Source organism: Oncorhynchus clarkii, chromosome 7 (genome assembly GCF_045791955.1).
Source record: "Oncorhynchus clarkii lewisi isolate Uvic-CL-2024 chromosome 7, UVic_Ocla_1.0, whole genome shotgun sequence".
Classification (NCBI taxonomy): domain Eukaryota; kingdom Metazoa; phylum Chordata; class Actinopteri; order Salmoniformes; family Salmonidae; genus Oncorhynchus; species Oncorhynchus clarkii.
Window position 1 is genome coordinate 46,833,431 of NC_092153.1, and position 251,684 is coordinate 47,085,114.

At 42.2% G+C, this 251,684-nt stretch overlaps 7 protein-coding genes and 3 non-coding genes across 16 annotated transcripts; 3 read left to right on the top strand and 7 right to left on the bottom strand.

Moving 5' to 3' along the window:
- Positions 1 to 26,152: 26,152 nt before the first annotated feature.
- Positions 26,153 to 36,617, bottom strand: LOC139413398 (inter-alpha-trypsin inhibitor heavy chain H3-like). Its single transcript, XM_071160729.1, has 22 exons — positions 36,115 to 36,617; positions 33,650 to 33,679; positions 33,005 to 33,028; positions 32,478 to 32,632; positions 32,188 to 32,292; positions 31,652 to 31,814; positions 31,443 to 31,553; positions 31,196 to 31,324; positions 30,980 to 31,096; positions 30,660 to 30,828; positions 30,317 to 30,442; positions 29,992 to 30,173; positions 29,595 to 29,780; positions 29,261 to 29,400; positions 28,820 to 28,980; positions 28,646 to 28,672; positions 28,406 to 28,471; positions 28,056 to 28,169; positions 27,766 to 27,967; positions 27,410 to 27,582; positions 27,129 to 27,240; positions 26,153 to 27,042 (listed from the first exon to the last, which is right to left on the bottom strand). The coding sequence occupies exons 1-22, from the start codon at positions 36,214 to 36,216 to the stop codon at positions 26,904 to 26,906; spliced, it is 2,733 nt and encodes a 910-aa protein (XP_071016830.1). The 5' UTR covers positions 36,217 to 36,617; the 3' UTR covers positions 26,153 to 26,903.
- A 3,448-nt stretch (positions 36,618 to 40,065) lies between these two features.
- Positions 40,066 to 42,359, bottom strand: LOC139413400 (musculoskeletal, embryonic nuclear protein 1b). Its single transcript, XM_071160732.1, has 3 exons — positions 42,148 to 42,359; positions 41,795 to 41,918; positions 40,066 to 41,224 (listed from the first exon to the last, which is right to left on the bottom strand). Exons 1-3 carry the CDS (start codon positions 42,241 to 42,243, stop codon positions 41,118 to 41,120), a joined length of 327 nt encoding a protein of 108 aa, XP_071016833.1. The 5' UTR covers positions 42,244 to 42,359; the 3' UTR covers positions 40,066 to 41,117.
- Positions 42,360 to 43,498: 1,139 nt separating this feature from the next.
- Positions 43,499 to 43,570, top strand: trnae-cuc (transfer RNA glutamic acid (anticodon CUC)). Its single transcript has one exon. It is a non-coding gene; the product is annotated as a tRNA-Glu (tRNA).
- A 4,255-nt stretch (positions 43,571 to 47,825) lies between these two features.
- On the bottom strand, positions 47,826 to 64,018 carry LOC139413399 (STIM activating enhance). Its single transcript, XM_071160730.1, has 8 exons — positions 62,817 to 64,018; positions 59,350 to 59,398; positions 59,039 to 59,134; positions 56,545 to 56,666; positions 55,875 to 55,987; positions 55,586 to 55,663; positions 55,208 to 55,357; positions 47,826 to 49,875 (listed from the first exon to the last, which is right to left on the bottom strand). Exons 1-8 carry the CDS (start codon positions 63,016 to 63,018, stop codon positions 49,762 to 49,764), a joined length of 924 nt encoding a protein of 307 aa, XP_071016831.1. The 5' UTR covers positions 63,019 to 64,018; the 3' UTR covers positions 47,826 to 49,761.
- Positions 50,209 to 50,280, top strand: trnae-cuc (transfer RNA glutamic acid (anticodon CUC)). Its single transcript has one exon. It is a non-coding gene; the product is annotated as a tRNA-Glu (tRNA).
- trnae-cuc (transfer RNA glutamic acid (anticodon CUC)) lies at positions 50,934 to 51,005 on the bottom strand. The gene has a single exon. It is a non-coding gene; the product is annotated as a tRNA-Glu (tRNA).
- A 51-nt stretch (positions 64,019 to 64,069) lies between the features above and the next one.
- On the bottom strand, positions 64,070 to 85,505 carry LOC139414283 (scm-like with four MBT domains protein 1). Of its 2 annotated transcripts, XM_071162191.1 has the most exons (22): positions 85,427 to 85,505; positions 85,020 to 85,084; positions 82,810 to 82,867; positions 82,621 to 82,715; positions 82,276 to 82,519; positions 82,036 to 82,124; positions 81,668 to 81,914; positions 70,693 to 70,790; positions 70,488 to 70,589; positions 69,931 to 70,093; positions 69,709 to 69,791; positions 69,469 to 69,595; positions 69,202 to 69,315; positions 69,000 to 69,042; positions 68,815 to 68,882; positions 68,571 to 68,710; positions 68,253 to 68,362; positions 67,927 to 68,102; positions 67,363 to 67,541; positions 67,069 to 67,290; positions 65,225 to 65,353; positions 64,070 to 65,097 (listed from the first exon to the last, which is right to left on the bottom strand). In XM_071162191.1, the coding sequence occupies exons 3-22, from the start codon at positions 82,832 to 82,834 to the stop codon at positions 64,957 to 64,959; spliced, it is 2,595 nt and encodes an 864-aa protein (XP_071018292.1). In that variant the 5' UTR covers positions 82,835 to 82,867; positions 85,020 to 85,084; positions 85,427 to 85,505; the 3' UTR covers positions 64,070 to 64,956. The 2 variants fall into 2 exon arrangements, with proteins under 2 accessions (XP_071018292.1, XP_071018293.1); XM_071162192.1 differs by lacking the exon at positions 85,020 to 85,084 and having other exon boundaries at positions 85,427 to 85,504.
- A 7,705-nt stretch (positions 85,506 to 93,210) lies between these two features.
- Positions 93,211 to 126,615, bottom strand: LOC139413401 (protein kinase C delta type-like). 2 transcript variants are annotated; one of them, XM_071160734.1, is made up of 17 exons: positions 126,479 to 126,615; positions 107,652 to 107,784; positions 107,203 to 107,472; positions 103,628 to 103,793; positions 102,682 to 102,713; positions 102,409 to 102,494; positions 101,531 to 101,660; positions 101,283 to 101,383; positions 101,071 to 101,164; positions 100,298 to 100,422; positions 99,815 to 99,988; positions 99,602 to 99,693; positions 99,359 to 99,421; positions 99,075 to 99,213; positions 98,718 to 98,906; positions 95,731 to 95,859; positions 93,211 to 95,573 (listed from the first exon to the last, which is right to left on the bottom strand). In XM_071160734.1, the coding sequence occupies exons 2-17, from the start codon at positions 107,758 to 107,760 to the stop codon at positions 95,415 to 95,417; spliced, it is 2,058 nt and encodes a 685-aa protein (XP_071016835.1). In that variant the 5' UTR covers positions 107,761 to 107,784; positions 126,479 to 126,615; the 3' UTR covers positions 93,211 to 95,414. The 2 variants fall into 2 exon arrangements, with proteins under 2 accessions (XP_071016835.1, XP_071016834.1); XM_071160733.1 differs by having other exon boundaries at positions 95,301 to 95,573; positions 103,628 to 103,796; positions 126,479 to 126,547.
- Positions 126,616 to 135,962: 9,347 nt separating this feature from the next.
- Positions 135,963 to 180,935, bottom strand: LOC139413402 (FYVE, RhoGEF and PH domain-containing protein 5-like). Of its 2 annotated transcripts, none has more exons than XM_071160736.1 (20): positions 180,637 to 180,935; positions 175,541 to 178,319; positions 168,967 to 169,084; positions 168,255 to 168,313; positions 167,717 to 167,747; positions 158,149 to 158,300; positions 157,571 to 157,727; positions 147,499 to 147,589; positions 147,278 to 147,328; positions 147,047 to 147,105; positions 145,737 to 145,808; positions 145,452 to 145,520; positions 139,781 to 139,864; positions 139,569 to 139,648; positions 139,308 to 139,404; positions 138,970 to 139,107; positions 138,525 to 138,764; positions 138,303 to 138,404; positions 137,740 to 137,894; positions 135,963 to 137,660 (listed from the first exon to the last, which is right to left on the bottom strand). In XM_071160736.1, exons 1-20 carry the CDS (start codon positions 180,644 to 180,646, stop codon positions 137,624 to 137,626), a joined length of 4,581 nt encoding a protein of 1,526 aa, XP_071016837.1. In that variant the 5' UTR covers positions 180,647 to 180,935; the 3' UTR covers positions 135,963 to 137,623. The 2 variants fall into 2 exon arrangements, with proteins under 2 accessions (XP_071016837.1, XP_071016836.1); XM_071160735.1 differs by having other exon boundaries at positions 135,965 to 137,660; positions 138,276 to 138,404; positions 180,637 to 180,933.
- Positions 180,936 to 218,867: 37,932 nt separating this feature from the next.
- On the top strand, positions 218,868 to 233,920 carry LOC139413403 (NEDD8-activating enzyme E1 catalytic subunit). Of its 4 annotated transcripts, XM_071160738.1 has the most exons (18): positions 219,417 to 219,488; positions 219,619 to 219,657; positions 220,311 to 220,431; positions 220,637 to 220,717; positions 220,998 to 221,080; positions 222,710 to 222,790; positions 223,133 to 223,176; positions 223,296 to 223,360; positions 223,549 to 223,704; positions 223,806 to 223,908; positions 227,363 to 227,476; positions 232,208 to 232,261; positions 232,436 to 232,472; positions 232,574 to 232,655; positions 232,773 to 232,873; positions 232,995 to 233,058; positions 233,182 to 233,236; positions 233,398 to 233,920. In XM_071160738.1, exons 1-18 carry the CDS (start codon positions 219,469 to 219,471, stop codon positions 233,484 to 233,486), a joined length of 1,389 nt encoding a protein of 462 aa, XP_071016839.1. In that variant the 5' UTR covers positions 219,417 to 219,468; the 3' UTR covers positions 233,487 to 233,920. The 4 variants fall into 4 exon arrangements, with proteins under 4 accessions (XP_071016840.1, XP_071016841.1, XP_071016839.1 ...); XM_071160739.1 differs by lacking the exon at positions 219,619 to 219,657 and having other exon boundaries at positions 218,868 to 219,488; XM_071160740.1 differs by lacking the exons at positions 219,417 to 219,488; positions 219,619 to 219,657 and adding an exon at positions 218,888 to 218,990.
- The last annotated feature ends 17,764 nt before the right edge of the window (positions 233,921 to 251,684 follow it).

Here is a 251,684-nt window from a genome sequence, read left to right on the forward strand (position 1 = left end):
TACATATGTGTGCATTTTCCTTTCTCCCCGTTCCTACTCTCAAATGCCAAGTAAAGGTATAATATCGTCAACCATAACGGCTGTCGATTACTCTGGCGCTTTCACCATTTCTCCTCAGTCTCCCTGTCTCTGTGGCTATCCAGTCGGACTCAGGTGCGACAGACTTAGCATGAGAGGCGTGATGGGGTTGAGACCATTGTGAGAATGTGTGTGAGAGAGACAGACAGGGCCAAGAAGCTGGGCCAAAGAGAGGGAGTGTCTCTGTACATATTTAAGGGGCAGCGAGGAAGGAGGTGTCAACATTGGGTGCCATTCTTCATTTGCATAATTTAATTCCCCATGAGCAACAAAGAGAAGTGAGGAAGGGGAGAGATACGCAAACAAAACCACAAGTGACGAGGGAACAATGATGGTCCTGAAGGGTCATTTGGGGAGCTACATTTCCCCGGATCACTGTTTAATATGGGGCAGGCCAAGTTCCAGAAATAATTTGGCACAGCTCTTGAGTGGTAAACCCCTTCGATAACTGCTTTGACAAGCCAACTATACTTTGGTTAGCAGAAGAAAGAAAACCAGGGCCGGCTCTAGCCTTCTGGGGGCCCCCCTCTTGAAGGTGCAGAAAACATACTTTTAAAGTGAATTCCCTGCAATTCTACACATTTTGCCTTGACTTATGCCATGTTAATTATATCTGAGTGACAAACAAAATCAATGGGGTCCCCTGGGAACGTGACCAGTCAGTATTCAGCCATGATTACTACAAGTTTAGATAGCTGGCTAGACTAATTTACCAATCTAAAAATTGTTAGTTGACATGGCTAATTGAGTGACTGTCAGTGACTGACATAAGAGAAAAATTGCTGATGCCAAACCAAATTTCAAACTTACACCTTGTGTATTCTACTATTCTCTCAACAGTAAGTTGAGACCCCGACTGAGTTTTTTTTTGGGGGGGGGGCTCCTTAGCGGCCTGGGGTCCTAAGCGACTGCTTATGTCGCTTATGCCCGGAGCTGGCCCTGAACAATACCTCTCTTTGTTGTGTGTCCAAATGCCAGAGGTAAAGATAAGACAAGGGCACAGAGAATGATTTAACACCACATGGCCAGGCTCATGGGAAGGCAGTTGTGTGGGTGGAGATGGGAAAGGGGGATACCTAGTCAGTTGTACAACGGAATGCCTTCAACTGAAATGTGTCTTGAGCATTTAACCCAACCCTTCTGAATCAGAGAGGTGCGGGGGGCTGCCATAATCAACATCCACGTCTTCGGCACACAGGGAACAGTGGGTTAACTGCCTTGCTCAGGGGCAGAACAGCAGATATATTACCTTGTCAGCTCGGGGATTCAATCTAGCAACCTTTTGGTTACTGGCCCAACGCTCTAACCACTAGGCCACCTGTCACCCCTACATGGGTGTAGGTTTAGGTAGAGAGTACAGTCTGATGGGGCAGTGGGTGTTTAGATGGGCAGGTGTAGGGAGTGGATGAGGAGCCGGAGAGCCGGGGGTGCCTGCATGCAGGCGGAGATGGATGATGGATGGTGTTGATACAGGAGCGGGCGCCCTGCTTTATCTGGGCAGCAGAAGGCAGGCCTGTCTGTGTGATGGGTGAGCTGTCAGCTCTTTGTTTATGGGGCACGGCCCATCTCACTGCCGTATGACTGCTCCTGGATCTCTTAAATATGGCGACATACCACCTCTCTGCCTCTTTTACGGTCATTCATTTAGTATTGTTTTCTCTCTAAACCACGCTTCTAATAAATGATATTTGATATGTGTTCTAACGGTAGTTCTCGAGTCGGTGGGACAGCACAAGCATTAGCACTTAACTCTTCTAATAATATGCAGGTGTGTAGGCCTTTTTTTCTGTATTTAAATGGAATCAGGATCTTAAAGACATTTCAGTCCATAGATGGAAGAAGAGCGAGAGATAGAGAGTGGAAAATGGAAAGGAGAGAGGAAGATGGAAAGGAGGGAGGAAGATGGAAAGGAGAGAGGAAGATGGAAAGGAGGGAGGAAGATGGAAAGGAGAGAGGAATATGGAAAGGAGGGAGGAAGATGGAAAGGAGAGAGGAAGATGGAAAGAAGAGAGGAAGACGGAAAGAAGAGAGGAAGATGGAAAGGAGAGAGGAAGATGGAAAGGAGGGAGGAAGATGGAAAGAAGAGAGGAAGATGGAAAGGAGGGAGGAAGGTGGATAGGAGAGAGGAAGATGGAAAGAAGAGAGGAAGATGGAAAGGAGGGAGGAAGATGGAAAGGAGGGAGGAAGATGGAAAGGAGAGATGAAGATGGAAAGAAGAGAGGAAGATGGAAAGGAGGGAGGAAGATGGAAAGGAGGTAGGAAGATGGAAAGGAGAGAGGAAGATGAAAAGGAGAGAGGAAGATGGAAAGGAGGGAGGAAGATGGAAAGGAGAGAGGAAGATGAAAAGGAGAGAGGAAGATGGAAAGGAGGGAGGAAGATGGAAAGGAGGGAGGAAAATGGAAAGGAGAGGAAGATGGAAAGGAGGGAGGAAGATTGAAAGGAGAGAGGAAGATGGAAAGGAGGGAGGAAGATGGAAAGGAGAGAGGAAGATGAAAAGGAGAGAGGAAGATGGAAAGGAGGGAGGAAGATTGAAAGGAGAGAGGAAGATGAAAAGGAGAGAGGAAGATGGAAAAGAGGGAGAAAGATGGAAAGGAGGGAGGAAAATGGAAAGGAGAGAGGAAGATGGAAATGAGGGAGGAAGATGGAAAGGAGAGAGGAAGATGCAAAGGAGGGAGGAAGATGGAAAGGAGAGAGGAAGATGGAAAGGAGAGAGGAAGATGGAAAGGAGGGAGGAAGATGGAAAGGAGAGAGGAAGATGGAAAGGAGGGAGGAAGATGGAAAGGAGAGAGGAAAATGGAAAGAAGAGAGGAAGACGGAAAGAAGGGAGGAAGACAGAAAGAAGAGAGGAAGATGGAAAGAAGAGAGGGAGACGGAAAGAAGAGAGGAAGATGGAAAGGAGAGCGGAAGATGGAAAGAAGAGAGGAAGATGAAAAGGAGAGAGGAAGATGGAAAGAAGAGAGGAAGATGGAAAGGAGAGAGGAAGATGGAAAGGAGAGAGGAATTTGTGAGCATAACCCAACCGTATCCCAATGTGCTGTACACTTCTAATGAATGAGCCGTTAGTTTATCAGTCTCCAGCTGGTGATGCTTCTTTTGAATAATTTCTCTACTGTTTCCTCTTCTCCTCTATCAGTTCTTCCCGCTCTTATCATCTAACCACCCTCCTCCCATCTCTCACTCTTTCCAACCACTCAGTTTTACATTTGCTTAATTTCATCATGTTCTGGTTGTAGTGTGATGTTCTCAGTCTGTACTGTGATATTGTCTGTACTGTGTGTGTAAAGCCACTAGCATGTCTGATCTTTATCCCTGGCCTGGGTCAGTGCAGTGAGTTTATGTGATCTATGGTCATGAATGCAGTCCTACAACAATACTTATAATATACTTCAAAGATATCTGAACTGTTTACACTGCACGTACAACAACTCTGTGACAATACCAGTAAAGATTTGTTTAAGTAACAGCAATACCTGTTCACGAATGGTTTCGTGAAAAACTATTCCATGGGCCTAAAGGACACTGTAATTGTGATCATTAACTTGGTTGGTTGATCCTTATACACTACATTGTACTATACCACAAATCAAATAAAGTAAGTTCTCTCATTGATGCAGGACAACAGAGGTTGCACACATACAGGCATTTCCTCCTGACTCATCCAAAAACAGATCAAGCACCAGACACCTCTCCCTTTGTTAGCGTGATTGATTTGGACCCCTGAAATGTGCCTGTCACATTGATCGATCTGCCCACCTGATTGGGGGTTTATCCCCGCGCCCGCTGCCACCGTGATGAATGGCGGGTAACGGGCGCTGACAGAGCTGCAGTTATGGCTTCTTTCATTTACCCTGCGCACCGCGCTGACAGAGACTCATAACAAGGTGGCACGTCACTGTAACGGTCACGTTCAGTCACCCCATGTCGGAGGGCTGGGGGGTGAGGCAGGATGGAGAAAGAGGATGTTTCCTCTCCTCCCTATGTTATTGAGAGGCTGGGTGTTATCTCTGTCCTTTTGGGCCTAGTGGGGGAGTGTTAAGGCGTCTCCTAGGTTCGGTTTGCCCCTAGCAGAACTGGGCTAGGCGAAGTGAACGTCTGTGCCTTGCATACTCCCCTAAAATACCTTTGATTGAATAGTACTGTTTGTCCCTCGAGACACCGTAGCCATGTCCTCATGAATCTGTAACAATAATGAATTTTTTTGTACTTTAACTCCTTTTTCTCCTCAATTGGCAGTTACAGTCTTGTCCCATCGCTGCAACTCCCCTACAGCTTCGGGAGAGGTGAAGGTCCTCTGAAACATGACCCTGACAAGCCGCGTCTTGACACACTGCCTGCCCATCGACAAGGAAATCGCAGCCGGCCAAACCCTCCCCTAACGACCAATTGTATGGGTCTCCCGGTCGGTGGTGACACAGCCTGGGATCAAACCCGGATCTATAGCAACGCCTAGAGCACTGCGATGCAGTGCCTTAGACCACTGCGATGCAGTGCCTTAGACCACTGCGCCACTCGGGAGGCCCTACCTGAAACTCATTTTTGACATTTTATTTTCTTCTAGGAGGTCTTAGCAATTTTACATCTAAGATATTTGGTGCAGTATTTCTCAAGCGGAAAAAATGTGTATGAAAACGAGTCGTCTCTCCTGTTCCTCTATTCGCTATGTCTCAGGGAAGACATGTCTTTGTGCCCGGGTGTGTGTGAGTTAGAGCTGAATAAATAGGGGTGTCTGGCATTTCTCTGGGAATGTTTGTGTGTGTTGGTGTATGTGGATTATATGCGAGTAGGAATGAATCCTTATATGTGCTGGTATGTGTAGGGGTGTGTGAGAGTGTATTTACGTGTGTGTGTGTTGTATGCACACTGCAGTATGTGTGACTTTGTGAGAGTCTGCATGTCCATGTATGGAGGTGTCATCTTCTAAGGTGTTATTGTCTAGAGTTTTTTGATCACACGAAGGGCAGCGTTCCAGCTGCAGAGTCTCCATGCCAGCTGCCCCCACCTCTACGCCCCCTCCGCTCAGTCCGCACCCTGTACGCCGCCTCTCTCTGTCATCTCAGCCTGTCAATCCAAAATGTATTAAGTCCAGAGTCGGGGCCGATCAAAGGCAGAATTCCTAGGAGGAGGGCAGATAAGGCCTATCTCATTAATAAGTGCTTTACCATCGGAGAGGCCCGCACAGCTCACCACACCCTGCCCGCCTCCCTTTGATATCTAATTATTGGAGTGTCATACCATACACAAAAACACACATGGACGGCTGCATGTCGTTGGCACGGGGGTACACTAACACATCACTGTGACATGCAGAACATCCAAATGTGCAGAGACTGGCACATACAAAAAAATGAAAATGGAGGTTCTGGTAAAAGGAAGCATTTACACCCCTCCTAAAAACACTGTAGACTGGGGGGAAACGATATTGGAACAGTTTGGATGTTGTGCTGTCAATTGCATGGATTTTGAGTCTGCATACATACAATCTCTCCTACCAAGCTTTAGATTCAAAATGCTTACAGGCTGGACTGCAGAGCAGATGTCACTATTGTAAGGCAACTTGTGTAAAAATACTGTAGATACTACTGGGCATACAGTGTACAAGACATTACAACATTAATGTGAGATATTGAGAGGAGGAACAACAGGAGGAGTTTAACAGTTAAGAGGGTTTAGCGAGTCGCTAGCACACTCTTAGAAAAGGGGTTCCAAAAAAGGGTTCCAAAAGGGTTTCTTCGGCTGTCCCCATAGGAGAACCCTTTTTGGTTCCAGGTAGAACTCTTTTGGGTTCCATGTACAGTAGAACCCTCTGTGGAAAGGGTTCTGTATGGTACCCAAAAGGGTTCTACCTGGAACAAAAAGGGTTCTACCTGGGACGAAAAAGGGTTCTTCAAAGAGTTCTCTTATGGGGACAGCTGAAGAACCCTTATTGGTTCTAGAAAGCACCGTTTTTTTTCTAAGAGTGTAGAAAGTGATGGACAGAAGACAGAGAATAAATTAATTAGGGGGACCGACCTGGAGAGAGGAGAAATTTAAGAAAAGGAGAAATGGGAGGGAGAGAAAGAGTGATGCATTATTTTTCCTTCTCTGCTCGGTTTTCTGTAATAGTATCTCAGCCAGAAAAGGCTGAAAAGGCCATCAACCTTTTTCTCTCTCCCTCTTTCTCTCTCTCCCTCACACTCACTCACTGCGATTTCCATTAATCCCCCCTCCAGAGTCCATCAATTTGACTTTATTGTGAGTGAACCAACATACAGCAATCCCACCGGTACACACTGTAATAACGCATTCATGTAATTGATTGATATTCAGGAGGAACACACTAACCTTCTCCACAGAGCTAAAATAACATATTCACATGATGGTTCAACCTCTATTCCTTAATCGTTAAAAGCAGAGCCTTAAGACAAACACAAGCCAAGCAGGATTTAGAAGAACAAAACAGACTAAACAACACAATCCCACACAAAGACACCAAAGCCTGCTTCCCCAACTCATGTCCTCTTAAAAGAGGCCTTCATCTCTCTGAGCTCCTGTCAGGAAGAGACTTCCTGTAAATGGAGGAAAGGGGGAGCGTCAAAGACTCGGGTCACCATGTTTACAAAGACCACTTTTAATCCAATCTCTGCTTTTAATTCTCTTTTCATGTGCTTAAATGAAACGTAATAAAAACAAATGAATTCATCCTTAAATATTGTTCTACATTTTAAAGCGAAGGGATTGGTTAAAAGAAAGAACACATATACAAATCAATTATTTTAAGTAACTTTAGAACAGAGAATTACTTTCTGTGGACTTTACAAAACATGTATTTTATTTCATTACAGTTATTTATGCAAATCCACCAAACAAAACAAAAACATTATAACAAGCATCCAAGCTCAATATTGCAATGTGGATCCAAAACCAATTACAAACACTCTACCTATCCCAAGAAGACACAGGGGCCCGAAATTATTGACACCCTTGATAAAGATGAGCAATAATATAATTGATTTTGTTTAACAAGTAATACTTTTTTTTCACAAAAAGGTAGGGGTTAAAATGATTGACACCCCTAAAGATTCTTAGAAATGAAGTAGTCAAAGATTTAGTATTTGATCAGAAGGTCAAAGATCATACCCTCAAGACATTCTAACCTACCCTGTTATTGGTAATAGTGAGAGGTTAGCATGTCTTGGGGGTATGACCTTTGGCCCTGTGTAATTTTCTCACTCATCATTATTCACAATTAATTCAGGATTATTGTAGTCATTGCATGCTAGGAATATAATTTTGACCCCTACCTTTTTGAGAAAAATAAACATTACAAAATCTATTTATCGGAGCAACTGTATTTGCATAAAATAATAATTTCCCATTTTTTGGGCGCATACAATATAGCTCAATATTTGAATTATTTATTCTATACAATCATAATTGCTCATCTTTATCAAGGGAGTCAATAATTGTGGACCCCACTGTAGCGTGCTTCTGAACCTGTTAGTGAATTGAGACACTTCAGGCTACTTGTATGATGTACTGTACATCCTGTAATTAAGTGACTGACTTTAACAAATAACAATAGCATCTGCTGACAAATCTCCATGCACTTCAAACTCAGAAAATGGACACAGATACCCTCTACTTCTCTCTCTTTCCTTCTCTCTCTCTCTCTCTCCCCCTTCTCTCTCTCTGACCTGTAGTTTGTTAGGGTGCCTGAGGGTTTGAATAACTGGCTGGTGCCAGGCTGCTCAGCCACAGGGCCTGTGGGAGACGAAGCAGAGGTCAGTGAAGGAGGTGGGGGCAGGGGAAGGAGGGTGATGGAAGGATGGAAGGATGGAGGGATGGCAAGACAGAGGGATAGAAAGCATTGGGCACAGCGGGTCAACCAGACCTCCACCTGACCTTGATCATGCCATCAGCATTTTCTCCACGAAAAAAACAAAGAGCAAAATAATTAAAGAATGACAAAACTAACAGACATAACACCAAAATAAAAGGAATAGGCTAGATAGCATGGATAACAAACTAAACTAAACTAACAAACTAACTATAAATAAAATGAATTGCCTTGATAGCATCAAATACAAAGTTATATTTTTGAGCCTCTGTGATGTAAAACAAAACAAGATATCACTTAGATAAACTGAAATCTCATACAGTGGCTTCAGAAAGTGTTCACACCCATTGACTATTTCCACATTTTGTTGGTGTTACAGCCTGAATTTAAAATGAATTAAATTGAGAGGTGTGTCACTGCCTACACACAATACCCCATAATGTCAAAGTGGAATTATGGTTTTAGACATTTTTACAAATTAATAAAAAATGAATAGCTGAAATGTCTTGAGTCAATAAAGTGTTCAAACTTTTTGTTATGGAAAGCCTAAATAGGAGTAAACATTTACTTAACAAGTCACATAATAAGCTGCATGGATTCTGTGTGCAATAATAGCGTTTAACATTGGCGTACCTCATCTCTGTACCCCACACATACAATTGTCTGTAAGGAGCCTCAATCGAGCAGTGAATTCAAAACACAGACTTGCAAAGAAGGGCACCTAAAAAAATTAAAAGCACACATTGAATATCCCTTTGAGCATGGGGAAGTTAGTAATTACATTTGAATGGTGTATCAATACACTCAGTCACTACAAAGATACAGCCGCCCTTCTTAATTCAGTTGCTGGAGAGGAAGGAAACTGCTCAAGAATTGCACTATGAGGCCAATGGTGAATTTAATTCAAACTGAGTTGAATGGCTGTGAAAGGACAAAACTGAGGATGGATCAACAACATAGTTACTCCACAATACTAACCTAAATGACTGAATGAAAAGAACGAAGCCTGTACAGAATAAAACTATTCCTAAACATGCATCCTCTTTGCAACAAGGCACTAAAGTAAAACTGCAAAAAATACGTGGCAAAGAAATTAACTTTATTTCCTGATTACAAAGCGTTATGTTTTGGACAAATCAAACAAATCACTGAGTACCACTCTTCATATTTTTAACCATAGTAGTGGCTGCATCATGTTATGGGTATGCTTGTCATCGGCAAGGACTATGGAGTTTTTTTTAAATAAAAATAAACAGAATAGAGCTAAGCACAGTCAAACTCCTAAAGGAAAACCTGGTTCAGTTCGCTTTCCAAGATACACTGGGAGACAAATTCACCTTTCAGCAGGACAATAACCTAAAACACATGGCCAAATATACAGAGTATACAAAACATTGACATAGACTAACCAGATAAAATCCAGGTGAAGGCTATGATCCCTTATTGATGTCACTTGTTAAATCCACTTCAATCTGTGTAGATGAAGGGGAGGAGACCGATTAAAGAAGGATTTTTAAGCCTTGAGACAATTGAGACATGGATTGTGTATGTGTGCCATTCAGAGGGTGAATGGGCAACACAAAATATTTAAGTGCCTTCGAATGGGGTACGGTAGTACATGCCAGACGCACCGGTTTGAGTGTCAAGAACTGCAACGCTGCTGGGTTTTTCACACTCAACAGTTTCCTGTGTTAATCAAGAATGGTCCACCACCAAAAAGACATCCAGCCAACTTGACACAACTGTGGGAAGCATTAGAGTCAACATCGGCCAGCATCAGAGGAGGCTGGTGGGAGTAGGTATAGGAGGATGGGCTCATTGGAATGGCTGGAATGGAATAAATGGAATGGTATCAAACACATGGAAACCACACGCATGACTCAATTCCATTCATTCCATTCTAGCCATTACAATGAGCCCGTCCTCCTCTAGCTCCTCCCACCGGCCTCCACCGGCCAGCATCCCTGTGGAACGCTTTTGTCACCTTGAAGAGTCCATGCCCCGACGAATTGAGGCTGTTCAGAGGGCAAAAGGGGTGGGTGCAACTCAACATTAGAGTCAATATTAATGTTTTGAACACTCAGCGTAGATTAGCCATTTCCTCAGATCTTATGGGACAGTGCATCTGTATCACAGACCACAGAAATATGTACAGTTAAAAAAGGCTTCTAAAGTTTGTCATTTCCACTTTAAAATGTTAACCCCTATAAAACAAAATGTCCTCTGGCTGGAGGGGGGCAACTCAATAGTAGGAAGGTGTTCCTAGTGTTTGGTATACTCAGTTGCTCACCAAGACGACGTTGAATGTTCCTGAGTGGCCTAGTTACAGTTTTGACTTAAATCGGCTTGAAAATCTCTGGCAAGACTTGAAAGTGCCTGGGTAGCAACGATCAACAACCAACTTGATAGAGCTTGAAGAATTTTATAAAGATGAATGTGTAAAGATTGTACACTCCAGGTATGCAAAGCTCTTAGAGACTTACCCAGAAAGACTCACAGGTGTGTAAACACTGCCAAAGAAGATTCTAACATGCATTGACTTAGGGGTGTGAAAACATATGTAAATGACATATTTCTGTATTTAATTTTCAATACATTTGCAAAAATGTCTAAAAACAAGTTTTCACTTATGGGGTATTGTGTGTAGATGGGTGAGAGAGAAAAAATATTGAATCCATTTTGAACTCAGGCTGTAACACAAAATGTGAAATAAGTCAAATTGTATGAATACTTTCTGAGCTATGAGCCATGTTCACTGTCTAGTTGTGAGACCTTGCGCTTGTTTAAGCCAGTGTAGCTGTTGAGACCAAGCAGATGAAAGGGAAGTCCCCCCACTGGGATGAGCTCTTTATGGGGCTGAGAGGGCTGGAGGCTGCCTCCCTGGGTGGTTCTTCCTGGACCAAGGGTCTGGTTGTGATTTTATGTTGTCTCCTCTTTTTTTCCCAGGATGCCTTGGGTAATGTGGCCAGGGTGAGGAAGGGGTCATGGGGGCTCCAGTCGGCAGAATGTCCTGAGGGTGAATCCTGCTGCGGGATGGGGGTGGAGGGTGGAGGGGATCCCTCAAGACCTTAACCCCTCCCAAATCAAAACAAACAAACACAGCAGTCCTCTGATGTATTTTAGCCAGGCAAAACTCTATTCACGACACTCATCATCAGGGACACTAAAACATCCCAACCAAAAAGGGTCCAGACCATTTGGTCTTACAGTATTTTATTGTCATATACAGTGGGGCAAAAAAGTATTTAGTCAGCCACCAATTGTGCAAGTTCTCCCACTTAAAAAGATGAGAGAGGCCTGTAATGTTCATCATAGGTACACTTCAACTATGACAGACAAAATGAGAAAAAAAATCCAGAAAATCACATTGTAGGATTTTTAATGAATTTATTTGCAAATGATGGTTGAAAATAAGTATTTGGTCAATAACAAAAGTTTATCTCAATACTTTGTTATATACCCTTTGTTGGCAATGAAAGAGGTCAAATGTTTTCTGTAAGTCTTCACAAGGTTTTCACACACTGTTGCTGGTATTTTGGCCCATTCCTCCATGCAGATCTCCTCTAGAGCAGTGATGTTTTGGGGCTGTTGCTGTGCAACACTGACTTTCAACTCCCTCCAAAGATTTTCTATGTGGTTGAGATCTGGAGACTGACTAGGCCACTCCAGGACCTTGAAATGCTTCTTACGAAGCCACACATTCGTTGCCCGGGCAGTGTGTTTGGGATCATTGTCATGCTGAAAGACCCAGCCACGTTTCATCTTCAATGCCCTTGCTGATGGAAGGAGGTTTTCACTGAAAATCTCACGATACATGGCCCCATTCATTCTTTCCTTTACACGAATCAGTCGTCCTGGTCCCTTTGCAGAAAAACAGCCCCAAAGCATGATGTTTCCACCCCCATGCTTCACAGTAGGTATGGTGTTCCTTGGATGCAACTCAGCATTCTTTGTCCTCCAAACATGACGAGTTGAGTTTTTACCAAAAAGTTATATTTTGGTTTCATCTGACCATATGACATTCTCCCAATCTTCTTCTGGATCATCCAAATGCTCTCTGGCAAACTTCAGACGGGCCTGGACATGTACTGGCTTAAGCAGGGGGACACGTCTGGCACTGCAGGATTTGAGTCCCTGGTGGCGTAGTGTGTTACTGATGGTAGGCTTTGTTACTTTGGTCCCAGCTCTCTGCAGGTCATTCACTAGGTCCCCCCGTGTGGTTCTGGGATTTTTGCTCACCGTTCTTGTGATCATTTTGACCCCACGGGGTGAGATCTTGCATAGAGCCCCAGATCGAGGGAGATTATCAGTGGTCTTGTATGTCTTCCATTTCCTAATAATTGCTCCCACAGTTGATTTCTTCAAACCAAGCTGCTTACCTATTGCAGATTCAGTCTTCCCAGCCTGGTGCAGGTCTACAATTTTGTTTCTGGTGTCCTTTGACAGCTCTTTGGTCTTGGCCATAGTGGAGTTTGGAGTGTGACTGTTTGAGGTTGTGGACAGGTGTCTTTTATACTGATAACAAGTTCAAACAAGTGCCATTAATACAGGTAACGAGTGGAGGACAGAGGAGCCTCTTAAAGAAGAAGTTACAGGTCTGTGAGAGCCAGAAATCTTGCTTGTTTGTAGGTGACCAAATACTTATTTTCCACCATAATTTGCAAATAAATTCATTAAAAAATCCTACAATGTGATTTTCTGGATTTTTTTTTCTCATTTTGTCTGTCATAGTTCAAGTGTACCTATGATGAAAATTCCAGGCCTCTCTCATCTTTTGAAGTGGGAGAACTTGCATAATTGGTGGCTGACTAAATACCTTTTTGCCCCACTGTAAGCCCTTGGGTTAATTTAGAAAAATATCAAAAAAGTTGAATAACTATACACCTTTATAGGGTTAACGTTACCACACAGCAATATTTCTAAGTTACAGCTCTTGTTTACGGAAGGCAGAGATCACCACCTGTTGATGTTGCTGTCGGTCACTTGAACTCTGTGAAGTATTTATTTGGGCTGCAATCTGAGGTGCAGTTAACTCTAATGAACTTATCCTCTGCAGCAGAGGTAACTCTGCGTCTTCCTTTCCTGTGGCGGTTCTAATGAGAGGCAGTTTCATCATAGCGCTTGATGGTTTTTGCGACTGAACTTTAAAAGTTGAGATTTTCTGAACTGACTGACCTTCATGTCTTAAAGTAATGATGAATTGTCGTTTCTCTTTGCTTATTTGAGCTGTTCTTGCCATAATACGGACTTAGAATAGGGCTATCTTCTGTATACCACCCCTACCTTGTCACTGCACAATAGATTGGCTCAAACGCATTAAGAAGGGAAGAAATTCCACAAATTAACTTTTAACAAGGCACACCTGTTAATTGAAATGTATTCCAGGTGACTACCTCATGAAGCTGGTTGAGAGAATACCAAGAGTGTGCAAAGCTGTCATCAAAGGAATGTGTGGCTGCTTTTAAGAATCTCAAATATAAAATACATTTTGAATTGTTTAAAATTGTTTGGTTACTACATGATTCCACATGTGTTATTTCATAGTTTGGATGTCTTCACTATTATTCTACAACGTAGAAAATAGAAAAAACAAAGAAAAATTAGTGGGTGTGTCCAAACTTTTGACTGGTGTATATATATATATATATATATATATATATATATATATATATATATATATGTATATATCTTTCATCACATTCCCAGTGGGTCAGAAGTTTACATACACTCAATTAATATTTGGTAGCATTGCCTTTAATTTGTTTAACTTGGCTCAAACGTAATAAGTTGGGTGTCCAAACTTTTGACTGGTGTATATATATCTTTCATCACATTCCCAGTGGGTCAGAAGTTTACATACACTCAATTAATATTTGGTAGCATTGCCTTTAATTTGTTTAACTTGGCTCAAACGTAATAAGTTGGGTGAATTTTGGCCCAGTTCCTCCAGTTATACCAGAGCTGGTATAACTAAGTCAGGTTTGTAGGCCTCCTTGCTCACACACACTTTTTCAGTTCTGCCCACAAATGTTCTATAGGATTGAGGTTAAAGCTTTGTGATGGCAACTCCAATATCTTGACTTTGTTGTCCTTAAGCCGTTTTGCCTCAACTTTGGAAGTATGCTTGGAGTCATTGTCCATTTGGAAGACCCATTTGCGACCAAGCTTTAACTTCAGGAAGTCATGATGACTGATGTCTTGAGATGTTGCTTCAATATATCCACATCATTTTACTGCCTCATGATGCCATCTATTTTATGAAGTGCACCAGTCCCTCCTGCAGCAAAACACCCCCACAACATGATGCTGCCACCCCTGTGCTTCATCGTTGGGATAGTGTTCTTCGGCTTGCAAGCCTCCCCCTTTTTCCTCCAAACATAATGATGGACATTATGGCCAAACAGTTCTATTTTTGTTTCATCAGACCAGAGGACATTTCTCCAAAAAGTACGATCTATGTCCCCATGTGCAGTTGCAAACCATAGTCTGGCTTTTTTATGGCGGTTTTGGAGCAGTGGATTCTTCCTTGCTGAGCGGCCTTTCAGGTTATGTTGATATAGGACTCGTTTTTACTGTGGATATAAATACTTTTGTACCCGTTTCCTCCAGCATCTTCACAAGATTGATTTGCACTTTTCGCACCAAAGTACGTTCATCTCTAGGAGACAGAACGCGTCTCCTTCCTGAGTGGTATGACAGCTGCGTGGTCCCATGTTGTTTATACTTGCATATTATTGTTTGTACAGATGAACGTGGTACCTTCAGGCATTTGGAAATTGCTCCCAAGGATGAACCAGAATTTTGGGGGTTTACAATTTTTTTTTCTGAGGTCTTGGCTGATTTCTTTTGATTTTCCCATGATGTCAAGCAAAGAGGCACTGAGTTTGAAGGTGGGCCTTGAAATACATCCACAGGTACACCTCCAATTGACTAAAATGATGTCAATTACCCTATCAGAAGCTTCTAAAGCCATGACATCATTTTCTGGAATTTACCAAGCTGTTTAAAGGCACAGTCAACTTAGTGTATGTCAACTTCTGACCCACTGGAATTGTGATACAGTGAATTCTAAGTGAAATGATCTGTCTGTAAACAATTGTTGGAAAAATTACTTGTGTCATGCACAAAGTAGATGCCCTATCCGACTTCCCAAAACTATAGTTAGTTAACAAGAAATTTGTGGAGTGGTTGAAAAACGAGTTTTAATGACTCCAACCTAAGTGTATGTAAACTTCCGACTTCAACTGTATATATGACTGAGATAAACAAATAAATAAACAATGTGGCATGAACAGATGAACAGACAAACCTTCATAAGTCAGAAGAAGTGACCTGTTCTCTGCTGATAGCTCCAGTGGGTACATAGAAGCAGCTTACTGATTCTCTAGCCCCTAACACCACACACTCAAGTCGTCCGTCTGTCTGCCTACCCCGAACATCATGTATTTACCCATGTTGTCCGTCAACCTGCACTATCTTTTACATTCAATCTATTTTTTCATTTTGTTTGCTTGTTTTCTGCCTTATCACTCCATCTGGAATTCAACTCCCTGATTCTGATAAACATGAGGCCCCACTCTGTCTCTCTCTCTCTTTCTCTGTCTGTTTGTCTCTCTCTCTCTGTGTCTGTTTGTCTCTCTCTCTCTCTGTCTATTTCTCTCTCTATCCTTCTCTCTCTTGGTCTGTCTGTCTCTGTCTATTTGTCTCTCTTTCTTTGTCTGTTTGTCTCTCTCTCTCTGTCTCTCTCTGTCTATTTGTCTCTCTCTCTCTCATTCTCTCGCTCTCTCTCTCTGTCTGTCTCTCTCTCTCTCTCTGTCCGTCTGTCTCTCTCTCTCTCTCTGTCTATTTGTCTCTCTCTCTGTCTGTTTGTCTCTCTCTCTCTGTCTATTTGTCTCTCTCTCTTTCTCTGTCTATTTGTATCTCTCTCTCAGTCTCTCTCTCTCTCTGTCTATTTGTCTCTCTCTCGCTCTCTCTCTGGCTCTCTCTCTCTCTGTCTCTCTCTCTCTGTCTGTTTGTCTCTCTCTCTCTGTCAATTCAATTCAATTCAAGGGCTTTATTGGCATGGGAAACATGTGTTAACATTGCCAAAGCAAGTGAGGTAGATAATATATAAAGTGAATATATAAAGTGAAATAAACAATAAAAATGAACAGTAAACATTACACATACAGAAGTTTCAAAACAATAAAGACATTACAAATGTCATATATATATATAGTGTTTTAACAATGTACAAATGGTTAAAGGACACAAGATAAAATAAATAAGCATAAATATGGGTCTGTCTCTCTCTCTGTCTATTTGTCTCTCTTTCTGTCTCTCTGTCTGTTTGTCTCTCTCTCTCGGTCTATTTGTCTCTCTCTGTCTGTTTCTCTCTCTCCATCTCTGTCTCTCTCTCTCTCTGTCTATTTGTCTCTCTCTCTGTCTGTTTGTCTCTCTTTCTCTCTGTCTATTTGTCTCTCTCTCTGTCTGTTTCTCTCTCTCCATCTCTGTCTGTCTCTCTGTCTGTCTGTCTCTCTCTCTGTCTATTTGTCTGTCTGTCTGTCTGTCTGTCTGTCTGTCTCTCTCTCTCTCTCTCTCTCTCTCTCTCTTTCTGTCTATTTGTCTCTCTCTCTCTCTGTCTCTCTCTCTCTTTGTCTATTTGTCTCCCTCTTGCTCTGTCTCTCTCTCTCCATCTCTGTCTGTCTCTCTGTCTGTCTCTCTCTCTCTGTCTATTTGTCTGTATCTCTCTCTCTCTCTCTCTCTCTCTCTCTGTCTCTCTCTCTCTTTGTCTCCCTCTTGCTCTGGTCTCTCTCTCTCTGTCTGTCTGTCTGTTTGTCTCTCTCGCTCTGTCTCTCTCTCTATTTGTCTCTCTCTCTCTCTCTCTCTCTGTCTATTTGTCTCTCTGTTTGTCTCTCTCTCTCTCCACCCAACTGGGCACAGATGTCATTTCATGTCATCTAGTTTTGATTTACTTTTGGTTGCGCTGTCAACTAACGTGAATTCAATGTGAAATCAACAAAACATTTTACCATGTCATTGGATTTATGTTAAAAGTTGAGTAAAAAAAATACAGAATTCCCTGACATCGATTACTTTTTGTAAATCCAATCAGTTTTCCACATTGATTCAAAGTCATTACATTGCACATATATTGTTTTTAAATGACGTGGAAACAACGTTGATTCAACCAGTTTCTTCCCCAATCGGTTGTCATTACCTTCCCTTTTTTATTTTGATTTATTTCACCTTTATTTAAGCAGGTAGGCCAGTCGAGAACAAGTTCTCATTTACAACTGTGACCTGGCCAAGATAAAGCAAAGCAGTGCGACACAAACAACAACACAGAGTTACACATGGAATAAACATACAGTCAATAACACAATAGAAAAAAATAAAGTCTATATACAGTATGTGCAAATGGCGTGAGGAGGTAGGCAATAAATAGGCCATAGTAGGGAAGTAATTTAAATTTAGCAGATTAACACTAAATGGGGATGAGGTCGATTGGGAGGGCAATATACAGATGGACTATGTACAGCTGCAGTGATCGGTTAGCTGCTCAGATAGCTTATGGTTAAATGTAGTGAGGGAAATGTAGCCAGATGAGATGGAATTGTGATTTAACACAGGCGTGATAGTGAGGACACAAGACTTTCGTCATGAGGGGAAAAAAAGAACAAATAAGATAACAGAGAGGTGGAAATATGTACAGCATGTTATCAGAGATGCTAATTGTTTCCACATGAGGATAAGTTAGACTTGAGAATATCCTCCCTGATCCCTTGGCTTGTTCCCTGGCCTGTTCATGACTCCAGAGTTAAGCCTCTCTCTGAGGTCAAAAGCAGGTTCAACTTTTCACCTCCTCAGCCTGAACGGAGACAATAAATACCCAGCCATCTCCAACACATAACATACAGTACATTACAATACCACAATAGTCTCCACCACATAACATACAGTAGATTACAATACCACACTAGTCTACACAGCACCACATACAGTACATTACAATACCACACTAGTCTACACATCACCACATACAGTACATTACAATACCACACTAGTCTACACATCACCACATACAGTACATTACAATACCACAATAGTCTCCACCACATAACATACAGTACATTACAATACCACACTAGTCTACACAACATCACATACAGTACATTACAATACCACTACCACAATAGTCTCCACCACATAACATACAGTACATTACAATACCACACAACATCACATACAGTACATTACAATACCACACTAGTCTCCACCACATAACATACAGTACATTACAATACCACACTAGTCTACACAGCATCACATACAGTACATTACAATACCACACTAGTCTACACAGCATCACATACAGTACATTACAATACCACACTAGTCTACACAAAATCACATACAGTACATTACAATACCACACTAGTCTACACAGCATCACATACAGTACATTACAATACCACACTAGTCTACACAGCATCACATACAGTACATTACAATACCACACTAGTCTACACAACATCACATACAGTACAATACCACACTAGTCTACACAGAATCGCATACAGTACATTACAATACCACAATAGTCTCCACCACATAACATACAGTACATTACAATACCACACTAGGCTACACAGCATCACATACAGTACAATACCACACTAGTCTACACAGCACCACATACAGTACATTACAATACCACACTAGTCTACACAGCATCACATACAGTACATTACAATACCACACTAGTCTACACAGAATCACATACAGTACATTACAATACCACACTAGTCTCCACCACATAACATACAGTACATTACAATACCACACTAGTCTACACAGCATTACATACAGTACATTACAATACCACACTAGTCTACACAGAATCACATACAGTACATTACAATACCACACTAGTCTACACATCATCACATACAGTACATTACAATACCACACAAGGCTACACAGCATCACATACAGTACAATACCACACTCGTCTACACAGCACCACATACAGTACATTACAATACCACACTAGTCTACACAGCATCACATACAGTACATTACAATACCACACTAGTCTACACAGCATCACATACAGTACATTACAATACCACCGTAGTCTACACAGCATCACATACAGTACAATACCACACTAGTCTACACAGCATCACATACAGTACATTACAATACCACACTAGGCTACACAGCATCACATACAGTACATTACAATACCACCGTAGTCTACACAGCACCACATACAGTACATTACAATACCACACTAGTCTACACAGCATCACATACAGTACAATACCACACTAGTCTACACAGCACCACATACAGTACATTACAATACCACACTAGTCTACACAGCATCACATACAGTACATTACAATACCACACTAGTCTACACAGCATCACATACAGTACATTACAATACCACCGTAGTCTACACAGCATCACATACAGTACAATACCACACTAGTCTACACAGCATCACATACAGTACATTACAATACCACACTAGGCTACACAGCATCACATACAGTACATTACAATACCACACTAGTCTACACAGCACCACATACAGTACATTACAATACCACACTAGTCTACACAGCACCACATACAGTACATTACAATACCACACTAGTCTACACAGCATCACATACAGTACATTACAATACCACACTAGTCTACACAGCATCACATACAGTACAATACCACACTAGTCTACACAGCATCACATACAGTACATTACAATACCACACTAGTCTACACAGCACCACATACAGTACATTACAATACCACACTAGTCTACACAGCATCACATACAGTACATTACAATACCACACTAGTCTACACAGCATCACATACAGTACATTACAATACCACACTAGTCTACACAGCACCACATACAGTACATTACAATACCACAATAGTCTCCACCACATGACATACAGTACAATACCACACTAGTCTACACAGCACCACATACAGTACATTACAATACCACAATAGTCTCCACCACATGACATACAGTACAATACCACACTAGTCTACACAGCACCACATACAGTACATTACAATACCACAATAGTCTCCACCACATGACATACAGTACATTACAATACCACACTAGTCTACACAAAATCACATACAGTACATTACAATACCACACTAGTCTACACAGCATCACATACAGTACATTACAATACCACACTAGTCTACACAGCATCACATACAGTACATTACAATACCACACTAGTCTACACAACATCACATACAGTACAATACCACACTAGTCTACACAGAATCACATACAGTACATTACAATACCACAATAGTCTCCACCACATAACATACAGTACATTACAATACCACACTAGTCTACACAGCATTACATACAGTACATTACAATACCACACTAGTCTACACAGAATCACATACAGTACATTACAATACCACACTAGTCTACACATCATCACATACAGTACATTACAATACCACACTAGGCTACACAGCATCACATACAGTACAATACCACACTAGTCTACACAGCACCACATACAGTACATTACAATACCACACTAGTCTACACAGCATCACATACAGTACATTACAATACCACACTAGTCTACACAGAATCACATACAGTACATTACAATACCACACTAGTCTCCACCACATAACATACAGTACATTACAATACCATACTAGTCTACACAGCATTACATACAGTACATTACAATACCACACTAGTCTACACAGAATCACATACAGTACATTACAATACCACACTAGTCTACACATCATCACATACAGTACATTACAATACCACACTAGGCTACACAGCATCACATACAGTACAATACCACACTAGTCTACACAGCACCACATACAGTACATTACAATACCACACTAGTCTACACAGCATCACATACAGTACATTACAATACCACACTAGTCTACACAGCATCACATACAGTACATTACAATACCACCGTAGTCTACACAGCATCACATACAGTACAATACCACACTAGTCTACACAGCATCACATACAGTACATTACAATACCACACTAGGCTACACAGCATCACATACAGTACATTACAATACCACCGTAGTCTACACAGCACCACATACAGTACATTACAATACCACACTAGTCTACACAGCATCACATACAGTACAATACCACACTAGTCTACACAGCACCACATACAGTACATTACAATACCACACTAGTCTACACAGCATCACATACAGTACATTACAATACCACACTAGTCTACACAGCATCACATACAGTACATTACAATACCACCGTAGTCTACACAGCATCACATACAGTACAATACCACACTAGTCTACACAGCATCACATACAGTACATTACAATACCACACTAGGCTACACAGCATCACATACAGTACATTACAATACCACACTAGTCTACACAGCACCACATACAGTACATTACAATACCACACTAGTCTACACAGCACCACATACAGTACATTACAATACCACACTAGTCTACACAGCATCACATACAGTACATTACAATACCACACTAGTCTACACAGCATCACATACAGTACAATACCACACTAGTCTACACAGCATCACATACAGTACATTACAATACCACACTAGTCTACACAGCACCACATACAGTACATTACAATACCACACTAGTCTACACAGCATCACATACAGTACATTACAATACCACACTAGTCTACACAGCATCACATACAGTACATTACAATACCACACTAGTCTACACAGCACCACATACAGTACATTACAATACCACAATAGTCTCCACCACATGACATACAGTACAATACCACACTAGTCTACACAGCACCACATACAGTACATTACAATACCACAATAGTCTCCACCACATGACATACAGTACATTACAATACCACACTAGTCTACACAGCACCACATACAGTACATTACAATACCACACTAGGCTACACAGCATCACATACAGTACAATACCACACTAGTCTACACAGCATCACATACAGTACATTACAATACCACAATAGTCTCCACCACATGACATACAGTACATTACAATACCACACTAGTCTACACAGCATCACATACAGTACATTACAATACCACACTAGTCTACACAGCACCACATACAGTACAATACCACACTAGTCTACACAGCACCACATACAGTACATTACAATACAACACTAGTCTACACAGCACCACATACAGTACATTACAATACCACACTAGTCTACACAGCTAAACATACAGTACATTACCACACTAGTCTAAACAGCACCACATACATTACAATACAACACTAGTCTACACAGCATCAAATATAGTACATTACAATACCACACTAGTCTACACAGCACCACATACAGTACATTACAATACCACACTAGTCTACACAGCATCACATACAGTACAATACCACACTAGTCTACACAGCACCACATACAGTACATTACAATACAACACTAGTCTACACAGCATCACATACAGTACATTACAATACCACACTAGTCTACACAGCATCACATACAGTACATTACAATACCACACTAGTCTACACAGCACCACATACAGTACATTACAATACCACACTAGTCTACACAGCACCACATACAGTACAATACCACACTAGTCTACACAGCATCACATACAGTACATTACAATACCACACTAGTCTACACAGCATCACATACAGTACATTACAATACCACACTAGTCTACACAGCATTACATACAGTACATTACAATACCACACTAGTCTACACAGCATCACATACAGTACATTACAATACCACACTAGGCTACACAGCATCACATACAGTACAATACCACACTAGTCTACACAGCACCACATACAGTACATTACAATACCACACTAGTCTACACAACATCACATACAGTACATTACAATACCACACTAGTCTACACAGCATCACATACAGTACATTACAATACCACACTAGTCTACACAGCACCACATACAGTACATTACAATACCACACTAGTCTCCACCACATGACATACAGTACAATACCACACTAGTCTACACAGCACCACATACAGTACATTACAATACCACAATAGTCTCCACCACATGACATACAGTACAATACCACACTAGTCTACACAGCACCACATACAGTACATTACAATACCACACTAGTCTACACAGCATCACATACAGTACATTACAATACCACACTAGTCTACACAGCATCACATACAGTACATTACAATACCACAATAGTCTCCACCACATGACATACAGTACATTACAATACCACACTAGTCTACACAGCACCACATACAGTACATTACAATACCACACTAGTCTACACAGCTAAACATACAGTACATTACCACACTAGTCTACACAGCATCACATACAGTACATTACAATACCACACTAGTCTACACAGCATCACATACAGTACATTACAATACCACAATAGTCTCCACCACATGACATACAGTACATTACAATACCACACTAGTCTACACAGCATCACATACAGTACATTACAATACCACACTAGTCTACACAGCATCACATACAGTACAATACCACACTAGTCTACACATCACCACATACAGTACATTACAATACCACGGTAGTCTACACAGCATCACATATAGTACAGTACAATACCACACTAGTCTAAAGAGCACCACAATGCACTGCGCAGCTCTTCGATATGCTTTTCTGGTTAAATCATTACTGTCTCCCCTGACACCAAACAACACTGATCTACTCTGGATCATCTAACACTTGACAACACCAAACTACACTGCAATGTCACAATGCTTCAGCCCCATTGTGCTGGGGTCTGTGTGGAGACCAACTGAGGAGGCTGGAGTATTTGTCTCCTGTAGGGTGATAAGCATTGGGCACCAGGCCCTTGTGGGGGTGTTGTCAGCACCGGTCAGGTGTGTCCAAACACTGCCACCGTCAGACAGACAGGCGGGAAGGCGACAGCAGCCATACGCGTGTCATGGCACACTACAAATCCAGGGCCTGCATACCGCAGTTCCCACATGCGTATGCACAAAGAGTGCTCAGTCCCGGCATCACGCACCAGCGGCAACAGCAATGTGAAAAATTCTAACGAGGACAAAGGTCGCCATGGGGAGGGAGGTGGGAGATGAGTCCTGAGAGGTGAGGAAGGGGGTGAGGCAGAGCCGGGAGGTGGGTGGGAGATGAGTCCTGAGAGGTGAGGAAGGGGGTGAGGCAGAGCCGGGAGGTGGGTGGGAGATGAGTCCTGAGAGGTGAGGAAGGGGGTGAGGCAGACAGTCAGGGCTCTAAGTTAATATTTTCTGTCCCAATCAGACTGCTTGAATGAGACAGCTCTTAAGTTAATATGTTTTGTTGGTAGCACAACATAAAATCTAGGAGCACCGAAATATATATATTTTTATTTGCTTGAGATATAAACCAGTGTTTCCCAACTCCTCTGGTCCAGACAGTAACGCCCTCCAACGTTGATTTGTCATAGAGTCTAATTCAGCACTGATGTTTAAAAATCAAGAGTATTATTTGAAGTCTTGGAAAGTAAAATGTGTTTTTAAAGTGGGTTTGTTGTGTCCAGTGGTTGATTTTAGCAGTCCAAAACCCAAGTTGCCAATCATTGGCAGTGAGAGGCATTACAGTAATGGGATTACAACAAAGAGGTAGATAGTGGACTCTTCTTTGTATCAGCCATTATAGCGTCTGTGACAGCACAGACAGGGCAATTGAGGCTCCATTTTATTCTTCATGATTGGCTGATCTTTGCTGATGACCCGGTTGGACATGACTCCAACTGGGTCACCAGGAGAGATCAGCCAATAAAGTTGGAAGTCCCACCCAGTTGATTACATTAAAATGGTGGAAGCCCTCAATGGCGCCATCCACGCTATAGCCTTTTGGCCACTAGAGGCCTCTATCATTCTCTATGGATAATGACTGATGACCTGACAGCCATTGATTAGAAACTACACTACAGTATTGTCACAGGTCTCTGCTGCTCTCCTGTGGTTAAAAAGGACACCTACACTCTGGCTATGGGCTGAGCTATCATAGCTTCAAGCCTTTAAAATGTATTTCAGGACTTAATTATCAAGACTCAAGAATGGAGTTGCTCCACTGGTCTTTGACAGACAGAAAGCCAGACATCTAGGACAAGGTACAGAGAAAGAGAGAGACATTCAGACAAATCACACCAAGACATGTGTGAAAGTTGAAGTTGCGCACATACACTGAGTATACCAAACATTATGAACACCTTCCTAATATCGAGTTGCAACCCCACCCTTTTGCACTCAGAATAGCCTCAATTCGTCGGGGCATGGACTCTACAAAGTGTCGAAAGCATTCCACAGGGATGCTGGCCCATGTTGACTCCAATGCTTGCAACAGCTGTGTCAAGTTGGTTGGATTTCCTTTTGGTGGTGGACCATTCTTGATACACAGGAAACTGTTGAGCGTGAAAAACCCAGCAGCGTTGCAGTTCTTGACACAAACCGGTGCACCTGGCACCTACTACCATACTCTGTTCAAAGGCATTTCAATCTTTTGTCTTTCCCATTCACCCTCTGAATGGCACGCATACACAATCCATGTCTCAATTGTCTTAAGGCTTAAAATGCAATAAGGGATCATAGCCTTCATCTGGTCAGCCTATGTCATGGAAAGAGCATGTGTTCTTAATGTTTGTACACTCAGTGTATATCAAGTTTGGATTTGGCCCTCGGAGTACAGTGGGATGGAGGCCTTCCAAACAATCCCCAACACCTCCCACATCTGGTGTTAATTAATGTCCCTCCTCCAAGTGCATGCATAGCCCCTAAGACCCCCTTAAGAAAATCCCTCTCAACTCCTGAACTTCCGACATGACTTTGGTCAGCGCTCCTGCCCAGGACCCATTAGGAAACACACCCCAGCCATGTAATCAAAGCCGGGAGACAAAGCACACTGTTACAGTAAAGTTAGTGCACATATGTACTGCACACACACGCACGCGCACACGCGCACACACGCGCACGCACGCACGCACACAAACATTTTACACTCCAAAAAGTGTGTTTCATCATTAAAAATCCTATTTTCCCTAACCCTAAACCTAGCCCTAACTCTTAACCTAACCCTAACCCCAACCCCCAAAACCCTAACCCCAAAACATTAGGCTTAAAATTTCATTTGAACAAATTCAGGACCTGAACAATTTTCTTTCTTTCTGACTTTTCCAAAAAGTTATTGTTTTCCTACCATTTCAAGACATTAGGAAAAGAAAACAAGTGCACACACACACACACACACACACACACACACACACACACACACACACACACACACACACACACACACACCCTTCAAGGGGCCTGTCACTAACCTTGTATCCCACTGAATCAAAGGTGTGGTTTCTAAATGACTGTAGAGGACCTACTGTATTAAAACAGAAACACTCTGTCTGGTTTATTAGCTCAGTCACTCTTCAAGCCTTTTAACAGAGACGCCTTATGTGATGCTGTTGGGAAGTGACCTCATATCCGGATGAAGTAACTGGCATGAGCGCCTATGCCTAGTTAAACTGGGCAGAGCAAGAAACACACACATACCAAGGCTGAGGTCAGGTCTGACCAACGCCCCTACGTCAAGCACACAGGGGCGTTGATTTTTAATCACTCTGTATATCTTTCTCTCTCCGTGGCCATTCAACATTGGTTAAATACACACAGGTTAGGTGGAAGTGGGTCCATTTATTTCAACAGGTTTTGCTCATCACTATCTATATCAATATCTATAAATGTCCCCTTTCTTGCCACTTATCTTTTAATTAAATGTACTCCAGTCAGATGTTATCTAACGTTACCCACAATTATTCTCATGTCATGATGGTATATCTTCAGCACATACAGGGTGTTGAATCCATGTGAAATGTGTGACTAATGTACTGTACAGTTTGAGGAGGTTGACTGCTAGTGTACCAGACTCAGACAGTCTTGAAGAGTCCAGACATGATGTAGTCTGTGTGGTTTCCATCGATGAGGCCGTTGCCGTTGCTATGGATGAACCAGCAGGGGATGTTCTCTCCATTCTTCACATCCCAGCGGAAGTCCCTCTGCCAGCCCCTGTGGAAACACAGCAAGGAGGAGAGACAATGATGAGAAAAGTGTGTGTATGTACTGCATGTGTTTGTGTGTGGGTAGACATCTACCTAGTCACTGTAAGCTCCTGTCCCTTCACTAGCATGGTGGCATCTGGTTTCTCTGGCACCTCTCCTGGACGCATGTCTTTCACCTCAAACTGCACGCCATGGTAAAACTGACCTGCATGGGGACAATACAATACATTTGAATTGATCAACCAAACAGACAATTGTCCAATATAATGCAGAGGCCGTGGACGCTGGGGGAGAGGAGGTGGCGATCCTAAGAGGAGGTGGCTGTCCTACCTAGAAGGCCAGGGACTCTGGGGGAGAAGAGGTGGCTGTCCTACCTAGAAGGCCGTGGACGCTGGGGGATAAGAGGTGGCTGTCCAGGGTATAGAATCCCAGATAGTCCTGGTGGTAGGGGTGCTGCTTCCACACCTTGTGTAGGATGACCACAAACCGGACCGAGTCCCTGAGGGTGACAGTCAAGCTGCGGTCTTTGGTCACCTGCAGGTCCATACTGTAGGAGGGAGAGAGGCAGAGAGAGGTGGTTTAACCACGATCACAGAATAAAACGTTAGATGCCCCTTCAACCTTATGTGGTAGGGGGGTTGCATTACAGATAGAAACTCTGGTCACTAATAACTTATAGGAGTTATATGGAAGCCAGAAAGGCAAAATCAGAATGGGTAAGGGTGCTTACTTGGCTCCCTTGAGAGAGGCGGTGTCTGACCAGAAGAGCTTGGCCTGCTTGCCATCCTGGGACACAGTGATGTCATGAGTGGTCACCTCCAGTCTCACCCCCAGCCCCTGGTGAACGATGCCAAAGCGACCAAAATAGGTGTTCACTTTGCCATCAGGGGCCACTTTCTTATCCCCAATGGTCTGGCCGTTGACCAAAATACCTGCAAGGCAGCATGGGATTGAGGCAAGCTGTTGATATAAATTTGATATGTGTCAATTTCAAATAATGCCTACTTTCTCCATATTCACCTGCCAGTTGGTCTCTCACTAGGTTGAAGATGGTACCAGGCCTGTCGTCTATGTTGAAGCACAGTGCATCCTCCTGCTCTGGCAACTCAATCATGAAATGAGGGTCTCCATCCACTGCAGAGCCATCAACAGATTGATCCAGTTTTTACATTTGATTTGGTTGAGGCTAAGCCCATCCAAACTTTGGATCACTATATTATTGTCTGTGCGTGACAGCATGGTGGGCATTGAAAATACTAAATATAAATATAACATTTCTGTAGTCATTTTTGGGACAGTTTCACTACATAGAAAATCCTGAAGTAACCCATGTCTGACAAGAGTGTCACTCTGAATGAAGGGGGACTCACCAAAGTTTGTAGGTGAGATCCTGCTGTGCGTCCAGGCGTTGCTCATCAGCTGGGGTACAAAATGACCTGAAAATCACGCCAAGATGTCAGATGACAAATAACGTTTTCCACATTCAAAGTGGTAAAATGCATTTGATGGTGTCAGCTTTCCATGTCATAAATCCAGGTGATCCACTATAATGACATAGAAAACCATTTTGTTGAAGGATCCAGTCATGTCCATTCATGTCAGGTGCTTACCAAATCTCTGGGCTTTCTGCCTTTCATCTGTCAAACAGTAGCAGGAGAAAAACAGTCAGACACACACATTTGACAATCGATGCAAGGATTTCCATAACCACGGAGATAAACATGTCAGATAAGACACGCCAGATGTCTCCCGCTGCCCCTCTCCCAACCCACTGGGTCACATACCCTCGGTCAGCTTGTCGGCGATGAGGGGGCCCTCTGGCTCCTCGTCAGTCTCAGGTTTGGTGACCACCATGGAGGTAAGGGGGGTGACGAAGCTGTACTGCAGGGACATCTCCAGAGCCTGGGCAGTAGCATTTCTCTTCTCCTCCGCAGTACCAGTCTCTCTGTCAATAGAAACATAGGACGAATGGTGTTATTGCATTAGGTTAGGATTAGAGGTTAGGTTCGGTTTAACTTGGGTTAGGTTTGGTTTAACTTACACCACAGGGCAGAAAATAATGGAATATTTACGAACTGAGTTCCTTTAATATACCCAGCTCCATTCATTAGATCCCAAAGCTAAGCTCTCATCCACCAGTGAGTTTTAGGCATTTGGATAATGCTAAGACACAATTCAGTTCATTCACCAGACATCAGTGATAGCAGTTAGTCGATCACACAGACCTCTTGCTTAACAGTTCTTGGATGGTGAGGTAAGCCCAAAGACGCTCAGTGTAGTCCCCAAAAATGTACTCCTGCTCAGGGTACAGTATGTCCCACTCCTGGGCACTGGCCTGGCCTTTGACAATAAAGTCCTCCTCAAACTAAAAAGAGAGTGAGGGAGTGAGAGAGAAGAGAAAGAGGTATTAGACACAGAGAAGGAGTGAGAGAGAAGCATTAGTTGGGTTGAGCATTGTCCAATACTTGAGTCGCAATGCCCTTCAGGTGCAAAGAAAATATAATCTTTCTAAGCTTAGTATCCGGGTGGTGTGTTGTGTTGTGCCTGTCTGTTCCTCACCCCATGTGCAAACACCTCCACCAGGAAGTTATCCAGGCTATAGTCAGTGAGCCGGCCAGCTACCACGATCTCTGAGCCGTTGAACAGCTGCTTGTAGTGACTGGTAGTCAGAGAGTTCACCAGGTTGTCAGGGTAACGCAGGTCCACCTCGGAGAGGAGGGGGCTGGCCACTTCCTCATAGAAACCCTGGGACACAAATGCACACATCACCAAGTAATTTGTCTATTGCAATTTTTGACAGTACATTATCAATAATACCAAAACGTAGGATCGATATAAGACCTCGACCTACATAGTTTCGTCTGTCCTGTGACGCTCCCCATAAGTGATATGGTCAAACCAGAAAGACACAGAAAAGTGACTATTGTGAGATTTGGGACAGAGCCCTGGTTCACACCTGAAGCTGGACGGTGGCATCAGAGCCCTCATAGATCCTTCGGGCCAGTCCCTTGTTTTGTCTAGACATCACATCCAGAAAGGAGTAGTCCACATCATCCCCAAAGCCCAGACAGAACAGAGTCATGTTCCCACCCATAGCAAGAAGGACATTCTCCTGAATCTGTGGTACAGAAGACTCTCCTGTACACAAACACACATGGCATGTACCATGACCTTACTGGCTGGATCTAATATAGAGCAATACATCAGATGGCTACTTCAACGTTAAAATGGCAGTCCCAACCAAATAAGTAAGATCAGAAGGGAAGGAAACCTGTACGCACCTGAGTTGGGCATTCCATCTGTCATTAAGATAACCATAGACACACTCCTCTCCGGGACCTTCTTGTCTCGTTTGCCTTTCATTATCATGTCCACAGCTTTCATCACAGCATCATTTATATTAGTGGCTAAAAGGAGAACACCAAAAATCAATCCAGGTGTTATCAAAAATAAATATTTGATAGACATAATTTTGTAACATAAATGCACCTCACTCAGTTTTATCATACTGCTTGCCCAAGTGTTGTACTGCCATAGTTTTACTACTAAAGTCCTACTGACAGAAACATCATTAATGATCTATCTCTGTAAGTCACCCTGTTCCCATTAAACACAATGACTCACTTCCCAAATCAGTTATTCCCTGGATAAATTGTTGGGCTTCAGACACATTTTCCTTGGTGGCCTTGGTAAGAGATTCCTTCCATGTTGAGATGCTAGAGTCAAATAGGACAATGCCGAAGTAGTCGTCCTCAGCCAGGTCATTCAGGATGGCCAGCATAGCTTCCTTTGTCTACGAGGGATCAAAGGCTCTCAGGTCAATCTGAACATGAACTACAATTACAGCACTGCAACCAAGTGATATGTTTCCTGCATCCTTCTCTCTTTCATCTTCTCTGATATTTCTTTCTTTCATTCTCTCAGACACACGGTTTCTCTCTTACCTGCTTCATTTTGATTCCGCTCATTGACCCACTCCTATCGATCACAAACACCACATTTTTTGGAACTCGGGGTAAGTCCGAAGGCGCAAAGAAGTGCACAAAGTACCCATTCACTATCTGAAAAATACATACAATGAATATCATTATGACATGAACACCCTGAATTGATGGAATTGACCCCAATACTGATTCTATATTATATTCAACACAGCTGACTTGGATGTCACCGATGGTCTCAGCTCGGTTCACGTCATATTTGATGAAGAAATCCCCGTCAATCAGGGTGCCTTCACAACCCAGGCACTTCCTCTGCTGGTCCAGTGTTGGGCAGAATGAGATGTGTGCCTGAGTGAGTGAGGGCAATATAGTTAAACACAAAACAACACAGACAAATAGTATTCATCTCTTTCGGAGGATATGTTCCACATGCAGTTGTTTCATAGAACAGAACCGCATCATATACCTTTTTGTCGCTGACTGTTTTCTCCACCAGGGGGAGAAGCTCGTTGGAGATGAAGGTTCCATAGGCCTCCAGGAAGGCAATGCCGTGGGGTTCATAGATATCTGCCACAATCTGTCACAGAGACATGAACAGGACTGATGAGACACAGGACTGAGGAGTCAAGATGATGACAAGATGTTTTGGGGTATAGGGTGTGAACATCTACAGACCTCAAAGTGCTGAACCAGCTGCTTGGGTTTGACCCGGGTCATGATCTCGTATTGGCCCAGTTTACGCTGAAGCAACTCCTCGTGGGTCAAAATGAAGGTGACGTTACTATTGGCCGCGATGTTCACAGACACAGTGAACTTCTCCATCTTCCTCCCTGATGCCCTAGAGTACACAAACACAGGCCCAGTAGGAGGGCAATCACATTTTACACAGACCCAGTAGGAGGGCAATCACATTTTAAACAAAACACACAAACACAGGCCCAGTAGGAGGGCAATCACATTTTACACAGGCCCAGTAGGAGGGCAATCACATTTTAAACAAAACACACAAACACAGGCCCAGTAGGAGGGCAATCACATTTTACACAGGCCCAGTAGGAGGGCAATCACATTTTAAACAAAACACACAAACACAGGCCCAGTAGGAGGGAAATCACATTTGCAACAAAACACAGGCTGTGATGAAAGAGAATAGGAGTGCCTGGTGTAATGGAAACACGTTTGTACACTCCTCATTGCCCTGGTCCACTCACTTGACCAGTCCTGCAGTCTGCCCTGTGGAAACAGCTTTCTGATACTGCTTCTTGGCTTTCTCCTTCTCCTTCACCTCGCCCGTGTACGTCTGACCCTCTATCTCCCTGAGATACACAAACACAGTCATTCAAACAAACAAACAGAAACACATATATCTGCACTCACACGCAGGTATACACACATACAAACACACACATACACACACAGCGCAGAGTAGCAGTCCTATGGATTGGTGTTATCATTTCTAGACATAACGTGGCTTCTACACACGCCATGGGTGCTGACTGACATGCTGAAGTTGGTGATGAAGGCGGTCTTGGGCAGATCCACCTCGAAGAACACTTCCTGAGAGGAGTTGGCCTTGTTCAGAGCACTGGAGGTTATGACCGTGTGAGCAAAACGAGAAGCGACCTTACAGTCCACCTTTACACTGTACACCTCCACCTGAGAGAGTAAGAGAGAAAGTAAGAGAGAGAGAGGATGAGAGACAGGGAGAGAGTGAAAGAAAGGAGAAAGAAACAGAAGGGTTTTGAAATGTTTGCTTGACTGTCTAATGTGCCTATAAAACGTTCACACACTTTCTCAAAATGTATTTTCCTGTTACAGCTGAATAGTGTGAAGTAAGCTGCATTGACTACAAGATTACTGCCAAAACAAATGATTACCGCTGTACTCTTGTGAAAAACATTAACTCAGTGTTTCCAGTAGAAAGATGAGTCAATCTGGGTGAGCGAAGGCACGTATTTCTAGTGTTGAATATAGTGGTGGCAATGCATGATCATCACAAATAGAACGTAAATATTGTGATTTCCTTACCTCCGCATTATCTGTACTTCTTTTCTGTAAAAAAAAAAAAGAATAACATTTAGACACAGTATTATAAAAAATACGTTTCTTACAGAGCAAACTGTACGACTTAGACATGTTTTACTTTTCAAGTGGCTGAAACTTCTAGGTGCCAATGATACTGTTGTGTTTACAGAAATAGAGAGTAGTTTAACCGTGGCAAAGAGCAAAGGATTTCCTCAAATATTTACTCAACCACGTTCTCAAAGATCTGTTTTTGGGAAAATACAAATAACAATATATTCATCAGATTCATCAGGTATCATCAGATTCATCAGGTATCATCAGATTCATCAGGTATCATCAGATTCATCAGGTATCATCAGATTCATCAGGTATCATCAGATGCATCAGGTATCATCAGATGCATCAGGTATCATCAGATTCATCAGGTATCATCAGATTCATCAGGTATCATCAGATTCATCAGGTATCATCAGATTCATCAGGTATCATCAGATTCATCAGGTATCATCAGATTCATCAGGTATCATCAGATTCATCAGGTATCATCAGATTCACCACTGGGTGGTCAAGAGTAGAAGTCTGACAGATTCTGCAACAGATTCCTGTTTTGGATTTGTGTCAGACAGGTTTATGTCGATGCTGAGCTACCTTTAGTAGCCGTGTAGCACCATCAGAGCCCTGGGATACAAAGCACAAGGGAGAAGTTTGAATTTAGGGTCAGAACGTCAAACTAATTTAACACCTCATAGTCTAATTCATTGTAAAGCATAAACATATTGGCATGAATAAAAATGGATTGATGTACACAGGAGCATGCACAGACACCCACACCCACATACACGAAAGCAGACCAGATATGAATCAAAGTAGAGATGTGTTGACAGAAAAGTAGAAACGGTACAGATACACATCAAGTAAATAGAGTAACAGTAGAGTATATCAGGAGGGGTGAGATGTAGTAACAGAACAGTATAGCAGGAGGGGTGAGATGTAGTAAGAGTAGAGTATAGCAGGAGGGGTGAGATGTAGTAACAGAACAGTATAGCAGGAGGGGTGAGATGTAGTAACAGTAGATTATAGCAGGAGGGGTGAGATGTAGTAACAGTAGAGTATAGCAGGAGGGTTGAGATGTAGTAACAGGACAGTATAGCAGGAGGAGTGAGATGTAGTAACAGTAGATTATAGCAGGAGGGGTGAGATGTAGTAACAGTAGATTATAGCAGGAGGGGTGAGATGTAGTAACAGGACAGTATAGCAGGAGGGGAGAGATGTAGTAACAGTAGATTATAGCAGGAGGGGTGAGATGTAGTAACAGTAGAGTATAGCAGGAGGGGAGAGATGTAGTAACAGGGCAGTATAGCAGGAGGGGAGAGATGTAGTAACAGTAGATTATAGCAGGAGGGGTGAGATGTAGTAACAGTAGATTATAGCAGGAGGGGAGAGATGTAGTAACAGTAGAGTATAGCAGGAGGGGTGAGATGTAGTAACAGTAGATTATAACAGGAGGGGAGAGATGTAGTAACAGTAGATTATAGCAGGAGGGGAGAGATGTAGTAACAGGACAGTATAGCAGGAGGGGAGAGATGTAGTAACACTAGATTATAGCAGGAGGGAGTGATGTAGTAACAGGACAGTATAGCAGGAGGGGAGAGATGTAGTAACAGTAGATTATAGCAGGAGGAGAGAGATGTAGTAACAGGACAGTATAGCAGGAGGGGAGAGATGTAGTAACAGTAGATTATAGCAGGAGGGGAGAGATGTAGTAACAGGACAGTATAGCAGGAGGGGAGAGATGTAGTAACAGGACAGTATAGCAGGACGGGTGAGATGTAGTAACAGTAGAGTATAGCAGTTGGGGTGAGATGTAGTAACAGTAGATTATAGCAGGAGGGGAGAGATGTAGTAACAGTAGATTATAGCAGGAGGGGTGAGATGTAGTAACAGGACATTATAGCAGGAGGGGAGAGATGTAGTAACAGTAGATTATAACAGGAGGGGAGAGATGTAGTAACAGTAGAGTATAGCAGGAGGGGAGAGATGTAGTAACAGTAGATTATAGCAGGAGGGGAGAGATGTAGTAACAGTAGTGTATAGCAGGAGGGGTGAGATGTAGTAACAGTAGATTATAACAGGAGGGGTGAGATGTAGTAACAGTAGATTATAGCAGGAGGGGAGAGATGTAGTAACAGTAGATTATAACAGGAGGGGAGAGATGTAGTAACAGTAGATTATAGCAGGAGGGGTGAGATGTAGTAACAGTAGAGTATAGCAGGAGGGGAGAGATGTAGTAACAGTAGATTATAGCAGGAGGGGAGAGATGTAGTAACAGTAGAGTATAGCAGGAGGGGAGAGATGTAGTAACAGTAGATTATAACAGGAGGGGTGAGATGTAGTAACAGTAGATTATAACAGGAGGGGAGAGACGTAGTAACAGTAGATTATAACAGGAGGGGAGAGATGTAGTAACAGTAGATTGTAACAGGAGGGGAGAGATGTAGTAACAGTAGATTATAGCAGGAGGGGAGAGATGAGAGATGTAGTAACAGGACAGTATAGCAGGAGGGGGAGATGGCAGCAGGGGTGAGATGTAGTAACAGTAGAGTATAGCAGGAGGTGAGAGATGTAGTAACAGTAGAGTATAGCAGGAGGGGTGAGATGTAGTAACAGTAGAGTATAGCAGGAGGTGAGAGATGTAGTAACAGTAGAGTATAGCAGGAGGGGTGAGATGTAGTAACAGTAGAGTATAGCAGGTGAGAGATGTAGTAACAGTAGAATATAGCAGGAGGGGAGAGATGTAACAGTAGAGTAAATACAGCAGATGTAGGCTCTTAATTAGAGCCCTATAGCTACACCAGGAAAATAATCCCGCAGGAAATGTGAATTATTATGTGGATTGTAATTCACAGATATTTTTTGTAGGAGTTGATACATTTTTCTTAAGGGAAAATCAAGTCTGACACTTCAAAGTGGAAATTGTAAACTTCCGAAGCCTTTTACAACCTCACAAACAATACAAGTTTAACATGTCCTGAAGTGCAGTAAGTCCTCCTGCAACAGGGGGGGGATCAAATTGAGAACCTGCATCTTTATAGTAACAATGAAGAGTCAGTCACCTGTGGTGTGGAATCATCCTGTGAGATAACCAGAGCTCCATGCGACAGAGCCGGGAGAAAGACACATCCCAATAGCAGCAGCACAGTCCACACTCCAGACATGACCAAACTGCAGCTGAACACCGACTTCACTGCTTAGAAAACTCAACCCTTTCCTACCGCCCAGCTCAAAGCAGAAGTGTCAGAGTGTGTGCGTTTGTCTGCTTTTATACTGGCGCAATGACCAGAAGACCTGACCTCAGCGTGGCAGGAGGCCCGAGGTGTGTGTAGATCTGTGTTCTTGTATGCCTCTAGGGATTTGTGTCAGCGTGTTTACATATATTTGTTTGTCTGTCCACATAGCCTACTCTCTCTACCTACTGTAGTAAAAAAAAAAAGCAACTGAACATTTGAGGTTGCTTTTTATTCTGACTGCGTGGAATCTGGTAAGCACAAAAAGTAAATAAGTTAGTTTTTGTAAGAGCTGTTATTCAACAAGTATGGACTTCATTCTATCGGTCAATACAACACCAGGCCACTACAACCACTCCTTGTCCAATTTTTGTTAGTTCTGTTGCCAAACCAAGTTTCTGAGAAGGCTCTATCCTAACTGGTCAGTGGAGTGGCCTTTGACCAGAGAAGTGTTTGCCTCTCCACTCTGTGCATATTCCTTTGCATGCCAATGGGCTATTCCCAGAATACATTGCAATTCAGCAAAACTAAAATCAATACACACCGAAGTCCTGTATTCACCACACATTGCTCCCACTGGTACAGTATTGTATGTGTATTCCCGTTCTCACTCATTACCAAAGAAGTCTGTACATACATGTAGAGCAGGTATATGTTCCCTCACTGAGGGGTTGATTGCAAAATGCTAAGAAAATGTGTAATTTTGTTGACTCATGGAGGGTAGAGCTGGAGATACATATACTTGGACCACCATATCAAGGAGGGCTCTGTGTGCCCAATACTGAAGCCTCATTCAGACCAGAGGGGTATACCAATAATCTTGCTAATGTACTCAAGCTTTTCGGAATTGAGCTAGTTTCAGTTAGTTACACAATCCAGATCAGGCTTCATCCATGTTACGAAGGTAGATATTGATTGTGCACCCGCCACACTTGTAACTGTGTGTGCATGTCGCACATGGCTAATCGAATGCCAAACTCTTCATTGAGACAATGCTGAAACATAAATTCCTGGCCGAGTCAGTACCCCGTTTTTTATTGATGCTGAAATCAAAATGAAAGAATAACATGCAAATTCATCAGGCTTTGATGTGAAATGGCCTAGTGTTGTCTTTCTTCACAAATTGTTAATTTGGTGTGCTTATCAATGCACAAGTCCCTTTTCTCCCCCCACTACTCAGTGGCGTGTATTCATGGGTGCCAAGAGAAACCAGTGTTCCGCAAAAAAACATAAAATTATGTATCTTTTGTCTCTCAGTGTTTCATCATTTTCCTTCAATTCGAAAGCATCCGAGCGATCTAAACAGCACCCATCTGTCTCTCTACGTGTAGGCCATCTATCTGATGATGTCTGGTCCAAACGAGTGTGACGACCCTCCCACTCTGTCTGCCGAATTCTTTCTCTTTGCTCTTGTTTTCCTTATAAGCATGTCGGTGGGCGGAGCCAGGAGGGTTGTCAGCAAAATGGGACACACCTGGGCCATGTTGTGTCCCGGGATGAATACACCTTTTTCCTATTCATTGAGGAGACTCTCTCCCTGTAGACACAGTTTGATTTTGGTTTGTTTTCTTGGGCATCTATACACGCAACCACTCACTTACACACACCATTGTTAATTGTATATACAGTTGAAGTTGGAAGTTTACATACACTTAGGTTGGAGTCGTTTTTCAACCACTCCACAAATCTCCAAAATCTACTTTGTGCATGACACAAGTAATTTTTTCCAACAATTGTTTCACAAAGATTAATTCACTGTATCACAATTCCAGTGGGTCAGAAGTTTACGTACACTAAATTGACTGTGCCTTTAAACAGCTTGGAAAATCCCAGAAAAGAATATGGCTTTAGAAGCTTCTGATAGGCTAATTGACATAATTTGAGTCAATTGGAGGTGTACCTGTGGATGTATTTCAAGGCCTACCTTCAAACTCAGTGCCTCTTTGCTTGACATCATGGGAAAATCAAAAGAAATCAGCCAAGACCTCAGAAAAAATTTTGTAGACCTCCACAAGTCTGGTTCCTCATTGGGAGCAATTTCCAAATGCCAGAAGGTACCACGTTCATCTGTACAAACAATAGTACGCAGGTATAAACACCATGGGACCACGCAGCTGTCATACCGCTCAGGAAGGAGACGCGTTCTGTCTCCTAGAGATGAATGTACTTTGCTGCGAAAAGTGCAAATCAATCTTGTGAAGATGTTGGAGGAAACAGGTACAAAAGTATATATCGACATAACCTGAAAGGCCGCTCAGCAAGGAAGAAGCCACTGCTCCAAAACCACCATAAAAAAGCCAGACTACGGTTTGCAACTGCACATGGGGACAAAGATTGTACTTTTTGGAGAAATGTCCTCTGGTCTGATGAAACAAAAATATGGCCATAATGACCATCGTTATGTTTGGAGGAAAAAGGGGGAGGCTTGCAAGCCGAACACCATCCCAACCGTGAAGCACGGGGGTGGCAGCATCATGTTATGAGGGTGCTTTGCTGCAGGATGGACTGGTGCACTTCATAAAATAGATGGCATCATGAGGCAGGAAAATTATGTGGATATATGGAAGCAACATCTCAAGACATCAGTCAGGAAGTTAAAGCTTGGTCGCAAATGGGTCTTCCAAATAGACAATGACCCCAAGCATACTTCCAAAGTTGTGGCAAAATGGCTTAAGGACAACAAAGTCAAGGTATATTTCTTTGACTTGCGGCAACTCTTGGTGGTTCTAAATCAATAGTTTAGTGTCAAATAGTTGTTTAAAGGCAAACATTAACTTGCCTGACCACTCTGTAGGTCATGTATGTTACTGTACATGCAATATGCTTTGTGGACTTCACAGGACAGAGGTTGCTATCCGGTTTTGTGATAAAACAAAGGTGTGGTTTTATTTTGCCACCGTTTTCTTGTCTCTGCCTTTAGGCCTATATATCACGGCATACGAATTAACAGGTTATAGAGCAAACAATGCAATTATCACAACACAGTTGTAATATGGCTATCGATACAATTGTATTAAGTCATACAAAAGTTTCAAATGCATCCTGTCATATTGCATTTCAATACTATAATTTTTTAAAACTCACATTTGATTAATAAAATACTTAAAATCAGTCATCTGCCCCAAAATATGTTTCAGGAGAATGAAGGGATGATGGCGCACTCTTTGCGGCAATTGCTGGAGGGAACTAAATTTGATTGGTCCTTAACTTACAGCTCAAACATTTCATGATAAATGAAGTTAGCCCTGAGTTAGACTGCTCTGGGGAAGGTTATCTCTGAAGGATTCGTTCCCATATACATTTAGCAGGTTGGCATGTCATGAAACTTGTGCTGGAGGCAGCTCTACAGAGTCAGTCATAAAACCTGATTGTAAACCTCATACACACATAACCTTAATGCCTAATCATACATTTTTATGATAGCCAATTTTGACTTTGCAGCTGGCCCATCTAGCAGAAATAATTTAGTTCTGCCTCCAGTGTAAGATTCATTACAATAAACGTTAACCTGTAGAAATTTGCCTGGCTAAAAGGTGAGCCACTTTCATGTCACCGGATCGGTTATCCCGAGTTGAGCTCAGAGCTGACCAAAGTTCGCTCACTATCTCCTATGTCTAGATTCAAGCCAGATCTGGCCCGTATGTTTGACACCCCTACTTTTACATGACCTTGTCCACGTGTTTAAGACGCTAATCTTGTAGTAACAACATTGTAGTGTAGTAATGGTGACACTGCAATATTTTTTAACACTCCAAACAATGGGATACAGAATTAATAAGCAGGGAAGTCATTCATTTGTTTATAAAAACATAAGACAAATATTTCAGCATTTACAATTTGAGCAACTTCATAGTAAGGTCAACCCAAACATGAAAAACTAGCTTATTTCCTAATTAAACTTTCATATTTAGAGAAAATATTAACCATATTTTCGCTACACCCCCAATAACATCTGCAAAATATGTGACCAATAAAATTCTATTTGAATGTGTGTATTTTAAAGTAAAGACTACATTTGGCCTTTATATTTGCCAAATTTAATGTTACTACAAAGTAGGCTACAAAGTCTCAAAATAAGTATTTTCAGTCAACCATATTTCATAGCCTTTGGTAATGGCTCACAGAACTTGTTTTGGTACTAACATCTGTCCCTCTGTTTCTGACAAGCCGGAAGGTTAATGAAACACATTTTTGTCCTTTGATTGATAGTATAGAATTCTACAGTCTAGTGAAGATAGAATGCTGATTTGGACAGGCAGTGTCACAACTGTAATGTTTTTGAGGAAAGGTTGTTATTGTGGACATGTTTTGAGTATGATTTTACAAACTTTCTGTGCAAAGCTAACTTCATCAAGGGCTTATGTGATGTATAATTGGTTTCCTTCCTGTAGGTACTCGTTCTAAGCGTAATGAATGTGACCGTTACAGACACGTCATAACATGATCAATGGCATGATCATAACATGATCAGTCAGCATTGCTGCGTAAGGCAATCATGATAGCACTTTCATTTCTACCTGATCAGTCAACTATGTGAGACATTTTGTTTTTCATTGTGTGTGCAAATATCACATCCATGATGCTGGAATTTCCCTTAATTCTCAATCAATCATAAACAGTCATCATACAGTATGAACAAACCCTACTATGAACAACCTGCTCAAAAAGAGATGGGCCTATTTCCGTGCTGAAAATGGAAAAACAGGTATCAAACCATTCAATAACAGCAAGGTTTGGCTTCTTCATTGCCGTTTGTCCATTGATGCGTCTGTCCCGTCTCTCCTCTAGACTCTAGCGCAGTGATGATAGCCAACACTCCACACTGGACGGCTCTACTTGCCAAAGATGCTGGCTCCTGGGGCTTTAGGCTTCTCCAGTACAGTCTCTCCTCCAGACTTCACCCCACTGAACACTGAGGGAGCCACCTTTCCCATACGCTCTGTGGATGGACAGAGACAAGGCTGTGAGCGAAGATAGTGTGGCGTGCCAAGCACTACCACAGAAACATGACGCAACACACACACACACACTGACAAATCTATATACTGAAATGTGTCTATAATCTTTAGAAGAAGTGCTGTAGTTGTTGTATTTTATCCTCCTTTCTAGTTCTTTCCACCAACTATATATACCCTTGGTCTTACAGACTGACTATACAAGATTCAGTCTCTATAGAAGGAGTGGAAACTTTGTCCCTACCTCAATCCGAGCAGGGCTCGGGCCAAATACATGCCAGAGTTCAGAGATAACATTCTAAAAAGTATAACCGAGCTCACGTCTCACTTGACTGTGTAACTTTCCTCCCCCTGATATGTTCCCTACACTAGTGTCTACAACTAGTGAAAGTGATTAATTACTTATATTTGACACACAAATATAAATAAATGTTATGCAAGCGACAGTACTATAGGTACTGAGTCTGTAGAGCCAGAATGGAAACTTCCAATAATGCCAGTGTGTAAAACGCTGTTCCGATGACACACTGTGGAGTGGTAAAGCTCCTACTCACCACACTCTACCATGACCTCATAGGTCTTACTCTTGGGCTCGCCCTTTAGCCCCAGTTTGCTGCGGGCTCCTTTCAAGTCCTCCTCCTTCATCACAGGACGCTTCTTCTTCTTCACCTCAACGGGCTATGGAGGGCAGGAGAGAGAATGGAGGTTAAAGACAGGACAAAATCTCACACCTTTCCCTGATCCTACAACGCTCCCTCTGACTTGTCTCAATCTTTCTATTCTAAAAGTAAAACATTGTGGGATCCTTAACATAGGAAATAATATGGAAATGTGGCTATCATCAAAAACGGTAACAAGTAGTTAATACAGTAGGTCAGTACAGTAGGATACAGGGAAGTTGGCTTACCTGAGACATGGTGTGTGGGTTGTGTCTTAATCCCAGAGTTCTGGTCAGTGGAGCTGTGTGCGGTGTGTCTGGACTGATCCTCTCTGTCCAGTCCATTATATTTATACCCCGAGATCCTCAGGGGGCTCTTCTCTCTTATTGACCCTGGGAGTGAGTCAGTGGACCCCCACCCTCTTTCTATTCCTCTCTCGCTCTATGACCATTATCAGGGTGTATTATTAGGCCTGACGTGAGTGATTGTGCAGCTGGAACGGGTCTTCCTTCGTTTACGATGTGGTTTCAGCGAACAGCTGAGGGAACGAGACAACAAATAGCCCTTTCCCCACAACATTCTGCTGGGAGTGATTCCAAGGAACATAAATAACTATGGGAAGCCACGCTAATCCCTAGTAGTCAGGATTCAGCACTCTCACCACTGTGGCCTGGGTTTGTTTCCAGTCCTTTTGGGCCTCATTGAATGCACTTCAGCTCAACTGGCAGAACACATTAGATAAATTCAACATGACATAAAGTAACAGGCCTACACCCAACTGCACAATAAAAAATAAAATAACGTTTTTGTCGTCACATACACCAGACTGGTGCAGTAAAATGTGTTTTACAGGGTCAGTCATAGTATGGTACCCCTGGAGCAAATTAGGGTTAAGTGCCATGCTCAATGGCACATTGGCATATTTTTCACTCATTGTCAGCTCAACTATTCAAACCAGCGACCTTTCGGTTACTCTCTAAACGCTAGTCTACAGGCAGAGTTCTTCTTCCATCACATTAAACCTGAGGTCAAAAGTACTTTTCTGAATTGATTACCTAAAAGGTGTAGAGATTTTGCAGACAACACTTGGTCATACAATTTCGACTGGACTCCGAGAGGAGGCAAGACCATACATATCACAGGGAGACTAGTGAGTCAACCTTTCTGTTTGGGAGAAAAGCCAACGCTTGCCTGTCAACATACGTCTGTGTGCAGTCAAATGGCAAGCGAGTCAGGACAGAATGCAAAAAGTTTTTGAGAGCCAGGCTTGTGTGTCAATAATAGTTTGAGTCATTTTAAAATGCTAGAAAAGTCTGTGTGTAGTGAGGGGTCTATTTGTGGGTACTGAGACATTACTCTCGGAGTCAGTCTACTCTATGGGAAGAAATAGGTCCTCACTCAGTGGTGTACGTCTCTCTGCACCTGTTACTGTTTACTGAGGGCCCACTGTCACTGTGAAAATGTGTACCCTGTTGGCAGTCTAGAGTTTTATGAAGACCTATGATCTCAGAGACTCCTTCCCCTGTCTTATAACTCTCATTGTCCACCCCCTCCATTCCAAGAGACTTATTACTACAAATCATTCTATGCTCTGGCAGCTCCCTGGTGGTCTAGTGGTTAGGATTCGGCGCTCTCACCGCCGCGGCCCGGGTTCGATTCCCGGTCAGGGAACACATGTTTTTTAAACCCTACAGAAAGCGCTCTTTGTTCAGAGACAAAATCTGTTATTTCAGTGTTTTACAAACTTTATTGTAAAATCATTTTTAATGGTAATGTAAGTCGATCATTTGCCAGTCATTTGAGTTTTTACAATAAAATCCCTCTGTTGAACGGAGGACAACCTGCACCACCGTTTACCAAACCCCACAGTCAGTTATTCCTTTGCCTCAGCCAACATCCTACTCAAACAGTTCATCATCACCACATTTACTGTATCACCACTCCTTAAGACAGACACTCGGTGTTGTGTTCCTGGTCACCTAAAGCGAGACCGATTCAAAACCTAGACCTGAGGAAGGGGGACGACGACGACAAAGTCAAGACCAGAAAAATGCGAGTCCAATTCAAGACCATGAATGTTATTGTCAAATCACCACCATAGGAGTTAAAAATGTCCAGTATTTCTGTGTTCATATTTCAGAATAACATATGAATATTTTAGATATTCATAATAGTGAATAAATGCATGCTGAGGGCAAATAGAGCCACTCTACAAGTTATTACTAACCCAAACACACTGGGGAACAATTGGCTAAGGAAAGGGCTAAGGATTTATAAAATAATTATAAATTATACTATTTTAAAATGATGTTCTGATTTAATCATCAGTTTTTGTTGGATGGAAAGGGTTAACAGTTTACAGGGCTGCAGCAGGTGTTATCAAAGAGGATGTTGTTGCTAATTTGTTAGCTTCTCCCATTTAAAGAATAACTTTCAACAAGAAGTTTCAAATGATCATCATCTGGTGAGTGGAACTTTTCTATTGCAGCGTGCTTGCTGTTAGCCATCAATCAATCAAATGTATTTATAACGCCCTTTTTTTACATCAGCAGATGTCACAAAGTGCTGTACAGAAACTCAGCCTAAAACCCCAAAACGCAAGCAATGCAGATGTAGAAAGAAGCACGGAAATAACTTATTTGTGTGGAACATGAAATCTGTTCATATACACCCCCAGGAAGAATGACACTTTAAAAAATTATTCTGACAAGTGACAAATTAGATATGGTCATTTTCATGGTTTCCTAAATTCTTAGAATGTTTTGGAATTAAGTATTCTAAGGGATTTGTGAAAATAGAGAGTGGGAAAGCGGCCGAGCGTTTGGGCAATTAATAGACACTGTACAAAAAAAACGAATAAAAACATTGGTCTTGTCCAGGACCGGAGACGACACGGAACGGACCGCTATAGCTAATCAGAGCTATAGTAGACCTTCATACAAACAAGTCATTTGAAACACGTGCCTGCAATCATTCACTTTGAACTGGACTGTGTGTTTACAGTCAGTTGCAACAGCGCGACTTTAAATCATTATTACGCATTCGCCAAAAACCACAAAAAAACCCACAAAAAACTGGATTTCGGCAAAAATGTCAACACCAGCCTAATCTCGGGAGTTGATAGGATTGAAGTCATAAACAGCTCAATGCTTGAAGCACAGCGACGAGCTGCTGGCAAAATGCACGAAAGTGCTGTTTGACTGAATGCTTACAAGCCTGCTGGTGCCTACCACCACTCAGTCAGACTGCTCTATCAAATCATAGACTTAATTATAACATAATAACACACAGAAATACGAGTCTTAGGTCATTAATATGGTCGAATCCGGAAACTATCATCTCGAAAACAAGACGTTTATTATTACAGTGAAATACGGAACCGTTCCGTATTTTATCTAACGGGTGGCATCCATCAGTCTAAATATTGCTGTTACATTGCACAACCTTCAATGTTATGTCATAATTACGTAAAATTCTGGCAAAAGGGCGGCCCAAACTGTTGCATATACACTGACTCTACGTGCAATGAACGCAAGAGAAGTGACAATTTCACCTAGTTAATATTGCCTGCTAGCCTGGATTTTTTGTGTGCAAAATATGCAGGTTTAAAAATACACTGCTCAAAAAAATAAAGGGAACACTAAAATAACACATCCTAGATCTGAATGAATGAAATATTCTTATTAAGTACTTTTTTCTTTACATAGTTGAATGTGCTGACAACAAAATCACACAAAAATTATCAACGGAAATCAAATTTATCAACCCATGGAGGTCTGGATTTGGAGTCACACTCCAAATTAAAGTGGAAAACCACACTACAGGCTGATCCAACTTTGATGTAATGTCCTAAAGCAAGTCAAAATGAGGCTCATTAGTGTGTGGGGCCTCCACGTGCCTGTGTGACCTCCCTACAACGCACGGGCATGCTCTTGATGAGGTGGCGGATAGTCTCCTGAGGGATCTCCTCCCAGACCTGGACTAAAGTATCCGCCAACTCCTGGACAGTCTGTGGTGCAACATGGCATTGGTGGATAGAGCGAGACATGATGTCCCAGATGTGCTCAATTGGATTCAGGTCTGGGGAACAGGCGGGCCAGTCCATAGCATCAATGCCTTCATTTTGCAGGGCTCTGGCAGTGCTCCATCTGCTCCTCCTTGCACAAAGGCGGAGGTAGCGGTCCTGCTGCTGGGTTGTTGCCCTCCTACGGCCTCCTCTACGTCTCCTGATGTACTGGCCTGTCTCCTGGTAGCGCCTCCATGCTCTGGACACTACGCTGACAGACACAGCAAACCTTCTTGCCACAGCTCGCATTGATGTGCCATCCTGGATGAGCTGCACTACCTGAGCCACTTGTGTGGGTTGTAGACTCAGTCTCATGCTACCACTAGAGTGAAAGTACCGCCAGCATTCAAAAGTGACCAAAACATCAGCCAGGAAGCATAGGAACTGAGAAGTGGTCTGTGGTCCCCACCTGCAGAACCACTCCTTTATTGGGAGTGTCTTGCTAATTGCCTATAATTTCCACCTGTTGTCTATTCCATTTACACAACATCACGTGAAATGTATTGTCAGTGTTGCTTCCTAAGTGGACAGTTTGATTTCACAGAAGTGTGATTGGCTTGGAGTTACATTGTGTTGTGTTGTTTTAAGTGTTCCCTTTATTTTTTTGAGCAGTGTATTTCACAGGGTTTGCGATTGTGTAGGTGGCTTAGTGCATCATTTCTCTATTGTACTACATCATTGATAAGTCTTATACCTCCACAACACTGATACTCATCAGTAGGGATTAAGTTGTTGAGTATAAGCGGGAAGTGGGATATGGCTTGTACCTGCGTATACCCTCCACTACCGGCCCTTTGTGTTTTACAAATAGTGCACTCTCCTACATGAGTGCGCTGGTATTACGCTTGCTGTCCTTTCAGAATCACAAACATGTTACACACTGAACGAACATAGGTTCGCCACTGCTCAAACGTCTATAATAGATAAAGGCTGTTGAGATAATGTTAAGAAAGTGTATAGAGCGCATTTGGAAAGTATTCAGACCCCTTGACTATTTTCATATTAAGCAAAAACAAATTTAGACATTTTGCAAATTTATTTTAAATAAATAAATATATAATTTACATAAGTATTCAGACCCTTAACTCAGTACTTTGTTGAAGCACCTTTGGCAGCGATTACAGCCTCGAGTCTTCTTGGGTATGGTGCCAGGTTTCCTCCAGATGTGACGCTTGGCATTCAGGCCAAAGAGTTCAATCTTGGTTTCAGATCAGAGAATTTTGTTTCGCGTGTCAGAGTCATTTAGGTGCATTTTAGCAAACATCAAGCAGGCTGTCATGTGCCTTTTACTGAGGAATGGCTTCCTTCTGGCCACTACCAAAAAGGCCTGATTGGTGGAGTGCTGCAGAGATGGTTGTCCTTCTGGAAGGTTCTCCCATCTCCACAGAGGGACTCTGGAGCTCTGTCAGAGTGACCGTCGGGTTCTTGGTCACCTCCCTGACCAAGGCCCTTCTCCCCTGATTGCTGTTTGGCCAGGCAGCCAGCTCTAGGAAGAGTCTTGGTGGTTCCAAACTTCTTCCATTTAAGAATGATGGAGGTCACAGTGTTCTTGGGGACCTTCAATGCGGCAGACATTTTTTTGGTACCCTTCCCCAGATTTGTGCCTCGACACTATCCTGTCTCGGAACTCTACGGACAATTCCTTGAACATCATGGCTTGGTTTTGCTCTCACATGCACTATCAACTGTGGGACCTTATATAGACAGGTGTGTGCCTTTCTAAATCATGTCCAATCAATTTAATTTACCACAGGTGGACTCGAATCAAGTCATAGAAACATCTCAAGGATGATCAATGGAAACAGGATGCACCTGAGCTAAATTTAGAATATCATAGGAAAGGGTCTGAGTACTTACCTCAAAAGTTATTTCAGTTTTTATTCAGTATAAATTTGCAAAAATGTCAAAAAAATATATTTCTGATTTGTCATTATGGGGTAGTGTGTGTAGATTGAGGATTTAAAATAAGGCTGTAGCGTAACAAAATGTGGAAAAAGTCAAGGGGTCTGAATACACTGTATATTTGGCCTGGCGAAGTGGTTTAATGTACTGACTGAATGGAAGTTGATAATTATGTTTTACTTTTACTCTGCTGGTATCGGGAAGAAATTACGAGTCGTCACTGTTCTAGACCGAGTCAAGACAGAGTACAAATGTATCTGACACCAAGACACTCAATATGTGGTCTCGAGACCAGTCTCGAGTACTACAACACTACACACACAAACATACAAACATACCCGCACTGCTCTCCACTGTACTGTAGGTTGTACACCGGCCCAAAAGTCACTCCCAGTCTAGAGGTCTGTGCTTCTGTCAAGTTCTCAACATCTGAGCCAAACCAACTGAATGCTACTGCAAGTCTGAAGATCTGAGGCACAAGATGAACATGCACAAACAGGGTAAATTCACACAGGCACATTGTCGAAAACAAGGAATGAACAAAACAAATACAAAAATACAAAACAAACAAAGAACATCCTTAGACCAGTGATGGGGGCAAGAGCAGAGAGTTTGAACATTGGCTGTGAGGACACACCCTCAGGTCCCATATCTATTCCGTCTCTGAATTAAGAACACATGGTGTAGGTTCAGTCTCGTGGTTTTAGTCCAAAATAACTTACTGTAAAAAAATAAACAGGACACACCAAAGACTAGGAATAAAGAGGTAACAGAAGAGATCCTAGCTAAGTCATATACACACACACACACACACAGGGAGAGAAGGGCCCGATCCAGGCCTGCAGACCTAAAAGCCTGGCTGTACCGTCAGTGGGATAGGGGTCTCAGTCCCTTAGGTTAAGGTTGGGTGGTTCATGGTTGAGACACACACAGCCAAGCTGCACTGTCCTTACCCGTCCTCCCTCTGCAGTCATGATATAGGCTTAGGAGTTAGAAATGTGAGTGTTATTATAAAACACTGCATGTTTACAGAGCAAAGCCTCCATAGGAGCATCATCCTAAACTTCCCGCACATGCATGAATGAGAAGTTCACACAGACAGACGCACACCTCCACCAACTCTTATAACAGGCCATTGCAGTCAGCCTAGCTGAGGAAGAGACATACATTTTATATACGGAAACTAAATGAGGAATACAATCACTTTTAGATTCGGAAGATAAGTATCAAATGTATTAAAATGTTAAAATGACAGAGGTTTGCTTGAAGGCAAGGGAAATACCGAGTGCAATCCCAGGTGCCTGTTCTCTCCCTCTATATCCAACAGGGGTCATCTGTTAAACCACAGAAAAAGTAACAACCATTCACAGCTTAACCTGATGCAGTTAATATTATCCGTGGCCTCTTAAGAGTCCGTGTGGAACCACCGTAAAAGGGGTGCTAGCAATTATACTGCGTCACCCACTCAACCAGTCCCAAACGTTCCTATAATACACCAGTGTTAACAGTTTTCCACAATCATAACAATTCATTTCTTCAATGAGTGTCACCACCATAAGTGATAGATCTATGGTGGAATCTCAGACGTGGTTAGCTGCAGCAAAATACTTTCCAGAGTGTTTCTATTCCCAGTGTAGAGGCTGCAGGAGTCCCATGCAAATGTGTCGTAAAGGCAGTCCAATAGTCCCCATGATCTGCAGTCCTCCATGATCCCACCTCCCTACAGAGGCGCCCTACTCACAAAGAGACCAATGCTAGCCTGCTGTTAGAGGAATCTAGACGATATGTTCCCAGGAGGCTCCAGCGGGGCCTGGAGAGGGAGAGAGTGGGGACGTGAAGTGAGGCGAGTGGACACAGGAGTGGGTTAGACCAAGTCAGCCTGGGTAGGCCCAGGTTAAACAGGGATCCCCATACGGTGCTTCTTTTTCTTGACCGTTTTGAGGCCGGTGAGCCGGCGCACATCCTCCTCCTCCGAGTCGTCCATCTCATCGTCAGCCGAGAACAGGATCTGAGAGAGGTAAAGAGAGAGATTGGAAATGAGACCAAAGGAAGTCACACTGCCTGGATGGCTGATATTCAAAGAACACTGCGATATGGGTCAAGTGAGTTGAATCCCAGAGTTTAAAATGCTCACAGCAGCCAGCAAATCTCCCATGTCAGAAGAAACGCATCATTCTTCATCCATCTGTCTCAGAGGGGTGGAAAGATGGGGGTAGAGGCTGATTGCTTAGGGTAAAAAAGTGCTCACCCTGGTGGCAGTCTGGTAAATTACACCTTTTGGAGAGGCGCCTCCCTTTTGTCACGCATTCCATCTGGCATAAATTCAGGCTCCACACAGAGCTCCCTGGTGGTCTAGTGGTTAGGATTCGGCGCTCTCACCGCCGCGGCCCGGGTTCGATTCCCGGTCAGGGAACACACGTTTTATTCTTTTCAAGAAGGCCCGACAACCGTAGCCCAGTCACCACAATCATTTTTTATTTACACTAGAGTACCTCTCCTTTTACCCGTTCATTCAGATCTTAAAATACACATGCATACAGTGCATTGAGAATGCATTCAGACCTCTTCTTTGTTACATTACAGCCTTAATCTAAAATGTATTAAAATTGGTTTTTGTCCCTCCTCAAACTACAATCAATACCCCAAAATGAAAGTGAAAACAGGTTTAGAAGTTGTTGCAAATGTCTTAAAAATAAAACCCGAAATACCTTATTTAGGTAAGTATCCAGCCCCTTTGCTATGAGACTCGAAATTGAGCTCAGGTGCATCCTGTTTCCATTGATCATCCTTGATGTTTCTACAACTTGATTGGAGTCCACCTGTGGTAAATTCAATAGATCGAACATGATTTGGAAAGGCACACACCTGCCTATATAAGGGCATTGTGTGGATTGATGAGGGAAACATCTATTTAATCCATTGTAGAATAAGGCTGTACACAAAATATGGAAAAAGTCAAGGGGTCTGAATACATTCTGAATGCACAGGTAAAATGAGAAGTACTCAAGAGTGTAAATAAAAAGTTGTGCTGACTTGTGTTGACGGGCATTCTTTCCAAAAAGCTTGTTCCCTGACCGGGAATCGAACCCGGGCCGCGGCGGTGAGAGCGCCGAATCCTAACCACTAGACCACCAGGGAGGTGTGAAAGTGGAAGGAACACATGTCAAAGCATCTGGGTGTAGTATAGAGGGTTGTTTACAGCATAACCAATATGTCAGCATCTGTAACTTCAACAACTAGGTCCAACTCATCACTATAAAACAAGCCTGCTATTTCCCACCACCTATAAAATCACTGCTCTTAATGTCTATGTAGACACTGTTCATTTTTTTTTTTTTTAGCTTGAGGCAGATTACTAAAGCTATATATGCTCTGTGTACAGGAGGTTCATTTAATAGTGGGTTTGGGCCACACTGGTGGATTGCAGATGGTTCTTCTGATTTGAGGAAATGCGCAATGTGGTGGCAGTCTGCTACACTACATCCATATGTCTATGAGAAACTACTCCCCATCACACATGCCACGGCCAGTCGTGTGTAGTGCCACAAAGTCTATGTGACGGTAATTCCATAGGACATGCATTCCTAATATTAGATACAGCTCCCTGGTGGTCTAGAAGTAAGGATTCGATGCCCTCACCGCTATACATACATTCAAGTTATTTAGCAGATGCTATTATCCAGAGCGACTTTAGTCACTCAACAATGTCGAGTGCTATTAGAGCTGGGTGATAGACAAAAAGTAATAATATAAATTGACCCATTTTTCTTGATAACAATAAATACAACTAATATATACATACATACATAGTACCAGTCAAAAGTTTGAAAATACCTACTCAGTCCAGGGGTATTTATTTATTTGTATTATTTTCTACATTGTAGAATAACAACTATGAAATAACACATGGAATTATGTAGTAACCAAGAAGTGTTAAACAAATAAAATATTTAGCCAACCTTTGCATTCTCTTAACCAGCTTCATGAGGTAGTCAACTAGAATACATTTAAAATTAACAGGTGTCCCTTGTTAAAATTTGTGGAATTCCTTTCCTTCTTTTGAGCCAATCAGTTGTATTGTGACAAGGTAGGGTTGGTATACACAAGATAGCCCCATTTGGTAAAAGACCAAGTCCATATTATGTCAAGAACAGTTCAAATAAGCAAAGAGAAACGACAGTCCATCATTATTTTAAGACATGAGTCAGTCAATGCAGATTGCAGCCCAAATAAATGCTTCACAGAGTTTCAGTAACAGACAACTCAACATCAACTGTTCAGAGGAGACTGTGTGAGTCAGGCCTTCATGGTCGAATTGCTGAAAAGAAACCACTACTATAGGACACCAATAAGAGGAGACTTCCTTAGGCCAAGAAACACGAGCAATGGACATTAGACCGGTAGAAATCTGTCCTTTGGTCTGATGAGTCCATATTTGAGATTTTTTGCTTCCAACCGCCATGTCTTTGTGAGACGCAGAGTAAGTGAACGGATGATCTCCACATGTGTGGTTCCCACCATGAAGCATGGAGGAGGAAGTGTGATGGTGGTATGCTGATTACACTGTCTGTGATTTATTTAGAATTCAAGGCACACTTAACCAGCATGGCTACCACAGCATTAAGCAGCGATACGCCATCCCATCTGGTATGCGCTTAGTGGGACTATCATTTTTTTCCCTCCAACAGGACAATGAGGGCTATTTGACCAAGAATTAAAGTGATGGAATGCTGCATCAGATGACCTGTCCTCCACAATCATCCGACCTCAACCCAATTTAGATGGTTAGGGATGAGTTGGACCGCATAGTGAAGGAAAAGCAGCCAACAAGTGCTCAGCATATGTGGGAACTCCTTCAAGACCGTTGGAAAAGCATTCCAGGTGAAGTTGGTTGAGAGAATGCCAAGAGTGTGCAAAGCTGTCATCAAGGCAAAGGGTGACTACTTTGAAGAATCTCAAATATATTTAGATTTCTTTAACACTTTTTTTGGTTACTACATGATTCCATGTGTTATTTCATAGTTCATGTCTGCACTATTAGTCTAATGTAGAAAATAGTCAAAAGAAAGAAAGACCCTTGAATGAGTAGGTGTGTCCAAACTTGACTAGTACCTAAAGGGGTCCTCAAATTTTAAATAGCTAAATGATCCGTGGTATTACTATCTAAAAAAAAATCCATGTTAGCTTAGTAGAACTGAATAGTTAAACACATAGATACCTGGACCAACTTTTTTGGACTGATCACATGCTGCTGCGGTTTACTAATTGGTCACTTTATTCCTAGTTATATGTACATATATCCCTCAATTACCTCGGCAGTGGAACCCCTTGTATAAATTGTTACTAATTGTGTTTATTTATTTAAATAGGCAAGTCAGTTAAGAACAAATTCTTATTTACAATGACGGCCTACCAAAAAGGCAAAAGGCCTCCTGAGGGGGCTGGGATAAAATAATAATAATTAGATAACAATATAGGACAAACACACATCACGACAAGAGACAACACTACATAAAGAGAGACCTAAGACAACATGTATTATTATGTGTTTGACTATTTTATCATTTCTAAATGTTGTTTCTCTCTGTATCGTTGGGAAAGGCCTGTACGTAAGAATTCAATGTTAGTCCACACCTTTTGCAACTTTGAAATTGGCTACTAGTGGGAACTTACACATAACTGTCAATAACATTTGATTGGCTTGGAAGAAGAAAAAAAAACGTATGGATATAACAACCAGATGAATTGGTTATAACAACCAGATGAATTGGATATAACAACCAGATGAATTGGATATAACAACCAGATGAATTGGTTAAAACAACAAAATGAATTGGATATAACAACCAGATGAATTGGTTAAAACAACCAGATGAATTGGATATAACAACCAGATGAATTGGATATAACAACCAGATGAATTGGATATAACAACCAGATGAATTGGATATAACAACCAGATGAATTGGATATAACAACCAGATGAATTGGATATAACAACCAGATGAATTGGATATAACAACCAGATGAATTGGATATAACAACCAGATGAATTGGATATAACAACCAGATGAATTGGATATAACAACCAGATGAATTGGTTAAAACAACCAGATGAATTGGATATAACAACCAGATGAATTGGATATAACAACCAGATGAATTGGATATAACAACCAGATGAATTGGTTAAAACAGCAGAATTTGTTTAAGAAAAATATCTATATCCAAAGATAAGTGGGCTTAATAGGTCCACTAACCCTAACAGTAAGTGTTTAACCCCCCCCCGTAATTACATTTAAAATTGTTTCTCAACAGTCGTATGCTTGTGCTTATCAGGATGCATCTCTCCCTTCAATCTGGGTGGAAAGGGGGAGAGGGAGTGTGCGCTGGAAACCAAAAACAGGGACAGGGTAGATATTTTCATTGCAGGAAGCATGCAAATGCATATTAAATGCTAAACAAATAATTGTTTTGGAACCAAAAAATATGCAGGAAAGTTGTGTAGCCTAATCACCTAATATTACAGACGTAAGCAAATTTGCCTCAATAAGAGGGAATGTTGGTGTCGGTAATCCTTGCCTAGTTAAATAAAGGTTAAATAAAAATTCTCTAAGTGTTATGGCTGAGTCATGAGTTACCCTCTTGTTACTGAAGAAACCAATCGCCTAGGTTTCACAATAAGCTCAACCTTTGATACCAAAGCAACAACTCTGGACTCGAAAAAAACTACTAACGGATGAACAGTTTGTTTTTACAGTTTCTGATTCATAAGAATTCCCCCTGCTCGAGGCAGACTGTTAAATTACTTAATGTATGAATGTTTGTGAGTGTGGTGGTTGTCTCTGGTCTGTGGAGGAGATTACAGGCCTGTAAAGTGACTGACCATGGGCACCAGGTGGAATGATTTACAGCCCAGAGAGAGGCTCCTGCTGGTGCTGGGCAGGGTTTGTCTACACAGCCAGTGGAGTTCAGGGAGGATGTAGCTTAGCACAGTGGCTACATCAGCCTGAGGCAATGGAGGAGACCGAGAGGCCACACAGGGTTTGACAACACAGCTAGTGGAGTTCAGGGAGGATGTAGCTTAGCACAGTGGCTACACCAGCCTGAGGCAATGGAGGAGAGCGAGAGGCCACACAGGGTTTGCAAGGAGAGGGAATTTGGGGTTAAGGAGGAGAGGTGGACGAGGCTCAGAATCAAATCAAGGACTTTAGTCTATATTCCCGAGCTCTTTCCAAAACCAGCTTGTGTGTGTAATGAATGTATGATTGTGTTTTTACCATTTTTTTGTCCATGACTTTATAAATGGCCCTGTGTTAGTGGTGGGGTCCAGGTCTTACCTCAGACTCCGAGTCGTCGTGGGAGAGTGCCCGTCTGTAGCGCACCTTACGGTTGCCCCGCACATCCTCCCCCACCTCCCGCTCCTCCAACTTGGCTTTTGTCCTCCCCTTCTTCATCAGGAAGTTATCTACCACCCAAAACATCAGGGCCTGAGGACAACATATGGTACACAGCCCATTGAGCAAGTACAACACCAGACACACATGACTGAGACAGTTTGATCACACACACCACAAGCCTAACTGGCTAAAATCTGTCAACAAAAATAACATCAAATACACATAGTTGTCGCAAACAACAACCTATGAAGTAATACCATATGATACCATGTTCTTCATAGAGCCCTGCCTCACGGAGGCACTGCACACTTAACTTACATTAACGAAGAATGGGACGATGAGCATGACGATGGCCAGCTCCAACTGAGGATTGTTTATGGGGTTCAGGAGAGCCAGCTGTGATACACAGACACACGAATGAGTACAACAAACAAGACAGGAAATACAAACATTAACACAACTAAGTTAAAACAACAGACAAAGTTTACTTTACTGTTAGAATTCATACACTTCCCACAGGGATAATATAACTGAACTGATACGAAATGGTCTGAACTGAAATGGTCATAGGTCAGGACCCCCTACCCAATATGCCCCCCCTACTCACCTTCTTCCACTGGGGGATGAGTAGGACCAGGATGATGAGGACCTTCTCAAACATCATGATGAGGATGTAGAGAGCACACTGGCCCGCCCACGCAGTGCACTGCACCGGCTCTCCTACACACACACACACACACACACACACACACACACACACACACACACACACACACACACACACACACACACACACACACACACACCTCTTTCTATACTTGTGAGAACTTTTTTGGGAACAACAATTGAACCCCACTCCAAATACTGTTTTCCCTAACCCCTAACTCTAAACCTAATTCTAACCCAAACCCCAAAATAGTATTTTACAAGTGAGGACCGGCAAAAATGTCCCAACTTCTCTGAATATTTGTTGAGTGGTTACATTTCTCCAGGCCCATCTCAGCCTTTTACCAAAACAGAAGCAGGGTGACTGCTTTGTAATTGTTTCAACTACATATTGTGTCTTTAAATCAAAGAACCAGGGAAAGTTCATTGTAGCAAACATAACTTGTTCAACTGAGGCAGAGTTTAACAGTGGTCCACTGTTTGATCTGGATGACATTGCAGCACTGCAGTGCACGAGGTAGCCTCTGCCCTCTTCTGGACATCATGTGTACTACAGGGTGAAAGGATCTCATCCACACCAACAAACACACACACACTCTCCTGATCCTCACCGTATTCTCCGAAGCGTAGAGCATCCCACTGCCTCCACTCTACAATGGCACTGACAGTCCTCACCCCGGCATAGATAAGCAGCATGCCCAGAGACGCATCCAGGAGGAAGTTTATAAGGTAACTGAGGAAGAGAGATGAGACATTATCCACTTCAAGGTTGAGGTATTTTTATTTCCTTTTTTTATTTCACCTTTATTTAACCAGATAGGCCAGTTGTCATTTACAACTGCAACCTGGCCAAGATAAAGCAAAGCAGTGCGACAAAAACAGAGTTACACATGGGTTACACATGGGATAAACAAACGTACAGTCAATAACCCAATAGAAAATCTGTATACAGTGTGTGCAAATTAAGTAAGGCGGTATGGCAATAAATAGGCCATAGTGGCGAAGTAATTACAATTTATACATTTACACTGGAGTGCTAGATGTGTAGATGAGGATGTGCAAGTAGAAATACTGGTGTGCAAAAGAGTAGAAAAAAAACTACAATTAAATATGGGGATGAGGTAGGTAGTTGGACGGGCTATTTACAGATGGGCTGTGTATAGCTGCAGCAATCGGTAAGCTGCTCTGACAGCCGATGCTTGAAGTTAGTGAGGGAGATATAAGTCTCCAACTTCAGTGATTTTTGCAATTTGTTCCAGTCATTGGCAGCAGAGAACTGAAAGGAAAGGTGGTCAAAGCAGGTGTTGACTTTGGGGATGTCCAGTGAAATATACCTGCTGGAGCATGTGCTACAGGTGGGTGTTGCTATGGTGAACAGTGAGCTGAGATAAGGTGGGGCTTTACCTAGCAAAGACTTTGATGACCTGGAGCCAGTGGGTTTGGCAACGAATATGTAGCGAGGACCAGCCAACGAGAGCATTCATGTCGCAACGGTGGGTAGTATATGGGGCTTTGGTGACAAAACGGATGGCACTGTGATAGACTGCATCCAATTTTCTGAGTAGAGTGTTGGAGGCTATTTGTAAATGACAATACCTAGGTATTTATAGTCGTCCACATATTCTAAGTCAGAACCGTCCAGAGTAGTGATGCTAGGCGGGCGGGCGGGTAGCGATTGGTTGAAGAGCATGCATTTGGTTTTACTAGCGTTTAAGAGCAGTTGGAGGCCACGGAAAGTGTTGTATGGCATTGAAGCTCATTTGGAGGTTTGTTAACACAGTGTCCAAAGAAGGGCCAGATGTATATAGAATGGTGTCGTCTGTGTAGAGGTGGATCAAATAATCACCCGCAGCAAGAGCGACATCATTGATGTTTACAGAGAAGAGTCGGCCTGAGAATTTAACCATGTGGCACCCCCATAGAGACCCTCCGATTTGACACACTGAACACTGAGAAGTAGTTAGTAAACCAGGCGAGGCAGTCATTAGAGAAACCAAGGCTGTTGAGTCCGCCGATAAGAATACGGTGATTGACAGAGTCGAAAGCCTTGGCCAAGTCGATGAAAATGTCTGCACAGTACTGTTTTTTTAATCAATGGTAGTTATGATATCATTTAGGACCTTGAGAGTGGTTGAGGTGCACCCGTGACCAGCTCGGAAACCGGATTGCATAGTGGAGAAGGTACGGTGGGATTCGAGATGGTCGATGATCTGTTTGTTCACTTGGCTTTCAAAGACTTTAGAAAGGCTGGGCAGGATGGCTATAGGTCTGTAACAGTTTGGATCTAGTGTCTCCCCCTTTGAAGAGGGGGATGACCGCGGCCGCTTTCCAATCTTTAAGACTCTCAGACGATACGAAAGAGAGGTTGAACAGACTAGTAATAGGGGTTGCGACAACGGCGGCAGATAATTTTAGGAAGAGAGGGTCCAGATTGTCTAGCCCAGCTGATTTGTAGGGATCCAGATTCTGCAGTTCTTTCCTGACAGCAGCTGTCTGGATTTGGGTGAAGGAGAAAGGGGGGGGGGGGGGGGGCTAGGGCCAGTAGCTGCGGGGGGAGCAGAGCTGTTGGCCAGGGTTGGGGTAACCAGGTGGAAAGTGTGGATAGCCGTAGAGAAATGCTTATTGAAATTCTCGATTATCGTGGATTTATCAGTGGAGACAGTGTTTCCTAGCCTCAGTGCAGTGGGCAGCTGCTCTTATTCTCCATGGACTTTAGTACAGTGTCCCAAAGATTTTTGGAGTTAGTGCTGCAGGATGCAAATTTCTGTTTGAAAAAGCTAGCCTTTGCTTTCCTAACTGCCTGTGTATATTGGTTCCTGACTTCCCCGAAAAGTTGCATATCGCGGGAACTATTCAAAGCTAGTGCAGTGCGCCAGAGGATGTTTTTGCGCTGGTCAAGGGCAGTCAAGTCTGGAGTGAACCAAGGGCTATATCTGTTCTAAGTTCTACTTTTTATGAAAGGGGCATGCTTATTTAAGATGGTGAGGAAGGTACTTTTGAAGAAGAGGTAGACAACGTTATAAAGAGACTATCCTACATACAGTCATACGCACAGTTAGACAAACACAATGACTGACGGACACATACAAATATACAGACACTCACAGTGAACAGGGGTCCTCCTCTGTGAGGTCAGACAGATAGACATTGGCAAAGTGAATAAACAGCATCCCAATGGCTTGTTTGGAGGTGTCAAGGAACCTGGAAGAGTTGGCCAGGACAGGAGGATATTTTAAAAACTCTTTGAACATTCAAGTTGCTTCAAAAGCTGAACATAACATTACAACATGCACCAGTCTTGTGCTTATCTTAGTTGCAATTCCGTATTCACATTGTAACTAGGTCATAAGCAATATTGAAGAGGATTAGCTTGAATACACTGGTTGGGAGTGGGTGTGAGATGGCTCCTGTCTTACCAGATCCTCCAGGGCCTTCTCTCATGCTTGGGCTCCCTGAAGCGCTTTACTGTGGACAGGAGACAGACAGAGTCACATATAGGACTGCTGCTCTCTTTCTCACGCGGACACAAAAAAAACAGCGGTGGGATGAATCAGTACCTCTGTCCTTCTAATTATGTCAAGGAGCAGATTCAATCAGCCTATTCATGTAAATTCATTTAGGACCGCTCAAGTCTGAACTTAAATAGGCTTTACATTTTCATCATCAAGTTTAGTATGATGGTCAACATACAGTGCCTTGCGAAAGTATTCGGCCCCCTTGAACTTTGCGACCTTTTGCCACATTTCAGGCTTCAAACAAAGATATAAAACTGTATTTTTTTGTGAAGAATCAACAACAAGTGGGACACAATCATGAAGTGGAACGACATTTATTGGATATTTCAAACTTTTTTAACATATCAAAAACTGAAAAATTGGGCGTGCAAAATTATTCAGCCCCCTTAAGTTAATACTTTGTAGCGCCACCTTTTGCTGCGATTACAGCTGTAAGTCGCTTGGGGTATGTCTCTATCAGTTTTGCACATCGAGAGACTGACTTTTTTCCCATTCCTCCTTGCAAAACAGCTCGAGCTCAGTGAGGTTGGATGGAGAGCATTTGTGAACAGCAGTTTTCAGTTCTTTCCACAGATTCTCGATTGGATTCATGTCTGGACTTTGACTTGGCCATTCTAACACCTGGATATGTTTATTTTTGAACCATTCCATTGTAGATTTTGCTTTATGTTTTGGATCATTGTCTTGTTGGAAGACAAATCTCCGTCCCAGTCTCAGGTCTTTTGCAGACTCCATCAGGTTTTCTTCCAGAATGGTCCTGTATTTGGCTCCATCCATCTTCCCATCAATTTTAACCATCTTCCCTGTCCCTGCTGAAGAAAAGCAGGCCCAAACCATGATGCTGCCACCACCATGTTTGACAGTGGGGATGGTGTGTTCAGATGTGTTGCTTTTACGCCAAACATAACGTTTTGCATTGTTGCCAAAAAGTTCAATTTTGGTTTCATCTGACCAGAGCACCTTCTTCCACATGTTGTGTGTCTCCCAGGTGGCTTGTGGCAAACTTTAAACGACACTTTTTATGGATATCTTTAAGAAATGGCTTTCTTCTTGCCACTCTTCCATAAAGGCCAGATTTGTGCAAAATACGACTGATTGTTGTCCTATGGACAGAGTCTCCCACCTCAGCTGTAGATCTCTGCAGTTCATCCAGAGTGATCATGGGCCTCTTGGCTGCATCTCTGATCAGTCTTCTCCTTGTATGAGCTGAAAGTTTAGAGGGACGGCCAGGTCTTGGTAGATTTGCAATGGTCTGATACTCCTTCCATTTCAATATTATCGCTTGCACAGTGCTCCTTGGGATGTTTAAAGCTTGGGAAATCTTTTTGTATCCAAATCCGGCTTTAAACTTCTTCACAACAGTATCTTGGACCTGCCTGGTGTGTTCCTTGTTCTTCATGATGCTCTCTGCGCTTTTAACGGACCTCTGAGACTATCACAGTGCAGGTGCATTTATACGGAGACTTGATTACACACAGGTGGATTGTATTTATCATCATTAGTCATTTAGGTCAACATTGGATCATTCAGAGATCCTCATTGAACTTCTGGAGAGAGTTTGCTGCACTGAAAGTAAAGGGGCTGAATAATTTTGCACGCCCAATTTTTCAGTTTTTGATTTGTTAAAAAAGTTTGAAATATCCAATAAATGTCATTCCACTTCATGATTGTGTCCCACTTGTTGTTGATTCTTCACAAAAAAATACAGTTTTATATCTTTATGTTTGAAGCCTGAAATGTGGCAAAAGGTCGCAAAGTTTAAGGGGGCCGAATACTTTCGCAAGGCACTGTATCAGCATGAAATGTAAGGGGCCTTTTTCTATGAGTATTGGCCAGTGTGATGGGAAATGCAGTTCAGTGTTCCCTTTTAACTAGGCTACACCTGGCACCATAGCCTAACTAATAGATTTAAGACTGAACCAAACAATGTTCATTAGGCTACATTCTCTTAACAAGTCAGCTATTGAGATACCATGTTTACACAAGGTCAGACTATAGAGGAAGGGTGAATGGTAAAAGAGGAAGTGGCACACTACTGTACTAAAATTGTAGTCCCGCTCATGTTACTGTGCCTATCATTATCAGCCAAATCTCACTTGGCCTGTGAGCAGAGGAAATACTTGGGTTGTTTCTTATGAGCTTAAAGAAATGTGCCTTTAGCAGTGTAATCAAGAGGACCGGCTAGTGCTATGAGTATGTTACACCAGGCATGGTCATATTACATATCACACTGTCCTGACCACGTGACTGGTATATCATTGACTTGAATCTTTCAGCATGATCACCTGGGTTACCAACCTGGCTATGGAAGAATAGGGATGAGATACTGTAGGTTGGGAGAATGTGTTCAAACATTTTTCCCTACAGACACAATAGCCTACATGAAAGAAACTGCCCGACTGCTACTCTGGGGTTCAGGCCCCTATGTGTACGAGAGGCACAAGCCACTGGGTTATTTTAAAGTCTAGGCCTACACTTTAATTAATCCCTGTGTGAGCGTGTGTATTCTCTCAATGTGACGTAATGGCTGACAAATAAAGCTCTGGCTGTTCCCAACAATAGTAATCTTGTTTCCATGCCCCCCCTTTCTCCTAACATCCATTACACATGATTGATTGCTGGGTGAGAAGTGGTTCAATGCTTTATGACTCAACTGGTCATTAATCTACTGGACATACCCTAATCCTCAATTTGTGTTTCAGCCATGGTACCACTAGACAACAATCTCCTAGTGTGTGTTAAGTACTTTACTGTGTGCGTGCATGCCTGTGTGTAAAGTATGTGTCTGTGTCACCTGTCAAAAGGGGAGCTTGTTTTCCTAGTCTGATGCCCAAACGAATGTTTACAGTGGCATTTTCATATGGTTGTGCTGTAACTTTAGGCTCCCTCATACTACTCTGTTATGTGTTGTGTATGTAACTACTGACACACCCTGCATGTAAGCTGTGGGCTGGGCTGTGTGACTGATGCAGGCTCAGGCCCAGCCAATTCCTGCTTAGAAAGCTGCATCAGGCATCATTGCTGCTCTAAGAGCTGAACATTCCTCATCTCTTGCTGATGTGACTGAAGTTCCTCTTTACCAGGGAAACATTGACACTGAATCAAAGGGGAGGACAAACTACATGGCCAAAAAGGCACACTAAGGGGATGGGCCAACATAGATGTCTTGTGTCCAAAGTAACTCCGTCCAATCCAGTCTTTTGAGACACAGTGAATGCTATGACTGCCAGTGATTCTTGCCAATTGAAAACAGACAGACAATTCAAAACAAGTAGCCTAAGCAGGTTATCCAATTTCAACAATAAGCCTATACTGAACAAACAAGTCAAATTTCCAGCCTGGGTGTGCTTCTGGCTGGCTGTACTCACACATCAGCGTACTGAAGGCCACCATCGCTAGCAGGCCTTGCAGGAAGATGCCGAAAGAGTCCATCAAGGCACCGTTCTCGCAGCCACGGGTGTCCGCATCTGGCGTGGGACTGGCGGACACTGACGTATTGGAAGAGGACATAGCGGCCGGAGCAGCCACGTCCCCGGCTTGAGAAAGGAGACTCACCCCGCTAACCGCCATGGTTGACCAGATAAAAAAATGGGTTGTTGGGGCGATGGCATATAGGTAGATAGCCAAGCAATAACGTCAATTTAAATGTCTCATCCACATAGAATGGGTGTCTTCGTCATCCAGCTAGCAATCGATTAGCTAGTTATGCAGACAATCTCGGCAAAACAGAGAACGATAACTAGCCACTAGTAATGGAATATGCTCCCTTTTAACTGCGGATCCATATCTTTTCGTTTCCTATGTAGCCAGTGTCAGCAAACAAATGCCATTGTTGATAATATTATTCCCGAAAAGCCATAAAAGGATGAGATACATACCATGCGTCAGCATCTTCTTTTACGACAAATCAAAACCCATCTTGGGTCCCTACCTAACGTGAACTAGTTAGCTTAGCTAGATACACAGGCAAGCATGGACAAGGATACTTCACGCATATACCACACTTACATGCATGCAGCTACTCAATGTTTTACTAACGGAAACATTAACAACAAAGTTGCATTTAACATCAGTCGGGAAAAAGATGAGTCATCCCAAGGCATGTTCTTCATGTCATTTTAGCTAGCAAATGAAGCTAGCTGATTTAGGCTATTTCTGTACCACTTAACGTTAGCTAGCTATGCTATCAAGCGCCTTGAGTAAATACAAATGTGTTGCGCTAATATCGCGTCAGGTACAAACCACCAGTTATCATTTTAGCTAGCCTAACGCTACCAGGGTGAAGCAGGTAGTTGCTAACGCCGGTAATTTAGCTAGGCTAGCTAAATTAGCTACATAGTCTGGTCCAGTCCGAGTAACGTTACTTGCAATTGATCCCTCCTGCATGTATGAAATGCATGATATTGATCTTTTCACGACTCCAGATTTAATTTGAAAAAGCTGTTTAGCATAAAATCTATGAATAATGACCAGAGTATCCAGTCCATTCGTTGCATAGCTAGCTAATTTACCACTGGAATTTCAAGCTACATCCCTTCTGAGTCTGTTCAGACTGCCCACTCATGTTGACAAGACGTGAAGGTTCATGTGCTCGACGTGACACAATTAACGGCATCATGGGAAGTGTAGGAAAGATCGTGAATCTCATGGGGAAGAGATTCAGGCTTTTATTCCATATTCTCTTAAATATCATATTCCACAAACATATACAGTCAAATTAGTCAATTGTATCTCCTGTAAAATATATTTGATCTCAGTGGCAGAGCCGGGTAAACGAGGGAAACTAAAAACACAGCAAAGAGTTAGTTGGCTAACGAAAATAAAATACCACACAATACCCAGTAATCTACCGAGGGTTGTAGGAAAAAGGTAAAACTATAAAATGTATCTGATTTCTGCTCCAAAAACACCTCAATCCTAAATGCTTTTACCACAGGCCCTAATGTCTTCAATATGATTATAAGTTCAAATCATTTTCAGAGAAAACAAAAAGGCTGTTTTGAATGAAGGCCTTCACAAATACTTTCAAAGCAAATATGTTTTGTAGAAAATCAAGCTATAACCATTAATCACCCTGTTGTACTAGAATAGCTTTTAAATATGTACACTTTACACAAATACACCCTGTTAGATACACTTTGCATACCACAATATAGTACAGTGGTTTATTTGTCTTTGTGCTTAGAACCTTGCATTGTCCATGCTTGCAAGTTGATCAAATGAAACCAGGAGTCATTTTGAGACTGTGGGTGACAAACCTGAATATGAATATCCATGTGAGATGTCTTTGCCTAGAATAAAGCGGGGTAAACCCCTCTCTGACCATACAGTAGAAATTGCAAAGAAACAATGCAAGTCTTGAATCATCTGATATCCATGCCTGACTGCTGCTGCTGCTGTTGTGCTGGGCCTGGGTGCAGGGTCCAAAGGATGCCCAGTGGTAGATCAGTTATGGAATCATTTCAGGTTACTGACTATGTAAAGTTTTTCTTATTTTAGAACCCTCAGCTACGTAGCAAATTGCTGGTAGAATGCCAGTTTGACCCTTTCGATATGGTGACACAGCTTTATGGCTGGTCCCAGTTTCAGGTCCATACATTCCTGCACCGTGGGCAGGTTGAGAAGGAGCAGAGCCTGTCCATCAATCTCCTGAAAACACAAGCACGGTCATGGGGTAAGACAACAATGGTCATGGATGTAGGCCACAGTGTACACACAGTTATACAGTAAAGATAATTATCGTGTGTGTGTGTGTGTCTGTGTGTGTAATTATTACCTGATCCAGGAAAATGCGAGCCAGGGGAGCACAGTCGGTGGTCCTGATGAAATGCACCACATCAGTCACACTCCACTCTAGGGGACTGGTGTCCAAACACAGCTTCTGGGGAGCCTCACTTCTTGAGCGCTGCAAAAACAACATGCAAGACACAAAGATGCAGTTAATTATGTTTTTTTAACTTGAAAAGGGACAATAAAGTCTGGACAATACAACGTACTGTATATACAGTGCCTTGCAAAAGTGTTCATCCCCCTTGGTGTTTTTCCTATTTTGTTGCATTAAAACATGTCATTTAAATGTTTTTTTTTATTTGGATTTCATGTAATGGACATAAACAAAATAGTCCACATTCGTGAAGTGAAAAAATAACATGTTTTAAAAAATTCAAAAAAATAAAAAACAGAAAAGTGGTGTGTGTATATGTATTCACTCCCTTCGCTATGAAGCCCCTAAATAAGATCTGGTGCAACCAATTACCTTCAGAAGTCACATAATTAGTTAAATAAAGTCCACCTGTGTGCAATCTAAGTGTCACATGATCTGTCACATGATCTCAGTATATTTACACCTGTTCTGAAAGGACTCAGAGTCTGCAACACCACTAAGCAAGGGGTACCACCAAGCAAGCGGCACCATGAAGACCAAGGAGCTCTCCAAACAGGTAAGGGACAAAGTTGTGGAGAAGTACAGATCAGGGTTTTTTTTTTGTTAAATATCAGAAACTTTGAACATCGCACTGAGCACCATTAAATCCATTACAAACCTGCCAAGAGAGGGCCGCCCACCAAAATGCACAGACCAGGCAAGGAGGGCATTAATCAGAGAGGCAAATAAAATACCAAAAATAACCCCGAAAAGCTCCAAAGCGGAGATTGGAGTATCTGTCCATAGGACCACTTTAAGCCGTGCACTCCACAGAGCTGGGCTTTACGGAAGAGTGGCCAGAAAAAAAGCCATTGCTTAAAGAAAAGAATAAGCAAACATGTTTGGTGTTTGCCAAAAGGCATGTGGGAGACTCCCCAAACATATGGAAAGTACTCTGGCCAGATGAGACTAAAATGGTGCTTTGTGGCCATCAAGGAAAACACTGTCTGGCGCAAACCCAACACCTCCCATCACCCCGAGAGAACACCATCCCCACAGTGATGGTCGTGGCAGCATCATGCTGTGGGGATCTTTTTCCATCGGCAGGGACTGGGAAACTGGTAAGAATTTAAGGAATGATGTATGGCGCTAAATACAGGGAAATCCTTGAGGGAAACCTGTTTCAGTCTTCCAGAGTTTTGAGACTGGGATGGAGGTTCACCTTCCAGCAGGACAATGACCCTAAGCATACTGCTAAAGCAACATTTAAATGTCTTGGAATGGCCTAGTCAAAGCCCAGACCTCAATCCAATTGAGAATCTGTGGTTTGACTTAAAGATTGCTGTTTACCAGCGGAACCCATCCAACTTGAAGGAGCTGGAGCAGCTTTGCCTTAAAGAATGGGCAAAAATCCCAGTGGCTAGATGTGCCTAGCTTATAGAGACATACCCCAAGAGACTTGCAGCTGTAATTGCTGCAAAAGGTGTCTCTACAAAGTATTGACTTTGGGGGGGTGTGAATATTTACGCACGCTCAAGTTAATTTTTATTTATTTCTTGTTCGTTTCACAATTCTTATTTTTTACATCTTCAAAGTGGTAGGCATGTTGTGTAAATCAAATGATACAACCCCCCCAAAAAGTCATTTTAATTCCAGGTAGTAAGGAAATAAAATAGGAAAAATGCCTAGGGAGGTGAATACTTTAGCAAGCCACTGTATTAACAGTGAACAAACAAAGTCAAGGCACAGTAGTTTACCTTTGGTGAAGGTGGGTGGTTCTCATCATCAGAGTAGGATGGGGAGTGAGGTTTCCTGCGCTTTCGGGTTGGCCGGGGCGTTGCAGGAGGAGAAGGGGACGGGGTGGGTGGCTGTGACTTCCCAATGGAATATTCTGAATCGTCCTGATCATCCTGGAGTTCAGAGCCAGTATCGTCACTCAGAGAGTCCTCATCATCCAGATCCTCCTCCTCTTCACTCCCCTGTGTTAGAGAAAGGGATGGTTCAGTTTAAAGATGTCTGGATATATAGAGATGTGTGTGTGTGTGTGTTACCTGTGGTGAACCGGCAGGTGTGTTGTCCAGTGAGGCTGAGGAGCGTCTCTTCTTATGGACGAAGAGTTGCTTCCTCCTCTTCCTCCTCCTACCTCTCCTCTTCACCCCCCCTTCCAGGTTAGAGTGCCCCCCTGGTGGGCGGCCCACTCGCCTACTCTTCTTCTTACCATAGTAATAAGCTGTAGAAAAAAATCAATATTACAATCTTTGTCCTCCTGAGCATTATGAATCCAATACTTTACAATCAATATTGTTTATTCATCTAAGTACACATAAAAACAGACACTGGTTCCCTTAGATTTTTCCCCCCTGCATATCAGCTTGATCTCAATAACACCAGCTATTTTAATACCCGTTTTCACAGATATGCATTAGATCTAGAGTGATTGATTAGGGCAGGGGCTCACCAGAGTCAAATGTTCTACTGCTTGAGCTCCTGTCCCTCTTATAGAATATGAACTCAAAAGTATTGTGGCGTGCCTGCATCTAAATATAAACAGTAAAAGCACCCAAAATGAGTACCGGCACCTATTACAGTTCAAGTCAAACACCGGTGACACGTACTGTATTTGGTCTTGGTGAGCACAGAACAGTTCTCTGAGCAGCGCTCCAGAACCATGCGAGGTCCAAACAGGTTTGGGCAACACTCCAGCTTCATGCAGGTCTTTCTACAAAACTCAGCCACGCAGTCTGCTGTACGCACTATCTCCACCGTAGCCCGGTAACTCTTTCCCTTGTACCTGCCGGCCAAAAATAGATCCTCAGGTTAGCAACTCTAGGACTGCTTAGCCAGTTCCAGTACACACTTTAATAAAAATCAACTCAAGCACAAATAGGAGCAGAAAAGTTACAAACGTAATGATGTTAATGACAGAGAATGCGTTCCTCACTTGGCTTTGAGCGTCTCTCCATGGCCGTGCCAGCGGCTCTCCTGGTCCAGCTGCAGCTCCCTGAGCACCCGGCTGGGCTTATAGGCAGAGTTGATCAGCAGAGTCAACACCTGGACAGGACACAGGGAGACGGAGAGAGACATGAGCGGATTAGCATGGATACTATTCAAAGTGGGAAGTGATCTTTAGGGATAGTACAGTTCTGCTCTATTACTAACTGGTTTCTAGAAGAATTTAGTAGTTTACTTTTGAGTATATTGTAATATAGTTTTAATATTGTGTAGTATGGTTTTCCGATCCCACTCGGGTGCTCCTCACCTCTTTGAGCACCAGGACACAGTTGCCAGGGCCGACACACTGGGGCAGCTCAGCGATGCGGCCCTTGTTCAGGTAGGGGCCAGAAAAGCAGCGGTGGTTGAAGTAGATCTTAGGACAGCAGTACTTCCCGTTCCCCTGTCCTGTACAAAAAACATCACACACACAATGTAATAGCTGTGCCTCACCTCAGAAACTATCCTAATGTATTTGTCTGGGATGTCTAGATGAGAACGAGAACACTCACCAGTCTCTGATTGGCTGGTCATCTGCTGCTTGAGTGCATCAGGTGTTGTGGATTTGGGTGGAGCTCGGCTTTAGGGACAAAGATACAGGTTAGTGGTCAAAGTGCACGGGACTGGAATATTAACCAATCAAAAGTGGACAAACAGCCAATGATAAGAGTCCTTCCTTTCCCATAGGCCTACTTACTGTTTCTCAGGCTGCACCACAGCAATCCTCCTCTGCTTCTCAACTGTAAGACAATGTATAATCAACATGAAAACTACTGAAACTATACACAGTACTGTCAAATATTGTGACTGCAATATTAACAATTCCATGCATATTGTGGCATGGCACCCCTTCAGAGGAGAGAGAGGAACACAGAGGGATCCTATTTTGGGACGCCCACCTTCGGGCTTGATGGGGTACAGCAAAGGGTAACCGTTGGTCTCACACCAGCTGACAGGAAAGATGTCCAACGAGTCCACATGAGCTATAAGCTCTGGCATAGCCTGTTTCAGCCCTGGACACACAGGGACACAAATGATTTAATCACACAACTTATTAATGATCTAATATCAATACCATCATTGTGAACAAGCTCACACTTAAATGGTCTCAAACTAAGCTTTAAAAACGCAGGGCCCAGATATGAGGCGTAGCTACGGGTTCTCACCTTCCAGGCCAAGCCAGATATGTTGCCCTTTAACCTTGATTACTGATGCCACATGAATGTGCTCAGGTGAGAGTGGGTTGACCGCTTCCAGTTTCATGGCCTCTTTAAAGCTGTGATCAGACTGTTCCTGAGACAGACAGAGAGACATCAGGAGAGAGAGATTATTCATTGCCCCTGTTCATCCATGCTATACACATGTTATAACATGCATTGTTCTATGAGGCCGTTTGTCAGACTCACTGTGGGGAAACAGTGTTGTGGTGCTGCCTCGGCCTCACTCTGTTTCAGGTAGTCTGCCCAGTCAAAGTCCTGCCCCTGGTACCCTACACAACGAGAGAGAGAGAGAGAGGGGGAGAGAGGAGAGAGAGAGAGAGACCACAATACAATTAGCTTAACGTTTAAAAAAAAAAGTTGAGCACAGTTTTAAAAGTAGTTCTGTAAATGTTACTAGTGTTTCCTCACCTGGAGGGGGGCTGAGCGGGAGACCGTTCTTCAGGCTCCACTGGGCGGGAAAGATCCCAGGACTTTCCCTGTGACACAGGAAGGACTTCCCACTGCCTTCTGACACCAAATCATCACCACAGAGATTGTCCAGCTTTACCAGGAAGTACTGGTCACTGAACACCTGAAGAGAAGAGGTAGGTTATGACATCATACTCATGTTGGCTCTATGCAGTAGTTACTCTACCCTTCCTCCATGACCATATCACACCCAAAGCTAGCCTCATACACAACCATACTGTATCTCACTGACTACCCACTTCCGCATGGAGTGGATAGACTCCCAGAGTTTATATGGGTACTATGTCAGGATTCATCTTTACTCTCCTAGCCCTGAGGTGAACACTGATCTGAGTGGACTGAATAGGCAGCAACGATATGGTGGAAACTGTTGGGTGGAGTACCTTCATTACTGTACTGCCATCCTCCAACCCAGTCATTCATTTTGGCCTGGGAAGGACGCATTCAGAGAAATCCAGGAGCCTGAGGTGAGAGGGGGACAGTAAAGAGGTTGTTACCTTGGTAACGGTGGCAGGACTGATGCAGAATGGGGATGCAGGGTCAACGGCCTCCAGTTTCATCCCTTCAGTGAAGCAGTGGGCAGCGATGACAGGCCGGTCCTGATGCACGCACACACACACACACCACACAGTGATGGCTTATTATATTAATATTGCACAGACCCTTGTAATGTTAGTAAATAATGCTTGGTAGTGCCATCACCTTATAGAACTCCTCAGAGAGGGCTTCATCATGAGGCTGATCAATCATCCTCTGTCTGACCTCCTCCCACTTCTCTTCTGTGTGCAGGGCGACCAGGGCTGAAACAAGCAAGCACACACACACACAAATTATCACGTTAAAACAGTAAAAACCGCAACCTCCGATTTATTCATAAATTATGTTTGCATCTTAGCCCTTTGATGCATAAGATCACATATTTGTGATCATTGTTGAGTGGTCCCTGCAGCTTACCATCACAAATAGCAAGTAGCAACAGAACGCAGGATGCAACCAACATGTCTAAACAGCATTGCTGTCTGAAAAACAATTATGTACTGATAGGAAATAAAAAAGGTATTCACAACTTTATTCCTCAATTTCACCTTTTATTGTAAAAGATAAAACGCAAACTTCGTCATCCAAGCATCACACAGAACACATCCACAGCCAAACTCATTCCATAAACCAGTTTAAATAATAGGTTGTGTTTTTTTACATAAGTTAGCAACCTAACTGCTAGACTTGTTTGCAATGTACCACATCTCTGGTGAGCACAAGGGAGAAATGTAATATTGTTTAGAAAAGACATGCATGTCAGCTAAGATAACAGCAGGTAAATTCTTTGATGGCAGCCATGTTTGTTTATGCTTGACAAGTGAAAACTCCCTAATCCCAGAATGACATTCACTATTAGACACAAATAAACTAAGTCAAAGTCAAAGATGGCTGCGTCCATTGTCTAAAAAACATTAACTTTGTTTGGCCACTTTTCAGCATATTACAAATCTTCGATGTACTTGTTACAGCGTATACAAGAACCAGAGTACATGACTTGACAAGTCATTTACAGTGTTTGACAAATCACATAGCAAATAAAATGTTATCAACTCACAGATCACCACCTGCCTAGCCTAACCATAGTGTGAAAGCTAAACAGGGTTGCCAGATTTAGTTAAAACCATTTTAGGATGTGTAATGGGAATTTTAATGTTTGTGCTTTTCTTATAACTCATTTCTGTGTTCTATTCATGTGCTGTTCGATAAGCCAATTTCTGTGTTCATGCAAGTGGCTGACTGTACAAATCCTCATTTATCAGTAGCTGCAATTTGGCAGTACGCCCAGATGTTGTTTTGAGAACGAACTAAAGATATCTCAGTTAAGGTCTCAGTTTAGAGAGAGAGAGCCTTGTGAGGTATTGGTCTGTCGCATGTTATGAAACAGTATTGGTTGGTCACATGAATGAAACAAAACGGTAATGATTAATTAATTATGCTAAATCTTGTAAATATAACTTGTCTGTGTATAGTCATATAAAAGACAACTGCTGGCTCTGCCCAATGAGAGCTCCTGATTGGCATGTGTACTATGGTGCATTGAGTTGGTTGGAACCCCTCCAGCACGCTGACAAATAAACAATGATTCATTTAAGGGGGGGGTGGGGGATTCATTTAATTTGTGGGGGATTTCAAGTCGATAAGGGGTAGAAATGGGGTAAGGTATTGTGGGGGGATATAATGCAGGAAATATTATTGTGATGGGGGATTTATCAATATTCGGGGGGCAAAAACAGGAGAAGATTATACGCTAAATTAAAAAATGAAAAACCCTGGAAAGGGGGGGTCTGAGCTAGCAACCTGGAGTAACGATAGTTACAATCGAAGTCAGTTGAGTGAACCATCCCTTTACCTTGTTTTGTTATAACATCTTTGGTCAGATATTTACGTGACAACCAGAAAGCTTTATATGATGTCAACAAACATGGCGCCACACATAGCTGGCATTCGCTTATCATAATCAGTACAACTTTCCAAAAAGTATTTTACACGCCATACACTACATGACCAAAAGTAAGCGGACACCTGCTCATCGAACATCTCATTCCAAAATCATGGGCATTAATATGGAATTGGTCCCCCCTTTGCAGCCTCTACTCTTCTTGCGGGGACTTGCTTCCATTCAGCCACAAGAGCATTAGTGAGGTCGAACACAGATGTTGGGCAATTAGGCTTGGCTCGCAGTCGGCGTTCCAATTCATCCCAAAGGTGTTCGATGGGGTTGAGGTCAGGGCCCTCTGCAGCCAGTCAAGTTCTTCCACACCTATCATCTCAATAAACCATTTCTGTATGGACCTCGCATTGTCATTCTGAAACAAGAAATGGCCTTCCTCAAACTGTTGCCACAAAGTTGGAAGCACAGAATTGTCTAGAATGTCATTGTATGCTGTAGCGTTAAGACTTCCCTTCACTGGAACTAAGGGGCCTAGCCCAAACCACGAAAAATAGCCCCAGACCATTATTCCTCCTCCACCACATTTTACAGTTGGCACTATGCATTAGGGCAGGTAGCGTTCTCGGCATCTGCCAAACCCAGATTCATCCGTCGGACTGACAGATGGTGAAGTGTGATTCATCACTCCAGAGAATGCGTTTCCACTGCTCCAGACGCCAATGGCTACGAGCTTAACACCACTCCAGCCAACACTTGGCATTACGCAAGGTGAGCTTAGGCTTGGCCACGTAAACCCATTTAATGAAGCTCCCGACGAACGACAGACTATTTTTTCGCACTACGCGCTTCAGCACTCAGTGGTCCCGTTCTCTGCTGTTACAGTTGACCGGGGCAACAATTTGATGAAGTGATTTGTTAGAAAGGTGGCATCTTATGACGGTGCCATGTTGAAAGTCAATGAGCTCTTTAGGAAGGTCATTCTACTACCAATGTTTGTGTACGGAGATTGCATGGCTATATGCTCAATTTGGTACATCTGTCAGCAACGGGTGTGTTTGCAATAGCCAAATACACTTACTTGAAGGGGTGTCCTTATGATTTTATAAATATAGTGTATGTGTCCATTATAATCTATGCAAGAATCGGAATGCATGATTTGTCAAAAGTACTTCAAAATGTGAATAAAACAGTAAATATATTATGCTCCATACATACAGTTGAAGTCGGAAGTTTGCATACACTTAGGATGGAGTCATTAAAACTCGTTTTTCAACCACTCCACAAATTTCTTGTTAACAAACTATAGTTTTGGCAAGTCGGTTAGGACATCTACTTTGTGCATGACACAAGTACTTTTTCCGACAATTGTTAACAGACAGATTTACTTAACTTATAATTCACTGTATCACATTTCCAGTGGATTAGAAGTTTACATACACTATGTTGACTGTGCCTTTAAACAGCTTGGAAATTTCCAGAAAATGATGTCATGGCTTTAGAAGCTTCTGATAGGCTAATTGACATAATTTGAATCAAAAAGAAATCAGCCAAGGACTCAGAAAAATAATTGGAGACCTCCACAAGTCTGGTTCATCCTTGGGAGCAATTTCCAAATGCCTGAAGGTACCACGTTCATCTGTACAAACAATAATATGCAAGTATAAACATGGGACCACGCAGCCGTCATACCGCTCAGGAAGGAGACACGTTCTGTCTCCAAGAGATACTTTGCAAAAAGTGCAAATCAATCCCAGAACAAGAGCAAAGGACCTTGTGTAGATACTGGAGGAAACAGGTACAAAAGTATCTATATCAACAGTAAAACGAGTCCTATATCGACATGACCTGAAAGGCCGCTCAGCAAGGAAGAAGCCACTTCTCAAAAACCGCCATAAAGCCAGACTATGGTTTGCAACTGCACATGGGGACAAAGATCGTACTTTTTGGAGAAATGTCCTCTGGTCTGATGAAACAAAAATATGGCCATAATGACCATCGTTATGTTTGGAGCAAAAAGGGGGAAGTTAAAGCGTGGTCGCAAATGGGTCTTCCAAACTGACAAAGACCCCAAGCATACTTCCAAAGTTGTGGCAAAATGGCTTAAGGACAACAAAGTCAATGTATTGGAGTGGCCATCAAAGTCCTGACCTCAATCCTATAGAAAAGTTGTGGGCAGAACTGAAAAAGCGTGTACGAGCAAGGAGGCCTACAAACCTGACTCAAACCTGACTCAACCTGATATCAGTTTGTCTCTGTGAATGGTTTGTCCTCTGACAAATCAACTGTAAATGTCGGTGTTCCTCAAGGTTCCGTTTTAGGACCACTATTGTTTTCACTATATATTTTACCTCTTGGGGATGTTATTCGAAAACATAATGTTAACTTCCACTGCTATGCGGATGACACACAGCTGTACATTTCAATGAAACATGGTGAAGCCCCAAAATTGCCCTTGCTAGAAGCATGTGTTTCAGACATAAGGAAGTGGATGGCTGCAAACTTTCTACTTTTAAACTCGGACAAAACAGAGATGCTTGTTCTAGGTCCCAAGAAACAAAGAGATCTTCTGTTGAATCTGACAATTAATCTTAATGGTTGTACAGTCGTCTCAAATAAAACTGAAGGACCTCGGCGTTACTCTGGACCCTGATCTCTCTTTTGAAGAACATATCAAGACCATTTCAAGGACAGCTTTTTTCTATCTACGTAACATTGCAAAAATCAGAAACTTTCTGTCCAAAAATGATGCAGAAAAATTAATCCATGCTTTTGTCACTTCTAGGTTAGACTACTGCAATGCTCTACTTTCCGGCTACCCGGATAAAGCACTAAATAAACTTCAGTTAGTGCTAAATACGGCTGCTAGAATCCTAACTAGAACCAAAAAAATTGATCATATTACTCCAGTGCTAGCCTCTCTACACTGTCAAAGCAAGGGCTAATTTCAAGGTTTTACTGCTAACCTACAAAGCATTACATGGGCTTGCTCCTACCTATCTCTCTGATTTGGTCCTGCCGTACATACCTACACGTACGCTACGGTCACAAGACGCAGGCCTCCTAATTGTCCCTAGAATTTCTAAGCAAAGAGCTGGAGGCAGGGCATTCTCCTATAGAGCTCCATTTTTATGGAACGGTCTGCCTACCCATGTGAGAGACGCAAACTCGGTCTCAACCTTTAAGTCTTTACTGAAGACTCATCTCTTCAGTGGGTCATATGATTGAGTGTAGTCTGGCCCAGGAGTGGGAAGGTGAACGGAAAGGATCTGGAGCAACGAACCGCCCTTGCTGTCTCTGCCTGGCCGGTTCCCCTCTTTCCACTGGGATTCTCTGCCTCTAACCCTATTACAGGGGCTGAGTCACTGGCTTACTGGGGCTATCTCATGCCGTCCCTGAGTGGGTTGATTCACTGATGTGGTCATCCTGTCTGGGTTGGCCCCCCCTCCCCCCCTTGGGTTGTGCCGTGGCAGGTCTTTGTGGGCTATACTCAGCCTTGTCTCAGGATGGTAAGTTGGTGGTTGAAGATATCCCTCTAGTGGTGTGGGGGCTGTGCTTTGGCAAAGTGGGTGGGGTTATATCCTTCCTGTTTGGCCCTGTCCGGGGGTGTCCTCGGATGGGGCCACAGTGTCTCCTGACCCCTCCTGTCTCAGCCTCCAGTATTTATGCTGCAGTAGTTTATGTGTCGGGGGGGCTGGGGTCAGTTTGTTATATCTGGAGTACTTCTCCTGTCATATTCGGTGTCCTGTGTGAATCTAAGTGTGCGTTCTCTAATTCTCTCCTTCTCTCTTTCTTTCTCTCTCTCGGAGGACCTGAGCCCTAGGACCATGCCCCACCCCAGGACTACCTGACATGATGACTCCTTGCTGTCCCCAGTCCACCTGGCCGTGCTGCTGCTCCAGTTTCAACTAACCTGAGCCCTAGGACCATGCCCCAGGACTACCTGACATGATGACTCCTTGCTGTCCCCAGTCCACCTGGCCGTGCTGCTGCTCCAGTTTCAACTGTTCTGCCTTACTATTATTCGACCATGCTGGTCATTTATGAACATTTGAACATCTTGGCCATGTTCTGTTATAATCTCCACCCGGCACAGCCAGAAGAGGACTGGCCACCCCACATAGCCTGGTTCCTCTCTAGGTTTCTTCCTAGGTTTTGGCCTTTCTAGGGAGTTTTTCCTAGCCACCGTGCTTCTACACCTGCATTGCTTGCTGTTTGGGGTTTTAGGCTGGGTTTCTGTACAGCACTTTGAGATATCAGCTGATGTACGAAGGGCTATATACAGTGCCTTGCGAAAGTATTCGGCCCCCTTGAACTTTGCAACCTTTTGCCACATTTCAGGCTTCAAACATAAAGATATAAAACTGTATTTTTTTGTGAAGAATCAACATCAAGTGGGACACAATCATGAAGTGGAACGACATTTATTGGATATTTCAAACTTTTTTAACAAATCAAAAACTGAAAAATTGGCCGTGCAAAATTATTCAGCCCCCTTAAGTTAATACTTTGTAGCGCCACCTTTTGCTGCGATTACAGCTGTAAGTCGCTTGAGGTATGTCTCTATCAGTTTTGCACATCGAGAGACTGACATTTTTTCCCATTCCTCCTTGCAAAACAGCTCGAGCTCAGTGAGGTTGGATGGAGAGCATTTGTGAACAGCAGTTTTCAGTTCTTTCCACAGATTCTCGATTGGATTCAGGTCTGGACTTTGACTTGGCCATTCTAACACCTGGATATGTTTATTTTTGAACCATTCCATTGTAGATTTTGCTTTATGTTTTGGATCATTGTCTTGTTGGAAGACAAATCTCCGTCCCAGTCTCAGGTCTTTTGCAGACTCCATCAGGTTTTCTTCCAGAATGGTCCTGTATTTGGCTCCATCCATCTTCCCATCAATTTTAACCATCTTCCCTGTCCCTGCTGAAGAAAAGCAGGCCCAAACCATGATGCTGCCACCACCATGTTTGACAGTGGGGATGGTGTGTTCAGCTGTGTTGCTTTTACGCCAAACATAACGTTTTGCATTGTTGCCAAAAAGTTCAATTTTGGTTTCATCTGACCAGAGCACCTTCTTCCACATGTTTGGTGTGTCTCCCAGGTGGCTTGTGGCAAACTTTAAATGACACTTTTTATGGATATCTTTAAGAAATGGCTTTCTTCTTGCCACTCTTCCATAAAGGCCAGATTTGTGCAATATACGACTGATTGTTGTCCTATGGACAGAGTCTCCCACCTCAGCTGTAGATCTCTGCAGTTCATCCAGAGTGATCATGGGCCTCTTGGCTGCATCTCTGATCAGTCTTCTCCTTGTATGAGCTGAAAGTTTAGAGGGACGGCCAGGTCTTGGTAGATTTGCAGTGGTCTGATACTCCTTCCATTTCAATATTATCGCTTGCACAGTGCTCCTTGGGATGTTTAAAGCTTGGGAAATATTTTTGTATCCAAATCCGGCTTTAAACTTCTTCACAACAGTATCTCGGACCTGCCTGGTGTGTTCCTTGTTCTTCATGATGCTCTCCAAGGAGCACTGTGCAAGCGATAATATTGAAATGGAAGGAGTATCAGACCACTGCAAATCTACCAAGACCTGGCCGTCCCTCTAAACTTTCAGCTTATACAAGGAGAAGACTGATCAGAGGTGCAGCCAAGAGGCCCATGATCACTCTGGATGAACTGCAGAGATCTAGTCGTATATTGCCGTATATTGCACAAATCTGGCCTTTATGGAAGAGTGGCAAGAAGAAAGCCATTTCTTAAAGATATCCATAAAAAGTGTCATTTAAAGTTTGCCACAAGCCACCTGGGAGACACACCAAACATGTGGAAGAAGGTGCTCTGGTCAGATGAAACCAAAATTGAACTTTTTGGCAACAATGCAAAACGTTATGTTTGGCGTAAAAGCAACACAGCTGAACACACCATCCCCACTGTCAAACATGTTGGTGGCAGCATCATGGTTTGGGCCTGCTTTTCTTCAGCAGGGACAGGGAAGATGGTTAAAATTGATGGGAAGATGGATGGAGCCAAATACAGGACCATTCTGGAAGAAAACCTGATGGAGTCTGCAAAAGACCTGAGACTGGGACGGAGATTTGTCTTCCAACAAGACAATGATCCAAAACATAAAGCAAAATCTACAATGGAATGGTTCAAAAATAAACATATCCAGGTGTTAGAATGGCCAAGTCAAAGTCCAGACCTGAATCCAATCTAGAATCTGTGGAAAGAACTGAAAACTGCTGTTCACAAATGCTCTCCATCCAACCTCACTGAGCTCGAGCTGTTTTGCAAGGAGGAATGGGAAAAAATGTCAGTCTCTCGATGTGCAAAACTGATAGAGACATACCTCAAGCGACTTACAGCTGTAATCGCAGCAAAAGGTGGCGCTACAAAGTATTAACTTAAGGGGGCTGAATAATTTTGCACGGCCAATTTTTCAGTTTTTGATTTGTTAAAAAAGTTTGAAATATCCAATAAATGTCGTTCCACTTCATGATTGTGTCCCACTTGTTGTTGATTCTTCACAAAAAAATACAGTTTTATATCTTTATGTTTGAAGCCTGAAATGTGGCAAAGGGTCGCAAAGTTCAAGGGGGCCGAATACTTTCGCAAGGCACTGTAAATACATTTGATTTGATTTGACTCAGTTACACCAGCTCTGTCAGGAGGAATGGGCCAAAATTCACCCAACTTATAGTGGTTTGTGGAAGGCTACCCACAAACAAAACAATTTAAAGGCAATGCTACCAAATACTAATTGAGTATGTAATCTTCTGACCCACTGGGAATGTGATGAAATAAATAATTCTCTCTACTATTATTCTGACATTTCACATTCTTAAAATAAAGTGGTGATCCTTACTGACCTAAGAAAGGGAATTTTTACTAGGATTAAATGTCAGGAATTGTGAAAAACTTAGTTTAAATGCATTTGGCTAAGATGTACAGTCGTGGCCAAAAGTTTTGAGAATGACACAAATATTAATATTCACAAAGTTTGCTGCTTCAGTGTCTTTAGATATTTTGTCAGACGTTACTATGGAATACTGAAGTATAATTACAAGAATTTCATAAGTGTCAAAGGCTTTTATTGACAATTACATGAAGTTGATGCAAAGAGTCAATATTTGCAATGTTGACCCTTCTTTTTCAAGACCTCTGCAATTCACCCTGGCATCCTGCCTGATGGCAGTCCATTCTTGCATAGTCAATGCTTGGAGTTTGTCAGAATTTGTGGGTTATTGTTTGTCCACCTGCCTCTTGAGGATTGACCACAAGTTCTCAATGGGATTAAGGTCTGGGGAGTTTAGTGGCCATGGACCCAAAATATTGAAGTTTTGTTCCCCGAGCCACTTAGTTATCACTTTTGCCTTATGGCAAGGTGCTCCATCATGCTGGAAAAGGCATTGTTCGTCACCAAACTGTTCCTGGATGGTTGGGAGAAGTTGCTCTCGGAGGATGTGTTGGTACCATTCTTTATTCATGGCTGTGTTCTTAGGCAAAATTGTGAGTGAGCCCACTCCCTTGGCTGAGAAGCAACCCCACACATGAATGGTCTCAGGATGCTTTACTATTGGCATGACACAGGACTGATGGTAGCGCTCACCTCATCTTCTCCGGACAAGCTTTTTTCCGGATGCCCCAAACAATCGTAAAGGGGATTCATCAGAGAAAATGACTTTACCCCAGTCCTCAGCAATCCAATCCCTGTACCTTTTGGAGAATATTAGTCTGTCCCTGATGTTTTTCCTGGAGAGAAGTGGCTTCTTTGCTGCCCTTCTTGACACCAGGCCATCCTCCAAAAGGTTTTCACCTCACTGTGCGTGCAGATGCACTCACACCTGCCTGCTGCCATTCCTGAGCAAGCTCTGTACTGGTGGGTGCCCCGATCCAGCAGCTGAATCAACTTTAGGAGACGGTCCTGGCGCTTGCTGGACTTTCTTGGGCGCCCTGAAGCCTTCTTCACAACAATTGAACCGCTCTCCTTGAAGTTCTTGATGATCCGATAAATGGTTGATTTAGGTGCAATCTTACTGGCAGCAATATCCTTGCCTGTGAAGCCCTTTTTTGTGCAAAGCAATGATGACGGCACATGTTTTATTGTTTGTCCACCTGCCTCTGGTTACCTCATGGTAACCATAGTTGACAGAGGAATAACAATGATTCCAAGCACCACCCTCCTTTGAAGCTTCCAGTCTGTTATTCAAACTCAATCAGCATGACAGAGTGATCTCCAGCCTGGTCCTCGTCAACACTCATACCTGTGTTAACGAGAGAATCACTGACATGATGTCAGCTGGTCCATTTGTGGCAGGGCTGAAATGCAGTAGAAATGTTTTTTGGGATTCAGTTCATTTGCATGGCAAAGAGGGACTTTTCAATTAATTTCAATTCATGTGATCACTCTTCATAACATTCTGGAGTATATGCAAATTGCCATCATACAAACTGAGGCAGCAGACTTTGTGAAAATGTATATTTGTGTCATTCCCAAAACTTTGTCACGACTATGTAAACTTCCAACTGTATGTACGGTGTGCTACAGTAGAAATGACATCACAATAAAGAAACTATAATGATAATGTAATAAGGCACTTCAAAATCAAATCAAATCAAATTTTATTTTTCACATACACATGGTTAGCAGATGTTAATGCGAGTGTAGCGAAATGCTTGTGCTTCTAGTTCCGACACTTACTTTGATAGGAACGCACACGTCCAAAGTTTTTATTAGTAAGGAAAACTAATATTAAGGCAATGTGGGCGCCAGCTGGATAATATGCCAGGGGAAAAAAGTTTGTGTTCTGACTAGAGATATGCAAATGTCTGCATATTTGATCTGGGGAAACACTTGGGAAGTGTTTGGGATCTCCTCGAAGAGAGAAGTTTGTCCAGCTCAATAAAGCCTCAAATATAAATTGTCCACAACAGTGAAATGGGCTACTTCTTATGTGAATTAACAAGGAGGCGGAACACACCTCAATTGAAACTGTTGATAGAAAATAAAACTTGTTTGAAAAGTTAAAACATAGCCTATAGATAATTAGCAGGCAGTGTGCCTTGGTTTGAGGACAGTGTGGGTTCACTGTCCTGTTGTGTAACAATCCCATTTTGGAACAGTGAGTGCATTCTAAAATCACACATATAAAAGAAACGTTGGGGCGACCGTTAGAGATTTGTAGAACACACGTGAAAAGGTTCAAACTGAATTTCCCCAAGGTCTTTTTGAAAAGAGGATCAGCTTACCTAAAGGAGGCCTGAGGGTGCAGCCATGCTCCTTGGCCCAGCCAGGTGGGTGGAGGCGGGGGTGCAGGTAGTAGAGCCAGAGGGTGGAGTGTGTTTCAGGGAGCCCCTCTGTGCCAGCTAGGCGTAGTCTCAGCCTGCCACCCACATTCTCCTCCACCTCAGCGCCCCACACCACCCCAGGGTCAAAACTGTCCTGCAGCTCCACACTGCAGCCTGGAGACATCAGGTCCACTGGGTCCTTACGACGCTGAGGCCACACACACACACACACACACACACACACGCACACACACACACAGAGTTCAAAACCCTTGCCTATCTGTCATACATTCCCAGTTGTTCCAGTTTATAGCTGAGCACCCCCTTACCCCTTCCAGCAAGTTGGCAGGTGCACTGCACTTCTCAGCCAGGGCTTTCTCCAGGATGCCCTCCCAGTCTGGCTGCTTCTCTCTCACACCTGAGGGGGGCAATGGAGAGGCACGATTACAGAATATGCTAAGAAACCTCAGAAATGTTTTTAGAAAACAAAATTGTTGATTTTACTGTAATAACCCTTGTAAAACAACACCCGTCCAACTGAGTTTCCTCCCCAGCCCTAGTTCTCTTACCCTCGGAGGGTCTCATGGGCTTGCCCTGCTGCCGGCTCCAGCCCAGGGGGTGGAGGTCCGCCGTCATGATGTCACACCAGAAGTCAGCGCGGCGGTCATCGTGGTAACCCTCATAGCGCAGGAGGAGCAGCTGGCCACAGGTGGTGATGATGGTGGCCACCCAGTAGGGTTGGTCAGGCTCTGAACGCACACACACCTCCAGCTTCATACCTGGAGTCAGCCCTGTCTGCAAGCCCTGGTCCACCTGGGGGATGTTGAAATATCTTACAAGGTGGATTTGGGATCAAGAGTGTGTGAGTATTGTGTGTGGTTATGAGAGGATTGTGAGCGGTCTCAGGTACTTACGTGTTTGAAGGCATGGTGGGGCACAGACAAGGTCCCGTTTTCCTCCAGATATTCATCCCAGTTAAAGTCAGACACGTGCTGACTCGAGTCCTCATCTGCAACACACACATACACCAGTTCAGTTCATTTTGTTACGTTAGAAAGCCCTCGTCACCAGTAACAAAGCTGGAGGTCCATGTAATTACTCACCAGACTCCAGTGACTCGTGACTCATGTTAGCTCCTCCCACAGGCCAAGTCTAGAAGCTCTGGGGAAGAAAGGAGAGCTGGATTATTATTTGTGTTTGACAGCCAAAATCAGGAGAGCAAGTAAGAATAGTAGGTTAGTTGGTAAAAGTGGTACAGCTGGTGAAAGAGATGCAATTTGTCCAGTGATAACATTTATTTTTGTGAAAGTTGATGGGGATTGCCAAACAAAAGCATAAACAAAGTTTAGTTTGTGTGTGTGAGAGAAGTGAAACTGAGAACATTTAGGTAAGGGTTTTGAAAATACAAATGATCCTTCTAGCTAAGTTTCTAAAAGCATGAGTGATGCCTCTTAAAGACACGATAACTTTGAACCAAAGTTGAGCTGTAGGCTTATAGCCAGTCTGTGACAACAAAGCAGATTAAAGAATTGAACACAAAAGAGAAATGGCATTTATATACCGGGCATGAGAGAGCATTGGAAATGACAATAGCTGAGAGGTTTGTGTATAGGATGTAGAAGATAGCTGCTCGGTCACTGCTGCTCCATTCAGCAGGGCTGTCAGGCCCGTCTTTGTCAAGTCTGATGTCTCTATTAAAGTAGAGACAGCCATCAGACAGGGTCCTTCTGACCACCGCACGGACACCGCGACCCAGGATCAGCCCATCCTTTCACCCACGACCCTGCCGCCCTCAGAGTACACACACAGAGCTATCCAACCAAGCCCGACTGAATTTTCTGACACACACAGACAGTGTAAAGGGCCTCATTGTGCTGGAGGTCATACTGACGTCTCACACTACGGAGGATAAAAAGAGCAGCAGAGCCATTTAGCCATTTGCAAACAGCCAAGCCTCACTGTTGAGGTGTATTCTAATATACCCGATGATCACAAAAAAAAGTATTCTAACAGTTGTTGATAAAGATTGAAAATGTCAGCAAGTTTATTGTAATATGATGTAGACAAGTTAGAATGAAGCTGAGAAGGGAAGGATGAGGGGGTTGATAAAATATTATTTTATTATGCTGATATTTCTGGGAATTCACAGCTAATTCAGTTAAACAAACTCTCAGTTCATCACCAAAGTGAACAGGATGACTAACAACTTCCCCTATGGTTTGAAAGAGGCCTGCCCCAGTATCCACACACACCACCAGGCTCCCTGCCAGTCTGACTCTCTCCACCAAAAGATAGACCAGCAGAAATACACTGACTCGCCCTGAAAGAGAAACTAGAATGCATACACAAAAACAAACATATTTTTAACATGCAGCTGACTGAATCAAGTCCTCTTAGTCACTGGGTGATCACTGGGCAGGAAATGCTAAATAAATGCATTGATTGAACACACAAGGGTTTGAGAAATGTACTTTCAATGAAAGTGAAGTCTTGATGACAAGGATTTATGTCAAGAATAAAGTTAGACTGTTGGGAGTATTTTCATCAAGTGTAACACAATTACAATAGTAGCCTATTTGTTTATGAATCCTTTCTGTCAGCAATTTGCCTTCACATAGGCTACTTCTTCTTTGAGAGATTGTATTATTTCAGGGTTGCATGTTGCCAATGTCAAGTAGGGGCCTAATGTTAGTGGGGTGTTCGTGAGCCCCTTGCACGTCAGAGGGCAGTGTTGTTGTCCCACTGTTGTTGTTGTCCCAGTGTTGTTGCAGTGTTGAAACTGTTATTTGAACTGGATTTTTCGTGTAAATGGCCATAGGAGAGCCTGACCATAAATAGCTCCAACTTAATTAACCAATGGCAGAAGTAAATATAAAAGTTTTGCGCAAAAAAAACCCACTTCGCATTGCTATTTCATTGGCAAGTGGAAGAAACAATGTAGCATTTTAGGCTATAGATGCACATCAATTGAAACAATGTTGCAGTTTAATGCCGCAGGTCATTCGATCACTCAAGTTGCATAACTGGGAAGTTGGACCTGGAGTGAAATGGGCAGTTTAGTGCTTAGAGTAGCCTACGTGGAAATATCAATGTGTATAGCATAATTTAGGCCTGATCTGTTAGGCATATTCAATCAACTACAATTTCATTTAAAACAAAATAAATAATAAAAACGGCAAGGCTATTTGTAAAATAAAATGCAGACGTCCATCAAGCTTGTGCAACCGTTATTATATAGGAGCGATATCCAACTAAATAAATTGATTAAGTACATTAACAAAAAATTTGGGAATTCCGATAGAAGGTTACTTACCGCAATATGGATATTAATTTGAACGCACGAGCGCCGATGATCCAACTTTCACACTGGAACGTGCACTAAAGAGAAGAACACCGAATGCAATAAAGAACATGCATTTCATAGCCTCTCTGTGTTTATGCCATATAGGTCAGTTCAGAAGCAAACGGCACCGCAGTAGAATGCGGCTGATTCGGCACATGCTAAAAACGCCTGTGACCAAGTCAAGTTACTGAAACGTCATGGCTTGAGCGATAGGCTATACTAAGCAATACGGGCGCTTGCACTCGACCGAGCCAGAGTCATCTTTTTCAGAGACGGGAAAAAAGACGAAGACAGCACCAAATTACATTATATCATATTAAGATCTTAATAAACAAAATATTGTATGTGAGTATTTGGTCACAAAATCTGATTCTTACCAGTAAATAGTTTTTCAAGTCGGTTTTAGATGCCGTCTCTTTCCGCCTAGTCGTTCACGACCTCATTCCAATATGGCACAAACTGCCACTGCGCATGTTCTGCCGCCTATATCTACGTTCTAAACCAGAGTAGCTGATATTGTCGGCGTTGAGAATAAAAATATGACTTCCACCTTCAAACACAATACAAATCTAATATCCAAAAAACAGAATTAACAGATGCAAAGAAACAGAAAACAATGTTTTCTTTAACGTTGTTTAATATTGTTAATAATGTTAATCTTCTTTAACGTTGATTGAGAAATAACCTTTAGCCTACGTTTGGCAAATTCCTTTATGGCTTCAACACTTTGTTAATCGTTGAACTAGAATATGGATTGCATTGGCCTATATAATCGAGCCACTTTCGTTGAATGGCATTTCTTTCTCCACCAAACTGTCAAGGTGATATCGACTTTTGACTGAAACCGCATAAAATAACTCGATGTTGCTTAATTTTGCTCCATTGTTCGGCACATTAATTATCCCCCCCGCCCCCAGCTTTTTTGGGGGGGCTGGGCGGTGATAAGGTGTTTATGAAATGTTTGGGTGTAGAGTTTTTTAGAAATATGCTTTCATGGCGAACCCAATGTGTTCTAGATTTGAAAATCGTTATAAAGAGACCCGTTTGTTAAAAGCAGGTTCCCACTAGGCTGTTGACTCTATAGGCTAAAGCTTAATCCCCAAAAATACCAATCCATTTGGTAACAAAAAAATGTCTGAGCTGTCCCACAGTCGTTGAGAATGGAAATTGCATAACTACAATTCAATAAATGTAGCATAACAATAATCCATTCGCTAGAATGAACATGTACGAATGGCTTGAACATTAAAACAACAGTTTATTAGCCGATTTCTTTCCAATTTTACAAAATCGATTTGATCTTTCTTAAATATTTTTTTCCCAACAAGAAGTAGCCGCAGATATGATAACCATCAATAAATCAAAGGGGAAATAGGTCTAGTGTCATTTTGAGACATGACATGGGCCTATGTGGTTTTATATTGGAGGGGAAAAAAGGATGTGGATTTATATTCCTAATATAAACCTCAAATGTCAATGGTGTCCGAGTTGCAAGGGATAGAATAATATGCAGCCATAACATGAGATAATCTTAATTTATACAGGCTTTTATGAGCCTTCTAAAGGCTCGGAAGCTTGGCAGATGTCCCAATGATGCAACTTTTCAACCATTGTTGGTGAGCTTATGTGATGCCAGGCAGAGAGGGAGGGAGCGGACTCAGAGGACAGTTGCCGTGCGCACTGCAGGAATGTCGTCGGCCTCCGAGGCTCAGACAATGAGATGAATAGTAATTGTAGAACCTGACCGCTAGATGGCAGTGTAGTCAACCTATTCTAACCTACAGTCAAAAGCAGGGGCGTTACAACGATTTGATGACATTGGGGGCTTAGCACAAAGCCAGAGGAGGAAACCTAGCAGGGGTTTCTGGGGGTCTCCGCTGGAAGAAAAAAAACTATAATTTTAACAGCTAAATGCATCAATATAGTGGACTTTGAAATGAACATTAATAAGAAGAATCAACATGTCAATTCTATTCAAAAGCCAATACAATATAAATACCATACAAGACATTCAGGTAACTTGCACCTTCCCACCTACCACAGCAGTGGTGTCAGTTCAGCCAAACCTAGGGTATTTTTTGGAAGTTGAAGCTCATTTACTGCCTTTATTCACAATTTAAAACGCAAAAAAAATGTTATTTGGAGAACAGCAAAAATAAACAAAATGTATCATCACCAAAATATTAGGTTTGTGGAACAGCATATACAATGTCAACCACTAATCAACCTCATAAATGGACTCATTTACTTGTGGAACGGCACCTATACAGTGCAACGTGAAATAGATGCATAAAACACGCTATCAAGTCAGAACAAGGCCGACTTTAAATGTCGACGTACATGAGTTTCAAATTTGAGGAAGCTATTTTTCTACCATAAAATTGCACCTTCATAATAATGGATTGCATGCATATCATCAAATTTGCAGACTAATGTAAGATAGGCTACTTTTCCTAATGTGATGAATAGATTGCATAGTCATAATTTAGGCTAATAATACAACTCAAATCACTGTAAGCTAAACAGACAGTTCTGAACACTCATTGCCTGAGTGCGTAGTGACAGGGTAGGCCTTATCAGAGACATTTCTTCTGTTTTTGCACAGGGAAAATGTGACCTTTTATAAACATAGTTCATGCAATTCTATTACACTTTATATGACTGGAGATATAACCAACATCATTTTTAATATGACACAAATTAGTAGCCTACTCCGCTGAAGAAATTGCAGCCTACTCCTTCTAATCTAGCCCTATGAAAAGAGGAGACAAAAATTTTACAATATGATGATCATCTAACCTGGAAGAGGAAATGATTGTCCCCAAAAAAAGTTGAAGTGGTACTCGTCCAATGATAAAGGTAGTGCATGTGTCCAAATACCCATACTTGCATCCTTAATAGTAGGCCGTTTGAGTATGTGAAAAAATTATGTTTAATATTATGAGACAATTTGAAAATCAAGTTTACTTTAAATGCCCGGATGTCATACTTATTTCGGCTTTGATAAAAGCTGTGCAGTTTTGTGACACAACACAATGCCACAGATTCATCTGCCACCATCTCGTTTCAGCGTGATAATGCATGGCCCCATGTCGGAAAGATCTGTATACAATTCCTGGAGGTTGAAAATGGCCCTGTTCTTCCAAGGCCTCCATATTCACCAAACATGTCTCCCATTGAGAATGTTTGGGATGCTCTGGATTGATAGTGTGTTCCAATATCCAGCAACTTCGCACAGCCATTGAAGAGGAGTGGGACAACATTCCACAGGCCACAATCAAAAGCCTGATCAACTCTATGCAAAGGAGATGTGTTGCGCTGCATGAGGTACAGTGCCTTGCAAAAGTATTCATCCTTGTTGGTGTTTTTCCTATTTTGTTCTATTACAACCTGTAATTTAAATGGATTTTTATTTGGATTTCATGTAATGGACACACACAATAAAATCAAATCAAATTTTATTTGTCACATACACATGGTTAGCAGATGTTAATGCGAGTGTAGCGAAATGCTTGTGCTTCTAGTTCCGACAATGCAGTAATAACAAGTAATCTAACTAACAATTCCAAAACTACTGTCTTGTACACAGTGTAAGGGGATAAAGAATATGTACATAAGGATATATGAATGAGTGATGGTACAGAGCAGCATAGGCAAGATACAGTAGATGGTATCGAGTACAGTATGTACAAATGAGATGAGTATGTAAACAAAGTGGCATAGTTTAAAGTGGCTAGTGATACATGTATTACATAAGGATACAGTCGATGATATAGAGTACAGTATATACGTATGCATATGAGATGAATAATGTAGGGTAAGTAACATTATATAAGGTAGCATTGTTTAAAGTGGCTAGTGATATATTTACATCATTTCCCATCAATTCCCATTATTAAAGTGGCTGGAGTTGAGTCAGTGTCAGTGTGTTGGCAGCAGCCACTCAGTGTTAGTGGTGACTGTTTAACAGTCTGATGGCCTTGCGATAGAAGCTGTTTTTCAGTCTCTCGGTCCCAGCTTTGATGCACCTGTACTGACCTCGCCTTCTGGATGATAGCGGGGTGAACAGGCAGTGGCTCGGGTGGTTGATGTCCTTGATGATCTTTATGGCCTTCCTGTGACATCGGGTGGTGTAGGTGTCCTGGAGGGCAGGTAGTTTGCCCCCGGTGATGCGTTGTGCAGACCTCACTACCCTCTGGAGAGCCTTACGGTTGAGGGCGGTGCAGTTGCCATACCAGGCGGTGATACAGCCCGCCAGGATGCTCTCGATTGTGCATCTGTAGAAGTTTGTGAGTGCTTTTGGTGACAAGCCGAATTTCTTCAGCCTCCTGAGGTTGAAGAGGCGCTGCTGCGCCTTCTTCACGATGCTGTCTGTGTGAGTGGACCAATTCAGTTTGTCTGTGATGTGTATGCCGAGGAACTTAAAACTTGCTACCCTCTCCACTACTGTTCCATCGATGTGGATAGGGGGGTGTTCCCTCTGCTGTTTCCTGAAGTCCACAATCATCTCCTTAGTTTTGTTGACGTTGAGTGTGAGGTTATATAATATAGTCCAAATTGGTGAATTGAAATGAAAAAAATAACTTGTTTAAAAAAATTACAAATAATAGAAAATGGAAAATTGGTGCTATGAATCCCTTAAATATCTGGTGCAACCAATTACCTTCAGAAGTCACATAATTAGTTAAATAAAGTCCACCTGTGTGCAATCTAAGTGTCACATGATCTGTCACATGATCTCAGTATATTTACACCTGTTCTGAAAGGCCTCAGAGTCTGCAACACCACTAAGCAAGGGGCACCACCAAGTGGCACCATGAAGACCAAGGAGCTCTCCAAACAGGTCAGGGACAAAGTTGTGGAGAAGTACAGATCAGGGTTGGGTTAAAAGAAAACATATCAGAAACTTTGAACATCCCACGGAGAACCATTAAATCCATTATTAAAAAACTGAAAGAATATGGCACCACAACAAACCTGCCAAGAGAAGGCCGCCCACCAAAACTCATGGACCAGGCAAGGAGGGCATTAATCAAAGGCAATAAAGAGACCAAAGATAACCCTGCAAAGCTCCAAAGCGGAGATTGGAGTATCTGTCCATAGGACCACTTTAAGCCGTGCACTCCACAGAGCTGGGCTTTATGGAAGAGTGGCCAGAAAAAAAGCCATTGCTTAAAGAAAAGAATAAGCAAACACATTTGGTGTTTGCCAAAAGGCATGTGGGAGACTCCCCAAACATATGGAAAGTACTCTGGTCAGATGAGACTAAAATGGTGCTTTTTGGCCATCAAGGAAAACACTGTGTCTGGCACAAACCCAGCACTTCTCATCACCCCGAGAACACCAAGAGGATGTTTTTCATCAACAGGGACTGGGAAACTGGTCAGATTTGAAGGAATGATGGATAGCGCTAAATACAAGGAAGTCCTTGAGGGAAACCTGTTTCAGTCTTCAGTCTTCAGTCAGAGATTTGAGACTGGGATGGAGGTTCACCTTCCAGCAGGACAATGACCCTGAGCATACTGCTAAAGCAACACTCAAGTGGTTTAAGGGGAAACATTTAAATGTCTTGGAATGGCCTAGTCAAAGCCCAGACCTCACTCCTATTGAGAATCTGTGGTATGACTTAAATATTGATGTTCACCAGCAGAAAACACATCCAACATGAAGGAGCTGGAACAGTTTTGCCTTGAAGAATAGGCAAAAATCCCAGTGGCTAGATGTGCTAAGATTATAGAGACATACCCCAAGAGACTTGCAGCTGTAATTGCTGCAAAAGGTGTCTCTACAAAGTATTAACTTTGGGGGGTGAATAGTTATGCACGCAGTTGTGTTATTTCTTTTGTTTCACAATTCTTTTTATTTTGCATCTTCACAGTGGTAGTCATGTTGTGTAAATCAAATGACACAAACCCCCCCCCCAAAAAAATATATTTTAATTCCAGGTAGTAAGGCAACAAATCAGCGAAAATGCTTTTGCAAGCCACTGTACTTCTCCGTAAACAAATTAACAACAGACTTTCAGCATGCTTATAGAGAAGGGCACTCAACATGTACTGCACTGACACAAATGACTGATGATTGGTTGAAATAAATTGATAAGATGGTGGGAGCTGTAATGTTTGATTTCAGTGCAGCCTTTGATATTATTGACCATAACCTGTTGAGAAAATGTACAGTACCAGTCAAAAGTTTGGACACACCTACTTATTTGAGGGTTTTTCTTTATTTGGACTATTTTCTACATTGTAGAATAATAGTGAAGACATCAAAACTATGAAATAACACATATGGAATCATGTAGTAAACCATATATAAACCATACAGTAAAACATATGCCATATGATAACCAGATATCGTTACCCCATTGATTTTTTCCAAAAAGATAGAGCAGAAGAACAAGCATGAGACTCTTGTAGAAAGTAAAAGTCTGCATTAAAACATTTGCTATACAGGAAAATAGCCTTACGCTTGAGAAAATTACAGATACCCCTGACATTAATTGAACAAAGAGATAAAGACAAACTTCAACCAACAACCTTGTTTTGCTAATGTAAGCTTTTTCTAAGGATACGTAACTCAAAAGGATTTCCATCCCATTATTAACCTCTCCAACAAAAACAAACAAATACTGGTCATAAAGTTACTAAAGTATTCTTACTCCCACAAGGGGGAGACATTGTGTAGACTTTACAATAAGCAGTTATTCACCTATAGTTAGTGTTTAGTTTATCAGTTCTCATGTCAGCCTTTTCTCATTCAAGTGTTTGTGTACATTTTCTATAATAAAAGGCTGCTTTTCACCTGGCACTTAGGCAACTTTTTGGCCTGCCAGTTCTGTCCGAGTTAGATTCTGTCTCTCTCAAATGTTCTGATTTGGCCGCATTTCTTTCCCATCGATGATCACTCTTGCACCGACAAAAAAAATCTGTTTTCCGTGCCTTTCTAGCTGTAGCCACTATCGGCCACAGTTTCTCTCTCGTCACTTTGTCCGCTGAGGTCAGATCCTCTGTGAACCTCAATTTTTGCTTGATGAGGAATCCACAATTCTTTGCTCGCCTCCAGAGAAGATCCTGTGTAGATCTGTTGGTGAACCGGATGATGGTTGTCCTCGGTCTCGTCTTGATCATTGACTCTTCCCAAACAATGAACGATGTCTACATTTTCCTGAAGTTTGGCTTTCGATTCGGGAATGACAGCTCCACAGATGTCAACAACTCTGCATTTGATGTCCTACATTACATGGAGCCTCAGGCTCCACCTGCGCTGGTACCTCTCCGCCTCATTCACCTTTTGCTCGAGATCAGCCAACTTCTTAACATTTTCATGTCACGTTTGAGGGTTTTCACTTCTTCAAAGAGAGTCAACAGATTTTTTCATGGCCTCAATTTTCATCGTATTCTCCCTCACCATGTCTCCCAAGCCATTTGCCTTTTCATCTATCTTTGCTGTCAAAAGCATTACAATATTGTTTTGCATCTCAAGAAGTGACATACCCTCTTGGCCTCATCTTCTTCCCCTGTGGCTTGACTGGAGTGCCGGGGTCGTAAGGTAACGAACGGCCTGAGCTGTGGACTGGAGGGGCGCGAGTTGTGAGCATTGTTGTCCGTGCTCACCACATTTTCATCACCCATTGCAGTATTTCCCCCCACATTTACATTCTGAAGAGGAGTACCCAAAATCATACCATCTTTTGTGGTTAATTGGCCATCTGACGATCTCTCCATTTATTTTATTTTGGTTCTGGAAGTGTCCATGTACGTTCGACAAATTAGATTTTGAGCTAGCTATCTAGTGTTGTCGTAAACTAAACCATATTCATACGGCGTTTGACCGTAGAAATGACCAAATAGTCATATTTGGGTAAGGAAATCCAATAATCCCTTCAGCTACCAAAACAACTTATCTGCATTGACCACCATCTTGTATTTGGTCTGTAATGTTTTTTTTTGTTATATGTCAGACCCCTGTAAGACTAGCCATTGGTGTCAGCTAATGGTGATCCTAATAAATCAAATTAAATCAAGCCCAGCGATGGTCAAAAGATCATCTTCCTGTGAATGTGTCTCTTGAGGAGCAAAGTTGTGACAACACATTTATGAGAAAGTGTCAAATATTTTGCAAATATAGAGGCAATCAAAACGTAATGGAAAACACATCACCATAAATAAAAATGTGTTTATTTATAATCAGATGTAAAATATAAAGACAGTAAAAAAGTACATCCTTTATAAATATTGTGTCTGTTTAGGGCAATCAACATTTTCATTTCATATCCAGCATATTATAATTTCTTGTTACAATACCAGGGGCCTCATGCACCCATTATTTTAGAGGGGTTATATAGTACATGAAGATGGATGGTGGGAATTCTGAGAATTCTGACAAGTTGGAGAGTTTAGCATTTTTCAAACACCTGAAACAGCTTTTTCCTGCAATCTAGAGCCATAATTGTTATGCCTAATTCTATGTAAATATATTATATTTTTCTGCATAGGTTATTTAACCATACCCCTAACCGGTTTAATTGTAATTTTAATTAATGATGCACATTGATTCTTTAAGAACTTTTATATCTTAAGAGTTTAGTACAAACAGCCATACTGGTATATAGTCTCATAACCCAAGAATGAAAGCTATTTTTGTATTTTCTAAAGTCTAGCAACCTTGCCAGCAGACAAGTCAGCTAAGATAGTTAGACAAGCTACTCTAACTTGACTGATAGCCTGAAATGGCTGGGAATCTATTTATGAGGCTGGGAGATTAGGAAACTATTCATAATAAAACACGCTTCACTGTCCCAAGAATTACAAAGGGCACTGTAGCTGGCTAGCTAAAGTCAACTTCATAAAATTGCTAGGTGGCTAGTATTACAGAGAAACAGCCAAACGTGTTTTATTTACTTATCAAGAATGAATCAATTGGCTACATAGCGTGATCAAAATTATTTTCATACATAGCTCCTGTGAGACCTGCCGATAACCGGCAGTAAAAATCAACTGTGATTCACTCGATACTCTCCTAGCATATCTTTGGTCCGCGATGCACCTTGGAAGGAGCCACTTACTGGTCCAGACTCTGTGGCCCCTCCGCAACATACAGCTGACAGATCTTTTTTTATAAATAATGCTGAAAATATGTGTGCTCTTTAGGTTTCTTCCTAGGTTCCTGCCTTTCTATGGAGTTTTTCCTAGCCACTGTGCTTCTACATCTGCATTGCTTGCTGTTTGGAGTTTTAGGCTGGGTTTCTGTACAGCACTTCATGACATCGGCTGATGTAAAAAAGGGCTTTATAAATACATTTTAATGATTGGCTTAAAAATGATATTTAGTAAATAATGTAACGTGAGGAGGCACGTGCCCTTGTGCCCCCGATGGGCATGATGCCTCTGACAATACTTTCAAGTAACACAAGACCCAATTATCCATCCTTTTGCCAATGGAATACCCCCCAACACACCCATATCCTTCAAAACGACACACCGTGTAGTACCATTAAACTCACTCCCTTCAGAAAGATGTTCCACTCTTGTTTCACACTTACTCAGGTCTTAATCAGAGTAGCTGCAGTTGGTTCAGGAAAGTGGGGAAGTTGCAGTACTGGTTGCAAACCCTTAGTTTTATACCGTGTGGATGGGCAGCTAGATCCACACGGTGAGAGGGGAATGAGACTATCCATGCCAGCATACATCTGTGCGTTCTCTACTGGTCCTGTTTCTTGGGTATTATACAACAAGATTTTGTATGCAGCACCCATTCATTTTGTACCTGAAAAAGTACAAACTTTTTTTTCATTATAGACAATTCATAACTGGCACCAGCATGTGACTCCAAATCAGAGTAACTGCTACAGCTAGGGGGAAATACTAGACATTCATGCTGTCACTCAAAAAGACACATTAATTTATGCATTTACGCACAGCGAGTGCTGACACGCACAGACACACAAAATATTATGTGAATGATCAGGACAGGAGAGTGACAGACAGTAGGTAGGGCACACAGGGGTGTGATAATAGAGCCACATTTGATCCCCGACTTCCCAGCATGCAAAATATTAAACAACAGTCTGAGTTATGGGGTGGTGCAAGTGTTGTTGGGGGATAAAGTACAGTATATGGACTGATTCATATTGATTCAATATTTGATCACAAGGAAAAGAAAGACACCACTATTGATTGGACCCACCACAGTGATAAATGCTATACTGGTCTCTCTCTCTCCTTCCTTCCTTCCTTCCTTCCTTCCTTCCTTCCTTCCTTCCTTCCTTCCTTCCTTCCTTCCTTCCTTCCTTCCTTCCTTCCTTCCTTCCTTCCTTGTGTTTATATGTTTATAATGGATAGATGGAGGAATCATGTTGTGCCTTCAATTGACCATAATGCATTCCATCTTGGGGTTGATGAAAGAGAAGCCTGCAAAGGCCGCCTGGTCCATAGAGTCAATCAGGTTCTTGTCCGCGTGGGAGAGGCGGGGCTTCTCACGCAGGAACTCCCGGTCAAAGTTGCTGCAGTCATTGGGCGCTTTCTGTGCTCGGCAGAGAAGGGGTGTCAGTTCAACAAGTGACCAATAGAAACATTCACACCACAACTCCAAACAAGTCATTCACAATGGCGTAAACCAATCAAAAGCATTAGTGTGTTGGTTTCACTATCCACATCAAAGCCAGAGAACCAGATCGTACCACTTTAGGTTTGAAGGGGGGTTCCAGCTCTCTCTTCTCCAGGGCAGGCCAATTGAGGGTCTTGAAGAAGGAGTGTCCTTGGATGTTCCCCACCACCCCTAGTCTGTTACTAGGGTCTCGTTCAAACAGCTGGGGATCGAGCACAGAGACGCACAAGAGCTTAGAAACAGGAATCCCATCTGAGATGTAAGGTGTGTGTGTGTGCAGAGCTTGAGCTTGTGAGTGTGTAGATGGGAGGGGTCGAGAGGGTTATACTGTAATCGCAACATTGTTTGCATATTTATGGAAAAATAAAAAACATTTCCCCAGGGGCAACGTTGTGACATTCCAATGCCTGTCTTTCTCTGTATGTCTGGGTGTGACTAAACTCAGCAAAAAAAGAAACATCCTCTCACTGTCAACTGGGTTATTTTCAGCAAACTTAACATGCGTAAATATTTGTATGAACATAACAAGATTCAACAGCTGAGACATAAACTGAACAAGTTCCACAGACATGTGACTAACAGAAATGGAATAATGTGTCCCTGAACAATGGGGGGGTCAAAATCAAAGTAACAGTCGTATCTGGTGTGGCCACCAGCTGCATTAAGTACTGCAGTGCATCTCCTCCTCATGGACTGCACCTCCAAAATCGATCCCGAGTACAGGCCTGGGTGTAATGCTCATTCCTTCGACGATAAACTCAAATCCGATCATCAACACTGGTGAGACAAAACCGCGACACGTCAGTGAAGAGCACATTTTGCCAGTCCTGTCAGGTCCAGTGACGGTGGGTTTGTGCCCATAGGCGACGTTGTTGCCGTTGATGTAAGGCAGGTTCTCACCAGACAACAGGCCTACAAGCCCACAGTCCAGCCTCTCTCAGCCTATTGCGGACAGCCTGAGCACTGATAGAGGGATTGTGCATTCCTGGTGTAACTCGGGCAGTTGTTGTTGCCATCCTGTACCTGTCCCGCAGGTGTGATGTTTGGATGTACCGATCATGTGCAGCTGTTGTTACACGTGGCCTGCCAATGCGCTGTCTTACGCGTCTCACAGTACGGACATTGCAATTAATTGCCCTGGCCACATCTGCAGTCCTCATGCCTCCTTGCAGCATGCCTAAGGCACATTCACGCAGATGAGCAGAGACCCTGGGTATCTTTCTTTTGGTGTTTTTCAGTCAGTAGAAAGGCCTCTTTAGTGTTCTAAGTTTTCATAACTGTGACCTTAATTGCCTACCATATGTAAGCTGTTAGTGTCTTAACTTCTTATGGCCGGGGGCAGTATTGAGTAGCAAGGATGAATAAGGTGCCCAGAGGTGCCCAAAGTAAACTGCCTGCTACTCAGTCCCAGTTGCTAATATATGCATACTATTATTAGTATATGATAGAAAACATTCTGAAGTTTCTAAAACTGTTTGAATGGTGTCTGTGAGTATAACAGAACTCATATGGCAGGTAAAAACCTGAGAAAAAAATCCAACCAAGAAGTGGGAAATCTGAGGTTGGTCGTTTTTCAACACATTCCCTATTGAAGATACAGTGGGATATTGGTCATGTTGCACTTCCTAAGGCTTCCACTAGATGTCCACAGTCTTCAGAACCTTGTTTGATGCTTCTACTGTAAAGGAGGGGCTCATAAGGGCTCTTTGAGTCAGTGGTCTGGCAGAGTGCCACAAGCTCGTGACGCTCGTTCACGTGAGAGTTAGCTTGAGTTCCATTGCATATCTGAAGACAAAGGAGTTCTCCGGTTGAAACATTATTGAAGATTTATGTTAAAAACATCCTAAAGATTGATTCTATACATTGTTTGACATGTTTCTACGGACTAACGGAACTTTTTGACATTTCGTCTGCTCCTAGTGAACGTGCTTCGTGAGTTTGGATTTGTTTACAAAACGCACTAACAAAAGTAGCTATATGGACATAAATGATGGACATTATCGAACAAAACAAACATTTATTGTGGAATTGGGATTCCTGGGAGTGCATTCTAATGAAGATCATCAAAGGTAAGTGAATATTTATAATGTTATTTCTGACTTCTGTTGACTGCACAATATGGCGGATATCTTTTTGGCTTGTTTGGTGACTGAGCGCCGTACTCAGATTGCATGGTTTGCTTTTTCCGTAAAGCTTTTTTGAAATCTGACACAGCCGTTGCATTAAGAAGAAGTGTATCTAAAGTTCAATGCATAACACTTGTATTTTCATCAACATTTATTATGAGTATTTCTGTAAATTGATGTGGCTCTCTGCAAAATCACCGGATGTTTTTGGAACTACTGAACATAAAGCGCCAATGTATACTGAGATTTTTTGATATAAATATGAACTTCATCAAACAAAACATACATGTATTGTGTAACATGAAGTCCTATGAGTGTCATCTGATGAAGATCATCAAAGGTTAGTGATTCATTTGATCTCTATTTCTGATTTTTGTGACTCCTCTCTTTGGCTGGAAAAATGGCTGAGTTTTTCTGTGACTTGGCTCTGACCTAACATAATCGTTTGTGGTGCTTTCGCCGTAAAGCCTATTTGAAATCGGACACTGTGGTGGGATTAACAAGAAGTGTATCTTTAAAATGGTGTGAAATACTTCTATGTTTGAGGAATTTTAATTATGGGATTTCTGTTGTTTTGAATTTGGCGCCCTGCACTTTCACTGGCTGTTGTCATATCGATCCCGTTAGCGGGATCTCAGCCCTAAGAAGTTTTAACGACCATTCCATGTGCATGTTCATTAATTGTTTATGGTTCATTGAACAAGCATGGGAAACAGTGTTTAAACCCTTTACAATGAAGATCTGTGAAGTTAATTGGATTTTTACAAATTATCTTTGAAAGACAGGGTCCTGAAAAAGGGACGTTTTTAGGGGAGAATGCAAGATTACATTGTTTACTAGTGGAGCCCCATCTGCCACCAACTGTCACAGACATACAACATTGTGAAAAAGAGGTCAGGGGTCAGTAAGAGAAGAGAATGAGCAGTAGCTTCACCCTCTCCAGCAGGTCCTTGGCCTCCGAGGTGAGCCAGCCAGGGTAGTGAGGTACGTCCATCCTGATGGACTCAAAGAGCTCTTCCTCGTCATCACCCTGGAATGGCGACTGGCCAATCAGCATCTCATACACCAGCACGCCAAACGACCACCAGTCCACGGAGAAGGTGTACTTCTGTCCCAGCAGGATCTGAGGATGGACAGACAGAGAGAGACACATGTTAAGAGTCAACTATGTTAGGAGTCAACTACAGTCAGGATCAAAACACAGGCTAACAAATACAGGACAGAGAGTAAATTGCTTTCAACAGAATCCTACAAAACCCTATCCCACATAGACACAGACAGTCACACAAACCTCTGGTGCGATGTAGTCTGGTGTCCCACAGAAAGTGGTGGCCCGATTCTCTCCAAACATGTTCTCCTTGCACATCCCAAAGTCAGCAATCTTAATGTGGCCGTCCCTGTCCAGCATCACATTGTCCAGCTTCAGGTCCCTGTAGCAAGGAAGGGTTAGGGCAGGGGGGAGAGGGGTTCAATCCGCTCCCTGATTAAAGGGAATTAAGTTAATCTATTAAGCATTAATACAGGGGTGAATCATGTGCACGACAAGATCAGGCCATCGCAGTTCATGGAGCTCACCTGTAAATAATTCCTTTGGAATGGAGGAACTGCAGTCCAATTACGATTTCTGCTGAGTAGAACCTGGGGGAGAACAATGGTAGAGGCCCAACTACTTCTGAGTGCATCATCATTATGAAAGGCCTACAGTCTGCCCTTAACCTGCTATCAAACCCTCTTGGATGAGTTTTAAAGTAACATAACTACTTAGTGGTTGGTGGATGGTGAGATAGAGTCTACATAACACTGCAGTCTGTCACTCACGTGGCTCTGTAGAGATCAAAGCGACCCTTATCTTGTATGTGGAACATTAGATCCCCTCCATTCAGGTACTCCATCACGAAAAACAGGTGTTCCTGGAAAAACACACACACGCACATAATCCTATCATTTACACAGATAAGTATAGTGACACAAATTAGTCTGAGGGAAAATAGTTCTCATAATAAAAGATGAAGCTTTGGAGAGGGGTCTCACCCTGGTCTGGAATGTGGAGTAGAGGTGTGCGAGGAAGGGGTTGTCCCAGGCCAGGGCTAGGACTCTCTTCTCCACCATGGTACACTCCACATCGTCATCCATCAGAACCACATCTTTCTTCAGGGCCTTCACAGCAAAGTACTGCCCTCGCCCCTTCAGCTCAGCCAGCAGGACCTGGAGCGCCAGACGGGAGAGGTGATACTGTTAGGCTGTATACTCCCAGAGAGAAAACACATGTTGAACAACTATCAGGCCAGAGCAGGCCACTGGGTTGCTATTGTCACTCTGACAACAGATAATAACATATAGTAACTAAACACCTAAAGTAGGTTAGTTTGCAGCAGTTGAAGAGTGCCTTGGAACCTTTTAGACAAAGCAGTATTAGCATGTGACACTTGTGGGAAGGCAATTGAGTGTGTGTGCATGGGTGTCAGTGATGTGAGGGTAAATGTACCAGAGTGGTTGGCCTGGGACCTACATTACCTTGCCAAAGCTGCCCTTGCCCAGCACCTTGTGGAACACAAAGTCATCGATGGTGAGGTGGATCGTGGGGGTGATGTTGGTGGGGGCAGGGACCTTACCACCCTCCCACAACTTCTCATTGGCTTCTGTTGAACACACACACACAAAAAGAGGGGCATAATTTCAATAGATACATTTACACATGTAAAGACACAACAACAACAAAATATGGGTAAGAAAAACCAAAAAGTGTATTTACTTAAGCAATAAGGCTTGAGGGGGGGGGGGGGGGGGGGGTGTTGTACATGGCCAATATACCACGGCTAAGGGCTGTTCAGGATACAGCCCTTAGCCGTGGTATATTGGCCATTTATCACAAACCCCTAGGAGCCTTATTGCTATTATAAACTTGCTAAGAACGTAATTAAAACAGTACAAATACATGTTTTGTCATATACCTGGTATACTTAAGCAATACGGCATGAGGAGTGGGTGTGGTATATGGCCAAAATACCACAGCTAAGGGCTGTTCTTAAGCACGACACAACATGGAGTGCCTGGATACAGCCCTTAACCGTGGTATATTGGCCATATACCACAAACCCCTGAGGTTTCTTATTGCTATCATAAACTGGTTACCAATGTAATTAGAGCAATAAAAATACATGTTGTCATACCCGTTGTATACGGTCTGATATACCACGGCTGTCAGCCAATCAGCATTCATGGTCCGAACCACCCAGTTTATAATGCAGAATACCTTGCTCTCAGCTGCAACAGTGACAGCTACTCACCACTAGGGTCCGCTCCTGGGCTTTTGTTGAAGTCCTGGTAGATTCCAATGTCTGTTGACTCTGATTTGTTGGATTCAGACCTACTTATGGATTTCTGAGGGGGGTAAAAATGCCATTAAAATAGGTTTATGAATGTGCATTAATGATTCTAAAAAACACATTCATATGTGTGAATGTGGGTATGACCAAGTGCATAGCCCTGCCTTTCACACCTGGCTAACTTGGTTGAGGGCCTCAGACAGAAGTTTCTGGTTGATTCCACAGAGATTGCCCACTTTCTTCTGACACTTGTGATGGATGTTCATGGAACAATCTGGCAGGAGAAAGGAGAGAAGAGTAAGACACTGGTTGTGAAAGACGGAGAGGGAAAGAGATAGAGGGCCAGAGCTAACAGATTGCGTGTATTGAAGATAGATGGAAAGAGACAGAGGGAATGAGAGAGAAGGGGCATCACACCCACCTTCACACTTGATGCCCTGCTTGACCATTCCCCACAGCATACTGCCACAGTGGTCACAGAAGGTAGGGCTCATGTAGTTGTGGCTCTTGAAGCGATGCGGCATGTCGATCTTAAAGCGCTCCTTCTGGAACTGTGGACACAGAGCTCCCGTCATCAAAGAGCCAGTCCATAGTACCAATGTGCACTGTCCAAAAACCTGGGAGTCTGTGGGGCCTCACAGCCCTTCTGAAGCTCCTCATGGTTCCCCAAAGGGAGCAGGGGGCACACACCTACACCCTTAACTGGTGGACTGACTCCACCCTCACAGCACTGACTGGCCTATAAATCCACCTACACACCCAGGGGAGCTCCCATACAGGCTGCAGACAGGGGACTCTGCCCTCCAAGAGAAGGCAGATCTATCCTAGCTGCCTCAGGTGCTGAAAAGCTGATCCTACTGCTGCAGATACTAGCAGCCTTACGATCTCCCTGGCTGTATACTTCATAAGCAACACTAGTTAAAAGTGCTCCACTACTGGTAACAATGGTCTTATGCTGAAACCACTGGCACTATACTGGCTACTTTGGTCCTTTGCTAGCTAAATTACAACTGGAACGGAGCACCACTGTTCAGTTTTAAACACGAGCCCATTGATTTGCCTGGTCTCTGACGGCCGTTGACCTCCCTGAATGGGTCTCGTCTTGCCGTTAAAGGGATGCAGAGAAGCGTGACACAGTTCCCTCACAGCTGCATGACCGCGATGCAATCAGAGGAATTGTCGTGGGAAAATGACGATCCAAGTCAACATATTGATAAAGGGAAATGCTCCGTTGAAAACGGATCTTCAAACACTAACTACTATTTGCAATGTATTATGACAGGTGGTCATAATGCTTACCACAGTGTCTCTACTGTTCTCTGCTGTTCCGGTGCATCTCCCAATGATTTTGTCGATGCATTTCTTGTGGATAGCCGCGTTGCATTCTGAGGACAGAGATAAAGCCACATTAGGGCAAGCTCACAGTTGAGACATTCACCTATTGATATGAGAAATGTGTATATTTTTGGGAGTGAATGATTGCACAGCGAACGTTTAGGATGCCTCCAAGCTACAAAACAATGTCCATATAGTGGAAAAATCTAAACAGCAAGTGGTCAGAGAGACACTCACGTCGGCACTTGTAGCCTTGCTTGTTGAGTCCCCTGTTTGAAAAGAAAACAGGGTGTAAGAGTCATACAATACATGTCTAATCTTTGTGCACTTTTCCCAGAAGGTGAGAAAACCTCATGAAAAGTATTGATGGTGACAATAAACAACGGTAGCTTAACAGAATGAAAGAGAGGAGAGACATTCATTCATCTTTTGCACAAACACCGTCCGCACACACTTCTAAGGCCAAAAGGGACATTGGTCATTCCTCAACCTGTCGCCATTAGGAACCAATAACAGTTTTCTTCTCTGGTCGGAAGGGGACAGCCCTGCCCTGGGGATTGTGCTGAGCCGCTGACCTTGTTGGAACACCCTGTGGGTTTTCCCAAGACAGTGACTTACAGAGCTCACATTACAGGTCGTGCCAGCCAGTCTTATTGTTATTATTTGCCTGGCTACTCCAGTCAGGGAACAATTAGGGCTGCTAATGGGTCTACTTAGATACCCCATGGGGGCTGGTTTTGGGGTAATCAGTCAACTCTCTCTGTACTCTGGTTTACTGCTAGGCCAAGGCATAATACCGTTTGCGTGTAAAACAAACAACTACACAAGTCAACCAGGTTGAAAGCCCACTCTTTGATGCAGTAATGACGTGTGAGAAAGTCATGCTCTTTTTCCATGGTCAGTATGGATGGTATTATACACCATCTTGCCTATGCTGCTCGGTCATCGCTCATCCTCACATTTATATGTACATATTCTTATTCTATCCCTTTACTTCGATTTGTGCGTATTAGGTAGTTGTTGTGGAATTGTTAGATTACTTGTTAGATATTACTGCACTGTCAGAACTAGAAGCACAAGCATTTCGCTACACTCGCATTAACATCTGCTAACCATGTGTATGTGCCCAATACAGTTTGATTTGGTCATGGTGGTGTTAGGATAGGTACTCTCCGTCTCTCACCAGACAAACTCCCTGCAGACAGAGCAGAAGGTGGGCTGTCCGAAGAAGGTGGCGGTGAATTCATGGTTCTTGATGAAGTGCACCTTGGGCTGTTTAATGGCTCTCCTTCGGTTCAGTGTCTTCGGCTCGTCCTCCACTTCGCGCATCTTCACTGTCGATTTAAACGCTGCTGGGGACACATGAAAATTATCAAGCTAATGATTCTATGTTCTCAGTCATACCATTGTGTCTGTGGGTGATATTGAGACATTTTGTTACAGTAGCTAGGATTCCATCCAATTTGCGACAGATTTTCATGCAAACATAAACAAATCTGCATAAAACTATATGCGCATTTTCAACCAGAATGTGTTTCCATCAAAATGACTTTTTGCGTATAAAAGGCTGTCCTTGTTGATGTAGTACACATAAAAATAACTTTGCTGTTAAAATCCCATGTACCAAATGAAAAATACAAAGTTAAATGGGTTTCCATGGCATTTTCAACTCTACCGATGGTTTTGTCACAACAACTGTTGCGTTATATAGCAAATGTGCCTACAATGGTTTTGGCACGTGCACTTTAAATCATCAGCTTGCAGCGGGTAGAGGCTACCCACATTATGAGATTATTATGGTTAACAGTGATATTATTACTGTCAAACGGCAGCCAAGCATCGATCATCATGTCACCTTCGATATTTATTGTAAAGGAGCAAAGCCTTGCACTTTCACCACCCTGTAAAGTTCTTCATAACTTATTTCATCTGTAGCCTAATAAACTGTATGGTTTCCCGAGTCATAGTGGGCAGACCAAGTTTACTCCAATATGATGGTTTTTATTTCAATATTTGCACATAAAAAGGGGTTTCCAATCACCATTTCTCGCATAATACATTTTGCAGAGACAAAAAGATCCCACCATGTCGAACGAACAAATTGTCTGTTGGCATTTCCATCAGCCTGGTCGTGACTTTTTTCATGTGTCAGGTAAATCATCATGAAATGGTGGAAAACTGGTGATGGAAATGTTGTTACGTTGTTACAAATGGCACCTTGGTAAAAAAAATATATATATGGAATTGCAAAAATTCATGCACCTTGTATCTACATTGTTATATTCTAAACCTGCATAAGTTGAGTCTCAGAGTTAGAGATGATCTATTTGCTATAGAAATACCATTTATAAAACATCAACCATCAAATTGGGATAGATTAAGGAAAAGAGATCTACAGACTGAGGTCACACTTGTTTGACTTTCAGTGTAAACCGTGACGACCTTCTGGGAAATGTGGATGCAGCTAGAGGAAGCCAAGGGGGCTGGGTCAAAGGTCATGAAAAGAAAATGAGAGCGGCGTGAGAGAGGTAAACAAAGAAAATAAAAACTGATATGAGGACTGTGAGAAGACACAAAAGAGAGTGAGGGAGGACACAGACAGACGGGAAGATGAATAGATCGAGAAGAAGAAAAAAGATCTCATTCCATTGACTGGTGTGTATGTTTAGAGAGGAGTTGCTCCTGCCTGCCAACTCTGGATACAGGCTGGTGACAGAGTCAGGCAGAGAGGGCTACTCAGACACACAGGCCTAAATATACCACAGTCTGGGCTGCATTTCAGGAAACCTGCAGAGAGAGGGGGATATGATGGATGCTGCTGCAGCCTAGCCTAGCCCGGGCCAAGCCAGAGCAGTTTCAGCCTGACTGGGACACTCCCACATACAGCCTCTCCCTAGGCCTGGGTCATATGCCAGCTGTAGATACACTACCCCTTTCAGGGCCTGCAGGGCTTCTGGGCTAGGCTGAGCTCAATGTGACGAGCTGGCCTGGCAGACTTGTGCAGCAGCATATTTCTCTAAATCAAATCAAATATATTTCTCACATGCGCCGAATACAACAAGTGCAGACTTTATCATGAAATGCTTACTTACGAGCCCTTTTCCAACAATGCAGTTGCAATGTAAGAAAATTAACAAATGTATAGAAATAAAATATTAACATAATAAAATAACAATAACGAGGCTATATGTAAGGAGTACCTATTGAGTCAGTGTACTAGAGTTTGAGGGAGTTGGGTGAGTGATTGAGCTAATATGTAGGTAGGGGGTGAAAAGCAGATTAAGTGTTCAGCAGTTTATTGGCTTTGGGGTAGAAGCTGTTCAGGAGCCTTTTGGTCCCAGACTTGGCACCCCAGGACCACTTGCCGTGCGGTCGCAGAGAGAACAGACTAAGTTGGGTGGCTGGAGTCTTTGACAATTTGTAGGGCCTTCCTCTGACGCCACCTGGTATAGAGATCCTGGATGGCAGAGAGCTCGGCCCCAGTGATGTACTGAGGTATACGCACTACACTCTGTAGAGCCTTGCGGTGATGCAGCCAGTCAAGCCTACCGCTGTTGCCTACCATCACCACCTGGGGGCGTCCCGTCAGAAAGTCCAATATCCAATTACAGAGGGAGGTGTTTAATCCCAGGATCCTTATCTTAGTGATGCGCTTGGAGGGCACTATGGTGTTGAATGCTGAGCTGTAGTCAATGAACCACATTCTAAGTGTTGCTTTTGTCCAGGTTGGTAAAAGGCAGTGTGGAGTGCAATAGAGATTGCGTCATCTGTGGATCTGTTGGGGCGGTATGTGAATTGGAGTGGGTCCAGGGTAAGCATTTTCTTGTTTGCTTATGGCCTTATACAGCTCGTTGAGTGCAGTTTTCGTGCCAGCATCGGTTTGTGGTGGTAAATAGACAACTATAAAAAAATAAAACTCTCTGGGTAAATAGTGTGGTCTACAGCTTATCTATAGCGCCGCCGCCTCCGAGTGACGGGGATTTGTGCCCGTTCTGGGATGAGCATTATGTCCTTTCCCTCTGATTCGTTGAAATAGAAGTCCTTATCCAAATCAAGGTTATTGATCTCTGTTTTGATGTCAAGAAGCTCTTTTCAATCATATGAAACATGTTAGGAGCAGCGCAAAAGAAAAACACACAAAATAGCACGATTGATCAGGAGCAGCTTTGAGTATGACTATCCGGGGCCTCCCGAGTGGCGCAGTGCTAGAGGCGTCACTACAGACGGTGATTGGGAGTCCCATAGGGCGGCGCACTGTTGGCCCAGTGTTGTCCGGGTTAGGGGAGGGTTTGGCCGGGGGGGGGGTTTACTTGGCTTACTGCGCTCTAGCGACTCCCTGTGGAGAGCCGGGCGCCTGGTCGTCAGTTGAAAGACTATTTCCTCCCACACATTGGTGCGGCTGGCTTCCGCGTTAAGCGGATGGGTGTTAAGAAGCGCAGCTTGGTGGGTCATGTTTCGGAAGACACATAACTCAACCTTCGCCTCCCGAGCCAGTTGGGGAGTTGCAGCAATGAGACAAGATCAACATTTTGGGAGATAAAAATATAAAAATTGAAATAATTATAATAATAAAAATGTTTAACTATTGTTCAGGAGCCCGTAAAATGGCGGCCATCCCCTCCAGCACGATTATCCATATACCATTATAGGCCACTGTTTACTGTCTAACCAGTGTTTATGAGTGCTAGAGAGTACAGAGAGAGACAGAGAGATATACAGTAAGTGTCAGATTGAGAGCATGTATGTTTGGGCTACTACCTGCTGTGTCTGTGTCCTGCGTAAAGAACTGGATGGCCATTTGAACCTTCCCAGAAGGCTGCAGGTCTACCCAGAATTCAGCACAGCCATTGCCCTTCTTACAGCGCTCGGCCAGCACGGACACGCCCACCGTGGCCTCGGCCAATGGTTCCTCTGTGGTCTTCATCAGAATCACCTGCAGGACACGGCCCTCGCAGATGTGGGCGTCGAAACAGGACTTCCAGGCTGGGTACATAGTGGGTTTCCTCTGGACCAGGGTCTTCCCTCGCTCTGGAGAGCGAGAGGAGAGAGAGAGGGAGATGAGTTACACTACTACATACAGATTACACATGTGCTTGTCACAAAGTGTGGTTGTGTACATGTGAAAGGCAGGGAGAGAGAGAAAAAGGTGAGAGTGAGAGGTGTGTGTATATACAGTTTGGTAGTACTCTATGGGTAGTGCTACTGACCAGTGCTGAGGGACTCCTTCATCTTAATGGCACAGAAGGGATCGTTAGTTGGGGGGGGCAGGACCCCCACATCAAACGCATTAAAGGCGATGCGCAGGAAGGGCTCCATGGTGACCACTCAGTCAGCAGCCTCCTGTAAAATATACACAGACAGGGTTACAATTATGAAAGACATAAGGCTGCACTGCACAAACAAACACTCAACACATATCCTAAAAACACGAAAGGCACAGCTGTGGGCCACCAAAGAGACAGGAAATACAGAGGAAGTGGAAGGTACCCACTTGCTAAAATAACACCCTACATTGCGACATCAGAGGGGAGAGAGACCATTGTGAAAGACTCAGAAGAAGAAGAAATTCCTCTCCTGTCCCAGGGACTATGTGAGAGAGTTGGAGAGAGAGAGCAATATAAGACAGTGGGAGAAGAAGAAAGAATCAGACAGAAAATCATTGGGATCAGAAACACACGCCACATTAAGTCACAGAGAGGGAGAGTGCTCTAAATTTGATCCGCCGGCTTTTCCTTTCCCTCCGCCAATAGTTTTTTGTTGGCCGACTTAGACACGCCTTTGAGATGTAGTCATAGGGGTCCTTCCCTGGGTCATAGGGCCAACCAAATCCCTACACCTGCAAAAACCTTATTGAAACCCAGAAAGGACGAGGTCGGTTTTGACGATATAGTGACTAAAACCTCTACCAAAGCGAAGACCAGGAGCATAGAGGAAAGAGCACAGCAACACAAAAGATTGTGGCCAGCATGCTGATTGTGGACTCCACAATCTTACAGACCACAAAAGGCCTGACAATGTTTCCCATACAGCTTCAAAGCTAAACAAACCACATTTTTTCATGAAGGCTGCACTCACTGTCAAAGGATCCATGACGTTGGCTAGATAAATGTGAACTGGCAAGTCCAGTAAGACTGCGCACTCATCAGCTTACTGCTACCAACAATTTGAAAAGGTGACAGCAGTTTCCCGGATTAGGACACCTTTTGTTCCTACATGTCATTTCGGGGAATCAATGTCTTTCATAACCCAACAGGTTTAATTAGGGCTGGGAATAGTCAGGGACCTCATGATATAATACTATCACGATAGGTGCCGATACAATATGTATTGCAATTTGCACGATTGTCTATATATTGAGATTTCAATGTTCCAAATAAATTGCTCTATAAAAATAAAGAGAGTTGCACACTATATACAGTACGAGTCAATGGTTAGGACACACCTACTCAGTCAAGGGTTTTTCTTTATTTGTACCATTTTCTACATTGTAGAATAATATTGAAGACATCAAAACTACGATAACACATATGGAATCATGTAGTAACCAAAAAAAAAAGTGTTAAACAAATCAAAATATATTTTATTTTAGATTCTTCAAAAGGAGCCAGCCACCCTTTGCCTTGATAACAGCTTTGGACACTCTTGGCATTCTCGCCACCAGCTTCACCTGGAATGCTTTTTCCAACAGACTGTGTAAAATCAGGCCTTCATGGTCAAATTGTTGCAAAGAAACCACTACTAAAAAGGGCACCAATAATAAGAAGAGACTTGCTAGGGCCAAGAAACACAAGCAATGGACATTAGACCGGTGGAAATCTGTCCTTCAGTCTGATGAGTCAAAATGTGAGATTTTTGGTTCCAAACGCTGTGTCTTTGTGAGACACAGAGTAGGTGAACGGATGATTGCCGCATGTGTGTTTCCCACTGTGAAGCATGGAGGAAGAGGAGGTGTGATGGTGCTTTGTGATTTTATTTAGAATTCTAGAATTCACACTTAACCGGCATGGCTACCACAGCATTCTGCAGCGATACACCATCCCATCTGGTTTGTGCTTAATGGGACTATCATTTGTTTTTCAAAAGGACAATGACCCAACATACCTCCATGCTGTGTAAGGGCTATTTGACCAAGATGGAGAGTGATGGAGTGCTGCATCAGATGACCAGGTCTCCACAATCACCTGACCTCAACCCAATTGAGATGTTTGGGATGAGTTGGACCGCAGAGTGAAGGAAAAGCAGCCAACAAGTGCTTAGCATATGTGGGAACTCCTTCAAGACTGTTGGAAAATCATTCCTCATGAAGCTGGTTGAGAGAATGCCAAGAGTGTGCAAAGCTGTCATGAAGGGAAAGGGTGGCTACTTTGAAGAATCTAAAATATTGGATTTGTTTAACACTTTTTTTGGTTACTATATGTTCCCATATGTGTTAGTTCATAGTCAATGTCTTCACTATTATTATACAATGTAGAAAATAGTCAAAATAAAGAAAAACCCTTGACTGAGTAGGTGTGCCCAAACTTTTGACTGGTACTCCATATATGAGTATGCGACTCTTTATTTTTATAGCTTACATTTGATTCACTGTTAGTCAGCACCTCTAAACTAAATACATTTCTCTGTGTGTGCGCCAGCTCCTGCTTTACATTACCCAAATATATTGCTCATCCTGTCTGCTGCAGAGGGACAAGAGAGAGCCATGAGAAAACTGCTGAAAGTGTAGATTTCCCCCCACCCCAATTAAAAAAAGATAAGAGGGTGCAGACAACTAGCGCAAAAATAATATTGCGAGATCGTCAAAACTATACGATATATCGTCAAAAATAACATGCAGCTGTATCCATTTCCCCCTCTTCACTAAGGCTAATGGTAAGTGAGTGAATGGTGAACTACCTTCTTACATAAGAAAGGCTTCTTCAGAACGAAACATTTGAACAGCAGAGCTACAGTTCGTCACATAGCTAACGTTAGCATGCCAAAGAGGGAGGCGGCATTAGCCTACATCATAATTCCCCAAGCAGCCATGAAATCCTACAGAATTCCCTCAAGAATTTCCACACAGACGTTTTCTTGTGAGCTTTGTGTTGTAGCTACTCCACTTTCCTCTTTTCAGTGTTTGTGGCAATACTCATGTGGATTAACAAATAGTGATTTCAGTGAAGTACTACTCCCCCGTAACCCAACTAATGTGACATCTCGTGACTCCAGCCACTCAGAAGTCCTGTGGCTGTTCTTATCAAAGCGTTGTGTGTTGGCACAGTGTGGTATTAGCTAAGGATATGATATGGTCTTATCCTTTAACTTCTCTGCAACATAACATACAGTATGTACTGCCAATGTAGTGGTACACGTGTCCTTGTGTGTAAAGAGATAAATCATTCAGACACTGCTTTGTGTTCATGCTCATTTTTACATTATTGCATGTCAGTCATTATCTGGGTTAGTCATGTAGACTGGAACACCTTGTGGCATTGAGGAGCATTCAGCTCACAGTTACTGGTATTGTACATGTCTGAAGTCAGAACGGGTTCTGGTTTCATTAGGTTAACTAATGGTACTGCTCTCACTCACTCCCTCTCCGGGACTTAAAGTGAACTGTGAATCTGATCCCATTGAGGGATAGTAGTTAGTAGGGTTGGGTGATATCCCGATTTTCATACCGTTTCTGTACCATACCAGGGTATACAGTATTACCAAATGTGCACCCAAAACATGATAGGCAGCGGGGATCTTGAGCCAGGAGGGGATTGAATGCATCGGCTGTAACCAAGAAGCTTGACATCTAACCACTTAGCTAGCAAGTTAGCAAACCAAATGCATAGCTGGAGCCCTGAGCTGGATATAAGTTATTTGACACTGCTTAGATTTCTTAGAGTTATAAGCAGTGACGCAGCACGTATTGAAAATCATACCATCGGTATTTTGAAATACCCCGGTATACAGTATATCACCCGAGCCTAATAGCCTGAGGTCAAGAGGGCTGAAACAGCTGTGAGTGAAACTCTCCCACTGTCTTCCTCCGCCCACGCGCTACCCATGTAGATAAACACAAAAGATATGGTTGCATGGGAAATTGGGAATCCCTGCTTCCGGAAGTAGACTTTGGAGTCGACTTGGAAATAAGCCCAAAAGCAACTAAAGACTGGATGCCAGCGGTCTGAAACAGCTACAGTACATTGCATAACATTGATATATACCATGGACATAGTAAATACATTTGCGCTCTCTTGTAGACTGGCAGCCATTTGCACACAACGTTGCAAAAGAGATCTGTTGTCTCCCCAGAGAGTCTGGAAAAAGTGTGCACAAGCAGCCGGGGAGGGAGTGTGCAAAAATAACAGGAGAGAGGAAAGAGAGACGGAGGGAAACAGCGGAGGTGGGCAGCATACTGAAAGGCAGGCTAGTGGACAGGAGTGAAAATCAAACATTAGCGACATATACAGTCTTCAGACCTCTCGAGAGTGGAGTCACAGAGACGTCCACTTGAAGAGGCTGTGGGTAGAATAGGTTTCTCTGTGTGTGTGTTTTCTTTAGGGAATATGACTTGGAGCCAGAGGGCCTCAACTGTGCCATTTAGATTAGGCACTCAAGTAACTATTTAGCTGTTGTGCTGAAATTAAAGGGCCAGAGTAACCATAAATATAAAACTAAAATATCGCATTTAGGTACAGTACGTGTTAATATACACTGAGTTTACAAAACATTAAGAACACCTGCTCTTTCCATGACAGACTGACTAGGTGAACCCAGGTGAAAGTGATGATCCCTTATTGATGTCACTTAAATCGACTTCAAATCGGTATAGATGAAGGGGAGGAGACAGGTTAAGGACAGATTTTTAATCATTGAGACAATTCAGATATGGATTGTGTATGTGTGCTATTCAGCGGGTGAATGGGCAAGACAAAAGATGTAAGTGCATTTAAACGGGGTATGGTAGTAGGTGCCAGGTGCACCGGTTTGACTGTATCAAGAACTGCAACGCTGCTGGGTTTTTCACACTCAACAGTTTCCTGTGTGTATCAAGAATGGTCTACCACCCATAGAACACCAAGCCAACTTGACTCAACCATGGGAAGTATTGGAGTCAACATTGGCCAGCATCCCTGTGGAAAGCTTGACACCTTTTAGAGTCCATGCCCCGACAAATTGAGGCTGTTCTTAGGGCAAAAAGGGGGGTGCAACTCAATATTAGGAAGGTGTTCTCAATGTATATATCTTGAGGGAAGGAATATTCAGTGGAACAACACAGACCAGTGTACATTCATAGAAAGGTTGGCATTCAAGAGAGATGTCATTAGAGAGGGAGGCAGTGGCCTCAGCACTAAGCTCAGGGCTCTGCCCAAGCAGGACTGGCAGGTTTAGACTGGGAGCTTCTGTTTGGCTCAATCATCATTACTTTCAGCTGATCTGCTATCTACAGTATGGGACAGGGGCAATGGCAATGACTGTGCGTTTCCATCATGTCATCATGCATTGTTTCAGTAGCTGTTGACTCCTGGCTGCTACCTACATACATGGATGAGTAAAGTAATCTTTGCCTGCTCATAGTTGGTTAAAGTCACATGATGCACACCAGATGTTATCAATGTCACCGGCTGATGTCCACTGAAACACTTATCTTCCATCTTTTAGACTACAAAAGCACAGATACATGTACCTGCAACTTTTACATGTTGATGTTAGGAGGGTGGCTGGAGATAATGAATTTGATGTTGAAAAATTGTGAAAATTCCCTTTAAAGCTGGAATCCTTCATGGTGAAACTGCCACGTCCATTTGCGATATTACATTAACAAAAAAAGTTACTGAAAACAAAGAAAACCCAATAACAATTACAATGTCTGTGGGGCGCCGTTTCCCTCTACTGTGGATGCCATATTTGGGGCGGCAGGTAGCCTAGTGGTTAGAGTGTTGGACTAGTGACTGAAACGTTGCAAGATCAAATCTCCGAGCTGACAAGGTAAAAATATGTCGTTCTGCCCCTGTTCCTAGGCCGCATTTGAAAATAAGAATTTGTTATTTACTGACTTGCCTAGTTAAATAAAATGTCAAATAAAAATATATGAGTTGAGGCTGATAAGGAGTTCCAGGAGAATACAGATAACTAGGTTTATAAAGGTGAACAGCTGAGGGAATTTCCATATGTAAAATGTTTCAACCATTTTCCATCCTAAAAATTAGGACTAAGCTTAGATTTCTGGTCACACAAATGGAAAAGAGGTTTTAGGAAACATCTTGCAGAAAAAGTATTTAAAAAGTATTAGAAATACATTAAAGCACAATAATGTTGAAGAACCCTGCCAACTATCAACATTTATATTTAGATTAGCAGAAATGATTTGCCTTCTGTAAATTGAAGAAATATTACCTAGTGTCTTGTCTTTCTGTTACCAAAACCCCACATATCTTTAAGATATTTTCAAATGTTGTCCTTCATGAGGAGGGAGGATAATGAGAGTTCACAGTGACTAAAATGTGTCATTCTGTTACCAAAGCTGTCAACAAGGCAAAGGGCGACTACTTTGAAGAATCTCAAATATATTTTGATTTGTTTAACACTTTTTTGCTTATTACTACACGATTCCAATGTGTTATTTCATAGTGTTGACAACGTAGAAAATAGTCAAAATAAAGAAAAACCCTTGAATGAGTAGGTGTGTCCAAGCTTTTGACTGGTACTGTAGTTTTTAGCCTGAGCACTGCTGCGTGAGGGAGAGGCTGGCACTATATTGCTGCAGCTGCGGAGGTTATACGGGGCTAGCAGACAACTCTGCTACAGCTAAGAGTAGCTTGAGGCCACATGCTGCACTTTCTCCCCAACCCCATTCTGTTAAAAGAACAGCTCGTTGTAGACTACTCCTTCTCATTTCGCTAAATGTTATATTGCATTAGTGAACTCTCACTCCACTTGCTACATACACATTGAGCCTCTCTTTGCCACTTTGACTGGCCAAACAAAACAACAAGATACACGTGTGAAGGCTACATGTCTTTTTATGGGGGCACAATCATGTATTGTGCCCCCACATTATTTGAAATGTCATGGTAAATCCTTGTATGTCACAAGCATATTTTAATTTCATTTAGAAATATACTTTTCAGGGTTAAAATCAGGTCAAAATAGGCCTATATATTTTCTTAGCTCGCAAAAATTAATACTAACAAAACTATTTGAATACTAACGTTTGTTCAAAAATGTGAATAACAGTGCACATCCCTATGACAAACCAGTTGGGTCACCTGCTACTGTCCTCCCCTCTACTGGCATACTGTCATGTTCAGCTCCTAACTATTTTCTTATCATAACTGTCATCTGCTGGTCAAAGCAAGACTGTGAAAACAGTCTGGACAACCCCTCCCTCTCTCCATTTACTGTAAACAGCCCTCTCACCCACTGAGCACCAACCTTCCACTCTCTCCACTTACTGTAAACAGCCCTCTCACCCACTGAGCACCAACCTTCCACTCTCTCCACTTACTGTAAACAGCCCTCTCACCCACTGAGCACCAACCTTCCACTCTCTCCAGTTACTGTAAACAGCCCTCTTACCCACTGAGCACCAACCTTCCACTCTCTCCAGTTACTGTAAGTTACTGAGGTTGGAAAAATACTGTGAAATGGTGAACAGTATGATAATGCCCCTTTAGTGTAAGAGCTGTTTGAAAACACCGGCTGAAATTTCAGCTTGTTTGGCTGGGTGAGGTTTTTGGACATATCATTTAATAAACCAATAACAAAAGAGAGTTAGCCCTGCTCTCTGCCAATAACATCTAGTTAAGGTTACACATCCCTCCCATTAGGCTCCTCCAATTAGGCCCCTCTCTCAGACCACTCCCAGACTGTCCGAGCAAAATTCTTGCTTGAGAAATTGCATTTTGCTATGAAATAATTTAAAACAGTAAAGTCATTCATTGTTACCCAGAAATTGTGATATTGAGATAAAAACGGCTGCATTGTACATTTTATTATTCAAAACCAAATGTTTATACACCTGTTCAAACCCCTTGCTGTTCTAATTTTACAGATGTGACAGGTTTTCCTGGTTCTCCAATCATGCCCTGTGGATGCCATGCTAAGATTTGTGGGAAACCTCTCTGACCACACATACAGCAGGCTGTTTTAGGACAAAATGGGTGGACCCAAACAGCTGACCTGATGGTCTGTTTACTGTAGACGAATAAACAGTCTCATCTTCTTTTTCATCGCTCTACCAAACACGCTCTCTCTCATACTGGACACTGTCTGCTGCTGGGCTGGCTCAGGGTCTGTGTTGGCCTGTCCATTAATCAAAGTGCCTTGATGTGAATTCTCTGTTCAACAACAGAATATGGATCCGTCAATCTGTCTGAGTTCACAGTGAGTGTGTAGAGTACACAGGCCCCACCACAACCAAATGTTCACTCACCCGGGAAATATGACAAACACAGCTGGTGCACAATGCTAAGAATCAATCTTACACAAACCATTTCCCAAGCAGTGGGATTCCTCTAGCACCAGGATTATGAGATTAGAACCCAGGCTATTCCAGGCCAAGCTCAATTCAGTTCAAACAGCATTTTGTCACTCTGACTCCAAGACTGAGCAGCGAAGACTGTGTCCTCTGAGCGGTAAAAGGCTCTCTGTGCTGTTGACAAAGTTCTACTTAGACCTAGATGGCCAGAGTGACTGGAACCTGAGATGTGAGAGAGAGGAGAGATGGGGGGGGGGGGGAGAAACGTCTCCAACCAGAGGACAAGGAGGGTCTATTGAGCAGGGCCAGGCCCAGCCCTAGCAATTACAGTTAAGCAAACAGCCTCCACGCAATAATCAACCTGAACCTACGTCAGCCTGGATTAGATAATAGCTACTGTGTGTGTCAACTCAAAGAATAATGTTTTCTACTGAAGTTATTGCTCATTGTGACTGAAATTGCCATTTTGACTTTGGAAAAAAAGGGCGTCAGTGTAATTTACTACTCTATGTCTGTTAATACGTCATCTCTTTGTGTTAATATGGTTAAACTATATGGCAGCTGCTTGTGCAAGATAACCATATGTCCTTACACACAACTAGAGCAAGCATAAATTAGGTAGGGTGGGGGATAGTCTCATTTTGCCATACCTCCAAAATCACACTGTTGTTTGGAGAATTCTGTATTGAATGGTCCACTGGCTCCCAGATGCAAGATTTTGATTGGCTGTTACATTTCAAGAACCCTCCCTCTTCTGCTTGAACACTCTCAAAGAAAAGAGACATGTTGGTGAGTTTACCTACAGGCTATGGTAAAAGTGTAGTGTATCAAGTGTGGCCAACAGTCTGTGATTTATTGAAAGTGGATAAATGGATGGTAATAGTAGTTTCACAATAATCAACGATCAGGTTTGTATTCTGAAGGAATAGCAGGCACATACACAGGTCAAAGTGAGAAGAAGGGTAAGAAAATTGCCAAGGGTGAATACACGATTGTCTTCTGGACTCCGGAAACTTTAATTGGCTCAGAGAAATGGTGAGGCCTACTTCAAACGTCATTGTTCCACGAGCGTCTCATCGGATTGGCTGTCGATGAGGTCCACACAATGGTTCAATGGTGATTTGGGGGGAGGGGGGGGGGGGGGGGGGGGGGGGTGGAGGTATGGCTATGTGGTGAGAGAGGGAGTGGTGAGTGGATATGGTTGCAGCTATGTGGGGTGGGGGGCATGCCATGTGTATGTACCTATGATTTGATATGCCCTGGTATTATTTGACTTGTAAAATGAGTGTCTGATGTGTGTTATCTGCTAATTCTTTGATCAGTTGTGCTTGTGCATTTTAGTATATACACTACCGTTCAAAAGTTTAGGGTCACTTAGAAATGTCCTTGTTTTTGAAAGAAAAGCACATGTTTTGTCCATTAAAATAACATCAAATGGATCAGAAATACAGTGCAGACATTGTTAATGTTGTAAATGACTATTGTAGCTGGAACCCGCAGATTTTTAATGGAATATCTACATAGACGTACTGAGGCCCATTATCAGCAACCATCACTCCTGTGTTCCAATGGCATGTTGTGTTAGCTAATCCAAGTTCATCATTTTAAAAGGTTAATTGATCATTAGAAAACCCTTTTCCAATTATGTTAGCACAGCAGAAAAAATGTTATTCTGATTAAAGAAGCAATAAAACTGGCCTTTTAGACTAGTTGAGTATCGGGAGCATCAGGTGTTCATGGGAGTGTCTCTGTTTATTGCACATCAGCCAACGAGGGTACCTGTGACAGAATTGTCAACTTTCTGAGCGCAATTCTTTTAATTTTCTGAAATGAGGAAAAAATGATCTGCTCTGCCCATTACTGAAATGAGACATGCAATAGCCTTACTGTCTATCACCACTGGGGTTTTGGAGGATGATGAACACTTGAGTGATGATGATTTATGACAACTTAGGGCTTTGGATTAATACTGTAGGCATTGTCTCATCTGCTTAACACTTCAAAAGCCTTATTATTGTTGTGGAAACAGGCCCTTTTACCATTGAGCTGTATGGAAGAGTAGAATGTATGCCATACACACACTGTAAATAAATAATTTAGCTTAAAGATTTGTTCTAATACTCATTTATCTAAAGCAGTGGTTCCCAACCTTTTTCGGTTACTGTACCACTAACTGAATTATGTGCATTTTACCAGTAAGCCTATGGTCTCATGAATCCACTGTACCCCCTGTGGATAAGCCAAGTACCCCCGGTTGGGAACCACTGATTTAAAGTATAGAGTGGGCCAAGATGTGACCTGTCACCCACAGTTACCTGTTCATAAAGTTATTTTTTTAATCTTTTGCTTTTCACTTGACCAATAAAATCCAGATTTGGAAACATCCATGTTCAGTGGATGTTATGACTCTATTGTAAATGAACTTGTAGTTGCCATTTCTGGATGAAACAAATAAAGTGTACTACACAACTTTCAAAACAGAAAACGTGTGGGCTTCCCCCCCCCCAGTGTTGGCCTAGAGAATTGTGAAAAGGCTATAGCAGTTGTGTTACTGCTTTTGCAGTGTACACATCACAGCCCATAAAACATATACCGATATACAGTTTCAGACAGCAACAACAGGAACAATGTTAACAGTACATCAAATTGTAAGTAAAAAAATAATGACCAAAATAAACAGTAAAGAAAAGGAACACAGAATATGTTCTATTCAAATAATTACACAACAAAGAATGTAACGTTATAAAAGTAAATATATGTGTTTTGTGAGTCTACATCGTCATTGGTTTCAGTACTACGTCTTATTTCCTCTTACTTCTCTGTGGAATTGAAGATCATTTCCATTCTAGGGTCTCAGCACTACAGCTGAAATCAACTGTCAACGTGTGTGCCTCTTGTCTGCATGCCAAACGAGCGGACCGTTTCTTCTTCTCCCGGTGTAAGTTCAGTTTGTGGTTGCTGATCCACCACACTAGTTCCTCGTAGTTCAATTTGTGCAACAGATTTATTTGAAAGTTCTGGAAGCTTGGGTAGCACCTTCCAGGTGTCAAAGCAAACACCTTCTGATCAAGAAGCACACATACTATATGGTTGATGTCTCAGATCTACTTGAGGTTGAGTGCTTTCCAGACTCTGGCTTCAGCTAACAGTCTTCATCAAATCACTGCATGAGGTCTGTCTGCTCTGCAACGGTCCTGCTGTCTTTCTGTGCCATGTCAAACTGGACATGGACCCCTGGATGTTGGATGAGGTATTTTGTGAGGCACACATGGTGTTTGCAGTTCTTGCATCAAATACTTTGGTATTTCTCTGGGCTGACTATGTTGAAGACATATACCACTGCATCATATGATGCAAAATACATCATGCTGGGATGATTTCTGACAAAGCAAAACATTTTGGGACAACGTCAACAACGGACTAATGAAACAATTAAAACGGACCATTCCACCCAAAAACTGTGATCACTTTAGTTGTCACTTCTAGTCGAGGTTGCACCAAAAACGATGCTTGTAGCAGTTGAATTCCTATATCTGGCGGGCGGTCATCTGTCTCTGGGTCCCTGAATAGGCCTCGTCTCGCCAGACTCTCAGTGCTTTCCTGAACAGACAGTCTTTTGGTACTTCTGGCGTTTGAGACAGCTGCGACACATATTTTCGTTCTAACTCTAGAATTTGCACTTTCCCTCACAAAACAGAAATTATTTTTATGTCATTGGCACATTTATGTATATTGCATTCAGAATGTATTCAGACCCCTTGACTTAATCACATTTTGTTACGTTACAGCCTTATACTAAAATGGTTTAAATATTTTTTCCCCCTCATCAATCTACACACAATACCCCATAATTACAAAGCAAAAACGTTTTTTTCCCCCCCAAATCTATTAGAAATAAACAGAAATACTTTATTTACATAAGTATTGTCCATAGAGAGCCGAGACAGGATTGTGTCGAGACACATATGGGGAAGGGTACCAATTTTTCTTCAGCATCCCCAAGAACACAGTGACTTCCATCATTTTAAATGGAAGCAGTTAGGAACCACCAAGACTCTTCTCAGAGCTGGCCGCTAGCCAAACTGAGCAACCGGGGGAGAAGGGCCTTGGTCAGGTCCAGAGTTCCTCTGTGGAGTTGGGAGAACCTTCCAGAAGGACAACCATCTCTGCAGCATTCCACCACTCAGGCCTTTATGGTAGAGTGGCCAGACGGAAGCCACTCCTCAGTAAAAAGGCACATGACAGCCTGCTTAGACTCTGACCATGAGAAACAAGATTCTCTGGTCTGATGGAACCATCCCTAGGGTGGTTGGGCTCCCGAGAGGCGCAGCGGTCTAAGGCACTGCATCTCAGTGCAAGAGGCATCCCTACAGTCCCTGGTTCGAATCCAGGCTGTATCACATCCGGCTGTGATTGGGATTCCAATAGGGCGGCACACAATTGGCCCAGCGTCGTCCAGGTTTGGCCGGGGTAGGCCTTCATTGTAAATAAGAATTTGTTCTTAACTGACTTGTCTAGTTAAATAAAGGTTAAATGTAAAAAATATTTAAAAAATGACTGAAGCATTGTGATACCAGCATCATGTTATGGAGATGTTTTTCAGCTGCAGGGACTGGGAGACTAGTCAGGATCGAGGGCAAGTTGAACGGAGCAAAGTACAGAGAGATACTTGATGAAAACCTGCTCCAGAGTTTTCAGGAGGTTCAGCTTCCAATAGGACAGCGACCCTAAGCACACAGCCAAGACAACGCAGGAGAGGCTTCGGGACAAGTCTCTGAATGTCCTTGAGTGGCCCAGCCAGAGCCCGGATTTGAACCCGAACATCTTTTGAGAGACCTAAAAATAGCTGTGTAGCGACACTCCCCATCCAACCTGACAGACCTTAAGAGGATCTGCAGAGAGGAATGTGAGAAACTCCCCAAATACAGATGTGCCAAACTTAGCGTCATACCCCAAAAACTTGAGGCTGTAATTGCGGCCAAAGGTACTTCAACAAAGTACTGAGTAGAGGGTCTGGATACTTATGTACATTTTATATTTATTTTGAATTTTTTTATACATTTGTTAACATTTCTAAAAATGTGTTTTTGCTGTCATTATGGGATATTGTGTGTAGATTGATGAGGGAAACAAACAATTTAATCAATTTTAGAATAAGGCTAATGTAACAAAACGTGGAAAATGTCAAGGGTTCTGAATACTTTCCCGAAAGCACTGTATATACTTTAATATGAGTAGAAAATTGCGACAGGAGCCACATTCTGCTTTTGAAAACCCATCACTCAGCGTGACAGGTCCCATTATCTATTCTAAAGCCCGTGTGTAGTCAAGTCGCAAAAAAGAAGATTTACTTTGCAAATGGTTATGTTTGCTCCTGTTACAGTCGTACGGTTCACCACAAACAAGGTATAGGCTACATCAACATTTAATTTTACCTTTATTTTACTAGGCAAGTCAGTTAAGAACAAATTCTTATTTTCAATGACGGCCTAGGAACAGTGGGTTAACTGCCTGTTCAGGGGCAGAACGACAGATTTGTACCTTGTCAGCATATTTTGATGGGGCCTTAATCTGCAATTTCACAGCCATACTCATGCACAATTGCACCTACGACACTAAACTATTGAGCTCCTCCGCCCAAACAAGGCATTTGAGGAGGGGGTTACAATGATTAGTGAATATTTAAGGACACGTTTGTGATCAACTTGGAATATGACCATTCCCTAATGTGTTCCACTTTCACCTAAGCTTTGACAAACAAAATAAATAAAAACTACCATGACATGCTCTCTTTAATGGTGACTACTGCTGTGGCAAGAAAGTATTAAGATGATTTGATTGGACTAGATTTGATAGTGTTACTAGCATTTTGGGCTTTTGATTCTATCTGGACCTGTCTTACAACACACTGTAATATAATATGTAAACCCATTTCCACAGTTTTGCATATCACTTTAACACCCCTTATAACTTTGAGTGTGAGGAAGTTTGTAATTCTACAGTAGAGACTATACTGAGTAAATGAAAACCTTCCTTTCCGGTCCATCAGATGATAATGCATCACTCTACCTACACCACACACACACTGACAGAGGTCATGACAGCAGACACAGCCTAGAGCGCACATGGGCAGACACCAACACACACAGGTCAATGAGACATTCCAACCAGACAGACAGACAAAGTCAGAGGGAGAGGGGTGGAATAACAAGTTCAAGGTCAGAGCAGCGTGTCTGTGGTCATGGAGTGCTTTCGCATTCACTTTCCCCACCGTACTTACCAGACTCTCAAATCAATACAAACACTTACACAATGTCCTTGTAATACATAAAGGGTTACACTAAATTGTTGCCATTATAATTTTTGAGCGACGGCCTTAAGCCTTTTGCCTGTGGCTATGGGTTCAAATGGTAATTTTTCGTTTTTTAAACAACTAATTGACCGACGTAGGTTCAATTATTTGAATTACATTTCATTCTGTTTTTTCCCCCTCTGAACTCGATGCTCCGTTTCTGAAGAGATAAATCAGATCAAGCTGTGCTATGTAGTAGGGAGTTGAAGTTTCCAACAAGCCAACATTCTACATAATTACCACATTTCCAGTGCTAAACTAACTACAATGACCATAATCCATTGCACGTCCGACCTGTGTTGAGCGGACACGGAGACCCCTTTAACCGAGAGAAGAGAGAACGCACGAGAGGGATAGAAAGCAGTCACTTGCGAGGTATCTCTACCTGAAAATACATTATCTAAGTGATTGATAAAAGTATGCCTTATTTACTTGAAATAACTACTAAAATTGTGATTTTGTCAGACAGCATAGGTAGTAGATTATTTATAATGAAATAAAGTCAAATAAAATAAATATTTTATTAAAAGGAAATGAATGGGAATAAATGGTTAATAAAATAAGTAGTAATGGGAAGTCACTACCATCATGGGACTTTTATTATTTGTTCTATTCTGTGTTGTTACAGCATTCCACCCACATAATGCATTTAATGTAAAAAATATAAAAATCTAGTTCCTGCTGCATGCCTTAAACCTGCTCATTCACACTCAGTATAACAGGAATGCTGCTCATTAGTGCGTGTGGTCGTGTAGGCGCCTCTCTCTCTGCATTAAGGTATCCATTTCTGCTTTGCTCACAGTCGACACGGTCTTGATTACCACAAGCCGCAGACAGCCTCGTGCAATGGCCAGACAACAGAGAGCACAGTGGGGACTGAGGTAGACCGACAAACAATACACCAGAGGGTGGGATGGAGACAAGCATGGTGCTGAGAAAGATGCTAAATGATGTAAGAAGGCAACATTGGGTGCTACTAGACTGCTGTCATCCAAGCTGGGTGACAGTGAGAACGTGTTTCGAGAGTTTCACTATAAGTAGCAGAAAGTGTAAAAAGAAAAAAAAGAAGCTATCTCATCACCTCTCTAACTGCTGGGATAAATAATGGAGTATGGGAGCGTGTTGTAGATTCAGCCCAATTACCCGTGTTTCTCTTCCACTCACTCTCACTGTGTGTGATGTGCTGAGAGCCATGCCTGGGAGCAGTTCTGGTCAAAATGAAGAAATAATACATCATCGTCATGTAGCCTAAACCACAACAGAGCAGACAACAAAAGGTCTGTGTTAGGGTGGCAAACAGGATTATAAAACACACAGTCTGTCATACAATGCCCACAAGCTGCGCACGACTCATTATAACAAGGTGGACAAGACCAGACACTAACTAAATCAGAGTGGGGGGGGAAAAGATCTTCATTAAATGATTACGTCCTTTTCCACACAGAAGATCACACAAAATGATTGCCTGAATGATCTTCTGAACTTCCCAATACCTTTCTGATGCATTTCAATCACTTCATACCCATACTTCCTTCAGATTGAAATAGTCAAAAGTACTGGCCAACGGATTACTAATAGACTGTCATAGTCTCAATTAAAAAAGTTAACATTGCCCGTTGATTGTATCACTTTTTTACATGAAAAAAGTTTAGGAACCTCTGCTCTACCACCATCTCTCTCCTTCCAGAGATTAAGGACAAAAAGACAGTTGCGCTTCAAAAAGATGACTCACCCTCTTAAAAAGAGTTTGCCTTATTGGCTATGCTAGTGTAGAGTGTTATTAGTAGTCTTTAGCCGCAGCTTAACAATTTGAGAGAGAGAATCAAAGCAGAGTCAATTAAACCTACTTATAAATCACATGTACAAGCTCACACATTGTGCGCTAGCAGATCCATAGAGGGTAGCTAGCCATATTTGTTGTGCTTCCTTGTTAGGGAGCTCTTCACTGAGCAGCTGTCACAAAGGTAGTAGCAAGCAGACACACCTCTCCTGTCTCCTACTGTGTATAGGATTACCTTTACTGTGCTATTGTGGCCTGTCAAAGAGATAATGAAAAACTGTATCTGACAAAATATGTAGCCTGGGTGACACACTGTTTCTGCCTTAGTCGACTTGTTGTCTTGCCAAACAAGTCATTGGCAAGGCAATGAAGTAGTATGGTCAAGTACAAAAACGGTCAGGTTAGGTATCAACGAAGGCTAACAGATAAGACAGCAAAGGAGGAACTTCTTTCCTGTACTCTCTAAATGATGTGGCGCAGACAGGGGGGAGGGTCACACACCACAACATTCTTCACGGGGTCTTGAGGATTCTGGAACCCACGCTGTCTCGCAGAGTTTAAATATCTAGCCAACACATTTGGAATTGAATAACATTGTGTGTAAAGAGTTTGTCAGAGCTGTAACGATTTGACACTACGGCACAAATTACAAACGCATACTAGTAGCAGTCATTGCTCCTGCTCGAGAGTCTACACATTCTGGGTGACACGATACAACATTATCATCTCACTGGCTTCTCCTCTGGCGAGCTCTCATTGGCTTTACTAATCACTGTTTTCAAATATTGTCGTTACATCTCTCACTAAAAGAGCATTGCAGATATGACAGTAAGACATGCCTCATAATATAAAGTAAAACATCCAGGTTTCAAACAATTAAGGAACAGAGAAAATATAGTGATGCTAATGATAGGCCGTACTGTCTTTTGACCCGTAGATGGAAAGGCTTTCCCAGAAACCTTCTCAATTAAACGTTAACTAGCTACAAAGTAGCCTATGCCTACCTGGTAGAATGATATCATGATACCTTGCATCAACCCAGTGTCCATCTGTTTTGCAAACTCCATCTCATGTACACTACAGAAACACCGCTAACCAAACAGTGTTAGGTGGCTGCCACTTGAATTAAAGGGTAACTACACTCACAAATCCTAATTTCTTAGATTTTTCCCAGACCTCAAAAGTGGACTTTTCCCAGACCCCATTGTTGTGGACTTAAAACATCCAATGTTGTTGTCAAGAAAAAAAAGAAAAATCTGAAACTTGTGAATTTCTGACTCAGGTGACGGCCTCATTTATCAATTTCAATAGTATGCCTAATACTCATCTACCTGCACAATACATCTTAAGTTGGCCCAATATGGGATTTAGTCTTTTAGGTCTTTCAGAGTTCATGTCACTGTTTCTCAAATCATATTTCACACAGGGAACCTTTCCTTCGCCTGGCGTGCTGTTTGGGAAACATTTTAGTATCTTAATTTCTCCAGACACCACTGGGTACAAGGAATTCAACCTCACCAAAATAATTAGTTTACCATCTTTCTGCAAATTTCCTCTCAGTAGGCAGCACAGACATGTTGAAAAACAACTGGGCCAGTGTCTACAAATCTTTAATTTATAGATCACATACTGTATAAACGTACTGTACTGTGTGGTGATTGGCACCATGGACAACAAATTACACAATTTGGGGTTGTGGACTTGTGGTGCAGCATTCCTAGATCACAAGTGGCACTAGCAAACAGGAGTGACTCATATCTGTGGCAAACATGGTCATATATAATTCGAATATTGTGGTATGTGTGGAGAAAAATGTAAGTGAAATATCACACATCAAGGACTGGCGGTGGCTGAAATGAGCAAGATCCCTCCGCACAAATAACAATCCATTCTAAATACCATGATAGCATCAAGACCCATGGAAAGAAATACACTAGACAAGGATACATTGCTTGATGTTTATTTTTGCTCAACTTCATTCTCACAGAAACTGAGCGTGAGTAATGCGTATTAAATGACTAACCCAAAAACATTTGACAGACTGTTAATCTACCAAGAGCAATCGAGAAAAGTTTGTGTAAGGATTCCTACAGAACATAGGTTACCTACATCAACAGAGATGGAGGGTTCTCGCAACGGTTTTTGTGCTTTGAAGCGCGCATAGGTTACCGAACACTTTACCGCAGTGATTATTTTGTAGCCAACTTGCTCATTTTCAACAATCAGCAGACGCGGTAGTGTCAAAGTCTCACTCAAACTTTAAAATACACTAAAATTAGTTAAAAATATATATATAATGCACATGTGCGAATATCGAAAGTAAGTCCTCCCCTGGTGCTGTCAATGTGCAGTTATACTGTCTGATTTGTCAAGTATCTTAATTCTGTCAACTATTGAAGATTTCCTCCAAAACTGTTGCAATGATTTAAAAGTTAGGGAGTCGACTTACCTTCGTGTTCAAAGTGTTCCTGATCAAGTTTGCTTTCCCTTGTGCTCGGCACCTAGACTGACAGGTATCTTACACTGGAAATCTAGAGTGTGTTTGAGGAAACATTCGACCGTTCGCTCACTCGCAGGCTTGTCATTGGTGACGTCGGGCAGGTGCATTCCCAAGAGAGTGAGAGAGAGAGGGGTTTCGTTTGAGTGGTGAGGCGAAAGCAACCGACTGTAGACGAAAGTCGAGGAGTTAAGTCGGGGGAGGTGCATCTGCAACATCCGAAAGTCGAACATTAATGTGGTTTTCCAACAGAAAGACTCAGTGCAACATGGCAGTGTTGCCGTTGTTTATAGAAGTTGTTATTTATATTGTCAAAATAAACATGTCTCCAACCTCCATATCACACACCCACAAACTTTGGAAGTTTCTTCAAGTGCACTCGCAAAAACCATCAAGCGCTATGATGAAACTGGCTCTCATGAGGACCGCCACCGGAAAGGAAGACCCAGAGTTACCTCTGCTGCAGAGGATAAGTTCATTAGAGTTACCTGCCTCAGAAATTGATGCCCAAATAAATGCTTCACAGAGTTTCAGTAACAGACACATCTCAACATCAACTGTTCAGTGGAGACTGCGTGAATCAGGCCTTCATGGTCGAATTGCTGCAAAGAAACCACAACTAAAGGACACCAATAATAATAAGAGAATTGCTTGGTGAGTCCAAAATGTTAGATTTTTTGGTTCGAACCGCTGTGTCTTTGTGAGACGCAGAGTAGGTGAACGGATGATCTTTGCATGTGTGGTTCCCACCGTGAAGCATGGAGGAGGAGGTGTGATGGTGTGGGGGTGCATTGCTGATGACACTGTCACTGATTTATTTAGAATTCAAGGCACACTTAACCAGCATGGCTGCCACCACATTCTGCAGCGATACGCCATCCCATCCGGTTTGGGCTTAGTGGGACTGTCATTTGTTTTTCAACAGGACAATGACCCAACACACCTCCAGGCTGTGTAAGGGCTATTTGACCAAGAAGGAGAGCGATGGAGTGCTGCATCAGATGATCTGGCCTCCACAATTACCTGACCTGAAAAGCAGTCAACAAGTGCTCAGTATATGTGGGAACTCCTTCAAGACTCTTGTAAACGCATTCCAGGTGATTCTGGTTGAGAGAATGCTAAGAGTGTTCAAAGCTGTTGACTACTTTGAAGAATCTCAAATATAATATATACAGTACTGTTCAAAGGTTTGGGGTCACTTAGAAATGTCCCTGTTTTTGAAAGACAATGAGTGTTTTTTTGTCCATTAAAATAACATTAAATTGATCAGAAATACAGTGTAGACATTGTTAATGTTGTAAATGACTATTGTAGCTGGAAACGGCTGAATTTTAATGGAATATCTACATAGGCGTACAGGTGCCCATTATCAGCAACCATCACTCTCCTGTGTTCTAATGGCACGTTGTGTTAGGTTACTACATGATGTATTATTTTATAGTTTTGATGTCTTCACTATTATTCTACAATGTAGAAAGTAGTAAAAATAAATAAAAACCCTAGAATGAGTAGGTGTGTCCAAAGTTTTCACTGGTACTGTATGTACAGTGCCTTGCGAAAGTATTCGGCCCCCTTGAACTTTGCGACCTTTTGCCACATTTCAGGCTTCAAACATAAAGATATAAAACTGTATTTTTTTGTGAAGAATCAACAACAAGTGGGACACAATCATGAAGTGGAACGACATTTATTGGATATTTCAAACTTTTTTAACAAATCAAAAACTGAAAAATTGGGCGTGCAAAATTATTCAGCCCCTTTACTTTCAGTGCAGCAAACTCTCTCCAGAAGTTCAATGAGGATCTCTGAATGATCCAATGTTGACCTAAATGACTAATGATGATAAATACAATCCACCTGTGTGTAATCAAGTCTCCGTACTCTACCTGCACTGTGATAGTCTCAGAGGTCCGTTAAAAGCGCAGAGAGCATCATGAAGAACAAGGAACACACCAGGCAGGTCCGAGATGCTGTTGTGAAGAAGTTTAAAGCCGGATTTGGATACAAAAAGATTTCCCAAGCTTTAAACATCCCAAGGAGCACTGTGCAAGCGATAATATTGAAATGGAAGGAGTATCAGACCACTGCAAATCTACCAAGACCTGGCCGTCCCTCTAAACTTTCAGCTCATACAAGGAGAAGACTGATCAGAGATGCAGCCAAGAGGCCCATGATCACTCTGGATGAACTGCAGAGATCTACAGCTGAGGTGGGAGACTCTGTCCATAGGACAACAATCAGTCGTATATTGCACAAATCTGGCCTTTATGGAAGAGTGGCAAGAAGAAAGCCATTTCTTAAAGATATCCATAAAAAGTGTAGTTTAAAGTTTGCCACAAGCCACCTGGGAGACACACCAAACATGTGGAAGAAGGTGCTCTGGTCAGATGAAACCAAAATTGAACTTTTTGGCAACAATGCAAAACGTTATGTTTGGCGTAAAAGCAACACAGCTGAACACACCATCCCCACTGTCAAACATGGTGGTGGCAGCATCATGGTTTGGGCCTGCTTTTCTTCAGCAGGGACAGGGAAGATGGTTAAAATTGATGGGAAGATGGATGGAGCCAAATACAGGACCATTCTGGAAGAAAACCTGATGGAGTCTGCAAAAGACCTGAGACTGGGACGGAGATTTGTCTTCCAACAAGACAATGATCCAAAACATAAAGCAAAATCTACAATGGAATGGTTCAAAAATAAACATATCCAGGTGTTAGAATGGCCAAGTCAAAGTCCAGACCTGAATCCAATCGAGAATCTGTGGAAAGAACTGAAAACTGCTGTTCACAAATGCTCTCCATCCAACCTCACTGAGCTTGAGCTGTTTTGCAAGGAGGAATGGGAAAAAATTTCAGTCTCTCGATGTGCAAAACTGATAGAGACATACCCCAAGCGACTTACAGCTGTAATCGCAGCAAAAGGTGGCGCTACAAAGTATTAAATTAAGGGGGCTGAATAATTTTGCACGCCCAATTTTTCAGTTTTTGATTTGTTAAAAAAGTTTGAAACATCCAATAAATGTCGTTCCACTTCATGATTGTGTCCCACTTGTTGTTGATTCTTCACAAAAAAATACAGTTTTATATCTTTATGTTTGAAGCCTGAAATGTGGCAAAAGGTTGCAAAGTTCAAGGGGGCCGAATACTTTCGCAAGGCACTGTATGTACATTGTACAATCAATTGGAGATAGAGAGATTGTACATTTACCAGCACAGTACAATGCCCTTGAGGATCTAGTTTTACCACATATGTCCTTTTCACTGCTTGGAGACATGCCTCGAAGAAGACATACAGGTTTCTATTGTTGTAACAAACAGTATCAACAATGGTACCTAAGATGCAGTCATCTAAATGTCTGCCACAGGTGGCCAGTGGCACCTCATTTGGGGAGGACGGGCTCCTGTGATTTGTCTGCCCTTGAGAATCTATTTTTACCACATTTGTGCTTTTCACTGCTTGGAGACATCCCTCCAAAGAATAATATTCAGGTTTATGTTTTTTTTTAACAAACAGCATCAACAAGATTCAGTCCTCTAAATGTTCCAATGGATTTTTAGCCAATGTTTATATGTTGAAAATAAAACCCAGTAAAGTTCATAAATAGGCCACAGAATTCAAGGCTTTCCAGGAAAACATGTTTTTGGCAGAGGTCAGACACACACACACACACACACACAGAAAATGTAGTCCCTCACTCCATAGGTTAGAGCAGGAATTTATTTGGCCCCCCAAGTTTTCTGAGCAATAAATAAATATTAGTTTTGGGGGGGGGGGAATTTTTGTTGTTGGATATAAAAAATCAGCTCTAAGTGATCTTCATTTAAGAAATCTGTTTCCAAGTATTCCCACATGTAATAGAAAGACAGGAAGTGATCACGTTTTAGTCAAACATCTGTTTGGGCTTCTTGCGGTCAATTTGCATTCTATAAATTATTTATAATTATATTCCGGCCCCCCGACCATCCGCTCAAGAAAGTGACGTCCCGCGGCTGAATCTAGTTGATGATCCCTGGGTTAGAGCAGCCAGAAACTCCCTTTGGAGGCTTGGTTAAACCAACCCAGTCCCACCTACATGCTCCCAGCCATCCATCCTCCTCACCCATACAAGGCAGTGAATCAAGAGTCATCATACCCCACCTGCCCACCTCTCTGGCTATAAGAGACAAGAAGCTTCTAAATTTAGCCAATCTGTCCCAGCTTCTATAGGGCTATTTGTAGTCCCATTGAAAGTTTATTGGTGTCACACAGACTTGTATTTCTAATTGGAAGTGAATGCTGACACAGATTTGGTTTTTCATCAATCATATCCATAATCACCATGGTGTGGTGTTGTACTCCCAACTTTAAATAAAATACAGAGGTTTCTAATAAGAGGTGCCAGTGGTTGAGTAATCATATTCAACCTCCTAATGCTTATGCCGTACCTATGACCGTGGCACTGCTGTGAAAGAAGGAAGTAAAGTGTGTTATTAATGTGTTTGTGTACTGTCTTGTGTAAATGGTATAGACGTAGCACATTCCCTAGACAAGGTAAGGTAATGTAAATGTTATTGTACTATTTCGCACACACAATATATTTTAGGTTGGTTATTTTCCTAAAGTATGCATGTGTTTGACATGTACATTGTACAGTCAACCTTAGTGTGAAAGAGATGCTTGGCTTTTGTTAACCTTACTTTTGTCAGATTGTTCTCCTGTGCTGTCATCACATTCCAGTGTTAAAACAGTGGTACGTTTGACTTGTCTTCTATACCATTAATTTAGCTCTGATTATGATGTGTGGGATACCACTGCTGTGCACTCTAAAAAATGAGGGGCTCAACAAGGGTTCTTCTAAGACCCTCAAAGTTCTTTGAAGAACCTTACATGCTGACCACATGGCTCACGTCTCGTGCGCGAGCGTTGCAAAATAAATGTACACATACATGTTATTCAATCATTGCACCCACACCACTCGTGTACCTCTGCGACCGTCTGTGTGGCCAGGCGCTAAAATTGAAATTGGTTCTATTTGTGATGCTCAAAGCACTGCAAGTCCGGCATCCCATCTCCTCATTGGTTTTTAGGAGCATATGTGTGATTGAAAGATGAACTTAGGTCCACTCTCCGATCGGTTGTAGTAATGCTGTCATGTCACGTCCTGACCTTAGTTCCTTTTTTATGTCTCTATTTTAGTTTGGTCAGGGCGTGAGTTGGCGTGGGCATGTTTTGTTCTGTGTGTTAGATTTCTATGTCTTTGGCTTGGTATGGCTCCCAATCAGAGGCAGCTGTCAATCGTTGTCTCTGATTGAGAACCATACTTAGGCAGCCTGTTTTCCCACTATGGGTTGTGGGTAGTTGTTTTCTGTCTTTGTATTAGTTACCAGACCGAACTGTTTCGGGTGTTCTTTTTGTTTACGTTGTATTTTAGTGTTCAGGGCATTTTAAATAAACAACGAACACTTACCATGCTGCATATTGGTCCGATCCTTCCTCCTCCTCAGACGAAGAGGACTGCCGTTACACTTCAATTTAAGGTAAGGTTTGTCCCTTGCATGGTCTAAGTTGATATTGTTTTATGATGATTCCATCTATCTTTTCATATAAGTGTTGATTTTCTGTTTTAGAAAGATTTGCAGAGGTAAGAATATGTTGAAGGCTAGCTGAGGCGCATGTTTTGTTAAACATCTATATAACACATTTTTGGGGGATTCACAGACTTCACCTCTGATGAATATAACAGGAAACCTGTTTGCTCACCATGAACAGCAAAATCATTCTGGCTATGGATACGGAGAACATGAACACATTAACATCAACACGCCAGATAATATACCCATTGGACTTGGGGCTCTGCTGGGAGTTTACCTCATTAAGATTTTTTTATTCTGCTTAGGGGATCCATTAAAAGGGGTTCTTTGAAGAACTTATAGGTTCCCCCACAGTTTCAATTTGAAGAGCCCCTAAAGGATCCTCCAGGAATCTTTACTTTTTAGAGTGTGTCCTGCCCCAGACAGTGTGTAACTTTGTTTTCATATTGGCACTGGACGTTAGGGCAGGGAACACAGACGTTTCCTGCGGTTATGCCTGCTGCTGTTGTCCCTATGGTGCCAGGGCAAACATCAGGGTGAGTAATGAGAGGAAGGGATGGATGGAGGGCAAAGCAAAAAACACCTAAAAAATTAGAGAATTGTCCTTTCATCCTGACCTCTGCTAAAGAAGCAAGCCTTTCTCTATATGTCTTTCATCTCTTACTATTCCATCCATTCTCTCTTCTTCGTCTCCTCCTGTCATTTTTCGCTTCCTCTTGTCTCCTTCCTTCACATGTCCTAAAGCCTGTCTTTATTCATGTGAGCTTCATCAAACCATAACATTGCTTTTAAACTGAAACAGTGGCTGTCTGTCTGCAGTGTAGAGGATGGACCATCCCTGGAATGCTGACAAGGAGGAAAGGTCACACTGGAACCACTGGAGAGAAAAGCCCTTTTAATTAAAAATGCCTCAATTAAACAACCTTTCTCTCTCTGACTCTCTCTCTCTTTTTCTACATCCCTCCACCAGTCAATGAATCACTCTCTCCTGATTGTGGATCCAAAACTTTCCAAGGAGGGACAGAATTGTCATTGTATATCTTTAGAGCTCCACTCTCACCTTGAGGGCACTACAGAACACAGACAGACTCCATTGATCTGAGTATGCTCACAGTGACCCGTCTCTGATTCCTCTTTCCTTGGCTCCTGCAGAGATAGAGAGAGAGAAACACTGAGAACAAGGGGAGACAGGCTCAGGTAGAGGGAGAGCACAACCCACTTGGCAAAAACTGGTTGAATCAATGTTGTTTCCAACTAATTTAGACAAAAAAAATGGATTATGTTGAATCAAAGTCAAACTAATAGTATTAGCAAAAGGTCATCAACATAAGGGCATTTTGTATTTCTTTCACCCAACTTTTAACCTAAAAGCAAAGACATGGTGACATTTAGTTGACAACTCAACCAAATGTAAATCAAAACTAGACGTTGAACTGACGTCTGTGCCCAGTGGGAAAGGACATGATGGATTAGCGAAAAGTAGAGCAAAATGTCTTTCAGGTTCTTTAGAGAGGGATTTTTTCCCGTTTTCTCTCTCTTTCTCTCCCTCTCTCTCCTTCTCAGCACTGACTTAGTATTGGGCCACGATGACTCCAGGGATGGTGGTAACTAGAGCAACCCCATTTCTTTCTTCATCCATCCTTCACTGCTTCCTCTAATCTCACTCACCCCATCTTTCTATCTTTATCTAACATATCCAAACATACTTCCACATTACCCCTCAACCCCTGCACCGTACATGTTCCAGTCTTCTGTCCTCCCTCATACTATCCCTTTGTTAAGTTCCCCCCCATTTCCCCTCTCCTCACTGACCTTAATAAGGTTCTGTTAGTCTGTGTACTCTGGGATCAAACCCAAGCTTTGATATAGTTTCAGGGGACCTGGCTGGATCAGACATTAAAATGAAAACAAGGTCTTGTTTTGCTGGAAAGCTCTTACCGTTGGCCTTCAGTGTTCTGTTTAACTTGTGGCCATTAATATTGCAGGCGTTGCAAAGAAGTAGGACAAAATGTTTTGTGCTGTTTCTTAACTTTAATTATTCATACCAGCTGCTGCATTCCTTTCCCTGGTCTGCTGGTCGGTTGGGGCTCAGTGGAACTCTTTGATATGGCTAATTAGCTTATCTTATTGGTGTCATATTACCATCAGTTCAGTCCTAGCAGGGAAGCAGGGTAGGCACAAAGACAGTATGGGATGAATGCACCTGTAGAGATAGAACCTGTAGACTTGTAGACTTGAGGTAGAGTCCGTATCATAAACCCTTCACAATTACTGTTCTCAAGACTCAACACAACACCCATGCACTTAGAATACTGCTCCCAAATGTCATCACACGGATATACTGTAAACATACATAAAATGAATCAGGAAACCCCACGTGCTTTAGATTACTGCAGGTAGGCAGCATAGTTACACAGAAACAACTACCACAGGAGCCCAGATACACACCTGTTTAGGTACATACCTGAGATATGAGTGTGTCAAAGGCTGATGACATGCCAATGTCTACTACAGCCATACCAGTAATATCAATCATCACCTCATAACATCATATAATACAACAATCACAATTAAAATAAGAGGCTGGAATATTTCAATGTGTATCATGTGTATCATAAACCAGCTTTAACCCATGTTATGTGGAGAGGGGAATTGAAGTAAAAGGCATCACATCGTGTATGTTTCTGATGTGTGTGTCTGAGGTTCTCTCAAAAACTGTATTGCATAGTCTTCAAAAGGGGAGAGCACACACAGAAACAATATGGTCCAATACTTATTCATTTGTATACTTTACACAGTGTAGGGGGGATAAGATAAGTGTAAATATGTCATTTCTTTGATGTACATACCATCAAAGAAAAGGCCACCTAATAGAACAATATAAAGTGATGCAGGTAGCCTATCGGCTAAGCGTGTTGGTCCAGTAATTGAAAGGTTGCTGGTTTGAATCCCTGAGCCGACTAGGTGAAAAATCTGTCTGTGCCCTTTGAGCAAGGCACTTAACCCTAATTGCTTCTGTAAGTCGCACTGGATAGGAGTGTCTGCGAAAATAATAAAACATGTCTAACAATTTTGGTTATGATAAGTTAAAACGGGTATTCTAATCTCAGTAAAGCAGGATACTTAAAAATAAAGTAAGTAGAATAAACAAATCAACAAAGCAATACCATTGGTCAAGCCTGTTACAAAAATGAAAACAATCTCTCGTTTATAGTCCAATGGTATCTAGCACTAGCTTCGTACGAATCATCCTGATCTCGCATGTTTACATTCTGTTTAGCTTCATCATTTTCCTCGTAGCGTTCTCCTCTTACAGGCGCCCCTGCATTTTGACTGTGTATAGCTAGCTAGCTGTAGACACATCCGTAAGACTTTGATAGTTAATCAAGTGACCTTCCAAGGCGAGATGTTTTCTTCTTGATAGTTCCATTTTTAAATGTTTGGTAGCTTAGTCTGAGGCTATGTCTCTAGGACTAGACCGGGCTCAAGCTTCAACAGAATCGCTAAACCACCGCTTGATCGACAAATACACCTGCACGACTTTTTAGCATTATACGGGTATCAGCCCCAGGCTCAAAGCTCGAGAGAAACAGAGGGCCATGATCTGCACGGGTATCAGTTTGTTTATGATGAGTTTGTCTGTTTGTGAAATGACCTTCACACTATGATGTTCACCTGGAAATAACCCACTGACCATTTCGCTAAACCCGCAATAACATCTGCTAAATATGTGTATGCGACCAATAACATTTGATTTGATTTACATACTCCTAGTAACTGTGCCATATCAACTGCACCATCATTGTTTCTGATGAAATGTACATTCCGTCTCTGCTGGTCTTTATGGAAGCACGGAAGAAGCAACTTTTTCTGATGAGTTTATTTATTGTAATTGTTTAACTGTATACTGTACATCAACATTTAAATGGTGCTATATGCAACGCCATGTTAGAGGTACAATCTCATAATACTATTGGTATAACCCATAATCCCAGGTGTGAAGACCAAACGTGTCGACCGAGTGTAGATACATGTACTCATGATGTGCACGACTGGTTGCATTTTTGACTAGAATAAAATGTAGTCTGACAAGTCTGACAGGGATAGTCTGTTAATATCTGATGTTCTCAAAGAAGGAGAATTAGAAGAGAGAGGAAAAAAGAGTGACATCATCAGCATCAAAGAAAAGCGCTCGGTTGGTGCTAAAACGGATATTTATTGATTTGTTTAACCATTTACTTTCAGCCGTTCCCATAAAGACTATCATTTGATATATGCACATTTGTTTAGCCATAACACATGGCATGGCATTCAAATGGAAACTGTTGGCACTTCAAAAATGTAACCACCCTTTCAGAAAAGGTTCAGAAACTGTACATTCAGCTATGAAATATACTTCAAGATGATCTTTTGTTGAATAATACTAAAACTGTCTGTAACATTTCACATTCTGGCATTGTTATTACACACCTGTGGTGTAAAATAAGTATGTTCACAGAGAGTACATTGGACAAGATATAATGATTCAAATGGCTTTCGCTTGTAACATCATACAATAACATTGCTGTACAAATACTTATTATACCTCACTTCAAAATGTGTGAATTGAATATTACACTATATTTAAAATACAGTACATAAACGTCTCCATACAATACCAAAGTTGTTTATACTGCCCGACAAATGCAAAACGCAGTAACTATGAATTCTGATCAAAAATCTTTGATCTGTTTTAATGGCCAGGTAGGTGTATTATCTGATTAATGTGTTATTTCGTTTCCTGACACATGAACAAGCCAGTTGATCAGAATATATCATGGAATATCCGAAATTGCAGTCTGTCTCGATATAATTTTTTTTTGCATTTCAGAAAAATGACGTAGTTACTGCGTTTTGCCATGGTAGGGCAGCATTTTGATTTGGTATTGTTTGTACAGTGGTGTGCACTATCCAAAACAGAACCCATACAAAGTTGTTCCATGTACAAGTTCATGGTAGACAAAGAGTGTCAGAAAAGACAAGTGTGTGAATGTGCACTGGCACTGAAGGCTGTCAATCAAACATTTTGATACACATTGTCTAGGAGTTTTACAGTTGTGACATGCAGTTGTGGTCTTTTGACACAGGGACCTGTGTGTGCTTGAGCTGGCTCTATGTATTTCCTCAGAAGATTTGTGTTAAAAGAAAGTCAAACACTTTAATTATGCTCCCAAACATTTAATGGGTCTAGCAACCAACGTTTCGTCCTTCTTCAGGGTCCTGTTCGCCACTGCTGACCCAAACAAAGTCCTGCAGTGAGTTTGGAACTGACCCAGTCTGAGTATACACTGTACTCGACTGAGAGGTTTTCACCTTAAAGAGGCTCACTCTTGGATGTTTTCCCCACACATGGTCTGCATGTATGCCCTTCTGCCTGTAGATGGCAGCCTTGTCAAGGATGGTTTTGCGCAGAAGACACCAGGAAAGAGAGAGTGGGTCGATAGGCGATGCACAGGCAGCGTTGGTCTGTGCAGACAGGCAGGTGTTATAACACTGTGGCCTCCTCCATGGCATTGACCCACCTGCAAAACAAAAGTGAATAACATGAAGACGGTAGATGTGTAAGTGTGTCTGCCTGTGTGCTTGTGTGTGTAGCCTGACCTGCGGGCAGTGTGCTGATCGTCTGCTCTAAAGGTGTAGTATAGTGTCTTCTTGTGGTAGAGCTGAAACATGTTGGAGCTCTCCTCTCCCTCCGGCCTCTCTGTCAGCTTCACTGTGAAACTCTGCAGGGGCAGAATCTCAGATGCCATCTTGTCCTGTGTTGAGAGTGAGGTAGGGACATTTATAAAGGACAAGTCACATACTCAGCTGTATATACCAATTACGTTTTTACAGAATTTTGAGAAACAAGGAAACTAACACACACTTGTATTTGTGATTTAAGTTAACGACACTGCTTATTATAAATGGTAGCTACCTACAAAGCTTGTAAAAATAACATACAATAAACGGTACAAATAAAGAGAGAGCACAGAATTTCTCCATATCAGGAGAGACTTTGTAGAAGCTTTTAAAAGAGTCCAGAATAATATGGGCATATTGTGAGTATATTGAGGGTGCGTGCGCACGTGTGTGTACGTATGTGTGTGTGTGTGTGTGTGTTTGGGGCTGGTGTGGGAGACTCTGTGCCCCCTCACCTCACGTGCTGTGAAGGTGTAGAGCACCTTGTCTTTGAGGAGGAACCACAGCCTCTTCCACTTCCTCTTGCTCTTCTTACGCCGCTGCAGGCTGCCACTCATGGCCGAGCCCTCAGCCCCCAACACCACCTGCAACATAGGTCAGAGGTCAACATCAGGAAGTTAGCAGGGCATACCACAGAATATTGCATCAGAGCAGAACTTCAGAACTACACTGATAAAGGTCAAAGGTGATGAGGTATTGCAGACCTGGTTGAGAGAAGAGGTGCTCTTCCTGCTCCTCCACAGGCTTGGGGGCTGGAAGCTCTGGAACACAGCTGAGAGGGGCCGACTGGCCCGGTGGGTGCAGGGGCTGGAGTTACCACACGCCCCTGAGATACTGACACCTCTCTTCCTGAGCTCAGCGTAGCAGTGGTCACACACTTTGGCCACCCTGTCTTTGAGGTACTTCAGAGGATACTTGTTCCTGGAGCAGGCACGACACACCACCTGGGTGTAGAGAGAGAGAGAACAGGTGTGAAGGTGGAACGAGAGGACCTCTGATTTAAGGAGTGTTGGAGATCAAGAAGTCAAGATACTAAAAGAGTCTGCCAGGATAATGTAAAACAGTGGGTTGGGGTCAGTATGAGTGAGAGTCTCCTATGACAGCAGTATGATTGACAGGCTCCTACAGTAAGGCCTGTGTGTGTCTCACCTTCCCACAGGCGTTGCAGTGGTGGCGTCTCAGGGTCATGCTGAAGTCGGAGGTACAGTTCATACACATCATCACATGAGTCACGGGCACCAGCACTGGAGCTGCCTCCCCCAGGGCCATCCACAGCTTCTCACGTGCCTGCATGGGGAAACAATGTTGCAGCAACGTTACAACAACATTACAAACCAATACATCAACGTTACAACAGCATAACAACAATGTTACAACAACGTTAACAACCTTTTGTGCATTTTATAAATGTCACAGGTTAAATTGGTTACAAGTGAGCTTTAATGGTATGTCCTGTCCTGAGTGTCATTCAGCGGTGAACTCATTACCTCACTGCAGAGGCCACCGAAAGTACATAGGCCTGCAGCATGATCTGCTATGGCCCGACTCAGCGTGTGGAACCAGTCCTCCCTCTCACCACAGGAACTAGGGACACAGAAACAGATATGTGTTCAGGCTGTACATATACATGTGTACATACAGTATACATGCAGTATATGTATATATAAGTACATATATTATATACTGTATGTAACCAACGGACAAGACTGGTACAAAGCCCCAGACAGGTGTCCTCTGCTCTGACTTACCTGGCTGACAGGGTGATGCTGACGTCATTCACCTCGATCCTCAGGGCATTGAGCACGTTGTCTATGACGGGTATACTGACCTGGGAGAACAGTACACACAGCACAGCAGTCAGCACACAGACAGACAGAAAGACACGGTGACACAGCCATAGGACAGGGGTGAGGTCTGAAGATCAGGGACGGTCATCTCAGTAGGAGGGGGTGGGACTCACCTTCATCCCAGACAGGTAAAGAGTGTTCTTCAGCCGGTATTTACCATCCTGCTGAGGATAGGTGTACAGCATCACATCATTCATCTGGTGTAGACAGAAACAGAGGGACAGAGGTATGATTACTATCATGTGTGCAAACACAGCCTGACTGCCAGCCTGAAATGTACGGCTACATTCCGGTACTCTACCCTTCTCCTGAAGTGTGTGCTCGTATACTTTCCCTAATGGATTTAAAAGGAATGTGAGGAATACTCCCTCCAGCCATGCTTGCATCCAATCCAATGCTTTTAAATGCATGGGGGGAGTGAACAAGAACACACTTCTGGAGATTGGAAACACAGCCCTTATCTCTTTTCCTGTTGAAAAGTGATATCCCAAGTATATAGTAAAGCACACACACTAAAGGGTAAAAATGTATATGTTTTGAGCAAAATAATATTTTTTTCGACACAACTGCAAACTTCAAAGAGTGAGGCATTCAAGGAGTTGGTCTGATGGTCAGATGTGATGTCATTGATCTTCCGACTTGCTTGAGGAGCAATAGAGAACAAAAGAGGAAGACCCCACCCCCCCACTTGTGTCATGTCATGTCATACCTGGACCACCTATTGAGATGTGCCTTTTGTTTAGTAAATCAGGTGTTCAATGAGGTGAAAAGAAGACTGGAGGAGGACTTTAGAGCAATTAATGTGGAACCTCCTTGGTCGCAATTTTTTTTTTTTTTGGGGGGGGGATTTCCTTTCATATTATTCACACATTCAAACGTTAACGCCACAAACCACACATTCCCATGTCACACACAACAAAGGCTATATGATAAAAAGGCACCAACGTTTATTTGCTTATTACACCCAACGTACTGTAATCCTCAGAACATACTACAGCCTATTGTGTTGGAGGGCCTTATTTAGAGTGGGACAAAAGCAGTTACATCATTATTCACACATTATGTGTGCTCTAAACATCCGCGGCCCATAAGGCAGCATCCAGGAATTCTCCACCGGTCCCTTCCAGCTCCCAGCAGGTCTGAGAAACTGCCTGGTCTGGGTGGAGGCCCTGGAACCAGCCACCACTACAACAACAAAACAAGCTCAAAAGGGACAAAACAGCATGTGACCCTCTAGTCCTGACTGTGGTGCCAGGAAAATAAATCTCCCTAAACGTCAACATAACTCAGGAGCTGATCGTGGATTTCAGGAGACAGTAGAGTGAGCACACCCCCATCCACATCGACGGGACCGCAGTGGAGAAGGTGAAAAGCTTTACATTCCTTGGAGTACACATCACTGACAATCTGAAATGGTCCACCCACACAGACATTGTGGTGAAGAAGGCGCAACAGCCTCAGGAGGCTGACGAAATTTGGCTTGGCACCTAATACCCTCACAAACTTTTCCAGATGCACAATTGAGAGCATCCTGTCAGGCTGTATCCCCGCCTGGTACGGCAACTGCACCGTACGCAAACGCAGGGCTCTCCAGAGGGTGGTGCTGTCTGCCCAATGCATCACCGGGGGCACACTGCCTGCCCTCCAGGACACCTACAGCACCCGATGTCACAGGAATGCCAAAAAGATCATCAAGGACATCAACTACCCGAGCCACGGCCTGTTCACCCTGCTATCATGCAGAAGGTAAGGTCAGTACAGGTGCATCAAAGCTGGGACCGAGAGACTGAAAAACAGCTTAGATCTCAAGGCCATCAGACTGTGAAATAGCCATCACTAGCCAGCTACCACCCGATTACTCAACCGTGCACCTTAGAGGCTGCTGCCCTATATACGTAGACATGGAATCACTGGTTACTTCAATAATGAAACGCTAGTCACTTTAATAATGTTTACAGACTGTTTTACTAATTTCACATGTATATACTGTAATCTACTGTATTCTAGTGAAATCCAGTCCGACATTGCTCATCTTAATATTTATATATTTCTTAATTCCATTCTTTTACTTTTAGATTTGTGTGTATTGCTGTGAATTGTTAGATACTACTGCACTGTTGGAGCTAGGAACACAAACATTTCACTACATAATAACATCTGCTAAATATGTGTATGTGACAAATCAAATTTGATATGATCTGATTTAGGGGTGTTCACACTGCAGGCCTACCCCACACTACCCCAGGCTCTCACAAACACATTACAGACTAAGAGATGTGTACAAAGTACAACCTAGAAACTCCATTTTAATCATGCATTAGATGCTCAACTACTGCAAATTCACTTTCCCAACACGTTTCTCTTCCTCTCTTCTGCTTCAAGTACTTCACCTGTTTCTTCCCTTCTGTGACAGTCCCTCTCTCTTCTCAATCCTCCCCTAATCCTTTCCTTCACTCGTGGCTCTCTCCTCTCTAAAACTTTCCTCTGGTTGACATGACAGTGACTTTCCTCTGGTTAGCATGACAGTGACTTTCCTCTGGTTAGCATGACAGTGACTTTCCTCTGGTTAGCATGACAGTGACTTTCCTCTGGTTAGCATGACAGTGACTTTCCTCTGGTTAGCATGACAGTGACTTTCCTCTGGTTAGCATGACAGTGACTTTCCTCTGGTTAGCATGACAGCGACTTTCCTCTGGTTAGCATGCCAGTGATTTTCCTCTGGTTAGCATGACAGTGACTTTCCTCTGGTTAGCATGACAGTGACATTCCTTTAGTTGCCATGGCAGTGACATTCCTTTGGTTGCCATGACAGTGACTTAATGGCTGTTGAGCGCTGCTACTCAGTGTCACTAAGTGAGTGATGGCTTTCATCATCTCTGTTTGGACTCGCTGGCTCATACATTACACCTGCTGCCCCTCTCCAGCCATCTACTCCAGAGGAGCTACCCAGTTACTCACACACAACAGTCTCTCAACCATCACTCTAGGACCAAAAGGCTCCTTAACAGCTTCTACCCCAAGCCATAAGACTGCTGAACAATTAATCAAATGGCCACCTGGACTATTTACATTGACACTGCTGCTACTTGCTGTTTATGATCTATGCATAGTCACTTCCCCCCTACCTACATGCACAAATGACCTCAACTAACCTGTACCCCCGCACATAGACTCTGTACCGGTACCACCTGTATATAGTCTCGTTAATGTTCTTTTATTGTGTTACTTTTTTATATATTTTTTTAAACTTTAGTTTCTTAACTCTATTTCTTGAACTGCATTGTTGGTTGAAGGTCTACACCTGTTGTATTCGACGCATGTGACAAATAAAAATGGATTTGATTTGATATACAACCCATTTGGGAGACACAGGGAGAGAGAGACATGAAGACAATAAGAAAGTGGTAGGAAAAGGAAGCAGAGAAAGAGAATGGCTCCTCAGAGAATGGCTCCCAGCGAGCACATAACGTTCTGAGAACCATATGTTTCTTAGAGCTCGGTGAGAGCGTGGTTGCCCTATGGTTATTTTGCATACAACTTTCGCACAATGTTCTGAGAATGGTGCAGGACAGTTGCTTGGCATTAGAACATTCTCAGCACATTTAAGGAACTTGACAAAACAATTTTATTTTCTTGAAATTTAATTACTTCAACATAATGTTTCCTAAAAGTTCAAACATGGTTACATTGAATGACATTTTTGGTAATGTTCTAGGAATGTTCTCCAACTATTTTCACATTGGGAATGTTCTCAAAAAGAGAACTTTAAGAAACAATGTTCTTATGTGGGAATTTCAATACTTCAGCATTATGTTACCTACAGGTTTCCTTATGGTTCTATTTAAATGTATATTTTCAGAATATTCAGAGAATGTTCAAAAACAACGTTCTTTTGTGGGAATTTCAGTACTTCAGCATTATGTTTCCTACATGTTTCCTCATGGTTCTATTTAAAGTCATGCTCTCAAATTGTTCCAAGAAACATACGGCGTTGTTCCCACAACCAATGTGAAACCAAGAACATACGTTCCCACAACTTCCAAGGAACCAACTGTGCTATTTGTTTTAGTTCAATATAAAGTACATACTAGTAAATGTCACAATAGTATATGACACCCTTTTCTTCTTTCTACCATTTACTTCCCTTTGTTTTATGTCACTCCCCCCAGTCTACAGAGTGTCTGGTCTTTGCAGCCCTGTCAGTCCCTTCACTGCACAGGAAGCCAGCATCCAGTGACCCACACCAAACATCCTGTGAGGAAGCAGGGCCCTCGAAAACAAGCCCTGAGAGAGGGAGGCACCTGGCTGGATATGATGGGGCTAGGGTTGTCAATTTCTGGGAACGTTCAACAAATTCCCTGGTTATCTCAAAATCTCGGTTGGAGGATTCTCGGAATCAGGAGGGAATAAGCAGGAAATCCGGAATCCTCCAACTGTTATTTTGGGAAAACCAGGGAATTTATTTCATGTTCCTGGAATTTTGCAACCCTAGGTGTGGCCCTGTGGCCTTGTCCTCCTTCCTCTGCCTGCTTCTACATTCTGCCTCCCTCTGTCTCCTCCCTTTGCCTCTCTGCCTCACCCTGTTTTAACTTTTTTTATTTTTTTATTCACCTTTATTTAACCAGGTAGGCAAGTTGAGAACAAGTTCCCATTTGCAATTGCGACCTGGCCAAGATAAAGCAAAGCAGTTCGACACATACAACGACACAGAGTTACACATGAAAAAAAAAAACATACAGTCAATAATACAGTAGAAAAATAAGTCTATATACAATGTGAGCAAATGAGGTGAGATAAGGGAGGTAAAGGCAAAAAAAGGCCATGGTGGCGAAGTAAATACAATATAGCAAGTAAAACACTGGAATGGTAGATTTGTAGTGGAAGAATGTGCAAAGTAGAGATAGAAATAATGGGGTGCAAAGGAGCAAAATAAATAAATACAGTAGGGGGAGAGGTAGTTGTTTGGGCTAAATTATAGATGGGCTATGTACAGGTGCAGTAATCTGTGAGCTGCTCTGACAGCTGGTACTTAAATCTAGTGAGGGAGATAAGTGTTTCCAGTTTCAGATATTTTTGTAGTTCGTTCCAGTCATTGGCAGCAGAGAACTAGAAGGAGAGGCGGCCAAAGGAAGAATTGGTTTTGGGGGTGACCAGAGAGATATACCTGCTGGAGCATGTGCTACAGGTGGGTGCTGCTATGGTGACCAGCGAGCTGAGATAAGGGGGGACTTTACCTAGCAGGGTCCAGTGGGTTTGGCGACGAGTATGAAGCGAGGGCCAGCCAACGAGAGCGTACAGGTCGCAGTGGTGGGTAGTATATGGGGCTTTGGTGACAAAACGGATGGCACTGTGATAGACTGCATCCAATTTATTGAGTAGGGTATTGGAGGCTATTTTGTAAATTACATCGCCGAAGTCGAGGATCGGTAGGATGGTCAGTTTTACAAGGGTATGTTTGGCAGCATGAGTGAAGGATGCTTTGTTGCGAAATAGGAAGTAAATTCTAGATTTAACTTTGGATTGGAGATCTTTGATGTGAGTCTGGAAGGAGAGTTTACAGTTTAACCAGACACCTAGGTATTTGTAGTTGTCCACATATTCTAAGTCAGAACCTGTCTCCCTCTACATCTGATTGCCTTTACCAGCCACAACAGTATCCAGAAAACTTGGATGAGACCCCACCCTTACATGATCCGAATAACCACCATGTGTGATTCTGAAATATTAGTGAACGTTTTAATGGCACATGAAGAGGATAGTGGTTAGTAGACCGGTAATAGTTACCAGAAATAGGTGTCTGGGCTGTCTGCTTTTCCTGGAAACTTTCATTAGAGTGCCTTCCTTCACAAACATCTGCAAACACACAGAAATAGAGAACATGTTAGCAAGAGGACTGCCTGTACTGCACTAGCAGTGGGCTTTTAGATCCCGTGTCGGATTTCTAGGCGGCCACGGTCTGAGATTGGTATTATTCACTGTTTATGTTATGTTTGTTGAACAGAGTAACACTGTTCAGAGAGAGAGAGAGAGAGAGAGAGAGTGAAAGAGAGAGAGGCAGACTGATCTCACCCTTCCTGGCTTGAGTAGATCTCTCTTGCCTCTGACACTGTACTCAATGTGAACCAGCCGCAACAAATTATCCTGTGTGTCAGAGAGACAGAGAGAGAGAGAGGGACAAGAGAGGAGAGTGAGATAAGGAGGAATTTTCCTGTGAGAGATGGGTAAAGAGAGGAACTGTCCTTGTGAATGAGAGGGAGGGCAGTGGAAAGGGATGTGCTGCTGGAAACTGAATAGGAGTGGAAGAGATCGTGTGTGTGTGTGTGTGTGTGTGTGTGTGTGTGTGTGTGTGTGTGTGTGTGTGTGACACGCATACACTGTAAATGGGTTACCGTGAATTTGACAGTATAGCTTACAGGCAGTAAAAAAAGTAGCTTACAGGCAGCTTGGTGGCAAATAAAATTCAGTATTTTATATTACAGTAATATAAAAACGGTATCAAAGAAAGTACCGTATAGACACACAGTACAATACCAAACAATATACTGTATTATACTGTAAAAAAGCAAATGCTACCGTAATCGGAATGAATGGATAAATTAATTAAATTAATTGAGGCATTTGTATTTCACAGTATTTTTCTGTAATTACAAGGGATTGGTGCAAGCAGGTTGGATGCTAGGTAAAGTGTTTTCACATTACAGCACATTCATGAATAATTGGTGGCACTTCTAGAGGCCTTAACAAAGGCTTCCAAACTGTCAATGACTACAGACCAAAACAGATAGGGCAAAATGCTCAACCATTTAAGGCTTAAGGCTTTCTGCCTTAAGGGGATCTTATGAGGATCTGTGTGGCTGTTTGAGAGACAGGGGATATACGATCTATCTTAGGATGATCTGTGTGGCTGTTTGAGAGACAGGGGATATATATGATCTATCTTAGGATGATCTGTGTGAGGCTGTGAGAGACAGGGGATATATGATCTATCCTAGGAGGATCTGCGTGAGGGTGTGTGTGTGTGCTCTACAATGTAAGTAATGTCCTTACTCATACTGCACCCTTTGTTACGAAGCACCTGGGATCTTTGATGATATCATCTTTCCTCGCCCTCACATTAATCAATAGGCAACAGAGCCCAGTGAGAGCAGAGAGACAGGCCTCTCCAAGATGACTGACGCGATTTCACTCACAATAGTGTTGCCATGCGGAACCAAGAAGGATTTACACAGGGAAAATGTGAGCTGTCTCCACACTTTCAAGTTCACACTCCAAGTTTGTACATTCTGTACATGCATACCTCTAGCAAACACTTGCATGAGCACATGTACACAGTCGTCTGAAATAAATAGAGAAACACCCATACAGACACACCGATTTACCCCTTGCTTGAGATTTTCATTAGCCTGGTCTGCCACCTCTGAAACGATGACTAAGGCAGCTGGAACACAGAGGGAGAGACAGAAAGGGTTAATGTCCATTAATATGCAGGGAGTAAACAACTAACCTATGATATTGTATATATGTGTGTGTGTGTGTGTGTGTGTGTGTGTGTGTGTGTGTGTGTGTGTGTCTGACCTTGGCAATTCTTATAAAGCAGAGAAAGACCATACCTTGTGTATCCTCATATTCTTTTGAATCAGGGGAGAGGTTGTTTAAGTAATCTACAAAACATAATGGCACAAACAAACAAATTATTCAAAAACAGAAATGGATGAATAATGTGCAGAATGCCGCATAACACTATTCAAGGTCGAGAGCCAAGATGGGGTACATAAATGGAAGTTAGTATTACAATTTTGCAATAGTACATTATGAGGTGTGTGTCAAATACCTGTGAGCAGCATGCGGTACTGGAGGACTCTCACAATGACCTGCAGCAGCTGGTGCTTCAATTGGACCTGAGCTCCATCTGGACCTTGCTTCTGCACACATAAACACATTGCCAGGTTAACACACACCTGCATGCATGACTGTGGAACATACACACACGCATTGCGCACAGACATGAACACGTAACCTCGCACACGCAAATAAATAATACAATGCACAACACTACTCTCAACTTGGGTAACCGCTGTTAAAATGATGCAATCAAAGCTATAGATGACAGAAGGATGAATGAGATAATCTTGACAGAACGTTTGACCACCAACCTGACCACTCCAAATCTCCTCACCACACAAACCCTGTACTGTCTCTATTCTTCTGCCCTATGGAATCCCTTCAAAGGGGAGAATAAGCAAGATATCTAAAACAAATCTTTCAGAGGCTAATTGTGTCTGACGGACATGTATTCCCAGTCCCAGAGAGGGTCTATAATACAAAGGGCCCAGAGCAGATCCACACATCACCATTGACTGAGAAGTCTCCTAACCCAATAGAGCCCCGTTCCTCATTAGAGACGAAGAGATAACCCCCCCGCGGGACTGAGACAACCATCCCTTCGTTTACACTGCGTGACTGTGGAACGCACACACACACACGCACCCCCCCCCCCCCCCCCCCCCCCCCCCCCCCCCCCCTCCCCCAAACACACACACACACACGCAGGCCCGCAAACAAACACACATACACACACTCACATGTAAGCACACACACACGTACGCATGCACGCACACACATGCAAACGCGCATACAGGCACGCAAGGACACACACACAGACACATGCAAGCACACCCACAAATGTACGGACACACACACACACAGGGCTGGCGAGACAATATTGCTGGCCCTACAAAGGGGAGGATTAATAGCCACCACACACCAACCTTGGTCTTCATTATGAGAGATGGAGCATAGCAGAACGGAGTAAAAATAGAGCAACGATTTGGAACCAGGATTCTAGTGTCAAACCCCCACCTCTAATCAGCTAATCCACCTCCCTAAATTCTCTTTCTCTCTTTGTCTCTGTTTCAATCCCCTTTTCTCTTACTCCATTCCCTCCCCCTATGGAAAAACCACATGATTTCACATGTGGAAATGTCACATGATTTCACATGTGGAAATGTCACATGATTTCACATGTGGAAATGTCACATGATTTCACATGTGGAAATGTCACATGATTTCACATGTGAAACTATGTGGTTTTGGAACCGTTCTCATGTATTGATATTTCACATGACGATTTTCACATGTGATCACATAACCTTTCACATTACATTGTGCATGTTTATACGTATATACACAGTAACTATTATTTAACACGCCTCACGATCTGAACACACATAGATGACAGAAGGATGAATGAGATAATCTTGACATAACGTTTGACCACCAACCTGACCCCTCCAAATCTCTTCACCACACAAACCCTGTACTGTCTCTATTCTTCTGCCCTATGGAATCCCTTCAAATGAGAATCTTCCTGCTATGCCACCATGTCTATGTCAATAACTGATTTCACTTGGGTTCCAACACGTTGGACTTCAAAGTAAATCATATTGAAAAGCCAGCACTAGGTGATAATATCAAACGTAATCACATTGATCACATAAAGACGTTTACACTATTTTAGCAGAGCAGCGTGACACTATTTATTACTTCCCTTACAAAAAACACATGTGAAATGTGTAGTTTCACATGTGTAATAGCTGTTTTCACATGTTGAGCTGAAATGTTCACATGTAAAAACAAAATAGACAGATGTGAGGTCAGCTGTTCACATGTATTACATTTAGAGTTCACCTAAACCACCTTTTCACATGAGGGACAATAACATATTTTCATCTCACATGTAAATTGCAGATTCACATGGGAATTTGCATTTTCACATGTGAAAGTTTTTCACAGGTGAAAATCTAATTTGCACTATCACATGTGAAAAACATTCACATGTGAAAATGTAATTTTCACTTTCAAATGTGAAAAATATTAACATGTGAATATCTAACTCTCACAAGTGGAATTGTATTTTGCACATCTAAAATACATTCACATGTAAAAATCGGACTTGCAGTTTTGTATGTGAAAAATGTATAATGTTGTCATGTGTAGTTTCATGGTATCATATGTTGAAATTTTGCAACCCCATGTTGTCACATTTATTTCACATAAGATGATTTGTATTTGTATTTATTAAGGATCCCCATTAGCTGCTGCAAAGCTAATTGAATTTAGTGTGTTCCCTCAGGCCACTACTCCACTATCACATATGTGACCCGTTTCAGAAAACTAGGCGCATGTCGTGGGTCACTACTTCACAGGAGAACCTTTGAACATAAACTTTTTTTTAATCAGATAATGGGTGGGCTGGACATGCCAAGAGATGAGTTTGGATTGGTCTGCCATATAGCATGCTTCTTCTGTCTGTTTGAGCTGGTCAGTATGTGTAGGTAATCCTGTCTAACGCAGTTTTTAAAGATGTATCGCGTAGTAAAACTGGATAAGTGTTGCTCTCCACTTTCTGCAGGACCGAGTTTTGAAATCAGTGGAATTTGAGAATGTTGGAGATGGAGAAAACACCTGTCTCCGAATTACATCTTCAAACTAAGGGCAACCATGGCATCCGACAGGAGATGCGTCCATCCTTGATGTATATGTGTAAGATAGTCTAGTTAGCTACATTTTCAGATATTACATGCTTCTAATTTTGACAGAAAGTGGTTTCATTTCAAGTTAATGTGTACTGTTGGCTAGCTAGCTAATGTTAGCTGGCTGGCTCGCTAGCTAACGTTATGTGTATGTTCTTATTATTCGTATCTCAGAGCCATTTGCTTGGCTAGCTATAGCCCAATGTCAGCTAGCTAACATTGAACCGGGTTGGCTAACTTCCTGCAGATACATGCAGGGTAGTAATGTCATGAGATGGGATTATGGTTCATTGTTTACCTAGCTAGCTACATGTCTTAACAAAAGACTCCACTATGCAAGTAACCATTTTGGGTGCGTTCGTAAATTCAGTCTGGCTATCTTCTCAGATTTCAGAGCACTCTCGTCTGAGTGTGCCAGAGCACAGAATAAATTATGAATTTCCGAACGCTCAACACCAGTTGAATATGGCCCGTGTCAGTAAACGTTGGTAAAAAAGCGTAATTACCCAGCTAGCAATGAGGAATCGGCCCAGAAGCGGCCCTCTTCTGGGGGGCCGGAACTAATTGAATTGGCCTGGAATCGGGTGTCGGACTCGGCCCGGAATCAAAATGAATGACTGCCCAGAATGGGCCCAAGTACATCGTGCCGTTTCCATCTACCAGAATTCAGCCACTTTGCCGGGATCTTACCAGAATCCCCCCAGAAGCGTCCCTATGCAAATTTAAATAAATGTATACAAAATTACCCAATTTAGTGACTTAAAATATTACTATTATACATTTTATACATACATTTTATACATTTATACAAATGATTCCCATCCACAAAAAAGCATTTTGTCTCAGAGGAAACACCATACACCTGGTGACCGTGTCAGCGTGCATGCACCTAGCCCGCCACAGGAGTCACTACAGCACGATGGGACAATGACATTCCAGCTGGCCAAACCTTCCCCTAACTCGGACGACACAGGGCCAATTGTGCATCGCCTCATGGGTTTCCCGGTCAACACGGGTCTCGAACCAGCATTTGTAGAAACGCAGTTTGCACTGCAACGCAGTGTCTTAGACCGCTGCGCCACTTGGGAAGTTCAAGACACAATTTTTTTTAATGCTTGCACAAAGTATCAAAATACTAAAATACTACACAGGACTCTGAAAGAATTTCATTTAAATGTTAATTGTATTTTTTTAAATCACAGAAACAATGAGAAAATATGGAAAAAATAAATAATGAAATGTTAATTATATAAAGCCGCCCGTGTAATCATCTCTCAGAGCGTAGCCCTAATCGGCCCGAGCCCCAAGTAATACATTTGGGCCAGATAACTCTTATCGGAATTGGCCCGAGCCCCAAAGTAATTCATTTGGGCCAGATAACTCACACCGGAATCGGCCCGAGCTCAATCCCTGCATCCTAGCCTCAAGTAATACTGCCGAAGGCACATGACGTCGGCTGAGTCTGACTCTCAGCCGAGTCTGACTCTCAGCCGAGTCTGACTCTCAGCCGAGTGCCTCGACTCGCAGCCGGAATCGGTCCAGATCCACTGTGCTAGCTGTGTAAATTGTTACCAGCATCACAATTACAGTCACCAACGCCCTGAAAAACATGAAAATAGCCTAACCAGCTCTGCCAGGGCGAGTAAAATGGTCAGAGTGGGGTGTTCTCTCATTTGTGTCTGGAAGTAGCTAGCAAGCTAGACAATGTTAGCTAGTTAGCTTGGGTGCTTAACTGCCATTGTGAGGTCAGAACGTTCAGATCAACTCTACTCATTGGCCAGAGCGTCCAGTGTGCACTCTGGACGGTCTGAGAGCGAAACGCTCAGAATATATGAATGGACAATCTGACAGCACAGTTGCAGTCACCAACACTCTGGATAACATAACAGCCTAACCAGCTCTGCTAGGGCGAGTAATGTTCTCTCATTTGTATCTGGAATTCACTAGCAAGTTAGCTTGGGTGCCTGACTGCTGTTGTTTTTACAGAACGCTCGGATCAACCCTTTAAAGAGATGGGTGGGGCTAAAGCTAAAGAGGGTGGGAACGATGCTGAATGGGTGTAGACAAAGAAGGACTCTCCAATAGTAGTACCAAAACATTCAAAGGCCATTTTCTCAAAAGGGAGTTTACAAGTTTATTAACTTTCAAAGCAGAATTACTTTCCCATTGTACCTCAACTGTAGTGTGTGATATACAATTTTGTAGCTCTGAGTCTCTACTTGTATCCAATGTAAAAAACACCATTTGGAATTTTGCTACATAAGACCGATTTGAGCCGGTCGGTCACATATTTACAATACAACATCCACATGTACGTGTGTTTAGAGTGCGTGTCTTATCATGTTCATGTGTGTCTGTGCCTGTGTGTCTATTCACATCCTTTTTGATCTGTTTTCTTTTTATCTGATTCTACTGCTTGCATAAGTTACCTGATGTGAAAATGAGTTCCATGTAGCCATGGCTCTATATAGTACTGTGCACCTCCCATAGTCTGTTCTTGACTTGGGGATTGTGAAGAGACTTTGGTGGCATGTCTTGTGGGGTATGCATGGGTGTCTGAGCTGTGTGCTCGTAGTTTAAACAGACACTTTGGTGCATTCAGCACCTCAACACTTCTTACAAAAACAAGTAGTGATGAAGTCAATCTCTCCTCCACTTTGAGCCATGAGAGACTTACTTGCATGTTATTAATGTTAGCTCTCTGTGTACATTCAAGGGCCAGCCATGCTGCCCTGTTCTGAACCAATTGTAATTGTCCAAGGTCCCTCTTTGTGGCACCTGACCACACGACTGAACAGTAGTCCAGGTGCGACAAAACTAGAGCCTTCTAGGGCCTGCCTTGTTGATAGTGTTGTTTAAAAGGCAGAGTGCTTTATTATGGACAGACCTCTCCCCATCTTTACTACTGTTGTATCAACATGTTTTCACCACAATCCAGGGTTACTCCAAGCAGTTTAGTCTCCTGAACTTGCTCAATTTCCACATTATTTACTAAACGTTTCAGTTGATGTTTAGGGTTTAGTGAAGGATTTGTCCCAAATACAATGCTCTTAGTTTTTGAAATATTTAGGACTAATTTATTCCCTGCCACCCATTCTGAAACTAACTGCAGCTCTTTGTTAAGTGTTGCAATGATTTCACTCACTGTAGTAGTTGACGTGTATAGTATTGAGTCATCCGCATACATAGCCACTCTGGCTTTACTCAAGGCCAGTGGCATGTCATTAGTAAAGATTGAAAAAAGTAAGGGGCCTAGACAGCTGCCCTTGGGTATTCTGGATTCTATCTGTATTATGTTGGATACTCTTTCACTAAAGAACACCCTCTGTGATATGCTAGACATGTAACTCATGCTTTCACATGCGCTCAAATGTTATCACGTGTAGTTTCATGTTATCACATGTTGCTTTTATATGATGTCACGTTATCACATTAACTTCACATAAGATCACATGTGATCACATGTGAAAGTCATGTGTTTTTCCATAAGAGTCTCTCTAAAGGCACCTTACATTAGCTCTGTGTGGTTTCCTCTCTCTCACTTTGGATTACCCTCCCCCTCCCTTTTCAATAAAAACATCCCATCATTAAAACCTCTCCCTGACAGAACACCAGCACCTCAAGTGTTGCATGTTCATGTAAATTGTGATCCAGTTGACACTTGTACGGCTGAAATGGCTTCTGTGGCAAGCCAAATATGATAATTAGTGCGTACATACATACATACATACATACATACATACATACATACAGTCATGGCCATCTGATTCGCTGGCTGCACACACAGCTGATTTAATTGGGGAGTTGTAAAGGAGGCTGCCTCTCTAATTAGCTTGTGTCTGCCTCATTACCCAGCTGCCTATACTGGGATTTATCACCATCACACTGTCTTTATCTCTCTCTGTGCACCTGCTGCATCTCACACACAAACACTCTCCTCCTCCTGTGTTTCCTTCTCAAGGGAACACAAACACCTAGGCACAAACACCAACACAAGCATTCAATATCACAGGCACACACACACAGGCACACACACATGCACACACACACACACCATTGGCCGCTGTATATAGCAGCACAGTAAACAACAAATTGGCTGAAGAGGGGCTTTTATCTTTTAAGGTCCTATGGTGATTTGATCACAACGCATAGCTACTTCATCACTGTCATCACCACATCCACAATGAAATTACACCCCACAACACAGCACTGCTGGACCAACGCTTGAAGAGCTTGCCCTTCCACTTACCTCAGAGAGAGAGAGAGAGAGAGAGAGAGAGAGAGAGAGAGAGAGAGAGAGAGAGAGAGAGAGAGAGAGAGAGAGAGAGAGAGAGAGAGAGAGAGAGAGAGAGAGAGAGAGAGAGAGAGAGAGAGAGAGAGAGAGAGAGAGAGAGAGAGAGAGAGAGAGAGAGAGAGAGAGAGAGAGAGAGAGAGAGAGAGAGAGAGAGAGAGAGAGAGAGGAACTCTTTAAGCTTTACAAAATGAACATTAATCTAACCAATAACGAAGAGATATAAAGTATACAAGATGTACGAGGCCTTGGGACTATAAGATCTATCTGAATTAGTTCTTCACATAGAGTTGCTCTTTAGGTGGTCCTTTACATGTGAGATATGTCAGATTTTTTTTTTAAGTACATTTACGATTTAAAAAAAAATTTAACATTTGAAAGTTCTATCTGAGCAAAATCCTTTGAACTTGGTGCTATAAGGTTCATCTGCAGTCCAATCACACAATAAAATAACATAAGGTATTGTACTTAATGAGTCATGAAAGAGAAAGACATCACAAAACAGTTCTGAGATCTGGGATTTGAAAAATATGAATTCTCTCAAAACTATACATTTATCATATCCTTGATTATTCATGTCAGTTCTGGTCCTCTTTTGTCATTTATTTTGTTCCACCACTTTTCAGAAGAATTGGCATAACGTACGGTAGAAACAAATAAATAAAGCATGTTTAGAGCCCACTGTAGAGACATTGCTGTTTTTGTCTTGTTCTATATCAATAAGAAAACCTCCATGGAAGTGGTATTTCACCACAATTACAAACTTACCACATTTTATTGATAACTAGTAAGTTGTTTACTGACTTTGAGTGTCAGAGACCAGAACAATATGTCCGTTTACTCATCCAGAGCTAAGCTTTAGCAATGTTGCTAGTTCTCCATAGGATATAGTGTATTTGTCATTTTAGTGAACTATCGCTTTAACAAATGTGTGATGAACATGAATTAATATATTTGATGATGTGATTAGAAAGAAGGAAGGGTATTCTCTTCATTGAATCATTAAATGTCTGCATGTTTCTATTGAAATTGAAATAAATGCAACATTCTGTGCCAGATAGAACCTTACGACTGAACCCAGATTGACAACCCCTAAAAAAACTGATTTACCAATGTCTTCAAATTTTGGGGTATCTCTAAGGTGAGGAACTTAATGGGTTATGAAAGAAGAATTCACTACAAAACCGTTCTGAGATCTTGGATGTGAAAACGTTGATGTCCAATATCTCAGAACTAGGAGCAGATAGAACCTTAATAGTCCCAAGGCCACGAAATCATCTAAATGGTCACCTGACATTATGGAAAACACTTTCTGCATTGATCGTTGGCTAAACTGCCATGGCTGGATAAACTACTGTACCTCTCAGCTGCGTGGCTGTGACTCTGGCTGTGACTCTGGCTGTGACCTGTGAATTTCTACTGCTGTCCCAGAGAGCCCTGTGTGTCTCATTACACACAGAAGGAGTCCCCCTGGCAGTCCTCTCACACCACACAGCAGCCATCACACCTTTATTGACTCTTACTGTCTCTGATGTAACCACTACAAAGCCAAGACGAGGGGATGTTATGTGTAGTTATAAGCTTTTAACTAGAAATAACGTTAATATTCATAACATTCCCCAAAGTGTTTAACTTTGAGATAAACACTGGATTTTTCTGACATACATTCAGTGATAATGCTTATTTTATCTATAGAGTGGTTGAAAAAAAGAGCTTATATAAGTCAAATGTTTCTCTTATCCTTCCTCTCCCTCTCTCTCTCTCTCGTGCTCTCTCTCGCTCTCTCTCTCTCCCTCCCTCTTTCTCTCTGCGATACCTACATTGTCAGTCCCGTAGAGCCACAGTATATCTGGTGAGGGCAGCTGCTCGTGAATATTCATAAGCTAAGACAGTTGCTTCCTTGTCTGGTTGCATTCCTAATCACTATTGAGATGCGTAGAATCATTGTCTACCAATCACTACGCATCAAAATATGGCTAGGAACCACTAACTCATGACTATGCAAGAAACGGTACGCTATGCATATCTGTGGGTGGTCTTGGGTACAATCTTAGTAGCAGTGAGAGCCAAGACTCATTTCCAAAATTAACATAATTATAATGAAACTTGAGGTGCTTCAAAATATGTCTAGGAACCTCTAACTCATTTATATGCAAGAAACGGTATGTTATGCATATATGTGGGTGGTCTTGTGTACAATCTTTGTATTAATGAGAGCTGAGACTAATTGGTAGATTCATTGGAAAAACTTAACACAAAGGCCACTCCAATACTGAAATAGTGCGTTTATAGATCCTTCTCCAAGTCAAACTGCTAACTCTATCATAACCAATCAATAGGACTTAACACGGTAAAAGCAAGGTGACCTGAAGCATGTGAGAAACTTCCACTATATGAGCACTGAATCAATGATACAGGCCACTCAGGCCTGGAGAGGAAATAAGAAATCCATGGCTGCATCCAGATGGTCTTATCTGGGAGCATGTTTTACATCATCTGCCATGGTTAATAATGGTTCCTATCATCATCATTAGGGACCTTGATTACACATTCGCTACTCAACTGAGAATCCCTTTGCATACTACGGAGCTGTGCAAAGCAAGTTTGCGTGACGTATTCTTCCTGATGGATATGGTGATCACATGATCAATTCCCGTTAACCAGTGATGACATCCTCTCAGATAGTACTTCCTGTTGACAGCCAAGATAAAGGGATGCACAGTACAAAAAAGGGTTGGTGTTGGTGAGAGGTATAAAACATGAGAGTAGCACGTTGAAAAGTCAGTCCCATAGAGCAGAGCAGAATAGAGAGGGTTTGGAAAGGCCATTGACTCCCAGTGGAGTCTGGTTGACAGACTAAAGCTGCTATATAAAGGGAACGGGGAACTCCTGGCTGAATAAAGACATTGTTACAGACTGGCAGGTACAGTGGGTATGACCTCAGGACTGATTCTTCTGAGCATGCATATCCAAAGGTTAGTTTAAATCAACACAAGATAAAGACTCACATTGGGGTTTTAGGTAAAGGACTTCCACTTTTATAAGTAGTCTCTAAGCTCAGACTAAGTATAGCCTCTTACCTCAAACTGCTTGACGATGTCATGGAAGGCAGGGTTGAGTTTGCAGCTCTCTGCCAGTAGGGACATGCTCCGGTCATACTCAGAGATGTAGGTAGCAAACCCAGCAAACTCCTCCCGTCGAGACAGGATCACATCCACCACCCTCTGGCTCTCCTCCCTGGTGATGGGGAATGGAATTATGTTGAGGTTTGGAGGATTGGATGAGTGTATGTTATTGAATAACAGTTGACAGGTAAGTTATTGAATTACGGACATAGAAACATGTCGATACCTCCTGAGCTCCTGAATGAATAAGAATAAAAAAATATACAGTTGGATACTATTTACAATCATTCCACTTGATGCGTTTAAAGTGCAGAACTGTCTATGCTTTTTCATTTCTATGGAATTTACAAGTCTGGGGGTATTTATTTATGAGTGCATATAATAATAATAATAATAATATTAGCTAATTAAAATAATACATTAAACACATCTTTATAAAATTTATAAAATGGTGTCTTCAGCAGGGATATAAAAGAGGCACTGAATCTGCATATATAGATATCCCACTGTGTTTAACGTACTGCATGTCTCACCATTGTCTGATGCGTGAGTCCAGCTCAGTGAGGATGTTGCTGTGGAGTATGTAGACCTCAGGGAGTGTGCCCAGTATCTCCCCCAGCCTCTGTTCCTCCACCACAGGTTCCCCATCCTCCCCCACCGCCTCCAACACTGCTGCCCTGAAGTCCTGCAGGAGAGAGATGAAGAAGGGGAGAGAAGAGAGGGGGTAGAGGGAGAAGGGGAGAGGGATTGAGGCAGGAAGAAGGGGAGGAAAAGAATAAGGAGGGAAAGGGCAAAGGAGGGAGAGAGTTACAAAGGGAACGGGTCAGATCCTCCTAGAGCTTAACATCCTTCCTGTTTCTCTAACCCAGTATCATCTCAGTCTGTCTTCCTCTTCCCCAGTCTCTGTCTGTCTAACCACTCAGGAAAAGGGGTTCTGGACCTGGGTTACCTACCAGCTGTTAGGTTGCATAATGACCTTGGTCACTGATACATTGTTGACCACAACCCTACCATTTATCAACATATTGACATGAACTATATGTTCTTATACAACGGATGGGTCTAATTCTGGATGCTGATTGGTTAAAACCACATTCCAACCGGTTTCTATTCCATAAGTTACACAAGTAAGGCTGTGACGTTGAAATGCCTATTTACTGTTCCATCTCACTGCACAATCCACTGTCTCATCAGCCCAACCAACTTGATTTCTACTGTAACATTATCTCCCCTTTCTTTCAGACTAACATTTGGTTTTCAACAACGGAGATTTGTATAAAACTTGTTGTCTGTCTCTTCGACATTTACAACATTGTTTCAGTATTTAAATTCAATCTCCTGCTGTCCCATAGTAATGAATGTGTCGTGAGTTAGGACGGGAAAGACAGGCAGGCAACGTTTCTTAGCCAGTCAAAATCATGAATCAGAATAGTTTTTATGGATATCTTCAAAGACATTTCTATAGAAAAGCAGGCCAAACAAAATGAATTTTTTACTGAAAATATGTCAATCATTATTTTAATTTGTTTCTTAACCTGTTCGAAGCCGGTGTTTGGAGGATATATTGGACTTCGTCTCGGGCCTAACAACCTTGCCAATATATCCTTCAAACACCGGCTTTGAGGGCATTGTCACTTAAACACCATTTATTGCACACAGATTGAGTCCATGCAATTTATTATGTGACTTGTTAAGCACATTTTTACTCTTTAACTTATTTAGGCTTGCCATTACAAAGGGGTTGAATACTTATTGACTCAAGACATTTCAGCTTTTAATTTATAAATATTTTGTAAAAATTTCAAAAAACATAATTCTACTTTTACATTATGGTGAATTATGTTTGCACCAGTGACAAAATATCTCAATTGAATCCATTAGAAATTCAGGCTGTAACACAACAAAATGTGGAAAAAGCCAACTCAGAAGCTGACGTTCGTTAGCGTTAGCATTCTCATAGAGAATGACTGGCGGTGTTAGCTAGTTAGCATTTTAGACTATCTGATGGTCGTGATTCATACCGGTTGTAACCCTTTTCAATCAAAGAACAATACTTGAAATGGCAATTTTGTTAGACACAGAATATCAATGACAAAATGTTTTATGTAGATATTTGCAATCTGTTGTGCCATAAAGATAACTAGCTAACACCACCAGTCATTCTCTATGAGATTGGCCACCCCTCAAAGACTTGTTTCTAGGTTTATTCCTAGGTTCCTGACTTTCTAGGGAGTTTTTCCTAGCCACTGTACTTCATCTGCATTGCTTGCTCTTTGGGGTTTTAAACTGGGTATCTGGATAGCACTTTGTGACAACTGCTGATGTAAAAAGGGCTTTATAAAATACAGTTGATTGATTCATTTATTAATGCTAATGAACATTGGCTTCTGAGTGCTTATGAAGGAAGACAGGTTTAAAAAAATATATTTTATCTTTATTTAACTAGGCAAGTCAGTTAAGAACAAATTCTTATTTTCAATGACGGCCTAGGGAACAGTGGGTTAACTGCCTGTTCAGGGGCAGAACGACAGATTTGTACCTTGTCAGCTCGGGGATTTGAACTTGCAACTTTTTGATAACTAGTCCAACACTCTAACCCCTAGGCTACCCTGCCGCCCCATGTTCGGACACGCCCCCTGCCAACAGCTTCGGTACTACCCACAAGAGGTAAAGAAAAGTGAATCTCTCATTCAAATGCATTCATTCATTTTAGTGCTGCATTAAATGGCTTAAAATATGATAATATATATTTTAAAATGTTGTATTGTATCTATAACTGAGTTGATGTCGGACTTGTGTTGTGCAAGCCATCAATTTGAATAAAAAAAAGGAATAACTTTTACCACATATTTCAAGCTACGAAGCCATGGTGGTGAAATGCTAATTCAATAGCCTACAACAGGGATGGGCAACTGGCCCCACTGCCTTTTTGTAGGCCCGACAACCAATAATAATAATAATATATATTTTTCAAAGCAGAAGCTGTCACTCTTCATCAGCATAAATCCCAAATATTGATGAGAAAATTATATCACCACTTTGTGTAATTCAAAGACCCGAGCCAGCTAGTTGTCGTGGATTACAGATCAGGTTTGAAAAACCTAAAATGTGTTTTATGGTCGGGACAAACTGCACACCCAAACTGCATACCCAAGCTATTGATCTAGCTGTTGAGCATTTTGAACATGACTTTAAAGCAAATCAAAGACAGGAAACTAGCTAGTTAGTGAACTATTTTCCAATAAGGCATTACTTTCATAACCCATCTAGCTAAGATAATACTTTTCACCTTGTTTGTCGATCTGTAATGCTAGCTAGCTATGCAGTTCCAACCTATCTAGCTAGCTGCCCATACAACCAGCTAGCAATGGGCAGCTAGCCAGTTAAATATATCTAGTACAGAAGAGACATTCATCAAGACGAAGTTGGATATTAGTAGCGTTGTAGCTAGTAAAGGATCTATTATACAGCCAGTTAAGATGGAAAGCATACGATTTAAACCCCCAAAATAAACATGTTAATTTCAAGCAAAACACATGTACTGTAAGTTAATGGGTTTTCCAACATTTCTTTACCCTTTGTGGTCATTGCTAAACAATAGCCTCACATCATTGATGACATAAACCTGTCTTCCTCCATACTAAGTGAAAACAAATGTTTTCATTTTTGAAAATAATTTTCCTCAAAATAGAACATATCTTTCAAATCCTGTGCACATGAATGAATAGTTTTTCATATTTAATTCATATTTAACAGCGTTTTGCTTGTTTGTGAGTGGGCCGGAAGGAAAAAAACAATCACCACAAATTGGATGTGCTCTTGTTGTCAGGCGTCATAAGGTGAATAGGTTCCAGAAGCCATTGATGACATCACGTCCTATGTGTCAGCTCCTTGGTTTGTGGTGGTTCTCTCCGGCCGCCAGCCAGCCCTGTGCTTAGGTTTATCAGTGTTGTTCCAGCTAGATTGACTACCTTGCCTTGACAATGTGGGCTTGTCAGCCCAGGGGTAGTCAGTCAGATGATTATGCAGAAACGTACGCACCAGGCATTGTTTGAGGTGAATTTACACAAGCGCTGGAGCACATCGGTGCTCATTTGACGCCAGGGTACGTTCCACAGAGAAAAATCTAGAATAGGTCAATGTTACCTTCATTTAAGGTGTCCACCCCGAGATTGGAAGGTTGTGAGTTTGATCCCCGGGGAAGTCATACCAAAGACAGTAAAAATGGGACTTGATGCATCTCCGTATTAAGGTGATATATTGGGGGTAAGGGCCTGTGATAGACTAGCATCCTGTCCACGGGGTGTACTTGTACATCAAGCTGCTACAAGGGATAGGCTCCTGCCATATGAGCTGTTCTGGCTTGCGCAAGGCTACTTACTTATTCAGCTATGTTCACTGTAACTTCACCTCTTCAAAAATAGATAGAGTAGAAGATAGCAATGGGGTTGGTTCTTTGTACCAGTTACCTTAGGCAGATAATACAGTAAAGCAAAAGGGGACATTCTGAATGAGGGCAGTGAGGAGAACCAACTGTTGATTCCCAGAGGTCAGTGATGCATCAAATACAGCTGTTGTCATTCCTCTCCATGATTTCTCATTTACTGCCTGTCAGAGTAAGTGCACAGTCTAGATCCCAGCAGGTTTGGCTGAAAAATGGACATTTTCCAGTAAGGCACTGGAGCTCGACCTTCACATATAGAATAGATTGAATGCGGTACCATGAGTAATTCATTTGATCCCATTTTGATCTCAGAAGAATGTTGTATGGAGAGCCAATGCATTTGAAGTAGGGAAACCCCTAACCCAGAATGTTGTGGATTCAATTTCCAGATGCAACAAAAGCTAAATGAGACTCTTGCCTTGAAGGAGTCATTGAAAATAAGAATTTGTTCTTAATTGACCTGCTTGGTTAAATAAAGGTCAAATTAAAAAATAGTTTGCTGAATTGGTCAACTGTTGATATGTTGTCATGGAGCTAGTGTGTGTGGTTGCTTGGATAGTTGGAACCTGACAGCTTGAAACCAGGGAACCTCATCATTCATACTGGATACCATTGAGCAAGGGCACTACCTGAATTAGTTAGTTAGGTGTACACCCATGATTTATGATCGGTTCATTTGAATGTAAAAGCTGTAGTCTATGCACTTTGATCCCATTAAACAAACTGAGTAATGCAAATATCATACACAAGTCCACTCTAATGATTGTACTATACATCATCATTATACTAGGTTTCTTATGTAGATTCTGTAGACATATCGACGTCTTTTTGTTGCTTTGTTACTGAGTCTTTCATGTAAAGATCATGAACATTCTTATTCATTACCTTTTGTACAGTGTGTTCTTTCATGAATTCTCAATCCTGCACACTTGCTAGGTTTTTTGAATACTGAATGCAGGTTGTTTAACCTTGTCCCCCCCCCCCCTTCTCAATAAGGTTATTATATCAGCTACATGTCCCTCATACGCACCTTCCAGGCATGATATTCAACAATATTTCATTATTCTGTTGCATAATGCATAAATGCAACACTCACCTCTTATGAATCTTAAAGCTATAACAGTAGAGGGATGTTCCTTAGTGGGTTCCCTCTCCAACAGACCTAACTCAGCAATCCATGCATGATTGGAACAGACCAGACATTCCTAGACGACCCCCCCCCCCCCCACACACACACACACACCCCACACACTCCCTACTCCCTCTAACACTCACACTCAGCTGGGGGGAAAGACCACCGTCAGTGAGAGTTGGGAGAAAACACACAAGCTATTGTTCCATTGTTTGATAAGGAATAACAAAAAATACAACACATTTCCAGACCCTGTCCCCAAATGGGAAGTGAAGTTCTTCTTCTGAGTTTTCTTTTCCAGGACTTTCCCAAATAACAGGCTGACGTTTGATCTGTTCATATATTTGTCTCTCAGGTTTGACGAGGCTTCCCTGTTCAACCAACTGTCTAATGTTGTCATTTGACCCTGTATGCTTTAATTCTATACACTGGGGGTGAGAGTAGATGAGATAAGTAGAGGGTAAAGCTGCTGTCCTGTGCAGGGGCTTAGTGAGCTGTGAGTAAGACAACTGTGTCTGTCCCAGGGGAGGGAGCAGCCAGGACATAAAGTAGCAGCCAGGTCTCCTTCACAGCAACAGTGATGAATGCTAACTCAGATGGGATCGATAGCACATGATGAACGGGAGGCGCTAAAGCACACAGTGTCACAGTAATATCTCACTGTGGTGTGTATGTCTCTACCTGTTTTGTGTCTGCAGTGTTCTAAAACTGAAATTGATGAGGTCCAGACGCTTGTCCTTGTAGATACATGATGGATTTATATTATAGATGGTGTTAGCTACCAGACAGCCATACCAGGAGGGACAATTGATATTATTTAAGCATTTTGACACCTTCAATCAATTAGTGAACTTTCGTATGTTTTCCCCAATTCTTAGAATAGAGAAATTACCCTTCTCAAGAGCATTGCTTCCTAGAGAAGCCACTGAAGTTTTAGCCTGTGTGGTGACTAACACAATCACTTTTTAATGTAGTGATATGCAGTTCGGGAATGATTTGTAACTTTTTTGAATGACTCTTTTTACTGCCTCAAGAGTCATGATTCTTTTTTCTGAGGGACTTTAGTCGTTCGTTTGAACTTCTGGCTGGCCGCAATGAATTCTACTGTAGGATTAATACGCAATACTCTGGCTCAGCGGCTCTGGAGACGTGCTCCGACCAACAGCTGTCTATGATACACTCACCGGACAGTTTATTATGTATACACATTTAGTACCGGGTCGGACCCCTCCTTTGCCTCCAGAACAGCCTGTATTCTTTGGGGCATTCTACAAGGTGTCGTAAACGTTCCACAGGGATTGTTGGTCCATGCTGACGCAATGACATAATGCAGTTGCTGTAAATTGGACGGTGGTACATTCATGCTGCAAACAGCCTGTTTTGTGTTGAGGTCTGGGTAGTACGCAGGCCACTCAAGTAAACTGAACTCGCTGTCATGTTCCAGGCAAGGTTTTTATACTCCTCAATTGGTGATCGCTTGCCTACTGAAGCCGCTTCTTCTTGTTTTTAGCTGATAGGAGTGGAACCCGGTGTGGTCGTCTGCTGCAATAGCCCATCGGTGACAAGGATCGATAAGTTGTGCATTCCAAGATGCCGTTCTGCACACCACTGTTGTACTGCGCTGTTATTTGTGGCTGTTAGCTTGCACGATTCCTGTCATTCCCCTTCAACCTCTCTGATCAACAATATGTTTTCGCTCACATGACTGCCGGTGACTGGCTGTTTTTTGTTTCGCACCATTCTCTGTAAACCCTAGAGACCTTTATGCATGAAAAGTCAAGAAGTGAGGCCGTTTCTGAGATATTGGATCCGGCGTGCCTGGCACCACCGAAAATGCCACGCTCAAAGTTGCTTAGGTCACTTGTTTTGCCGATTCTAACGTTTAGTCGAACAGTAACTGACTGCCTCGATGCCTGTCTGCCTGCTTTATATTGCAAGCCACGACCATGTGACTCACTGTCTTCTTTTTTTTGTGAACGGGGTTGTGTACCTAATAAACTGGCCGGCGAGTGTATATACAAGCAGGAACATAAAGCATTCTGCAGGCAGCATAGAGAAGAAAAACGGATAATTGAACTGATAATTGATTGCATGGTGCAAGAATTAAAGCACATAATTGATTATTGAACGTTTTGATGGACACAGCTTTGTAGAACCAAAACATACACACAGCCTTTGCTCAACAAACTCAAACTCGAACGAATCGTTTGGGGGGGCTGCAGTTCACGAACAATATTGTGCTTATCACCCTCATGGCCGTCAACCAATGCATTTCGCCAAGAGTTGTTCACAATCTAGTCCAGTAGCGGCCACAACTAAACCTTCTTTCAAATGCATGAAGAAATAATATTATTTGTATACCTAACAATGAACAAATGTACATCGTTTAAAGCACACTTTTACAAGTCTCAGTCACAAATGACAGCTCCAATAAGCCCCTTTATGGTGAATGACATGTGAACAAGAGGCTTGTTGTCACGACTTCTGCCAAAGTCGATGCCTCTCCTTGTTCTGGCAGTGCTCGGCGGTCGACGTCGGCGGTCTACTAGCCATCATTGATCTATTTTTCATTTTCCATTGGTTTTGTCTTGTCTTCCTACACACCTGGTTCCAATTCCATTCATTACCTGTTGTTTATTTTCTTTTCTTTTTTTTTCTTTGAAATTTTTTTTTTACCTCGTTTTCTCCCCAATTTTGTGGTATCCAATTGCTTAGTAGCTACTATCTTGTCTCATCGCTACAACTCCCGTACGGGCTCGGGAGAGACGAAGGTTGAAAGTCATACGTCCTCCGATACACAACCCAACCAAGCCGCACTGCTTCTTAACACAGCGCGCATCCAACCCGGAAGCCAGCCGCACCAATGTGTCAGAGGAAACACAGTGCACTTGGCAACCTTGGTTAGCGCGCACTGCGCCCGGCCTGCCACAGTAGTCACTGGTGCGAGATAAGACAAGGATATCCCTACCGGCCAACCCCTCCCTAACCCGGACGACGCTAGGCCAATTGTGCGTCGCCCCACGGACCTCCCGGTCGCGGCAAGTTACGGCAGAGCCTGGGCGCAAACCCAGGGTCTCTGGTGGCACAGCTGGCACTGCAGTACAGCACCCTTAACCACTGCGCCACCCGGGAGGCACCTGTTGTGTATTTAACCCTCTGTTTCCCCTCATGTCCTTGTCAGAGATTGTTTGTTGTTCATTTATCATGTTGTTTGTATTGGTGCGCGACAGAGCCTCGTACCCACTTTGTTTTGATTATTGTCATGGTTTTGGAGCTATGTTTTTAAGTTATTAACCTACTCCATTTTACCAAGTTCGATTCTCCTGCACCTGACTTCCCTGCCACCTATACACACTTTTATGACACTTGTGGAATCATGACTCTTTCAAGTTTTCAGTTTATCGTTCACCAGTAGAGGTTCCTGTGTGCTCTGGGCATTACTGTCTCAAATTAACAAAATCAGTCGAAAGATTTGTTCTTTTGACTGAATGAGTCAAAAAACTCAGTCAGTAAAAAGAGCAGAACCTACCATCACTATTTTAAAAGCCTACTATGGTTATTTTACATGATTTTTGAATGACTACCTCATCTCTGTACCCCACGCATACAATTATCTGTAGGGTCTTTCAGTCATGCAGTGAACACATATTCAACCACAAAGACCAGGGAGATGTTCCATTGCCTCGCAAAGAAGGGCACCTATTGGCAGATGGGTAAAAATAAAAGCAGACATTGACTATCTCTTTGAGCATGGTGAAGTTATTAATTACACTTTGGATGGTGTATCAATACACCCAGTCACTACAAAGATACAGGCATCCTTCCTAACTCAGTTGCCAGAGAGGAAGGAAATCGCTCAGGGATTTCACCATGAGGCCAATGGTGACTTTAAAACAGTAACAGATTTTAATGACTGTGATAGGAGAACACCGAGGATGGAGCAACATCATTGTAGTTACTCCACAATACTAACCTATTTGACATAGTGAAAAGAAGGAAGCCTGTGGGGAATAAAAAATATTCTAAAACATTCTTCCTGTTGGCAACAACTCTAAAGTAACATTGCAAAAAATGTGGCATAGCAATTCACTTTTTGTCCTGAATATAAAGCGTTATGTATGGGGCAAATCCAATACAACCCATTACCGAGTAACACTCTTCATATTTTGAAGCATAGTAGTGGCTGCATCATGTTATGGGTATGCTTGTAATCGTTAAGGATTGGGGAGTTTTCAGGATAACAAAGAGACGGAATGGAGCTGTAATTTTCCTCAACATAGAATGAACATATCTTTCAAATTCTGTGAACATTATGTAATAGTTTTGACAAATGTAATTCATATTTAACAAAGTTTTGCTTGTTTGTGAATGGGCCGGAAGGAGGAAAACAGTCATGTTCAATAAGGAACTGGATCAAGTGGGCGTGGCATTATAAATTGAATAATTGGAGTATTCAGAGGGCTTTTACCAGAATATATTCTACTCTGTACAATGAGAGTGATGTCGCTCCATTTGTTTATCTTACCTCTTGAAGGAGCTTAAGGGCCTTTACATGTCTAAAAAAAACAACAAGAGAGAGTGATAGGTTAGTGATATTGTCAGCTTAAATGGGAATCCATTCACACATCCATTCAGAGAGGTAAATACTTTAGCAGATTATTACAAGATATAAAAGAACAAGATACAACACGTGTGTCACATGATTTACATAGAGAAACATTCTCCAACAAGTCAAATGTACTCTCCGAAGTATATCAGAAGAACAGTTCACTGTCTGCTGAGGCTGTGCTGATATTCAATAACTTACACCAGACACTCATTTAATTGGCTGTCAGTTTGGGATGCTGTGGATGCTACTCAATAAATGAATGAAGACAGTGATGAATAGTACAGAGAGAGAGTTAGAGCGAGAGAGAGAGAGAGAGAGAGAGAGGAGAATGAGCGACAGAGAGAGAGAGGGGGAGAGAATGAGAGAGAGAGAACAAGAGAGAGAGAGAGAGAGAGAGGGCGAATGGCCTGACTAAAGCAGGGATGCTACTGAATCCATTAAAAGAGATACTCACAGTCTCTCAGAGTCCACCAGCTCTTTGGCGACGTAGAAGGCTCTGGATCGTCCATCAATCTGGGTGACAGAAGCGAAAGCAGCAAGAAGTGAATGAACAGAGCTAATGCTAAAATGCTCTCTTTAGGTAGTTATTCCTGTGAAACACTGATAGCAACAGCTACACGGGAGAAGGAGATTGAGGAAAAGCTCATTTTGATTTACTTGATTATCCACTGTCAAAATAAGAGTGATTGATTGATTAGAGTGGAGCATAGACGTGAAAGCTTTTTAAAATAGACAAATTTAAATTCAGATGCATTATGTATGAGAGGCTGGCTGGCTATTTCTGGGACTGGCGCAACTATTTTTCTCCTTATTTTGTTTTTCTTTTGAAGAAGAAGAAGAAGAAAGCAAGGAAGTGTGAGTCACGTGGCGGGAGCCCGGCTGATATTATTGTGGCAGTGGGATGGGGTGGGGTCCATCTCTGGGCTACTGTAAAATGGCTGCTTGAATAGAAAGAAGTTTCAACAGAAAGTGATAGCCACCATTGAATGTGGTAGCCAAGTGAAATATTATGTTGTGGATATTACAAGTAAAGGTCATCCATCTTAGATATACTTAATAATAAGCGTTTCATTCCCAAATCTTTCAAGATCTGTACAACCTGTGACTTAACACATGCCCATAGAGTTACATCGTCGAATGTGTTTACTGCTCGCTGTGTGTATCACCTGTTTGTCAAAGCCGTGCTCCACTCCTCCCTCCTCCTCCTCTGAGGTGAGTCCATGGTCCTCTTCAGCTGAGAGCCCCGCTAGAGTATCGCTCATTGGGAAAGGCTCTGTGTAGGCACTGCAACATCAGGGAGAGGATAGGGACATTACATTCACTGGCAAAGGTTTTACTATAGATGCTGCAAGAATGCAAAAAAGACACATTCAAGCTTGCTGTTCATTTTTCAATTCACCTATCCCCTTGCCCTTGCGTGTATTATCCTCTCCGCTGTGTGTGTGTGTCCTACAGTAGTAACATGGATGACTGAAGCCAGATTGCCGGGACATTAACAGCATGAGTAGAAGCGTTTGTTTGGGGTCTTGCTGTGAACAGGTTCATCACAGCAAGACAGACCAGACACACACACACACACACACACACACACACACACACACACACACACACACACACACACACACACACACACTGTTAGAAGTACTGTGCTGTACCAATATACACACAGATACAGTGTGATGGAACCACACACACACATTTCGGTAGAGGATATAATGAGTATGTTATATTTAAGAAATAAGGCTCGAGGGGGTGTGGAATATGGTCAATATACCACGGCTAAGGGCTGTTCTTTAGCACGATGCAACGCAGAGTTCCTGGATACAGCCCTTAGCCATGGTATATTGGCCATATACCACATAACCCGAGGGGCCTTATTGCTATTATAAACTGGTTACCAACTTAATTAGAGCAGTAAAAATACATGTTTTATCATACCCCTGATATACGGTCTGATATACCTCGGCTGTCAGCCAATAAGCATTCAAGGCTCGAGCCACCCAGTTTATAATGACGACTATAACAGATCACCCTGTAGAGACAGAGGCTATTACAGGCCTGTACTGCATCTATACCCTCTCAGCCCCTGAGTACCAAAGGTTAAAAGAGTTCCTAGCTGGACTTCATATTCACCGAGACACAGTCATCCTTCATCTTGCCCTTACCACACTGTAGGCTCTCACACAGGACCTGGTGCTATTGGCTGGGCTGGAGGAGCATTACTCATCTGTGACCTCCCTTTATCCCCCCCTGAGGGGCCAGATCACACTGGGGGTCCCTGTTGATGCTGATAGGGCTAGAGAGTGTCTGTGAACCTTTGAGTCCTAGGAGCTCATAGTTACTATATAGCTGGGCTATCTAAAATAGAGTTGATTCTTGCGATCAAAACTGTTTCAGCTTTTGCACTGTGCCATAGATCATCACCATCCTCAGCTTCTCCAACAATATAGTGCTGTTTAAATAGTAGGCCTAGGCTACTAAAGGCATATTCTCTATCCCCCAGTGTCTGGGCACAGGAGTCTTTTCTTGTGCAACCTCTGTTATAATGGGAAGCCCAAATGGTTTCCTTTCATACTCGAATTCCACGTTTAGTGCAAATATGTTTAGTTGGTTCCATACAGTATGTGTTAGACATATACACTGAGTGTTAAAAACATAAGGAACTATTTCCATAACATACACTGACCAGGTGAGTCCAGTTGAAAGCTATGATCCCTCATTGATGTCACTTGTTAAATCCACTTCAATCAGTGTAGATGAAGGAGAGGAGACGGGTTAAAGAAGGATTTCTAAGCCTTGAGAGAAATGAGACATGGATTGTGTATGTGTGCCATTCAGAGGGTGAATGGGCAAGACACAGTATTGAAGTGTCTTTGAACGGGGCATGGTAGTAGGTACACCGGTTTCTGTTTTTTTTTCTCATGCTCAACAGTTTCTCATGTGTAGGCAACTTGTTTGCTGTTTAGTCCTTGGAGGACCTCTTGTCTGTTTTAAATCTCCAGTACCTGTAAAAAGGTATGGAAGAGGGCACATTCCTGTAGTCATGACATCATCCTGCAAGGGCGCCAATATTATAAAGGAGTCAACTGTGAATAGGGAATTAAATGACATTTATTTTATGAACGGGTTCCGATGAAGATTATGTCTGCTTATTATTAAGGATTTTGAAATGAAGGATTTGGAAACATGCCTTTTACATTGATTACCGGTTATGTGATTGATTGTAATTTTGACAGTGGTATGTCCCAGGCAGGGATGAAGTGATTTGAAGCTTCTGTTTTGATCTCCGGCAGATTTGGTGTGGTAAACGTGAGGCGAGGCTGACGTGAGCATGGCATACCTCAACCTGAGGCTCAATGGGATAGACAGGTTTGCTTGCTCCAAGTCATTTCCTTGTCATTGAAGTATTATTGAGCAGTTTGAAATATTTGTGATCATTTGTAAACGTTGCACATGTGGACCATCATATTCAACTATAAGTAAAAGCTTAACTTCTGCACCTATATCCTGCATCACAATGCTCAGTTTGTCCTATAATATCTCATAGGACTATCCTTTCTCTGCCAGTGTCTAGGCACACGGGACATAATTGGGCTCATATAGCAATACGGCAGTAGAGAGCTACATTAGTGACAATATGTATAAACCATTACTGAACCGTTAGATTGAAATACTAGCATTTCAGTGCCCACTGAGGGTAATTTCTCACCAGAGTCACCAAGAGTGATTTCCTGCGCAACCTCTGTTATAATAGGAAGCCCAAATGTAATGGTTTATTATCCTGATTTATTCCACATAAAAAATTCAAAAATGTTTCCCTGGTTCCATATGTAATATATGTCCTCAATCACACTATATAATTTTGCTCTCAGTAAAACTGCTTCCTACGAACAATACTTGAAAGACTTTAAAATGCTCATTACACGGCAATATAATTATGCCAGCAATCTCTTTGCCTTTGCAACCAGTATCTTCTTTAATACCTGGGAGTTAAATCTAATGTGACAAATTCAAAAGGGATTTTCTATTAAAAGACCTGTATGTCCCCCTTTCCCAAGGATTAGATGGGGCATGTAATATGTAAAACATTGAGTATTCAAATATGTATTAGATGCAATCAGAAGGGTATTTTCTGTCTTCGTAATAATACTATTAAAGAAAATAGGGATACGGTCATTAGTCGACTCGACATGGGAGATGTAAACGCAGATGTGGATTTAAAAACATAACCGTTTGAAATTGTTTTGAGCTGCTTATGTTGATCATTATGTGTGATCTACGGATGTTGTGCTGCTAGTTGCCTGACAGTGTTGTATGAGGTAGCATGCTTAGAGCCTGTCCCCTGACTGTGACTGCCATGATAAGGCATCAACGCAAACAACAGGAGAGCATCTGACAGGCTATTTTGTCTATTGAGTGGGACCTGGTGTTGTCATACTGTGGGAACCCTGCTTAAATGGTCCAGACTGGGTCCCGCTGACTCTTTTACAGTAACCCCTCCTCTGTTCTACCAGTGAAGACAACAACAGCACATTGTAGTTGTAGGTCGGACCTGACATTCCTGACAACACCACACCTCGTCTTGTTGTTCCAGTCCTGGGGGAGTCTGGGAACATACACCCTGCCTCGCCCTCACACCCCACCCCACTCCGTCTTCCCCCTACCCCTCAGTCCTGTCTCCCTCGCTCCCTCTGCCCTTGTCTTGCATTTCCTGTAAACAGCAGGGTGGAGTGTAAGCCTATAAGGCAGGACTCTTCCTCCCTGGGGATTACCTGGCAATGACCTCAGAGGGCCTGGCTCCAGGCCTGCTGTAGCCCACGCCCTGCCCTGCCGCCCCATAGCACTGCCGCACCAGAGACCGCCCAGCCACCACGGTAACAGTGGACAGCCACCACCCTCTACAACAATGCACTCAGGACGTCTCTCTGAGCAGAACTAACACAGCACAGAGGCAAAGAGGAACTACAAAGGAGAGGATACACTACAGGCTGCACTAGGGAATTGCCAATCATACTGCTGTATCCCAAGGTCCACTTTAAGCCTTTTACCATAAGAGAAAATAATTCTCTCTCTCCCTTTCTCTCTCTCTCTCTTGCTCTCGCTCTCTCTCTAAGACTAAAAACATAAGTTAAATGACTACAGCAGCAAAATTATATACAAACTATTGTGGTTTGGTCTGTTGCGGGGTTATTCCAGTGGGACGACATTAGTTAATTGGTGCTGTTGATCTAACTGGTACTGCAGGGTACAGAAGGTCATCACAGAGCACATTGACTGCCCCCTGAGTCGAACACAAGGACCGCCAAGACACCGTCCTTGCCAACTAGGTAAGCAAGACAGTCTCAGTCAGAACAATGAGTTTCAGCTCTGAACCAGCAGAAACCTAGTTTAAACAGGCAGGCAAGCACATTCATTAATAGCTGCATATATTCTAACTTTACATTTCTTTATCCTGCTTATGTTTACACTTACAAACAAAATGTGCTTTTCTTTGCCTTTCTCTGCTAAACAGTGTTTGAACTGGACATGAATCAAACCTGGTGTAAAATGTTGTATGCTGTAGTAACTTTCTGACTTTGTGGTAACTATTTGCCTTCTTTTGTGGGTGTATCCCCTTGTCTCATTTCCGCCCACTGTCCCTTGGTCCCTCTGCCCTCAACAGTCCCGATCCTCTCTGTTGGGCGGCGAGAGAAGAGTGTTAAGTTAACTTCTGAATACATGCTCAATAAATCACCCTGCCATCATCGGCCCGCAGGGCTAGGACAGTAGCAATGTCAACCCCCCAGCAAGAGCTTAGCAGGAAAACATACACACGAATGCACACACACAAACACATATGCACGCACGCACGCAGGCACGCACACACACACACACACACACACACACACACAGACACACACACACACAGACACAAAACAGACACACACACACACAGACACAGCATCCCTGGCAACAGAAGTCTATCCAAGGAGAATGCAGCCGAGGCGACAGGACAGATAGGCCCCTTTAGATCAGTTAGGTTTCAGACTTCTAGCAAACAATGAGCCCAATCGATAACGTCACCAGCAGAAAAAGATCCTGCTCTGGGGGACTATTGTCTGAGAAATGGAGGAGATTCAAACGTGTGGCACATTGGTTTCCAACAAACTCCAGATAAACAGTGAGGTCATTGATCATGATAGGGAATGGTATTCATCCACGGAGACTCGCAGTGCCTATGAAGTCGACAATAAGCCTGGTTTTGTGAGAAAGGCTTCCCTCTGAGAAGACATGCAGGCTTTTAGCCTCTTCTAAAAGAGAACTTGCATGGAACTATGGGTCAAATATGCATTGGAAATAAGCAACTTAATAAACTGTGAATCAAAATATACAATAATTGCATAATACAACTCTCGATCTAAAATGTCTAAATAAAAATAATGAATTCAAATGATCAATATACTGTAAGTGTGAAATAAGCAACTTTGCACGAAGCAACCGGAAATGGCAGCTGTGGCAATTTCCAAGGAACAGGGTATGAAAATGCATTTTTTTTAAAATGTTAAGAGTCCTGTAGTAATGGCCAGTCCCTATAAACACACACCAGCCATCAAACAGGTGTCTAATTGTGACTGTGGGTGGCCTGGGCTGGCTGTAGAGAGTGGTGGCAGAGACCAACGAGAGGGACATTTAGTCCTACAGTAGCAGGTCCCAGTGATTAATCCTCCTATCTCTATCTCTCTCTGCTGTAAATCTCTCCATCCCTCCAGGGCTCAATCAAAGAGAGGCACTCGCCTTTAATAAAAGCGATCCTAAACTTAACCACAAATGTCAGGGACAAGAGAGCAATTAAACCAACCCACTCTTACTCCTCCCCCTTCTTTCTCGTTTTCTGCCATCACTTTGTCTCATTTCCATGGCTCTCCCTCTCTTTCTTCCTCCACTTTCTGTTCCTCATCACGCCTTTCCCTCCCTCTCTTTCTAGCACCCACTTTCTCTCTCATCTTTTGTAATCCAAGTCCCCTTGTCCTGCTTTCTACAGTACCTCTCTCTCTCCCTCTCTTTCTCTCTCCCTCTCTCCCACCCACCCACCCTCCCACACACTCTCTCTCACTTTTAATTTTAACCCATAATTACTTCTATTGTGAATAAACCTGAGCTCTGTCTACGGTGTTCAGTCTGTGAGCTATTCCATCCCCTCAGACACACTATGAAGCGAACACCAGATGCGACCCTGAAATCCAGGAAATGAGAAAGCGGGATAAGCTCTCCCACAAGCATTATCCATCTTCCCAAACTGAACGAGCCTCGTCAAATCAGGCTGCTCATCTCTCACAGAACATAACACTCTCCAAGAAATCTGGTCAGCCAGGAGCTGATGTTCATTTGAGCTACAGTTATCTTGAAGCTGGTCTGGAGATTGCAATGTTGAAGTGATGCAGCCTGGCCAAACCAGTCCACTGGACGACAGGGGAGAGTGGTTATGGGGAAGAGCCCTCTCTGCCGACTAGGGTTGCAAAATTCTGGTAACTTAAAACAATTCCAAGTTTTTCAGAAATCACAGTAGGAGGATTTCAGGATTTCATGCTTATTCCCTCCTGATTCTAGGAATCATCCAACTGTGATTTCCAGTGAATTTTGGGAAAGTCTCTGGAATTTTGCAACCCTACTGCAGACTGTACACTATCTTTTTCAGTTCAGACGACCACTGAAGAGGCCCAACATCCGTGGTTGTGAATTTGTTTTACTGTATTACTGTACCTCTCAGGCTCCTGCTCAGGTGACTGGGGTTTGCTGTCGATCCCAGGGAAGCTGTTCATATCCACATAACCATCGTTGTCATTAGAGGGGGCCACTATGCGTTTGGGGTCCTCAAAGAAATCTGTGACTTTCATGGATCTGGTAGGTCTCCCGCCAGGACGGATCTGGATGTTCTCATAGTCAGAGCTCATAGCTGGGATGTTCTCATATTCAGACGTGTCTGCACTGGGGAAGGAGATAGAGCGGGGTTTGGTCAGGGGGAGGGGCATGAGGGGGCGGCGGGAGCGCTCCTCGAAGGACTCCACCCTGGACACGCCCCTGCTACCATAGGCTTTAGGGTCTTCTTTCCTGAGGTCTTTGTAGAGCAGGAAGGTGGAGGGAAGGTCTGGAGGGCGCTGCTGGGGCTTCACCATACGAGACTGGGACTGAGGGGAGCCAGTGCTCCTGCGCTCCAGTTCCAGGAGTCTTGTTGGGCCATGGTGGCTGGACTCAGAGGAGGAGCGCGAGGAGCGTATGCTCCCGTCACCAAAGCCTTTAGTGTCCGTTTTCCTCTTGAACTTCAGGGTCAGGAAGCGCTTGAATGAGGACTTCTTCTTGGGCTTGTTGTCTGTGGACTCAGGAGAGACGCTGATCAGGAGGGATGGGGAGCTCTTAGTGACCGGTCTCTTGGTGATGTAAGCCAGCTCAAAGGGAGGTGGGATGTCCACCAGAGAGGTTGGCATGGAGACATCGCTGGACGACTGGTGGCTCCGCTGAGAGAAGCTTCCGGAAGAAGTGCTAAAACATGGCAGAGAGAGGGTGTCATCTGTCCTTTTCATCCTGCCATCATCCTTCAGGGATTGGTCGGCCTCTATGTGAGCTCCCAATGATAGTTCTCGACCCTCTGCGGAGTATGAGTTTGGGTATAGTAAGAAGGGGCGTGGCTTCAGAGAGGGGATGAGTCTGTTGACCTCAGGCTGCTCAGGACGTCGCAGAGGTTCTCCGTCCTGGTCTAAGGCCACAGTACAGTAGTCATAAGTACTCTGGTACTCTGATGTCTCCTCAGGAACTGTCTCAGGGACATAACCCGAAACCTTCCCAGAGTAGGAGCGCGACCGCGTCACAATGCTCTTCCGGTCCAGAGACATAAAGTTCTCCCCCTCAGAGTCAAAGCCGGCCTCCTCATAGATGTGCTCCTCGCTGTCTGAGTCTGAGTCATCGTGATAAGGTACGATGTGGCAGTCTAGCTCCTCTATGTCCTCCTCGAAGGCCTCTGTGGTGTGGGCGAACACCACCCTGTTGGTGAGCTCTGGGGTCCGTGTCCGGTCCAGGTCTGCTGGCACTGTGATGTTACACAGCCTGAGACGGGGCTGGCAGCTGTTCCGCTGGCTGGAGAAAGCCTGCTCACGCTTGGCTGTTCTCTCTCTCACACTCCTCCCTCTGATCTGCTTCCTCTCCGTGTCATCCGTCTCATCATCGTCCCCAATCTCCACATAGTCCTCTGATGAGGCACCGTCCAGCTGCTGAAAGTCATGTGCCTCAGGGCAGAGGGAGTCATCAATATCTGCATATTCATCCACATCCTCTATGGCTGTTTCTATGTGTTGGGAGGATTGTTCAGGAGTGTCCTGGACCTCACTCTCTCTCCGTTTAACCTCTAGCTCTTCCACATCGTCTGATGACAAATAATAAGGCTCTTGGTTAGAGGTGCCTGCTGTGTCCATCTCCTTTGCAGTGTGTGGTTTGTCACCACAGAATGTATCATCGTGATTCACCTCAGGGTAGGCGGCGCTCATCCTGTCAGCAGGCACTGCCTCGATGACAGAGTAAGGCCCAAACACATCCTCAGTGCTGCCAGAGAAACGGAAATGGCCAGAGGGGTCCTTGGTGGCACGCTCAGGCTGCCACACACCTGTGTCACCGGGCTCACCAGTGTCACATGTGTAAACAGGCTCATCTGAGGGGCCAATCACATCGTAGGGATACTCCTCGCCGACGGGTGGGAGTGTACAGCAGTGTGCTCCCAGTAAGAGATCCTCTGCTTCCTCTTCCGCCTCATCAGTGGGTACCTCACACTGTAAATATTCACCACCAGGTGAGCTGACTTCCTCTCCAAGCCCAATGTCAGTGTCTGCAGCAGGCTGACTAGGGGTGGTCCCATGATCATGATCTTCGGTGTCTGGTTCTTCAACATCTTCTTCTGGGTACCCTATAGGTTTATCAGATGTTTCAGTCTCCTCAGCTAAACTCTGATTATCTTCCTCCTCCGCTTTGATTCCCCCCCTTTCCTCATCTCCTCTCTCACACAGAAACACATTTTCACTCTCAGGTAGGTTCAAGTCATCTGCTGCAGTACAGTCTATCTCCTCTGCTGCAATGTGAGTGTCAGATGAACCAGTGTTTCCCATTTCAGATGCATTGTTCTCTCTCTCTATCTCATCCCCCTCCTGCTCATTCTCCTTCTCACCATAATCTGTGATGCCATTGTCATTAAGGATTTCCTCTGTTGCTGCTTCCTCCTGGTTGTGATCTGTGGAGTGGGGTATGGGGTCCTCTGACCCTTCCTGGTGGTCCTTAGGTTCCCCCTCTGAGGAGGTCAAGTCTCCATTGCTCAAACCGTGAGGGGGGCATTGCTCTTCCTCTGCCTCTGTCTCAGATGAGGAGGGTCTGGGCATTGCAGCGGTGGGAGGTTTGGGACCCCGGGTAGGGGGACAAGGCTTTGACATCAGTTTGGACTGCACCTTGATCGTTAGGTGACTCCGGATCTTTGGCCGGGGAACTTGGAGTCGCTTCTGTAAATCTGGAAAGGAAATGACAGAAAGTGTGATTCATTGCAGTTCAAATACAATGTTCAACCTCAATAGTAGTTGAAGTAGTAGTTGAAAGTGCAATATCCTACCTAGAATCATCTTTCATTAACCTTTTATTAATTTGGTTGGCTTTTGGATGTATGGATATAAAACAAGCAACCCCTTAGCCTTTATTAGTCTTTATTTGGTAAGAGAAAGGCTGCAGATATGTCTCAAACTCCGTGACATGCAGATGGCTAGAGGGGACGCATCTACAGGAAAAACAACACACCCATAGGGAACATACTGTAGGAACAATAACATCTACCTGAGTGGAATACAGAGACATATTGCATGCTCTACACTTTACAGCTTATAGGGCATGATCATAATGAAATGACATATGGAGACAGACATAAACAAACTTTCATTGTCTTTTACCTCTATGTCAAAGTCCCCTGTTTAGAAAATCAGATACTGTATGCAGCATGTACCTCACAGTCAAGTCCAGTGTTTTCTACCAACTTGCTTTGAAGGGTGGAAAACCTGTCAAAGATAGCTGACTGGTTGATAAGTCTTTTGGTGAAACACACCCTTACTTAACTAAACTTATACACCCCTGGTCTCTTCCTGTTATTTAGTACCTGCCCTGACGCACATCCTATTAAACTTTGTGTGCACTCTGTACTCTACCTCCTTGTCCATCTGTCTGCCTCTCTGTCTCTGTGTGCGATTCTGTCTGTCTGTCTGTCTGTCTTGTCTGTCTGTCTTGTCTTGTCTGTCTGTCTGTCTGTCTGTCTGTCTGTCTGTCTGTCTGTCTGTCTGTCTGTCTGTCTTATCTGTCCCTCCCTCCCTCCCTCCCTCCCTCCCTCCCTCCCTCCCTCCCTCCCTCCCTCCCTCCCTCCCTCCCTCCCTCCCTCCCTCCCTCCCTCCCTGTCTGTCTGTCTGTCTGTCTGTCTGTCTGTCTGTCTGTCTGTCTGTCTTATCTGTATGTAAGTCTGTCTGTCTGATCTGTCCCTCCCTCCCTCCCTCCCTCCCTCCCTCCCTCCCTCCCTCCCTCCCTCCCTCCCTCCCTCCCTCCCTCCCTCCCTCCCTTCCATGTCTGTCTGTCTGTCTGTCTGTCTGTCTGTCTGTCTGTCTGTCTCTCTCTCTCTCTCTCTCTCTCTCTCTCTCCCTGTTGTTTTCCAACACTGCTAATTAACTATTCCAGCAGACTCCCATTGAAGAACTCGACGCAGGAAGTCCACGAAGGAAGGACATTAACAGCGTGCCCTCACTCCTCCATGAACCCTTCTAGGAGTACAAATTCTAACAACACAAATGGACTTCCTTTTTGTCATTCTTCCCCTGACACACACACACACACACACACACACACACACACACACACACACACACTCACACTTTTTCTGAAAAGGTCCTTTCAGTGGGAAAAATAACAATAAAACAGAGAAAAAACAAACTTCCAGTCCCACAAAGTCCTTCTGCAAACAACAGGATATGAATTACGCAACAAGAATTCAATTAAAACAAATGGTTGAAAAACAAAGGAAAGATAGAAAAATAGGACCATGACTGTGCCAAGCTTACAGGATAATCATGAAATATCCCCCATCACATAATAACAACAATTCTATAAAATACTCTGTGAATAGGCCAATCACCACAGTGCAGTAGAAATGCAGTAGAGCTACCTTTGGCTTCACCTCTAAACTGGCATAAATAACCGATATAGGATTTTCGGATCCAATACGTATTCCGATTTTAGAGTGGAAATATTCACCGATATATCGCCCGATATTTTCATAATTATAGCTGGAATTCAAAATATACATTTTTTTCTGTATGGATTGCGCTTAATAACATGCCACATGAATCGCCCGAACAGCCCAAGGACAGAACTACACAAACTGGTTCACCTATTATGGTTAATTGACTTTAATTCTGCAATGGCTGTTATCTCACCCAAAGTGAGATTTGACACCCTATTAGTTGATCTATCAAAGAAAAGGAAAAAGTCCTTTTAAAAAAAGAACAACTAATCGAAACAATAACCTGTTTGGTCTCTGATCCTGTAGTGATTTTAGTTATTCAATTTGTTCTCCAATGCTATTTCAAGTGGTGTAGGAAAAAAAAAAATATTTGTTTAACACAAAATTGAGAAATGCTAAATCTCTTTTGCTCTCTCTCTCTCTCGCTCACACACATACACCCACACTTGGAGTATCCTTTATGTAAACACAGTAAGTAGATGAGTAGGCTATATCAGGCTCCCAATTTATTTTCTTTAATATGCATCGTCACTTGAATTTTAGCCTACATACATACCTCTGTTCATTTTGGGACATAATCCGCTATAGCAACCGAGAGTTATCCACGTGTTTTTTTTTCAAACGCAGGAATCAACCGCCACAATATGTCCACAGGTTCTGTGAACTTATCCCAAATTCATGTTGAAAGTATTCAAGTGGTCTAAATTCAACATTTCACAATTTTCTCTGGTTGTTTTTCCAAGTACTGGCTACTACTCTGTCAAGGTAGTAGCTGTTTGCCTACAGAGCCGGCATCCCTTTTCTTTAGCTGATGCACGACTGGTGCGCTCGCGAAGTCTACTGGAGGCGCTCTGTCGCGCATCCTGAGAAGGAAGGTCTATTTCGCGGACATGGAACACTGACCAAACCCACTTCATCCACATTCAACTCAATAAAAGTTTTGCATTTCGAATTACAATAGCTATACATGTACACCATAAATTCATGTATTTCAAATGAGCAAATCGTTTTATATAAATTGCAAATTATTTGTGACCTATTTGCCTACCTGAAATTGATTTATTTGGATTTGCTAGAACTTTCATGTATTTGACACGTCAGTACAGAGTTGGATGCATTGAATGTGTAAGTATCCCAGGCTATAAGCTTAATGAGACATTGTTCATATTAACAGGGTCGTTTTTAAGCATCTGGTTTCAGTGTCTCAAATTATTCACATATGACTAAAACAAATGTGCATTTAAATAAGAACAGTAGCTTTCCTTTTCATTATTGATATCTTTATTGATATAGAATGAACATAATTTGAATCTGAGATAGGATTGAGTACTCTGTCAGCATAATCAGTTTGAGTCATGATAAACTTGTGTTGTAATACCTAATATTCCACAACATATTTGTCCCTAAAACATTTCCAGAATACTATGAACTCTAAAGTTCCCCAAAACAGTTTCTAAAAACAGTTTCTAAAAACAGTTTCTAAAAACAGTTCCCCAAAACAGTTTCTAAAAACAGTTCCCCAAAACAGTTTCTAAAAACAGTTTCTAAAAAACAGTTTCTAAAAACAGTTTCCAAAAACTGTTTCTAAAAACAGTTTCTAAAAACAGTTCCCCAAAACAGTTTCTAAAAACAGTTTCTAAAAAACAGTTTCTAAAAACAGTTCCCCAAAACAGTTTCTAAAAACAGTTTCTAAAAAACAGTTTCTAAAAACAGTTCCCTAAAGAGTTTCTAAAAACAGTTTCTAAAAAATAGTTTCTAAAAACAGTTCCCCAAAAGAGTTTCTAAAAAGAGTTTCTAAAAACAGTTCCTCAAAACAGTTTCCAAAAACTGTTTCTAAAAACAGTTTCTAAAAACAGTTCCCCAAAACAGTTTCTAAAAACAGTTTCTAAAAACAGTTTCTTTGGGACACCAAAAGCGTTTGCTATTGGCCCGACTTCCTGGCTCAGCATCTGTTGTATGATTGGAGGAAAGCAGCCCTTTAAAAACCTCTCTTCATAACAGGAAACCTCTCTCCCTGTTTCCTGTACAACAGGCAACACTTCCTTAGCAACAGATGGACAAGGTTGGCAACATTAACCCCTTGGGTAGGCTAATGTGGGATGATTGAGTGGTGCTGTGGCTCAAGGAAAGCCAAACTTACAGTAATCTCCAACTGAGACTCAGACTCGGGCTGTTCAAGGACACAGAGACGTCCTGAAACACAGGGGGAGACTGGGATAGTCAACCACCTGGGGCCTCTTTTTTTGGCAGCTCGCATCGCTGGTTAAACGGCCACACGTTGGGAAGGGACAATCTTACCTCTCTATTCTTTTCTTCTTCACACTTGAAGGTCAGACACTGCAGCTGATCCTCCTGGGGATAAAACAGAAGTGGATGGACAAAAGTACAATAGAATAATCACCTTGAATCGCCGGAGGGCACATGGCTTGTGGACTGCAGAGGTATGCTATGTGTTACACGTAGCATGCTCCCCAGTCCAGATGGCTTGGTGCAGAAAGCACTGTGTGTTGCAGATCTATTAGGTCACAGTAGGTGATCCAGGTCCTTGAGACTGTATCTGAAATATGTTTTGCACCTGCTACTGTATGTGGAGTTTGTATTATGTTAAACAGGCTGATTAACTTGTGCAAAGCCTCAAATGATAACAGAGTGGAGTTTTGCTTGTTGTTGTCATGGAATATTCACGGCATATTAGCCTACTATTCAAGCCAGCCAGGTCAATGTTATATGTCAGTAGCTCAGTTGCAGTGCCTGCCCTTTTGTTATCCAGATGGAAAAGTAACTCTAAAGATAGCTCTGGCCTGGCACTGCCAGTTGTGTTTCTCTTTGGATTGTGTTGTATTCAGTGTAGCTAAATCTGACCTTTTTTGGTTTCACTATTATTTCACAAATATGATTTGCAACTGGAGGACGGGTCTTGTGTAATGTGTCATGATAGATGTGGACAGAAAAGAGAATGGGTTCAGGGGTAAATATCCCTACAGACGTAGTACAGACCATAAAACAACATGTTTTGAACTCAGGACGCACATTTCCTGGACTACGAGGGTCTGTGCAGCGCTCTATCCCACCACCTGGAACACAGAGAGAGAGACAGAGAGAGACAGAGAGAGAGAGAGAGAGAGAGAGAGAGAGAGAGAGAGAGAGAGAGAGAGAGAGAGAGAGAGAGAGAGAGAGAGAGAGAGAGAGAGAGAGAGAGAGAGAGAGAGAGAGAGAGAGAGAGAGAGAGAGAGAGAGAGAGAGAGAGAGAGAGAGAGAGAGAGAGAGAGAGAGAGAGAAGACATCAGGAAAAACATGTCAAAGAACGAGAGAATAACCCGACCCCCCCCCCCCCCCTCATTCCCTCTGCTGCCCCAAACAGGAAAGAGATCAGGGAAAGAGGTCAGCAACTTGTTCCCAGTCCTCTAGACATATCGAGATGTTTCGTAACACCTGCTCTGCTACACACTGGACATGGACGTGCTCAATGTTTTTGTCCCCAGTTTAAGTTGTCAGACATTATTTCTGTAATGCAGCCAATTACTGGAAACCACCGTTTTAGTTGGTATGAATTCTCACTGCCAAACATTGCACAATGTGTCCTTACTGTGTGTCCTTGATGTATTACCTGTAAAGTTCAATTCAATGGAATTATTAGCCTTGATTACACTTTAGTTGGAAAGGGTTGTAGTGTACTGATGAGTGTGATTTCAGAATGCAATCAAGGAGAAATTCTTATCTCCTTAAAATGACCTCAACACCTTTGTAATTAATGGATGGTAAAGTGTGACACACGTCTGAAACACTGAAAGAGTATTGGCACATTTTATTGATCACAAACCGAGACAACCAATACATCCTTTAGAGACTTGCTTGTTTGACCTGAGGTTTATACACACATTAAGTTACTTGAGTATTGAAGCATGGAAATTAAATGAAAATACAATCAAATTAAGACAAACCACTTCAATGAATTCAGTTGATTGCGTGTAAATTGACCTGCGTCGGATGAATATCGTGACCCAAATCCACAGAAATAGCACATCTGGCCAAAGAAGCAAAGGTATGTTTCTCTATACCAAAAGTCAAATAAAAAAAACCCGGGGTCAGAAATGTGCGTATACTACAGTATGTTCACACAACAGCATAAACTAAGGACCACTACTCACACCTCCCCCAGTGACACAGCCTGGAGCACAGTATTGCAGTAAACAGGTAGACCTGGGACGTCAGCGCTTTATCAAAAAACAGCAAATACAGGCTTTATTCCCCACAGGCCCAGGAACCTCCAACCAATCAATACAGCAGGCTTGTATCACCACAGCCACCGAAACCAACCCAGATTCCATAATACATATTGCAACAGCCTTATGTCTGGTTATTTTATTTACTGCACTGCAACCTTTGTGTTAGTACTGGGTATAATAATTGTAGAGTTTCTCCTCAGATGTGCGGTGCTTGAGAGTTTTGTGCATTATGTCTCAGTATATGGCACTTCTCTGGATTCTCTGTAATAATCTTTGTGTACAATGAAAAAGGTAAACGCCTACATACGAATTAAATGCCTCTAGCTGTGTTTCCCCAGTTAATAACAAGGTATTATTCCTGTCTGTCTAAAGGGCAGTGCCACTGTACAATGGCTGTCGAATCCCTTTGAATTAGCCGAGAGCCTGGAGAATAAGAGGTCAGCTTCTGATAACAGACCACTTTGTTATCAGACTTTCTCTATTCATAGAGAGACAGTCCTCCAAGCTTGACTGTAAAAACAGCAATTTATAGGCTCAAAATACAACCCCTCAAGAAGCATAGTAAAAAGAGTTGTGTGTGGCCTTTAAAAGAAAGCACTATGGCACAATCAAAACATTAGCCGATGGCCTTTAGCCAGATAGATTTATGAGCACTGTAAAGATCTATCCTATTGAGAGTGTTTGTGCACATACTGTGGCTTTATATTTCCTCATTCTCTGCAACGTGTTTCTGTTTTTCATCGTAATAGGACTGAACAGTTACGGTTATGTCTCATGGTTCTGCCCATGATATCATGTGAAATCCCTAGTTGTGTTATCAGGCTCAGTATAGCCTGTGGTACTAAGGGGCGGGTCTTTGTCTGAAGGAAATATTAGGATAATGAAACAATTCCTTTGCCTGGATTTGCTCCTCCTGTGGATTGTGATCTTTCAGCCAAAGGAGACTGGGAAGATGCAGATACTACTGTAGCCCCCAAAATATATTTGGCCATGCTTTGCATTGCATAGGCATTATTCCAGTGTAACTATATGGAAATAAGTTACGTAATTACACTGCACAAGGATTTAACAAAGAAATGACCGCAGCAGTAGATGTTTTTGCTCAAGAAGTGGAAAGTCCATTGAGACGTTTATGCAAAATAAATAATAACTTCAACACAAACTGTAACTCAGTGGTCATTTTGTAAGCCGAGGCTATGTCGTCTAACCTTTACAGTGGGGAAAAAAATGGAGTGCATTTACACAGGCACAACCATAAGAAAGAAAACATGTAGGGGGTTTCACATTGCATTGACAATGCATCTTTCGTCACTCTGCCTGTGTGTATATATGAGTGAGTAATGTGACACCTGGGTGCTGGTTTGCTCAGCGATAGCCCACTACAGAAGTAGGGAAAACACAGAAGGTTGTTGTTTTTGGTTCTTCCGCCAGACCTGTGTGACTTCTACACAAAGATGACAGGGTGGTCTCTTATCCCCACCACCCTCCCCAAAACACTGCTTCTTGGCAGCTCAGAGCACTTCCTTCTTGCTCAGGGCTGTCTGTTGGGACAATATCAGTAGCTCCACCTTTTTTCCTCTGCCTTTGATTAATTACGTATTTTCTATTTACTGACGGACAGGAAATTAGAAATCTAGGTCAAAATAACATTGTTATTTAGTAATATGGGAGCTCCGGTCTAAAGTGATGCATATTCAGCATTCACAGCTGACACTCAAAAGTGTCATTCTAAACTCATTTTTTAATTAATGCCATGCAGAGTATTTGAACTGAGTTTTGACAAAAGTATACTGTCCAAACTTCACCTATCGGGTGTAAACTGAATGTACTGTATGTGAGTTCTCCTGCCCTTCAGCGGAGGAGATATGGGACCAGTAAGACCACTGGACTGTTAAACTGCTCTGCGTGTTGTTCACCAGGAGTCTAAATGGGGCGTCATGAATCAGTCTTGTTCTATACCAGCAGTCAGTGGTACACATCAAAATATAATGAAAGTGTAATTGTCACATGTTTCATAAACAACAGACGTCAACTGTAAGTAAAATGCTTACTTACAGGCCCTTCCCAACAATGCAGAGAGACAAATATAGAAAAATAATAACTCTAGGAATAAATACACAATGAATAAAGATAACATGGCTATATACACGGGGTACCAGTACTGAGTCGATGTGCAGGGGTACGAGGTAATTCAGGTAGATATGTACTGTACATATACACTAGGTAAGGTAAAAGTGACTAGACAACAGGATATAAAATAAACCGTAGCAGCAGCGTATGTGAGGAGTCAAGAGTTAGTGCAAAAAGGGTCAATGCAGATAGTCCAGGTAGCTATTTGGTTAACTATTTAGTAGTCTTTATGGCTAAGGGATAGAAGCTGTTCAGGGTCCTGTTGGTTCCAGACAAAGTCAATTTGCGTACGATGGAGCACGCACGCGGGCGGTTTGGGTATGGTGTGAGGAAGAAGAGGCATTGTTGTGACCTCTTCCAAACTGTGTTGGTGTGTGTGGACTATGTTAATTCCTTATTGATTCCTTAGGGATGTGGACACTGAGGAACTTGAAGCGCTCGGCCCTCCGTTTCCTGCAATCCACGATCAGCTCCTTTGTCTTGCTGACGTTGAGGGAGAGGTTCTTGTCCTGGCACCACACTGCCATGTCACTAACCTCCTCTCTATAGGCGGTATCATCGTCATTGGCCTACCACCGGCGTGTCATCTACTGTACAGTACAGGAAGTGCCCTTAAAGTTTTGTCCTCATGTCTTTATCCCTTTTTTTTTAATTTTTTTTTTATACCCCTTTTTCTCCCCAATTTCGTGGTATCCAATTGTTTTTAGTAGCTACTATCTTGTCTCATCGCTACAACTCCCGTACGGGCTCGGGAGAGACGAAGGTTGAAAGTCATGCGTCCTCCGATACACAACCCAACCAAGCCGCACTGCTTCTTAACACAGCGCGCATCCAACCCGGAAGCCAGCCGCACCAATGTGTCGGAGGAAACACCGTGCACCTCGCAACCTTGGTTAGCGCGCACTGCGCCCGGCCCGCCACAGGAGTCGCTGGTGCGCAATGAGACAAGAATATCCCTACCGGCCAAGCCCTCCCTAACCCGGACGACGCTAGGCCAATTGTGTGTCGCCCCAAGGACCTCCCGGTCGCGCCCCAAAGACCCAGGGTCTCTGGTGGCACAGCTGGCGCTGCAGTACAGCGCCCTTAACCACTGCGCCACCCAGGAGGCCCTTTATCCCTTTTTACATTCATACATTTTAGTAATTTAGCAGACGCTCTTATCCAGAGCGACTTGCAGGATCAATTAGGGTTAAGTGCCTTGCTCAAGGGCACATTGACATATTTTCTACCTAGTCGGCTCTGGGATTTGAACCAGTGACTTTTCAGTTACTGGCCCAACGTCTTAACCGCTAGGCTACCTGCCACCCAATGTCCGCCGTTATGTCCAGGGATGTTCTGGTTTACTCAAGATAACTTCTGTCACGATCTCCTGATATAAGCAGGACATACCACACCCCACATTCCTAGGGTCCAATGGGTGGGCAAGGTGACCCTCCTGTAGGTAACAAGCCAGTGGGATTCTCTGTTGAGGACCTCTGTGGTACTGCTCAGACTAAATGGCACATAGTGTGTCATCCATATTCAGATCTCTGTGTGTCTGTAGTGTCCTCCACACGCACAAACCCACACATACCTTTTGTGAGGGTTGTTTGTGGTCAGGGTTTTGCTGCGGTGGTCTTAGCAGGAGCTCACATGCACAAGAATCCCCAGGAGATGGAGGGAGGATGCTCCGTGCACTGGCTATTGCCTTTCTCACCAGATCAGCATAAATGGCAAAGTCAATATTAATTTATGGCAGTACAATAGCAATGTTATCAAGTGCAAAATATGTTTTGGAGGGTTTGTGCATGTTTAAATCAGCATGTCCCAAATAAACGTAGCTGTGTGGGGCATCAGTAAAAGGACATTCGATGAAAGGGGGACTTTTCATGGGATATGTTTGGAGACATTATTTTTCTGTATCTTTGCGTTTTTGTCCTGCCAACCTCCATATCAACTGATGTCTATCACTCTGGCCACCTGCATTGTGATGGATTTGCTGTTGCCATGGCAACACGGGGGTCAAAGAGGTCTGTTTTTGATACAACGATCCCCCCTCTGAATGTCACTAATCACTGTCTTGTGTAAACAGTTGACGACGGATATTGTTTGTCCCTTTATTATCAGTTTTAAAATGAAACCACCATCTCTCCTTTTCTCCAGGGTTAAACTCCCCTCCTTCACCTGTCTTTTGTGATTCCAGTCGTTATTGCCCAGACAGGGGCTCGCCTCTTGACAAGGATTAGGGATATGTTGTGTCATTCGTCGCCATTATATGGATCCACTGTTGAGGCACCATTGCAGTAAATGAGAGATTAAACCTCAACTAACTGGGGCACTTTACCCTAAGTGGGCAATAAAAAGGAATAGCTCTTGATAAAGTGTTGTGGAAAGTGCAAAGCGTGTATAGTCTGTCTGTGTGTGTGTGTGTTTTGAGTAGCGTTTCATTTCCCTGTAACGAGGTTGTGGCACATAAAGGTGAGACCCAGCTGGGGTCGGAGCTGGAGCAGCAGACAGCTGCCTTTATCCGTTAACCTCTTAAACTCATACACAGCCTTAAACGGCCTTTACAACCTATTTCCATCAGACCTCATTTGTCACTCCTCCAGTAAAACCCAATTTCCCTCCGACCACTGAGCACTGTTGAAATGTATCTGACTGTTAATGAGTAATAGATGTGGTGATAATTCGAGAACAATTCACTCAATCATAATCAAATACAATTGATTAGATAGACGAGATTTCTCAAATTGCATCCCGATTCATGAGCTGTGGTATTAAGTAGCGCAGTTGTTATGGCAGCCGCCTCTCTCTTTTGGAGTGGCATTCACGGTCTTGAAGCCATGGTGGATTGACCTTGACATTGTTAGCATAAGATCTCAACGTTGTGGCAAGACAAACACAGATTCACAGATTCCCCTGAAGCGGAGCAGACAGATTGACAAGGCAGACTGACCAGACACACACTCACACTAGCACACACTCCATGTGAGGGTGGAGTCGAGTGTACGCCATTTTCAAACATTTACTCTGTTTCTGAGGGCTCTTGGGAAATTGTATAAAGAGCAGGTACACATTTGAAATGTTTCAGTAGCTTGCTGCATTGGATGGAACACTATCATTTCTTAACCTCTCCACCAGAATGTCTGCTTGTGATTTATGTGGCACTTATAACCACCACTGACCGCTTATGTTGAAGGTGCAGTGTGAGGATGTAGAGATCTCTATGCTATGAGTGATAATAAAACAAAGAGCAGGCACAGACAAGCTTTAGCGATTGTGCTACTGCAGCTGATACAGGTTCTCACAGGAGGGAATGCTGTCCTTTCTACTACAACAGATTTGATGAGTCCTTTCATGAGTTTGTGCTAACACAGACATGGAAAACATCATCCTCAGGGCAAACTCACTATTGAAATCCTATTATCTTCAGGTTGGACATAATATGATATGTGCTTATTCTGCAGAATAAACACGTGCTCTGTTTATTATATCAGTTTCAGAATTCCCCCCCCCCCCTGCCAATGGGGAGGGGGGGGGGGGGTGGCCTGTGCTTATGCTCAACTGCACTTTTCATTACCTTACTAAGGTAAGGTGAGGAGGTTAGGAGTAACAGAGGTGAGGGAACACACTTCCACGTTGCTTCTATAGCTGAGGAGAAATGAGAAGAAACGTTCGGAGTCGTTTTTATTAAAGTGTCAGCAGACAGTGAGATGTGACAGGCAGGGAAATGAAGCGCTGGTGGATGGTGAGGTGGAACAGGAGATGTCTGACTCAGATACTACGGTAGGGGACTAATTAAGGCCTCCACGGGCAACAGCATAGTACACTCCACAGTACCAGTAGGTGGGACGAGAATAGCCTTTAAATGCGCAATATGCCTGGTTGCTAACGTTCTGATGGTTTGCCTAATTTCATTTTACGTGACAAAGCAAGCAATGTATCGAGTGTAGAGAATCATTGTAGCATCTAAACCACTAAATGTATTGTGGAGCTTTGATAGGAATTCCAATCAAGGCTACATTATTCATCAGTCATATTACAAAACATAGCGACAGTCTGATTAGACATGATGAAGACCATATTTCTGAGGTGTCTGATAAAAGAACCTCCAGTCCAGACGGATCATGACCTGTAGGCCTAGACCTTCTAACCAATCAAGCCTGCTTTTTCTCTCTTAGAGGACAGAGCCACCTCAGTCGCCTCGTCTCGTCTGATATGTGCATCACTTACTGCAAGGAATAATGGGAGAGATCAGCCACCACAAAGGCACCCACAGAAACATCCAGCTAAACCTGATTACTGCATTGTTGGAGCGGGAAGCATAAGCATTTCTCTGCACTGGTGATAACATCTGCAAAATATGTGTACACAACCAATAAAATCTGATTTCATAATGACAGCTAATACACCTTCCATAGCATGATCAATTGACGCAACTTTCTCAACACGCCAAACAACTCAGCAATAAAAATGAATAGAAACCATAACGTCCACTTATACTCACCGGAAGGAACAGATGTGTTGACTGTGTTGGTATAAAAGGTCCATCCTCTGATTCGTAGTGTATGTGTACACTTATAGACACCCTACTCATTCTCCCTCAGCGTTTGTCTTGTAAACCAATGTAATTAACAGAATGTTTAGCTAAACATCGACCTGCAGTACATATTTTACACGTCCTTCTCCAGGCAGGTTCATTTCATTGTACCGCCACTCAAAGTGACACCAGCGTCTCCCTGAACACCACTTAGTAAACAGAGTAATACCGTGATTAAAATGTTTCACTGCCTCAGTACGGCTAATATCTGTTTTCTACTTAAAACACTCTCTTATACCATTATACCTTATCCCTTTGATCTCTTTCTTTCCCTGATGATATCACTTCCTGAAATAATACTTGTTTATTACAAAGACCCTAGTATGTACTGTATTATTCATATAAAGTAATGAAGTTTTACGGTCAGCCACGGTGGTAATAAAGGCAGCGTGTTGAGAGAAGCAGGATGAATGAGGGAAGCTATATTATAAAGAAGGGCTGTTTGGCATCCTATTGAAGGCCATTAAATGTGATCGTGTCCTTTAATGCTGAACACAGCGCCAGGCTGCCAGCCACACCAGGCATAAATCCCAGCCTCTTCTTTGAGTCATCAGGTTTTCATGTGAACATCCAGTCTCAGCACATATAGGCTAAGTGATCTAACGTGTGTGTGATCAGCGGAGCATACGTTCAAATGTATGCGTTCAGTGGTACAGTGTCCTCAGAGACTTAATGTATCCCTCTGTGGCGGAGCGCGGACAAAAGATTTGATTTACTTCTGCCCTGATTAGCAACGCTCTCTCTTACCGCTCTCTCCTCCCATCTCTTGCTACTCTTTCATCCTATTCCTCCCCCTATCTACAGTATAGGCCCATCTACCTCTTTACACACCTACCATGCCTTCTCTGAAATAACATTTTCTTTAAACAGTGGAAGAGCTGCACAGTAGCTACCACATCTCCCACAGGTTCTGTATTAGTGTTGTACAGCTCACTGGAAGTGTATTGCATTCTACCTTCCTGGGGAGCACTGTGGAGCTGAATTTGTATTGTAGCTGTGGAAGAGCAGTATTTGTACTGTAGCTGTGGAAGAGCAGTATTTGTACTGTAGCTGTGAAATTGCAGTATTTGTACTGTAGCTGTGGAAGAGCAGTATTTGTACTGTAGCTGTGGAAGAGCAGTATTTGTACTGTAGCTGTGGAAGAGCAGTATTTGTACTGTAGCTGTGGAAGAGCAGTATTTGTACTGTAGCTGTGGAAGAGCTGTATTTGTACTGTAGCTGTGGAAGAGCAGTATTTGTACTGTAGCTGTGGAAGAGCAGTATTTGTGGTGTTGTGATGGACTGGTGCAGGGATTGAAACAGGCGGGCAGGAGTAGATTTCGCCTGTCTGGTTCTAATCTACCAGGGGGTTGGACCTACAAGCAGACCGGGTCACTCTGAAAAAAATAAAAACACTGGGTTAAATTCACCAAATCTAGAGTGGGTCACAGGAGAGTCTATTGTATGAACTACCTCATCTCCACTGTGCCTTGGGGACCAATACTTATAGTACAGAATGGGCTTTGACGAGATGAAGATTTCAAAAAAGATCATGTTCTTTTTATGTACATCAATTGTTGCTATTTATCATTTGTTCATGACATATGACAAAACTGTTCAGCTGAAGTATCACCAAGGGAATCACATTTCTGTGGAAAAGATGTTGTTGATATCAAACAATATCTTAAGGGTTTTGGTAGATGTCTGCCCCCTTGGCAGTACAGGGAGAAGAGATGTGGAGATGAGAATATTGAGTAAATATAGCCCGTCTTTTGATGAATCCCAAAGGGTTCATGCTCTTACTTGGATTGATTGGTTGCGATACAACACACGGAGGAGCATCTAGTACCTAGTTGGATATTATGCAACATTATTGGAATGTTATAGAGCTCTACAGGTATACTACCATAGCGGTTATGTTGAAGTAGCAGTAAATCAGTAGTGTACCGCCTTAAAATTAGTGGCTGTACAGATGGGACCTCCCTAGCTCTAGTCAAGTTAATATGGTAATATCAGGCCCAGCACCGCCCACCTCCTCAGTAGACACAGGCCCAGGATTTACTCTTGTTGTTACCTCAGCAGAGCGTTTCATTTCCTGGCCATTTGGGTCTGTTAATGGTACAAGCAGGCGTGTGTCAGTACTGGCAATCACTCAGGGTGGCGCTGGGAGACAGTGACACACAGCAGCATCATTACCACAGGCAGAAGACAGACTGCCCCTCCCGCCTCCCCGTACTGGCTACACATGATCAGGACCAGGCTGAATTGGCTGGGGTGGTGTGTGTGTGTGTATGTGTATGTGTATGTGTGTGTGTGTGTGTGTGTGTGTGTGTGTGTGTGTGTGTGTGTGTGTGTGTGTGTGTGTGTGTGTGTGTGTGTGTGTGTGTGTGTGTGTGTGTGTGTGTGTGTGCTATGATGAACACATTGTTACAGAACTGGTTTTTAATCAAGAGCCCATCTCAGTTGTGAACTCATGAACACAACACAATATCGTAGGTTATGGAAAATACTGAGCATACTTAACAATAAATGCCTTCTTGCGTTCTTGTGGGTAGTGTGTTCCTGTGACTCCCCATTTGGTCAAGTACAACGGGATCATTCTAAATAAGCACGTGAGTGACACTTATTGTCTTCTCTCTGGGTGCCTGAAGGATGAGGAGAGTCATTCTAAGTCACTGTCATGGAACTCTGTCCCCACTGCCCTTGTGTTTACCATACAATTAAAAAAATGCACTGACTTTGCTGATAACTACTTTATTGCGAAAACATGTACTTACGATGACGGTGATATGTGGTTGTCTCACCTAGCTATCTTCTGAAAGAATCAACTGTAAGTCGCTCTGGATGAAAGTGTCTGCTAAATGACTCAAATGTAAATGTCATTGTACGACTAGAAAGAAATAATGTGGCCTATTTATGTAGTTACATACTGCATGTACACCTGGATATCCCATTTTAGAAAACAAGAACCACAGAGTAGACACAGGTGAACAATCTTATGATTCGTTAATGCTCAAATGAATGCTCATTATGAACGATACAGCTCATATTGTACTCTCAACTACTGGCAAGAGTCGTAACAATTATATGATTATGGGGTGCTGCTGTTAAATTGAGTGATAATGGCAGGACATTAAATCCCTTTTTATTACTGTGCATATTGGGGATTCCATTCCATTATATGTGCATATAAAATGACTAATTATCTCAAAATGCGAGATCTACAGCTACAGTACCTCTGTGCCAATCTACTGGTGGGGCGAAATAGGCTATTAGATTGCAGAAACATACATTTGAAGATACAAAACCCACAATTCACAAGTTTTCCTTTAAAAGTGAATTGGCCAAGTCTGTGGTTTATGAAGTGTTTAATAAAGGCATATTGTCAGAGAAGAGAGACAGGCTGAGGGCCCCACACTGTATCGCCAGCACAAGGCCTGCAGCACTCCCTCCACTCAGCCACCCCCTCCTCGGTAATGTCCTCAGCGGAGAGGAAGGATATACCCCACTTCCTAGGGCTCCACCCTGCCCAAGCCCAGTGTACCGAGAGAAAAGAGGAGGGTATACAAATGTGGGCCTGAAAGACTCTCCAGGGGATGAACCTGAGGGTGGGAACAGACACACATGAAGCACCAGTCCAAAGCCTCTCCACTACAAACACACGTTCACCCATTGGAAAATGTTGGAGGAATGGAGCATCTGTCTGTTAAGGTCCATCATATAAGCTTGTTCCAAAATAGCGCCCCTTTGTCCAGCATTGCAGTGGTAGGCCTGCCTGACAATGTTATATGTGTTATGCCTTGTACATGTATGCCCCTGTGACGTCAATACGTATGCTAGATACTGTGTACCATAGGGCACTGAGGTTTGTCACTCATTATAAAGCTCTCACTCATTACTGTACCCTCTATACAAGAGTGGGCTGGCAATCCTTAGCTCGTTGGAGATTAAATCCTTGGCATGTTTTTATTTATACTTGTGTAACTACATTGCCCAGCAGACAAATTAAAACTATCGCCTACACTCACATGACGGACTATGTTTTGTTGATTGTGCCTAAGGCCTATACAGAGCTAGGGGAAAAAATATGTCCAGTTCCGCTTGGAACAAGCTTCTAAGGGTCCTGAAATTACAGGAGCTTGTCTTTTTAAATTAGTTTAAAGATAGGTTAAATAATTTCATGGAAAATGAAGTGGGGGGCTGTCAATGTTTTGACACCTAGTTGCACCACATTTTCCCAAACCATTTTGCAGTTTTTTCGTTTTTGAACCGTTTCCCTCTTGAGTTCCAAATATCCATAACGGTTGCCGCAGCATAAGTTTTTATGAGAGTGATGTCAGAATGCACAAACTGTTCCAAAATGTGATTGTTATGCAACAGGACAGTCAACCTGCGCTGCCCTCAAAGCAATGCACACTGCCTGCTAATTATCTGTAGGCTATGTTTCAACTTGTCCATTTCTAACAACAGTTTGAATTGAGGTGTGTTCTGCCTCCTCATTAATTCACATAAGAAGTAGCCCATTTCATTGTTGCGGACAATTTATGTTTTAGGATTTACTGAGCTGGACAAACTGCTCTCTTTAACAAGAGCCCAAGCACTTCCCCAGTGTTTCCCAGATCAAGTATGAAGACATTGTGCATCTCTAGTCAGAACAGAACTTGCACAAACTTTTCCCCCTGGCTCATTATCCAGCTGGCGCCCTCATTGCCTTCATTGTTGTTTTACTTACAAATAATAAATTTGGACATGTGTACATCGAAGATTTGTAATATGCTGATAAGTGGCCAAAGTAAGCTAATATTTTTCCAGTGGGCGCAGCAGTCTTTGACTTTGACTTTGTTTATTTGCGTCTATAGTGAATGGCATTCGGACATTTTTGCTTGTCAAACATAAACAAACATGGCTCCAATCATAAAGAATTTAGCTGCTGTTAACTGCTGTGAGCCGCATCTCTTTTCTAAACAATATTAAATGTTTCTCTTGTGCTCGCTCACCAGAGATGTGGTACATTGCAAACAAGTCTAGCTGTTAGGTCGCTAACTCGTGTTTTTTTTTGTCAACTACATTATGTACAAAAGTCAACAAGAAGCAGCAGCAAATAAATTATTTTGATGAAACACTCATCAATATCATGCCAATATTTAAATGAGGGGCTGATAATTTTTCTGGTAACCTGTTATTTAGACTGGTTTATGGAATGAATTTGTCTGTGGATGTGTTCGCATTTATCTTTTACAATAAAGGGTGAAATTTAGGAATAAAGTTGAGTACCTTTTATTTCCCATCATTACAAAACATTGTTTAGATGCTTATCAGACAACAATGCTGTTCAGGTGCATTTGCTGCGTCATACGTTCTGTTGCTACTGTTCCAACCACATATTTGCGATGGTACGCTGCAGGGACCACTCAACAATGATCACAAATATGTGTCAATTAAGCTGTGCTTTGTGTTTTATGTTGTAAATGTGTCTGCAACTTTGTCTGCTGCTATTTAGGCCAGGTCTCTCTTGTAAAAGAGATTGTTAATCTCAGAGAGACAAAACTGGTAAAATAAAGGCAAAAAATGTATAATAAATAAACTGTCCATAGTCAAATAAATAATTCCAGGTTCTTTGTTTTGTTCAGCAGATTAAATTCTGCAGGACTGGGGATAGGTTCTTATCTCTCCAACGTAATCTCATTCAGCATGGGGAGCCAATGCTATTGGAGGAACACAAGACATGGAATGACAGGAAGTATACTGAGGAGGACAGGAAATAAGAAGCACAAGCAGGAATAAACGGGGTTGAAATAGCCGGAGAGGAAATTTCCGTTCCTCTGTTTGAAGGCTTTCTTGTAGTTATATTTCTGTTCTGTGTTTGAAAGACACAGCCGGTGCTTCCCTGTCAGATGCAGGTACTGATAGGAAGATCACATTCAAACATCCAATACAATGATACAGATCAGCACCGAGGAGACACCAAACCACTTCTCCCTGTCTAGAGGCACATAAGGACTGATAAACCTTTTTAGTGTGAAAATAATATACAGTGCCTTCAGAAAGTATTCACACCCCTTGACTTTTTCCACATTTAGTTGTGTTACAGCGTGAATTTTTACAAATGAATTTAAAATGAAAAGCTGAAATCAATAAGTTTTCAACCCCTTTGTTATGACAAGCCTAAATAAGTTCAGAAGTAAAAATATAATAAGTTGCATGGACTCAGTGTTTAAAAATATATTTTTTAATCTATTAAATGTAAAGTCCCTATTATATATTTTTTTATTCAATTCAGTCTGTTATGAGAACTGTAGCCCCTATTTGCAAACCAGTGGTGGAAAAAGTACCCAATTTTCATACTTCAGTAAAAGTAAGGATACCTTAAAAGAAAATGACTCAAGTAAAAGTGAAAGTCACCCAGTAAAATACTACTTGAGTAAAAGTCTAAAAAACTTGGTTTTAAATGTACTTAAGTATCATATCGTATTATATTAAGTAAACCAGACAACACAAAGGTCTTGTTTTTTAAAATCTTACAGATAGCCAGGGGCACAGTTCAACACTCAGACAAAATTCACAAATGAAGCATTTGTGTTTCGCGAGTCTGCCAGATCAGAGCCATTAGGAATGACCAGGGATGTTTTCTTGATAAGTGCATGATATGAATTATACAATTTTCCTGTCCTTGCAAAGCATTCAAAATGTAACGAGTACTTTTGAGTGTCAGGGAAAATGTAAGGAGTAAAAAGTACATTATTTTCTTTAAGAATGTAATGGAGTAAAAGTAAAAGTTGTCAAAAATATAAATAGTAAAGTAAAGTACTTATACCCCAAAAAACAATTTAAAAGTATTTTTTACTCAAGTACTTTACACCACTGCTGCAAACGCAGGGTGTCTGCGGAAAGCTGAGTATCTTGGCTATTGATCGGTTCCTTGAAAATCTTTGGTGTGACTTACTACCATATACAGTGCCTTGCGAAAGTATTCGGCCCCCTTGAACTTTGCGACCTTTTGCCACATTTCAGGCTTCAAGCATAAAGATATAAAACTGTATTTTTTTGTGAAGAATCAACAACAAGTGGGACACAATCATGAAGTGGAACGACATTTATTGGATATTTCAAACTTTTTTAACAAATCAAAAACTGAAAAATTGGGCGTGCAAAATTATTCAGCCCCTTTACTTTCAGTGCAGCAAACTCTCTCTAGAAGTTCAGTGAGGATCTCTGAATGATCCAATGTTGACCTAAATGACTAATGAGGATAAATACAATCCACCTGTGTGTAATCAAGTCTCCGTATAAATGCACCTGCACTGTGATAGTCTCAGAGGTCCGTTAAAAGCTCAGAGAGCATCATGAAGAACAAGGAACACACCAGGCAGGTCCGAGATACTGTTGTGAAGAAGTTTAAAGCCGGATTTGAATACAAAAATATTTCCCAAGCTTTAAACATCCCAAGGAGCACTGTGCAAGCGATAATATTGAAATGGAAGGAGTATCAGACCACTGCAAATCTACCAAGACCTGGCCGTCCCTCTAAACTTTCAGCTCATACAAGGAGAAGACTGATCAGAGATTCAGCCAAGAGGCCCATGATCACTCTGGATGAACTGCAGAGATCTACAGCTGAGGTGGGAGACTCTGTCCATAGGACAACAATCAGTCGTATATTGCACAAATCTGGCCTTTATGGAAGAGTGGCAAGAAGAAAGCCATTTCTTAAAGATATCCATAAAAAGTGTCGTTTAAAGTTTGCCACAAGCCACCTGGGACACACAGCAAACATGTGGAAGAAGATGCTCTGGTCAGATGAAACCAAAATTGAACTTTTTGGCAACAATGAAAAACGTTATGTTTGGCGTAAAAGCAACACAGCTGAACACACCATCCCCACTGTCAAACATGGTGGTGGCAGCATCATGGTTTGGGCCTGCTTTTCTTCAGCAGGGACAGGGAAGATGGTTAAAATTGATGGGAAGATGGATGGAGCCAAATACAGGACCATTCTGGAAGAAAACCTGATGGAGTCTGCAAAAGACCTGAGACTGGGACGGAGATTTGTCTTCCAACAAGACAATGATCCAAAACATAAAGCAAAATCTACAATGGAATGGTTCAAAAATAAACATATCCAGGTGTTAGAATGGCCAAGTCAAAGTCCAGACCTGAATCCAATCGAGAATCTGTGGAAAGAACTGAAAACTGCTGTTCACAAATGCTCTCCATCCAACCTCACTGAGCTCGAGCTGTTTTGCAAGGAGGAATGGGAAAAAATTTCAGTCTCTCGATGTGCAAAACTGATAGAGACATACCCCAAGCGACTTACAGCTGTAATCGCAGCAAAAGGTGGCGCTACAAAGTATTAACTTAAGGGGGCTGAATAATTTTGCACGCCCAATTTTTCAGTTTTTGATTTGTTAAAAAAGTTTGAAATATCCAATAAATGTCGTTCCACTTCATGATTGTCTCCCACTTGTTGTTGATTCTTCACAAAAAAATACAGTTTTATATCTTTATGTTTGAAGCCTGAAATGTGGCAAAAGGTCGCAAAGTTCAAGGGGGCCGAATACTTTCGCAAGGCACTGTATAGAGATACGAATATTTAAGGGAAGGTCGAGCAGATAACCTAATTTCAAGATGGCTGCTACCTACATTTCAGACAGCGTTGTGAAGCATAAACAAAATAAACACAGAATACATGATACACATTGAAAGCCAGGACTCCATGGATCATGAGGATATATTAATTGTCTGCCTGGGACCTACCATTATTGATCACCAGCCCCGAGAGTCAAAATGTTTATTTTACACAATGTTTTCACCAAACAGCAAACATCTTACAAGGTAAGCTTCGATTTGGTCTGTGTTTGGGCTATAGGTATCAAATTAATCATTAGGTTGTTAGGAACAAATCTAGCCTACTACCATTGTTATCTAATGAAGTATGACTTAATGGACACATCGAATGTCCACCGAGTGACTATCTTTGCGCATCAAAAATATGATGTCGCCTGCACAGGGGAATGGCTACTAAAAAAGACAACTATGAATAAGTACACCGAAATAGAATCTTTGAATAAAATACCGGAGTCAGACTCGAGAATCAGGGGAGCGATTTTGACAACGAGATTTTCAACTCGGCTGACGAAGATTGTTTTCTAGAGGATTGGATCCACTTTTAGATCTGTAAGTAAATAATTTTCATGACTTTATATTTCCAATTTACTATATGTATTTTTTGTTTTTTATAAGTTGTCTGCTTTTTGTGCTTTGGATTTAGTTGGCATAGGCCTATTTAACAAATAATTGAAATGTTATATAATTCCAAAGTTGTTATTGTCTATGTTTCATATTAGTTCACTGTTTGCTGTTCTAAATTTCATCCTTGTAACTTTGGAGAGGCTAATAAACTCTCATGGCCATTGTTTATTTGTGATTCACACCTCTGCCTTTGTCTCCGAAGTGTTACTGTTTGTTTGCATTGTGTGTGTGTGTGTGCTTCACACCTTCTATGTGAGTCACTGTACAGACAAAGTTAAGGTTTGGTGTTTTTACATTACAGTAATATTATTTAGTAGATTTTGTCAAATGTAATTCTGTGTGTCTTACAACAACATATCCCTGTATTTTATTCACCAAAGACTAGAGGTTGCAGAAGATTTGGATGTTGACGTTTGGGAGCCACCCTTCCCCAGCAAGCGCCCCCGCCGGTCAAGGTCTTCACCCCCCACTGCTATATCAATCAGCCCGTCTGATGGTTCTACATCCATTTTTCATAGACCTCTTGAAAAATAAAATATGGGCTTGTGACACCATTTGTCCTAACAGAACCGGTTTCCCCGAGACCAAGGTAAACAGCATGACGAAGACAGCGGAGAGGGGGGCCATACGTTGGATCAGGACTAACAAGCTGCTTTTTGTGAAATGGAAGGACACTAGGGAAGTAACCATGCTCACCACACAGCATGAGGCATTCAATAACAACCATGTCTCAAGTAGGGTGAAAAATGCGAATGGGGCATGGGTGAGGAAGAACGTCCCCATTCCTGTTTTTGTGAAGGACTACATTGACAGCATGCTCTGATAGGCTACAACCAGGTCCTCCACAAGACCAGGAAGTGGTATAAGACTATGTTTTGTACCACTTTGTGGACATTGATACAGTAAATGATTTCTTTCATTCTCCACAAGCAGATGGCCAAAGCAAAAGGTCAAACCCCTCTCTCCCAGTTGGCCTTCAGAGAGCAGCTGGTGTTGGAAATGGCTGAATTGGGGGCCCAAAGCAACTTCACAACCGTCACAAGACCCCCCCACTCAAGGTGAGCTCCACTATCCAACACACATGCAAAAAGACAAAAGGAAGAACTGCAAGCATTGCACAAAACATAGGTTTGGAAAAAAGGGTGAAATGCCAGATCTTCTGTCTGAAATGCCAGTTCACTTTTTGTTTCCTGGCAGAGGGGGACTGCTTCAAAGACTATCAGGACATGCACAAGCCATGGTGAAAGTGAAATCAGATGTAAAACAAACACGAACGCCATTGGTAAATAGTTAGCTTATTTATATTTTTGCACCTTTTTTAGTGAAGGACACGTGTGTAACCAAGTTTGTGTTTGATAATACATTTTATATATATTTTTAATGTATATCTGTTGCTTTTATATTATTTTTGTAAACAGTTCATTTTTATGTAGGACCAATACATTGGATATGCCTGGGCTAAATGTTAAGGCACTTTGGAGAGGTTGAAAAAAAAAATGGATATCCCCTGTTTGGCACCTAAAACCACCACAATGGTTTGAAAGAGTTGGGTGTTGTATACATTTATTTTTTATAGTGAACAATACCTTTTAGGCACATCCAGTGTGCTAAAACAGTGCAATTGCCACATTCGGACACTTTGGAGAGGTTGAAAGGACAAATATGCATATACCACTTTGGAGAGGTTTAGGGACACTTGGAAATGTCCAGTGACCACACCTGACAGCACTTATTAAAACATCTTCCCATTTCTAGTTGTTAGGTCTATCAATCCCATTTTTTCTGATATTCTTCACATGTTGTGGATGCTATCTGATGTGTTTTCCGCTATGGTCATCAATAATTCACTTATAGATTATCAATGACTTTCAAGATGACTTTCAAAATTTAACAAGGTTATTTTGTGTGTGCTTGACCTTGTGTATTCTGAGCTATGTAACTCCTATCTGTCTTCTGACCATTTCCTCATAATCTCCCAGATGTCTTCTTTCCAAATATACCAAGGATTTGCATGTCAGAATCATGTAATTACACATGAATAGTAGATACTTTTGGGTATGTCTACTTAGACGGAAATCTTCATTTTGCCATTACATGTAAGAGGTTAATGACTACCTCATCTCTGTACCCCACACATACAATTATATGTAAGGTCCCTCGGTCGAGCAGTGAATTTCAAACGCAGATTCAACCACAAAGACCAGGGAGGTTTTTCCAATGCATCGCAAGAAAGGGCACCTATTGGTAGAGGGGTCAAAATAAAAAAAAGCAGCCATTGAATATCCCTTTGAGGATGGTGACATTACTAATTACCCTTTGGATGGTGTATCAATACACCCAGTCATTATAAAGATATGAGCGTCCTTCCTAACTCAGTTGCCGATAGGTCAATAGTGACTTTAAAACAGTTAAAGAGTTTAATGGCTGTGATAGGAGAAAACTGAGGTTCGATCAACAACAATACTAACCTAATTGACTGAGTGAAAAGAAGGAAGCCTGGACAGAATACCTTGTAGCAAGGCACTAAAGTAATACTGCAAAAAAATGTGGCAAAGCAATTAGCTTTTTGTCCTTAATACAAAGATATTATTATTTTTTATTTTGGGGGCAAATCCAATACAACACATTACTGAGTACCACTCCATATTTTCAAGAATAGTGGTGGCTGCATCATGTTATGGGTATGTTTGTAATCTTTAAGGATTGGGGAGTTTGTCAGGATAAAAAAGAAACCGAATAGAGCTAAGCACATGCAAAATCCTACTAAGCACAGGCAAAAACCTGGTTCAGTCTGCTTTCCACCTGACACTGGGAGATGAACAATGAGTTACAGTTTTGGATTAAATCTGCATAAAAATCTATGGCAAGACTTTAAAATGGTTGTCTAGCAATGATCAATAACCAACTTGACAGAGCATGAAGAATTTTTAAAATAATAATGTGCAAATATTGCACAATCCAGGTCCATCCTCTTAGAAACTTACCCAAAAAGACTCTCAGCTGTAATCGCTGCCAAAGGTGATTCTAACATGCATTGACTCAGGGGTGTGAATACATGTAAATGAGCTATTTCTGTATTTCCTTTTCAATCAATTTGCAGAAATGTAAAAAAAAAAACGTTTTCACTATGTCATTATGGGGTGTTGTGTGTAAATGGGTGAGAAAAAACATATATTTAATCCATTTTAAATGTATGCTGTAACACAACAACATGTGAAATAAGTCAAGTGGTATGAATACATTCCGAAGGTGCTGTATAATGTGTGCAGTAATATTAGCACTATTACAGGTCCCAAAAAAAGATTTCAACTCAATTTGTTTAATATGCTTGGTGACTACTATAGTAAGCCTATGCCAAGTGTAAACATTGTTATATGACAGAAGAAACGGCCTTGCATTCTTAAAACAAAACATCTAAGATTGTCCTTTTGTCCATTACATATTTAACGTGTGTGTAAATGTTACTTTTGGGCCATTATAAACACTGGGATCAATGTGAATTCCACTATAGATGCGTCTCTGACTTAGCCTACTTCAGATCCAGCCAACATCACAGAGGCAGGGCCTTTCCTCCGTCTTAGAAAAGCTCTTGGGGACAACAGCGGGAAAAAACATGCGAAACAAGGTCAGTGCTAGCCCTCCACCCCTCCTGGCAGGAACTGCCGAGCACAAACTGCCTGTATGTAGGGATCTGCCCATTAGAAACAGGAAGTACAAAGTGCAAACCAGCAATAACGCCCCACCCACCCCTCACACCAGGAAGACAGCAGAATCCAGAAGATGGACTACTGAACTCCCTGGTTGTTTTTTAAAGACTGATTTAGACTGGTCTGTGTATTACAGCTTCACTGATACTATTATGATTAAGACTATTCCAATGCAGGCCCTGGGTCAGTTGTTAAAGGGAGGAAGTGGGGGTCATCAAAACATTTTTGAGGTGAAAAGGTACACGCTGTACAGGTTGGAAGATGGAGATCTGAAAATCCCTCAAATCCATTGATATGTAGCCAAAGTTCTTGAAAGTGTATCCAGCATCTACACTCATTTGACATTAAATCATCCCCTAGTAGATTATGTATGTATTTACTTCCACCTTTCCATTCACGTCTAGGGACTCTATGCATTTGCTGCTATCTTGCTTCCTCCACTCTGTCAACCTGATGACATGAAGACAAACTGAAGCTCACAGATCTGAACCATTAAACGCACAACATGCATTTTCACAGCAGATAAGACATATTTACTACGCTTCTGGCACAATGACTACACCCAGGCAATTTCAGCTGAAAGTAAACACACATCCATCACATTTTAAATAATTTAATAAGTGTGTAATGTGCATCAGGGGATGTTGTAACTTCTCAAAGGATATGTTCTGTGTTGGACTGTGATGTCATGCCTTTCATAGACTCCTGCTATGTCTGCACCCTAACAAAGGCCATTGTGTTCTGGAACTGTTGCTTGTATAAAAGAACTTATGTAAATCAAATTTTATTTGTCACATGAGCCAAATACAACAAGTGTACAGGGAAATGCTTACTTACAAGCCCTTAACCAACAACGCTTCAAGAAGTTTTAATGGAAAAAAAGTGTTCAGTAAAAAATGTAAAATAAAAGTAACAAATAATTAAACAGCAGCAGTAAAATAACAACAGTGAGGCGATATACAGGGGGGTACCGGTACAGAGTCAATGTGCGGCGGCACCGGTTAGTCAAGGTAATATGTACATGTAGGCAGAGTTAAAGTGACTATGCATAGTGCAAAGATGATTAACAGAGAGTAGCAGCAGTGTAAAAGAGGGGTCAGGGTAGCCAATTGAATAGCTGTTCAGTAGTCTTATGGCTTGGTGGTAGAAGCTGTTAAGAAGATTTTTGACCTAGACTTGGTGCTCCAGTACTGCTTGCCATGCGGTAGCAGAGAGAACAGTCTATGATTAGGGTGGCTGGAGTATTTGACCATTTTTACGGCCTTCCTCTGACACCGCCTGGTATAGAGGTCCTGGATGGCAGGAAGCTTGGCCCCAGTGATGTACTGAGCCGTAAGCACTACCCTATGGAGTGCCTAGCGGTAGGAGGCCGAGCAGTTGCCATACCAGGCAGTGATGCAACCAGTCAGGATGTTCTCGATGGTGCAGCTATATTTTCAGTCTCCTGAGGGGGAATAGGGGGGGAATAGGCTTTGTTGTGCCCTCTTCATGACTGTCTTAGTGTGTTTGGACCATAATGGTTTGTTGATGTGGACACCAAGGAACTTGAAGCTCTCAACCTGCTCCACTGCAGCCCCGTCGATGAGAATGGGGGCATGCTCGGTCCTCCTTTTCCTGTAGTCCACAATCATCTACTTTTTCTTGATCACGTTGAGGGAGAGGTTGTTGTCCTGCCAGCTCTTTGACCTCCTCCCTATAGGCTGTCTCATCATTGTCAGTGATCAGGCCAACCACTGTTGTGTCATCTGCAAACTTAATGATGGTGTTGGAGTCGTGCCTGGCCATGCAGTCATGGGTGAACAGGGAGTTCGGGAGGGGACTGAGCACACACCCCTGAGGGGCCCCTGTGTTGAGAACCAGCGTGGCGGATGTGTTGCTACCTACCCTTACCACCTGGAGGCGGCACATCAGGAAGTCCAGGATCCAGTTGCAGAGGGAGGTGTTTAGTCCCAGGGTCATTAGCTTAGTCATGAGATTTGTGGGCACTATGGTGTTGAACGCTGAGCTGTAGTCAATGAACAGCATTCTCACGTAGGTGTTCCTTTTGTCCAGGTGTGAAAGGGTGGTGTGGAGTGTAATAGAGATTGTATCATCTGTGGATCTGTTGGTGCCATATTCAAATTGGAGTGGGTCTAGGGTTTCTGGGATAATGGTGATGTTGTGAGCCATGACCAGCCATTCAAAGCATTTCATGGCTACAGACGTGAGTGCTACGGGTCGGTAGTCATTTAGGCAGGTTACCTTAGTGTTCTTGAGCACAGGGACTATGATGGTCTGCTTGAAACATATTGGTATTACAGACTCAGTCAGGGACAGGTTGAAAATGTCAGTGAAGACACTTGCCAGTTGGTCAGCGCATGCTCGGAGTACATGTCCTGGTAATCTGTCTGGCCCCGCGGCCTTGTATTTAAAGTTCTTACTCACATCGGCTACGGACAGCGTGATCACACAGTCGTCCAGAGCAGCTGATGCTCTCATGCATGCTTCAGCGTTACTTGCCTCGTAGCGAGCATAGAAGTAATTTAGTTAATCTGGTAGCCTCCTGACTCTGGGCAGCTCTCGGCTGTGCTTCCCTTTGTAGTCTGTAATAGTTTGCAAGCCCTGCCACATCCGACGAGCGTCGGAGCCGGTGTAGTGCGATTCAATCTTAGTCCTGTATTGATGCTTTGCCTGTTTGATGGTTTGTCAGAGGGCAATAATCATTGTATTTTTACCTCCCATTATATAAGGGCCATTTTACTCTTGAACTTCTTCTCTGTGAAATCAGAGATAGCTCTCCCTCACAGCTGCTTGTGATTAAAGATGTTTATATTATACAATTAAGTAGTCTCTGCCTTAGTCTTTGGTTAGAGTTTTCCACAATACTGCTTTAATGCGCAATTGTTGGAGGGAGTACATTTCCTAATTTATTCAGACGCACTTGGCAAGCTACAAGATTTATATTATAGCAAGGAGATTCACACACACGCACATGCACCCACGTGCACAAGCCAGTCGACACTGTGTCTTTGTTGAGTGCGTATATGGATGGTATAATAATGTTCTGAATAACATAGATAAATCACAGGAGCCTTAATCAAACCACTAAGGCGGAGAGAGTAATGAATCACTCACGGCGCAATAACAATCTGGGTAGTGTCCCTCTTTCCTCTCCTCGCCCTGACAGCACCGCTCACTGCCCTCCATGGAAGACAATGGTGACACATCATCATTACTACTATCACCACTGCAGACTTAGCATACTCTAAATGTCCAGTATGGCAATGGGACTCATGTTAGAATAACCTTTCCCCCCACAAAATACAATCTATATAAAATGAATGGACACAAATGCTAATGTGTTTGATTGACTTTAAAATGGTACATTTCAGTGCAAGGAAGATAATGCCAAAAACTGATGTAAGGTTCTAGTGAGAGTCCCCACGCTCACTAACAAAGAAAGGCTGCTGCCTACATACACACTTCAAATCATTGGCCACTTTAATAAATGGATCACTAGTCACTTTAATAATGCCACTTTAATAATGTTTTCATATCTTGCATTACTCATCTCATATGTATATACTGTATTTTATACCATCTATTGCATCTTGCCTATGTCCTGCAAGACAGGAATGTCAGTGTTCTGCCATGGCCAGCGAAGAGCCCAGATCTCAATCCCATTGAGCACGTCTGGGACCTGTCTGAACGGAGGGTGAGGGCTAGGGCCATTCCCCCCCAGAAATGTCTGGGAACTAGCAGGTGCCTTGGTGGAAGAGTGGGGTAACATCTCACAGCAAGACCTGGCAAATCTGGTGCAGTCCATGAGGAGGAGATGCACTTCAGAACTTATTGCAGCTGGTGGCCACACCAGATACTGACTTTAATCTTGATTTTGCCCCCCCCCCCTGTTCAGTTTATGTCTCAGTTGTTGAATCTTGTTATGTTCATACAAATATTTACACAAGTTAAGTTTGCTGAAAATAAACGCAGTTGACAGTGAGAGGACGTTTTCTTTTTTTGCTGAGTATATAAGCACAAGCATTTCGCTACACTCGCAATAACATCTGCAAACCATGTGTATGTGACAAATAATGTGATTTGATTTGACCACAGACTGACTATCCCATAATGATTGAGTGTTGGGCTAGGATTCCTCTGGTCACTACAGTCCCTCCCTGGTTACAACAGTAACTGTACTATGATGGATAACAGAAAGTTCCAACAGGTCAAAGGAGAACCTGTGACATTCAGAATGTTCTTGAAAAGGGAGAATTGACAGATGACGTGGTGTTCTCACTTCCTCAAAGCGCCTCAAGTATCCTCAACTCGAGAGGAATCTCACACGAGAGGGCATGAATGGATAGCTGAGGAGTGTTTTTCACTGTAATGTGTAGCTAGGCTATCACTGCCTTATGTAAGCTGTAGCCTACCATGTGGCATGTTATTACACTAAGATGAGAAAATCTCTCTTCTATTATGAAGACATCTGCTCATTTCTTCAATTAGACTACACACAGTATCTTATCACAGTTGTATTGACCGTCAGGACTTGATTGGGAAAATCCTGAATGATGGTGCACTTTGATCAATATCCATAGGAGTCAGATAACTTATTCAACAGATACGAAGACGATGAGGGATTCTTTATAAAACCCAGACAAATGAAGACCATGATTCTCAAGAAATGCAGTTCTTAGAATAGTCCTTTGGAGGAAGGATTATTGACATTTATATCTAAAAGCATACTTGAGAAATGATTTATTACATTTTGGCCCTTACCCAGGTCTCCTTTAAGACTTCACAGGGTTTCATCTGTAGGTGCTACAAAGCAAACAGTGGTGTCAGTCAATCACTCATAAAAGATGAAGACTTTGTTATAAAAAACGACTAATTTTGTTTGATTTTTGATCTTCCTTCAACATAATGTGGGATCTACTGATGCTCAGGTTGTCTGGGACACTTTCAAAGATGTGTTCAGACACCATTCAGTCAAGTGCTCATCATGAGGGGGGGAGGGGTATACAGTATGTTAGGAGGGAAAATGAATTAACTGAGGATATAAATGACTAATGGTATTACTTACAGGTCAAACGCAGCTTGGATGGAAAAAGTGGAAAAGTGGTACATGCTTTTTTTTGTAGGTTGAACCAAAGGAATCAACATAAGAAAACTGTCATAAAACTACTTTCCTCTGAAGGGCTTAATTTATTATCACCCAACCAGATAATCCAGGAGAAAGTACAATATTTCAGTCCCATTTCTTCTTTCAAGGAGCAGCTAACCTTCCCTGAAGACGATGGGTACCAGTTAATGGAAATACAAAAAGCATCCTGTGAGGGGTTGATTGCTGACGATGAACTACTAATGTAAATGAACCCTTTCAAAACTGGTAAACCTCCTGGCTATGACCGTACACCAATTGAGGTGTACAGGGTCTTTTTTTTTGTGCACTGTTTAAGGTGTTCCTTTGAACGGGGAGAACTATCAACAACCCAATGAGAGAGACTGATTACATTTCTATTGAGGCAGGAGGCAAATGGCCAGCATAAAATCCCTGTACACCTCAAGCACTAGAGACCCGCTGTGACACCCGCATTGTATTAAAATGTTTATCATTGGAATAAAGAAAGTAATAAGCAAAATGACTCAGTGAGCAATGTTGCTTTATTGAGGGTCACTACATTGGTGACAATATTCTTTATTTTCTGGAAACGGTTGAACATTACGTAAAAGAAGAAAAGATGGGTTTGGTGTTCATTGCAGATTTTTTTAGAAGGATTTTGATAAGAAAAGGTGGGATTTCATTCATTGGTGCCTTCAGTATTTACATTTCGTTAAGTTGTTTATTCAGTGGTTTAAATTTTATATCAGAAAGCAGAGAGTAAAGTAGGGAATAATGGGTATTTATCGGAGAACTTTGAGCTATTTAGAGAGGTCTGACACGGGGATCCAGTTTCGCCTAATTTATTCTTATTGGCTATTGAGATGCTGGCCATCAGAATCAGGAACAATTCCAATATAGTCGGTCTGAGTATCAATGGTCTTGAAACCAATATGTCCTTATCCAGAGGATACAACATTTCCCATTCAGCTTATAAAGTCTTAAACCAAATGGTGAGACATTGACCATTTAAAAAAAGTCCAACTATCCTTTGCCATGTTGCGTACTAACTAAGTGGAGAAATGGCCCAGTGGACATGCTTGGCATACACAAGAATGAAGGATCTTGTAAAGGAGAACTTTGATTTGAAACTAGCCAAAATTGGCAAAATACTGTTGCCGGGGAAATGTAAAGCTTTGTCTTTATATGGCAGAGTGACATTGATAAACACCTTCATTGTCTCTGTTTATCTATCTTTTCCTGTCACGTCCATCCCCAGATTAGGTTTTCTTTAATCAGTTTGAAGCCAAGATCATTCCGTTCATATGTAATAGTAAACCAGAAAAGGTCAAATGGAATTATATCTATATTACGTATGACAATGGAGGGCTGTACTTAAAGAATATTGAAGCCTTAAATCAATTTCTGAAAGCCTCATGGATTCAAAAACTATTTGTAAAATATGAGTTGGATCTCAAGTCAAATCTGAGAAAAGACAAACCCACGTTTCAATTCCAAAATATACATTTTTATACAAATGAAGTCTTTGTACTTTACTTGGTTCCTGCAGGATTTCTTAATGGACATATCCACATTCTTCAAAGAATCAATAAAAGCTTGGTTGCATTTTCAATATTTTCCCCTGGAAAAAATTACAGATATTCTGAGCCAAATCATATAGTTGAATTCAAATATACTGATTTTAAAAAAAAGTGTTTCTGGAAAATGGGATCTTATTTTTTAAAAGATATCATTGATAGTAATGGGAATTTTATTGTATTTGAAACACTATCCCCAATGTATGTAAACATATCGTATGTACAAATCACAATTACAATCAGTTACTGGCAGCAATTCCAACAGATTGGAAGAAAAAGTTTTAAGGGAAAGAAAAGAGAAACGGTTTGTTTGCAGACCTTATATTAAATCTCACAGATGTTAATTAGAGATAAAATCAATAAAGACATGTACCATTTTCATTTGTAAAACAAATCTTCTTACAGGAAAGAGCAGTTTGATACTCCCAACCCTCGGAAATAGGTTTTTGGTTTGATTTATAAAACAACAGACACATTTCGGGCTACTAACAAGATGCTACAAAATGGGGCATCGAAGAATTCCCTTTCTGCTGTTTTTGTTGTTTGGAAGTGGAGGATTTGTTACATATTTTCTGGCATTGCCCCGTAGTTTCTAACTTTTGGGCAAAAGTACAAGAGTGGTCACTTACTGTTTTACAAGATTTTGTTATCTCTCCACAAACAGTTAAATTGTATGGCTTAAGGGACAGATGCAACAAGATATACAATCTCTTGACTCTGCTGGGGAAGGTTCTCACTTTTAAAAAATCTGAAAACAAATATGTTAGTATTGGATTCTTTCAATATTAAAGAAAAACACTATTATACACTAGAAGGATTGAAAGTAGGAGGTCCCAAGATTTGACTGATAAGTGGGACCAAATAACATGTCAAGAGGGATGGGCCTAATTTCATATACAAAGGGAAGGTGCTCCAGTCTTATGACAATTCAAGTTGTTTTTTGTTTTTGTTTCTTGAGGTGCATTTATTGATTGATTTTGTTGTATGTAATTCCTGTTTATGTCCTTTTGTAGCTTGTTAGGGTAATTGCTTGTTTGTTTGTTTTTTGTGTGTCCACCTCATCAAGGTAGTGGGCTGAATAGGGTGGGGGTGTTCTGGGGGAGTTGTTGGTGGTAGTCTGGGGGACCATGAACCTTTAGCCCACACTTCCCTATTGTGCCATTGTAAAAACATATTTTTTTTTTTATAATAAAGAAGCAATTTAATAATAAATTTAAAAAATGTGTCCTACAAATGTGTGGGGGGAAAAATAAGGGGGAAAAGGTGTCATATGAAGCATTGCCGCTTGATCTGTAATATGAATAGTATTTTGATTGCAATAATGTTTTTTACATTAATTTATGAATTTTGAACAATATAATCATTAATATTGAAAATATCAAAACAATTATCTGGCAAATGTTTCACATTATTGTTGAACATAAAATACTCTCTCGGCAAATCAAAGTTCCTGAGTGGGATCTCTGCTACTATTGGAGTTATGATCATATTTGAAGCATTACCAACTGAGAGAATGTGAAAATTAATTCAAAATGGTTGCCCTCTGCTGGTCATTTGCAGGATGTGCAATGATAGAAGTAAAAGGAGGACTGTGATCTGTTACAGTTGAAGTCGGAAGTTCACATACACTTAGGTTGGAGTCATTAAAACTCATTTTTCAACCACACGCCACAAATTTCTTGTTAAGAAACTATAGTTTTGGCAAGTCGGTTAGGACATCTACTTTGTGGACAACACAAGTAATTTTTCCAACAATTGTTTACAGACAGATTATTTCACTGTATCACAATTCCAGAGGGTCAGAAGTTTACATAAATAAAGTTGACTGTACCTCCACACACAAGTCTGGTTCATCCTTGGGAGCAATTTACAAACGCCTGAAGGTACCACGTTCATCTGTACAAACAATAGTATGCAAGTATAAACACCATGGGACCACACAGCCTTCATACCGCTTAGGAAGGAGACGCATTCTGTCTCCTAGAGATGAGCGTACTTTGGTGCGAAAAGTGCAAATCAATCCCAGAATAACAGCAAAGGACCTTATGAAGGTGCTGGAGGAAACAGGTACAAAAGTATCTATATCGACAGTAAAACGAGTCCTATATCATAACCTGAAAGGCCGCTCAGCAAGGAAGAAGCCACTGCTCCAAAACCGTTATAAAAAGCCAGACTACGGTTTGCAACTGCACATGGGGTTGTATTTTTTGGAGAAATGTCCTCTGGTCTGATGAAACAAAAATATAACTGTTTGGTCATAATGACCATCGTTATGTTTGGAGGAAAAAGGGGGATGTTTGCAAGCCGAAGAACACCATCCCAACCGTGAAGCACGGGGGTGGCAGCATTATGTTGTGGGGGTGCTTTGCTGCAGGAGGGACTGGTGCACTTCACAAAATAGATGGCATCATGAGGGGGGGAAATTACGTGGATAAACTGAAGCAACATCTTAAGACATCAGTCAGGAAGTTAAAGCTTGCTCGCAAATGGGTTTTCCAAATGGACAATAACCCCAAGCATACTTTCAAAGTTGTGGCAAATGGCTTAAGGACTTTGTTGTCCTTGGCATGGCCATCACAAAGCCCTGACCTCATCCTATAGAAAATGTGTGGGCAGAACTGAAAAAATGTGTGCGAGCAAGGCCTACAAACCTGACTCAGTTACACCAGCTCTGTCAGGAGGAATGGGCCAAAATTCACCCAACTTATGGGAAGCTTGTGGAAGGATACCTGAAACGTTTGATCCAAGTTAAACAATTTAAAGGCAATGCTACCAAATACTAATTGAGTGTATGTAAACTTCTGACCCACTGGGAATGTGATGAAATAAATAAAATCTGAAATAAATATTTATCTCTGCTATTATTCTGACATTTCACATTCTTGAAATAAAGTGGTGATCCTAACTGACCTAATTTTTACTTGGATTAAATGTCAGGAATTGTGAAAAACTGAGTTTAAATGTATTTGGCTAAGGTGTACGTAAACATCCGACTTCAACTGTCCTTTGCCTATTTTGTCAATTTATCTGTATAAAATGGACCTTACCTTCAAAACTAGCAGAGATCCCACTTTGGAACTTTGATATGCTCATAGAGTATATTATATTCCACAATATATTAAAACATTTGCCAAATCAAAAATGTTAAGTTTTCAATACTCATGTTTATATTTTTCAATGTTCATAAATACTTTATTGAGATCAAAATACTACTCATAGTACAGAGCAAGTGCTAAAGCCACCAATTTTTGCATTGTAACATCTCCAGATAAAACATTATGGAATCTTAAAGACATTCTACGGAACTTTGGCGACTACTAAGTATTGGGCTGGAAGTGTCAATATGTAGTTCATACATGCATAATCTATGAGCAAAATTACTGTTTTACATCAATTGGCCACAAAATCCCTAGTTTGAAAGCGACTGTTTTTCTGAAAGGTGTGCTGCACCATTTTTCCTGCATCTTCCCCGACATGGGCCAGGCCTCTAGCAATTTGAATTCTAGCCAATGAGCTTCAGCCCCCCGCCATTTGAGTGACATCTAGCAAGATACACACACAACAGAACGAGAGAGCAATGACGTGGTGCACATATCTGCACATATGTGACGTAGTATGCAATTCTTAGGGACCACTTTTGGCTTGTGAGTGCTACTTTCAGAACTACTGGCTCAAAAGTACTGGGGAATCACTCCAATGTCAAAAACCTTCTACCAATGATATCACAATAAGAGATCAAATTGCATATTCCACATGGAACTTTTTAATGTTTTCAAATTAGATTCTTTCACGGTGATTAAGCTCTTTTGATAGAATTCTGATCGGATTGCTCTGTTGTCTGCCTTGTTGACATCATTGATGAGAGAGAGAGAGAGGGAGGTTATAATAATGTCAGTTAGTCAGCTATGAAGGACATCTCTGGGTTAACATGATTATTAGTCATCAGATGTCAGAGGCTGTCGCATGGAACAAAAATCTCATTATGAAAAAAACTTGAATGTTCTCTTCAGATAGAACCCAGAGAGCACTTTATATTGCATGAATACACATGATTTGCATACACAAACACAGAGAGACTCACACACCAATGCTGATGTTTTTAACAAATCCCAGAATTATATCTGCATCAAACTGCAGGGAGCTCCATGATGTAATTGCATACATTAGGCAGATTTTGGTGACCTCCGCGGAAGGTAATGGTTGCAAATGTGCTTTAATGTGGGTGGGTGGGGGTTGGGCAGATGGATTAATGACATTAATGTGCTCCTAGGCATGTATCTTAAAATACGTTGAGGCACATCTAAGGTTTATTAATCATTCTGTGATGAGATTAACCTCCCAGTGTCATTAGTGTAATCTGGGTAGACTTACTGGTGAGAAGCAGAGGAGTAGACTGAAAGTCATATCCAATGGAGTCATATCATGTGTCTCTCTACACCCACCCTGCTATAGCATGATCTTAAAAGTAGGGTAAATCTACAGGCTATGCCTAGTATGTAAAGCGCAAACATTACTCCAAGTCAAGTTTATAAAGTGTCAAGAAAAATTGTGAACCCTTTGGAATTACATGGATTTCTGCATAATTTGGTCATCAAAATTGATCTGATCTTAATCTATGTCACAACAATTGACAAACATAGTGTGCTTAAACTAATAACACAAACTTATTGTATTTTTCTTGTCTATATTGAATACATCATTTAAACATTCATAGTTTAGGTTGGAAAAAGTATGTGAACCCCTAGGCTAATGACTTTTCCAAAAGCTAATTGGAGTCAGGAGTCAGCTAACCTGCAGTCCAATCAATGAGACGAGATTGGAGATATTGGTTAGAGCTGCCTTGCCCTATGAAAAACACAAAAAAATTGAGTTTGCTATTCACAAGAAGCATTGCCTGATGTGAAACATGCCTAGAACAAAATAAATCTCAGAAGACCTACGATTAAGAATTGTTGACTTGCATAAAGCTGGAAAGGGTTACAAAAGTATCTCTTAAAGCCTTGATGTTCATCAGTCCACAGTAAGACAAATGATCTATAAATGGAGAAAGTTCAGCACTGTTTCTACTCTCCCTAGGAGTGGCCATTCAGCAAAGATGACTGCAAGAGCACAGCACAGAACTCTCAATGAGGTTAAGAAGAATCCTAGAGTGTCAGCTAAAGAAATCTCAGGAACATGCTAACATCTTTGTTGACGAGTTTACGATATGTAAAACACTAAACAAGAATGGTGTTCATGTGAGGACACCACGGAAGAAGCCACTGCTGTCCAAAATAAACATTGCTGAATGTCTGAAGTTTGCAAAAGTGCACCTGGATATTCCACAGCGCTACTAGCAAAATATTCTGTGGACAGATGAAACTACAGGTGAGTTGTTTTGAAGGAACACAACACTATGTGTGGTGAAAAAAAGACAGCACACCTACATCAAAACCTCATCCCAACTGTAAAGTATGGTGGAGGGAGCGTCATGGTTTGGGGCTGCTTTGATGCCTCAGGGCCTGGGCAGCTTGCTATCATCAACAGAAAAATTAATTCCCATGTATATCAAGACATTTTGCAGGAGAATATAAGGCTATCTGTCCTCCAATTGAAGCTCAACAGAAGTTTGGTGAAGCAACAGGACAACGACTCAAAAAACAGCAGTAAATCAACAACAGAATGGCTTCAACAGAAGAAAATACACCTTCTGCAGTGGCCTAGTTAGAGTCCTGACCACAACCCAATTGAGATGCTGCAGCATGACCTCAATAGAGCACGTCACACCAGACATCCCAAGAATATTGCTGATCTGAAACAGTTTTGTAAAGAGGAATGGTCCAAAATGATTGTGCAGATCTGATCCACAACTACAGAAAACGTTTGGTTGAGGTTATTGCTGCCAAAGGAGGGTCAACCAGTTATTAAATCCGAGAGTTCACATACTTTTCCCACCCTGTACTGTGAATATATACATGGGGTGTTCAATAAAGACATGAAAACGTATAATTGTTTGTGTGTTATTAGTTTAGGCAGACTGTGTTTGTCTATTGTTGTGACCAAGATGAAGATCAGATCAAATTTTATGACCAATTTATGCAGAAATCCAGGTATTTCCAAAGGGTTTACATACTTTTTCTTTCCACTGTATATTCTTAATTCCATTCCTTTACTTAGATTTGCGTGTATTAGGTATTTGTTGTGAAATTGTTAGATATTACTTAATAGATATTGCTGCACTGTCGGAACTAGAAGCACAAGCATTTTTTCTCCACCCGCAATAACATCTGCTAAACGTGCATGTGACCAATAACATTTGTTTTGATTTGACATATGCTGAGCACTTGTTGGCTGCTTTTCCTTCACTCTGCGGTCCAACTCATCTCAAACCATCTCAATTGGGTTGAGGTCGGGTGATTGTGGAGGCCAGGTCATCTGATGCAGCACTCCATCACTCTCCTTCTTGGTCAAATAGCCCTTACACAGCCTGGAGGTGTGTTCTGGATCATTGTCCTGTTGAAAAACAAATGATTGTCCCACTAAGCGCAAACCAGATGGGATGGGGTATTGCTACAGAATGCTGTGGTAGACAAGCTGGTTAAGTGTGCCTTGAATTCTAAATAAATCACAGACAGTGCCACCAGCATAGCACCCCCACACCACCTCCTCCATGCTTCATAGTGGGAACCACATATGCGGAGATCATCCGTTCACCATGTCAGCATCTCACAAAGACGCGACAGTTGGCAAAAATCGCAAATTTGGAGTCATCAGACAAAAGGACAGATTTCCACCAGTCTAATGTCAATTTCTTGTGTTTCTTGGATCAAGCAAGTCTCTTCTTTGCAGCAATTTGACCATGAAGGCCTGATTCACACAGTTTCCTCTGAACAGTTGATGTTGAGATGTGTCTGTTACTTGAACTCTGTGAAGCATTTATTTGGGCTGCAATTTCTGAGGTTGGTAACTCTAATAAACGTATCCTCTGCAGCAGAGGTAACTCTGGGTCTTCTTTTCCTGTGGAGGTCTTCATGAGAGCCAGTTTCATCATAGCGCTTGATGTTTTTTTGCGAGTGCACTCCAGTAAATTGTCCGTATTGACTGACCTTCATGTCTTAAAGTAATGCTGGACTGTTGTTTCTCTTTGCTTATTTGAGCTGTTCTTGCCATAATATGGACTTGGTATTTTACCAAATAGGGCTGTCTTCTGCATACCCCCTTACCTTGTCACATCACAACTGATTGGTTCAAACGCATTAAGAAGGAAATAAATTCCACAAAATAGCTTTTCAGAAGGCACACCTGTTAATTGAAATGCATTCCAGCTACCTCATGCAGCTGGTTGAGAGAATGCCAAGCGTGTGCAAAGCTGTCAAGGCAAAAGGTGGCTACTTTGAAGAATCTTAAATATAAATTACATTTAGATTTGTTTAACACTTTTTTGGTAACTACATGATTCCATATGTGTTATTTCATAGTTTTCGATGTCTTCACTATTATACTACAATGTAGAAAATATTACAAATTTTAAAAAACACTTGAATGAGTCAGCGCGTCCAAACTTTTGACTGGTACTGTATATCCTTTTTTTGGGGGGGATTTTGGAAATTCTCCCAAGACCCCATTTTCTTATCAGGTGAAACCACATGGGGCCGTGCACCCTAGTTTGGGAACCATTGGTGTAAATAGATAGCCCTACATCTAAAAATAACACCCAAGAGAAGAGTGATGTAAATATATGCCAAGGCAGCCCTGAATAATTGATTGTGCTACAGATTGCATCCAGGCCAATAAGGACAACTGACATTAATTGCCACTCTCAAGGACTATTTCTTCTTGAACAGAAATGTACTTCAGACAGGCTATTTTCCCATCCCCTCTGAGACTGTTAACTGGTTTTATGGGTAATTGCTAATCTTAAAGAGCTGTTCCCTCAGCAGTGTAATTATCAGGTAATTACCAATGAGTCACATTCACCTTCTTTGCCATTATTAAACCACCATCCATCCAACACGTGGGGCCAAAGAAACGTAGTTACAAAAGAACCACAATTAGAAGTAAAACGTTACATAGAACATGAAAGTGAAAGAGAACGGCAAACAGGGTACTTGAAATACATGTTTGCTTTTTGTGTACTCGGCCTACCCTTATTCAATATGTTTGATCTTCCACGAGTTTCTCTCTGTCATTTCATAGTATATACTACCACCTACTGGTATCATGGTGAATAAAGGCTTTCCCAAGGGGTTCTAGTCTCGATCTCGGTTTCCAAATCTCGGTCTTGGGCGCCGCCTCCACCCTTGGTGCACGTTTTAGTTTTACACAGATGAAAGGCCTACTATTGGTTTCTCAATACTGATGACCAGACTTTACATAACAGGTTAGGAGAACTAACGGAGTAGGTTTGAATAATTAAAGTAGCAGATTAGGAGAATTAACGTGGAATGTAGGTTAAGGGTTAGGTTTAGCTAAAATGCTACAGTTGTCCTGACGCAACTCGAACGTGCACGTTTTGGTCCGTACTCAATTTTGTAGCCAGTAGCCACAAACGTAGAAGCCATCAGCAGTGGTGGAGAAAGTACCCCCTTTTCATACTTTAGTAAAAGTAATGATACCTTTTAAAGAAAATTACTCAAAGGAAAGTCACCCAGTAAAATACTACTTGAGTAATAGTCTAAACGTAGTTGGTTTTAAATGTACTTAAATCAAAAGTAAAAGTATAAATCATTTAGAATTTCTTATATTAAGGTTAGGGTTTATGGTAGGGACGTCCCAAGGATCTCGGATTGCATTGTCCATTCCACACCGGTGTCTGAGCAATGCATTGTGGGTAGCTATTTGTCTTCCTGGGCACGAAAATGGCGGATACGGACGAGCCGTAAGTAGCTGCAGAAGTAAACAAGCAAGACATAGCCGTTAACTGTCCGAACGATGCTTTCACATCCCATTAACTGGTTACCTGCTGAAAGCAAAGCATGAATGAACCTTCTTTTATTCTCTCTTTTTAGGGAGAAGAAAAGAAGGAGAGTAGTGGAGCTGACTGAGAAGTTAGTAATGAATTGCTAGAACTGGCAGCAGGTTTGAGAGGGTGAATAGAGCAGGGATTAAAAAGCTGTCTCGAATAACTCAGACGGCAGCTAAATCAAAATAAATATATAGCTACGCTAGCTAGTTCTAACTAGCCTACAGTAAATATGTCCTGTTGTTATTGGTCTAAAATATAGTATCCCTACAAATGGCTGCTTTGAAACCGATTCAATCATTGAATGGGCTCCCGAGTGGCCCAGCTGTCTAAGGCACTGCATCTCAGTGCTAGAGGCGCTGAGACAGTTACTGTAGTGTAGGCTTGTTGGCTAGCTAGCTATCCACTTACTGGCTGTCAAGGTACTGTGCTTCTTCCATAGCATGGCACCCTAGGTGCAGCGATACACGTTTAAACCATCACAGAGTTATAAACAAAAAACATATGAGACAATAAGATATGTCATAAGGTTGCTGCTAGGTAATCATGACTGTACTTTCTACATATGATTGTTTATAAAATAACAATGTGCTTCTCTGCTATTTGCATGTCTGCTATAAACATGTATGGCAGCTGTTTCTAATTGATAAAACATTTATTAGATAATGAAGTTTTATATTCCTCAAATGTCTCCCCACTGACATATTTAGCTGGACTCCTGTCCTGTGTTCTCTCCAGGATGGTGGTGGATGGGGGCAGCAGAGACGGGGGCGAATGGGACGGACGATGGAACCACATCAATACGTTTCTGGAAAGACCAGGACCTTTCACTCACCCTGACTTTGAGCCGAGCACAGAGGTAATCATCACAGTGCATACTCAACGTTTGTAAATAAAACAAGGAACAGCACTGAATGGGTTGCAAATAATTTCATACTAAAAGCCATGGTTCATGTCATACCAGAGCTCAGTTGCACATCTTAATACTTTTGATTGTGCTGTGATGTCTTCCTTTATTACTGATTAACCTAACCCTAATGGAACTGTTGCTTATTTCCTTACAGTCGCTCCAGTTTTTGTTAGACACCTGCAAAATACTTGTTATTGGAGCAGGTGGCCTTGGATGTGAACTTCTCAAAGATCTGGTATGATTTCATCTCTTGAATGCACATGCTACTCTACAACATGTTTTCCCTTTGCAATGAGTGGCAATGTGAGAGATAGACCTGCACACACTGTTCTGCTAGTAACCGTCAGTTTGCGTATCATATCTTTCATGGAAATGTTGAATAGCCTATTTCTTGAGGAGAAAGATACCCAGTGTAGTCTTACTTAAGTAGTTTAATTAGGACACTTATAACAACATTGGTTCTGATAGATATTCACTCTGTCATTTTCCCATCTTTTGGGGATGCTGTGGACCAGGCCTTGTCAGGTTTTCGTCACATACACGTTGTTGACATGGATACCATTGACGTTTCCAACCTCAACAGACAGTTCCTCTTTAGGTCAGATCATTTGCCTTTCACTTTTTTCTACTCATCCCTTGTCATTATTGGTGTTGTTGATTTTGTACATACAATGCATTCGGAAAGTATTCAGACCACTTGACTTTTTCCACATTTTGTTACGTTACAGCATTATTCTAAAATTGATTTTTTTTAAATACCTCATCAATCTACACACAATACCCCTTAATGACAAAGCAAAAACAGGTTTTTAGAAATGTTTTAAAAACGGGAAATACCCTATTTACATGAGTATTCAGACCCTTTGCGATGAGACTCGAAATTGAACTCAGGTGCATCCTGTTTCCATTGATCATCCTTAAGATGTTTCTACAACTTGATTGGAGTCGACATGTGGTAAATTCAATTGATTGGACATGATTTGGTAAGGCAAACACCTGTCTATATAAGCAAAAACCAAGCCATGAGGTCAAATGAATTGTCTGTAGTGCTCAAAGGCAGGATTGTGTCAAGGCACAGATCTGGGGAAGGGTACCAAAACATTTCTGCAGCATTGAAGGTCCCCAAGAACACAGTGGCCTCTATCATTCTTAAATGGAATAAGTTTGGAACCACCAAGACTCTTCCTAAAGCTGGCTGCCTGGCTAAACTGAGCAATCGGGGGAGGTGACCTAGAACCTGATGGTAACTCTGAAAGAGCTCCAGAGTTCCTCTGTGGAAATGGGAGAACCTTTCAGGAGGGCAACCATCTCTGCAGCACTCAATCAGTCCAGATGGAAGCTACTCCTCAGTAAAAAGGCACATGACAACCCGCTTGGAGTTTTCCAAAAGGCACCTAAAGGACTCTCAGACCATGAGAAACAACATTGGTACACAAACGGATCTGATGAAACCAAGATGGAACTCTTTGGCCTGAATGCCAAGCGTCATGTCTGGAGGAAACCTGGCACCAGCAGGTATGGAAGCATGGTGGTGGTAGCAGCATCATGCTGTGGGGTTGTTTTTCAGCGACAGGGACTACGAGACTTGTCAAGATCGAGGGAAAGATGAACAGAGCAAAGTACAGAGATATCCTTGATGAAAACCTGCTCCAGAGTGTTCAGGACCTCAGACTTGATGGTTCACCTTCCAACAGGACAATGACCCTAAGCACACAGCCAAGACAACGCAGGAGTGGCTTCGGGACAAGTCTCTGAATGTCCTTGAGTGGCCCAGCCAGAGCCCGGACTTGAACCTGATCAAACATCTCTTGAGAGACCTCGAAAATCGCTGTGCAGCAACACTCCCCATCCAACCTGACAGAGCTTGAGAGGATCTGCAGAGAAGAATGGGAGAAACTCCCGAAATACAGGTATGACAAGCTTGTAGCATCATAACCAAGAAGACTCGAGAGGCTGTAATCGCTGCCTAAGGTGTGTCAACAAAGTACTAAGGGTCTGAATACTTATGTAAATTATATATTTCAGTTTTTATTTTTAATACATTTGCAAACATTTCTAAAAACCTGTTTTTGCTTTGTCATTGTGGTGTATAATGTGTAGATTGATGAGGGGGAAAACAATTGAATCAATTTTAGAATAAAAACAAAATGTGGAAAAAGTCAAGGGGTCTGAATACTTTCCGAATGCACTGTACTTTTTCTAATGGATGGTATGTGTATCTCTGAAGGCTGAAGGATGTGGGTCGGCCAAAGGCAGACATAGCAGCGGATTTTATCAATGGACGCATTCCAGGATGCAACGTGGTCCCGTATCCTTTGGAGATGAAGTAAAATGGATGATTTGGGGGTTGATTTATAATAATAATAATAATAATAATATATAATACATTATTATTATAGCCCAGGTTAATAAAAATAAAAAGTTAAATTTTCACATACACCCGGATAGGTGTTGTTTTACAGGGTCAGCCATAGTACTGCGCCCCTGGAGCAAATTAGGTTTAAGTGCCTTGCTCAAGGGCACATTGACAGATTTTTCACTTTTTCGGCTCGGGTATTCAAATCAGGACGCTTTCGGTTACTGGCCCAACGCTGTAACCACTAGGCTACCTGCTTCCCTAATCTACTGATATCCTTATAAAATTGCACAGCCATTTCAAGAAAATACAAGATTTTGATGAGTCGTTTTATAGACGTAAGTCCTGGGATTCTTCTATCCTCGTCCTCTTTCAGATTACTCATTATAGGAAATATCAAATTAGCAGTATGTCTTGTTTCATTTTAAATAATTACAGTTTTGTCTCCCTCACACAGAATTCCACATAATAGTTTGTGGACTCGACTCCATAATCGCCAGGAGATGGATGAATGGCATGTTGGTATGTTATTACAAAATGTATTCTTAAATTAAATATAGATCAAGTGGAATGCAAGCTAGTGCTCACTTGTTCGAGTACCCTTATGTCCTGCACAGATTTCCATGATCAATCTATAAAATGCCAGTCCATTAGATATAAAAAAAAACTTTTTCACAATTTACCCTGTGTGATTTTCCATTCCTCTCTAGCTGTCTCTGCTGGTTTATGAAGACGGGGTGCTTGACCCCAGCTCCATCATCCCGCTGATTGACGGGGGGACAGAGGGCTTCAAGGGAAACGCTCGGGTCATCTTCCCTGGCATGACTGCCTGCATCGACTGCACCCTGGAGCTCTACCCACCACAGGTGTGCTAGCTTTTGTTTTACGTCCAGATGTATCAGGATGGCTATTCTTTTTATTCCGGGATCTAATGTGTTGCTTCCTCTAAATATATGTATTTTCTCAGATTAACTTCCCCATGTGTACGATAGCCTCCATGCCCCGGTTACCAGAACATTGTGTTGAGTATGTCCGCATGCTGCTGTGGCCTAAAGAGAAACCCTTCGGAGGTATGTACCCAATCAGCTTGTTAACATGCTTATTTGACCAGGTATTACTGTGCCTTCGTTTTCTCACAGATTATTTTTTGATTCAAATATGTTAATGCTCCATAAGGAGTGACAGATTTATTTCAATAGTAATACCAGCCATAGGTACAGTGACAAGAAAAAGTATGTGAACCCTTTGGAATTACCTGGATTTCTTCATAAATTGGTCATAAAATTTGATCTGATCTTCATCTAAGTCACAACAATAGACAAACACAGTCTGCTTAAACTAATAACACAAGCAATTATAATTGTATTGTCTTTGTTGAACACACCGTGTAAACATTCACAGTGCAGGTTGGGAAAAGTATGTGAACCCTCGGATTTAATAACTGGTTGACCCTCCTTTGGCAGCAATAACCTCAACCAAACGTTTTCTGTAGTTGCGTATCAGACCTGCACAACGGTCAGGAGGAATTTTGGACCCTTCCTCTTTACAAAACTGTTTCAGTTCAGCAATATTCTTAGGATGTTGCGGTTATGCCACAACATCTCAATCGGGTTGTGGTCAGGACTCTGACTGGGCCATTCCAGAAGGTGTATTTTCTTCTGTTGAAGCCATTCTGTTGTTGATTTACTTCTGTGTTTTGGGTTGTTGTCCTGTTGTATCACCCAACTTCTGTTGAGCTTCAATTGGCGGACAGATATAAAAAAATATATATATATTTACTCGGGGCGGCAGGGTAGCCTAGTGGTTAGAGCGTTGGACTAGTAACCGGAAGGTTGCGAGTTCAAACCCCCGAGCTGACAAGGTACAAATCTGTCGTTCTGCCCCTGAACAGGCAGTTAACCCACTGTTCCCAGGCCGTCATTGAAAATAAGAATTTGTTCTTAACTGACTTGCCTGGTTAAATAAAGGTAAAAAAAAAAAAAAAAAAAAAAAAAAAAAAAAAAAAAAAAAATATATTTAACCTTTATTTAACTAGGCAAGTCAGTTAAGAACAAATTCTTATTTTCAATGACGGCCTGGGTTAACTGCCTTGTTCAGGGGCAGAACGACAGATTTTTACCTTGTCAGCTCAGGGATTCGATCTTGCAACCTTTCAGTTACTAGTCCAACACTCTAACCACTAGGCTACCTGCCCCAGATAGCCTTACATTCTCCTGCAAAATGTCTTGATAAACATGGGAATTCATTTTTCCGTAGATGATACTGTAGCAAGCTGTCCAGGCCCTGAGGCAGCAAATCAGGCCCAAACCATGATGCTCCCTCCACCATATGTTACTGTAGAGATGAGGTTTTGATGTTGGTGTGCTGTGCCTTTTTTTCTCCACACATAGTGTTGTGTGTTCCTTCCTTCCAATCAGCTCAACTTTAGTTTCATCTGTCCACACAATATTTTGCCAGTAGTGCTGTGGAACATTCAGGTGCTCTTTTGCATACTTCAGATGTGCAGCTATGTTCTTTTGGACAGCAGTGGCTTCTCCCATGAACACCATTCTTGTTTAGTGTTTTACATATCGTAAACTCATCAACAGAGATTAGAGGTGGACCGATTATGATTTTTCAACGCCGATACCGATTTATTGGAGGACCAAAAAGGCCGAATCCGATTAATCGGCCGATTATTATTATTTTTTAAAAATGTATTTGTAATAATGACAATTACAACAATACTGAATTAACACTTATTTTAACTTAATATAATACATCAATAAAATCAATTTAGCCTCAAGTAGATAATGAAACATGTTCAATGGGGTTTAAATAATTCAAAAACAAAGTGTTGGCGAAGAACGTAAAAGTGCAATATGTGCTATGTAAGAAAACTAACGTTTCAGTTCCTTGCTCAGAACATGAGAACATATGAAAGTTGGTGGTTCCTTTTAACATGAGTCTTCAATATTCCCAGGTAAGAAGTTTTAGGTTGTAGTTATTATATGACTATTTCCCTCTATACCATTTGTATTTCATTAACCTTTTACTATTGGATGTTCTTATAGGCACTTTAGTATTGCCAGTGTAACAGTATAGCTTCCGTCCCTCTCGGTTCGAACCAGCAACACGACGACAACAGCCACCACATCGAAGCAGCGTTACCCATGCAGAGCAAGGGAAACAACCACCCCAAGGCTCAGAGCGAGTGAAGTTTGAAACACTATTAGCAAGCGCTAACTAGCCAGCCATTTCACTTCGGTCACACCAGCCTCATCTCGGGAGTTGATAGGTTTGAAGTCATAAACAGCGCAATGCTTGACGCACAATGAAGAGCTGCTGGCAAAACGCACAAAAGTGCTGTTTGAATGAATGTTTACGCGCCTGCTTCTGCCTACCACCGCTCAGTCAGATACTTAGATACTTGTATGCTCAGTCAGATTATATGCAACACAGGAGACGCTAGATAACATCTAGTAATATCATCAACCATGTGTAGTTAACTAGTGATTATGATTGATTGTTTTTTATAAGATAAGTTTAATGCTAGCTAGCAACTTACCTTGGCTTACTGCATTTGCGTAACAGGCAGTCAGTCTCCTTGTGGAGTGCAACGAGAGAGAGGCAGGTCGTTATTGCGTTGGACTAGTTAACTGTAAGGTTGCAAGATTGGATCCCCCGAGCTGACAAGGTGAAAATCTGTCTTTCTTAACTGACTTGCCTAGTTAAATAAAGGTGTAAAAATTAAATAAATAAAAAATCGGCGCCCAAAAATACCGATTTCCGATTGTTATGAAAACTTGAAATCGGCCCTAATTAATCGGCCATTCTAACAGAGATGTTAGCATGTTCCAAAGATTTCTGTAAGCCTTTAGCTGACACTCTAGGATTCTTCTTAACCTCATTGAGTTCTGTGTTGTGCTCTTGCAGTCATCTTTGCAGGACGGCCACTCCTAGGGAGAGTAGCAACAGTGCTGAACTTTCTGCATTTATAGACAATTTGTCCTAACATGGACTGATGAACATCAAGGCTTTTATAGATACTTTTGTAACCCTTAACCCAATTCTTAATCTTAGGTCTTCTGAGATCTGTTTTGTTCGAGGCATGGTTCACATCAGGCAATGTTTTATGTGAATAACAAACTCACATTTTGTGAGTGTTTTTTATATTGCAGGGCAGCTCTAACCAACATCTCCAATCTCTTCTCATTGATTGGGCTCCAGGTTGTCGGAGTTCTGGCTCCAATTAGCTTTTGGAGAAGTCATTAGCCTAGGGGTTCACATACGTTTTCCAACCTACACTCTGAATGTTTAAATGATGTATTCAATATAGACAAGAAAAATACAATAATTTGTGTGTTATTAGTTTAAGCACACTATGTTTGTCTATTGTTGTGACTTAGAGGAAGATCAGATCACATTTTGATGACCAATTTATGTAGAAATCCAGGTAATTCCAAAGGGTTCACATACTTTTTTTTGCAACTGTACATGAAGATCCCTTAACATTTCCATCCTGATTGTGTGTTGTATTGTCAGATGGTGTGGGGCTGGACGCAGATGACCCGGAGCACATCCAGTGGGTGTACCAGAAGTCTCAGGAGCGGGCAGCAGAGTTCAGCATCACAGGAGTCACCTACAGACTCACCCAGGGTGAGAACACACATTCTGCAATACTGAATTGTGCTCCTATTCTTGGACCTCCATAAGGATCTGACTAGGGTTGAATACCGGGAAACGGGTTACTGAGATTTCATGCTTAAACCCACTCCATATCTTTCTCTTAGTCAATTCCATTCAAATTGCATTAAAAATAGATCATCCTGTTCAAGATCGTTATATATCTCTCAATGTCTTAGCCTACCTCTTTCAGGTAATAAATTCAATAGAGTATTAGCTGTATATTTAGCTAAGGAATGATGGGTTATGCATAAGCTTCAAACTTATAGCCTCTGTCTCTTGCGCAATACTCACCTGTGCTCCCCTGGCCTCTCCTTTAAAAATCACCCCTTAGCTCTTGTAGTCCCACAAAAGCTTAATCGGTGGAGGGGCGGCATTTCTTATACTAATAGCTTTAACATGTAATGCTAAATAAAGCAGCCAATTGAACGCACAGGGAGTTTGAATCAAGAGAGAACACACGATGGCGGTAGGCTATAAAAAAAAAAATTTTACTCAGACCTGTACACCCATATCCATCCATTCAATCTTCATGAAGAGAAGTGAAAGTCTACATCTTATTTTAGTCCTATATTATTCAAGCATTCCATTACAATGATTAAGATAAGGAAAACAGAACTTTTCATTTCAGAAAGAAAACGCTGCGTAGAAATATGCTCATCCATTTATTCAGCAATGACTAATGCATGTCTTGGCGATATAGGCTCTGCTCCTTCAGGGTAACTCACAGCCCGAGTAAAGCAGCCATATAAAATATAGCCTACGATCAGTGAGTGCGGTAAGCTATACCAATCCCCCTAACAGGAACAGGGAACCTAACAGGTGGAGGCTGGGGTGGGAGCAAGAATACTGCACAAACTCATGTATGTTTCACAAGCTCAGAAGCAATGCATTGTAGCAGCAGAGGATCAGAGTGAAGCTGGGATCAATTGAGAACCCGTAGCGGCGCCGATGCAGAATTGGACGGCCTATAACTAAGAGCTATCCCTCAGTGCTGACGAAGGAACCAGAACCGTGATGAGTTCCAGTATTTTGTCATTGGTTGCCAGCATCAATGTTGAACAGAGGTTCGCCAGGTGCTGCCCGTGCTCAGCATGCAGGCAGCACAACATGAGAGGACAAAGCAGTGTTAGTTCTGATGATGACGACAATGTTCCACATATGAGACTCCGTAATGCAAACAGAACTTAAGAGATCATGCAAGATTGAAGGGAAAGAACATTTAGTTTAATCATACTGAAGTACCCCTAATGCCATCATACGGACCGCCACTGGAACAGCATAATGTAAACCCAACACCGTTGCCTTAATGTGAACTCAAACTTGTGCTACTGAGAGAGAGGAGCGATACTGATATGCATGTTTGTTGCCTCTCCGTAGGCCATGAAGAGTAGGCAGACAGATGGATTATTGAGCAGACTGCATGCTGAAAGGTCCTAACTCTCAATATGAACTGAACCCCTGCTATTGGAACATAAGGCACATTCGCCCTCCTGAAATTGGAATAGAAAAGGCATACGTGGTTATATAACAGAAGACATTGCACAGATCGAAGACCATACAGTAGACTGCTGCAGAGCAGCACAGCTCAGCCATGACATACAGTACCATTACATAGCATAACATACAGTATTACTAACGATCCCCCAAAACCACAACTAACATTGGCGACGTACCCACATTATCTAAATAGCCGAATGTCCTACTGAAATTGTTCAGCAGTAGTTGATGCATCTGCAGCATGCACAGTGAGACTGACCTGATAATCAAAACCTAGACCTACAAATAGTCTACTTGAGCTGAAAGCTAATGTCTAACGGTATATTCTGGTAAACCAAAAGAGAGGAATAAATGACCTAATAACAAGAGAAATAGATTACTAGATAATAAGCCTGTATATTCAGTGCATTCGGAAAGTATACAAACCCCTTGACTTTTTCCACATTTTTCTAAAATACCTTAATTTATTTCCCCCCCTCAATCTACACACAATACCCCATAATGACAAAGCAAAAACAACCTTTACTCAGTACTTTGTTGAAGCACCTTTGGCAGCGATTACAGCCTTGAGTCTTCTTGGGTGTGACGCTAAAAGCTTGGCACACCTGTATTTGGGGAGTTTCTCCTATTCTTCTCTGCAGATCATCTCAAGGGCTGTCAGGTTGGATTGGGAGCGTCGCTGCACAGCTATTTTCAGGTTTCTCCACAGATGTTAGATCGGGTTCAAGTCCGGGCTCTGTCTGGGCCTCTTAAGGACATTCAGAGACTTGTCCTGAGGCCACTCCTGCGTTGTATTGACTGTGTGCCTAGTGTCGTTGTCCTTTTGGAAGGTGAACCTTTGCCCCAGTCTGAGGTCCTGAGCGCTCTGGAGCAGGTTTTCATCAAGGATCTCTTTGTAGTTTGCTCCGTTCATCTTTCCCTCAATCCTGACTAGTCTCCCTGTCCCTGCTGCTGAAAAACATCCCCACAGCATGATGCTGACACCACCATTCTTCACCGTAGGGATGGTGCCAGGTTTTCTCCAGATGTGGTGCTTGGTATTCAGACCAAAGAGTTCCATCTTGGTTTCATCAGACCAGAGAATCTTGTTTCTCATGGTCTGAGAGTCCTTTAGGAGCCTTTTGGCAGACTCCAAGTGGGCTGTCATGTGTCTTTTACTGAGGAGTGGCTTCTGTCTGGCCACTATACCAAAAGGCCTGATTCGTAGAGTGCTGCATAGATGGTTGTCCTTCTGGAAGGTTCTCCCATCTCCACAGAGAAACTCTGATACCCCTTCAGAGTCCCGTACCCCTTCAAACATTCAACCTCCAGCTGCGTACCCCCTCTAGCACCAGGGTCAGCGCACTCTCAAATGTTGTTTTTTGCCATCGTTGTAAGCCTGCCACACACACACACACACTATATGATACATTTGTTAAACATAAGAATGAGTGTGAGTTTTTGTCAGAACAGTGACAAAGAGCTCTTATAGGACCAATATATTTTGATTTGTTTACCATTTCATGGTTTTGATGTTTTCACTGTTATTCTACAATGTAGAAAATAGTAAATACACTGCTCAAAAAAATAAAGGGAACACTAAAATAACACATCCTAAATCTGAATGAATTAAATATTTTTATTAAATACTTTTTCTTTACATAGTTGAATGTGCAAAATCACACAAAAATTATCAATGGAAATCAAATTTATCAACCCATGGAGGTCTGGATTTGGAGTCACACTCAAAATTAAAGTGGAAAACCACACTACAGGCTGATCCAACTTTGATGTAATGTCCTTAAAACAAGTCAAAATGAGGCTCTGTAGTGTGTGTGGCCTCCACGTATGTATGACCATGTATGACCTCCCTACAACACCTGGGCATGCTCCTGATGAGGTGGCGGATGGTCTCCTGAGGGATCTCCTCCCAGAACTGGACTAAAGCATCCGCCAACTCCTGGACAGTCTGTGGTGCAACGTGGCATTGGTGGATGGAGCGAGACATGATGTCCCAGATGTGCTCAATTGGATTCAGGTCTGGGGAACGGGCGGGCCAGTCCATAGCATCAATGCCTTCCTCTTGCAGGAACTGCTGACGCACTCCAGCCACATGAGGTCTAGCATTGTCTTGCATTAGGAGGAACCCAGGGCCTACCACACCAGCATATGGTCTCACAAGGGGTCTGAGGATCTCATCTCGGTACCTAATGGCAGTCAGGCTACCTCTGGCGAGCACATGGAGGGCTGTGCGGTCCCCCAAAGAAATGCCACCCCACACCATGACTGACCCACCGCCAAACCGGTCATGCTGGAGGATGTTGCAGGCAGCAGAACGTTCTCCACTGCGTCTCCAGACTGTCACGTCTGTCACATGTGCTCAGTGTGAACCTGCTTTCATCTGTGAAGAGCACATGGCGCCAGTGGCGAATTTGCCAATCTTGGTGTTCTCTGGCAAATGCCAAACGTCCTGCACGGTGTTGGGTTGTAAGCACAACCCCCACCTGTGGATGTCGGGCCCTCATACCACCCTCATGGAGTCTGTTTCTGACCGTTTGAGCAGACACATGCACATTTGTGGCCTGCTGGAGGTCATTTTGCAGGGCTCTGGCAGTGCTCCTCCTGCTCCTCCTTGCACAAAGGCGGAGGTAGCGGTCCTGCTGCTGGGTTGTTGCCCTCCTACGGCCTCCTCCACGTCTCCTGATGTACTGGCCTGTCTCCTGGTAGCGCCTCCATGCTCTGGACACTACGCTGACAGACACAGCAAACCTTCTTGCCACATCTCGCATTGATGAACCATCCGGGATGAGCTGCACTACCGGAGCCGTCTCATGCTACCACTAGAGTGAAAGCACCGCCAGCATTCAAAGGTGACCAAAACATCAGCCAGGAAGCATAGGAACTGAGAAGTGGTCTGTGGTCACCACCTGCAGAACCACTCCTTCATTGGGGGTGTCTTGCTAATTGCCTATAATTTCCACCTGTTGTCTATTCCATTTGCACAACAGCATGTGAATTTATTGTCAATCAGCGTTGCTTCCTAAGTGGACAGTTGGATTTCACAGAAGTGTGATTGACTTGGAGTTACATTGTGTTGTTTAAGTGTTCCCCTTATTTCTTTGAGCAGTGTACATTAAGAAAAACCCTTGAATGAGTAGGTGTTCTAAAAATGTTGACCGGTAGTATTGTCACAGTGAATGTTTTATTTTTGTTCACGTGCTACAGGTGTTGTAAAGAGGATCATCCCGGCTGTGGCGTCCACAAATGCAGTCATTGCTGGTAAATGAGTATACACTAAAGGAAATGTCAACTTTTTATTTGGCTAGTTTTATTTGTGCATAAAGGGTTTTACGAGCTAGATTAAACATTAGGCAGCATTGTGATAGGACTTTCTGTATTTACTATTAGTAAATAGAAATGTCTTTAGCTAATTACTTTTTGACCCCATTTTAGCTGCTTGTGCCACGGAGGTCTTCAAAATAGCATCAAGGTGAGTTTTCAATTGCTGATTTACTACTAAACCAGTCCATAAGTACATGGAAGTGCATATGCATTTCACGACAGCTTCATGACTTTCCGCTTTGTCTGCAGTGCCTACATTCCTCTGAACAACTACATGGTGTTCAATGACGTTGATGGTCTGTATACCTATACGTTTGAGGCAGAGCGAAAGGTGGGTTTTCTGTGTACTGGGATTTCTGTGTACAGCTTTCAGGTTAACAATGGTATGATGAAAGGTAACTGGTAATACATTTTTGTAAAATACCTCTATATTTGTTTAAAATGTCAGGAGAACTGTTCATCCTGCAGCCAAGTCCCCCAGGACCTGCACTTCTCTCCCTCAGCCAAGCTCCAGGAGGTGCTCGATTACCTGACTGAAAACGCTTCTCTGTAAGTTCACCTGCCACGTAGGTGTTATGTTTCCTGAATTCTGTGACCCCCAATGTGATATTATACAGTAGTTTGGACTGCGTCTTGGTCATAATGACACTCACAACTGTACATTTTTCAGACAAATGAAATCTCCAGCCATCACTGCGACATTGGAAGGAAAAAATAAAACATTGTATTTGCAGGTGAATTTTCACATTTTGATATGCAATATGTAAAGTTTTTTGTTCTGATCATGGTGAAAAGAATAGTCTTGAGCAGGCATACAAGTGGTTGGCTGCCTATTGACTCATATTTTGTTTTGACAGACTGTCGCGTCTATTGAACAGAGGACACGCCCCAATCTGAGCAAGTCACTGAAAGGTGAGGTCCCTAATTGTAATATATGCCATGTAGGTTTGATACAGGTTTAATAGTGTTTCATATTGATGACATTATGCTTACCCAGCCTTCATTACTGTAGTGTGTGCTTCTAGTCCTCTTTGTGGTTGGACTCATTCTTGTAATTAACATTTTTTCCCCAGAGCTGGGTCTGTTAGATGGGCAGGAGCTGGCCGTAGCTGATGTCACCACTCCCCAGACTCTGCTCTTCAAACTCAGCTTTACCTCTTAGGACCAGCATGTTCTCCCCAACATCAAACACCAGACGTCTTTGTTATTACTTTTCTAACAGAGTACCGGGTATTTGAAACGGCAAATAAACTAGAAGTTTTACAGTGTATTTAAGTGAATATGTAAATAAATGTATTTCATATCCAGTTCTCTGACATACTTGTAGACTCAAGTCTATGAATGCATTTGGTTGTGGAAAGCCAAACTACTCCACTGTCATATTTGATCATATCTGCAACTGTTTGTGATGCATTTGCGTTATATGCACTGCAACCTCTCAAGCTCTCTTACACTGGAGAAAAAAACAGTACCATATTTAAATTGATTTCTCTTACAGTTTCTTGTGAGTTTAATTTATTTTCATTTCGTTGCAGTAACTCCTTCATGGGGTTTTGCACACCCAGACACAACCGGAATAAATGTTTTCCTGTACAATACATGTCTTCTGTGTTAGTTATGACTGAGACTTCAGGCTGAGTGGGGAAATTGTTTTCCTTGTTGTATATCCATTATGTTATTGTGCAAATATTGTAGTGTTAATGAATGTGCTGACTCTGCAATTTACACAGAACATTTGATGTCTGTACCCAGTAATAATTATACTTCCAAGTTGTTTAATTGGTGCATGCACAGTTTTAAGCTTTAATGTGAAGAAGGTACTACTCCAATAAATATACATGTATTTTCTGAATATTTGCCAGTCCTCCCAGTCTCAAAGCAACTCAAAGGTCAACTCCAGACGCTCAAGCGTGTCATCTGTTAAGAGACAAGAGGCTGCGGCGGAAGTTGCTGCTAACCAAGCAGCTTTATAAGTAATGGTTAAGCAAGAACGGCAACTAGAAGAGCTTCAGAGACTCGAAGATGAAGTTAAGAAGAGGACAGCGGAGCAAGAAGCTGAGGCTGTGAAACGCAGCTTAGAAGAAGCTAGGCTGCGAGTCAAGTTAGAGGTAGAAAATGCTGCCAGGCGAAGGACGCTAGAAGACAAGCGTAGAGAGTTAGAGCGCCTAGAAGTGCTCAAGAAACGAAATGCTGCCAATGCGCGGATGCAAGTGTATGAGCAAGATGAAAACTCAGAGGACGAGAAGAGAGAACTACTCTCTAACTGCAAATCTGTGAAAAAAGTAATGCACAGAAGTGGCTCATTTCACAGTCTCTCACCACAACATGTTGTGACAAGCACACAACAAGAAGATGGCACCAAGACCATGTTCAGGTTACAAACGGAATCAATCAGTGAAAGCCGCCTCCCCATACCAGAACCAGTAATGTTCAATGGAGAATCACTCTCGTTCACTGACTGGAAGGTCTCTTTTCAGACTCTGATAGACAGGAAGAACATACCAGCAACTGAGAAGATATATTACTTAAGAAAATATGTCGGTGGGACTGCCAAGAAAACCATCGAAAGATACTTTATGTTAGGAACAGAGTCAGCCTACCATGGTGCTTGGACCATTCTTGAAGAAAGGTACGGAAACAAATTCCTCATCGCTAAGTCCTTCAGAGATAAGCTCAATGCATGGCCTAAGATAGGATCCAAGGACAGTCTTGAACTTAGAGACCTTGTAGACTTTCTTCGCAGCTCTGAGGCTGCTATGTCTCAGAATAAGGGCCTGGAGGTGCTTAATGACTGTAATGAAAACCAAAAGATCCTCGCTAAACGTCCAGATTGGCTAACTCCAAGATGGAATAGAAAGGTCATAGACATCCTAGAAGAAACTGAGACCTTTCCAAGTTTCAGTCAGTTTGTGAAGTTTCTCACGAGAGAAGCAAAGATCGCTTGCAATCCTGTAACATCCCTTCATGCTCTGAAACCAAGCGAAGATGGAAAACCTAAGACGCCAAGGATTCAAAGCCCCGGAGCAAGGGTATTAGCAACTAACTCTGATGAGAAAGATACTGTTACTAGTTGTGTCTTTTGTGAGAAGTCAGGTCACAGTCTCCACAAATGCTGGAAATTCATGGATAAGCCCACCACAAATCAACAGAAATCTCATAAATCAAATTTCTCAAACATACAAGTATAAGGCGCCATTTTAAAGATACAATTCTCGTTAATCCAGCCACATTGTCTGATTTCAAAAATGCTTTACAGCGAAAGCTCCACAAACAATGTTAGGTCACCACCAAGTCACAGAAAAACTCAGCCATTTTTCCAGCCAAAGAGAGGAGTCACAAAAAGCACAAATAGAGAGAAAATTAATCACTAACCTTTGATGATCTTCATTAGATGACACTCATAGGACTTCATGTTACACAATACATGTATGTTTTGTTCGATAAAGTGCATATTTATATCCAAAACTCTCATTTTACATTGGTGTGTTATGTTCAGTAGTTCCAAAACATGCAGTGATTTTGCAGAGAGCAACATCAATTCACATAAATACTAATTATAAATGTTGATGAAAATTAAAGTGTTATGCATGGAACTTTAGATAAACTGCTCCTTCATGCAACCGCTGTGTCAGATTTCAAAAAAACTTTACGGAAAAAGCATCATCTGAGTACGGCACTCAGAGCCCAAAACAGCCAAAAGAAATATCCGCCATGTTGCGCAGTCAACATTAGTCAGAAATAGCATTGTAAATATTACCTTTGGTGATCTTCATCAGAATGTACTCCCAGGAATCCCAGTCCCACAATAAATGTTTGATTTGTTTGATAAAGTTCATCATTTATGTCCATATACCTCCTTTTGTTAGGGTGTTTGGTAAACAAATCCAAACGAGCGTGCAACTTCCAGTGGAAAGGTCGGACGAAAATTCCAAAAAGTTATATTACTGGTCGTAGAAACATATGTATAGAATCAATCTTTAGGATGTTTTTATCATAAATGTTCAATAATGTTCCAACCGGAGAATTCCATTGCCTGTAGAAAAGCAATGGAACGAGAGCTACCTCTCATGTGAATGCGCGTGACTGAGATCGAGGCTGCTGCCAGACCTCTGACTCATGCCCCTCTCATTCGGCCCCACTTCACAGTAGAAGCTTCAAACAAGTTTCTAAAAACGGTTGACATCTAGTGGAAGCCTTAGGAAGTGCAACATAACCAATATCCCACTGTAACTTCAATAGGGGCTGAGTTTAAAAACTACAAACCTCAGATTTCCCACTTCCGGTTTGGATTTTGTCTCCGGTTTTTGCCTGCCATATGAGTTCTGTTATACTCACATACATCATTCAAACAGTTTTGGAAACTTCAGAGTGTTTTCTATCCAATACTACTAATAATATGCATATATTAGCATCTGGGACTGAGTAGAAGGCAGTTTACTCTGGGCACACTTTTCATCCAAAAGTGAAAATGCTGCCCCCTATCCCAAAGAAATTAAGGCCTGGGCATCGCTCGAAAGATTGTGATAACAGGAACACCCACGACACGTGTCAGAGGAGGCATCCATCCTGCCTGCACGAAGATCGTACTAAAGAAAGGTTAAGGGATAGGAAGACAGAGCCCCCACAAGATAAGGGGACAAGAGCGTCAAGTGAGGCCATATCTAACAGAGTCGTAAGGGACATTAACAATACTCACACCTCCACAATCATTCCAGTATGGGTGTCAACCACAAGCGAGCCAGATCGTGAAGTTCTTGTGTATGCATTTCTTGACACCCAGAGCGACACCACTTTTATCCTTGAAGAGACAACAAAAGCTCTCAATACAATGAAGGAGCCAGTCCAACTGAAACTCTACAATGGCTTCAAGGAATACCAGCGTGCCCTGCCAGAAGCTGTCTGGTTTGCAGGTTAGATGGTTTTACTTGGAGAAGAAAATCCCTCTGCCAACAACCTACTCAAGAGAGTTTATTCCTGCAAACAGAGATCATATTCCTACTCCAGAGACTGCAAGAGCATGGTCTCATCTTGAACACATTGCAGAGGAGATTGCTCCTCAACAGAGCTGTGATGTCGGTCTCTTAATTGGCTACAACTGCTCCCAGGCTCTTCTTCCAAGAGAAATTGTGTCTGGTAAGGGAAATCAGCCTTTTGCTCAGAGAACAGACCTTGGCTGGAGCATAGTCGGCTATGGAAATCCATGTATCGACTGTGGCAACGCTATTGGAGTGAGTCATCGGGTTATCATTAGACAGGTGATGCCAAGCCTTCAATCTTCTTCCAACCTCACAAATCAAGTACACTATGTTTTTAGAACATGCGTAAGAGAGGTAATCACAGCACTGGACATAATCAAGACGCTTGAATCTGACTTCAACGAGAGAGCTGCAGAAGAGGACCTCATATCTCAAGATGATATCCTGTTCCTGAAAAAATGAAAGCGGGCATCAGACGCAAGGACAATGGACATTATGAGATGCCGCTGCCGTTTAAGGAAGAAAGATCCAACCTGTCAAACAATAGAACATGTGCAGTTCACCGTCTCAAGTGCCTGGAAAGGAGGCTAAGGAGAGACAAGCAGTACTACAAGGACTACACAGCATTCATGGAAGAGACCATAGCTTGTGGAGATGCTGAGAAGGTCTCCAAAGAGGAAATTAACAAGCATCCAGTATGGTACATCCCGCACCATGGGGTTTATCACCCACAAAAGCCTGGGAAGATACGAGTCGTCTTTGACTGCTCAGCTCAGTTTCGAGAGACGTCCTTGAATGACCATCTCCTTACCGGTCCAGAGTTAACAAACACATTGCTGGGCATCCTTTGTCGTTTTCGTAAGGGTCCAGTTGCAATCATATGTGACGTAGAGCGCATGTTCCACCACTTTCATGTGAAAGCAGAAGACCAAGATTATCTACGGTTCCTTTGGTGGAGAACGGAGATCTAGAGTCTCAACCCTCAGTGTATCGTATGAAGGTCCACTTGTTTGGCGCAGCTTCATCTCCTGGTTGCGCCATCTATGGTCTCAAACATCTTGCTGCCTAAGGACGAGGAAGCTTCAGCGAGAAGTCTATCCAGTTCATAGAAAGGAACTTTTATGTTAATGATGGGTTGACGAGCGTATCGTCTGAAGCTGAAGCGGCCCAGCTGGTGACAGAAGCAAGAGAGCTTTGCAGCATCGGCAATCTTCGGTTGCACAAGTTTATCTCTAACAGCAAGGAAGTTATAGCCACAATTCCCAAGGAAGAACGTGCCGAGGGTGCCAAAGACCTGGATATGGCTCTGTTATGTTGGTGATTTGTATGATTCCCAATTAGAGGCAGCTGGTAGTTGTTGTCTCTAATTGGGGATCATATTTAAGTAGCTGTTTTTCCTTCCTGTGTTTGTGGGATATTGTTTATGTGTAGTTGCATGTTAGCACTCCAATGTTGTCATGTTTCATTTAGTCTTTATTGTTTTGTTGTGTTTCACTTATTTCTAAATAAAGATGTGGAACCCAGATCACGTTGCATGTTGGTCCGAGTATGATTCCAACGATTGTGACATAACCTTATTAGGAGCACATGTACAGTAGTGATGCACGGTATGCAACATTTTTGTTTTGATTGAAAAAATGACCTTGGTACTGCAATGTCTCTCTCTCTCTCACTCACTCGCTTCTCGGGTAATGGCCTGACTTGCACTGGCAGACTATAGCCATTAGGCCAAAAATATAGATCTTTGTTATTTAAAAGATTGATATGAACATTATCCCTCTGGTGTGTTTCTTTATTTTTTAATATATTTTTTATTAGGATCCCCATTAGCTATTGTGAAAGCAGCATCTACTCTTCCTGGGGTCCACACAAAACATGACATAATACAGAACAACCTCTTAAGGATCGAACCCCTTTAAAAAAAATAACCTAAAATGACATACCCAAGTCTAACTGCCTGTAGCTCAGGACCTGAAGCAAGGATGTGCATATTCTTGATACCATTTGAAAGGGAACACTTTGAGGTTTGTGGAAATGTGAAGTTAATGTAGGAGAATATAGCACATTAGATCTGGTAAAAGATAATACAAAGAAAAAAACGTGTTTATTTTTTCTTCCACATCATCTTTTCTTTTTTTTACCATAATCTTTGAAATGCAAGAGAAAGGCCATAATGTATTATCCCAGGCATAATTTAGATTTTGGCCACTAGATGGCAGCAGTGTATGTAAAAAAAGTTTTAGACTGATCCAATGAGCCATTGCATTTCTGTTCAAAATAGTGTATCAAGACTGCCCAAGTTGGTTTATTAATACATTTTCAAGTTACTTTTAGTTATTTTACATAACTGTGCACTCTCCTCAAACAATAGCATGGCATTTTTTCACTGTTATAGCTACTGTAAATTGGACAGTGCAGTTAGATTAACAAGAATTTAAGCTTTCTGACCATAACAGATATGTCTATGTCCTGGGAAATGTTCTTGTTACTTACAACCTCATGCTAATTGCATTAGTGCACGTTAGCTCAAACATCCCACGGGGGGGACGCAAATCCTGTAGAGGTTTTAAAACAAATCCTGCAGTCAATTTTTATACCAAGTACATTAATTCCATTACCTGGGAAATACGCAGATATTTAATTGTAATTCAGATCCAAAGATGTTTGTGTTTAGGATTCAGACAGCCTAATTCCAATTCATTTTAATTTTAATTAAATTTAACATAAATTCTCCACTTCATGAGTGAATATAAGAATTGAATTGTAATTTCAAAATTAAATTGGAATTGACCCCAACCCTGCAAATTACACTACCCAAAAGGTACCCTATTGGTGAAACGGCATGCCTATTGTTATACTGGCTTGTGTTTTAGAGATTGTGGTCCTTCTGTAAGAGGTGACTGGGGATCTAGCGGTTGCTGGGGGTGGTGGTCAGTGGTCAGTTAGAGGAAGGGATATTTCTGTATAGAAAACTTTTGAACAGTGTTTTTTCAGGCTGCCTGAGTCCAAACAGTGTAAAAAAAAATGTATAGATTTTTTCTTCCATAGCTTGCTTATAGAGATCAGCATGTATTGATTCTCAGTCCTGCATCGCATTCGGAATGTACTGTATGCACTGACATGACCACAATGGAGAGGTTGGGAACAGGTTGGAGAGAGCCGAAAACATTCCTGTTTCGATTGCATCCCATGGATTCTCTACTGTTAACAAACAGTTGAAGTGTTTTTGGGAAACTGTTGAGTCATTATAAACAGACAGGAAAAAACTATGACTAACATGTAACCTGACACAAAGGGAGTAAAGACAAGATTTCTGTTCTCAAAGACTGAAAACCCCCTTAGAGAAGAGAGATCTATTGGTGTCTTCCTCATTCCTTTGTCCAAGATCAAGTTCTGTCTATGGAGGAAAATTGGCTTTATAGAGGTGTGTCAATAACAACAGACTGACTGACACTACTCTAAACTAAACGTTCATAAGCAATGTTTGATTTCTGTACACCCTCCTTGCACCGTATACATTAGTCTAAATGCCAAGAGTGCTTATTTTGGTGTACATCTTTCCCTGACTGGCACATTTTATATCACTGTAATGCCAAACATGACCAAACAGAGAAGAGAGGGGGAGGGAGGGAATCAGGTAGACTGTCCATGCCCAGACTTGGAACAGCTAACACAAACAGTTTTCCTCATTCCTGCGCTAACAGAAAATGCCTTCTTTATCCTCTATTGACTTGTTTGTGGTATCACATTGAAGGGAGGAAGTAAATTGTATGTATAACAGCAGACACAGTCATCTCATTGTCTGCCTGCATTACCAAGTCGCATCAACATAAGCTCCTCTTGATTTTGTTGTTCGTTTAAACATTTAAATGTGTAGTAGGTTGCAGGAGGTTGTTTTTTTTACGTTTTACATTTTTGTCATTTAGCAGACGCTCTTATCCTGCTTCTGGATAAATTGTGTCTACTGGTGATGCAATGCACATTGTGACTTAACTATAAATGATGATGGATCTGTCAAGCAGGTTGGTAAATTGGCACGCCACAGATCCACAGATTATAAGGTTGTAGTTAAATTAATGGAAATTAAGCATATCAAAATAATATGCACCAATATTGATAAATTAAACAAATAAAATGCTCTGTATGACACAGAAAATCAGCCAAAGAATTTTTATCGAAATGTCACTGTCACAGTCAGACTTCCGCAAAACACCAGTCTCAATGTCAACAGTGAAGAGGCGACTCAGGGATGCTGGCCTTCTAGGCAGTTCCTCTATCCAGTGTCTGTGTTCTTTTGCCCATCTTAATCTTTTCTTTTTATTGGCCAGTCTGAGATATGGCTTTTCTTTGCAATTCTGCCTAGAAGGTCAGCATCCCGGAGTCACCTCTTAACTGTTGACGTTCAGACTGGTGTTTTACGGGTACTATTTAATGAAGCTGCCAGTTGAGGACTTGTGAGGCTGTCTGTTTCTCAAACTAGACACTCTAATGTACTTGTCCTCTTGCTCAGTTGTGCACAGGGGCCTCCCACTCCTCTTTCTATTCTGATTACAGCCAGTTTGTGCTGTTCTGTGAAGGGACTTCTTTAATTAGAACAACAGTTTTCAGCTGTGCTGACATAATTGCAAACAGGTTTTCTAATGATCAATTAGCTAATCCAAGTTTATCATTTTACAAGGCCAACACAATGTGCCTTTGGAACACACGAGTGATAGTTGCTGATAATGGGCCTCTGTACGCCTCTGTAGATATTCCATAAAAAGCTACAATAGTCATTTATAACATTAACAATGTCTACACTGTATTTCTGATCAATTTGATGTTATTTTAATGGACCAAAAATGTGCTTTTCTTTCAAAAACAAGGACATTTCTAAGTGACCCCAAACTTTTATATATTTTTAAAATATATTTTCCTTTATTATTTTCCCCTAACTCTACCACTCTTCCCCTAATTGGAGTAACCTAATGGACATCAACATTTAGGCTTCTACTTCCAGTTTATACATACTATATACATTTTATGGACACGGTATATTTTACAATAGTTATCTTTTGTTTGTTTTTAGTCTCATCCTTCAGCTACACACAACCCCTCCCATCTATCTCTGGTGACCATCCAGTTTGATTTCTATTTGCCATATATTTTTTAACTGTGCTGTGATGTTTCACAAAAGTTCGGAACCTATATACATTTTACGGACACAGTATATTTTACATGAGTTATCTTGTTGTTTTTAGTCCCACCCTTCAGTTCCACTCAACCCCTGCCATCCATCTCTTAAACAACATACATTTTTTTATTTCTATTTACTATATATTCTGCAACTGTGTTGTGATGTTTCACAAAAGTTCTGAACCTTTCTATTCTCATAGTTTATACAAATTGTAAATTAAAGATAAACATTTTTGCTAAAAGTATTATTATATTATTGATCGATTGACTATGACTTTTCAAATCACTTAGCAGTGCTATCTGCAGGGTTAGCGCCAGGGAAATTCTTCAGCCATTCCTGGAACTGTGACCAAAAACAAGCTACATATGGAAAGTACCAAAACAAATGATCTAATGATTCCGTCTCTTTACAGCCAAATATGCAGAGCTGGGATGGTTGTATCCCCCATATACAGTGCCTTGCGAAAGTATTCGGCCCCCTTGAACTTTGCGACCTTTTGCCACATTTCAGGCTTCAAACATAAAGATATAAAACTGTATTTTTTTGTGAAGAATCAACAACAAGTGGGACACAATCATGAAGTGGAACGACATTTATTGGATATTTCAAACTTTTTTAACAAATCAAAAACTGAAAAATTGGGCGTGCAAAATTATTCAGCCCCTTTACTTTCAGTGCAGCAAACTCTCTCCAGAAGTTCAGTGAGGATCTCTGAATGATCCAATGTTGACCTAAATGACTAATGATGATAAATACAATCCACCTGTGTGTAATCAAGTCTCCGTATAAATGCACCTGCACTGTGATAGGCTCAGAGGTCCGTTAAAAGCACAGAGAGCATCATGAAGAACAAGGAACACACCAGGCAGGTCCGAGATACTGTTGTGAAGAAGTTTAAAGCCGGATTTGGATACAAAAGATAGGGTTTGTGCCCATAGGCGACGCTGTTGCCGGTGATGTCTGGTGAGGACCTGCCTTACCACAGGCCTACAAGCCCTCAGTCCAGCCTCACAGCCTATTGTGGACAGTCTGAGCACTGATGGAGGGATTGTGCGTTCCTGGTGTAACTCGGGCAGTTGAAGTTGCCATCCTGTACCTGCTCCACAGGTGTGATGTTCGGATGTACTGATCCTGTGCAGGTGTTGTTACACATGGTCTGCCACTGCGAGGACGATCAGCTGTCCGTCCTGTCTCCCTGTAGTGCTGTCTTAGGCGTCTCACAGTACGGACATTGCAATTTATTGCCCTGGCCACATCTGCAGTCCTCATGCCTCCTTGCAGCATGCCTAAGGCATGTTCACGCAGATGAGCAGGGACCCTGGGCATCTTTCTTTTGGTGTTTTACAGAGTCAGTAGAAAGGCCTCTTTAGTGTCCTAAGTTTTGATAATTGTGACCTTAATTGCCTACCGTCTGTAAGCTGTTAGTGTCTTAACGACCGTTCCACAGGTGCATGTTCATTAATTGTTTATGGTTCATTGAACAAGCATGGGAAACCGTGTTTAAACCCTTTACGATGAAGATCTGTGAAGTTCTTTGGATTTTTACGAATTGTCTTTGAAAGACAGGGTCCTGAGAAAGGGACGTTTTTTGCCGAGTACAGTGCCTTGCGAAAGTATTCGGCCCCCTTGAACTTTGCGACCTTTTGCCACATTTCAGGCTTCAAACATAAAGATATAAAACAGAACAGGCATAAAGTGCTCTTCACTGACGGGTCGCGGTTTTGTCTCACCAGGGTTGATGGTCGGATTCGCGTTTATCGTTGAAGGAATGAGCGTTACACCGAGGCCTGTACTCTGGAGAGGGATCGATTTGGAGGTGGAGGGTCCGTCATGGTCTGGGGCGGTGTGTCACAGCATCATCGGACTGAGCTTGTTGTCATTGCAGGCAATCTCAACACTGTGCGATACAGGGAAGACATCCTCCTCCCTCATGTGGTACCCTTCCTGCAGGCTCATCATGACATGACGCTCCAGCATGACAATGCCACCAGTCACACTGCTTGTTCTGTGTGTGATTTCCTGCATAACAGGAATGTCAGTGTTCTGCCATGGCCAGCGAAGAGCCCGGATCTCAATCCCATTGAGCACATCTGGGACCTGTTGGATCGGAGGGTGAGGGCTAGGGCTATTCCCCCCAGAAATGTCCGGGAACTTGCAGGTGTCTTGGTGGAAGAGTGGGGTAACTTCTCACAGCAAGAACTGGCAAATCTGGTGCAGGAGATCCACTGCATTACTTAATGAAGCAGGTGGCCACACCAGATACTGACTGTTACTTTTACCCCCCCTTTGTTCAGGGACACATTATTCCATTTCTGTTAGTCACATGTCTGTGGAACTTGTTCAGGTTATGTCTCAGTTGTTGAATCTTATGTTCATACAGATATTTACACGTTAAGTTTGCTGAAAATAAACGCAGTTGACAGTGAGAGGACGGTTCTTTTTGAGTTTACAAGGTAAAAGGATGGTGTTTACAAATCAAACATGGCTTATGAAAGTTTAGTTTAGAGAGGTTTCAGTCAATCTGCTTTTATTGACACCTAAAAAGCCTATTTCTTCTATAGACAGAGCGTATGAATGATCATGGACAAAGGAATGAGGAAGATACCAATGGATCTCTCTTCTCTAAGGGGGTTTTCAGTCTTTGAGAACAGAAATCTTTTCTTTACTCCCTTTGTGTCAGGTCTTAAGGGAGAGTCACATGTTAATCATGTTTTTTTCCTGTTTGTTTATAATGACTCAACAGTTTCCCAAAAAGAACAGACTTTTGTCAGACACTTCAACTGTTTGTTAACAGTAGAGAATCCATGGGATGCAATCGAAACAGGAATGTTTTCGGCTCTCTCCAACCTGTTCCCAACCACTCCATTGTGGTCATGTCAGTGTATACGGTACATTCCGAATGCGATGCAGGACTGAGAATCAATACATGCTGATCTCTATAAGCAAGCTATGGAAGAAAAAATCTATGCATTTTTTTTACACTGTTTGGACTCAGGCAGCCTGAAAAAACACTGTTCAAAAGTTTTCTATACAGAAATATCCCTTCCTCTAACTGACCAATGACCACCACCCCCAGCAACCGCTAGATCCCCAGTCACCTCTTACAGAAGGACCACAATCTCTAAAACACAAGCCAGTATAACAATAGGCATGCCGTTTCACCAATAGGGTAGCTTTTGGGTAGTGTAATTTGCAGGGTTGGGGTCAATTCCAATTTCATTTTGAAATTCCAATTAAATTCTTATATTCACTCATGAAGTGGAGAATTTATGTTAAATTGAATTCAAATGGAATTGGAATTAGGTTAACTGAATTATATACACAAAAATATTTGGAATTGAATGACAATGAAATATTTGTGTATTTCTCAGTTAATATAATTAATTCACTTAGTATAAAAAATTAGCTGCAGGATTTATTTTAAATAATTTAAACTTGTGTTTCTAGTCTGTCTAAATAGTGACATTATTAGCTTCAAAGCCTGTGGGAATTGAATTTGAATTTGTGGAATTATTGAGAACAATATTGAATTGGGAATTAAATTCTTAGAATTGACCTAACATTGGAATTGGGATGACTTGAATCATCTCTGAATTCAAAGACTGGTGTGGAATTTTATTTGAATTAAATGGAATTTACATGGTAAGGGAATGTAACTATATTTGACATATCTCAACATCAGGCCTTCATGGTCGAATTGCTGCAAAGAAACCACTACTAAAGGACACCAATAATAAGAAGAGACTTGCTTTGGCCAAGAAACACTAGCAGTGGACATTAGACTGGTGGAAATCGGTCTTTTGGTCTTGCTTATAAATGGAGATTTTTGGTTCCAACCGCCGTGTCTTTGTGAGACGCAGAGTAGGTGAACAGATGATCTCTGCATGTGTGGTTCCCACCATCAAGCATGGAGGAGGAGGTGTGATGGTGTTGGGGTGCTTTGCTGGTGACACTGTCAGTGAATTATTTAGAATTCAAGGCACACTACAGCATTTTGCAGCGATACGCCATCCCGTCTGGTTTGCGCTTAGTGGGACTATCGTTTTTTTCCCAACAGGACAATGACCCAACACACCTCCAGGCTAGTTATGGTCTATTTGACCAAGGAGAGTAATAGAGTGCTGCATCAGATGATCTGGCCTCCAGAAACACACAACCTCAACCCAATTGAGATGGTTTGGGATGAGTTGGATCGCAGAGTGGCGTAAAAGCAGCCAACATGTGCTCAGCATATTTGGGAACTCCTTCAAGATTGTTGAAAAGCATTCCAGGTGAAGCTGGTGGAGAGAATGCCTAGAGTGTGCAAAGCTGTCATCAAGGAAAATGGTGGCTACTTTGAGGATCTAAAATATATTTGTATTGGTTTAACACTTTTTTGATTAATACATGATTCCATATGTGTTATTTCATAGTTTTGATGTCTTGGAGTGCTGCATCATTTTTGCCTTAAGTAACCATCTGTCTTATGTAACCATACGAAACCTAACATACACTAAATGGAGTGTCTCGGATTTACATAAACAATAATATAAAATGCTCTGAGACCAGGCTGCTGCCTGATGTATCCCCTGTCCTGCTGTCCTCTTCTGGGGCCTCACTTATAAACAAGTACATTTTACATTAAATATCTGTGTGCACCATTTCAGAAAAGACTGCGTACACACAAACATATTGAGATCAGACCTGTCATAAAACTGTGCTTGCGTGAATGAGCATTGTAACCTGAAATACGTCCATCATTCATCTTTTATGGTGACAATAACGCCCTTATTTGCTTTATACTTTGGAAGTATTGGAATTAGGCCAAGACCGTACCTAAAGGAAATAGCAATGGTGAACTTGATCAAATGTCTTTGAAGGCGTAGGCAGAATGTTTTCTTTTGCAGTGACATTTGCTTTATCTGACCGTTTCTTAAAGACAAAATAATTGCAAATGGTTGTGGATCTGTCAACAGATCTTTTGAATTCAATAATGTTTTGCATTTAATTTTTCTCTAACCTAAATATGCTGCACTGCCCTCGAATTCTAAAACATTGTCTACTCGGGGAAAAAATGAAAGCTATAGTATAGACCTACTTACAGTGAGTGGTAGCCTACACACATCGATGCAAAATATCAACTGTGTGTTCACCTGTTAAATTCTAATGTACACTGGTTATAGACCATGCATCCTTTCGGATGAATAGAACAAAAACTTGAAATTATAATAGCTTATCTAATAGGCTAAATCAAACAAGAGACAATCTTTCTTTTTCAAAAGGACAATGACGCAACACACCTCCAGGCTGTGTAAGGGCTATTTCACCAAGGAGAGGAATGGAGTGCTGCATCAGATGACCTGGCCTCCACAAACACCCGACCTCAACCCAATTGAGATGGTTGGGGATGAGTTGGACCACAGAGTGATGGAAAAGCAGACAACAAGTGCTCAGCATATGTGGGAAATCTTTCAAGATTGTTGAAAAGCATTCCAGATGAAGCTGGTTAAGATAATGGCTAGAGTGTGCAAAGCTGTCATCAAGGAAAATGGTGGCCTCTGAAGAATATAAAATATATTTGTATTTGTTTTACACTTTTTTGGTTAATACATGATTCCATGTGTGTTATTTCATAGTTTTGATGTCGTCACTATTATTCTACAATGTAGAAAATAGTAAAAATAAAGAGCAATCCTTGAATGAGTAGGTGTGTCCAAACTTTGACTGGTACTGTATTTATACATTTCACTGGCCTGAACTACAATACAATGGATTTTGTAACAAGTTACACACTTTCAAAATGCAAAATACCTTTCTATACCATTTTTGTTTATAGAGATTCCCAATTTTGTGGCCTATTATCAACACAAATGTACTGCATTGTAGATGAGGATGGTGGGAGGGACTATAGGAGGATGGGCTCATTGTATAAACTGGATTGGAATAAATGGAATAGTATCAAACACATGGAAACCACGTTTGACTCAGTTCCATTTATTCCAATCCAGCCATTACAACAAGCCCATCCTCATGAAACTCCTCCTACCATCCTCTGCTGCATTCCTGTCAAAAGTATGATGGCACCATGGTGTAATAAAAACGTCTGCTAAATGACCAAAATGTAAATGTGAAAATGCACACTGGGTATTATTCTAGCTCTGCTCCCAAACAAGACCACATTTGATTAAAATACAAATAATTTGGGGCGGAACTCATTAGAAAAATACCCAATGTTCTTTGCAAGTGTTCATTTTTACATTTACAGTACGTGTTGGTGATTTAAAAGAACCACATATCACAGACATAGCAAGTAAAACCGTTTGTGGCGAATATGCACCATAGGCGCGTCTCTCTACTGTGCGCTCTTCAAACTCCCGCCATTGGAGAGCTCTTTGTTCTCTTGTTGAAATGTTTGCTGTTGCTTTCACATGTTTAAATGCATACGTTGTAAATCAATATTCCATATTATACTGCAATAGTTGCTAGTGTTTTACTATTCCATTCCCCTACCGTTTATTGCAACATTTAAGATATTTCTGATTCATGTTTGATACAGACTACAAGTTTTCATTTGCCTTTTCTTACCCTCTTATAGTGCACATGAGTGTTCACAACACTCATGAGGTAAAAGTTATGGTCATTTTTATTTTGGTAACATGTAGGTCTATTTGTGTGCTGTTTTGTCCTGAGAGTTTCTCAGTCTCCTTATTGTCATTGTGAATGCACACGCAGGGCCGATTCCAGGCCTAGGCACTGCATCTCAGTGAAAGAAGTGTCACTACAATCCCTGGTTCAAATCAAGGCTGTGTCACATCGGGCACTGCATCTCAGTACAAAAGGCATCACTACAGTCCCTGGTTTCAAATCCAGGCTGTATCACATCCGGCCATGATTGGGAGTCCCATAGGGCGGCGCACAATTTGCCCAGTGTTGTCCGGGGTAGGCCGTCATTGTTAATAAGAATGTGTTCTTAGCTGACTTGCCTAGTTAAATAAAGTTTTCCTTTTTTAAAATTTTTATTTTATTTTAACTACATAAGCGGTTGCTAAGGTTTCCCGGCCGCTAGGGGTCGGGGTCTCAACTTACTCTTGAGAGTAAGAATAGTAGAATACACCAGGTGCAATTTAGAAATTTGGTTGCGCATTGGCACTTTTACACCAACTCATCCACCCCAACCAACCAGCCTCCTTTCAATTTTGCCTTAAGTAACCGTCTGTCTTATGTAACCATACGAAACCTAACATACACTAAATGGAGTGTCTCGGATTTACATAAACAATAATACAAAATGCTCTGAGACCAGGCTGCTGCCTGAGGTATCCCCTGTCCTGCTGTCCTCTTCTGGGGCCTCATTTATAAACAAGTCCATTTTACATTAAATACCTGTGTGCACCATTGCACAAAAATATTGAGATCAGACCTGTCATAAAACTGTGCTTACGTGAATGAGCATTGTAACCTGAAATACGTCCATCATTCATCTTTTATGGTGACAATAACGCCCTTATTTGCTTTATACTTTGGAAGTATTGGAATTAGGCCAAGACCGTACCTAAAGGAAATAGCAATGGTGAACTTGATCAAATGTCTTTGAAGGTGTAGGCAGATTCCAAGAACACAGGATGAGATGTTACTATCCTTTGTGCAAGCACTTCCAAGAGTTAATGAACAGTGAGCCTGGTGAAATTTGGGGAGCGCATCGTCAGTAGTGTACCTTTGGTTCCTAGGGTGTTTCGGCCTTTCACTCTATACACCCTCCCCAAAGGCGGCCAGCGACAGGGTGATCAATCCTACGCTTGCGTCCCATTCCCAATTAGTCATAGGAGTTGCCTTGTTGTTGATAGCCAACATCCCATGGGACTATGCATGGCAGGGGCGTCCTCCTCCCTGAGTCAAGCATTGTTGACCGCATACCTCCTGGCCCTCTCACTTCGGGGCCCAGCTGGGGTCTTTCCTCTTCATCCAGAGCCACTGACTGCTGCCTTCTGCCGCCTCAGAATGTTTTCTTTTGCAGTGACATTTGCTTTATCTGACCGTTTCTGAAAGACAAAATAATTGCAAATGGTTGTGGATCTGTAAACAGATCTTTTGAATTCAATAATGTTTTGCATTTAATTTTTCTCTAACCTAAATATGCTGCATTGCCCTCGAATTCTAAAACATTGTCTACTCGGGGAAAAATGAAAGCTATAGTATAGGCCTACTTACAGTGAGTGGTAGCCTACACACATCAATGCAAAAATATTTTTGGGTTATACTCAACATGACCCTCAGTCATAAGAACCAACAATACACTGTCATGACATAGCAGATGAACTGTGTTAGTGTAAAGTTGTATTTAGCAGATTTGGACTGTGAGGTGACCGTTTGATGACGGACTTATTTGGGTGTTTTGACATGAAAGCTGAGGAGAACTTTCATTGAGTCCGGCAAGTTGTGATGTAGTGGAGGACTTAGTGGACTGAATTTGACCAGTTGGTCATGTAATTTGTGTATAGGCAGATGTGATTTGTGTAATGTGTAACCGTGTGTAACCACACAAGCCCAGGATCTCCACATCCAGCTTTGTCACCTGCGGGATCATCGGAGACCAGCCAACCGGACAGCTGAGGAAACTGTGGGTTTGCACAACCGAAGAATTTCTGCACAAACTGTCAGAAACCGTCTCAGGAAAGCTCACCTGCGTGCTCATCGTCCTCACCAGAGTCTTGAGCTGACTGCAGTTCTGCGACGTAACTGACTTCAGTGGGCAAATTCTCACCTTCGATGGCCACTGGCATGCTGGAGAAGTGTGCTCTTCACGGATGAATCCTGGTTTCAACTGTCCCTGGCAGATGGCGGACCGCATGTATGATGTTGTGTGGGCGAGTGATTTGCCGATGACAATGTTGTGAACAGAGTGCCCCATGGTGGTGGTGGTGTTGTGGTATGGGCAGGCATAAGCTACGGACAACAAAACAGAATAGCATTTTATCGATGTCAATTTGAATGTAGAGATACCGTGACGAGATCCTGAGGCCCATTGTCGTGCCATTCCTCTGCAGAAAAACATTTATGCAGCATTGAATGTCCCCAAGAACAAAGAGGCCTCCATCATTCTTAAATGGAAGAAGTTTTTGAACCACCAAGACTCTTCCTAGAGCTGAACTGAACAATCGGGGGAGAAGGGTGACCAAGAACCCTATGGTTACTCTGACAGAGCTCCAGAGTTCCTCTGTGGAGATGGGAG

Excerpts from the sequence above, each read along its gene's own strand:
- LOC139413398 (XM_071160729.1), bottom strand. The coding sequence starts at position 36,216 with ATGTCTGGAGTGTGGACTGTGCTGCTGCTATTGGGATGTGTCTTTCTC. Across the intron at positions 30,829-30,979 it reads GCGGAATCAAAATGAAGCAG|ACAAAGGAAGCTATGCTGGC; the intron begins GTAAGAGAGAAA and ends GATCCCTCGTAG. Across the intron at positions 30,443-30,659 it reads GGGAATAACTGATTTGGGAA|CCACTAATATAAATGATGCT; the intron begins GTGAGTCATTGT and ends TTCTCCTTTTAG.
- LOC139413400 (XM_071160732.1), bottom strand. The coding sequence starts at position 42,243 with ATGGACTGGACAGAGAGGATCAGTCCAGACACACCGCACACAGCTCCA. Across the intron at positions 41,919-42,147 it reads ACCCACACACCATGTCTCAG|CCCGTTGAGGTGAAGAAGAA; the intron begins GTAAGCCAACTT and ends TGCCCTCCATAG. Across the intron at positions 41,225-41,794 it reads TGAGGTCATGGTAGAGTGTG|AGCGTATGGGAAAGGTGGCT; the intron begins GTGAGTAGGAGC and ends GTCCATCCACAG.
- LOC139413399 (XM_071160730.1), bottom strand. The coding sequence starts at position 63,018 with ATGGCGGTTAGCGGGGTGAGTCTCCTTTCTCAAGCCGGGGACGTGGCT. Across the intron at positions 55,664-55,874 it reads TCATCCCCCAGTGGAAGAAG|CTGGCTCTCCTGAACCCCAT; the intron begins GTGAGTAGGGGG and ends TGTGTATCACAG. Across the intron at positions 49,876-55,207 it reads ACGACGACTCGGAGTCTGAG|ATCCTGTTCTCGGCTGACGA; the intron begins GTAAGACCTGGA and ends TACCTCTCTCAG.
- LOC139414283 (XM_071162191.1), bottom strand. The coding sequence starts at position 82,834 with ATGAGTCACGAGTCACTGGAGTCTG. Across the intron at positions 68,711-68,814 it reads GACCAGCCAATCAGAGACTG|GACAGGGGAACGGGAAGTAC; the intron begins GTGAGTGTTCTC and ends TTTTTTGTACAG. Across the intron at positions 67,542-67,926 it reads GCTCACCAAGACCAAATACA|CTTATTACTATGGTAAGAAG; the intron begins GTACGTGTCACC and ends TTTTTTCTACAG.
- LOC139413401 (XM_071160733.1), bottom strand. The coding sequence starts at position 107,760 with ATGGAGCCCTTCCTGCGCATCGCCTTTAATGCGTTTGATGTGGGGGTC. Across the intron at positions 101,661-102,408 it reads AGAACAGTAGAGACACTGTG|TTCCAGAAGGAGCGCTTTAA; the intron begins GTAAGCATTATG and ends CTGTGTCCACAG. Across the intron at positions 100,423-101,070 it reads CCCAGGAGCGGACCCTAGTG|AAGCCAATGAGAAGTTGTGG; the intron begins GTGAGTAGCTGT and ends TGTGTTCAACAG.
- LOC139413402 (XM_071160735.1), bottom strand. Across the intron at positions 169,085-175,540 it reads CCTGAGCAGGAGCCTGAGAG|TGCCTACACAGAGCCTTTCC; the intron begins GTACAGTAATAC and ends CTGATGTTGCAG. Across the intron at positions 145,521-145,736 it reads ATCTACTCAAGCCAGGAAGG|ATGTTTGTGAAGGAAGGCAC; the intron begins GTGAGATCAGTC and ends GTGTGTTTGCAG.
- LOC139413403 (XM_071160737.1), top strand. The coding sequence starts at position 219,590 with ATGAACCTTCTTTTATTCTCTCTTTTTAGGGAGAAGAAAAGAAGGAGA. Across the intron at positions 223,909-227,362 it reads TAAAGAGAAACCCTTCGGAG|ATGGTGTGGGGCTGGACGCA; the intron begins GTATGTACCCAA and ends TTGTATTGTCAG. Across the intron at positions 232,262-232,435 it reads CACAAATGCAGTCATTGCTG|CTGCTTGTGCCACGGAGGTC; the intron begins GTAAATGAGTAT and ends ACCCCATTTTAG.